The sequence below is a fragment of the Salmo salar genome, chromosome ssa09, assembly GCF_905237065.1.
Source record: "Salmo salar chromosome ssa09, Ssal_v3.1, whole genome shotgun sequence".
Taxonomy (NCBI): domain Eukaryota; kingdom Metazoa; phylum Chordata; class Actinopteri; order Salmoniformes; family Salmonidae; genus Salmo; species Salmo salar.
The window spans coordinates 26,995,275-27,283,632 of NC_059450.1; the positions used below are offsets into that span (position 1 = coordinate 26,995,275).

The 288,358-nt window shown below is 43.1% G+C and overlaps 1 protein-coding gene and 1 long non-coding RNA gene across 4 annotated transcripts; both read left to right on the plus strand.

Annotated features, from left to right (window-relative positions):
- Positions 1–10,894: 10,894 nt before the first annotated feature.
- On the plus strand, positions 10,895–154,454 carry LOC106611118 (syntaxin-binding protein 6). 3 transcript variants are annotated; one of them, XM_014210983.2, is made up of 7 exons: positions 10,895–11,176; positions 37,755–37,963; positions 126,155–126,285; positions 126,454–126,619; positions 132,413–132,523; positions 145,504–145,661; positions 152,961–154,454. In XM_014210983.2, the coding sequence occupies exons 2-7, from the start codon at positions 37,810–37,812 to the stop codon at positions 152,982–152,984; spliced, it is 744 nt and encodes a 247-aa protein (XP_014066458.1). In that variant the 5' UTR covers positions 10,895–11,176; positions 37,755–37,809; the 3' UTR covers positions 152,985–154,454. The 3 variants fall into 3 exon arrangements, with proteins under 3 accessions (XP_014066458.1, XP_014066460.1, XP_014066461.1); XM_014210985.2 differs by having other exon boundaries at positions 10,933–11,176; positions 37,810–37,963; XM_014210986.2 differs by lacking the exon at positions 132,413–132,523 and having other exon boundaries at positions 10,935–11,176.
- A 74,342-nt stretch (positions 154,455–228,796) lies between these two features.
- On the plus strand, positions 228,797–231,720 carry LOC123744615 (uncharacterized). Its single transcript, XR_006770984.1, has 2 exons — positions 228,797–229,138; positions 231,353–231,720. It is a non-coding gene; the product is annotated as an uncharacterized lncRNA (long non-coding RNA).
- Positions 231,721–288,358: the final 56,638 nt, after the last annotated feature.

Here is a 288,358-nt window from a genome sequence, read left to right on the forward strand (position 1 = left end):
TCTCCTTGTTTCCTTTCCTATAGGACCACTGATCTAATAGAGCTTGTTATGCAGAAGTAATATGGTGGACAGCTATCCAGTTTAACTATCAATAGTGGTCATTATGAAGGAAAGTAGGCTACGCAAGGAAAGAAATACAAATAGTAGTACACAGCTGCGATATTTTAAGCTCAAGGAAGTGTAGAAGTGTTTTGTTGACCTTACGTCAAAATAGGTCTACTGTAGTGAAGGTCAAAATGTGGGGAATCTGGTCTTTCTGGTTTTGCTCAATTAAAATGGAATCAAATTGCAGCACTGGTCAATACACTTCCTCCTCCCCTCAACCACACTCTTTCTTTAACTATTTTTTTTTCTAATCAAATGGGGACAGATGATTAACTTTAACAAACAAGTGTTTTAATTATGTTTCTCACTGGCAACATGTAAAGCTTTCTTCCAGTTTAACATCAGTTCTTCGCTGCAATGTGGTGCCCCACTATTCAGTAGGCCTATACTGTATGTAATTGCTCTGCAATACATGTAAATTCTCCCAGGTGTGTTTATTGTGATAATGTTCAAACTCATTTGTGAGTTTATATTGGAGTGCAGATTCTTCTCCTTTTCTGATAAACATGATTTATATAACATACTGGGATGTCCATCACCTGCACATAGCTAGTGCATGTATGTGCACATACTCTGTCCTATTTCTTCCTAATGTATGCATTTACAACTAATGTAGTTGTAAAGCATACTGGACTTTCACTCTGAACATTGTTTTCTTTAGGAATGCACAGTCGTATTGCCATACTGAATATGATCCAATTCTGCAAGCTACAACAGAGCTTAATTACTTCAGGGAGTGTGGTGTTATAAAATATTATGATTGGGTATTAAACTGAGACGTCCTCGAGCAGGGAACCATGGAGATGGGTAGACATCATGCAGAATACAGGAAAAGGTCTCTGAAAACACTGTTTTTGTCACCTTTTGGTTTTTCATCATGCAAGTCTGGTCACAACCCAGTTGGTGACAAAAATAAATGGTTTGGCTGTAGGGTAACATATCACAGACATTCAGCCTGGCTCTCTCCTTTTAAAAGTCAATAAAGGGTTGGGAGATTAATGGCTTCACACACACCAGCTTACTGTTCACTTCACATAGGTTGACTTGAATCGTAAGAAATTGATTTGCGTATGCACATTGCACACACACTGTCACACACCATCACACACACATCTCACAGTTCTGTTGAAAATGCAAAGTGACTTCTTGAACAAAGTCCAGCTCTAACAAGAGCCAGTAAAGCACTCTGATGAAATCAAATAAAACATGCTGTTTGATGTACTCCCACTGTTTGGTTCAAAGAGGTACACAACCAAACACAGTGGAAATAAAGCCGTCATCCGCTGTGAACTACACTGCTCAAAAAAATAAAGGGAACACTTCAACACAATGTAACTCCAAGTCAATCACACTTCTGTGAAATCAAACTGTCCACTTAGGAAGCAACACTGATTGACAATAAATTTCACATGCTGTTGTGCAAATGGAATAGACAACAGGTGGAAATTATAGGCAATTAGCAAGACACCCCCAATAAAGGAGTGGTTCTGCAGGTGGGGACCACAGACCACTTCTCAGTTCCTATGCTTCCTGGCTGATGTTTTGGTCACTTTTGAATGCTGGTGGTGCTTTCACTCTAGTGGTAGCATGAGACGGAGTCTACAACCCACAAAAGTGGCTCAGGTAGTGCAGCTCATGCAGGATGGCACATCAATGCGAGCTATGGCAAGAAGGTTTGCTGTGTCTGTCAGCGTAGTGTCCAGAGCATGGAGGCGCTACCAGGAGACAGGCCAGTACATCAGGAGACGTGGAGGAGGCCGTAGGAGGGCAACAACCCAGCAGCAGGACCGCTACCTCCGCCTTTGTGCAAGGAGGAGCAGGAGAAGCACTGCCAGAGCCCTGCAAAATGTTTTATTTATTTATTTATTTATTTATTTCCCCTTTGTTTAACCAGGTAGGCAAGTTGAGAACAAGTTCTCATTTACAATTGCGACCTGGCCAAGACAAAGCAAAGCAGTTCGACAACATACAAAAACACAGAGTTACACATGGAGTAAAACAACATACAATCAAAGATGCAGTAGAATAAAAAAAATAAAAATAAGACTATATACAATGTGAGCAAATGATGTGAGATAAGGGAGGTAAAGGCAAAAAAATGCCATGGTGGCAAAGTAAATAAAGTATAGCAAGAAAAACACTGGAATGGTAGATTTGTAGTTTGAAGAAAGTTCAAAGATAAAATATAAATAATATGGTGCAAAGGAGCAAAATAAATAAAATAAATAAATACAGTAGGGGAAGAGGTAGTAGTTTGGGCTAAATTATAGATGGGCTATGTACAGGTGCAGTGATCTGTGAGCTGCTCTGACAGCTGGTGCTTAAAGCTAGTGAGGGAGATAAGTGTTTCCAGTTTCAGAGATTTTTGTAGTGACCTCCAGCAGGCCACAAATGTGCATGTGTCTGCTCAAACGGTCAGAAACAGACTCCATGAGGGTGGTATGAGGGCCTGACGTCCACAGGTGGGGGTTGTGCTTACAGCCCAACACTGTGCAGGACGTTTTGCATTTGCCAGAGAACACCAAGATTGGCAAATTCGCCACTGGCGCCCTGTGCTCTTCACAGATGAAAGCAGGTTCACACTGAGCACGTGACAGACGTGACAGAGTCTGGAGACGCCGTGGAGAATGTTCTGCTGCCTGCAACATCCTCCAGCATGACCGGTTTGGCGGTGGGTCAGTCATGGTGTGGGGTGGCATTTCTTTGGGGGGCCGCACAGCCCTCCATGTGCTCGCCAGAGGTAGCCTGACTGCCATTAGGTACCGAGATGAGATCCTCAGACCCCTTGTGAGACCATATGCTGGTGCGGTTGGCCCTGGGTTCCTCCTAATGCTAGACCTCATGTGGCTGGAGTGTGTCAGCAGTTCCTGCAAGAGGAAGGCATTGATGCTATGGACTGGCCCGCCCGTTCCCCAGACCTGAATCCAATTGAGCACATCTGGGACATCATGTCTCGCTCCATCCACCAACGCCACGTTGCACCACAGACTGTCCAGGAGTTAGCGGATGCTTTAGTCCAGGTCTGGGAGGAGATCCCTCAGGAGACCACCCACCACCTCATCAGGAGCAAGCCCAGGCGTTGTAGGGAGTTCATACAGGCACGTGGAGGCCACACACACTACTGAGCCAGCACATTTCAGCACATTCAACTATGTAAAGAAAAAAAGTATTTAATAAGATTATTTCTTTCATTCAGATCTAGGATGTGTTGTTTAAGTGTTCCCTTTATTTTTTTGAGCAGTATATATATGTGAATCTTACATGCAGATCTGATGTCCTACTCTCCCACCCATCAGATCATAAAATACCTATGTTCTCATGCATCTGATGTAATCATATTTCACTGCAATGACCACGATTTCAACTCATCATACTGATTGAATAAACAACAAGCCACATGAATGCCCTGCTTGAATGGAGCGTTTGATCAGTCAGAGGACTGAGCGCTCGTGTGTGTGTGTGTGTGTGTGTGTGTGTGTATTGAGAGGATGTGCGGGCAGCCATCTGGCTGCATGGGGAGATGAGAGGCAGTCCGCGCTAGGAGCAGAGCAGAGGGTACGGCCGTTCTGCTACCCCACTCTCTGTTTACCCTGCTCTCCACAGGGACTGGGGTGCCTTGTTCTCCCTCCTCACCCTCCTCTCCTTGAGCCCAGCTCCAACACAGTGATGTCATGGGACAGGAAGGATGTTTGTTTTCCACTGTGAGGTGTGTGTGTGACGGGTTTGTGTGTGGGAGGGGCAAAAGCAGGCTCAGGGAGGGGCAAAAGCAGGCTCAGGGAGAGGGAGTGATAGGGTCTGAAATACTGCTCCTTAACCTCTCACAAAGTTATATAAGACAGATGGATACAGTGGATCAGGGTTCGAATTTCCCTGCGGCATCGGCAGCTGTGGCCGTCAATGACCCCTTGTGTGGCCCTCTAAAAAAAAGTGGCCCTTGTGCTGAATATAATAATTATAATTCCCTTCTCCCGGCTGACAATCGCCGTAGCCTCCTCCGAAGCACCTCCCACTCACATGGCTCTCACTCAGATATCTCAATTCTTATTAGCCAATACCCATGATGTGATCGGATCCTTCTCACAGGCATCACAGCTCCGGAGTAGGCTACAAGTGAAGATAGACACATCGGGGATGTAACGACACGCAACCTTCTTATTGAATTCCGAGAAAATGTGGATAGTCAGAACTATCCACATTTTACTTTTTGTCAGCCAACAAGATGAGTAAAGAACAGCAAAAGCACTAGCCTATGTAAATGTATATCCCCCATAGTACAAAAGTTGACCTATTCCAGGGATCATTAACTAGATTCAGCCGTGGGACGATATTTTTTCATGAGCAGATGTTCTGAGGGCCGGAACCTAACTACAAATAATTTGCAACCTGCAAATTGACCACAAGAAGCCAAAACAGATATAAGTAAAACATAATAATTTCAAACCTTGCTTACATTTATATACGATCACATACTGTATATCTCTCTATTATGCGTGTGAATACCTTGGAACAGATTTCCAAAATTAAAATCACTTGGAGCTGTTTTGCTGGTGTTTTTATAGTGTTTTATGTCCAACAATAAAATATTGTTATTGGCCGAGAGGAGCGGCGAGGGAGGAGGGGTGTTAGTGGCCGAGAGGAGCGGCAAGGGAGGAGGGGTGTTAGTGGCCGAGAAGGCAAGGATGAGCGGCGAGGGAGGAAGAAAAGAAGGTAGTGGCCGAGAAGGCAAGAGGAGCGGCGAGGGAGGAGGGGTGTTAGTGGCCGAGAAGGCAAGAGCAGCTGCCATAAAGGCGAGGGGAGCCGCCGGTAGCGGTGTTTTGCTATGTTTTCCGTTTCTCCTAAATGAAAGGGAGAGAAGAACAAGTCTGGGTAAGCCCAAATCCCAGTCTCTCCCCAGAGACACACAGCTGCCCAAAACCCAGTCTCTCCACCGAGACACACAGCTGCCCAAATCCCAGTCTCTCCACCGAGACACACAGCTGCCCAAATCCCAGTCTCTCCCCAGAGACACACAGCTGCCCAAATCCCAGTCTCTCCCCAGAGACACACAGCTGCCCAAATCCCAGTCTCTCCCCAGAGACACACAGCTGCCCAAAACCCAGTCTCTCCACCGAGACACACAGCTGCCCAAATCCCAGTCTCTCCCCAGAGACACACAGCTGCCCAAATCCCAGTCTCTCCCCAGAGACACACAGCTGCCCAAATCCCAGTCTCTCCCCAGAGACACACAGCTGCCCAAATCCCAGTCTCTCCCCAGAGACACACAGCTGCCCAAATCCCAGTCTCTCCCCAGAGACACACAGCTGCCAAATCTCAGTCTCTCCCCAGAGACACACAGCTGCCCAAATCTCAGTCTCTCCCCAGAGACACACAGCTGCCCAAATCCCAGTCTCTCCCCAGAGACACACAGCTGCACAAATCCCAGTCTCTCCCCAGAGACACACAGCTGCCCAAATCCCAGTCTCTCCCCAGACACACAGCTGCCTAAAGCCCAGTCTCTCCCCAGAGACACACAGCTGCCCAAATCCCAGTCTTTCCCAAGACACACAGCTGCCTAAAGCCCAGTCTCTCCCCAGAGACACACAGCTGCCCAAATCCCAGTCTCTCCGCAGAGACACACAGCTGCCCAAATCCCAGTCTCTCCCCAGAGACACACAGCTGCCCAAATCCCAGTCTCTCCCCAGAGACACACAGCTGCCTAAAGCCCAGTCTCTCCCCAGAGACACACAGCTGCCTAAAGCCCAGTCTCTCCCCAGAGACACACAGCTGCCCAAATCCCTAGACTCTAGACTCGCGGGCAGAAATACAGTGAGTCTCAGTGGACTCCCATGACTTACAGGGTCAAAATGTGAATTCATTCAACGAACGCAACACAAAACCATGTAAACTATTGGAAATTGGTCCAGAGGAAGCTTTGAAGGCCAGAGAAATATGGAGCATTGTTATTTTATTATTTTGCTGTGGTATGCCAAGCAAGATTTCATTTCAATGTCTGTTATTCCTTTTGGGTCAGTGTATTAGTACCGGTTTGCACTTTTCTTCTCTGTGGTTTCCAGTTGAACATAAACCTACTACAGATCCGAATAAGTAATCATATTGATCTTGACCTGCCTTAGTTCAGTTCTATGACTGCAAATGATAAAAAATCTATTACATATCTAGGGCTATAAGTGCTTGTGCTCAGCACTTTATATCTGAATCACCGTTATTCGCTGAGTACATTTCCACATACCCGGAATTTGACTTGCTGAAGTGGCGCAGCCAGCAAAATCTGCCTAACAAACAGTCCGTACTGCAAGTTCATGCTGAGCCATTGAAAAGCAGATGTGCCTATGATGACCCTGTTGAATTGTTCTCGATCTGGTTTCCATGTCCGTCACCTCACCACGCTCGATGGCTCCTGCTGTGACTGGCCCAGCATGCTGCTTCACTGCCGGGGTCCATTTCTGTGGTTCCGCCCTCAGCTTACCCAGACTTGTTCTTCTCTCCCTTTCATTTAGGAGAAACGGAAGACATAGCAAAACACCGCTACCGGCGGCTCCCCTCGCCTTTATGGCGGCTGCTCTTGCCTTCTCGGCCACTAACACCCCTCCTCCCTTGCCGCTCCTCTCGGCCACTAACACCCCTCCTCCCTCGCCGCTCCTCTCGGCCAATAACACCCCTCCTCCCTCGCCGCTCTTCTTGCCTTCTTGGCCACTAACTTCTTTTCTTCCTCCCTCGCCGCTCCTCTTGCCTTCTCGGCCACTAACGCCACTCCTCTCAGCCAATAACACCCCTCCTCCCTCACCGTGCCTCGCGTCGACTATCACCCCTCCGTTCGCCGCTCCTCTCGCCTTCTCGGACACTTTCCCCCTTCAATCCTCCCTCGCAGCTCCTCTCGCCTTCTTGACCACCATCACCCCTCTCGCCGCACCTCTCTCCTTTTCGGTCACTATCACCCCTCCCTCTTCCTCCCTCGCCGCTCCTATGGCCACCAATGAGGAAGTCGACTAAACCATTCCATTGTTTCTGCAACTACCTCCCTCTATCATGCAACGTTGAAATGTGTTCTACCCTCTTGTGGCTTTGTCTGTAATGACGCTTGTCACGGAGTGGAAATTAAAGTAATGTTTGAAATGTGTTCTCCACAGCGCACCGCCATGATATACTTCCCGCCACCACAGCACACCCTGCCTTCACGGTACACCTCGTCTTCCCTGCGGCCCCTTCTGATAGTTCTTGACTCCTCCAGATGAGCCATTCCGGCTGACATAGAGACCTGGCCGTGTGGTGCTGAAAAGATTTGGCGTGGGTCCTCAGATCCTCAAAAGGTTCTTCAGCTGCACCATCGAGAACATCCTGACTGGTTGCATCACTGTTACGGCAACTGCTCAGCTTCCGACCGCAAGGCACTACAGAGGGTAGTGCGTACGGCCCAGTACATCACTGGGGCCAAACTTCCTGCCATGCCACCCTAGTCATAGACTGATCTCTCTCCTACCGCATGGCAAGCGGTACCGCAGCGCCAAGTCTAGGTCCAAGAGGCTTCTAAACAGACTCCTGAACATCTAATCAAATGGCTACCCAGACTATTTGCATTGCCCCCCCCCTCCCTTTTACACTGCTGCTACTCTCTGTTATTATCTATGCATAGTCACTTTAATAACTCTACCTACATGTACATATTACCTCAATTACCTCGACTAACCGGTGCCCCCGCAAATTGACTCTACCGTTACCCCGTGTATATAGCCTCGCTATTGTTATTTTACTGTTGCTCTTTAATTATTTGTTTTTTCATTTCTTATTCTTTTAGGTATTTTTTTACAAATGTTTTAAACTGCATTGTTGGTTAGGGCTTGTAAGTAAGCATTTCACTGTAAGGTCTACACCTGTTGTATTCGGTGCATGTGACAAATACAATTTGATTTGATGTCTGCCTGGACTATTTTGGGGGCAACCAACTTTAACTTTTTAAACCTTTGTGTGAGTCTTAACACTCATTCGACCAACATGGTAATCCATCGAAAGATGCACCAAACTGTGGAAACAAACCGACAGTTACGAAGGCAACCTCAGAGCAAGATGATGATGACAGAGCTCCAAAGGATAATTTGGCTAAAGACTTTGCGGATAGTCACTGGCTCCTGGAAGAACTACGATAAGAGAAGAACTGCCATACCTCCCTCTCCACTTCCACCTTTCCCTGCACTGGCCAGTCTAGCACAACCTTGGTCCAGGACTGGGGGATGGACCTTCCTTACACTACCTTCTCACTCCTTCCACTCTCTTTGGCTCTTTTCACCTTCTCAGTGCTAAACACACCACCTGCCACTCGATGTGCTTCACTCGTGTGCATGGTCGCATGGATGACTCGGCTCATTCACTGAAGTTCAACAAAGTTCAACATGGCCAGTTCAACATGGCCAGTCCAACTTGGCACCCTACTGGAGCTCTGATACCTTGCCTGGACCAGTGGTGACTTGTCAGAAAGTCGCTGTTTCCTGCTTATTTCAACATGGTAGCTACAACAGCAAATGTTAGCTAGCTATTGCGGTACCGCTAGAGTTGAATTGTAGCTTAAATTATTAAACCACAGCTTTAGTGCTACCAAAGGACTCAGGATGCGACTTGGACATCGAGGGCTAGCGACATGACTACATCACTGCTCCCATGTCATCCCCACAACCAGTTGTGATTTTAGCATGTAAATCTTGGTGGGGCAAACCATTTTTTTTGGGGGGGGGGCATGCCAGCAATGCCACAACACAACACTAAACAATACATGAATTGCACTATAACGGTGACAATGGTGCCCACAAGCTGTTAGGGCCTACATAAAGCTGTACCAACAGCAGAGTCCCAACAGCTGTCCCAACAACTTACCACTGCTACACCTGGCAATCAGCGGAGCCTTGTCTGGCAGTGAAACTGCCCTGAATGACGGGTCGCCATTTCCCACAACAATTGCATGGCTTTCTCCATGCTGAGATTGGACAGAGCCTCCTCCAACAGCCTTCCTCATTTACTGCCTTTAAAAAAAACATAGCTGATATTGTCACAAGCGTCGTATAGAGGAGACCAAGGCGCAGCGTGTTGCGTGCTCATAATATATTTTAATGAAAAAACGAACACTTATACAAAAGAAACAAAACGACAGCAAACAGTTCTGTCAGGCAACATACAACTAAACGGAGAACAACTACCCACGAAATCTAAAGGAAAAAAGGCTGCTTAAGTATGGCTTCCAATCAGAGACAACGATAGACAGCTGCCTCCGATTGGAAACCATACCCGGCCAAAACATTGAAATACAAACATATCACACCCTGACCTAACTAAACAGAGAAAAAACAGCTCTCTAGGTCAGAGCGTGACAGATATGGCTGACTTGCTTAAACAAATGTGGTTTCTACTGACAATTGAGATGTACAAACTATGGCATAAGGGGACGACAAGCGGATAAGAGGCAATCCGTCATTTTGATTAAGACATTAATGAGCGAGCTAGGATGGACGTAGTCAATATAACTATTTGTTCAGCACTTCTGAAATGTATAGCGACAGAATTCAGAACATGGGGCGTTCTTGCAGTGTTCTCACTGTACACAAGTCAGAACAGAAAGATAAATAAAGGGGGCATATAAGCAGACAATGAAAGCTCTTACAATATTCCATGATTACATTTCTCTAAAACAGGTTATAGGCTACATGTGCACCACCAAGTCAGAACAGTAGGCAAAATTAACAGGGGGAAATAGACCAAATTATTAGGGGGCACATGGGCGGCTAACAGCTTACTACACAACATACATTTAGTATTACTTTCTTAGCTACAGTATACATATCTCCCTGGCATATTACATCATTTATGCAGCAGCATACAAGACATTTTTGGACTCACCTTGTTGTGCTGTGCTTACTTGAACAGGAAGGTGGCGCGGCGGTCCTTCATGGGCAAATTTTGTCATCAAAGTCTGTCATTCTCTGGATTTATGGTGGTTTCAAGGCAACATTTGAAAGAAAACTTCAGTACCAAAAAAGATACCGAAAGCACTATAATGGATATATAGGCCTAGCCATTGCCCCCCCTATCTGAGATATCTACTGCAGCCCTCATCCTCCACATAGAACACCTGTTCTGCCAGTCACATTCTGTTAACGGTCCCCAAAGCACACACATCCCTGGGTCGCTCCTCTTTTCAGTTCGTTGCAGCTAGCGACTGGAATGAGCTACAACAAACACTCAAACTGGACAGTTTTATCTCAATCTCTTCATTCAAAAACTCAATCATGGACAGTGTTACTGACAGTTGTGGCTGCTTTGCGTGATGTATTATTGTCTTTTCCTTTGTGCTGTTGTCTGTGCCCAATAATGTTTGTACCATGTTGTGCTGCTACCATGCTGTGTTGTCATGTGTTGCTGCCTTGCTATGTTGTTGTCTTAGGTCTCTCTTTATGTAGTGTTGTCTCTCTTGTCATGATGTGTGTTTTGTCCTATATTTATATTTTATTGTTTTATTTATTTTTAATCCCAGCCCCATTCCAGCAGGAGGCATTTTGGTAGACCATCATTGTAAACGTCATTGTAAATATGAATTTGTTCTTAACTGACTTGCCTAGTTAAATAAAGGTTAAATAAATAAAATTAAAATATCAGATTTGATATTAAGCAAAGCAAGGAAATATGGAAGGACATAGCAAGGAATCTAATTCAAAGTTCAACAACTTTAATTCCCTATCATGGCAATCATTTGTTTACATAAATTAGAGAGTGAAATAAAATGCACATTGCATTTACTTCGCGTCTACTCCACGTGACTAGCGGTTTGGAAGACTTGCTGAGAACCTGCTGCTGCTTTTCTATCGAGACTGCAGTTGTGGCGCGCGAGTAGCTCCGCGAGCGATAGAGACGCTCTGTCTGTCCTTGAAATACGACTGTTGAGCGAAATTAGGCTACTTCCATGTCAAAAACGAAATGGTACCTTTTAATTTGATTAGATAACAGGAACGAATTGTCAAGTAAAAGTACATTGACTCACGGTGATAACCTTTGCTGAGGCTTTGACACTTGGAACAGTGTCAAACGAGAAGTGGTGAGTTACTTGCGAATTCCTTTGATCTGTTCCATTTACTCTCGGGTTTTCATAGGATAGGAATTTGATATACACATTATAGCAAGTTCAAATGCTGTCATAATTTACCTACGTTTTAGATTTATATTAGTCCAACTATTGACATTCTAGCGCGGAGTCCTGTGTGTGTACGCGCGCCAACATTTTCAGTCAGACAGGCTGCGCGTGTTGCTCGGTCTCCACTGTGTCTGTTACAACAATCAGCAAAATATATCCCAGAACTTGCTACAGTTAAAGGCTAAACACTTTTTTACGAACTGTTGCGCACCTCAAATTATTAATTCAATGGATTATTCAGGATTTGAATACTTCATTTTATGTCAAATAAATAGCTGTGTTATAGTAAATAGTATTTAGGGTTTTATGAAGGCTGAGACTAATTGTATTTCATTAAACGTCTCACTGTCAGAGTGAAGTCTGTTCAAATTATACATCGCAGTAGAGTCTTGCAAAATACGGCTTCGAAATACCACATTTTGAAGTCTGAAGCCTTGCTAACAGTTTTGAAGATGAAGCTTGAGCTGGTGTTTTGAACACTAGCTAAAATACATAATTGCTCAACCTTCAAGTAGCCTGCGATCTTATTTCATTTTCTGAAACAGGGGGCTTTTGTCACAAGCTACACTACATGACCAAAAGTGTGTGGACACCTGCTCGTTGAACATCTCATTCCAAAATCATGGTCATTAATTATGGAGTTGGTCCTCCCTTTTTCTGCTATAACAGGCTCCACTCTTCTGGGAAGGCTTTCCACAAGATATTGGAACATTGCTGCCTGGGCTTCAATTCAGCCACAAGAGCATTAGTGAGGTCGGGCACTGATGTTGGCCGATTAGGCCAGGCTTTCAGTCAGCTTTCCAATTCATCCCAAAGTTGTTTGGGGCTGAGGTCAGGGCTCTATGCAGGCCAGTCGAGTTCTTCCACACCGATCTCGACAAACCATTTCTGTATGTACCACGCTTTGTTCATGGGGGCATTGACATGCTGAAACAGGAAATAGAAGCACGAATAGTGCTGACTTTGCATCCAGAGGCAGTTTGGAACTCAGTAGTGAGTGTTGCCACCAAGGACAGACGATTTTTACGTGCTACTGCTTCAGCACTCAGCGGTCCAGTTCTGTGAGCTTGTGTGGCTGAGCAGTTGGTGCTCTTAGTCTTCCACCTCACAATAACAGCACTTACAGTTCACCGGAGCAGCTTTAGCAGAGCAGAAATTTGACGAACTGACTTATTGGAGAGGTGGCATCCTATGACGGTGCCAGGTTGAAAGTCACTGAGCTCTACAGTACGGGCCATTCTACTGCCAATGTTTGTCTATGTAGATTGCATGGCTGTGTGCTTGATTTTATACACCTGTCAGCAACGGGTGTGGCTGAAATAGCCTAATCCACTAATTTGAAGGGGTGTCCACATACTTTTGTGTGTATATGGAATGGCATGGACAATATTTCAATTATGCTATATTGCATAATGCAAGTATTATGCAGCTGCATGCACCTGTATTGTACAAAGGGACAATATCTCATTAAAACATTTCTTATTTTTCTCTTACCTGCAAATAATTGTCATGCATGTGCATCATGCTAGTTTCATATACAGATGCTTTATTATAAGAACTATATTTTCATATAACCTGAAGCTCATTGTTATGTGCTCATCTGTATATTAAGACATTAACTGTCAAACTATCAAATATCAAAGTCAGGCTATTGATAAAGCAATTAATGTGTGGGATTTGATGTGTATGACAGTTGGTTCATACCACCCCCAAACAAAGGGAAAGCCATTTGAGTCGTCATTGTATGTTTTGTATTTGACTTTGAAAAATATAAAAACCCAGGATGTCCTGTTCATATGAAATTCTTGTGTTGAAAGCAGTAATGGGAGGCGGTTTGCTTTTCCACAAGGAAAAACATCATATTTACAGACCTGATGGCCAGATGCTATTGTGTAGGAGTAACAATGCAACTTCGACAGCTGATTTGAAAAGGGTGTGCTTCTGTACCTTGACTGCTTCATCTCGCTCTCTCTCTCTCTCTCTCTCACGCATGCACACAGAGATATTTTCCAAATTTTCACTTGAAATACAATAGGGAACCACAAAGGGTGACCCTATGGAATATTAGAATAAGGAGAATGTACAACATAGTAGGCTTGGACGGTATACCGTATATACCAGGGTATTTGGAAATAGCCACGGGATGTTTTTTTAATACCATCAATTCCATTGAAACTATTTATTTAATGTTTATCAATACATTTTCATATTTGTAGCTACTTTTTAAGTAAATATCTGTAGTCAACTTGTGCAATACGTTAGGCGATAAAGCAGATCACGTTCTTCATTTCACCTGCTTCAATAGAGTGATCAGGGACGTGCAACTATAGTTTTCCTTCACAGAAAATACATCAGTGCAACTCATTCGGCAGAAAATAGCTTCATTTTCAACAAATGACAACAAAAGTGCAACGGTATTTGGCTGGCAGCTACACAAGTACATGAGCTTACAATGAAAAAGCAATACTTTTTTCTTGCCACTGTAGTTTTGCAAAAAATGTATGTGAACCCTTTGGAATCACCTGGATTTCTGCATAAATTTGATCTGAAGTCCCAACAATTGACAAACATAGTGTGCTTAAACTAATAACACCCACATTATTGTATTTTTCTTGTCTATATTGAATACATAATTTAAACATTCACAGTGTAGGTTGGAAAAAGTATGTGAACCCCTAGGCTAATGACTTCTCCAAAAGCTAATTGGAGTCAGGAGTCAGTTAACCTGGAGTCCAATCAATGAGATGAGATTGGAGATGTTGTTTAGAGTTGCCTTGCCCTATAAAAAACACTCACAAAATTTGAGTTTGCTATTCACAAGAAGCATTGCCCGATGTGAACCATGCCTCGAACAAAAGATCTCAAAATACCTAAGATTAAGAATTGTTGACTTGCATAAAGCTGGAAAGGGTTACAAAAGTATCTCTTCCACGGTAAGACAAATTGTCTATATGGAGAAAGTTCAGCACTGTTGCTACTCTCCCTAGGAGTGGCCGTCCTGCAAAGATGACTGCAAGAGTACAGCGCAGAATGCTCAATGAGGTTATGAAGAATATTAGCGTCAGCTAAAGACTTACAGAAATCTCTTGAACATGCTAACATCTCTGTTGATGAGTCTATGATATGTAAAACACTATAAAATAATTTTGTTCATGGGAGGACACCACGGAAGAAGCCACTGCTGTCCAAAAAAAACATTGCTGCACGTCTGAAGTTTGCAAAAGTACACCTGGATGTTCCACAGGGCTACTGGCAAAACATTCTGTGGACAGATGGAACTACAGTTGAGTTGTTTGGATGGAACACACAACACTATGTGTGGAGAAAAAAAGGCACAGCACAGCACACCAACATCAAAACCTCATCCCAACTGTAAAGTATGGTGGAGGGAGCTGCTTTGCTGCCTCGGGGCCTGGACAGCTTGCTATCATCGATGGAAAAATGAATTCCCAAGTTTATCAAGACATTTTGCAGGAGAATGTTAGGCTATCTGTCCACCAATTGAAGCTTAACAGAAGTTGGGTGACGCAACAGGACAGCAACCCAAAACACAGAAGTAAGTCAACAGAATGGCTTCAACAGAAGAAAATACGCCTTCTGGAGTGGCCCCGTCAGAGTCCTGACCTCAACCCGATTTGAGATGCTGTGGCATGACCTTGAGAGCAGTTCACACCAGACATCCCAAGAATATTGCTGAACTGCAACATTCTTTTTTTAAAGAGGAATGGTCCACAATTCCTTCTGACTGTTGTGCAGGTCTGATCCGCAACTACTAAAAACGTTTGGTTGAGGTTATTGCTGCCAACGGAGGGTCAACCAGTTATTAAATCCAAGGAATCACATACTTTTCCCACCCTGCACTGTGAATGTTTACAGTGTGTTCAATAAAGACATGAAAACGTCATTGTTTATTAGTTTAAGCAGACTGTGTTTGTCTATTGTTGTGACCTAGATGATCAGATCTAATTTTATGACCAATATATGCAGAAATCCACGTATTTCCAAAGGGTTCACATACTTGTTCTTGCCATTGTATGCATGGTCATCATATTTCTGATGTTTATCATAGAAAGAATGTAGCCAGCTACATTTCCTAATGTTTTGCTTCAAGTTAATCTTGCATTTTACTAGAGAAAAGTAGGCTGGCTACACTGAGAAAAGTGCCAGAGAGAAGTAGCTACACATCAGTCAGAGTGCTGTCTGCTAATAGAATGCCTGTTTGTGAATTCTCCTCCGAGTGAAGAAGTGCAACTTAAGCACAAAAGTAGTCTGATGCCGAGCAGAAATTACAATGGGAAGCAATTTAGATCTGTGTTTACAAAACGCAGCAAGAGATTTCTTATGCGTTTTCTATATTTTCCCAGAAAGAAAAATGAAGAATTCTACTTTAACGCAACCCCTAAGTTTTGAACTTGCTAGTTATCTAAATAAGTTACTGAATAAGGTGATGGGGCACCATATTGTTTAAGCTTTCTGCCGTGTTTGAGAAGTCTAAGCCCTTTGGATGAGTTAAATGTACAGCTGCCAGTGCCATCTTTTGATTTCCTTGCATTTTTTTCTCCTCTCTGTTCTCGTTTTTCTGCTCCTCCCCCATCTTCTCTGAGCAGAGCAGGCAGGCCTGTTGCCCTAGTGACTCCAGACTTCACACAGACACAACGTGTACACATGCTGCTTCAGAGCCAGTGCTGTTCTTCCTTCAGACAAGCATGCGTCAAAACTTTATTCATTTGCACAATGTCTCTCGTTCACATTCGCTTGAAAATGTCCAAACTCAACAAAAATTACATTCAGTAGCTCCTACCTACAGTGCCTTGCGAAAGTATTCGGCCCCCTTGAACTTTTCGACCTTTTGCCACATTTCAGGCTTCAAACATAAAGATATAAAACTGTATTTTTTTGTGAAGAATCAACAACAAGTGGGACACAATCATGAAGTGGAACGAAATTTATTGGATATTTCAAACTTTTTTAACAAATACAAAACAGAAAAATTGGCCGTGCAAAATTATTCAGCCCCTTTACTTTCAGTGCAGCAAACTCTCTCCAGAAGTTCAGTGAGGATCTCTGAATGATCCAATGTTGACCTGAATGACTAATGATGATAAATAGAATCCACCTGTGTGTAATCAAGTCTCCGTATAAATGCACCTGCTCTGTGATAGTCTCAGAGGTCCGTTTAAAGCGCAGAGAGCATCATGAAGAACAAGGAACACACCAGGCAGGTCCGAGATACTGTTGTGGAGAAGTTTAAAACCGGATTTGGATACAAAAAAGATTTCCCAAGCTTTAAACATCCCAAGGAGCACTGTGCAAGCGATAATATTGAAATGGAAGGAGTATCAGACCGCTGCAAATCTACGAAGACCCGGCCGTCCCTCTAAACTTTCAGCTCATACAAGGAGAAGACTGATCAGAGATGCAGCCAAGAGGCCCATGATCACTCTGGATGAACTGCAGAGATCTACAGCTGAGGTGGGAGACTCTGTCCATAGGACAACAATCAGTCGTATACTGCACAAATCTGGCCTTTATGGAAGAGTGGCAAGAAGAAAGCCATTTCTTAAAGATATCCATAAAAAGTGTCGTTTAAAGTTTGCCACTAGCCACCTGGGAGACACACCAAACATGTGGAAGAAGGTGCTCTGGTCAGATGAAACAAAAATTGAACTTTTTGGCAACAATGCAAAACGTTATGTTTGGCGTAAAAGCAACACAGCTCATCACCCTGAACACGCCATCACCACTGTCAAACATGGTGGTGGCAGCATCATGGTTTGGGCCTGCTTTTCTTCAGCAGGGACAGGGAAGATGGTTAAAATTGATGGGAAGATGGATGGAGCCAAATACAGGACCATTCTGGAAGAAAACCTGATGGAGTCTGCAAAAGACCTGAGACTGGGACGGAGATTTGTCTTCCAACAAGACAATGATCCAAAACATAAAGCAAAATCTACAATGGAATGGTTCACAAATAAACATATCCAGGTGTTAGAATGGCCAAGTCAAAGTCCAGACCTGAATCCAATCGAGAATCTGTGGAAAGAACTGAAAACTGCTGTTCACAAACGCTCTTCATCCAACCTCACTGAGCTCGAGCTGTTTTGCAAGGAGGAATGGGCAAAAATGTCAGTCTCTCGATGTGCAAAACTGATAGAGACATACCCCAAGCGACTTACAGCTGTAATCGCAGCAAAAGGTGGCGCTACAAAGTATTAACTTAAGGGGGCTGAATAATTTTGCACGCCCAATTTTTCAGTTTTTTATTTGTTAAAAAAGTTTGAAACATCCAATAAATTTCGTTCCACTTCATGATTGTGTCCCACTTGTTGTTGATTCTTCACAAAAAATACAGTTTTATATCTTTATGTTTGAAGCCTGAAATGTGGCAAAAGGTCAAAAGTTCAAGGGGGCCGAATACTTTCGCAAGGCACTGTATATATGTATAACCTGAGCTGGATTGCCTGTATTTGCGAATCATTATTTTGCTAGCAGCCACCATAGAAATTCGCTATTACTTATGCAAATTTTGTTAGCATTCTAGTAAGATGCCCAATGGTAGTTTTTGCCTTTGTGTTTGCGCCCCCTTGTGTACTAAGTCACTAATACTATAAATCCTGGGATGAGAGAAGGACGGTGTGACCATATAAATCTGGATACCGCCCAACCCTAAAACAGCCTAAAACTTGGCTAACTGAATCTATGGAATACATGTTTTGAAGCACTTGTGGAAACCTTATTTCGCAGGGCTTGTTGGCCCCACTCCAAAACCAAAGAACCCAGTGTGTTGCAATTTACTGGTCATTAGTTCATGCAGATGTGCTTGTTACTGTATCCTTGCCAACCCACAATATTAGAATGTCACCACTTAAAGCCTAGCGTATTGGATTTGGTATAATATAAAAAAAACACAATTTTATGTCAAATTATTATGTAGCAAGTCTAAAAAGATGTTAGCGTTGTTACTAGGGTAGTTAGCCTACAGTGTTACTCAACTGGCATGAGATAAACCTAATGTAAAGCCCCCCCCCCCAAAAAAAATACAAAATAAATAAATTAGACGGTTACAAAATAATTTACCTCTGAAAATCCTTGTTTGCCTAGTTCCATAGTGACCAGCTAGAGCTGACACCCCCCACAGACTTTACGATTTTAGCTGTCTTATGCCACGATTTTGGTGTCTCAAAATGTCATAGTTGTGGGAAAATTGTTAGGTCTTGTCGGACATCTTGACTTGTTCATTATGACAGGGTCTAGGTCTGCCGTTTTTAAGTACCCCTACGTGCAGTCTTAGGGTCTGTCAAAGTTCTGGTAGTGTCAGAACTTGTCTTCATCGTGTAGTGTGGCTGGTGTTACGAGTCAATCCTGGTGACTGACCAATAGGAACTTGGCCTTCACTTGAGTATGCACACAATAATACGATTATTGTGAAATGTCAGATTAATATGTTTGATTTAAACATTTACATGCTTTGCAAGAACAATTTCTCTAATAATCTTGTTTACTTGACACATCTGAAATCAGGCTACCTGATAGGATTTTGATCAATGCAGAAAATCGGCAATCAAAGTAAATGTTCTACCACAGCGACCGTGTTATTTTGCGGAAGCCTATTTGATTCTGAATTCAGACATCAGACTTTATATGTGAAAACTATTTCTAAGACGCATACTTTTTAGTTTTTCCAAACTCACTTCAGCCGTGCATAAGCGTAGAGTGAGGCTTGTGTTGCTGGTGCTGGCACATGCACAGATCAAATACATTGCTGCAGTTGATGTAGTCTCCGTTTGCTGATGTAGCCTCACAAGCCAATCGCAGAATGCGACGACAGAATGCATGCAATGCATTTAGGATTTATCTGCAATGAGCAATTACCACCCATCTCTGTAGTGTGGAGTCTGTCTTACAGGGTGGGGCCTTGCAGGGCTGCTGCCTCAACCTCATTCACCTCAGATCTTGCTCTCCTTAATACTACTCCTTATAGCATCACTGTTCACCAACCCAATTAACTCCAAATCCACACCACACTCCCATGAAGTAGTTTATTGTATAATTTAGGCTACTGGAGTACACCACAAAATATAGGTTATTGGAGATGATTAGACTATCTATTAATTTACACATGGTGTATACATCATCATTGGTTCTGCATATTCATTCAGAACCAAAACAGCTAGGGCCATTTTAGGTGATCCATTGCTTGAATAACGGGTTTTCTTTTCGCTTATGTCAGCGAGTTTGGATCCTTGTTAGCTTCTATGGATCTTTCCCTTTAAAACTATGTAAACACTGCTTGTAATTTTCATATTTGTCTTACCTGTAGGCTAAAACTAATGGAAGCTCTTCTGCAGACCATTTAGAAAGTTCTGTTGACTGATGTTTTTCTGGTTATCCATTCCGCCCGGCCTTGTCTAGCCTACTACTCCCTCTCCAATGTTGTTTATTGTCACAGGGTGCCAGGCTATAAAGAATGAGATCATTTTGGGGGCTTTCTGCTGTGTGATTCATGGCTGGCCCATGTCTGGCTGGCATCATGCAGCCCTCATCTCAACTGCAGCTGATTCACCCAGTAAAATGGATTAATCCTCCTGTCCGTCCTCCCTGTGCAGAGAGAGGAGAGGTTTATGGGCTTCTGTTCAGTGTACTGTGGCAGAGATATGCCATTACAAAATGAGTTGCAGTGGCAGCTCTAAAGTATACAGGCGTCAGTAATTGAAGAAAACCTTTAAGGAAATGTAGCATTTTTTGCCAAGGGATTTGGCCCAACAGGTGGATTGTTGCCAAAGAAGACTCCTTCTGTATTGTTTCCAAAGAGACTGGGCTGCTGAGTCCATGATGTTGCTTGTTCATTTGCGAGCTCAGGAGGAAAAGGTGTGTGAAACAGAACGACTGTGCATCCATGACAGTATGTATGGATGCAAAAGGTCTTCAAGTCACAGATTTGTTCAGGTTCAGAGTTCAAAGCAACCGTGTTCTGTATTATTCACATTATCCTTCTGCTTTAAAATATATCCTCAAGTATGTCAGTGAGATCTTTTCACAGTATGTCTACTTCCCAAAATAAGACGGATAGCTTTTGTCAACATCTAAACAGTATACATTATCAACCAATATAGACACCCAAGCTAATAATAATTTACTGAGGATGAGTGTTTTTTTCTTTGTGGTTTTGGCATCTTTACCTTCACCCTGTTCCCCTGAGGTAAACGCTGATGCATCATTAGCTGGCACTGACAGCCCCAAGCCAGCAGGGTGGATGGTGCGGTCACTCTATAATTTTATGTGGGGTAACAAGCACCATCTGTGTTGATGTGGGATCTCTATTCAAAGTGTTACTGTTGTCTCACTCTTAACCCTTTACACTCGTGGGAATTGGCTATATGGATAGGGATACATTTGAATGTTTCTTACAGAAGAAATACGAAAACAAATGCATAAGCATGGTAGCAATTGAAAGGGAACAGTTTTGAGATTATGGCAAAATTATTAAACCAAAGTTTGGGACACAACCGTTCACCTGACACAAGACTGAATCAAAAATAGAAAATGTGAGGTAGGTGCAACATAAGACAAAACAATGACAAGTGTTTGAATGAGAGGACTAACTGGTCTCTCCCAAATGGCCACACACGCACAGTTCCTAAGTAATTTCAATGCACTTTTATGACTCAAAGAAGACTCTTCAACTATATGGTGCTTTTTGTTAGCTCTCCTAGCTGTGCAGTTGAGCAACTAGAGCAAGCACACTTGTAGTTGTTTTGTTTGGAACATAGCACTACATCCCCACCATCACACAATTACTGTTGTTTACGCAATCTAAAAATGGCCCATTTATAAATCGCAATCTGGGCAGGTGGACATCATTTGAAAGCTTGTTATTCTATTGCCAACATTACTAAGGTATAAAATACAATCTTAGTGTTAGGCTTTCACAGGGCAATTCCGATAAACAGATCACGATTATGTTATACAGCTGATGAAGCTAACACTGTCAGTGTGCAATTTTTTTTTCAGTGTTATTTCCTGATAGTTGCTTGTTGAAAATACAATCTATTATTAGAATGTACCAGAGGCCACCAAAATAGAGCTTGTTCGGAAAAAATGTCTTCACCCAGGGGAGCCTGACTGGTTACTTTTTCTATCTGGCTGGCTACTCTGAGTTTATGGAAAACACTACTTGTCATAGCCAAAATCAGCCATTTTCAACCAGCATACGGGTATGAGTGTAAAGGGTTAAAGCACCTACAAAGAGTCAAGTACACTCTGATTCAAGCTCACATGAAAGACATGCTTGAAAGCATCAGACAATGCACTGTTATTGTTGAAGAGAAACAATGTTCCATGGAAGGAAGAAAGAAACCATTCCATGTCTGTGGACTGTGGCAGAGATGACGAGAATTGAGGAAGGGACGGAAGAAGGGAGGGTGGTCAAGGTTAGTTAAATGTGGGCAGAGGAAAGATCTCGGAGGATGAATTGCTGCCAAGAGGATCATGGCGTATTTGTGAAACTACACTGTGCCAGTATTTCCTCACTGCTTATGGTAAGAGGAGTAAGCCTACTAAAATATGCCTTGACCTAGAGCTGGGCGATATGGACAAAAATCCATATCACAATAAAATGCCTGAATTGATGCGATAATGATAAATTGAACTATAAGTTTATATTATTGTGCACCGCAATTTTTTTTTACCCTGTAAACTACTACTAGTTTGATTGATGTAGCCAGCAATTGTCCCATTCACAATCACCCACATTAGCAAACTTATTTAATTTCAAATTTCTCTAGGATAGGCTACTCAGCAAAAAGCCTGCGATAAGTGGTCGGTATGTTTGGTGTCAGTTTATCGTCCCAGCTGTACCCTGACCCAAACTATTCAGTTATGCCTTCCCTGTGGCTCAGTTGGTAGAGCATGGTGTTTGCAACGCCAACATGGTGTGTGCAACACCAGGGTTGTGGGTTCGATTCACACGGGGGGCCAGTACAAAAAAAATGCATGAAATGTATGCATTCACTACTGTAAGTCGCTCTGGATAAGAGCATCTGCCAAATGACTAAAATGTAAATGTAATTTGTAGTGTTTCTCACTTTGTGTGTTCATAAATATGAGACTAGGTATGAAATAGTGATAGTTCTCATTATTCCAGATAACTCTATGCCACCTCTGTTTGCAGTGAACACTTTCATCGCTTATTTATTTCTCACCTTAGGCCTAGATCATTCAATAAATCTGTAGCATGGAGAACGTTTTCACCTCTTTTTTTCTTCTTTTTTTCCCTTTTTTTTAACATTGTGCAGGCACCATTGTGTAAACCCTCCTTTACTGTAAGAAATCACCTGGAACACATTTTACAAACTAGGGGTGTGATTGTTTAAACAAAATTGGGATCCTTAACATTAAGAAAAATCCCAAAAGGAAAACCAGTTTTTATTTATTTTTTCATAAAATGTTAATCACAGTGCAACTGGGCTCGCCTGCTCTTTCTCTTTGCTAATGCTGCAAGTGTGTGTTCAGTCTGTTGCGCGTAGAATATCCTAGCCTATTCATTGATGATAGGCCCTGCTTTACTGAAGTTGCGAGACATTGCAAGCCTAGAAATGGCAAGATACAGCTTTTGATTGCCAATAGATAGGCCTAATCAGGGGTGGACTGGGTGATTTGGAGGCCCCAGGCAGAGGCTAGTTTTACATGTTATTTAACTGTAAAAATGTATTAACTTTTTAATGTGCCATGAACACAACCAGTTTTCATCTGATTGTCAAACAAATCACTTCAAATAGGTTACCTTCGCACGTTCATCAAAAATAATTCCAGCATCCGAACAGTGCACTGCAAACTTTCCTTCAATTCACAAGTGGCTGAAACTACAGTATCTCACCGGAGAAGGCATCTGAGTGAGCGAAGCAGTGCACCTCTGCCTTACTATATGTAGCCTATGCATCTGTTGCTGTCTGGACAAAATTAGTATGATATGCCATACAGCCTTATTCAAAAATGTATAAAAAAAAAACATTTAACTCCTCATCAAACTACACACAATACTGACAAAGAAAAAAAGATTTAGACATTTTTGCAAATGTATTAAAAATAAAAAACGGATCACATTTACATAAATATTCAGACCCTTTACTCAGTACTTTGTTGAAGAACCTTTGTCAGTGATTACAGCCTCGAGTCTTCTTGGGTATGACGCTACAAGCTTGCACACCTGTATTTGGGGAGTTTCTCCTAAGTATTGAGCCCCTATCTGAGATGTTTCAACTTGGAGTCCACCTGTGGTAAATTCAATTGATTGGACATAATTTGGAAAGGCGCACACCTGTCTATATAAGGTCCAAGAGTTGACAATGCATGTCAGAGCAAAAACCAAGCCATGAGGTCGAAGGAATTGTCTGTAGAGCTCCGAGACAGGATTGTGTCGAGGCACAGATCTAGGGAAGGGTACCAACATATTTCTGCAGCATTGAAGGTCCCTAAGAATACAGTGGCCTCCATCATTCTTAAATGGAAGAAGTTTGGAATCACCAAGACTGTTCCTAGAGCTGGCTGCCCAGCCAAACTGAGATTTTCAGCGTCAGGGACTGGGAAACTAGTCAGGATCAAGGGAAGGATTAATGGAGCAAAGTACAGAGATCATTAATGAAAACCTGCTCCAGAGCTCTCAGGACCTCCAGACTGGGGTGAAGGTTCACCTTCCAACAGGACAACAACCCTAAGCACACAGCCAAGACAACGCAGGAGTGGCTTCGGGACAAGTCTCTGAATGTCCTTGAGTGGCCCAGCCAGATCCCGGACTTGAACCCCATCAAACATCTCTGGAGAGACCTGAAAAACACTTCCCATCCAACCTGACAGAGCTTGAGAGGATCTGCAGAGAAGAATGGGAGAAACTCCCCAAATACAGGTGTGCCAAGCTTGTAGCGTCATACCCAGGAAGACTCTAGGCTGTAATTGCTGCCAAAGGTGCTTTCGCAAAATACTGAGTAAAGGGTCTGAATACTTATGTAAATGTCATAACATTTTTTATAATAAATCAGCAAACATTTCTAAAAACCTGTTTTTGCTTTGTCATTATGGGGTATTTTGTGTAGATTGATGAGAAGAATAAAAACAATTGAATACATTTTAGAATAAGCCTGTAATGTGGAAAAGGTCAAGGGGTCTGTGTAACTTCATTGCCTGGTGCTAGCGGTCATAGCCTACATTACATATGTAATATGACCATTTATCTGCATGGTGAAATGACATGGATTTATTTATCATTTTAATGGAAAACTAGTTTTAAAAAAATGGCAGTTTAAACGTTAAGCAAAATGTTCCATTTGTTGCATCTCTATCACAAACCTGTTGTGGAACATTTCAACTTAGTGTAGGCCTATCTTCTACGTACTGCAACCGTTTTGAGCAGCAATGTGTTCCCTGCCATATGCTAGCCCACTGTAAAATCTGTATTCTTTTTGGAATAAATCCTATTTTCCATCATTTAAAATTCTCATTCCTCTGAAAGGCAACTGTTTTGAAGCTTGCTCACTCTCAACATCCTGTCTGCACTCTACTCTGTTAGAGGCACCCCCTCTACACACACACACGCTCACCCATACTCTAGTTGAGCTAAAGAGTAGCTGTTAATTCCTGCTGAGTGTTGCGCGTTCTCTAAGGAATATGAATGGAAGATAAGCCCCAGGAATGTGATTCCCCCTCTAATCGCAGTCTCGTTGGCTCAATCCACAAACTGCCATCTGAAAACACTGGACACGGCCCAGAGAGCGAGAAACCCAACATCTTGGCATCCTAGCAGGCAGTGTACGTTCCCGTTGTGGATTGATTAGCTCACACCTGCATCCAGCACTTCAGATCTTTCCCGTTTCTGAAGGTTTCTTCAATGGGCTGTTAAACCCTAACCTTTCTCCATTTACTATACATTTCTGAGCAAAGTAGCTGTAACAACAGCTTTCCTTTTCTCTATATATAAGATTCAACTTGGAATGAGTTGTTTCTTGAGTTTCTGGTAGTTTTTATCAGTGTTTGGCAATTATATAAGATGCTGAACTAATTGAACTGGCTTTGAGTGGCAGCAAGTACTCCACCTGTCCTGTCATTGTGAAGCTCTCTCCTTAGCCTGGCTGTTGTGCCTGGTTTATATTGGCCTGTGTGAAGAAGGAAATGGGGAAAGGGTTGGAGGGGAGTGCTTAAAGTGTTGGCTGTGGTGCTAAGTCAAATCCCCCTTTCTGAAGTGGCCTCTGGAGAGCTGTGAGCAGATTTCACATTAACACGCTGGGCGAGAGGAAAGGCCGCGCTCTGCACTGCTCCCTCCTTTCACTGCTTAGCAAGGTACAGTGAATGAAGTGTGGCTGGGAAAGGGGGGATTGGCACTGGAAAATGGGGTGACAGACAGGGCTACAGCGTGAGTGTCATTTTCACCATAGCCAAGCAGTGCCGGGACGTGAGGCTGATGTAATTCAAAACATCAGTCATTTCACCGCCATTCCTGAAAAGTGAAATCCACCCCTCCTATCCCTAAATCTCTCAAGTCTTCCCTTCCATCCCTCACGCTTCAGTCTCCCACCTGAAGCAGGATATGGACTCCCCACTGTCTGTCGACAGCTTGGAGAGACACAGGGGGGAACCTTCTATCTCAGCTGGAGGACTGTAGTGGATCGGTAGGGACTCCCAGGATTAGAGCTATTGGAGAGATTCACTGCTAGGAAGCTCTCTCTCTTTAACTCTTTCTCTCTCGCTTTCTCTGACGCTACCCCTGTCTTAGTGACTTTTTGCATTCAGGTTTCCTATTGTCTTCATATGATTGTTCGAGGCCCACTCAAAAAAAATCAAGGTTTTCATAGGTTTTATTCATTCGAGAAGAGGAGTAATGAAGAGCATTGTCCTCACTTCAATTCATTGAATTACTGATCCAGCACCTTGTATCAGAAGACTCCTTTGTAGAGAGATTGGTAGTGCACCAGTGGACTGTGATGGCGGTGGAACAAAGCTGTTTCTGTTTTTTATAGGAAGCTGAAGAAGGCAAACAACTTTCTGCACAGCCATTTCAGGGCATGTGTACACTTATAGTACCAGTCAAAAGTTTGGACACACCTACTCATTAAAGGGTTTTCCTTTATTTTTACTATTTTCTACATTGTAGAATAATAGTGAAGACATCAAAACTATGAAATAACACGCAAGGAATCATGTAGTAACCAGAAAAGTGTTAAACGAATCAAAATATATTTTAGATTCTTCAAAGTAGCCACCCTTTACCTTGAAGACAGCTTTGCACACTCTTTGCATTCTCTCAACCAGGTTCAGATGGAATGCTTTTTCAACAGTCTTGAAGGATTTCCCACATATGCTGAGCACTTGGCTGCTTTTCCTTCACTCTGCGGTCCAACTCATCCCAAACCATCTCAATTGGGTTGAGGTCGGGTGATTGTGGAGGCCAGGTCATCTGATGCAGCACTCCATCACTCTCCTTCTTGGTCAAATAGCTCTTACACAGCCTGGAGGTGTGTTTTGGGTCAGTGTCCTGTTGAAAAATGAATTATAGTCCCAATATGCGCAAACCAGTTGGGCTGGCGTATCGCTGCAGAATGCTGTGGTAGCCATGCTGGTTAAGTGTGCCTTGAATTCTAAATAAATCACTGACAGTGTCACCAGCAAAGCACCCCCCACACCATCACACCTCCTCCTCCATGCTTCACCGTGGGAACCACACATGCGGAGATCATCCGTTCACCTACTCTGTTTCTCAAAGACACGGCGGTTGGAACCAAAAATCGCAAATTTTGACTCATCAGACCAAAGGACAGATTTCCACCGGTCTACTGCTCGTGTTTCTTGGGCCAAGCAAGTCTCTTCTTCTTATTGGTGTCTTTTAGTAGTGGTTTCTTTGCAGCGATACGACCATGAAGGCCTGATTCACGCAGTCTCCTCTGAACAGTTGATGATGAGATGTGTCTGTTACTTGAACTCTGAAGCATTTATTTGGGCTGTAATTTCTGAGGCTGGTAACTCTAATGAACTTATCCTCTGCAGCAGAGGTAACTCTTGGTCTATCTTTCCTTCGCGGTCCTCATAAGTTTCATGAAAGTGCATGATGGTTTTTGCGACCACACTTGAGAAACTTTCAAAGTTATTGAAATTTTCCACATTGACTGACCTTCATGTCTTAAAGTGATGATGGACTGTCGTTTTCTTTTTGCTTATTTGAGCTGTTCTTGCCATAATATGGACTTGTTTTTTTTTTACCAAAAAGGGTTATCTTCTGTATACCCACCCCTACCTTGTCACAACACAACTGTTTGGTTCAAACCCATTTAAGAGGAAAGAATTTCCACAAATTAACTTTTAACAAGGCACACCTGTTAAATGAAATGCATTCCAGGTGAATACCTCATGAAGCTGGTTGAGAGAATGCCAAGAGTGTGCAAAGCAGTCATCATGTCTAAGGGTGGCTTCTTTTAAGAATCTCAAATCTAAAATATACTGCTCCAAAAAATAAAGGGAACACTTAAACAACACATCCTAGATCTGAATGAAAGAAATAATCTTATTAAATACTTTTTTCTTTACATAGTTGAATGTGCTGACAACAAAATCACACAAAAATAATCAATGGAAATCCAATTTATCAACCCATGGAGGTCTGGATTTGGAGTCACACTCAAAATTAAAGTGGAAAACCACACTACAGGCTGATCCAACTTTGATGTAATGTCCTTAAAACAAGTCAAAATGAGGCTCAGTAGTGTGTGTGTGTGTGTGTGGCCTCCACGTGCCTGTATGACCTCCCTACAATGCCTGGGTATGCTCCTGATGAGGTGGCGGATGGTCTCCTGAGGGATCTCCTCCCAGACCTGGACTAAAGCATCCGCCAACTCCTGGACAGTCTGTGGTGCAACGTGGCGTTGGTGGATGGAGCGAGACATGATGTCCCAGATGTGCTCAATTGGATTCAGGTCTGGGGAACGGGCAGGCCAGTCCATGGCATCAATGCCTTCCTCTTGCAGGAACTGCAGACACACTCCAGCCACATGAGGTCTAGCATTGTCTTGCATTAGGAGGAACCCAGGGCCAACCGCACCAGCATATGGTCTCACAAGGTGTCTGAGGATCTCATCTCGGTACCTAATGGCAGTCAGGCTACCTCTGGCGAGCACATGGAGGGCTGTGCGGCCCCCCAAAGAAATGCCACCCCACACCATGACTGACCCACAGCCAAACCGGTCATGCTGGAGGTTGTTGCAGGCAGCAGAACGTTCTCCATGGCGTCTCCAGACTCTGTCACGTCTGTCACGTGCTCAGTGTGAACCTGCTTTCATCTGTGAAGAGCACAGGGCGCCAGTGGCGAATTTGCCAATCTTGGTGTTCTCTGGCAAATGCCAAACGTCCTGCACGGTGTTGGGCTGTAAGCACAACCCCCACCTGTGGACGTCGGGCCCTCATACCACCCTCATGGAGTCTGTTTCTGACCGTTTGAGCAGACACATGCACATTTGTGGCCTGCTGGAGGTCATTTTGCAGGGCTCTGGCAGTGCTTCTCCTGCTCCTCCTTGCACAAAGGCGGAGGTAGCGGTCCTGCTGCTGGGTTGTTGCCCTCCTACGGCCTCCTCCACTGTCCTGATGCACTGACCTGTCTCCTGGTAGCGCCTCCATGCTCTGGACACTACGCTGACAGACACAGCAAACCTTCTTGCCATAGCTCGCATTGATGTGCCATCCTGGATGAGCTGCACTACCTGAGCCACTTGTGAGGGTTGTAGACTCCGTCTCATGCTACCACTAGAGTGAAAGCACCGCCAGCATTCAAAAGTGACCAAAACATCAGCCAGGAAGCATAGGAACTGAGAAGTGGTCTGTGGTCCCCACCTGCAGAACCACTCCTTTATTGGGGGTGTCTTGCTAATTGCCTATCATTTCCACCTGTTGTCTATTCCATTTGCACAACAGCATGTGAAATGTATTGTCAATCAGTGTTGCTTCCTAAGTGGACAGTTTGATTTCACAGAAGTGTGATTGACTTGGAGTTACATTGTGTTGTTTAAGTGTTCCCCTTTTTTTTTCGAGCAGTGTATATTTTGATTTGTTTAACACTTTTTTTTGGTTACTATGTGATTCCATAGATGTTATTTCATAGTTTTGATATCTTCACTATTATTCTACAATGTAGAACATAGTAAAAGTAAAAACCCTTGCATGAGTAGGTGTGTCCTAACTTTTGACTGGTACTGTATATCTAGAGTCAGTAGATTTAGGGGTTGGATGTTTTAAACATTCCAAGACGTTTTTGTTGGCTAATTGCTCTTCAAATAAATCTTTGCTTGTGTTTTGTTTACTCAGTCCCATTTTGTTAAGAGCTTTATCATCTGGTGATGTTGTGATATGTCATTGAATGAGGTGGTTTGTTTTGCTACTATTTGTTTTTTATGGCCAGTTGAGTCCCTGTGGTGTAAGTGAGTGTGTACTACCATAGTGTTCACTGTGACCTAACTTTACCCTGTGGATAGGAGTACCTAGAGTAGAAACGGACTCTGAGCCAATGCTTAGAACTAACTCTCACCAGATGCTGCACCATTCATGATTCAGCATTTAAAATGTCTGAAACAACTAGCTTTTGTGGATCAAATCATGATCTCTCTAGACATTTCAGAAATACCTGTCTATATGTATTGTTTTCAAGAACGCCCAGAATATTCTGCTGGCCACATACAGTAGCCTAATGTTTTTGAAAGCTGGACTGTTGAGGACAAAGCCATATAGCTGTTCAGTGTTTTACAGCGCTCGGCTAGGTTTGGGCTCCGCCAAGACTAATTAATAGTAGGGGAAACACTAACAGCTTTTCAAGTTTAAAGCAGACTTATGTAATAGCAAGGCTAATCGTCAAATACTGCGGGTTATGTTTCGCTGAAACTATAGTTTCTGTGCTTCTCCTCAACAGCCAATTACTTTTTTTGAAACTCACTGCACTGTGAAAAACAAGTATATTTGGCCTGCTTATTAGCAATCCAAATTGATACGGGCATTGTTTTTCAGTGTGCTGTTCCTCTGTAATTCATTTAGCATTTGTCGTGAGTGACAGATTGGTGTATCACCACCGCTCTGTGTCTGTGGTTGAGACAATGATTAAACTCCATCCATAGTTCTCCAGAGAGCATTTGGACCCAATAAAACACTATTGTTTATGACCGCATCCTGCATTTATTGTAGCCACAATTGCACTGCCTCAGCACTGCTTTCTCTGACACTATCAGCAAAGCACACAGTGTTTGGAACCTGGGTGTTCCAATTCCATTGTCATAGGAACTGTCAGTGCATAATGTGTTCAAAGTAACATTTGAAAAGATGTTTGCAATAATGGAAAATGTAGTGGCTGTTCACTGAGATTTTTTTTTAAAGTTTCCAACTGAAGTCATTTACATTTTGCAGCAGATCTGGGAAGGAACATTGCCTGCGTAGTAAGAGAGATGTCATTTTATTTATTTATTTAACTAGGCAAGTCAGTTAAGAACAAATTCTTATTTACAATGACAGCCTAGGAACAGTGGGTTAACTACCTTGTTCAGGGGCAGAACAACAGATTTTTACCTTGTCAGCTCGGGGATTCGATCTAGCAACCTTTCGGTTACTGGCCCAACGCTCTAACCACTAGGCTACCTGCCACCGATATTTGCCCCACACAGAGATGACAGCCCATTTTCGATATTGGAGGCAGTTGCTCACTGTGGCATTACATTATTTTATGGGGCCGTTTCTTTTAGAGTAGAATGTCTCTGAAATGAGATTACAGGGGAGGGAAAGCACAGAGCAGTCAGATGTCGGGGCTATTTTGCTTTTATTTCTTCAGGGACTGATGTCTCTCTGCTTTCTCAATGTGATTTCTCCTGACATGTAACAAAGACATTGAGTATGTTTACATGTACACTAATAATTAGATATTAAACTGATTATGGCAGTAGGCAGATTATGCAATAGTTATGTAAATACCTTACTCTGCTTTTCTTAATCGGCTCAAGGTCAAATTGAAGTAAGCATACGCCAATTAAAACGCCTGGTTTTCTCAGTATCTTTTGAATTAGGACATCTAAACACCCTTAATCGGGGATCCAGCTGTGTGTTTGATCTGCGCATGTGCTAGCACCAGCTGAGCGAGCCGCCCTCTTTAGCACGAGTGAAGTGTGTCTGGAACAACTGAATATATGCATCTTAGAAGTAGTTATTTTTCAAGTATTCGTTTCGGTATTTCACTATTGGGATACGTCCCCAGCGTATTCGTCAGAAGCCTTATTACACTACGCCAGCCATGATTGGCTGGACGTCGAGACGTGTGTCGGAGAAGGGTGTCCCTTCAACCCTATAAAAGGTCCAACGCAGCGTCTCTGAGTCATTCAAACACCTCTTCTCGCTTTTCATCAGAAAGCTTACCTCAACACGACTGCATTTTCCAGAAATAGCTAAACTGTCCAGAGACGTGATCTTACAACTCGCTCGCCGGGCCCTATTCTCTGGACTGTGCGGTGGTGACAATGTTCCTTTTACTTCACCATAGTTACAGGAAAATTATTTGAGGGAGGAACAGGTACAGCTGTGACACGGCTAACTTGTTCACAACCAAGTTAGCTGTATCCAAACAGTGACTAGTTGTTAGCAAGCTAGCTAGCTTTTGTGGTTTTACTTCAAAAAGAAAAGCTTTTACTAGCTACACCAAGCTATCATTTCTAATCTGTTGTTTCGGAAAACGGTATCCAGCCATCACACCGAGTGCCACTAATCGCTAGCTATCGGACCATTCTAGTTTTTTTCTGGCAGCTAAAAGCATAGCATCCATGCTATGGTGACAAAAGCATCTGTGAAGTATCTGCTCCTGTGGAAACACGATATCGGCCAAAGACACCCACTCGGTGTGCTCCGTTTGCCTTGGGCAGCAACATGCCCAGGAAGCCTCCGGTGGCTCCTGTCCACATTGTACCCTCTTCACTGTGAAGATAGGCTAGCACGCCAAGCTAGCCTGAGTCAACGGGACCCTGACATGGGGGCCAGCGCCCCCGATGTGTCACCAGAGGCAATGGATATCCCCACAGGGAATCGTGGAGCGACGGCTTGCGCTAGCTGGGGCGACCAGCTCGGCGCCATTGCCCCGCTGTTTGAGGACTTCAGCAACGACCTCGCGGCCTCTCTGTCGGGATTCCTGATTGGAGACGATAATGACTCCACAGGGTTTTCCGACAGTCTCCTTTTGGAATCATCGGATGGAAACGAAGACTCCTTCATCCCCTCAGGCCACGCCACCAAGCCTCCGGCCAGGGAATCTGAAACCGGACACGCAGGTGGGGTGCCATCCCCACCAGTTCTCGGTGTGGACCTGCAGGACCTGTGCAAACGCGCTGTGAATAAACTGGTGATTCCCTGGCCCAATGCAGTAGCAGAGACCATGAGATCACGTCCCGCTACGAGGGTAAAAGGATACCCAAAGCCAAACAGGCAGCCAGGCAATTACTGCCAGTCTTCCCAGAATGCCTGGAGGAGGTTACCCATACCCGGAGTACACCTTTCTCCTCCGAGAACCCTGTCCATGGTGGGTCAGTGTTGGACTGCGTTGACATGGCGGGGATTGGGCTTGCCCACATGCCCCCATCAAACCCCTGGTGGCTTCCCATCTAAACTCCAGCCAGAAGTCCTCCATGACCTCGACTCTCCCCACCTTACCAACCAAGTACGAGTGCTTCCAGTCCTCTGTGACAGAGAAGGACTACAGGTCGGTCGCCACAGCGGTGAGGGCTTTCAGCACCAGCTCCATGCTCTCGGCATACCAGGCTGAGCTACAGGAGGAGCTAGCAGTCACACTGGACCCGGGACTGTGGGATGAGATCTGTATTGCCACAGACCTCAACCTGCATCTGCTTAAAGCCGCTGTCCAGGCGTCAGGAAGAGCGATGGGGCTAATGATATCCCAGTGAGCCATTTTGCCCTCTCCTATCTACGGTGTCCGATAGTGAGAAGCTGAAGATCCTGGATGCTCCAGTAGACCATAAAGGCCTTTTCGGTCCCACTGTCGAGATGATGCAGAAACGGTGCGAGGAGAAAAGTAGTAGTGTGAAGCTCTGTCTGCCCAGGAAGACACAGCCCAGTGCCTCCCATGTACCTCGCCGCACCTTCGCCCAGGCTGCAGCAGGTCAACCCTCCTCGACCTTTAAGATCCCTAGACACCCAGCCCCCCAGGCTGTGAGCCCAGGGCTGCAAAGAATATTGGACCCTAAGGGCCCCTGGTCTAAGAAGCCTCCCTTCCCATTCATGGCACCTGCCCCTAACCCCACCCAAGGGGTAAGGAGAAAGAAGCGGATGGCTTAATGATGTCCCCATCGCCAGAGAGGTGAGAACAGCCTCCCCCAAACCCAGTTTTATCTCCTCCGCCAAGCCTGAGCCTGTTCCATGGTGCAAGTTTCCAGGCACCTCTGTTCCTCCGGCATACCTGGTCCAAGTTGGTGGGTCACAGGGTACAGCCCAAAGAGAAGAGACAATGTTCAGGTAGATGCTCCTACAAAGCTCTTGTCTCACAAACACTCCCCAATGTCAGTTCACACTGAGTAAGTACACTTTCAGAATGTTGAAACACACTGCTCTGCTACATTCTGTACACACAGGCGATTGGTTCGTATACATCGACATAAAGAATGCTTACTTTCACATCTCAAAATACCCTCCTCACAGGAAATTTATCAGATTCAATAATCAAGGCATAGTCTATGAATTTCTGGTACTCCCTTTCGGCCTCTCACTGTCACCTCGTGTTTTTATGAAGTGTACCAATGCAGCCATAGCCCCTCTCAGAGAGAGGGGCATTCGGCTGATGACGTACACAGATGATTGGCTGCTGTGCGCGCAATCAAGATGAGGTCCTAGAACACAGTCAGCTACTATTGGAACACCTGACATTTCTAGGTTTCAGAATAAACACAGTAAAGAGTGTCTGCGTGGGAATCAGAACAATCTCTTTCCTAGGTTTAGTACTAGATTCGGTATCATTCAAAGCTTGCCTTTCAGTGGAACGTATAAGAACATTCCAAGATGGCCTAGCACTGTTTCTCAGAGGGAACCTGGTCTCATTCAAAACATGCCTGAGGCTGCTAGGTTTGATGGCATCGGCTTTAGTAGTCATCCCATTAGGAAGTTTGAATATGAGAATCTTTCAATGCTGGGTCTCTTCTCTAGGTCTGAGCCCAGTACGTCACAAACATCACCGTGTACAGATCTCCATAGACTGCATGGTAGCACTGCACTCCTGGAGACACCAGACATTTCTGTCACAGGGTGCCCAGATGGGCACTGTTTTATCCAGAAAAGGATTCACAATGGACGCATCTCTCTTGGGTTGGGGTGCGACTCATGAGGGCAGAACAGTCAACGGGTGTGTGGGGACCCCATCTCCGTTTTACTCACATAAACTGCCTGGAGCTCCTTACAGTGTCCTTAGCATTAGAGTTGTTCCTCCCATTTCTGGAGGGTCGTCATGTTCTAGTCAGAACAGACAATAACACTGTTGTGGCTTACATAAACAGACAAGGGGGACTGCTATCCCCTCACGTACACACACTGGCACACATACTGATTATGTGGAGCAGTGTGCATCTCCAGTCACTGAGAGCTACTCATGTACCAGGAGTACTGAATCTGGGGGCAGGTATACTTGCCAGGGGAGGAACCCTTTATACGGAGAGTGGAAGCCCCACCCAGAGGTAGCCAATCAGGTTTGGATAAACTTCGGCATGCCAGCAGTGGATCTTTATGCATCAATGGAGAATACTCAGTGTCCACTGTTCTTTTCCCCGAGGGATCGGGATGCACCGATGGGAGTTGGCACATGAGTGGCCACCTGTCCTCCTGTATGCATTATCCTCACTGGCCCTGATTTCCCCCACCCGAGCCAGGGTGCAGGAGAAGGGTCTCTCTCTCATACTAATAGCACCACATTGGCCAGAGAAATATTGGCTACCGGAGATCACTCAACTACTATGCTGTCATCCGTGGCCCCTCCCCCCGCATCAGGACCTACATTGCCAGGCGCGAGGGGAGATTTTCCGTCCTCACCCGGAACGGTTGGCACTCTGGGCCTGGCCCGTAAATGGTTCAACTTGAACACTGCCGGGCTTCCTCCAAAATGTAATTTCAACTATTCATAGTGCTAGAGCCTCATCCACCAGGTCCCTTTATAATTGTAAATGGTGCCTATTTGAGGAATGGTGCACTAAATTCCAGTGCTCTGCCCCTGTAATCCTGTCGTTTCTACAGGAATTAGTAGAAAAAGGAAAGGCTTTTTCTATTATTAAAGTATATCTAGCAGCTATTTCGGTTTGTCATGTGGGTTTTTGGAGCACGACAGTGGGGCAACACCCCCTTGTCGCCCGTTTTATGAAGGGTGCACGTTGTTAGCTTCCGGTGTCCAAAAAGCTTGCCCCATCATGGGATTTATCAATTGTTTTGGATTCTCTATGCCAACAGCCTTTTGAGCCCCTGGATCAGGTGGAACTGAAGATTCTTTCATTTAAGACTGCGCTATTACTAGCATTGGCCTCCGCCATGCGAGTTAGTGTCATTCACACACTGTCAGTGCACTCGTCATGTGCATCATTTGCACCTGGTAACAATAGGGTATCATTGTGGCCTAACCCCACCTTTACCCCTAAGATTATTTAACCATCTTTGAAATGTGTGTTCCCTTGAGCTGGTAGCTTTTTATCCCCCACTGTTTTCCTCTCCGGTACATTAATGGTTGCATATGTTGTGCCCAGTATGCGCTCTGCGCATCTACATGGACAGGACTAAGGGCTTTAGAAAATGTGAAGTTGTTTGTTTCCTGGGCGAAAACTCACACAGGTAAAGCGCTCACTAAACAATGCCTCTCCCACTGGATAGTGGGGGCTATCGCTTTTGCCAACACAAGTAAGGGTCTTCAGTCTCCTACTGGTTACGGGCTCATTCCACTAGAGGAATGGCTATGTCCTAGGCTTTATTTAAGGGCATATCTATCCAGCGAGTTGGGCTTCGCCTCATACATTTGCAAAGTTTTATAGGCTTGATGGTGCATACTGTTTTACGTGTAGGATCTTCTAGGGGGCATAGCCCATTTGTGTGATATATCGCACATGGCAGTTGGTCGTCAGGATAAGCTTGTCTGGCAATGTGGGACTCAGTATATCCCATAAGTGAAATACTGAAACAAATACTTGAAAGAGAACTTTAGGTTACGACCGTAACCCCGATTCTCTGATAGTATGAGTGAGGTATTTCACCAGACCACCCCCTCCTTGCATGAGCGAGGAAGATGTGTTGCTTATTTTTGAATGCTGCGATGCTGCGTTGGACCTTTTTATAGGGTAGGAGGGACACCCTTCCCAGATGCACACGCCTCCATGTCCAGCCAATCATGGCTGGCGTAGTGTAACAAAGGCTTCTGACGAATACGCTGGGGGCGTATCCCATAAGTGAAATACCTCACTCATACTATCAGAGAACCAGGGTTACAGTCGTAACCTAAAGTTTTCACATACAAACTTTTATATGTCCAAACTCAGAATCAAATATGCATCCCAAAAACATGTTCTCTGTGGTAGAACGTTTATTTTGATTGGGTATTTTCTGTGTGTATTAGAGTGCCATCAGGTAGCCTGATATCAGATGTCCATGTAAACAGGATTATTAGGGAAATCGTTCTTCTTGCAAAGCATGTCAACATTTTAATCAAGCTATTATATTAATCTGACTATCCACAATAATCGCATTATAATGTGCACGTAACCATATTGTTTCTACCAGTGTCTTTCTCACCTTCACAATAACAAGAATTTAGTGATATTGGCCAGACTGCTGTTGATTTTAGGCTAGAAAGTTCCTGAGAAACTTTCCATTTATGTGAAAGTTTGAGCTCTGTGTGTGCGTAAGTCAAAATGAATGCCATATGCCTCAATTAATTGCACAACTCTTTTCTGAATGTCACGGATCCCTCCGGAACATTCATTACGCACACCTGGCCCCTATTCCCAGTGATTAGTAATTGTATAAGTGTGTCCTTGGTTTACCATTGTCCTGTAGACTATTGTTACAAAGTCCGTTGGTTCGTGTGAGTACCTGTGCTGTTTGTTTTGGCTTTCGTTCCATTGTGGATTTCACAGATGATTACAGGTCTCGTGCCGTGTGTTAATAATTGTGCGCTTGTGTTATTTATTCGAGGTACTCCTCACTTTTGTTTGGGTTTCAACCCTGTGTTTTGTTTAGTGTTTGTTTGGTTTTTGTCCCCATGCCTTTACACGGCACGCCGTAATTTGGGTGAAAATAAAAAATCCTATTACGCATTCCTGCGCCTGTCTCCCGACACCTCATAACAATGTGATACTGAAACTCAAAGCCCTTTACATTGTCTGTTGGGATAACTTACCCATTTCAGCAATGTCTAACCTCTAACACTCACTAATGAGCTCTTATCTCTTCCCATCCACAGAGAAGAGCTAACAACCTCCCCTACCCCCCTCTCTCTGACTTTTACCTCCCCTAAGATGAGTGCCAAGTCAGCCATCAACAAAGAGGTGTTCACACCCCACGATGAGAAGATGCTGGTGGCCGTGCAGGTGAAGAGGAGGACCAAGAAGAAGATCCCCTTCCTGGCTACTGGAGGACAGGGAGACTACATGACCTTCATCTGCCTCTCAGGTACTACAACCTCCTCTACCTTCCTCTTTCCCTTTCTTCTCCTGGCATTTCCCTCTCCTCCGTTCCTGTCCTATCCTTTCCTCCCCTCTGGTTTTCTTCTCTATTCAGTCTTCCCCTTCATGTGCCTGCTGAGTATTCTGATAACCACTGCTATCACTGGGCCTCTGGCTTCTGTACTGATGATGACCTGCTCTACTCTGACAGGTTTCATGGCTGTTGCATGTGGTCATAATGTCCCTTCAAGTGACAAGCTTCCTGAGGGCAGTGGTGTGTGTTTGTGTATATTTGTATGGATGTGTGTTGCTGGCCTGAGTAGGGTGTGCTGTGCGAGGCATGCCCAGAGCAGTTATCCTCAATGTCAGTCTTATTAGCCTGGAATTGATGTAACATGCTAACATGAATTGCTGTAACATGCCCAGTCACATTTCAACACACATCCTCTTAAATTCACCATCTACAGTGGCAAGAAAAAGTATGTGAACCCTTTGGAAATACCTGGATTTCTCCATAAATTGGTCATAAAATTTGATCTCAGCATCTAGGTCACAACAATAGACAAACACAGTCTGCTTAAACTAATAACACACAAACAATTATGTTTTCATGTCTTTATTGAACACACTTTGGCAGCAATAACCTCAACCAAACATTTTCTGTAATTGCGGATCAGACCTGCACAACAGTCAGGAGGAATTTTGGACCATTCCTCTTTAAAATAAAACTGTTTCAGTTCAGCAATATTATTGGGATGTCTGGTGTAAACTGCTCTCTTCAGGTCATGCCACAGCATCTCATTCGGGTTGAGGTCAGGACTCTGACGGGGCCACTCCAGAAGGCGTATTTTCTTCTGTTGAAGCCATTCTGTTGTAGATTTACTTCTGTGTTTTGGGTCGTTGTCCTGTTGCCTCACCCAACTTCTGAGCTTCAATTGGTGGACAGATAGACTATCATTCTCCTGCAAAATGTCTTGATAAACTTGGGAATTCATTTTTCCATCGATGATGTCCAGGCCCCGAGGCAGCAAAGTGGCTTCTTCCGTGGTGTCCTCCCATGAACACAATTATTTTTTAGTGTTTTATGTATTGTAGACTCGTCAGAGATGTTTGTATGTTCCAGAGATTTCTGTAAGTCTTTAGTTGACACTCTAGGATTCTTCTTAACCTCATTGAGCATTCTGCGCTGTGCTCTTGCAGTCATCTTTGCAGGACGGCCACTCCTAGGGAGAGTAGCGACAGTGCTGAACTTTCTCCATTTATAGACAATTTGTCTTACCGTAGACTGATGAACATCAAGGCTTTTAGAGATCTCTTTTTTTCGAGGCATGGTTCACATCAGGCAATGCTTCTTGTGAATAGCAAACTCAAATTTTGTAATTTTAATTTTTTTATAGGGCAAGGCAGCTCTAACCAACATCTCGTCTCATTGATTGGACACCAGGTTAGCTGACTCCTGACTCCAATTAGCTTTTGGAGAAGTCATTAGCCTAGGGGTTCACATACTTTTTCCAACCTACACTGTGAATGTTTAAATGATGTATTCAATATAGACAAGAAAAATACAATAATTTGTTTGTTATTAGTTTAAGATCACATCAAATTTGAAGACCAATATATGCAGAAATCTAGGTAATTCCAAAGGGTTCACATACTTTTTCTTGCCACTGTAATTCGCTCTCTGAAGAGCCTGTTTAGTGTTGCTGAGCCAATATAGTGGCACACTAAACCAATTTAGGGCTTGGTTTAGTGTCAAAGCCTTTTACATGGATTACATTTGCTTTGGAATTTAATCATTTTAACTGAAATTTGGTTTTAAATTATTAATGAAATATTTGTTTATCCTCTGAAATATTGCACTTTAACTCAATCAGTCATGTATTCTAATTTAGGAGACACATAATAATCGGTACAGACCACTTTCCCTTTGCTGCTGAGTGACACTTTAACCCATTCTGCAGTCCTATTTAACCATTATTTGGCAGCAAATCATGCCATCTCAAGGTCTCAACTCATTTAATATGTGCAGTGTAGGAATTAATGTATCAGTTACACACAACCTTGAAGACCAGAACTACCCTGCTGGTTTCACACAGTAAATACTCAAGGTAGTCTCTCAGTTAGTAATTTGAACATGGGCCAATATGACAGTTTACATAATATTTACCATGATGTCTATAGTACTGTACTTCGCTCCCCTCTTCACAACCTCCCTATCAGTCGGAAAAGTAAACATTTTTAAGAATGTTTTTGATTAAGTCGTGCCTGTGCCTCAGTAATGAATATCAATTTATTTTTGTAGCTATTGCTACACATTCCCAGTATCACATTCCCATTATCAGTGTTAGGCCTCTCTTAAGTCTCTTCAGTGTGGTGTACGTGCCAACAGTTCATTCTACCTGGCATAATTGAAATCCATAAATCATCTTATTCTTTTAGCTTCAAGTGAACGGCTTTCATCAAGCAGCGATATGCTGTGACAGACCATGTACTGGACTGAAGTGGTTTGCTTATATTGATGGGTTTATGATCCAATATTGTACATTGGTTTTATGTGAGGAAGGTTTGGAACAAGTGATTTTTATCAGTATTCACCACTAGACTAGATCTGCATCTCTTGCATATAGAAATTGGTCTGTAATAGAATCCCTAAAGGTATTGATTTTGTGCGTGCCTGCTAGGGCTAGCAATTGCCAGGAACCTCACAATACGTTATTATCACGATACTTAGGTGCCAATATGTATGGAGATTCGATACTGTGATTTTATTGCGATTTGACGTTCTAAACATATTGCTCACGATATGTTTGCTGAAGAGAGACGAGCGAACATGAGTAAATTCATTTTGTACATTGATGGAAATAAAAGTGCAGAAAATATGTTAGTTCACAATGGAGAAAGAAGATGGAGAACAAGCTATAGCAGAGGTAGGCAACTAGATTCAGCCGTGGGCTGACTTTTGAGCAGATGTTGGGGGGCAGTAACATAATCATTTGCACACTGAAAATTGACCACAACTAAGCCCAAAAAGAGATTATTTTCAAATAAAATAATTTCATACCTTGATTACATTAAGACACAATCACGTCTCTTTTTTTTATTCATGGGAATACTTTGGAACAGATTCCCCACCCCCCCTAGAAAAACTCCTGGCCCTAGGGAGGATGAACATATTAAAACCCTTTACACAGACGGACAACTGTAATTGGACAAAAACGAACAGGGCTGAGCTCGCTGTATGCTGAGTTGCATCATGTAGGTCTTTTGCATCTGTAATTTAAAAAGACACTCATACAGTATGTCATCACTATTGTGTTGATTGATTAATTGGCTTTCATAGATTTTGCCATTACGCTCCTGAACTTGCCACTAATGAGCTGTGGAGCTTCTCAAAGTATGTTTTTCTTCACCTCAAAACAGCAAGTAAACAAGTTCATACATCCATCGAGAATAATAATGGTTCCTCAATTTATTTGAAAAATCTTTCCAGCTCTCTCCCTTTTTGATAACCACAAGCCTTGATGTGAAAGGAACAAATGTCATGCTCTGATCCAGTGGAAACATCATAAAATACCTGATTACTTCTTATCCCTTGCACAAATACAGCTGTGTCTGTCCTGAGCTCACTTTCACAGGAAACTCTGAGGGCCCAGAATAGTTAATACAATGTTGCAAGTTTGCCATCTAGCTGTGGGCTGGTCCCAGTTGATACAATGATTCAAGTTCAAGGTCGACCAATCGAAGACCCGCGGTCGCACAAATTAATGGGCCTATTTTAGGTTATAAATGCATAGGTTACCGGGGTTTCCTAACCCTCTCCTCAGGCCCCCCTAGACGTTTCACTTTTTTTTTTTAACCCTAAACTGGCAGAGGTGATTATTTTAGTTCACTTATCATCAAGTCTTTGACTAATTGAATCAGGTGTGCCAGTTTTAGGGTTAAAACTAAAATGTGAAATGTCTGGGGGTGGGTCCAAGGAGAGGGTTGGGAAACCCTGGTTTAGGCTATAAAAACATGACATTACGTTTCCCCTGGCCAGGCCCAGATGGGATCAGAGCACATAAGCTTCTCTTGGCTACCTGCATCTGTGGTTGTTATCAGTAGGCTACAGTTGATCAGACTGAAGCACAGACTAATTGTGCACATTGACAAATCATGAGGCATTTTATTTAATAAAACATTTTGGGTGGTGGGTATGGTCTTCCATATAAAACAGATCGTCGCGATGAATTCACTTATACTTACGTTTTCAGTCGCAATATGCTTTTACCACGTAATGTTTTGTATGATATTGATACAACAAACCAGGCTTTATTTTTTTAAGGTAGGCCTACTGTACTTTCGTATGAGAGGGTCAATCGTTCATTTTTGATAGCTTGACACATTACTTGAAGACAAGCTGTTATAATGGGGGGGGCGAGGGCAAGGGGGTAGGCCGGGGCTGTCTGTCATTGTTGAATAGTTTGTGCTTACTGGCTAGTGGCTACTGTGATATTTAAGAATGTCACGTTGCCAGCCACAACAAAGGTAAGGCAAGGATGTAATGTGAATTGAAAAGTAGAATTGTCTTTCGCCACCCTGCTCCCTAGTCTCTCCTTCATATCTCGTAGTGGGAATAGGCCCCAAGTGAGCACTGAGAAGAAACTGAATATACTTTTTTCCCCGGTCTTCATTTACATTTTACATAACCATTCTGATGTACTGTAGCTTCTTCTGCTCTCCTCTAGAGACAGTCATTGTGGGCATGGATGCTTGCTATCTTCTGTGTCATTCATTTATTTAACTTTCACTGTAACAACCAACAGTGCCTTCAGAAGGTATTTACAGCCTGAATTTAAAATGGATTATATTGAGATTTTTTTTTTGTCCCAGGCCTACACACAATACCAATCCATAATGTCGGTGGACATTTTTACAATTAATTAATTATGAAATGTCTTGAGTATAAATGTTCAACCCATTTCTTATAGCAAGCCTAAATAAGTTCAGGAGTAATGCTTAAGAAGTCACATAATAAGTTGCATGGCCTCACTCTGTGTGCAATAATAGTGTTTAACATGATTTTTGAATGACTAACTCATCTCTGTACCCCTCACATACAATTATCTGTAAGGTCCCTCAGTCAAGCAGTGGATTTAAAACCCAGATTCAACTACAAAGACCAGGGAGGTTTTCCAATGCCTCAAAGAAGGGCACCTATTGGTAGATGTTTTATTTTATAAAACATTGACATTGAATATCCCTTTCAGCATGATGAAGTTATTAATTACACTTTGGATAGTGTATCAATACACCCAGTCACTACAAAGATACAGGCGTCCTTCCTAACTCAATTGCCGGAGTGGAAGAAAACCGCTTGGGGATTTCACCATGAGGCCAATGGTGAGTTTAATGGCAGTGATGGGAGAAAAATGAAGATGGATCAACAACATTGTAGTTACTCCACAATACTAACCTAATTGACAGAGTGAAAAGAAGGAAGCCTGTACAGAATACAAATATTCCAAAACATGCGTTCTGATTGCAACTAGGCACTAAAGTAATACTATAAAAAATTTGGCAAAGCAATGTTCTCTTTGTCAATGTGAGGTATTTTGTGTAGTTTGCTGAGGATTTTTTAAAATCCATTTTAGAATAAGGCTGTAACGTGACAATGTGGAAAAGGTCAAGGGGTGTGAATACTTTCCGAAGGCACTAAGTAGGTCTACTACTACGTCTTGTCAGGATTGTGCTTTGTGGAGCATCACAGATCCTGTCCCTCTATATGGCTCATTAGCCTGTAGGCGCTTCACTACCGACTGTGCTATAACTCTACACAGTGTTCTGCCTAGTAGCAGCGCCTTTGACTCGGATTTGCGTTGCTTGGGGGTTGTTGAGAAAAGGCAAAAGGCATGGAGCGACAGTAGTTGTTTGAGTATGTTGCGCCCATGAAGTCAGCCAGCAATATGCTGGGTAAGTTGTGTGTGGGGTGGGGGTTTGATATTGCCCAAGGATGCCCTTGAAGCCACCCAGCTTTGCCCTACTTCTCTTTTTGCCCTTTCTGTGTGTGTGTGTGTGTGTGTGTGTAGTTTGTACACTTCTGTGCCTGCTTGTGTGTGGGAAGTCCCCAAGGATGCTTTGACAATCCCATGACTGCTGCGCCAGTGGTACAGTAGGCAGTAAGGCCCAGGGGCCATGGCATTATGGAGGGTTTATTATAGACTCTAACACAATAAGCAATAGAGAACAACCTTTGGCCACCATACTGACCTAGGATCAGTGTTCCCAGAGGGCTCTCCTGTACTTCACTCTTTCTGACCACTGAACATAGTGTACTACTACTTCCAGTGACCCTAGGCAAGATGGATGCCGTTCAGTCCATTACTGCTCTAGTGCCCTCCACATGTCTTTACTCAAACAGAGAGTAGAACATCCTTTCATTCAAGCTATGCAAGAGGTCTCTCAAATAACCAGACCATTCATGACTGAATGTTATGTTTCCATACAGCGCTCTTTATCATCACAACTGTACATCACAATCATACTTGGGTACAAAATGTTACCAAATAGCCAGAAGCGGAGCTAGCGCGTGGGTCATGGGTGCTTACTTGTATGACGATTGACGACGTCCATTCAAACATGAATGCATTTATGACACCAGCTGCCTTTGAGGTTATTTGCCCTAATCTTAAAATAATATTTAGTCAGGGGGGCCCCTCTGTTTTAGAGCCCCCCCCCCTCTATTTATCTGATAATTGAATGGTCCTCAAAGCAGTGTGAAAAAAAGTTACTGCCAAGATTGTCATGACCAATGTCTTCTTTACAACATTCAGCCAATCTTCAGTCAATTCACACTCAATACCATGATTTTGTTCAATTGGCCATGTAGCAACTAGAAAGACCAGAGTTTAAAGGTGTGTGTGTGTTTGTTTACTGAGTGGGAGTTTAGAGTGTATGAATTGGCTGTTCTCAGGGAGCAGTACTGGTGGTGCATCACTAAACCCAATAGGCCTGGACAAGATGCTGTGATGGCACTTTTCCTTGCTTTCTTTCACTTCTGTCTAGGCAGGAACCACACGAATGCTCGCTCACTTGACTGTTTGGCCAAGAGGGCCAGAACTCAGAAATGACTCCCTGTACTGTGGGATCATCCATTGGAATAATGTTTCTTAATACCCTGTAGAGGAGTTCGTTTTCCATTGCGCAATGAGTCTGGGACATTGTTTGCCTCAAATCAATCAAGATTTACGAACCCTGCACAGTCGGTGTTAAAGGAGTGTGTTAAACAGGATGATGTACACTGTATAATGGCTGGATCTCTTTTACTGCTTTCTATAAAATTGGGTTGAATTGGTAGAAATGTAGTCAAAGAAGTTAGAACGCAGTAAGTAGATGTTGTTGCCATGACAGCTCAACAAGTCTAGGAGACTATATTGACAAAGTACAGTGTAAAGAAAGTGTGAACTACTACCATTTTGGAGCAGTGCAGTTTGAGATGTTTTACATGCATACATTTTTCTGTAAAGCAATTTTTTTTCTCCATAAATTTGTTCCATGCAGTTATCCATTGCACTTAGCAGCTGTAACACATTTGCCATGTCTGCATGGTAATCAGCGTGTGTGTGCGGCAGCAGTCCAAAACCCACAGGTTGGGGGCCAGTCGAGGGGAGTTTAGGGCAGGAAATGAGGCGCAGGCTGTCTGTCTGGCAGCGATATGGTGCCGTGCTGGGGAACACCAGCCTCTGACATTACAATATCTCTCATCTGTCTGATCAATACACAGCAACACTAGACCCTGCCATGCCTCACAAACAAATAGCATCTCTGTGTGTGCAGGTGCTGTGAGTGGGTGTGTGTGTGTTTGTATGCTATCTTCTTATGCAGGTATAATTTGTTTGTGTGGGATTCGTATGCTTTTGTATGCATGATGAGCGTGTGTGTTCATCCATGTGGGTGACTATGGTTGCATGTTTATAGTGTGTGTGTGTCTCTGTCCACATTCCAGCAGTCCAACCCTCTGTGTGTAAATGCAGGGCCTCAAATTAACATCCACCACCTGCCAAATGTGAGTAGATGATGTATTGGCAGCAATGGGGGGACAATTTGCAGCGCTTTACAGTGAGAGCATTGTATTCCCATTTGCGAATAAAAATTGTCAAAGTCAAGTATGAGCATATGTGCATGCTGCGATTTATAGCAGAACAATGCTGCAGTAACTGTTTTCTAAGTATTTCTGCCGTTCTGTTTCATAGCCACAAATCGCACAAATAAATATGAAGCCTATATCACACCTCGCATAGCGACACTGCCTGGCTGGGGAGCTCTGCGCACTGTGCTGGTAGATTCATTTTTGGATGTGCTGCGCACAGGCAGAAAAGTTGGTCTAATTTACTTAAGTCTACAAAGTGAGACTTTGTCCTCGTGTTTCTTGGCTATTAACATTGTTTTGTTCACAGAATGGTCTACTAGAATGGTCATTCTGACCATTGATATTTCAATTGTATAAATATTCCATAAGAAATAATAAAATGAATGTATTTATGTTAGAAGAGGTCATAAGAAATCTCAGGACACCAAATGCAAATTGTAATCAGTCAGAAAATGTATTGATTAATCCAGAAGCGGCATAGACCGTAAATATTAAAATAAGAGTGTATTTTCTGACTGTAAGACAACAGTTGCCCGCCCATCTGGCCTATCCAAACTACACCTAAACTATATTGAAATATATTTCACACATAATAATTATAAGAATAGACAATAGTCTGATCAATTGTAAATATTTTCTATTGTCGATTAGAGAATACTAATATAATCTCTCCTTCCAGTTCTCTGCTGCCAATGACTGGAACGAACTACAAAAATCTCTGAAACTGGAAACACTTATCTCCCTCACTAGCTTTAAGCACCAGCTGTCAGAGCAGCTCTCAGATCACTGCACCTGTACATAGCCCATCTATAATTTAGCCCAAACTACTACCTCTTCCCCTACTGTATTTATTTATTTTATTTATTTTGCTCCTTTGCACCATATTATTTATATTTTAACTTTGAACTTTCTTCAAACTACAAATCTACCATTCCAGTGTTTTTCTTGCTATACTTTATTTACTTTGCCACCATGGCATTTTTTTTTGGCCTTTACCTCCCTTATCTCACATCATTTGCTCAGATTGTATATAGTCTTATTTTTTTTTTCTACTGCATCATTGATTGTATGTTGTTTTACTCCATGTGTAACTCTGTGTTTTTGTATGTTGTCGAACTGCTTTGCTTTATCTTGGCCAGGTCGCAATTGTAAATGAGAACTTGTTCTCAACTTGCCTACCTGGTTAAATAAAGGTGAAATAAAATAAATAAATAAAAATACACAGACTGATGCGTGCATTGACAAAGATCCAAGGAGCTTACCAAATAGCACTTCTTCCATATCATCCTACATTGCTATACCCTATCAGAAAAAGCAGATTCCAAGGTTTCCAATTAAGCTATTCTTGCCAAACAACTGTACGAATTGCGTGGATGGTCTCGGTTTCAATATATAGAATAACTGTGGCTCCATGCATTCCTCATGTGAGGAGGCTACTGGTGACATTCCGCAGTAGCCATTTGGAGTATTCTATTATATTCTTACTGTAAAGTATGTGTGTTGACTGTGGTAGGGCAGGGCCTGTGTAGTGCAGGGCCTAAATGAACAAGTTGATTTCATTGACATTCCATAGCCTTGGCTACTAAGCACCGATACATACTCAAAATACATGCTATTCTGTTATTTTGAAATAAATTGACTATCAAGTTTTTTTATGACCTTCCTAAACAAAATATGTATGGCTTTATTTGTGATTGTGTAAATGAACACTAGAAAGGCAGAGCATCATAATGACCTAAAACGAATTTAAATCTTTAATTATTCGATCATTTTTAAAGTCATGTCCCCCTTGACATTTCCTAAATAAGTCTATATAACACACTGTTACGAATTTTAATATCACAAACAGAACTGGAGTTATAACCAGTTTTAGGAGGGCATGTCATTTTTTGAAGGGTTTTCCCTGGCCTGCTTCGCTCCTTCTCCGACAGTTGAAGGTGCCATGCCCAGTTGATAATCACCCCGATAATTGCCTCAACTGAACCTAAAATATACCAAAACTAATTTCACACATACAGTATAACAACAGATGAAATAAATTAAGTAAAGTATGAGGGGGAGAATGGGTGCGGAGAAGCAAACGATGCATAATAATGTAATCAATTGTGAATGAAGAACAGTGGGCCATTCTATTGTATTGATCTATTCTAATTATCATCTCAAAACAGTGTACCCTATATCAGTCCACTGAATCCAAGCTGTTTTATTAGTCTACTCTAGGCCTAGTTGGTGTAGGTTACACAGTGAGAGTGTGCGTAATTTACAATAGCAAGACCAAGACGAATGGATGCACATGCTGCATTACATTGCTACAAGATCTGAATGAAAACGACTCTGATGGCAGGGAAGAAATGGATCATGACATCTCTGATGATGGTTATTCTGATTCATGCTGAACGGCTTTCCATATCTGGGAAAGGATCCATATCGAGCAGCAGGTGAGCGAGTGTCAGAATGTGATAATAATTTTATATTTTTTCTTCATGTATTTTTTTTGTTTTTCTTAACCCCAACTTCAACATACTCTCCTGCAACCCGCCTCACCCAATGTGGTATGGATCTGCTATTTTCTTTACTTCAGAACCGGAACCCCCAACAGAAGCTAGCCAGCTAACTAGCTGCTAGTCAGCTAGCCGCTGCTAGTCAGGTAGCCACTGCTAGCGGTCATCAGCTAACCTGTAGCCCGGATAACTCCTGCCAGTCTGCACAACGCAATTCAACCCAGAGCGTATCGGACTTCTTACTCTCCATATCTACCGCAAGCTCTGAACCTCTTCACCTGGATCATCGTAGCTAGCTAGCTGCTATCCGATTGGGTTCTCCTGGCTAACGTCTCTGTCCCAAAGCAAGCACCAATTAGCCTGGAGCTAGCCCATGCTAGGCCCATCTCCCGGTTAGCTGAAGAGGTCCATCAGCAACTCCTTGGGCTACAACACCTATTTTGCCAATTGGCCTGGACCCCTTTTACTGCCGATACGGCGCCCCGCCGATTCATCACGACTGGACTACCGACGTAATCCGCCTCTGGGTTTTTCAACTGACTTCCCCCGTCGCGACATCCCCTGAATGCCTATCTGCTAGCTTGCTAGCTGCGGCCCGCTAGCTGTCTAGGGCACACTGGACTGTTTGCTGAAGTCCATCAACCAATTTTTTTTGGGGGGGGCTACTATACCTATTTTGCCAATTGGCCTGGACCCTTTTAATACACGGAGCCCTGCTGATCCATCACGACTGATCTGCCGACGTAACTGCACGAAGGGGCTACAACTGACTTCTTCCGTTGCGACGTCCCACTAAGGCCCTTCTGCTAGCCCCAGCCCGCTAGCTGTCTGAATTGCCATGTCTCCAGCTCGCCCAGCTACTCACTGAACCCAATGACCACTCGGCTACGCATGCCTCTCCTTAATGTCAATATGCCTTGTCCATTGCTGTTTTGGTTAGTTATTATTGCCTTATTTCACTGTAGAGCCTCTAGTCCTGCTCAATACACCTTAGCTAACCCTTTAGTTCCACTTCCCACACATGCGGTGACCTCACCTGGTTTAAATGATGTTTCTTGAGACAATATCTCTCTCATCGTCACTCAATGCATAGGTTTACCTCCACTGTATTCACATCCTACCATACCTTTGTCTGTACATTATGCCTTGAATCTATTCTACCGCGCCCTGAAACATGCTCCTTTTACTCTCTGTTCCAAACGTACTAGACGACCAGTTCTTATAGCCTTTAGCCGTACCCTTATCCTACTCCTCTGTTCCTCTGGTGATGTAGAGGTTAATCCAGGCCCTGCAGTGCCTAGCTCCACTCCCATTCCCCAGGTGCTCTCATTTGTTGACTTCTGTAACCGTAAAAGCCTTGGTTTCATGCATGTTAACATTAGAAGCCTTCTTCCTAAGTTAGTTTTATTCACTGCTTTAGCACACACTGCCAACCCGGATGTCCTAGCCGTGTCTGAATCCTGGCTTAGGAAGACCACCAAAAACCCAGAAATGTCCATCCCTAACGATAACATTTTCCAACAAGATAGAACTGCCAAAGGGGGCGGAGTTGCAATCTACTGCAGAGATGTTCTGTTATACTATCCACGTCTGTGCCCAAACAATTTGAGCTTCTACTTTTAAAAATACACCTTTCCAGAAACAAGTCTCTCACCGTTGCAGCTTGCTATAGACCACCTTCTGCCCCCAGCTGTGCCCTGGACACAATGTGAATTGATTGCCCCCCATCTATCTTCAGAGCTCGTGCTGTTAGGTGACCTAAACTGGGACATGCTTAACACCCCGGCCATCCTACAATCTAAGCTTGATGCCCTCAATCTCACACAAATGATCAATGAACCTACCAGGTACAACCCCAAATCCGCAAACACGGGCACCCTCATAGATATCATCCTAACCAACCTGCCCTCCAAATACACCTCTGCTGTCTTCAACCAGGATCTCAGCGATCACTGCCTCATTGCCTGCGTCCGTAATGGGTCTGCGGTCAAACGACAACCCCTCATCACTGTCAAACGCTCCCTAAAACACGTCAGCGAGCAGGCCTTTCTAATCGACCTGGCCTGGGTATCCTGGAAGGATATTGACCTCATTCCGACAGTAGAGGATGCCTGGTTATTCTTTAAAAGTGCTTTCCTCGTGTTGGGGCTAGTTCCTTGTCAATAATTTGCTCATTGGTGAAATTAGCGTTCTGACTATCTTTAAGTAAATCATTCATTCATTTATTAATGCAATTGCAGACAGAATTTGACAACAGGAACATAGCATGCATGTTTCCGAGTTAGTTCTGCAAAATAGAAAAGGTCCCAAGTTGCTTTTATCATGCTTAGTGAATCCCCTGTGATGTAACTGCCTACGTCATTACCTTCTACTCATGAGACCAAAACCATGCCTACACAGCTATTTAAACAAGACTTTTAGTGTTATCTAAAAGCTTAGGAGTAAATGTCCAAGTTGATTTATAGTGGAGTGTCTGACTAGTCTTCAGAGTCGCACATTTTCTCAAACAGTTTCTTTGTAAGAGGCAGAGATTATTAAAAAACTGTGAAACAATTTTAAACCTTTTATAATGAATATATATATATATATATTAGTTAGTCTGTAGTCTAGGACCCTATAAATGTCGGGAGGGGTCTTTTAACCCCTCCCCTTCTATTAATACAACATAAGCATAATCAATTATTATAATACATCAAACATTTGGTACAGCCCCTATCATGACCCAAGGTGAACCCCTGACACACACCATTTTAAATAAGCATGCCCCATTCAAATAATGTAGAACCAGGAACAGATATAGCCCTTGGTTCACTCTAGACCTGACTGCCCTTGACCAGCACAAAAACATCCTGTGGCATACTGCATTAGCATCGAATAGCCCCAGCGATATGCAACTTTTCAGGGAAGTTAGGAACCAATACACACAGGCAGTTAGGAAAGCAAAGGCTAGCTTTTCCAAACAGAAATTTGCATCCTGTAGTACAAACTCCAAAAAGTTCTGGGACACTGTAAAGTCCATGGAGAATAAGAGCACCTCCTCCCAGCTGCCCACTGCACTGAGGCTAGGAAACACTTTTACCACCGATAAATCCATGATAATTGAGAATTTCAATAAGCATTTTTCGACGGCTGACCATGCTTTCCACCTGGCTACCCCTACCCCGCTCAACAGCCCTGCACCCCCCACAGCAACTTGCCCAAGCCTCCCCCATTTCTCTTTCACCCAATGATGTTCTGAAAGAGCTGCAAAATCTGGACCCCTACAAATCAGCCAGGCTAGACAATCTGGACCCTCTCTTTCTAAAATTATCCGCTGAAATTGTTGCAACCCCTATTACTAGCCTGTTGAACCTCTTTTGTATCGTCTGAGATCCCCAAAGATTGGAAAGCTGCCGCGGTCATCCCCCTCTTCAAAGGGGGGACACTAAAGAACCAAACTGCTACAGACCTATGTCTACCCTACCCTGCCTTTCTAAGGTCTTCGAAAGCCAAGTTAAGAAACAGATCACCCCGACCATTTCGAATCCCACCGTACCTTCTCCGCTATGCAATCTGGTTTCCGAGCTGGTCATGGGTGCACGTCAGCCACTCTCAAGGTCCTAAACGATATCATAACCACCACCGATAAGCGACAATACTGTGCAGCTGTATTCATTGACCTGGCCAAGGCTTTTGACTCTGTCAATCACCACATTCTTATCGGCATACTCAACAGCCTTGGTTTCTCAAATGACTGCCTTCACCAACTACTTCTCAGAGTTCAGTGTGTCAAATCTGAGGACCTCTTGTCCGGACCTCTGGCAGTGTCTATAGGGGTGCCACAGGGTTCAATTCTCGGGCCGACTCTCTTCTCTGTATACATCAATGATGTTGCTCTTGCTGCTGGTGATTCTCGGATCCACCTCTACGCAGATGACACCATTTTGTATCCCACTTGCTTTTTTTTGGACACCGTGTTATCTAACCTCCAGACGAGCTTCAATACCATACAACTCTCCTTCCGTGACCTCCAACTGCTGTTAAATGCAAGTAAAACTAAATGCATGCTCTTCAACCGATCGCTGCCCACACCCGTCCGCCCGTCCAGCATCACTACTCAGGACGGTTCTGACTTAGAATATGTGGACAACTGCAAATACCTAGGTGTCTGGTTAGACTGTAAAATCTCCTTCCAGACTCACATTAAGCATCTCCAATCCAAAATGAAATCTAGAATCGGCTTCCTATTTCGCAACAAAGCATCCTTCACTCATGCTGCCAAACATACCCTAGTAAAACTGACCATCCTACCAATTCTTGACTTCGGCAATGTTATTTACAAAATGGCCTCCAACACTCTACTCAGCAAATTGGATGCGGTCTATCACTGTGCCATCTGTTTTGTCACCAAAGCCCCATATGCTACCCACCACTGCGACATGTATGCTCTCGTTGACTGGCACTCGCTTCATATTATATTCATATATTGTAATTATTTCGCCACTATGGCCTATTTATTGCCTTACCTCCCTTATCCTACCTCATATGCACAGACTGTATATATATACTTTTTTTATTGTATTATTGACTGCATGTTTGTTTATTCCATGTGTAACTCTGTTTGTGTTGCACTCCTTTGCTTTATCTTGGCCAGGTCGCAGGTGTAAATGAGAACTTATTCTCAACTAGCCTACCTGGTTAAATAAAGGTGAAATAAATCAAATTATGTTTCGGATCGCTGTACTAGGTGAAAGGAGGAACCAGGCGCTGGCTTGTTGCTGTGTTCTACAACATGCTTGACTTGACTGCTATCAATGCACACGTGTTGTTCAAGCAGTGCATGAACCTTACCCAATAGCAGGAGAGACTTCATCATGAGTCTGGCACACAGGCTACATGAGAGACATAAAGGCCAAGGCAGCAGCAAAGGTTGCCCGATGATCCATTGCGTGAGCAAAATTGCATACAGCTCCTGAGGAGGAGGAACTGCAAGGTGGTCAGATGCACGCCACTTGTTTTTGGGAAGTGTTGCAATCATGTGAAAGTAATGAAGATTTGTAGTGACTGTTAGATCTCATTTAGCTGTTATCCCTTGTCCTATCTGTTGCATGAAGACGCATACTATACTGTAAGCACGATTGAGGTTACAAATGATGTGTCCAATAACTGACTATAATTATTGGGGGGGGTCCAATGAGGCCGGGCTTTTCTAGTTAAAATGATTAATTAGACTGGTGGCTATTGTTACTCCCTGAGGCCCGGCTATTCTACTGTTAAATATGCATATGTGGCTATTGTTTCTCCTCGAGGCCTGGCTATTCTACTGTTAAATATGCATATGGTCATTTTGACAGTCATGGCGCTTTGAGGATTAAATGCTCCAAGTTTTATTTGATGACATTTGTCTGAAACTACAGCAAGAGTGTAAAATACAGATATTTAAAAAAGTCAAGGACAGGTGGGTTCAAGGTTTTTATTGAAATTACAAAATTGAAAACCGTCTTGGCGTTTCTAGTGTTAAATGACTCAAGTCACAAAAACTGAAATGAAATTGAGCAGTATACCACATTTACTTCTTACTAATACATTTGTTTTACAAAAAGTACAAAGCATGGTCATTTTTTGTTGTTGTGGTTTTTGATGTAATTATGGCAAAGAAATATTTGGTCTGGTAAAAAAATCTGAGTGGCTTGTAGATTTACCTGCCACAGTAGCTGGTGGACCAAAAAGTTATTTTTAGGTCCTGAGTAAGTGTGAACCTGATCTAAAGGGGACCGTCGCACTCTCGCGTGAATTCAGACAAATATGACTTAAAAAAAGGAAGTAAGCTTAATGCAACATTTTTTGAGTGCGGACCCATCACACCATTTATTTGTCTAAATGTGAACCTGACCCCGAGACGACATACTCCACCAAGCACAGAAGCCCAGAGGCACACAGACGCATTGATCTGAAAAACTTTAATTGGGACCAATCAGTCACTGACTTATGAGCAGTAACCGCCTCCCCTTTCCAGGTCCCTGCTAGGGTTGGGCACTATCCAGAATTCCATACCTTCATACCTGTGCCATCCCGGGATATGAAGTTTTACTGGCAGAGCACACAAGGGCTGCACATTTTTTTTTCTTCCCCATAGCAGATGCTAGGTAGGTAGCGGCAGGAGACCTAGCGGTTAAGAGCGTTGGGCCAATAACCGAAAGGTCGCTGGTTCGAATCCCCGAGCTGGCAAGGTGTAAAAATCTGCCATTCTGCCCGTGAGCAAGGCAGTTAACCCCCAATGCCAACTTCTCCCCGGGTGCCGTGACATGGATATCAATTAACTTCTCTAGGGTAGGGGGCAGTATTTTGGCGTCCGGATGAAAGGCTTGCCCGTAGTAAACTGCCTGCTACTCAGGCTCAGAAGGTAGGATATGCATATTATTAGTAGATTTGGATAGAAAACACTCTGAAGTTTCTAAAACTGTTTGAATGATGTCTGTGTATAACAGAACTCATATGGCAGGCAAAAACCTGAGAAGAATCCAATCAGGAAGTGTGGAAATCTGAGGTTTGTAGTTTTTCAAGTGATTGCCTATCCAGTATACAGTGACTTAGGGTTCATTTTGCACTTCCTAAGGCTTCCACTAGATGTCAATAGTCTTTAGAACGTTGTTTCATGCTTTTACTGTGACTGGGGAGAGAATAAGAGGTCCTGGAGTCAGATGACTGAGAGAATGACGTGGGGCGCGCTCACATGAGAGTTAGCTGTGTTCCTTTTCTTTTTTGATGACATTGGAATTGTCCGGTTGGAAAATTACTGAAGATTTATGATAAAAACATCCTAAAGACTGATGCTATACATCGTTTGACATGTTTCTATGAATGTAAATATAACTTTTTTTTACTTTTCGTCGTGACATTTTGCGCGCGCTTCCTGTATTTGGAGTAGTGGACTAAACGCGCGAACAAAAAGGAGGTATTTGGACATAAATGATGGACTTTATCGAACAAAACAAACATTTATTGTGGAACTGGGATTCCTGGGAGTGCATTCTGATGAAGATCATCAAAGGTAAGTGAATATTTATAATGCTTTTTCTGATATTAGTTGACTCCAAAATGGCGGGTATCTGTATTGCTTGTTGTTGTCTGAGCGCAGTACTCAGATTATTGCAAAATTTGCTTTCGCCGTAAAGCTTTTTTGAAATATGACACAGCAGTTGCATTAAGGAGAAGTGTATCTATAATTCTTTGAATAACTGTTGAATATTTTATCAACGTTTATGATGAGTATGTCTGTAAATTGATGTGCTCTGTGAGTATAACACAACTGAAATGGCAGGCGAAACCCCGAGGACAAACCATAAAAAAAAAAAATACAATTCAGCATACCACTGATTTCCATGGCTGGCACTTTTATAATAGGGCGATTAGGGTACCTAAGGTTTGATTATAAATGTTGATTTACTTGATTGGATAAGTTTATTGGTAACGTTTGGGATTCATTTTGTATGCATTTTGAAGGAGGGAAACCGAGTGGATTATTGACTGAAGCGCGCCACCTAAACTGAGTTTTTATGGATATAAAGAAGGACTTCATCGAACAAAAGGACCATTTGTAATGTAACTGGGACCTTTTGGAGTGCCAACAGAAGATCTTCAAAGGTAAGGCATATATTATATCGCTATTTCTGACTTTCGGGTCGCAACTCCCTGGTTGAAAATGATTTGTTATGCATTTGTGTGCTGGGTGCTGTCCTCAGATAATCGCATGGTTTGCTTTCGCCGTAAAGCCTTTTTGAAATCTGACACGGTGGCTGGATTAACAACAAGTTAAGCTTTATTTTGATGTATTATTGCACTTGTGATTTCATGAAAGTTAAATATTTATAGTAATTTAATTTGAATTTCGCGCTCTGCAATTTCACCGGATGTTGGCAAGATGGGACGCTAGCGTCCCAATGAGCCACAAGAAGTTAAAGTAGCTACAATTATTAAAATGTCCAAAAAATAATTCAAAGGAGTATTTTCAACAATATTGACAATATTGAAAAACCCTCCTGTGGCTTTTTCCAAATACTCTGGTATATATGGTATACCGCCCAAGCCTAATATTTCGTAGTTAGCTCATTGAAAATGTCAGTGTTCTCAATGTATTGACAGATGCATGTTTGTGGAGGTCAGGTGTGGGTGGTCTGGTGTTGGTTTTGAGGAATGTTTCTTATTCTTCTCTCAAGGCTGATGATGCAGCAGAGCAGAGACTGCGGATTCATGCTGTGCTTTCAGTATTTACAGAGGCGATAGAAATATAATGCAGCCCACTCTACTCACTCAGCCACATCAGCAGGAGGCAAAGCAATATATTACAAACTAAGCCCTCTGTGAGACTGTGTTTACTGTTGTGGGTGGGAGACTGTCTGTGAATGTGTCTCTGTGGGCATGGCTGTCTGTGTAGGACTATGTATGTGTCTGCCTGTGTGTTCATGCTTGTGTGTCAATGCCAGTAATTGGGTCATTAGTTAGATTTGTATGCACCAGACCCAGCTGTTATTAACCAGCCTGGCTGTAGATCATGCAGCTCCTCTCAGGCCCTATCCTTCTCATCCCTCTGTCATGCAGGGAGCTAGGAAAAGGAGCCTCTCTCCTCAGAAAGCCCAAACTAGCTGAGTGAACTGAGATGGGTTAGGCTGAGAGCTAAGTTAAGAGGCCTGGGTGGGAGGATGATACTGATAGACGGATAATCCTCAAGGAGGGAGGGAAGGAAGGTGGAAAGTGTCAGGATCCATTTCACCCATCTTCCTCCTCTTCTTTCTTAGCAGGTGTCACTATATAGTACACACATGCGCGCACGCACACAGACACGCGCGCACACACAAAGCGGGTGGAGCTGGAAAGATGAAAGGTTGAAAGGCTCAGGTGTGTGGTATTGGACTGAGGTATGTGTAGGGATCTATAAAATCCACAATTTGGAGTACGTGGATGGAATCACGGAATCCAAACATTAAAACGGACTTAAAAAATGTATTGAACGTAGTAGGGAATATTTGTTTATTTTATTAATTTGCCCAAGTTTATCATAAAACAGGAACAGAATGCATCAGTGATTCGTATTTCCTGCAACTTTCGGAAGAGGCAACAACATTTCCCCGTTTGTGAATGTGCGGTTCACGTGTCTACCACTTTGTGTAGCTGTTAGCGATGATGCTCATGAAAAGTCTTAAAGTCTTCTGGTAGATGGAAAGGATTTTCACAAAACCTTCTCAATTTAATGTTAACTACAAAGTAGCCTATGCTTACCTGGCAGAATAATATCAGGATTATTTGCATCAATCCAGTGGGTATTTGTTTAGGATGTGTGCTACAAAAAGAATGCTAAATAACAGCATCTTCCTAGGTGCACACTGGAGTTAAAGGATGACTACCTCAAAAGTGGTCTCCTCATGTGGTTTAAGCATTGTTGTGGACTTACAACATCCAGTTTAGGGAAAATCGGAAACCTGGAAAAATAAAACGGAGAAAACGGAATTTGTGTAAAAAAACTCAGTCAGGCAAAAAATACTACTGGTTTTATAGAGAGACATCTTGTTTCATCCAGTAGTGAAGGTGTGTGTGTGTGTGTGATAAGCCATCAGACTAACCTTAGTCTGACAGATCCCTTCACAAAGCCTCTTTTCACCTAAATCAAGCTGTCAATCAACTTCTGGTATTAGACCTTCCTCTTCTCCTTCACTGTCCAACTCTATTCCTATGGCTTTTATTGCCACCAAGTAATATACCACATCCTTCATTACAGACCACCCTCTTGCCACCAAGTAATATACCACATCCTCCATTACACACCACCCTCCTCTAGCCACCGAGTAATATACAAGATCCTCCATTACACACCACCCTCCTCTTGCCACCGAGTAATATACAAGATCCTCCATTACACACCACCCTCCTCTTGCCACTGAGTAGTATACAAGAGCCTCCATTACACACCACCCTCCTCTTGCCACCGAGTAATATACAAGATCCTCCATTACACACCACCCTCCTCTTGCCACCGAGTAATATACAAGATCCTCCATTACACACCACCCTCCTCTTGCCACTGAGTAGTATACAAGATCCTCCATTACACACCACCCTCCTCTTGCCACCGAGTAGTATACAAGATCCTCCATTACACACCACCCTCCTCTTGCCACAGAGTAGTATACAAGATCCTCCATTACAGACCACCCTCCTCTAGCCACAGAGTAGTATACAAGATCCTCCATTACAGAGCATGCTCATCCTCTTGCCACTTGGCAGCCCGATGACTTGACTGTGATGTCTTTCAAAAAAGCTGCGGTTGCAAGGATTATCTACACATACTGAGCAGCTCATGTTATAGACAGAATCGTGCTACATGGCAGACCAATCCGAACTCATCTCTTGGCATGTCCAGCCCATCCATTACCTTAGCCAATCATGGCAATCGGGAAGGTTCCTGGTGTTTTCCATGGCCAAACCAACTAGGCTTGTAATTTTAACCATTTTATTTGTATTAACAGATGGCGTACAAGTTTGTTATTAAGGCACATGAAAGTTCACATGTTCCAGAAGGAATTTCTGACCAAAAAAACAAAACACATTTTGATAAAAAATAAAAAAATTAATGTTCAAATGCCTCGCTTCCTGAAACGGGTCATATTTGGTTTTAAAGTATTGAAAGTAAACCATGTGATTTGAATGAAAAGTATTTTAATAAACAACATGAAAATGTGATTTAAGAAGAACTAATTTCAAATAGGCTACATGTCTTATTAAACAGCATCTAAAGACTAAGTAGGTCAGAAGCCAGGCAGGTAGCCTAAGAATGAATAAAAATGAATTATTTAGGCTATATTATTAGCCTAGCTCAGTGCTTTCTGTGGCAGCCAGCAGAAAATAAGGAGCGTTGCGCCGTGATTGGCTCAGTGTTCACTCAGGGGGACACTGTCACCGCGAAGTCAGATAAAATGACGTCAAATCACATTACATTTACAGTAGCTTTGATTACACTGATCATCATGTCAACATCATACTTTCAAAATCTTAGCTGGGGGGGGGGGGGACAAGCTACGACTGAGAAAATACGTTTTGAACTTTCATCCAACTCGGAATTGTAAATTGGGAACACGGGCCTCTTTCTAGAGCTACGACCTGAAGATCACCGACATCATCATGATTCAACTTTTAATTTTTTCTTCAGTTCCCAGTTGTCTTGAAAGCACCATAAATCCAGAGAATGCCAGACTTTGATGACAAAATTTACCCACGAAGGACCGCCGTACCTCCTTCCTGTTCAAGTAAGCACAACAAGGTGAGTCCAAAAATGTATTGTATGCTGCTGCATAAATTATGTAATATGCTAGGGAGATATGTATACTGTAGCTAAGAAAGTAATACTATGTGTATGTTGTGTAGTAAGCTGTTATCAGCCCCTTTGGCCCCTTAATAATTTGGTCTATTTCCCCCCTTTAATTTTGCCTACTGTTCTGACTTGGTGGTGCACATTTAGCCCATAACCTGTTTTTGAGAAGTGCAATCATGGAATATTGTAAGAGCTTTCATTGTCTGCTTATATGCCCCCTTTATTTATCTGACTGTTCTGACTTTGTACAGGGAGAACACTGTAAGAACGGCTCATGTTCTGAATTATGTCGCTGTACATTTCAAAAGTGCTGAAAAATAGTTATATTGACTACATCCATCCTAGCTCGCTCATTCATGTCTTAATCGAAATGACGGATTGCCTCTTATCCGCATGTCGTCCCCTTATGCAATAGTTGGTACATCAGGTCTTCCCTGTGGCTCATTTGGTAGAGCATGGTGTTTGCAACGCCAGCATGGTGTGTGCAACGCCAGGGTTGTGGGTTCGATTCCCACGGGGGGCCAGTACAAAAACAAAATGCATGAAATGAAATGTATGTATTCACTACTGTAAGTCGCTCTGGATAAGAGCGTCTGCTAAATGACTAAAATGTAAATGTAAATCTCAATTGTCAGTAGAAACCACATTTGTTTAAGCAAGTCAGCCATATCAGCTATTTTTTTTAAGGCAAAAAATGAGGTTGAATGAACTGTTTTGCTGCCAGACAAGGCTTCACTGATAGACAGGTGTAGCAGTGGTAAGGTGTTGGGACAGCTTTATGTAGGCCCTAACAGTTTGTGGGCACCGTTTGTCATTGTTATAGTGCAATTAATGAATTGGTTAGTGTTGTGTAGTTGCTTTGCTGGCATGCATCCCACATTTATATTTTTTTGCTCCACCAAGATTTACATCTGGATACCAGTATCACAATTCTCGTTAGTGTCGTGGCAAGGAAACAAAACACAAAGTGGATTCAACTATTTTAGGATAAAGCCCTAATGTTTATTTTCCAACCTGTAGCACACAATATTTTACATGCAGCAGGTTTTTAAAGGACCAAAGAGTCTGCTCTGTGTTTTAATTTTTACTATGGAAAAGATATTGCGATACTGGTTTCTTCACAGCCCTAGTAACAATGAGGTAATTAGATACAAAATTAACACTGCTCAAAGTGCATTGGTCTCCCACTGTCTAGGCATCTTCAGCCATGTTAACGTACTGTATCATGACCGCAGTTGCACCAAAGGTCAATTCCCTCTTTGCATTTGAAAATGACATACAGTAGCCGTCTAAGGGAAGTTTTCTCCTATTGTTTGGTAGAAACGGAGCAAGCATTATGCCTCACGCAACTCCGCAACTCATAGCCAATTAAGATGGCGCCGAAGAGGATGGCTGACGTTTTACATGCTTCTGACCAACTGTGCTATTTATTTATTTTTGCAACTTATTTTGTACATTATGTTGCTGCTACTGCCTCTTATGGCCAAAATAACTTCTGAACATCAGAACAGCGATTACTCACCACGAACTGGAAGAAGCTTTTTCCTTTAACGAGTCCGAAGAGAAGGATATACTGCTTTCCTGGGAACAGGACCAAATCCTCATCATTTGTGTGATGAAAAGACTAATGACAAGAGGGCGCAGGTCGAGCTGCCTTCTGGGAATCCGTAGAAGAGCGAGTAAACTCCCACTGCCATCCGTGCTACTGGCTAACATGCAATCATTGGAAAATAAAATGTATAACCTACGATTATCCTACCAACGGGACATTAACTGTAAAATCTTATGTTTTACCGAGTCGTGGCTGATCGATGACACATAATATAGAGCTGGCAGGATTTTCCATTCACCGGCAAAACAGTGATGAAGCTACTTCTGGTAAGACAAGTGGTGGGGGTGTGTCTTTTTATCAAAAACAGCTAGTGCGCGATGTCTAATATTAAAGAAGTCTCGAGGTATTGCTCGCCTGAGGTAGAGTGCCTTATGATAAGCTGTAGACCACACTACCTACCAAGAGAGTTTTCAACTATATTATTTGTAGCCATCTATTTACCACCACAGACCGATGCTGGCACTAAGACCACACTCAATCAACTCTATAAGGCCATAAGCAAACAAGAAAATGCTCATCCAGAAGCGGTGCTCCTAGTGGCAAAGGACTTTAATGCAGGAAAACTTAAAGCAGTTTTTCCAAATCTTTACAAGCATGTCACATGTGCAACCAGGGGGAAAAAAACTCTAGACCACCTGTACTCCTCACACAGAGATGCATACAAAGCTCTCCCCTGCCCTCCATTTGGCAAATCTGACCATAATTCTATCCTCCTGCTTACAAGCAAAAACTAAAGCAGGAAGTACCATTGACTCGCTCAATACGGAAGTGGTCAGATGACGCAGATGCTACCCTACAGGACAGTTTTGCTAGCACAGACTGGAATATGCTTCGGGATTCATCCAATGGCATTGAGGAGTATACCACCTCAGTCATCGGCTTCATCAATAAGTGCATTGACGACGTTATCCCCACAGTGACCGTACATACATATCCCAACCAGAAACCAAGGATAACGGGCAATATCCTCATCGAGCTAAAGGCTAGAGCTGTCACATTCAAGGAGCGGGACACCAATCCGGATGCTTATAAGAAATCCCGCTATGCCCTCAAATGAACCATCAAACAAGCAAAGCGGCAGTACAGGATTAAGATTGAATCCTACTACACTGGCTACACTGGAAACCCAGATACGAGCTGCCCAGTGACGCGAGCCTACCAGACGAGCTAAATGCCTTTTTATGTTCGCTTCGAGGCAAGCAACATTGAAGCATGCAAGAGGGCACCAGCTGTTCTGGATGACTGTGTGATAACGCTCTTGGTAGCCAATGTGAGCAAGACCTCGGTAGCCATGAAGTGCTTTGAAAGGCTGGTCATGACACACATCAACAGCATCCTCCCGGATACCCTAGACCCACTCCAATTTGCATACCACCCCAACAGATCCACAGATTATGCAATCTCTATTGCACTTCACACTGCCCTTTCCCACCTGGACAAAAGGAGCACCTATGTGAGAATGCTGTTCTTTGACTACAGCTCAGCTTTCAGCACCATAGTGCCCACGAAGCTCATCACTAAGCTAAGGACCCTGGGACTAAACACCTCTCTCTGCAACTGGATCCTGGACTTCCTGATGCGCCGCCCGCAGGTGGTAAGGGTAGGCAACAACACGTCTGCCATACTGATCCTCAACACTGGGGCCCTTCAGGGGTGTGTACTTACAACGCCCTCCTTAGTCATGTACTCCCTGTTCACCCATGACTGCGTGGCCAAACGCGACTCCAACACCATCAAGTTTGCTGACGACACGTAGGCCTGATCACTGACAACGATGAGACCGCCTATAGGGTTGAGGTCAGAGAACTGGCAGTGTGGTGTCAAGACACAACCTTTCCCTGAATGTGAGCAAAACAAAGGAGCTGATCGTGGAAGGAAAAGGCGGGCCGAACAGGCCCCCATTAACATCGACGAGGCTGTAGTGGAGCGGTTCGAGAGTTTCAATTTCCTTGGTGTCCACATCACCAACAAACTATCATGGTCCAAACATACCAAGACAGTCGTGAAGAGGGCACAACTCTCTGCTTGAAAGAGATCAATTATGCCAATCGTGCCGCTAGACAACATCCAGTGAAATTGCAGAGCACCAAATTCAAAATACAGAAATAGTCATAATAAACATTCATAAAAATACAAGTGTTATACATCGGCTTAAAGATTAACTTCTTGTTAATCCAGCCTCTTTGTCAGATTTCAAAAAGGCTTTACGGTGAAAGCATACCATGCGATTATCTGAGGACAGCGCCCCGCTTACAAAAGCATACAAACATTTCCCAACCAAGTAGAGGAGTCACGAAAGTCAGAAATAGCGATTAAAATGTTTCACTTACCTTTGAAGATCTTCATCTGGTTGCAGTCACAAGAGTCCCAGCTACACAATAAATGTTTTTTTTGTTCGCTAAAGTCCCTCTTTATATCCCCCCAAAAAGTTTTGTTTGTGTGTTTTGTTCAGTAATCCACTGGCTCAAAGGCGGTCAAAACATGCAGACGAATACATCCTAATTGTACCGGTAAAGTTCGTCGAAACATGTCAAACAATGTTTTTAATTAATCCTCAGGTTGTCAATTGTCTAAATAATCAATACCATTTCAACCAGACAATAGCGTATTCAATAGAAAGGAAAAGGAAGGGTGTGCACACAGTCACGCGCGCAAACCAGCACATCATGATTCTGTAGTCCCCTGACAGAAAGGTCTCATTCTTCTTCATTTTTCAGAAAACAAGCCTGAAACAATGTCTAAAGACTGTTGACATCTTGTGGAAGACATAGAAACTGCAATCTGGGTCCTAACCCATTAGATACTCAATAGGCATTCAATTGAAAACCACCCACATCAAAAGAAATCCCACTTCCTGGATGGATTTTACTCAGGTTTTTGCCTGCCATATCAGTTATGTTATGCTCACAGACATTATTTTAACAGTTTTGGAAACTTTGGAGTGGTTTCCATCCAAATCTATCAATTATATGCATATCCTAGCTTCTGGGCCTGAGTAACAGGCAGTTTACTTTGGGCACACTTGTCATCCAGACGTCAAAATACTGCCCCAAAGCCCAAATAAGTTAAACAAAGCAAATGCAGCTACTTTGCTGTTGTACTGTTTGACGTGAGTTGGCTAGCTAGCAAGCAAGGGATAAGAAATTTGCCATCTAGTATGGCAATGGAACAATTAGAACAAACAACTGGGTCGCGTCCATAGATACAGAACAAAAACACTGAATGACTTTGTTGCGTCTCTGTCAACAGAACCGATAGATCGAAAGACCAGCCGGCTTGGGTAGCAAGCCTAGATTTGTGTCGGGACTATATCTTGTGGAAGGATGAAATAATCATTATTTTAGTATTTTGGTAGCCCTATGGCCAAACACCCGTGCCAATAGGCGTCTCGGGCCTAACACCCGTGCCAATATATCCTCCAAACACCGGTTTCTCTGACATTATCACTTAAGTGTGTGTGTGTGTGTGTGTGTGTGTGGTCACAAGCGTTCTATTATAAGGCTGTCATGGCCAACTGCATTATTAGTCTATTGTTTATTCTGTGAACTTGAGTGTCATTTGCAGTAAAGTCTAGGCAACAAATAACATTGATTGCTTGCCTTAATGTTTAGCTATTAGTTTTTATTTTACACACAGAGACTGATCATGTAGAACATATTATTTGTTTAATTAGTACACAGTTAAAACCTGCATTTCAAGAAGGGACAGTCTTAAAGGCACAAGAAATTAGCAACAACAAAAAAGTCACCTATTTGGGGCCTCACCAGTTTAGACTCATCAGACCAAAGGACAATTTGCAGCAATTCGACCATGAAGGCCTGATTTCACACAGTGTCCTCTGATCAGTTTAGGTTGAGATATCTGTTACTTGAATTCTGTGAAGCATTTATTTGGGCTGCAATCTGAGGTGCAGTTAAATCTAATGAAATGATCCTCTGCAGCAGAGTCTGGGTCTTCCTTTCCTGTGGTGGTCCTCATGAGAGCCAGTTTCATCATAGCGCTTGATGGTTTTTGCGACTGCACTTGAAGAAACGTTCCAAGTTCTTGAAATGTTCCATATTGACTGACCTTCATGTCTTAAAATAATGATGGACAGTCGTTTCGCTTTGCTTATTTGAGCTGTTCTTGCCATAATATGGACTTGGTCTTTTACCAAATAGGGCTATCTTCTGTATAACACCCCTACCTTGTCACAACACAACTGATTGGCTCAAACACATTAAGAAGGAAAGAAATTCCACAAAAGGCACACCTGTTAATTGAAATGCATTCCAGGTGACTACCTCATGAAGCTGGTTGAGAGAATGCCAAGAGTGTGCAAAGTTGTCATCAAGGCAAAGGGTGGCTACTTTGAAGAATTTAAAATATATTTTGATTTGTTTAACACTTTTTGCTTACTACGTGATTCCATATGTGTTATCTAATAGTTTTGATGTCTTCAATATTATTCTACAATGTAAAAAATGAAGAAAAACCCTGGAATGAGTAGGTGTGTCCAAACTTTGACTGGTACTGTATGTTGGGAAACACCTAATTTAACGCCCTCCTTGGTCTGTGTGGATATTGATGGAAACCTGTAGGGTAAGTCCACGCTAGGGGCCAGATAGGAGGAAGACTGGGGAAAGAGAGAGGAGAGATGGAGGATGTTCTCTATGGACTCAGCATCTGATGGGCCTTGCTGGAAAAGAGGCTGCAGATGCGGAAAATATGAGTGGGGTATTTTTACCCAAATGCGTTTTAATAGGTCTGTGGTTTTCCAAAACCCTGAGGAGAGAAGATGCACTTAACAGAAATATAAACGCAACATGTAGTGTTGGTTTCATGAGCTGAAATAAAAGATCATAGAAATGTTCCATACCCACAAAACGCTTATTTCTCTCATTCTGTGCACAAATTTGTTACCACCCAGTTAGTGAGCATTTCTCCTTTGCCAAGATCATCCATCCACCTGACAGTTGTGGCATATCAAGAAGCTGATTAAACAGCATGGTCATTACAGAGGTGCGCCTTGTGCTGGGGATAATCAAAGGCCACACAACACAATGCCACACATGTCTCAAGTTTTGAGGGAGTGTGCATTTGGCATGCTGACTGCAGGAATGTCCACCAGAGCTGTTGCCAGAGAATTGAATCTTAATTTCTTTACCATAAGCCGCCTCCAACGTTGTTTAGAGAATTTGGCAGTATGTCCAACCGGCCTCACAAACTACGTATATGGCGTTGTGTGGGCGAGAGGTTTGCTGATGTCAACGTTGTGAACAGTGCCCCATAATGGCGGTGGGGTTATGGTATTGGCAAGCATAAGCTATGGACAACAAACACCATTGCATTTTATCGATCACAATTTGAATGCACATAGATACCATGACAAGGACCATTGTCGCGCCATTCATCCGCCACCATCACCTCATATTTCAGCATGACAGATACGGCCCCATGTTGCAAAGATCTGTACACAATTTCTGGAAGCTGAAAATGTCCCAGTTCATCTATGGCCTCCATACACACCAGACATGTCACCCATTGAGCATGTTTGGGATGCTCTGAATCGACTTGTACGACAGCATGTTCCAGTTCCTGCCAATATCCAGAAACTTCGCACAGCCATTGAAGAGGAGTGGGACAACATTCCACAGGCCTCAATGAAAAGCTTGATCAACTCCATGTGAAGGAGATGTGTCACGCTGCATGAGGCAAATGGTGCTCACACCAGATACTGACTGGTATTCTAATCTACGCCCCTACTTTCTTTTAAGGCACTGTATCTGTTACCAACAGATACATATCTGCATCCCAAGTCATGTGAAATCCATAGATTAGGGCCTAATAAATGTATTTAAATGGACTGATTTCCTTATGAACTGTAACTCAATAAAATCTTTGCAATTGCAGCATGTTGCGTTTATTTTTAAGTATATAATGTTACTCACCAAATACTGATCCAGATTTCTGTGTTCTGTAGTTTGCTACACAGTAAAGGACAATGCCATGTCTTCTACCTTTCCAAACAAAGCCAACTTGGCACTATGTTCCCAATTTCATTTGTATTTCTTAGTGTAAGCATTAGCACGTATTATTTATATATATATATATATATATATATGTGTATATGTATATGTGTGTATATATATATATATATATATATATATATATATATATATATATGTACATTTTTTTAATTGATTTTTATTTTAAAACAATAAATGAATAAATAAAAAGAGCCGAGCTGTGCAGGAATATGCCACGCGAGGAACAGTGCAGAACAGAGATGGTAGATTCAGCTAGCAGTAAATCACAAAGTTTGCCTTAAAGGACGTAAACTTTTTTGTAAAAAGGCATGTTATACGTGTGTCCAGATGTTATTTAAAAAAAAAAGGATTTCATTTTGTTTTGACAAACTTACCCCACCAGCAATAGACTTCCTCATGCTCGTTCTGCAGTTGCAGGGGCACAGATAAAACATGAACAATCACTCTCCACCTCTGTCTCAACACATGGAAATGGTGACAGAGGGAGTGGAGAGACCAAGAAAGAGCAAGGAGAAGGGAGGTGAAGAGGTTAGCACCGCCATCTTAAATTAGTCACAACCTCTAGATCGTTATGGCTCTGTCTTCCTCTCCGTCTCTCTGGGCTCCTTCCCTCCTCTCCTTTCTCTCTGCGCTCCTTCCCTCCTCTCTCCTCTGTCCTTCCACCACGGCATCCATGACAGAGAGGGACAAGCGTTCATCCATGTATATGGGTTAGAGAGTCTAGCTAGCAACATTTTCAAATATTGTACATTACTAATTTGGTCATTAAGGCATTTTCATTGCAAGTTAAAGCGTACTGTTTGCTACCTAGCTAACATTAGCTGGCTCGCTAGCTAACGTTACGCGTATGATCTGTGTAGTAATATTATTCGTATATCAGAGCCATTTGCATTGCTAGTTATAGCCTAATGTTGGCTAGCTAGCTAACATTGAACATAGTTGGTATTTAGCTTTAGCTACCTGTAGATTCATGCAGGGTAGTCACATTAAGAGTTGGGATTATGGTTAATTGTTTAGCTAGCTACATGTCTAAACAAAAGACTGCACTATTTCACTGTACCATTTGCACCTTCTGTACCATGTGCATGTGACAAATAAACGTAGATTTTATTTGATATCGTGACCTGCACCAAAGTCAAATTAGAATATAATGTTAGGCCAATGAGACAGTATCCAAGTTCTAAAACTCTCCAGTAGAATACCCTGCTTTTATTTCTTCACACTCACTTTTCTCTAATTAGCTTGGGTTTATTTTCCTGTAATAATGAATACAAATTAGTTAAAGTTAAGATGTCAGCTACAGTGCATTTGAAAAGTATTCAGACACCTGGACTTTTTCCACATTTTGGAGGGGGTCTGAATTCTTTCCGAATGCACTGTATATGATATGGTCCTTATTTGAACAAGATAACAAGCTAGAAACGAACCAAAACATTGTTTAGAAAGTTGCTTTTAGTTGCCTAGTTTGCTAGATTGACATATACCAAATTAATTTTTAAACGGATGTGTTTGTTGGTGTTAAAATACTGCAGTTATGCCATTTTACTCCACCAGGCTGCTGATGTCATGCTGCCTGTCATTTTTGTTTATAGATAATTTTTCATAACAACAAGTTTGATGTCGAACGACAATAGAATGTTCATGTTGTCACTGCTACAGCTGTATACAGACATGTCGATAGACGTCGTATAAACCAGCCTTTAGTCTTGACATTTTGGTTGTTTAGTACACTCACTACCATACTTACCATTTAGCACATGGCCTCACATGTGAATCCTTAAAGAGATGGGTGGAGCTAAGGCTTAAGGGGGTGTGAACGATGCTGAATGCGTGTAGACAAAGAAGAGCTCTCCAGTAGGTGTGCCAAAACATTCAAGGGCCATATATCAAAAGTGGGGTTACAAGTTTACAAACTTTCAAGCATAATTAGTTTCCCATCATTCCTCAACTGTAGTATATGATATACAATTGTCTAGCTCTGAGTCTCTACTTTTATCCAATGTAAAAAAACACAATTTCAAATTTTGCTATGTAAGATTGAGCCGGTCGGTCACATATATCGCCTGGCACCCCTATTTGGAATAATCACACCTTAGTTTCCAGTGTTTAATTACAAGACCTTAACGTCCTGATTCCAAAGTGGCAACATGAATTTTGAGCATGTGTACTATTATGGATCTCTACTGTCATTCAATCAAATACAAGAAACATTTGGATTATCCAAGGCCGATTTCTTTAAGTACTTACAACTCAGAAATCTTATTCAATCACTTCAATAGAATCTGGATGAGCCGAAGGCATCTAGCATAGAAAAAATACTGAAAGAGGCTGCTACGCCAAAAAGATTGATTGCCAAGTTATATCAAGGGTTGATTGAAACTATTTGATGGTTCAGAATCTTTCAGGAAAATATGGGAAACAGATCTAAAGAAAGAAATTGAGGAGATATGGTCACAGATATGTGAAAATCTTTATAGCTACTATTTAAGAGGACTTACAATTTATTATTTACCCTTTTATTTAACTAGGCAAGTCCGTTAAGTACAAATTCTTATTTACAATGACGGCCGACCCTCCCCTAACCCGGACGACACTGGGACAATTGTGCGCTGCCCTATGGGACTCCCGATCACGGCCGGTTGTGATACAGCCCGGGATCGATCCTGGGTCTGTAGTGACGCCTCTAGCACTGCTATGCAGTGTCACTACACTCCTGCAAGAATTTATGTAATAAACCCAGAAATGTCACATCTCTGTTGGAGATGCAAAAATCACGAAGGAACCCTATTATATATGCTGTGGTCCTGTGATAAACTGACACCATTTTGGGATAACGTATGTGCTATCATTTCATTTTGTTTAAGAATTTATATCCACTCGTCTCCACGATTACAGTATGTCTGTTGGGAAGTGTAAATATTGGTGATCAATGTAAATATTGGTGATCAATATGAGAGGTTTTGTAATCTAGGTGTAATTTCTGAAAAAAAATGTGTAGCCATCAATTGGAAAGCCTCATTCACTCGATAAACTGGAGGACTGAACTATCTAGCTACATACAGTTGAAGTCGGAAGTTTACATACACTTAGGTTGGAGTCATTAAAAATGTCTTGTTAACAAACTATAGTTTTGGCAAGTCGTTTAGGACATATACTTTGTGCATAACACAAGTAATTTTTCCAACAATTGTTTACAGACAGATTATTTCACTTATAATTCACTGTATCACAATTCCAATGGGTCAGAAGTTTACATACACTAAGTTGACTGTGCCTTTAAACAGCTTGGAAACTTCCAGAAAATGTCACGGCTTTAGAAGCTTCTGATAGGCTAATTGACATATGAGTCAATTGGAGGTGTACTTGTGGATGTATTTCAAGGCCTACCTTCAAACGCAGTGCCTCTGCTTGATATAATGGGAAAATCCAAAGAAATCAGCAAAGACCTCAGAAAATTTTTTGTTGACTTACACAAGTCTGATTCATCCTTGGGAGCAATTTCCAAATGCCTGAAGGTACCAAGTTCATCTGTTCAAACAATAGTACGCAAGTATAAACACCATGGGACCACGCAGCCGTCATACCGCTCAGGAAGGAGACGCGTTCTGTCTCCTAGAGATGGATGTACTTTGGTGCGAAAAGTGCAAATCAGTTTCAGAACAACATCAAAGGACCTTGTGAAGATGCTGGAGGAAACAGGTACAAAAGTATCTATATCCACAGTAAAACGAGTCCTATATCAACATAACCTGAAAGGCCGCTCAGCAAGGAAGAAGCCACTGCTCCAAAACCATCATAGAAAAGCCAGACTACGGTTTGCAACTGCACATGGGGACAAAGATCATACTTTTTGGAGAAATATCCTCTAGTCTGATGAAACAAAATAGAACTGTTTGGCCATAATGACCATTGTTTGGAGGAAAAGGGTGAGGCTTGCAAGCTGAAGAACATCATCCCAACCTTGAAGCACTGGGGTGGCAGCGTCATGTTGTGGGGGTGCTTTGCTGCAGGAGGGACTGGTGCACTTCACAAAATAGATGGCATCATGAGGTAGGAAAATGATGTGGATATATTGAAGCAACATGTCAGGACATCAGTCAGGAAGTTAAAGCTTGGTCGCAAATGGGTCTTCCAAATGGACAATGACCCCAAGCATCCTTCCAAAGTTGTGGCAAAATGGCTTAAGGACAACAAGTCAAGGTACTGGAATGGCCATCACAAAGCCCTGACCTCAATGCTATAAAACATTTGTGGGCTGTACTGAAAAAGTGTGTGCGAGCAAGGAGGCCTACAAACCTTACTCGGTTACACCAGCTTTGTCAGGAGGAATGGGCCAAAATTCACCCAATTTATCATGGGAAGCTTGTGGAAGGCTACCCAAAAAATGTGACCCAAGTTAAACAATTTAAAGGCAATGCTACCAAATACCAATTGAGTGCATGTAAACTTCTGACCCACTGGGAATGTGATGAAAGAAATAAAAGCTGAAATAAATTATTCTCTCTACTATTATTCTGACATTTCACATTCTTAAAATAAATTGGTGATCCTAACTGACCGAAGACAGGGAATTCTTACTAGGATTAAATGTCCGGAATTGTGAAAAACTGAGTTTAAATGTATTTGGCTAAGGTGTATGTGAACTTCCGACTTCAACTGTATGCACACGCACATGAAAAATCACTTACACTCACATTGCCATGACACACACACACAAACATGCATGGACACAGAGTCAACAATTAGTTTCAGTAAGGGTGGGGAGATACTGCTGGCTGACAATAGGCTTTTATGCAATATCCATCTTCACAAAGCTGATCACTGGAGGAGGAATACTAACATGTAATTTGAAAGGTCATCTTTGCAACAGCATCTACAGTAGCTGTGAATAAACATTGAAAAGTTAATCTCGCATTTCAGTCAATACTTAAAATTCCAATGTAAACAATGAGTCAGTAAGTCCTTTGTACTCAGTGGGAGACATGTAAATGTTCATGAATCATTCATTCTGTGGTGAAGCAAGTTTGACATAGTATAGCCTATTTGTTTCACAGTGAGTCTATTTTTCTTAGCATGTCATTTCATGATATTACCCAGGAACCTTACTTTGTGTGGAAACACTGTAGTTACATACACCACATCGGCTACATTAGTGCATACAAAATAGTCCATATGTCCAATGTTTTGAAACTACAAGCTTGGCATACGTGTATTTGGGGAGTATTTTATTTAACCTTTATTTAACTAGGAAAGTCAGTTAAGAACAAATTGTTATTTACAATGACGTTCTACCACGACGCTGGGCCAATTGTGCGCCACCCTATGGGACTCCCAATCACGGCCGGATGTGATGCAGCCTGGATTCAAACAAAGCCTCTTGCACTGAGATGCAGTGCCTTAGACCGCTGCGCCACTCAGGAGCCCAACTATCCAGACTTTCCAAATAAAGTGACCAAATGCAATTCCACCTCTGAATGCATTGAACTAAGATGTAATAATCCTCAACCCACTGTCTGAATAGAGCCATCCTCCAACTTCTAGTAACCTCCTCCCACTACAGTAACCCCTGATAGGAAAACGATCACACTGTGGAACACATTACAGCTAATGAGCACTTTATTCAGTCCCTTTGGTTAGAGATTAGTCTGGGGAAGAATCGATTCCTCTCCATGCTTAGAAAGAAAAGAAACAAAGAGGCCAGGCAAGGTGAACAAGACTGAGACCATCTCCCTGCTCTATTCTGGTTCAATTGACCACAGTCAGTGTCATCTGCATCTAAAACAGGTCCCTGGGTAGGGAGAACACAGAAACACTGGCCAGCCTAATTGGGCATTGAACGGTGTCTGATTTGTAATGACAGATCAGAGCAGAGAAGTATTGGCCGAGGGTTGTTTGGCCGGCAGATAGAAGGCATCCCACGCTGTGCATCGACCTGCCTGTCCCTGGAGCACAGATTACGGAGGTGGCTAATGAGGACTACTTTATCTCCACTGGGTGGTCATATGATAGGAGAGATCTTCGAAGTGGAGATCCCTTTATTAGGGCTGTGGCAGTCATTAAATGTTGTCAGCCGGTTATTGTCATGAAAAAGACTGCTGGTCTCACGGTAATTGGCCGTTAATTAACATAAATATGTTTAGCATCTCCAGGCCTCCACACATACAAGCTGCATCCAAGCCACTGATGCGCACTTTTGGAACATCTACATTTAAAAACGCCTAATAAATCAATGTAATATACATCACAATAAATCCATTATTTATTTTAGTCAGGTCTAAAGAAACACAATATAAAGTAAATGTATTTATGAAGAACAGAATATGCGTTGGCCTACTGTATGTTATCTGGCTATACTCCATGACATAGAATGTAGGCTTGTTCATGAGGTAGACAAGATATGCTTATAAGTCCTGTGCCATTATTTTATATTATGTAATTTTATAGAAAGAATAATATAATTTAACTTAGCTAAATAATATATAAAGGATAATTTTCCGAGTATGCATATGAAGTGGCTATGTTGAGCGTAAATATGATCAATTGAAACAGGTCCTACAGTAGAAGTCGGAAGTTTACATACGCTGGAGTCATTAAAACTAATTTTTCAACCACTCCACAAATGTTTTGTTAACAAACTATAGTTTTGGCAAGTTGGTTAGGACATGTCATGCACAAAGTACACAAGTAATTTTTCCAACAATTTTTTTACATACAGATTATTTCACTTATAATTCACTATCACAATTCCAGTGGGTCAGAAGTTTACATACAGTAAGTTGACTGTGCCTTTAAACAGCTTTGAAAATTTCCGAAAATTACGTCACGCTTTAGAAGCTTCTGATAGGCTAATTGAAATCATTTGAGTTATTTGGAGGTGTACCTGTGGATGTACACTGCTCAAAAATATAAAGGGAACACTTAAACAACACAATGTAACTCCAAGTCAATCACACTTCTGTGAAATCAAACTGTCCACTTAGGAAGCAACACTGATTGACAATACATTTCACATGCTGTTGTGCAAATGGAATAGACAACAGGTGGAAATTATAGGCAATTAGCAAGACACCCCCAATAAAGGAGTGGTTCTGCAGGTGGGGACCACTTCTCAGTTCCTATGCTTCCTGGCTGATGTTTTGGTCACTTTTGAATGCTGGCGGTGCTTTCACTCTAGTGGTAGCATGAGACGGAGTCTACAACCCACACAAGTGGCTCAGGTAGTGCAGCTCATCCAGGATGGCACAACAATGCGAGCTGTGGCAAGAAGGTTTGCTGTGTCTGTCAGCGTAGTGTCCAGAGCATGGAGGCGCTACCAGGAGACAGGCCAGTACATCAGGAGATGTGGAGGAGGCCGTAGGAGGGCAACAACCCAGCAGCAGGACCGCTACCTCCGCCTTTGTGCAAGGAGGAGCAGGAGAAGCACTGCCAGAGCCCTGCAAAATGACCTCCAGCAGGCCACAAATGTGCATGTGTCTGCTCAAACGGACTCCATGAGGGTGGTATGAGGGCCTGACTTCCACAGGTGGGGGTTGTGCTTACAGCCCAACACCGTGCAGGACGTTTGGCATTTGCCAGAGAACACCAAGATTGGCAAATTTGCCACTGGCGCCCTGTGCTCTTCACAGATAAAAGCAGGTTCACACTGAGCACGTGTAGGACGTGACAGAGTCTGGAGACGCCGTGGAGAACGTTCTGCTGCCTGCAACATCCTCCAGCATGACCGGTTTGGCGGTGGGTCAGTCATGGTGTGGGGTGGTATTTCTTTGGGGGGCCGCACATCCCTCCATGTGCTCGCCAGAGGTAGCCTGACTGCCATTTGGTACCGAGATTAGATCCTCAGACCCCTTGTGAGACCATATGCTGGTGCGGTTGGCCCTGGGTTCCTCCTAATGCAAGACAATGCTAGACCTCATGTGGCTGGAGTGTGTCAGCAGTTCCTGCTGGATCAGCCTGTAGTGTGGTTTTCCACTTTAATTTTGAGTGTGACTCCAAATCCAGACCTCCATGGGTTGATAAATTGGATTTCCATTGATTATTTTTGTGTGATTTTGTTGTCAGCACATTCAACTATGTAAAGAAGAAAGTATTTAATAAGATTATTTATTTCATTCAGATCTAGGATGTGTTGTTTAAGTGTTCCCTTTATTTTTTTGAGCAGTATATTTCAAGGCCAACCTTCAAACTCTGTGCCTCTTCGCTTGACATCATGGGAAAATCTAAAATAAAGCAGCCAAGACCTCAGAAAAACAATGGTAGACCTCTACAAGTCTGGTTCATCCTTGGGAGCAATTACCAAACGCCTGAAGGTTCCACGTTCATCTGTACAAACAATAGTACGTAAGTATAAACACCATGGGACCACTCAGCCATCATACCGCTCAGGAAGGAGACGCGTTCTATCTCCTAGAGATGAACGTACTTTGGTGTGAAAAGTGAAAATCAATCCCAGAAGAAGAGCAAACAACCTTGTGAAGATGCTGGAAACGGGTACAAAAGTATCTATATCCACAGTAAAACGTGTCCTATATCGACATAACCTGAAAGGCCGCTCAGCAAGGAAGAAGCCACTGCTCCAAAACCGCCATAAAAAAGCCAGACTACGGTTTGCAACTGCACATGGGGACAAAGATCGTACTTTTTGGAGAAATGTCCTCTGGTCTGATGAAACAAAAATAGAACTGTTTGGCCATAATGACCATTGTTATGTTTGGAGGGAAAAGGTTGAGGCTTGCAAGCCAAAGAACACCATCCTAACCTTGAAGCACGGGGTGGCAGCATCATGTTGTGGGGGTGCTTTGCTGCAGGAGGGACTGGGGCACTTCACAAAATAGATGGCATCATGAGGAAGGAAAATGATGTGGATATATTGAAGCAACATCTCAAGACATCAGTCAGGAAGTTAAAGCTTGGTCACAAATGGGTCTTCCAAAATGGACAATGACTCCAAGCATCCTTCCAAAGTTGTGGCAAAATGGCTTAAGGACAACAAAGTCAAGGTATTGGAGTGGCCATCACAAAGCCCTGACCTCAATGCTATTGAAAATTTGTGGGGAGAACTGAAAATGCGTGTGCGAGCAAGGAGGTCTACAAACCTGACTCAGTTACACCAGCTCTGTCGGGAGGAGTGGGCCAAAATTCACCCAACTTATTGCGGGAAGCTTGTGGAAGGCTAGCCGAAACATTTGACCCAAGTTAAACAATTTAAAGACAATGCTACCAAATACTAATTGAGTGCATGTAAACTTCTGACCCACTGGGAATGTGATGAAAGAAATAAAAGCTGAAATAAATTATTCTCTCCACTATTATTCTGACATTTCACATTCTTAAAATAAAGTGGTGATCCTAACTGACCTAAGACAGGGAATATTTACTAGGGTTAAATGTCAGGAATTGTGAAAAACTGAGTTGACATGCATTTGGCTTCCGACTTCAACTGTATATGCTAGATTTAGAATTAATTGGCAACTTTAGTTGTGAATCACTGTTTGACCTGATGGTCGTTAGCAAGTTGGGTACTGACAAAGCATGTTGAGTGCATAAGAGGAGATTACCATGACTCAACGGTCAAGAGGAATTTCTCTCTGGTGTTCTGTGTTTGCCTTGTATGGCGAGACAGCTGCTGGTATTTCACAGTATTGTACGCAAATGACAATGGATTTCTTTAGTGGAGTAAATTATTCAAATGGTCTGCCACAAGGTCAGACAATTGACCGTCTCCACATAGTGTACAGTGTTCATATTCTACAATGTCTTGACCTGCACCGAGCTTAATTGACATGCACTTGGACGCAGAGTGGTGCAGAAGTGTTTGCCATAGAGAGTAGCTTGACATCCTGACAATTAGAGGATGTAAAAGCCTTAAGTGGAAGGCTTAATTCTGCCATGCGTTCAGAGGGAGAGGGTAGCTAAGGAAAATGCACTGATGGCTCAGGTCGAACATTCAAAGAAAGTTCATTCCATAATCATTGGGAATGCAATTAGAAAATGACAAGTAATATGAAGAGAACTGAAGCGGTAACACTGTAGCATGGCAAGGTGAAAAAAAATGGATTGTGTCATTCCTAATCATTCTCCTATTTGTCAAAGAATGTGGCAAGTATATTTGGCAAATATTTGAGAAATGTGTATTCAGTCCTTTAGTGTAGAATTCCTTTCCCCAAAGTCATACGAGCTGTGAAGCGAAGCCAATCAGAGAGTGATCGGGAGCATTTCATAACTTGTTCTACTTAACCTATGTCTGCTTGATAACACCCCCCCCCCACTACTAGATTTACACAAATGCACACTTTCACTCCCCCACACTGACACACCAACAACGTCCCTATCTCCGGCCCTCGTCCAGAGCTGCACATCCTGTAATGGAAACAACATTCATCTTCCTCAGCTTTCATCTCATCCCGGCCCTGCCATTTATCACTCTGTAGCAGCCTGGCACTGAGGAGACGAGGAGAAAGAAGAGAAGAAAATGAGGGATTATTTTTTTTTATTATTATTCATCATGCCCCAAGGGTCACGTATTGGTTTTTGCCCTAGCACTGCATTGTTTATTCAAATAAACAACTCATCATCAAGCTTTGATTATTTGAATCAGCTGTGTAGTGCTAGGGCAGGAACCAAAACATGCACCCATGGTGGGCCCGTGTTTGGTATACTGTATATTCATTACTGAGGAGCCTCAGACATCTAGTGGTAAGGTGCAATACTTTGGAAAATTCTCCCAGGCCAGTTCATATCAGTGTGATGACAAAAGACATGATTAGAACATGTTCTTCACATCTCTCTCTTTTGATCAATCCAGTGTACAGGATATAAGTATCATATAACAGTGCGATGAGAGAATGTCCTGTACAAGAAAATAACACATCTACAGGCCCATATTTTGATACAGCCCTGCTGAGCCATATTGCCAATGTTAGCCAATTATTTTGAGAGGTAACATTGTTTTTTACTAAATCAAATGCCTCATGAGGACGCAACTCGAGGAAGATTGTTGTTTTGAGTCTCAATCCTATCTGAATATTACTAATTATTTTAGAAATAAACAGACTGCCCTAGGTACCAGTGGGAGTAGTGATGAACGGTTTGACTATATAGTCTGTAAATCATCTTTCACTGATCTGTAGTCAGCTAATAATCACATTCTCTACATAGTGGAGATGCTAGGGGCAAGAGAGGTCACCATCAGGTAAACATATTACACACATGGCCTATATCTGCACACACTTACGTTGATAGAGAGACTTGCACGCTCAAACATGCGTAGAACACATTCTATAAATAGTAGGGTAAATATGATTGATACAATGGAGGGAGGTCAGAAGTCAGTGTCTCTCTCTCACACACACACACCTCTTCACAAAGACATCCTTTAGTAGCCATTCAAAGTGGAATACAGCCATAACACTTAAGCAGTTCTCTGATTAGTGTTTAGAATTAGTACCTCGATCCATCTAACATTTGACGTTGATCATGAATAAGACAAACTTCTGTTTCTAATTAGGTTTTTCTACACTTGGGCTGTGCTCCTGACTTAGATGGAGAGCAGCTGTCAGAAAATGGCAACAGATAAGAGGTAAAAGAGAACAATTGAGAAAACAAGCAACATATACAGTGTTAACTCAGGCGAAACCAGAATAACTACAAAAGAGGCAAACGTGTTGTAAAAACATGAGTTGAGACAATAGGCTATAGACAAAAAAAATGTCATGTTCACATTTTTGTCCAGACAAAGTGTCCACCTGTGACATCACAGTGCTGTCTAGCGCGAGCTTATTCTCTTCATTTTATAGTGTGATTAAGCCCTTTAATCTGAATCTGACTTTTTACCTTGACACTGCTAACCATTTCCAAAAAATTATCTTCCATAAAATCTAACAAAAACAATGAAAACATTGACCCAAAAAGCCATTCATCAATACGAGCCTTTAAGTGGGCTTTTTATCTGATAACCATAACAATGAGTAATGTGATGCGATCCTCTTTTTCCTGGAATGGCCTGAGATTCCCCATAAGGTCCAATTACTCAAGCCCTGGACATCCTGAGCTGTCCTTTTCCATCAGTACTGATCCATCGCTCCGAGGCAGACCCAGACAAGCGCACATATACAAACATACTGTAGCACTTCACACACACTTCTTAGAGGAAGATGACGGTCAATGGAGTGAGCCCCTGATGGTGTGCAAACGCCACACAGGCGACCAGCAAGAATCTGGTCCCGTCACTCAGAGCGTCTCCCCCACAGCTGAGAGTGATTGTGATCCAGCTGCCAGACTCAACTCCAGAACTCAAGCCAGGTCCAATCCAGGACAGCTGTCCACACTTCTACTTCTTCCCCAGTTCTAACACAACACAAGGGCAGTTATCTACAGATGCTTAGGTCAGGTATGGAGGTTTAAAAAGTATAAGTCTAAGTCAGGGATCTATAGAGGTTTGTTTGGACTGCTGCTTAGCTCCAAATGTAAGTACTCTGCAGGTTTAGGAGGGGAAACATATATAGGGCTCCTGTAGGTTTATCTTCGAGTGCAGGTTTCAATGGGAACAATTCTATGCCTCCCAAGGTAAGTGCAATGTGCTGTAAAGTATTGGTTTAATAAAACATTTATCTTAGCTTTCCATAAGGAGAAATCTAGTAAAATCAGTAGGCCTACTTAGAAATACAAAGTAAATATGGCATGTAAATAGTACTGTTCTTTGTTACATTTTAGGTCCCTGCAGGCTGCAGTCTTTGTAAGCTTTGAAATATACAATTTACTGGACTGTAGCACTTCAAAACAGCCTGCAGTGAAGTGTTGCTCCAATCGAATGCCTACAAGCCTGGCTGAATACAAACATGCAAAAAACAAGCTGAACCCATCTTTATCCGAGGCTGTGAAAATCTTGATTAATTCACTCTCTTACAATTGATAGTTAACTCCAGAAGCACTGGACTCCGCTAAATCCGTGCACTTTCAAAATCAATACGGCTTTAAAATGATATAAGAATCATCTGCTAGTGCGCTGGCACATCAGGCTGGAATCAGGTACTGTTATGAATTCATTACATCTATAGATACTGTATCAAACGTTGTGCGGCTTGTAAGAACATTCCCTCTGAAGCCGTTTCTATCTGGCTCTCCTAGTCCTCCTAAATATACGTCATCTCAGAAACAGCTGCACTCTGGCAGCCGGTCCACAGGGAAGGAGAGGGAACGACATCTACTCGACAGCCAGGGAAGGAGGACGGTTCTGGGAAGCTGCATAGAGACGTAATAAGTGCACTGAAATGATTATACCTCTATTTCAACAAGGAAAACAGACTGAGACCAAGGTCTCTTTTACAGCTGGGCCCTGCGTATACATGTTTACACATACAGTTTAGGTACAATGATTAAGAAATGACAAGACAAACAAAACGATCACAGATAACACAGCAGCAGATTGATACATTTACACACAGGTTATTCCTCTAATAGCACAAGAACTTGCATTACCCGAAGCAGTTACAAGCAACACAAAAATTTAAATCCTCCAATAAATGTTTAAAATGTGCAAGGGGGACAAGAGTCTCAAGTTTAAGTTTAGTCTGCAGGCTATTCCAAAAGCAAGGAGCGTAACAGGAAAAGGCAGCCATACCCAACTCTGTGGAGATCGCAGGGGCCTCAAGTATAATCCATGCTTGAGACCTGGTTGTATGAATTATAATTCTAATGTTGATGAGTGATGATAAATAAGAAGGTAGTTCATTCAGAAGTGCTTTATAGACAAATTGCTAGTGATATATCAACACTAGAGGAGAAAGACTAATCTTAATGATGAAGAGATAAGGCTAAACACAGGTGCAGGAAACGCAAGTGCAGGAATCTAGAGTTGAGCCACCAGGACAGGCATGTTTCAGTGCATTCAGAAAGAGTCAGACTTTTCCCAGATTCTTTTACGTTGCAACCTTATTCTAAAATTGATTAAATAATGTCCCTCATCAATCTACACACAATATCCCGAAATGTCAAAGCGAAAACAGGTTTTGAGAAATGTTTGCAAATTTCTTAGAAATGAAAAAATGAAATACCATATTTACATAAGTATTAAGACCCTTTGCTATGAGACTCAAAATTGAGCTCAGGTGCATCCTGTTTCCATTGATCATCGTTGAGATGTTTCTACAACTTGAATATACAACAGGTAGACTCCAATTGATTTGACATGATTATGAAAGGCGCACACCTGTCTACATAAAGGTTCCACAGTTGACAGCGCATGTCAGAGCAAAAACCAAGCCATGAGGTTGAAGGAATTGTCCGAGACAGAAATGTGTCGAGGCACGGATCTGAGGAAGAACACCAAAAGATTTCTGCAGCATTGAAGGTCCCCAAGAACACAGTGGCCTCCATCATTCTTAAATGGAAGAAGTTTGGAACGACCAAGACTCTTCCTAGAGCTGGCTGCCCAGCCAAACTGAGCAATCGAGGGAGAAGGGCCTTAGTCAGGAAGGTGACCAAGAACCCAATGGTCACTCTGACAGAGTTTCTCTGTGGATATAGGTGAACCTTCCGGAAGGACAACGATCTCTGCAGCACTCCACCAACCAGGCCTTTATGGTAGAGCGGTCAGACGGAAGCCACTCCTCAGTAAAACTCACATGACAGCCAGCTTGGAGTTTCCCAAAAGGCACCTAAAGACTCTCAGACCATGAAAAACAAGATTCTCTGGTCTGATGAAATCAAGATTGAACTCTTCGGCCTGAATGCCAAGCGTCACATCTGGAGGAAAAATGTACCATCCCTACGGTGAAGCATGGTGGTGGCAGCATCATGCAGTTGGGATGTTTTTCAGCGGCAGGGACTGGGAGAATAGTCAGGATTGAGGAAAAGATGAACAGAGCAAAGTACAGAGAGATCTTTCATGAAAACCTAATCCAGAGCGCTCAGAACCTCAGACTGGAGCGAAGGTTCACCTTCCAACAGGACAATGACCCTAAGCACACAGCCACGACAACGCAGGAGTGGCTTCGGGACAAGTCTCTGAATGTCCTTGAGTGGCCCAGCCAGAGCTCGGACTTGAACGCTCCCCATCCAACCAGACAGAGCTTGAGAGGAACTGCAGAGAAGAATGGGAGAAACTGGGGCGGTGGTTAGGCCATTGGGCCAGTAACCGAAAGGTTGCTAGATCGAATCCCTGAGCTGACAAGGTAAAAATCTGTCGCTCTGTCCCTGAACAAGGCAGTTAACCCACTCTTCCTAGGCCGTCATTGTAAATAAGAATTTGTTCTTAACCGACGTGCCTAGTTAAATAAGGGTATAAAAATAAATCTGTAGATGCTCTAGATGGTCATACTATCAACAAACTATGGTTATGTTTAGAATAAGGGTAAGGGTTAGGATAAGGCTTAAGGTTAGAGTTGGAACTAGGTTTAGGATTAGTAGATAGTTAGTTGAAATGTTGCTGATAGTCTGTAGTAGTGTTGGCATGATACCAGATTTTTTACCGCTAACCGGTTTAGTATCACGATACTCGATACCAAAACGATACCACACCAAAAAAAAAGGGCATTTTAGCCAAAGTCACAGAATGGCACTTAATCCAGACAGATCTTTCAAATTCAGTAGCATTACATTTTACTATAAAAAAATAAATAGACATTAGCAAATCAATTATACAATCATACAATTAATTTGACATTGGTAAAACCCCTTCTAACTAAATAACAACATAATGGTAATAATTTATTTGAATGGTAAATCTCTAAATAAAATGGGTAAATCCATATTTGGCCTCGCTCTATTCACAATACAGGTGAATACATATTCAATAAGAGTCTGTGCATGCATTGAGCTATTGAGCTTGTTTTGGCTGTTTTCATGCGGCTACAGATGAAAAACAATCTGTTTCCCTTCCAGTTGGGACTTATTTTATTATACTGATCAACATAGAAGAAGCAATTACTTATATTATTAAAGTGTTCGCTGTTTCTCGAAGACACATGATGTCATTCACACACACAGTCAGTTCGATGCTAGAGCAAAGAATCTTGACTGGGAGAGACGTGAGGCAGGGAAGATGAAGATCAGCTTTGAAATCAGCAATATGTTGTGTTATGGTTTGCATATTATCACAAACAAGGTAGTAGGCAGATGTTAGCTTCAGCTGTAAGCTAGCAAGGAAAGTTAGCCTACAAAGCTTGAAGCTACCGGTATCTTCTTGCATTGTAAAGTGTTCTAGTCTGTAATGGACATTGTTTTGCAAACAGTAAATAAAAGCTTCAACATTTCTACATGCCGTGTTGCATTATTCCAGCTTTACTGCATAAGTGGTGGTGCAGCCCAGACTCCCAGTGAGTGCAGTGGTTCCTCAGGACAGACTAGAGCTAGCAATGAGTAAGTGGAGCAGGCACGGAGCACTCACTCTTAGTGTTACATGGGCTGTGCTGATAGACAGACTTGATCCTTTCCCAATCAGTAGACGACGTGAGACACATTTGACAGAAGTATTGAAAGTAACAAATTCTAGTATCAAACCGTTTTTCATATTCTAGTATTGAAAAAGTACAGAAGTTTCGCTATACTGTAGAACACTAGTCTGTAGTCAACCTGTAGATGTTCTATCTAAATAAAGTGTTACCGTACTTAATTCACAAATAGAAAATGTCCTTTATTTTCTATGCAGAATTCCAATTCAATCAACTAATCATCATGACTTTGATTATCTGAATCAGCGTTGTTAGTGCTGTGCTTAGATATGCATATTTTACACACATTACACATTTCTGGCATGTGAATTGATTCCTCGATAATCAATCCAACATTTATTTCATCTTACCAGTCAGCCAGGCCAACTGAATGACCATTCGTCCATCAGAGTGATGGGTATACTGACTAATGCTCTTCTAACCTGATGGTCGTCTCCCCTGCCTGCCTCTGTTACAAAGTTCACAAAACACCAAACTCTTCTCCATCGATTGTTTATACACACTTACATGAGCAGGGAAATTCCATAGGCCAGCAAATGAAGCCTATATCAAACATGTCACTCACGAGTGCTGAGTTTACTCTCTGATATGACACTGCTCTCCCAGTTTTGCCTGCTGTTTCATTCCCACTGCCCAGCTTTAGTCTTCCCCTATCTAGATGCAGTACAGTGTCATACCCAGCATAGTCAGTCTCTGAGTGACACACATGCTAATTGTGCTAATGAAGGTCACCCCGAGGAGCAGCTGGAGTCCCTCGCTCTGTCCCCACAACACACCCTGCAGGAGCACAGGGACCTGCTGTATGGGTCTCACCAGGCCCCACAAACCACCATATGCTCCCCACCCACCACCTAACACATCTCACAGCACTGCTTCTTTGAAAAACCGTCCAGGCTCTGAGGCTCTGGCAAAGTGAGAGGAGTGAACACACAACCCCGTGGTACACCCCGGGCTCGTAGAAAATACTTTGAATACTCATTACCATAGCTCGGCAAGTAGTTACGGTCCCCTGAAAACAGCATTATTCACCTAAATAGATACTCTTGTTATTTTTTCCCATTGACTGAATCATCAAGATTCAAACAAGGATTCTATTATGGTATGTTGTATGACAACAAAGACCTTTCACACAAAGCACCCATGCAGAGGTGTATGGATCTGTTATGAAACTGCAAGGCACACAGCCCTCCTTTTGGGTGAAGGAAAGGTGAAGTCAGTATTGGGATGGGATGGAATGATCCCACCCATCACCCTACCTACACTGCATGTCTGCATTACAGCAGCAGCCCCACAGTTTATTTTATTTATAAAAACAACTAAATTGGATGTTAAGTCCACAACAATGCTTAACATTTGTTTCATTAGTCCATTGTTGATATAGTCCCAAAATGTTTTGCATATCAGCAATCAAGTTTTCAATATATATAACTTTCAAAATATAGAAATACAGCCGGTTTGAACCATATCAGGAGACCACTTTTTGATTTTTTGTTGTTGTTGACATCTTTATTTTTGGGTGTAGTTACCCTTTAATTCCAGTACACACTTGCAAGGGGCTGTAGTTTAGCTGTGTTTTTGTAGCGCACGTGTGATAGTAGAGTTTGCAAAACAAATACCCACTGGATTGATGCAAATAATCATGTTATTATTCTGCCAGGTAAGCATAGGCTACTTTGTAGTTAACATTAAATTGAGAAGGTTTTTTGGAAGCTTTTCCATCTACCAGAATACTTTTCTGCTAACGGCTACACAAAGTGGTAGACGCACGCACCGCACGTACACAGACGGGGAATTCTCGTTACCTCTCAGAAAACTGCAGGAAATGTGAATCACTGATGCTTTCTGTTTATGTCTTATGCTAAACTTGGGATAATTAATGAATTTGTAATCGCAGATTTTATAGGGCCCTTAATATGTGGTGGATCATCATCAGCACTAGAGTTGTAACACAGCATGCATACCCCCCCTCCCAGTCTCCTCTACTAAGTGTTCAGGATAGACTGACACATACAGCCAGCTGATGAGTGAGACAGGGCCAGGGGCTGTGAAGGTTAGACAGGATGAGGACTGGCATCTTGGCATGTCTCTCTCCGGGCGGCTCCGCTCTGAATGGACTTGGTGACAGGGCTCCGCTGGGCCTTTGGTGGGAGCAGGTAGGGGGTTCCTCTTAGGGTCCCTGTGTGGGTTCCGCTATGGTATTTCTCTCTTAAGGGCATGGACGGGCACCCCTGTGGACTGCCTGACAGCACACACCCACTCACACACTGTCACACACAAAGCCCTTGCAATTTCGTTCTGATTCATATAGAACACATAAACTGGAAGAGATTATTGCCTTTTCAATCATTTTGAGATTAATTTGACTATTTTCAAGTTACTGTAGAAAATGTAATCTATTTCGTCTTACACTCAAAAGAAGAATTTACACAGTGTACAAAACATTAGAAACACTCGCTCTTTCCATGACATAGACTCACCAGGTGAATCCAGGTGAAAGCTATAGAGCACCACAGTATGAGTTGTCATACCCATAAAACCTAGGGGTCAAACAGGGAAATGGTTCCAAATGTTTTTTCGCCATTCATTTTTCCCATAGTTTTTTTAGAAACACTTAAAATAAGGGCTGTGTTTGGTGTAGGCTTACCCTGGCATAACGTTTTGATAACCGTTTAAATCTCTCTAGGACAAGATGACTTTTATCAATGTATTCGCCTGTATTTACCGCCCCCAAAATGAAATGCTAATGAGATTGCCCAATCGAGGCAAAGGTAAGAATCTCTGTATTAACTATCTGTCACGACTTCTGCCGAAGTCGATGCCCCTCCTTGCACGAGTGGTGCTCGGCGGTCGACGTCACCGGTCTTCTAGCCATCATTGATCAGTTTTTCATTATCCATTGGTTTTGTCTTGTCTTCATCACACCTGTTTCCAATTCCATTAATTACTTGTGTATTTAACCCTCTGTTTCCCCTCATGTCCTTGTCGGTGAATGTTATGTTACGTGGGTTTGTGTATAGGTGTGCGACGGGTATCCTTTACCCATTTTATTTTGTATTTTGGAGTTTGTTTTTTAATTAGATACTCCATAATTAACCAACTTGGTTTCTCCTGCGCCTGACTTCCCTGCCACCTACATACACGAATATGACAGAATCACCGACCAGAATATTGCAGTCAGCAGGAGAGGATACCCCGGACATGGAGGTGGAGGAGCGCGTCTTGGAGCAAGCGAAGAAGCTTCACCATCTGTGCGCCGCCATGGATTGCGTTGTCCAGAAGATGGACCGCTGGGAGAGACAGGGAGTTCTTCTAGCGCCTCCACCAGCCCAACCGGGGTCTATACAGCATACCCCTGCTCAATCTGAACCCGGTGGAATCCGAATATCCATGCCTCAGGGATACGACGGAAATACTGCCGACTGCCAGGGTTTCCTCCTCCAATTAGACCTTTGTCTGTCCACGGTCCACCCAGTTCCATCAGACCGTGAGAAGAGTTTCGCCCTCGTCTCGTGCCTCACTGGGAGAGCCCTGGAATGGGCCAGCGCTGTGTGTGACGGAGGAGATGCGGCGTTGGACCGTTATGAGTTCATCCACCGTTTCCGGGCAGTCTTCGACCACCCACCCGAGGGCAGAGCGGCGGGTGAGCGCCTCTACCATCTGAGGCAGGAGACGAGGAGCGTCCAGGATTTTGCATGGAGTTCAGGACCCTGGCAGCCGGTGCGGGATGGAATCACGGGGCCCTGATCGACCATTATCGCTGCAGTCTGCGTGAAGACGTCCGTCGGGAGCTGGCCTGCAGAGACACCACCCTCACCTTCGACCAGCTGGTGGATCTGTCCATCCAGCTGGACAACTTGCTGGCTGCTCGCAGACGTCCAGATCGGGGTCTGGTGATTCCATTCTCCCACACCCCCTCTCCTATACCCAGGGAGCCGGGAGAGAGGGTGCACAGGGAGACCGGAGGGGATCCCGCTCGTGCACCATCGGTGGCCGCAGAGGGCACACTGCTGGTCGGTGCCGGGTAGGTTCTTCTGGGAATCGAGGTAGCAGGCAGGGCGCTCTGGCACCACCCCAGGTGACTAGGCACCATTCTCATCCAGAGCCCTCTGTTGCACATATATTTGTGTCTGTTACTTTTCCAGATTTATTTTTTTCCCCACGTTCCCAGCATAAGGCGCTAGTAGATTCAGGCGCGGCTGGGAATTTCATTGATCAAGCTTTTGCTAATAGTTTAGGGATCCCAATTGTACCCGTGGATGTGCCTTTCCCCGTGCACACCTTAGATAGTCGACCATTAGGGTCAGGGTTGATCAAGGAGGCCACAGCTCCGTTGAGTATGGTGACGCAGGGGGGTCACAAGGAAAAAATGTGTATTTTCCTTATTGACACTCCTGCGTATCCCGTGGTGCTGGGCCTACCTTGGTTAACTAGTCATAATCCCACTTTTTCTTGGCCACAGAGGGCTCTCATGGGGTGGTCGCGACAGTGCTCAGGTAGGTGTGTAGGGGTTTCTGTTGGTGCTACTACGGTGGAAAGTCCAGACCAGGTTTACACTGTGCGCATTCCCCCCGAATATGCCTATTTGGCTCTCGCCTTCTGTAAAAGGAAGGCGACTCAATTACCACCCCATGGACAGGGGGATTGTGCGATAAATCTCATGGTAGACGCTGCACTTCCCAAGAGTCACGTGTATCCCCTGTCGCAAGCGGGGATGGCTATGGAGACATATGTCTCTGAATCCCTGCGTCAGGGGTACATTCGGCCCTCCATTTCACCCGTCTCCTCGAGTTTCTTTTTTTGTGAAGAAGAAGGATGGAGATCTGCGCCCGTGCATTGGTTATCGAGGTCTCAATAAAATCACGGTGGGGTACAGTTACCCGCTACCCCTGATCGCCCTGGCGATGGAGTTAATGCACGGGGCGCGCTTCTTCACTAAACTGGATCTCCGGAGTGCGTACAATCTGGTGCGTATCCGAGATGGAGACGAGTGGAAGACAGCATTTAGTACCACCTCAGGGCATTATGAGTACCTCGTCATGCCATACGGGTTAAAGAATGCGCCATCAGTCTTCCAATCGTTTGTAGACGAGATTTTCAGGGACCTGCACGGGCAGGGGGTAGTGGTGTATATCGATGACATTCTGATTTCCTCCGCTACACGCGCTGAGCATGTGTCCCTGGTGCGCAAAGTGCTTGGTCGCCTGTTGGAGCATGACCTGTATGTCAAGGCTGAGAAATGCCTGTTCTTTCAACAGTCCGTCTCCTTCTTAGGGTATCGCCTATCCACGTCAGGAGTGGAGATGGAGGTTGACCGTATTGCAGCCGTGCATAATTGGCCGACTCCCATCACGGTGGAGGTGCAGCTATTTTTAGGGTTTGCCAATTACTACCAGAGGTTTATCTGGGGTTTTGGTCAGGTGGCTGCTCCTATTACCTCACTGCTGAAGGGGGGTCCGGTGCGCTTGCAGTGGTCGGCTGGGGCGGACAGGGCTTTTAGGAAACTGAAGGCTCTGTTTACCTCGGTTCCTGTGTTGGCTCATCCGGATCCATCTTTGCAATTCATAGTGGAGGTGGACGCATCGGAGGCTGGGATAGGAGCTGTGCTCTCTCAGCGTTCGGGTACGCCAACTAAGCTCCGCCCCTGTGCCTTCTTCTCTAACAAGCTCAGCCCGGCGGAGCGAAACTATGATGTGGGGGATCGGGAGCTGTTAGCTGTCGTCAAGGCTTTAAAGGTGTGGAGACATTGGCTTGAGGGGGTTAAACACCCTTTCCTCATCTGGACTGACCACCGCAATCTGGCAATGTGGGCCATGTTTTTCCACCCGTTTTGTGTTTACCCTCTCTTACAGACCAGGTTCCCAGAACGTTAAGGCAGACGCCCTGTCCCGGCTGTATGACACAGAGGAGCGGTCCATGGATCCCACTCCCATAATCCCAGCCTCGGTTTCAGTGGCAACGGTAGTATGGGAGCTGGACGCAGACATTGAGTAGGCATCACGTGCAGAGCCCACTCCCCCTCAGTGTCCATCTGGGCGCCTGTACGTTCCGTCTGCTGTCCGCGACCGATTGATCTACTGGGCTCACACGTCACCCTCCTCTGGTCATCCTAGGATTGGGCGGACTATGCGCTGTCTTACTGGGAGGTACTGGTGGCCCACCTTAGCTAAGGACGTGAGGGTTTATGTTTCCTCCTGCTCAGTGTGCGCCCAGTGCAAGGCTCCTAGACACCTACCCAGAGGTAAGTTACAACCCTTACCCATTCAACAACGGCCGTGGTCACATTTATCGGTGGATTTTATATCTTCCACCTTCACAAGGTAAAACCACGATCCTGGTCGTTGTGGATCGTTTTTCTAAGTCCTGTCGTCTCCTCCCTTTGCCCGGTCTCCCTACAGCCCTACAGACTGTGGAGGCTCTGTTTACACATGTTTTTCGGCACTACGGGGTGCCTGAGGATATAGTGTCTGATCGGGGTCCCCAGTTCACGTCAAGGAAGGCGTTCATGAAACACCTGGGGGTCTCGGTCAGCCTTACCTCGGGTTTTCACCCTGAAAGTAACGGGCAGGTGGAGAGAGTTAACCAGGATGTGGGTAGGTTTCTGAGGTCTTATTGCCAGGACCGGCCGGGGGAGTGGGCGGCGTTCGTGCCCTGGGCAGAGATAGCTCAGAATTTGCTCCGCCACTCCTCCACTAATCTCTCTCCGTTTCAGTGCGTGTTGGGCTATCAGCTGGTTCTGGCCCCTTGGCATCAGAGTCAGACCGAGGCTCCTGCGGAGGACTATTGGTTCCGGTACGAGGAGGAGACCTGGGACGCCGCTCACGTCCACCTTCAGCGCACCGTTCGACGCCAGAAAATTGGCGCAGACCGTCACCGCAGTGTTTTGAAGTTTGTTTTTTAATTAGATACTCCATAATTAACCAACTTGGTTTCTCCTGCGCCTGACTTCCCTGCCACCTACATACACGAATATGACACTATCTAACGTTAGATAAATGTAGTATTTAATAAGTTAAGGTGTTCCTGATGTTTTGTACAGTCTTTGTATGTTCTCATCTGTGAGGTTCGGTTTCAATCCCGGAAAGGAAGAAAGTATTGCTTTATATCATTCACACAGCCCACTGTTGTTCCAGGACTCTGGAACATCAACATCACTCATTGGAAAGCCATATGGAAATGAATTTCTGTAGAAGGTGTGTGTGTGTTTGCTGGCAGGCCAGGGAAGGCCATCAGGGACATATTAGCTATGTCGTCCCAGTCAGTGCTCTGAGTCTACCCGCTGGCTCTCCCTCGCTAATCATTACACTGGAATGCAGTCTGATCTACAGGAGCTAGGCTGAGGCGGGCTGAGGCGAGCTGAGCCACGCCAGGGGATGTCTGAAGGGGAAAAAAAGAGATTGAGTTTGCTGAGTAGATGCTGGATTATATGTGTCTCTTTGTGTGATTGCTAGACTGAGTTGGTGTCCTGTCCATAGTCTGTATTTGTGGGATTCAGTTAGACATGCCAGACTGTTTGTTTTGTTTGAGTGACAGAATACAACTGTACTTTTTCTAACCTCGGTGATAAGTGACTTTTTTAATGCCTGTCGCACATGTGTGTCAGTGGAGTCTACTCAGAGGAGGAAGGGGAGGACCATCCTCCTCAGTGAATTTCATACAAATAAACATTTTTAAAAATTCTCCTTTTTAGATAAAACTATACTAAATACATTCACATCACCAAATAATTTATTAAAACACACTTTTTTTGCATTGAAGGTATACAGTAGCCTCAACAGTACCCTACAGAGCTCTTGCAGCATGAACTGACATGTTGTCCACCCAATCAAAGGATCAGATAATTCATCTAGTACTAAATGCATAAGCTAAAGCTATCTAGCACTGCAGTGCATAAAATGGGGTAAGTAGTTGACTCGGAGAGAGAAAGACAATAGTTGAACAGTTTTGAATACATTCATTTCTTCCAAAATGATGGAGAAGCAAGAGAGCTATAGAGCGAGAGAGATATTTCGTCAAAAAAATTCACTTTCAGTTTCACTTACAGTACTTCGCTAGCAAATGCAGCTAGCTAGTTTAGCCTACTCAAACACCCTGCTCAAACATAGCGATGCTGTGTTAGCTAGCTGGCTATGACTATCCAACACAACACTGGAACTCTTCCAAGTCAAGGTAAGCTTTTGGTTTTACTAATTTATTGCCACCGGGGCCCGCCGGTGTAAGTGCTAAACTGCTTACTGACTATGTAACGTTTTACTAACACGTTAGTTATAGTAGCTATGTTGACTATGACGTTACTTTAGCTTATATGGCGACAACGATGTAGGCTGTGTGTAACGGTTATGATATGGTTTGGCTTGGATTTATTTTTTATTTTTTTGCCTGGACACATACAGCTGATGTGTTGTCCATTGAAGTCCACAAGTGAAGGAAAAAGGTGAGAGGAGGAGAGTGCATAGGAGTACAACGTAGCTGCTATGAAGGTCAATCAGTCAATCAAATGTATTTATAAAGCCCTTCTTACATCAGCTGATGTCACAAAGTGTTGTACAGAATCCCAGCCTAAAACCCCAAACAGCTAGCAATGCAGGTGTAGAAACACGGTGGCTAGGAAAAGGATTCCTAGAAAGGAATTAGAGGGAGCATACTTAAATTCACACAGGACACCAGATATAACACTGACCCTAGCAGACCCGACACAAACTTTTGCAGTAGAAATACTGGAGGCTGAGACTCTGTTTACGCGTGATCAGGGGTGTATTCATTCTGCCGATTCTGTTAGAAAAACATTTCTTAAACTGAAGCAAACTGAATGAAACGGGGATAAACATACCTGAATTTGTCCAATAGAAACTTGTTTGCAACTGTTGGACTAATGACTGCACTGTCACTGTCTGTCGCCTCAAATTCTTGTCTCAACCTGTGTGCACCTACGTTGTGAACTTTCATTCATAGGCTTGGTTGTCGCAACCTCATGATGGGTATAGGGAAAATGTTATTATCATGTAGTAGCCTAAACCTATCGCTGTTACACTGAACTGGGTGAATGGAATATGAATGACAGTCATCCAATATGCTGTAATAGAAATAAGGCCATGGTTATCTTAAACGTCACCGACCGCCACTGGTGTGTGTATTTTGTTGAGAACGGCAGGCTCAAGCAGACATTGTAGTCCATGAATGGACTGTAAGGGAGGATAAATACCCAGTGAGTGAACCAGACTCCTTAATTGGAGACTTGAAAGGTGTATTGATTTGTTCTGGGTTTGTCAGCATATACATGAGGGAGTTTTGCTGATGTTTCAGCGCTCCAGGATGATTCCTGTCAGTGCCTCTTCCTCCTCTCTCCTCCTCCTATCCAAGTTACTTTTCTTGCATGTTCACTCTGTCTCTTCTTCCTATTAACTGTCGGTTAATTAAAAAACCCACCCCAATCAAATGAAGCTGAAATAGCATTTCAAAACGTCAAATAACATTAAAAAAACACAGATGAAATATAGACACCAGAAGCGGCACACCAACTAGCCGCTGGTGTGCCGCCCACTTTCGTTCATCAGACTGGCTCTGCTTTGACAGTGGTCATAAACTCCCCGACGCAGGCCTGGGATGGGGTAGAGAGCCACATGTCACAACCTCTACATATTTTTATATTTCACTTTGCAAACATTTTCAGTATATAGACCCCTGTTTGAGTGTACATCACCCTCTCTGTCTGAGTCATCCCTGACCCCCTCTTTAATGAGGAAAATGTATTGTTCATTCTCACATCCAAACAAGGAGCCCAGCCCCTCTATCAGATGGTCCTTACGAGGAGAGGAAAAAAGAATGGAAGGTTTGAGAGGCATTGTTCATGGAAGAAGATGGGCGACCTGTCGCCTTTTTATGAGGTTGTCAGTGTCACTGCTACAGACAGAAGAAGACGTTGTTCTTATTTTCCAGGGTCTACCATGTCTACAATTTCCCCTCGGGGACAAATAAAATATATTGAATTGAATCAAATGGAATTTGCAACTCTCCCTACAGTACACGTATGGCTACTTCCAATGTAGCATTTGGTGTTTGAAAAGCTGTCCGCTTACAAAATGGATTGCATCATCATTTCCCTTACATCATTTAAGGTATTAACTTGTAACCATTTTGTATAGGCTCTCCTCGTAAGCGCGGATCGAAACTGATGGAGATGATAGAGGGATTTCATGCAGGAGATTCTCTGAAATGACTGCCCTTATGGTCCCTGGTATAGTCCGCTTTATATCACGTGTAGGAGAACCAATCTGAGACGTTATTCAAAATGCTTTTAACAACTCCTGGAATCTGTTTCTGTTCCTTAAGTACATTTGAAGCCTTCTGTTCAGCAGAATAGAGTGGCATATTGAGGCAGTTTGTGGCTTTATCAGAGGAACTTAACTGGTAAGCATGACCTTGATCACTGGTTTAGACTGCAGAGGGAGGTTCTGGTTTTCACTGGGCTGCCTTCTTGACTAAATTTGACAGATGTGAGGAAGGAAGACAGATCGCTGCTATTTACCTTGCATCTCTGAACAGACACAGCATCCATCATTTACTCTTTAGGAAGGGAGGAATGGTCAAAGGTTGAAGCGTTTCAGGTGCCATGCATGTGATTAATTATTCATGGCCCGAAAGATGACATCTGTATACTAACATGCAAGTCAACCTGACTGGAATGAGTGATTATGTTTAATGATGCAAGACACAATGACACCTGAATGATGGAGTGATACATTTGTACCTAAATGTTTAAGATCTCATCCCGTAAGGCTCTGTTTACTATATCTGTTAGCCTAATCTTACTTGAACATTAGTGAATTGTGTACTGATTTGGAAAATTAGACTGTTGATTCAACCATATCAAGTTGCCCAAAATGCGCTCAAGACCCCATAGAGCCTAGTTGTTGTTTTTATTTTGTCTGAGAGTTATATTATCCTCACCTGAAATGTCTACCTTCCTACTGGTTGTGCTGAAGGTACAGTATTTCAGATGGAGCTCTTATCATTTCTAGACCTGGAAACAATGCCTACTTAGTGAGCGCGAGAGAGGATTACAGTCATCATGCCCCCGCAGTCTCAAAAGGAGATGTGAATACACTGCTGTCATGACGTTGCCCTCTTTGAGTACAGGGAGGACAGTTGACCCCCTCCCCCTTGCACCATCCCCCTACTTACCTCTCCCTACCCAGGCCCGGTGAAGGCGGTCGTAAAATTCTAGAGGAGAATCTCCTCCCACATGGCCCAGAGAGAGACACAGGAAATTCTTCCAACTCACAGAATTGGGGAACCGAACGACATTAATGTTCTGGAGAAGGTATAAAAGATTGGTGAATAATCCAGCTACGAACTGGTCCGCTTGGTACAATTTTGTGATACTCAGAAGAGACAATATAGCCATATTACCATAATACTGTTTATATAATAGCATCAGCTATGGGACTTGCATCTAAATGGTTGTATAAAATTGTATTAATAAGGATAAAGCTATTTGTAATACATTGAGATGCTATGTACTGATATTAATGTGATAGAATGTATTTCTGTTCAAAGATTAAATCAGTCATCGGCACGCCCCCAGGGACACAGACAGGACCAGGCGTCATATGACAAGCCTGTTCTATGTTCACGTATAAAACCCCACCCTGATTTACTTTCTTCAGACCAGCTTACCTCAGAAGAGAGAGCCAAGGTTTGACCACCCAATTCCTCTACTGAAAGTTACCTATACCACGTGGTTAAACTTTTAGACTATCGAGACCGACAGAATAAGAACAAGTCTTTGATATTAATTATTAGTCTGCAGCTAAGTAAATTATATCATTGAACGCGAAGACCAACGAAACATCCTTCTATAACGACATTAATGAATGTCGCTTTGAAAGAACCATTCTAACCGAGAGAGAGAGAACAGGACAAAAACTCTCTAACAGGACAAAAACTCTTCAACAAGGATCCCGACGACACACTGAGCATAAATATATATTGATTGCAATTGTTCCCGAATGAGTGAGCGTTCATGTGCAAAGGTTTAGCATATCAATTGTTAATATTAATGAACTCTGTGTGCCTCCTCAGCTGCCCTTTATGACCCTTTGTTTAACAAGGCACCAGCCATGCCTGTTTAGCTCACTAGGGCACATTACTCTACCAATTCTTTGTGACGATAACTACTGTTTGTATGCTTTCTGTGAATTACTTAGTTTAGTAAATAAATGATTTTAAGACAATTGATGTATGGATGACTTTAGTAAAGGCTGTATTCGTGCAGATACAACAATTTACGACGTTTGGAATGAGACTGGACGCGAGGTAAAATACACCATTTAAACCAGAAGATAATCGGCCTATACTATAATAGAATATAATATATAATGTTATAATATAGGAAAGTTATATTAGGAAAATTATAACTTTGTAATCTGAATATTTTCCGTGGTGCCCCGATCTCCTAGTCAATTACAATTAAACGATTAATCAGTTTATTCGCGTGATAATAATTACAGGGAGTTAATTGATAAACATGTCTTCAGTTTAATGGTGCCCCAAAGACACGACACTGCATAACAACGGACAACAAAATGCATCCTCTCAGACAAAAGTCAAGTAATCCTTGTCCGCACCAGAGACAAAACAACAATGGCACATGATTGCTAATGCCGGAGTAGGCCTAGTTAATAGATTTTATGAGGAAAGAGGAGACGATGTCTCCAGAGTTGGCAAGAGCGGAGTGACAGCATATTAACCTGTTAGGGCTAGGGGGCAGTATTGACACGGCTGGATAAAAAACATACCCGATTTAATCTGGTTACTACTCCTGCCCAGTAACTAGAATATGCATATAATTATTGGCTTTGGATAGAAAACACCCTAAAGTTTCTAAAACTGTTTGAATGGTGTCTGTGAGTATAACAGAACCCATATGGCAGGCCAAAACCTGAGAAGATTCCATGCAGGAAGTGGCCTGTCTGACAATTTCTTGCCCTTCTTGATTATCTCTATCCATTACAGAGGATCTCTGCTGTTACGTGACACTTCCTACGGCTCCCATGGGCTCTCAGAAGGCGGCAAAAAGCTGAATCGTGGCTTTGCAGGCTCTGGTTGAAAAAAACTAGCGCGTTTGGGTAGTGGCTGGTTACAGTACTGTGAGACTCAGGCGCGTGCCCGCGTCGACCGAATGCTTTGTTTTCTTTCCTCTGTTTACCTAAACGCAGATTCCCGGTCGGAATATTATCACTTTTTTACGCGAAAAATGGCATAAAAATGGATTTTAAACAGCGGTTGACATGCTTCGAAGTACGGTAATGGAATATTTAGATTTTTTTTGTCACGAATTGCGCCATGCTCGTGACCCTTATTTACACTTCTGATAGTGTCTTGAACGCACGAACAAAACGCCGGTATTTGGATATAACGATGGATTATTTTGGACCAAACCAACATTTGTTATTGAAGTAGCAGTCCTTGGAGTGCATTCTGACGAAGAACATCAAAGGTAATCAAACTTTTGTAATAGTAAATCTGAGTTTGGTCAGGGCTAAACTTGGTGGGTGTCTAAATAGCTAGCCGTGATGGCTGGGCTATGTACTCAGAATATTGCAAAATGTGCTTTCACCGAAAAGCTATTTTAAAATCGGACACCTCGATTGCACAAAGGAGTTCTGTATCTATAATTCTTAAAATAATTGTTATGTTTTTTGTGAACGTTTATCGTGAGTAATTTAGTAAATTCACCGGAGGTATGCTAGTTCTGAACGTCACATGCTAATGTAAAAAGCTGGTTTTTGATATCAATATGAACTTGATTGAACAAAACATGCATGTATTGTATAACATAATGTCCTAGGTGTATCATCTGATGAAGGTCATCAAAGGTTAGTGCTGCATTTAGCTTGGAAGTAACCTAGAGAGGAGCCAGTCTATGAGGGGTGGCCAGTCCTCTTCTGGCTGTGCTGGGTGGAGATTATAACAGAACATGGCCAAGATGTTCAAATGTTCATAGATGACCAGCAGGGTCAAATAATAATAATCAGTGGTTGTCGAGGGTGCAACAGGTCAGCACCTCAGGAGTAAATGTCAGTTGACTTTTCATAGCCGATCATTCAGAGTATCTCTACTGCTCCTGCTGTCTCTAGAGAGTTGAAAACAGCAGGTATGGACAGGTAGCACGTCCAGTGAACAGGTCAGGGTTCCATAGCCGCAGGCAGAACAGTTGAAACTGGAGCAGCAGCATGGCCAGGTGGACTGGGGACAGCAAGGAGTCATCATGCCAGGTAGTCCTGAGGCATGGTCCTAGGGCTCAGGTCCTCTGAGAGAGAGAGAAAGAGAGAGCATACTTAAAGTCACACAGGACACCAGATAAGACAGGAGAAATACTCCAGATATAACAGACTGACCCTAGCCCCCTGACACACAAACTACTGCAGCTTGGTCATGGTGATCAGTTTGGTTCTGTCATTTTCAAAGACCTTTTCTCCTTAAAATAATGAGATGCCTTCCTCTGAATATTGCCAAATATTGAATTGGGAGATGTATCTCATCACAATTGGATTTTCTTAGAAACGGGCAATATCTGAGTGTTACTGGCTACAATGTCTGGCCAGTAGTATGGACAGTTGTACAGTATGACTTTGTCAATCTCCTCTGATATAGGATACAGTCAGTGCTTCACTTAACCTCTTACATCTAGACGTTCCGCTAGCGGAACACCTGCTCCAATATCCAATGATAGGCGTGGCACGAATTACAAATTCCTCAAAAATACAAAAACTTCAATTTTTCAAACATATGACTATTTCACAGCATTTTAAAGACAAGACTCTCCTTTATCTAACCACACTGTCCGATTTCAGCGAAAGCAAAACATTAGATTATGTCATCAGAGTACCAAGCCAGAAATAATCAGACACCCATTTTTCAAGCTAGCATATAATGTCACAAAAACCCAGAAGACAGCTAAATGCAGCACTAACCTTTGATGATCTTCATCAGATGACACACCTAGGACATTATGTTATACAATACATGCATGTTTTCAATCAAGTTCATATTTATATAAAAAAAACAGCTTTTTACATTAGCATGTGACGTTCAGAACTAGCATACCCCCCCGCAAACTTCCGGGGATTTTGCTAACAATTTACTAAATTACTCACGATAAACGTTCACAAAAAGCATAACAATTATTTTAAGAATTATAGATACAGAACTCCTCTATGCACTCGATATGTCCGATTTTAAAATAGCTTTTTGGTGAAAGCACATTTTGCAATATTCTAAGTACATAGCCCAGCCATCACGGGCTAGCTATTTAGACACCCGGCAAGTTTAGCCTTCACCAAAACCAGATTTACTATTATAAAAGTTTGATTACCTTTTGTTGTCTTCGTCAGAATGCACTCCCAGGACTGCTACTTCAATAACAAATGTTGGTTTGGTCCAAAATAATCCATCGTTATATCCGAATAGCGGCGTTTTGTTCGTGCGTCCCAGACACTATCCGAAATGGTAAATCAGGGTCGCGCGCATGGCGCAATTCATGACAAAGAATTTCTAAATATTCCATTACCGTACTTCGAAGCATGTCAACTGCTGTTTAAAATCAATTTTTATGCAATTTATCTCGTAAAAAAGCAATAATATTCCGACCGGGAATCTCCTTTTCGGCAAACAGAGGAAAAATCACAAAGACGGGGGCAGCCAGGGCACGCGCCTAAGCCCACAGTCCCTTGATCGGCCACTTGAGAAAGGCGATAATGTGTTTCAGCCTGGGGCTGGGATGACGACATTCAGGTTTTTCCCGGGCTCTGAGCGCCCATGGAAGACGTAGGAAGTGTCACGTTAGAGCAGAGATCCTTTGTAAAAGATAGAGATGGCAAAGAAGTTGAAGAAATGGTCAGACAGGCCACTTCCTGTAAAGGAATCTCTCAGGTTTTGACCTGCCATTTGAGTTCTGTTATACTCACAGACACCATTCAAACAGTTTTAGAAACTTTGGAGTGTTTTCTATCCAAAGCCAATAATTATATGCATATTCTAGTTACTGGGCAGGAGTAGTAACCAGATTAAATCGGGTACGTTTTTTATCCAGCCGTGAAAATACTGCCCCCTAGCCATAACAGGTTAATACTTTAAACCTGTTTCAACGTGATAGGAAACATTCCAGATTGTTTAAGAATGATATCAGTTGAATTAAACAAAATAGGTTTGAAATCCAATACCACTGCTTTGACAGATGTTGATTTATCTTGAATCTGGATTTCTTGAGCACTGAATTTGATGGAATATTGCCCAATAGTATGTATTTTTTTCTTATAAGCTGTAATCTGACCTGACTTTGTGTGGAGAGGTCGTTTTGGGGAGAGAGTTATCTGTGCGTAATTCGACCCGCTCTACTACAGCACCATCGATACGTACTACACTGGCTCCGACGCTCATCGGATGTGGCAGGGCTTGCAAACTATTACAGACTACAAAGGGAAGCACAGCCACGAGCTGCCCAGTGACACGAGCCTACCAGACAAGCTAAATGACTTATATGCTCACTTCGAGGCAAGTAACACTGAAACATGCATGAGAGCATCAGCTGTTCTGGAAGACTGTGTGATCACGCACCGATGTGAGTAAGACCTTTAAACAGGTCAACATTCAGACGGATTACCAGGATGTGTACTCCGAGCATGTGCTGACCAACTGGCAATTGTCTTCACTGCCATTTTCAACCTGTCCCTGACTGAGTCTGTAACACCAACATGTTTCAAGCAGACCACCGTAGTCCCTGTGCCCAAGAACACTAAGGTAACCTGCCTAAATGACTACTGCCCTGTAGCACTCACATTTGTAGCCATGAAGTGCTTTGAAAGGCTGGTCATGGCTCACATCAACACAATTATCCCAGAAACCCTAGACCACCATAATTTGCCTACCGCCCAAACAGATCCACAGATGATGCAGTCTCTATTTGCACTCCACACTGCCCTTTCCCACCTGGACAAAAGGAACACCTATGTGAGGATGCTATTCATTGATTACAGCTCAGTGTTCAACACCATAGTGCCCTCAAAGCTCATCACTAAGCTAAGGACCCTGGGACTAAACACTGGTCGATGTTTTGTTGCCTACCCTTACCACCTGGGGGCGGCCTGTCAGGAAGTCCAGGGTCCTTAGCTTAGTGGTGAGCTTTGTGGGCACTATGGTGTTGAACGCTGAGCTGTAGTCAATGAACAGCATTCTCACATAGGTGTTATTTTTGTCCAGGTGGGAAAGGGCAGTGTGGAGTGCGATTGAGATTGCGTCATCTGTGGATCTGTTGGGGTGGTATGTGCGTTGGAGTGGATCTATGGTTTCCAGGATGATGGCATTGATTTGAGCCATGACCAGCCTTTCAGAGCACTTGATGTATACTGACGTGAGTGCTACAGGGCAGTAGTCATTTAGGCAGGTTACCTTTGCTTTCTTGGGAACAGGGACTATGGTGGTCTGCCAGAAAAATGTAGGTATTACAGACTTGGTCAGGGAGAGGTTGAAAATGTCAGTGAAGACACTTGCCAGTTGGTCAGCGCATGCTCTGAGTACACGTCCTGGTAATCTGTGAATGTTGCAATGCCTGCATCCGTACTGGGTCTGCGGTCAAACGACTACCCCTCATCACTGTCAAATTTCCCCTAAAACACTTTAGCGAACAGGCCTTTCTAATCGACCTGGCCGGGGTATCCTCGATTGACATTGACCTCATCCCGTCAGTAGTGGATGCCTGGTTATCCTTTAAATGTGAACCCCTGACACACACCATCTTAAATAAGCATGCTCCATTCAAAAAATGTAGAACCAGGAGTAGATATTGCCCTTGATTCACTCCAGACCTGTCTGCCCTTGACCAGCACAAAAACATCCTGTGGCGTACTGCATTAGCATCGAATAGCTCTTGTGATATGCAACTTTTCAGGGAAGTTAGAAACCGATACACACAGGCAGTTAAGAAAGCTAAGGCTAGCATTTTCAAACAGAAATGTGCATCCTGTAGTACAAACTCAAAAAAGTTGTGGGACACTGTAAAGTCCATGGAGAATAAGAGCACCTCCTCCCAGCTGCCCACTGCACTGAGGCTAGGAAACACTGTCACTACCGATAAATCCACTATAATTGAGAATTTAAATAAGCATTTCTCTACGGCTGACCATGCTTTCCACCTGGCTACCCCTACCCCGGCCAACTGCCTGGCACCCTCCACAGCAACCCGCCCAAGCCCCCACCATTTCTCCTTCGCCCAAATCCAGATAGCTGATGTTCTTAAAGAGCTGCAAAATCTGCACCCCTACAAATCAGCTGGGTTAGACAATCTGGACCCTTTCTTTCTAAAATTATCTACCGAAATTGTTGCAACCCCTATTACTAGCCTGTTCAACTTCTCTTTCGTATCGTCTGAGATTCCCAAAGATTGGAAAGCTGCCACGGTCATCCCCCTCTTCAAAGGGGGAGACACTCTAGGCCCAAACAGCTACAGACCTATATCTATCCGACCCTGCCTTTCTAAGGTCTTCGAAAGCGAAGTTAACAAACAGATTACCGACCATTTCGAATCCCACCGTACCTTCTCCGCTATGCAATCTGGTTTCAGAGCTGGTCATGGGTGCACCTCAGCCACGCTCAAGGTCCTAAACGATATCATAACTGCCATCAATAAGAGACATTACTGTGCAGCCATATTTATCGACCTGGCCAAGTCTTTCGACTCTGTCAATCACCACATTCTTATCGGCAGACTAAACAGCCTTGGTTTCTCAAATGACTGCCTCGCCTGGTTCACCAACTACTTCTCTGATAGAGTTCAGTGTGTCAAATCGGAGGGCCTGTTGTCCGGACCTCTGGCAGTCTCTATGGGGGCGCCACAGCGTTCAATTCTCGGGCCGACTCGCTTCTCTGTATACATCAATGATGTTGCTCTTGCTGCTGGTGATTCTCGGATCCACCTCAATGCAGACGACACCATTCTGTATACTTCTGGCCCTTCTTTGGACACTGTGTTAACTAACCTCCAGACGAGCTACAATGCCATACAACTCTCCTTCCGTGGCCTCCAACTGCTCTTAAATGCAAGTAAAACTAAATGCATGCTCTTCAACCGATCGCTGCCCACACCTGCCCGCCCGCCCGCCCATCATCACTACTCTGGACGGTTCTGACTTAGAATATGTGGACAACTACAAATACCTAGGTGTCTGGTTAGACTGTAAACTCTCCTTCCAGACTCACATTAAGCATCTCCAATCCAAAATGAAATCTAGAATTGGCTTCCTATTTCACAACAAAGCATCCTTCACTCATGCTGCCAAACATACCCTCGTAAAACTGACCATCCTACCGATCATCGGCAATGACTTCGGCAATGTCATTTACAAAATAACCCCCAACACTCTACTCAACAAATTGGATGCAGTCTATCACAATGCCATCCGTTTTGTCACCAAAGACCCATATACTACCCACCACTGCGACCTGTACGCTCTCGTTAGCTGGCCCTCACTTCATACTCGTCGCCAAACCCACTGGCTTCAGGTCATCTACATGTCTCTGATAGGTAAGGCCCCACCTTATCTCAGCTCACTGGTCACCATTGCAGCACCCACCCGTAGCACGCGCTCCAGCAGGTATATCTCTCTGGTCACCCCCAAAGCCAATTTCTCCTTTGGCTGCCTTTCCTTCCAGTTCTCTGCTGCCAATGACTGGAATGAATTGCAAAAATCACTGAAGCTGGAGACTAGCTTTAAGCACCAGCTGTCTGAGCAGCTCACAGATCACTGCACTTGTACATAGCCCATCTGTAAATAGCCCATCCAACTACCTCATCCCCATACTGTATTTATTTATTTATCTTGCTCCTTTGCACCCCTGTATCTCTACTTGCACATTCATCTTCTGCACATCAATCACTCTAGTGTCTAATTGGTATATTGTAATTACTTCGCCACCATGGCCTATTTATTGCCTTAACTCCCTTTTCTTACCTCATTTGCATCCACTGTATATAGATTTTCTTCAACTGTATTATTGACTGTATGTTTTGTTTATTCCATGTGTAACTCTGTGTTGTATGTGTCAAACTGCTTTGCTTTATTCTTGGTCAGGTTGCGGTTGTAAATGAGAACTTTACCTACCTGGCTAAATAAAGGTGAAATAAATCAAATAAAAAATGTTGACCTGTTTAAAGGTCTTGCTCACATCGGCTACCGAGAGCATGATCACACAGTCGTTCAGAACAGCTGGTGCTCTCATGCATTCTTCTTTGTTCTTCCCTCGAGTCGAGCATAAAAGGCATTTAGCCTGTCTGGTAGGCTCGCGTCACTGGGCAGTTCGCAGCTGGATTTCCCTTTGTAGTCTGGAATAGTTTGCAAGCCCTGCCACATTCGACATTTAGGTAGGTGACGATGTTGCCTGTAATCCATGGCTTCTGGTTGGGATATGTACGTACCGTCACTGTGGGGACGACATCGTCGATGCACTTATTGATGAAACCGGTGACTGAGGTGGTATACTCCTCAATGCCATTGGATGAATCGCGGAACATATTTTAGTCTGTCCTAGCAAAACAGTCCTGTAGCATCCGCGTCATCTGACCACTTCCGTATTGAGCGAGTCACTGGTACTTGCTGCTTTAGTTTTTGCTTGTAAGCAGGAATCAGGAGGATAGAATTATGGTCAGATTTTCCAAATGGAGGGCTAGGGAGAACTTTGTACGCATCTCTGTGTGTGCAGTAAAGGTGGTCTAGAGGTTGTTTTTTCTTCTTCTGGTTGCACATGTGACATGCTGGTAAAAATGAGGGAAAACGGATTTAAGTTTTCCTGAATTAAAGTCCTCGGCCACTAGGAGCCCCTCTTCTGGATGAGCATTTTCTTGTTTGCTTATGGCCTTATACAGCTCGTTGAGTGCGGTCTTAGTGCCAGTGCCGGTTTGTGGTGGTAAATAGACTGATATGAAAAATATCTTGTCTACAGATTATCATGAGGTACTCAACCTCAGGCTAGAAATACCTTGAGACCAGCTGTTATTGACAAATAGACACATACCACCACCCTTCGTCTTACCGGACGTAGCTGTTCTGTCCTGCACGGAAAACCCAGCCAACTGTAATTATCCGTGTCGTCATTCAGCCACAACTCGGTGAAACATAAGATATTACAGTTTTTAATGTCCATTGGTAGGACAGTCTCGAATGGAGCTCATCCAGTTTATTCTCCAGTGATTGCACGTTGGCCAATAGAACGAATGGTAGAGGCGGGTTCTCACAAAGCACCCCAATGTCCGCCCCCTGTATTGCTTTATTTTCTTCATGCGAATGACGGGGATTTGAGTCTTGTCTGGGAGCAACATGATATCCTTCGTGTCAGACTCATTCAAGATAAAACCTTTGTCCAGTTCGAAGTGAGTAATCTCTGTTCTGATATCCAGAGGCTCTTTTCAGTCATAAGAGACGGTAGCATCTATGTACAAAATAAGCTACAAACAATGCAACAAAATATCAAAATTGGTTAGGAGCCTGTGAAACTGCAGCCATCCCCTCCGGTGCCATTTTTAGCCCCTTAAACAAGGAGGACACTAGATAACAGAGTTGCCAGGCCCACCCCATTAGAGTCAACAGGACATACGGCTGGGCTGTGTTACTAACAGATCCACAGAGCCTGAAGTGTGAGTGTATTTGCGCATCTGTGTATGAACCTGTACATCGGTGCAATTTCAATGGTTTGTTCTCATTGTTTCATCTTTTATTTTCAGAAACATGACTCCCTCTCTACTAGGGATGGGCATGAGTACTCGAACAAACATCAAAGCTTGATCTTTTACCAGAGATCAGTTTTTGTTTCAAATACTGTAAAACTATTTGGTGGAATGCGCTTTGTGGCTGAAATTGTCTTGAAGACTAAGTTAATTTGCTTTGACTCTAGTGTTCCATTTGTACATGTATATTTATGGGGCACAACAAAAAAGAAGCCAAGCATCACACCGTTCTTTTTCCTAAATTCCCCTCCATGTCTCATTTACTCAATTGTGTTCAGACTGCTCCTTTCACACATGTGTGCTGGGTGTGCACACAAGCTTCCGTTAGTCCTACAGAAAAATATGCCTCTAAAAACGTATCTAACTGATGGGATACACAAGCTACATTCTTTGCCAAATGACGACAGTTTTATAAAAAATTCAAAATGGACTGGTTGATTGAAGTAGGAAAATATGTGTTCCAACAATGAGCTGCAGTTTTGGAATAATTGCATATTTGTGTATAAAATATGTTGGTGCCGTAATTCATCACCATGCAGTGTTCAATGTGGAACTGTTGAAAATTCCAAAGAACAGGCAGAATAAACTAAATTGAATGTCTGTATATCGAAAAGAAGAACGATTTTTGGTTTGTAACCCTGAACTCGCCAAATTGAGCCCTGTTTCAAATGATCACTCTGAGAATAACTGTTCCAGGCACTTATTTCATTTGGAATAATATTCTGTTATTTTATTCTGTTATATTACGTGTTTTGTTTTTTTACTATAAAATAGGTGTGTCTTGACTGTGATAAGGGCTTGGGAAATAAGAGTGTCTTGTCTGCTAAATTAACAAAACAATGCTGCATTTTTGAAGATTGCGTTCCACAATATAATGTAACCAGTTGATATTACAGTTTCAATAAATTCATCTTTAATGACATTTGCTTTTTTATTTACATGGGGAAATACAGCAATTAAGAATTGTTATCTGTAATGATTATTATAAATCAGGCATTTTTGCTGATCTGTTGGCGTATACAGTAGATAAATGCACACATTTTTCCCCCCACTCAAGTACTTGAGTAAAAACAAAGTTAAATGCCCATCCCTACTCTCTAGTAGAGAGATAATGTGGCTTCGCCCCACTCCCTCTGAATCTCCCTCTCTTCTATGTAACCGGTTACAACTCTGAAACCCTTCTCCTATTCTATGCAACAATACCATGCAGAATACTGTTCTCTATCATTGACCTGATCTGTTGGCCCTAAGAAAAAAACAGAACAGTCTCGCTGAGCAGCCCCCTCTTTTTTTTCACAGTCTCACTGATTCCCCTCTGCAGATGAGAACTATATTTGATAGGGGAGTAAGAATATGGTTATTTTGCTTTTGAAAAGCAGCCGTCCAATTGTTCTCTTGGTCTTCTCAAACTCATATTGCACATGAGAGGAGGCCATCTGAAGTGCAAAGCCAGACTTCCTCAGGGTCACAATAAGCTATAGTGGAATGAAACTGCCCACTTGAATCATTATTTTAATCACCCTGCCCCTCCAGCTAAGTACACTACAGCTAAGCGCTTACCTTACCAAGTCTTGGCCCACCTGACTTAAAGCACTTTTACGACTGAGAGGGAGATTTCCCCTGACCTTACAATGATTCCTGTCAGACAAGGCACATTAAGCCTCAATGCAATCTGGCTTGTCGTGGAAATTGCTTTTTCTTGTTTTGTTTCTTTCGGGGATATTATATACATGACAATTTAATAGAGTTAATCTGCTTCCTTTCTTCACTTTGCCTTTTATCTTTTCTCCTTGATTTGGGCTGCCTTTAATCTCTTCTCTCGCTCAACAACTTTGCTCGGCCAAACGTCCCTCATTGCATCGGTTCTACCTCTTCAGGCGTTTTTCAGGCTGTTCTCAGCTCGTCACTCACAACCCCCATCAGCCCTAGCTAACTCCTCAGATGTGTCACCACCTTCATCTCTCATTAACCAGTGATCAGCAATATCTCACTGCGACTATTACAACCTGTCAACGGGAATCAAGATAGATTAACTTCCACCTCGTTCAATAAGGTCCTGTACTCCTCATAATGCATACGGACCTTCTTGTTTTCTTAAGACATCCTACATTCTGGGGCGGAAGGTAGCCTAGTGGTTAGAGCGTTGGACTAGTAACCGAAATGTTGCAAGTTCGAATCCCTGAGCTGACAAGGTACAAATCTGTCGTTCTGCCCCTGAACAAGGCAGTTAACCCACTGTTCCTAGGCCCTCATTGAAAATAAGAATTTGTTCTTAACTGACTTGCCTAGTTAAATAAAGGTTAAAATAAATAAATTCAATTCTACCGCCTCTACTTAGCACCTCTCCCATTGGTTTTACATGGTAGACACACATGATTCTCCAAGCCCTTTAAATCGCTTTAATGTGCCGCCTGTGGCAGAGTGTTTTAATTGGAACGGATTACAGAAGTGACAGGAGGCAAGAGGAGCTGTATTTAAACAGCTCATTTAGGGTGTAAAACGTTCAGTATCACAGGGAGGAAGAGGCTAGAAATGACCTTCAGAACATGGAAGAGTAATAGGCTGGCCTAGCTTAACAAGTAGGATTAGCCTAGTTTAAAATTGATAGCAATAATTTGCCAATGTGATATGCTTAGAACACCCATTGATGATAATAGTGATGAGGGAAAAAAGTGATACAGTTACATGTCGGGATATAATTTTTTTACGATATATCGTGTCATTTTGGCAATTATTAGTTTTGTGCTATTTGTCTGAGCCTTAACCAAAACTCCAGTATTATTCCTTCAAAACCTATTTTTAAATAGGGAGCCAATTTGATTTCAGCACTTTTATTTACATGACTGATCAAAACTTGTTTTCTCATGGTGTAACGGTCGTCATATGAAGGGGCACTGGAGGAAGAGTGCGAGGAGCAGGCACAGGACGTACTGGACTATGGAGGCGCACTGGAGGGAGAGTGCAAGGAGCAGGCACAGGACGTACTGGGCTCTGGTGGCGAACTGGCGACACAGTGCGTAGAACTGGCGCAGGATATACTGGGCCGTGGAGGCGCACTGGAGACCAGGAATGCTGAGCAGGCACACTCCTTGCTGGCTGAGTGCCAACTTTAGCACGACAACGGTGAGGAGCTTGCACCGAGCGCACCGAGCGCACCGGGCTGTGAGTGCGCATGGGTGACACAGTGCGCATCACCGCATAACACGGTGCTTGTTCAGTCAATCGCTCCCCACGGTAAGCATGGGGAGTTGGCTCAGGTCTTAAACCCACCTTAGCCAATCTACCCGTGTGCCTCCCCCAAAAAGTTTTTGAAGCTGCCTCTCGGGGTCCTGTTGCTTTCGTGCTCGTTCCTCCCAGTATCACCATTCCACCCTCGCTGCCTCTATCTCCTGCGGGTGGCGATACTCCCCCGGCCTTGTCCAAGGTCCTGCCCCATCCAGGATCTCTTCCCAGGTCTAGTCCTCTAATCCACACTGCTTGGTCCAATCTTGGTGGGTAGTTCTGTAACGGTCGTCATATGAAGGGGACCAAGGCGCAGCGTGTTGCGTGCTCATCTTTAAGTTTAATGAAAAATCGAACACTTTACAAAATAAACAAAATGACAGCCGACAGTTCTGTCAGGTTACATTTAACAAAACAGAAAACAACTACCCACACAAACCAAGGGAAAAAGGCTGCCTAAGTATGGCTTCCAATCAGAGACAACGATAGACAGCTGCCTCTGATTGGAAACCATACCCAGCCAAAACATAGAAAACAGACACATAGAATGCCCACACCCTGACCTAACTAAACAGAGAAAAAACAGCTCTCTTAGGTCAGAGCGTGACACATGGCTCTCTCTTGTCCATCTGCAGCAGACATATGGTCAGCATATGTCGAACATGGAATCTCAATAAAATCACAGTATTGAATCGCAATACTGTCACGCCTGCTCCCGCTCTCCCTCTCTGGTGCTCGAGGGCGCCACCTTGGTGTCCTGCCCTCAAAATGCATCCACAGGCTGCAGCTCCTCACAGGAACCCAGAGATCTGCTGACATCACCCCCATTCTAGTCTCTCCACTGGCAACCTTCCAATTCAGAATCAACTTCAAAATCCTCCTGTTAGTCTTTAAAAACCGTCATTGCCTCTGGTCCCCAATACCTCAGTGAACTCCACAGCCCCAAACAGCCTTCGCGTTCACTCAGATCATATGATCAAAGACTTCTTGCAGTTCCAAAAACACTCTAAAAACAGTAAGTGACTGAGCATTCTGTCCGAGCATCCCCCCCCAACCTCCGCATGCCCCAGACCACTACTGCCTTTTAAATCTGAGCTCAAAATACTTCTTCAAACTGGCTTTCGCTTAATGTCTTCTATGTTGAGGTGTTTTTAGTTGGTATTATATGTTAGTTTCAAGTTCTATTGTCTTCTCCTTGTCACCTTTATTATTTTGTGTATCTTGGATAGTACTAGACTGCTAGCTATCTTTTAATTTGTCGGCTAAAGTTTTTAGCCCTTTTATTAAAGCATTTTTTTTATTTTAATGCTTGCTTTCATTTTAAAGAACCTTTTGATTTACATCTGTAAATGAAAAGCGCTCTACAAACGGAATTTATTATTACATTATTACATCTCACAGTTCTAGTAAACATGCCCTGACAATCCGTCTTGTGGTGGTGTTGTCATTGTAATGATCATTAGGGTTACCCCATGCGTACACTACACACTCTCAGAGCCATTAGCATCGAGGAATAATTGATGTTGTGCTTGAGGGTAATGGGACGTTACATTCAAAATACATTCAAATATAGCTAGACAAAATTTTTCTAAAAACACCTGAAACTGACTGGAAAGAAAATAGTATGTCCCTATTTTCCTAACCATCTATCAAACTTACTTGAATAACATGTTCTCCTTTTTCTCTCTTCTCTCCTGTTTTAAAAGGGTTTAATATCATCCTCATCCACTCACAGTTGGAGCTGTTCAAATATTGAAAAATATAATTATTTTATCTCTCTTTTACAAACTCACAGGCCTATCTTGTTCTGGGTTGTGTTGTGCCCTGATTTTAAATAACAAAGGGAACATCACTGTCAGAGATGAAAAGGGCATTTTGGTCAGCTTCTGTCAGTTCATCTCCATTTTTACGGATCAGACAGTTCTGTTCCTGTCCACAGCAAAGGCCCTTTCATATTGTGAAAATACTCTCTGGATATATCATTATAGGGGGATTAAAAATAGATAAAATCCATGAAAGACCCTGTCTGGGATTTATCCCGGTCACTGAAATATACCGTGCCTTCAGAAAGTATATCCCCTTGACTTATTCCATATTTTGTTGTGTTACTGCCTGAATTCAAAATGGATTAAATATTTTTTGTCTCTCTCACCCATCTACACACGATACCCCATAATGACAAATTGAAAATATGTTTTTAGATATTTTTGCTAATTTATTGAAAATGAAATACAGAAATATCAAATTTACATAGGTATTTACACTTCTGAGTCAATACTTTGTAGAAGCACCTTTAGCAGTGATTACAGCTGTGAGGCTTCTTGGGTATAAGTCTCTAAGTGCTTTCCACACCTGGATTGTGCAACATTTGCCTATTTATTATTTTTTAAATTCTTCAAGCTCTGTCAAATTGGTTGTTAATCATTGCTAGATAACCATTTTCAAGTCTTGCCGTAGATTTAAGTCAAAATTGTAACTCGGACACTTTCACAAACTTTTTATTTAGGTTATTGTCCTGCTGAAAAGGGAATTCTACCAGTGTCTGGTGGAAAACAGACTGAACCTGTACTTTTTTTATCCTGAAAAAGGCCTTACCAATTACAGCCTTACCCATAACATGATGCAGCCACCACTTTGCTTGTGTTTGGGGCAAATCCAATACTATGTATTCAGGACAAAAAGTGAATTGCAGTATTACTTTAGTGCCTTCTTGCAAACAAGATGTGTTGGAAATGATGTTGGCTGCTAATCTGGTTCAGTTCCATAGGTGGCACTTTGTGCTCTTTTCAAGGGATGGGTCCCAATCTAATAAAGGACCTAGGATCCATGTGTACAGGGGTGGTCTGCCAGTCACTGGGACGATAACCCAACTTGGGATGAGGGGAGGTTTTAGCAGGTGGAATATTGGAGGGCAAGTGGAGGTTTACTTAGTTTCATCTACAGTATGCTTAACAGTGAAAATATCATGGTACAACTACAGTACGTTCGGAAAGTATTTAGAACCTTTGACTTTTTCCACATTTTGTTACGTTACAGCCTTATTCTAAAATGGATAAAATATTTTTTTTCCCTCTTCAATCTACACACAATACCCCATAATGACAAAGCAAAAATAGGTTTTTAGAAATGCGTGAAAATGTATTAAATAAATAACTGATATCACATTTATGTAAGTATTCAGACCATTTACTCAGTATTTTGTTGAGTTTTTGCCCATTCTTCTCTGCAGATCCTCTCAAGCTCTGTCAGGTTGGATGGGGAGCGTCGTTAGATCTCTGCAGAGATGTTCGATCAGACACTGAGCACTTGTTGGCTGCTTTTCCTTCACTCTGCGGTCCAACTCATCCCAAACCATCTCAATTGGGTTGAGGTTGGGTGATTGTGGAGCCCAGGTCATCTGATGCAGCCCTCCATCACTCTCCTTCTTGGTCAAGTAGCCCTTGATGAAATCAAATGTTTTTTGTCACATACACGTGTTTATCAGATGTTATTGCGGGTGTAGCAAAATGCTTGTGCCTCTAGTTTCCGATAGTGCAGTGATATCTAACAAGGTATATCTAATAATTCCACAACAAATACCTAATACACACAGATCTAAGTGAAGGAATATAATTAAGAATATATAAATATATGGACGGGCAATGTTAGAGCGGCATAGACTGAGATATAGTATAGAATACAGTATATACATATGAGATGAGTAATACAAGAGATGTAAACATTATTAAAGTGACATTATTTAAAGTGATTAGTGTTCCATTTATTAAAGTGGCCAATGATTACATGTCTGTGTGTGTAGGCTGCAGCCTCTCTGTGCTAGTGATGGCTGTTTAACAGTCTGATGGCCTTGAGATAGAAGCTGTTTTTCAGTCTCTCGGTCCCAGCTTTGATGGATGATAGCGGGGTGAACGGCAGTGGCTTGGGTGGTTGTTATCCTTGATGATGTTTTTGGCCTTCCTGTGACATCAGGTGCTGTAGGTGTCATGAAGGGCAGGTAGTTTGCCCCCGGTGATGCGTTGTGCAGACCCCACCACCCTCTGAAGAGCCCTGTGGTTGTGGTCAGTGCAGTTGGGGGGGGGGTCTTTCCTGAAGTCCACAATTATCTCCTTTGTTTTGTTGATGTTGCGTGAGAGGTTATTTTCCTGACACTATACTCCGAGCCCTCACTTCCTCCCTGTAGGCTGTCTCATTGTTGTTGGTAATCAAGCCTACTACTGTTGTGTCATCTGTAAAGTTGATGATTGAGTTGGAGGCGTGCATGGCCAAGCAGTCATGGGGGAACAGGGAGTACAGGAGGGGGCTGAGCATGCACCCTTGTGGTGCCCCAGTGTTGAGGATCAGGGAAGTTGAGGTGTTGTTTCCTACTTTCACCACCTGGGGCTGGCCCGTCAGCAAGTCCAGGACCAAATTGCACAGGTCAGGGTTCAGACCCAGGGCCTCGAGCTTAATAATGAGCTTGGAGGGTACTATAGTGTTGAATGCTGAGCTATAGTCAATGAACAGCATTCTTACATAGGTATTCTTCTAGTCCAGATGAGAGGGCAGTGTGCAGTGTGACGGGGATTGCATTGTCTGTGGCAATTATTAGTTTTGTGCTATTTGTCTGAGCCTTAACCAAAACTCCAGTATTATTCCTTCAAAACCTATTTTTAAATAGGGAGCCAATTTGATTTCAGCACTTTTATTTACATGACTGATCAAAACTTGTTTTCTCATGGTGTAACGGTCGTCATATGAAGGGGCACTGGAGGAAGAGTGCGAGGAGCAGGCACAGGACGTACTGGACTATGGAGGCGCACTGGAGGGAGAGTGCAAGGAGCAGGCACAGGACGTACTGGGCTCTGGTGGCGAACTGGCGACACAGTGCGTAGAACTGGCGCAGGATATACTGGGCCGTGGAGGCGCACTGGAGACCAGGAATGCTGAGCAGGCACACTCCTTGCTGGCTGAGTGCCAACTTTAGCACGACAACGGTGAGGAGCTTGCACCGAGCGCACCGAGCGCACCGGGCTGTGAGTGCGCATGGGTGACACAGTGCGCATCACCGCATAACACGGTGCTTGTTCAGTCAATCGCTCCCCACGGTAAGCATGGGGAGTTGGCTCAGGTCTTAAACCCACCTTAGCCAATCTACCCGTGTGCCTCCCCCAAAAAGTTTTTGAAGCTGCCTCTCGGGGTCCTGTTGCTTTCGTGCTCGTTCCTCCCAGTATCACCATTCCACCCTCGCTGCCTCTATCTCCTGCGGGTGGCGATACTCCCCCGGCCTTGTCCAAGGTCCTGCCCCATCCAGGATCTCTTCCCAGGTCCAGTCCTCTAATCCACACTGCTTGGTCCAATCTTGGTGGGTAGTTCTGTAACGGTCGTCATATGAAGGGGACCAAGGCGCAGCGTGTTGCGTGCTCATCTTTAAGTTTAATGAAAAATCGAACACTTTACAAAATAAACAAAATGACAGCCGACAGTTCTGTCAGGTTACATTTAACAAAACAGAAAACAACTACCCACACAAACCAAGGGAAAAAGGCTGCCTAAGTATGGCTTCCAATCAGAGACAACGATAGACAGCTGCCTCTGATTGGAAACCATACCCAGCCAAAACATAGAAAACAGACACATAGAATGCCCACACCCTGACCTAACTAAAAAGAGAAAAAACAGCTCTCTTAGGTCAGAGCGTGACACATGGCTCTCTCTTGTCCATCTGCAGCAGACATATGGTCAGCATATGTCGAACATGGAATCTCAATAAAATCACAGTATTGAATCGCAATACTGTCACGCCTGCTCCCGCTCTCCCTCTCTGGTGCTCGAGGGCGCCACCTTGGTGTCCTGCCCTCAAAATGCATCCACAGGCTGCAGCTCCTCACAGGAACCCAGAGATCTGCTGACATCACCCCCATTCTAGTCTCTCCACTGGCAACCTTCCAATTCAGAATCAACTTCAAAATCCTCCTGTTAGTCTTTAAAAACCGTCATTGCCTCTGGTCCCCAATACCTCAGTGAACTCCACAGCCCCAAACAGCCTTCGCGTTCACTCAGATCATATGATCAAAGACTTCTTGCAGTTCCAAAAACACTCTAAAAACAGTAAGTGACTGAGCATTCTGTCCGAGCATCCCCCCCCAACCTCCGCATGCCCCAGACCACTACTGCCTTTTAAATCTGAGCTCAAAATACTTCTTCAAACTGGCTTTCGCTTAATGTCTTCTATGTTGAGGTGTTTTTAGTTGGTATTATATGTTAGTTTCAAGTTCTATTGTCTTCTCCTTGTCACCTTTATTATTTTGTGTATCTTGGATAGTACTAGACTGCTAGCTATCTTTTAATTTGTCGGCTAAAGTTTTTAGCCCTTTTATTAAAGCATTTTTTTTATTTTAATGCTTGCTTTCATTTTAAAGAACCTTTTGATTTACATCTGTAAATGAAAAGCGCTCTACAAACGGAATTTATTATTACATTATTACATCTCACAGTTCTAGTAAACATGCCCTGACAATCCGTCTTGTGGTGGTGTTGTCATTGTAATGATCATTAGGGTTACCCCATGCGTACACTACACACTCTCAGAGCCATTAGCATCGAGGAATAATTGATGTTGTGCTTGAGGGTAATGGGACGTTACATTCAAAATACATTCAAATATAGCTAGACAAAAATTGTCTAAAAACACCTGAAACTGACTGGAAAGAAAATAGTATGTCCCTATTTTCCTAACCATCTATCAAACTTACTTGAATAACATGTTCTCCTTTTTCTCTCTTCTCTCCTGTTTTAAAAGGGTTTAATATCATCCTCATCCACTCACAGTTGGAGCTGTTCAAATATTGAAAAATATAATTATTTTATCTCTCTTTTACAAACTCACAGGCCTATCTTGTTCTGGGTTGTGTTGTGCCCTGATTTTAAATAACAAAGGGAACATCACTGTCAGAGATGAAAAGGGCATTTTGGTCAGCTTCTGTCAGTTCATCTCCATTTTTACGGATCAGACAGTTCTGTTCCTGTCCACAGCAAAGGCCCTTTCATATTGTGAAAATACTCTCTGGATATATCATTATAGGGGGATTAAAAATAGATAAAATCCATGAAAGACCCTGTCTGGGATTTATCCCGGTCACTGAAATATACCGTGCCTTCAGAAAGTATATCCCCTTGACTTATTCCATATTTTGTTGTGTTACTGCCTGAATTCAAAATGGATTAAATATTTTTTGTCTCTCTCACCCATCTACACACGATACCCCATAATGACAAATTGAAAATATGTTTTTAGATATTTTTGCTAATTTATTGAAAATGAAATACAGAAATATCAAATTTACATAGGTATTTACACTTCTGAGTCAATACTTTGTAGAAGCACCTTTAGCAGTGATTACAGCTGTGAGGCTTCTTGGGTATAAGTCTCTAAGTGCTTTCCACACCTGGATTGTGCAACATTTGCCTATTTATTATTTTTTAAATTCTTCACGCTCTGTCAAATTGGTTGTTAATCATTGCTAGATAACCATTTTCAAGTCTTGCCGTAGATTTAAGTCAAAATTGTAACTCGGACACTTTCATAAACTTTTTATTTAGGTTATTGTCCTGCTGAAAAGGGAATTCTACCAGTGTCTGGTGGAAAACAGACTGAACCTGTACTTTTTTTATCCTGAAAAAGGCCTTACCAATTACAGCCTTACCCATAACATGATGCAGCCACCACTTTGCTTGTGTTTGGGGCAAATCCAATACTATGTATTCAGGACAAAAAGTGAATTGCAGTATTACTTTAGTGCCTTCTTGCAAACAAGATGTGTTGGAAATGATGTTGGCTGCTAATCTGGTTCAGTTCCATAGGTGGCACTTTGTGCTCTTTTCAAGGGATGGGTCCCAATCTAATAAAGGACCTAGGATCCATGTGTACAGGGGTGGTCTGCCAGTCACTGGGACGATAACCCAACTTGGGATGAGGGGAGGTTTTAGCAGGTGGAATATTGGAGGGCAAGTGGAGGTTTACTTAGTTTCATCTACAGTATGCTTAACAGTGAAAATATCATGGTACAACTACAGTACATTCGGAAAGTATTTAGAACCTTTGACTTTTTCCACATTTTGTTACGTTACAGCCTTATTCTAAAATGGATAAAATATTTTTTTTCCCTCTTCAATCTACACACAATACCCCATAATGACAAAGCAAAAATAGGTTTTTAGAAATGCGTGAAAATGTATTAAATAAATAACTGATATCACATTTATGTAAGTATTCAGACCATTTACTCAGTATTTTGTTGAGTTTTTGCCCATTCTTCTCTGCAGATCCTCTCAAGCTCTGTCAGGTTGGATGGGGAGCGTCGTTAGATCTCTGCAGAGATGTTCGATCAGACACTGAGCACTTGTTGGCTGCTTTTCCTTCACTCTGCGGTCCAACTCATCCCAAACCATCTCAATTGGGTTGAGGTTGGGTGATTGTGGAGCCCAGGTCATCTGATGCAGCCCTCCATCACTCTCCTTCTTGGTCAAGTAGCCCTTGATGAAATCAAATGTTTTTTGTCACATACACGTGTTTATCAGATGTTATTGCGGGTGTAGCAAAATGCTTGTGCCTCTAGTTTCCGATAGTGCAGTGATATCTAACAAGGTATATCTAATAATTCCACAACAAATACCTAATACACACAGATCTAAGTGAAGGAATATAATTAAGAATATATAAATATATGGACGGGCAATGTTAGAGCGGCATAGACTGAGATATAGTATAGAATACAGTATATACATATGAGATGAGTAATACAAGAGATGTAAACATTATTAAAGTGACATTATTTAAAGTGATTAGTGTTCCATTTATTAAAGTGGCCAATGATTACATGTCTGTGTGTGTAGGCTGCAGCCTCTCTGTGCTAGTGATGGCTGTTTAACAGTCTGATGGCCTTGAGATAGAAGCTGTTTTTCAGTCTCTCGGTCCCAGCTTTGATGGATGATAGCGGGGTGAACGGCAGTGGCTTGGGTGGTTGTTATCCTTGATGATGTTTTTGGCCTTCCTGTGACATCAGGTGCTGTAGGTGTCATGAAGGGCAGGTAGTTTGCCCCCGGTGATGCGTTGTGCAGACCCCACCACCCTCTGAAGAGCCCTGTGGTTGTGGTCAGTGCAGTTGGGGGGGGGTCTTTCCTGAAGTCCACAATTATCTCCTTTGTTTTGTTGATGTTGCGTGAGAGGTTATTTTCCTGACACTATACTCCGAGCCCTCACTTCCTCCCTGTAGGCTGTCTCATTGTTGTTGGTAATCAAGCCTACTACTGTTGTGTCATCTGTAAAGTTGATGATTGAGTTGGAGGCGTGCATGGCCAAGCAGTCATGGGGGAACAGGGAGTACAGGAGGGGGCTGAGCATGCACCTTTTTGGGCGGTAAGCTAATTGGAGTAGGTCTAGGGTAACAGTTTAGGTGGACCTGATATGATCCTTGTCTCGCAAAGCACTTCATGATGACAGAAGCGAGTGCTACGGGGCGATAGTAATTTTGTTCAGTTACCTTTGCCGCCTTTGGTACAGAAACACTGGTGGCCATCTTGAAGCATGTGGGGACAACAGACTGGGATAGGGAGAGATTGAATATGTCCGTAAACACACCAGCCAGCTGGTCTGCGCATGCTCTGAGGATGCGGCTAGGGATGCCATCTGGGCCGGCAGCCCTGCGAGGATTAATATTTCAAAATGGCTTACTCACATCGGCCACGGAGAATGAGAGCCCACAGTCCTTGGTAGGTGGCCGCGTCGGTGGCACTGTGTTATCCTCAAAGCGGGAAAAGAACGTGTTTAGCTTCTCTGGGAGCAAGGCGTCGGTGTCCGCGGCGTAGCTGGTTTTCCTTTTGTATTCCGTGATTGTCTGTAGACCCTGCCACATACATCTCGTGTCGAGCCGTTGAATTGTGACTCCACTTTGTCTCTATACTAATGTTTCGCCTGTTTAATTGCCTTATGGAGTAAATGACCACACTGTTTGTATTCTGCCATATTCCCAGTCACAGCCTGGAGGTGTGTTGAGTCATTGTCCTGTTTAAAAACAAATGATAGTTCCCACTAAGCGCAAACCAGCAGAATGCTGTGGTAGCCATGCTGGTTAAGTGTGCCTTGAATTCTAAATAAATCACCGACAGTGTCACCAGCAAAGCACCTCAACACCATCACACCACCTCTTCCATGCTTCACCGTTGGAACTACACATGCGGAATCATCTGTTGACCTACTCTGCATCTCACAAAGACAGCTGGAACCAAAAATCTAAAAATTGGACTCATCAAACCAAAGGAGAGATTTCCACCGGTCTAATGTCCATTGCTCGTGTTTCTTGGCCCAAGCAAGTCTCTTCGTCTTATTGGTGTCCTTTAATAGTGGTTTCTTTGCAGTTATTCAACCATGAAGGCCTGATTCACGCAGTCTCCTCTGAACAGTTGATGTTGAGATGTGTCTGTTACTTGAACTCTTTGAAGCATTTATTTGGGCTGCAATTTCTGAGGCTGGTAAGGCTCTAATGAACTTATCCTCTGCAGCAGAGGTAACTCTGGGTCTTCCTTTCCTGTGGCGGTCCTCATGAGAGCCAGTTTCATCATAGCGCTTGATGTCACTACACAACTGATTGGCTCAAATGCATTAAGAAGGAAAGAAATTCCACATATGAACTTTTAACAAGGCACACCTGTTAATTAAAATGCATTCCAGGTGACTACCTCATAAAGCTGGTTGAGAGAATGCCAAGTGTGTGCAAAGCTGTCTGCCTTATGTTATTTCGTAGTTTTGATGTCTTCACTATTACATTATTCTACAAGGTAGAAAATTGTAAAAAATTAAGAAAAACCCTTGAATGAGTGAATTTTTCCAAAATGTTGACTGGTACTGTATATTGATGCTTAAATATACTGACCAAGTGAGATATATGTGGTGGAGACTCAATCAAGCTAGTCATCTTGACTTCTTTCACTTAAAAAGTGTTGATAGGGGACAGAATGCCGTCGGACCATCAAATTATTGGCATACACATTAATCTTACAGAATTTCCATGTGGGCCAGTATATTGTAAATTGAATCAAAGCCTAATGGATGACAACTAGTTTTTAACCAAGAAATAATGATTTATTGTTCACTCTTCCTACATAACATAGGTACAGCAGATCCCCTTATTGTATGGGACACTTTCAAATTTTCCTTTAGAGGACATGCAATTCAATACTCATCTTTAAAAGAAAAACCATTTAGGTCCAAATAGTTCTTATTTACAAAGCAAATAGAGGAACTAACAGTACAGATAGATAGCAATATAAACTGTACCATAGAGGCACAGAATAAGTTAAAGGAAAAACCAAATGAACTGGAGGAATTTATTCAAGAAAGAGCAAGTGTAATATATTAGAGAGAGCGGTTTTAGATGGGCTGTTCCAGCATTATAATAACAAGTTAGAGCATGGTGAAGACAGCTCCACTTCCCTGACTCAGAACCCAGTCAGTTCGATTGTTCGTTTACCCCTGTTTGGACATGGATTCAAGGGCAGCAAGAGAGCTTTTTGAGTCTTCAAAACATTAGCCTACTTTTAAGCTGTGTTTGGACATACAGCTTTTTGAAAATCATTTGACCACAGTGTTTCTGAATGTTAACTTTTTAATTCTGTTAACAAGCCTTCAAGAACCTGGGTTGGTGCCAAGTAAGCAAACTCTATGCAGAATTTAGCTTAACATGCAATTCAAATCCAAAGATGGCCTCCTGGGTATTTTGTCATTCGTATATAGTGAACCCTGCTCTACATTAATGCCCTGGGGGTTAAGTTGCAAACCCCCCCTCCCCTCCTAACATTATTACATGTCATCAGAGACCTTGGCTCCATTGTCAAAGTAAACTAAACAAAACATTGTGATAAAACAAATGTCTCCTAAAGGTGGTTCATGTTATCATGATTATGTTCTCATTCACTTGAGACTCGAGTGTTCCACCAGATAATTCATATTTGAGATAAGGGTTTTTACAAACAATCATGAAACTCAGAGTGAATTGAACAGCACGCAACTCAGACTTCCATGTAAATCATGAATTGATGTCAATGGCAGACTTTCAGTCATTTTCAGTGAGAAACCTTCCAAATACCATTCAACCATCATGGAGACACAGCCAAAGGTATTCAATGTGTAAGGCCAAATGTCAAACCAAAGTCAATGTGAGAGAAAGCACCAAGTGGGAGTTCCTATTTTCTCACATGCTCTTGCTAATGACACGATCTAATTCCCTCCAGTGGGTCAGGGGCTTATTGTTCCTAGCTGTGTACAGTCCTGTGGCCAGAAGGAAACTCATCTACCATACGCAGACAGGGGACACGAGAGGGAAATTTCCCAGACTTAGCTTACGCTTAAGGGAAATATTGTTGTGGTTGCTGAGATGGCAACAGGAGTGACGTTACTAATGCTAGCGAAAACATACATTGCCAAGATGCACAAATAATCATGTGAGAAGTGTGCAGGTTTGAGATTTTGAATACCGCTTCACTACAATTCCCATTGTATGAGGATAGCTAAGAAAACATTTCATTGGAACAACATTTGAATTTAAATAAACAGAGCCTTAGAAAACGAATATGATCCAAGGTAATCTACAGTAGGCCATTCCAAATTGTTAGCTTATGGATGGATAATGAGAGTTCTGATCCAGCCTATGACAATGAAGGTTTGTTGAATGTGATGGACCACCCACAAGTGTGACCAAGACTGATAATATTACAACTCCGTTGCATAACACTACAGAGTCCTTATGTTAACAACCTACATCATGAAGGACTTCCTACAGTATCTCACCTCAGTAATTTGGTGTAAAGTAAAAGAAGAAATGGACTTAAAGGAGTCCACATCGAGATGCAAAAAAACATCTGAATGGTACAGGGCAGTTTTGATTACACATTACTGCCCACGGGACTGAGTTGGACCCAATATTTTCTCCTTACATGCACACGCCACTGTAGGAGGTTCTGAAACAGCATGATTACCCCTCATGCTTGGATCCGCTTCAGAACTCAAAATCACTCCACATTTTGTGCATGAACACACTTCTGTAGCTCTGAATTTGTTAACCCTCTTTCCATGAAGCACAAAGGTAGACGAGGAAAATAAAGTGCTTGTCAGGCTTGGAAGATGAAAGGGATTTTTGATTTGCACTGTTTGACTCTTTCTCTCGCACACTCTCTTTCTCCTACTCTATACGATGAATTTCAAAAGCATTCGCCGGACCAGGTGGGTGAGACCCTCTTGAGAAATCAGACCCTTCAGTCTCCCAGTCAGATCTGCTTTCCAGAGTGCCACTTTGGAGAGAGAGAGAGGGTTACCATGGTAATCCAATATGCATGGTACCAAAACATCACCTGATTTCACTGGAGAGTTGCTGTCTGTTGCTGCTTCATTTAGGGACAAGCAAGCTGAAGTCGTTTACAAATGAAAAGGCTTGCAGGTTGGATCAAACAACACTGCATCATCTGTCAACGTGCCCTTGAGCAGGGCGTTGACCCTGGTTGCTTCTGTGTGTCGCTCTGGGTGGGAGGCTGTTAGATGACTAATGTGATGTAGTTGTTGAGAGGCTTCACTGCAAGTATATTGTATGTTTTCAATATTTTTTTTAAAATACAAAAAAATAAACACTTTGTCCTCTACATCCCTCCAGATCGCATCGTAATGGTGAAACTTTATTAATGGTCAAAGTAGTGAGGAGAAAGCAGGAGAACTGTACATGGTCGTCACGCTTGGCTGAAGGACTGGGTTTGCAGTAGTGGAGGGATATATACTCAAATGTGTATGCACAGAGAAGAGCTGTGGCGGTCAGGGAATTTTGGATGATAGTAATTAGCCAGCCAAATGACCATGGTCAGCGTAATAACCGTTTGAATAGAACATTTTCTCTTCCGCACCTGCCTGCATGTGTTGCCATAGAAATATAATTAATTATTTCTGTGTGTGCTGCTGCTGCAGGTAGGCGGACATTGCTTAGACAACCTAAGACTCTTTGGAACAACACCTTGCTTGTTGCAGCAAGGAGAAACAACGTTTCATCACGTTGTTAAGAGTTCATGTTACAGTAGAAGTGGACTCAACTGCACAAATGCCCGACCGCCCCATCTTCAGTCAGCTGTTCTTTCCACAATATGCACTATATATACAAAAGTGGACACCCCATGAAATTAGTGGATTTCGCTATTTCAGCCACACCCGTTGCTGACAGGTGTATAAAATCGAGCACACAGCCATGCAATCTCCGTAGATAAACATTGGCAGTAGAATTGCCTTACTGAAGAGCTCAGTGACTTTCAATGTGGCACCGTCATAGGATGCCACCATTCTAACAAGTCAGTTCGTCAAATATCTGCACTGATAGTGCTGCCCCGGTCAGCTGTAAGTGCTGTTATTGTGAAGTGGAAACGTCTAGGAGCAACAACGGCTAAGCTTGAAGTGGTAGACCACACAAGCTCACAGAACGGGACCGCCAAGTGATGAAGCGCTTATTGTGTAAAAAATCGTCTGTCCTCGGTTGCAACACTCGCTACCGAGTTCCAAACCGCCTCTGGAAGCAATTTCAGCACAAGAACTGTTCGTCGGAAGCTTTATGAAATGGGTTTTCATGGCCGAGCAGACGCACACAAGCCAGAGATCACCATGCGCAAAGTCGGCTGGAGTGGAGTCACGCTTCACCATCTGGCAGTCCAACAGACGAATCTTGGTTTGGCAGATGCCAGGAGAACGCTACCTGCCTCAGTGAACAGTGGCAACTATAAAGTTTGGTGGAGGAGAAATAATGGTCTGGGGCTGCTTTTCATGGTTCGGGCTAGGCCCCTTAGTTCCAGTGAAGGGAAATATTAACGCTACAGCATACAACGACATCCCAGACGATTCTGTGCTTCCAACTTTGTGGCAACAGTTTGGAGAAGGCTCTTTCCCGTTTCAGCATGACAATTCCCCTGTGCACAAAGCGAGGTCCATACAGAAATGCTTTGTTAAGATCAGAAGAACTTAACTGGCCAGCACAGAGCCCTGACCTCAACTCCATCGAACACCTTTGGGATGAATTGGATTGACCTAATCGCCCAACATCATTGCCCGACTTCACTAATGCTTTTGTGACTGAATGGAATAAAGTCCCCTCAGCAATGTTCCAACATTTAGTGGAAAGCCTTCTCAGAAGAGTGGAGGCTGTTATTGCAGCAAAGGGGGGACCAACTCCATATTAATGCCCATTATTTTGGAATGAGATGTTTGACGAGCAGATGTCCACATACCTTTGGCCATGTAGTGTAAGTCTGCCATTTCAGCTTAACTCCAGTACCTTGTCTTTTAGAGCGCTTACTTTACTTTCAGCTCCATTTATTTATTCCTCTTCATTTCTGTGTACAGTTTGAGATTGTCCTCTGATCAGCAAGCAGCTCACACTTTTAATTTTGTTTTGGGGCATCAGTGCCAAAGAGTCAGGAGGGCTGGTGGCCTGGTGGTTGGGAGCTTGGGCCGGTGGCAGATAGGTCGCTGGTTTGGATCCCTGTTTTTGACCTTGTGTGAGATCTGTCAATTTGGTTGCTTCTGTGGGTCACTCTTGGTGAGAGTTTGTTAGATAACTGAATGGGATGTAGATGTTGAGCAGCTTCATTGCAAGTAGATTGTATGTTTTAATATTCAGTAATAATGAAGAAAAAAAAAAAAAAAAATAATATATATATATATATATATATATATATATATATAAAAAGAACTCCAAGCGGGCTGTCATGTGCCTTTACTGAGGAGGTCTGTCCACTCTACCATAAAGGCCTGATAGGTGGAGTGCTGCAGAGATGGTTGTCCTTCTGGAAGGTTCTCCCATCTCCACAGAGGAACTCTGGAGCTCTGTCAGAGTGACAATCGGGTTCTTGGTCACCTTCCTGACCAAGGCCCCTCTCCCCCATTGCTCAGTTTGGCAGGGCGGCCAGCTCTAGGAAGAGTCTTGGTGGTTCCAAACTATTTAAGAATGATGGAGCCCCTGTGTTCTTGGGGACTTTCAGTGATGCAGAAATGTTTTGGTACCCTTCCCCAGATCTGTGCCTCGACACAATCATGTCTCAGACCTCTACGGACAATTCCTTCAACCTCATGGCTTGGTTTTTGCTCTGGTTTTTGCTCTGGTTTTTGCCTGGTGCTTGGGCTTGCAAAAACAACAAAGAAGCACGTTGGCCCTTCCGTAAGATATCTGGCCGCTTGGATCCAGCTATGCACGCATGCAGTGGTCCGGACACATGACGGAACTCTGAGCAGGATGATCTGTAAACACAGAGCTTTGATCCCTGGAAAGAGTCACATCTGGAATGTAGGGGGGTGAGGGGAATAGCCCAGGACATTGTGGTGGTGTCCCAGGGCAGGATATGGATACGGGATAGTTGGCCCAGGCCCATACCATGAGTGAGTTCCTCTTTGGCTCAACCACATCTGAGTTGATTTATACTTTCCCTCTTTCTCTAGATAGTCCTTTAAGAGAAGATTATCTACCACAAGGTTTTAGGCATTTTTGATATCCACTTTAATTTAGTCGACATCGGACTGGAAGCAATATATCACTTTATCAAGAAAAATTATTTAGCTTTTTTTTGGTGCAAATTTCATCTGGCGAAGTGTAAAAGGTGTCATCAATCTATAACCGCAGACGCTGACAAGACCAATTAGGTCAGCTTTTTATTTTCTTGGAGTTACACTGCAGCTTATCATACTGTCAGACACTGTGTGGTTGGGTTAAAGAGGATAGCTCCCATTGGAAGTAAATTAAAGATAAGAGGACATATTTTGACTGGGTAACCTATGATAATGTCAAAGGCCCGGCCACAAGAATGCCCAGTCCACATTAGGCAGGGCTTTCTCTCAGGAAAAAAAGTGCTTGTTGTTATATTCTATTACTTTTCCTGATAAGCCTATGCTGTTTTTGGCACAAGCAGCCAATGGCTATTGTTAAGGAACTATAGTCTGTATTCCTGAACACAGCTGCTATGGACTAAACTTGTCACTCAATCTGTCCAAAACGGCACCTTTTTAGGAACATTTGGTATCTAACTTTATTCCATCAACAGCCTACTTTCTCCATTAAATATTACTTTTATCCTAAATATTACATTATTTTCTATCCACAGTGACGAATAAGAAGCCGTCCCATGTGTCCATCACCAAGGTGAAGCAGTTCCAGGGCTCCTTGTCCTTCAGTAAGAGGTCAATGTGGACCATCGACCAGCTGAGACAGGTCAACGGCTGTGACCCCAACAGAGTGAGTTTACAGTACACTGAACTTCTATCTCCAGGGATTCATTTTTCCTGACCACATGACCTGACTGTTTCAGCAGGACAAATTCCAAATCACCCCCTAGAGACTGGTTCATGCGTGCAGTCTTTTTCTATCTCTCTTTGTTTCTATCATTCTGTCTCTTTTTCCAAGGACTGTCCGGAGTTTGACTTGGCGTTCGACAATGCCTTTGACCAGTGGGTGGCTGGTTCGGCCGGCGAGAAGTGCACCTTTATCCAGATCCTCCACCACACCTGCCAGCGCTACAGCTCTCAGAGCAAGCCAGAGTTTGTCAACTGTCAGCCCAAACTGCTGGGAGGTAAGAGACATACAGTGACAAGACACACCATCTCTCTCTCGTGCTCTCTCTCGCTTTCGCTATCTGTATGAAAGTGTCAGAGCTAGTGTTCTCACTCAAAGGTTTGTGGACTGGTTTTTCGACTTCTAAAAAGGAAAACTTGCATTTTAAGGCATCCTACTGGAAAGTATTTCATTCTGTATGTAGAGAATGTTCAGTTCTGATTTATATAACGACACTGAGTAATTATTCCCATTGGCTTTGCAGAATATTCATTTTGAGGATCATATATCCTGAGACGATGGAAAAGCCAGTCCACTGAGAACTAACCTTTTGTCCCAAGGAATAAAAACACACTCCCACATCCTCTAATTACTAAACATAAACACAAGCTTGTTAAAAAACATACTTCACATTCCTAAGTTAACAATGCAACCAATTCCCTTATGATTTGGCAACCTACACAAGCCATATGTAGTCATTTCTGGGGTGTAGCATGTTAGAGTTAAAGGCAGAAGGTACTGGTAGAGATGGAACGTTTCCTCTGTGTTCCAAGGAGTTGTGTAAGACCCTGCTCTTCTTCTTAATCAGCTATTGATCTGTTTACCCTCTAGCCTCATCTTTCAACAACACTGAGGTTATTTTATTATTCATGGTGGTATTAATGGTAACACATCCTGATCCTCCGAACCCGTGGCCTCTAGCTCTGTGGCCTCTAGCTCTGTGGCCTCTAGCTCTGTGGCCTCCAGCTCTGTGGCCTCCAGCTCTGTGGCCTCCAGCTCTGTGGCCTCCAGCTCCGTGGCCTCCAGCACCGTGGCCTCTAGCTCCGTGGCCTCTGCCCAATGGTCTCTTGCTCCGTGGCCTCTACCTCCGTGGTCTCTTGCTCCGTGGCCTCTACCTCCGTGGGCTCTACCTCCGTGGTCTCTCTCCGGTGGTCTCTAGCTCCATGTCTCTCCCCAGTGGTCTCTAGCTCCATGTCTCTCCCCAGAGGTCTCTAGCTCCATGTCTCTCCGGTGGCCTCTAGCTCCATGTCTCTCCCCAGAGGTCTCTAGCTCCATGTCTCTCCCCAGAGGTCTCTAGCTCCATGGTCTCTCCCCAGAGGTCTCTAGCTCCATGGTCTCTCCCCAGAGGTCTCTAGCTCCATGGACTCTCCCCAGAGGTCTCTAGCTCCATGGTCTCTCCCCAGAGGTCTCTAGCTCCATGGTCTCTCTCCAGAGGTCTCTAGCTCCATGGTCTCTCCCCAGAGGTCTCTAGCTCCATGGTCTCTCCCCAGTGGTCTCTAGCTCCATGGTCTCTCCCCAGTGGTCTCTAGCTCCATGTCTCTCCCCAGAGGTCTCTAGCTCCATGGTCTCTCCCCAGAGGTCTCTAGCTACATGTCTCTCCCCAGTGGTCTCTAGCTCCATGGTCTCTTCCCAAACTGTGCTAATATATCCTCCAAACACCAGCTTCGAGGGCATTATCACTTTTATACTTCGGGTTACCAACATACTCAAATAATGATTGACATATTTTCATTAAAAACGTTAATTTGATGAATTTATTCATACTATTTCATCCTTCCACAAGATATTGTCCCGAAACAAATCTAGGGTTGCTACCCAAACTGGCTGGTCGTTCGTTCTACTGGTACCGTTGCCATATTGGCTGGCAACATTCTTATCCCTTTCTTGCTAGCTAGCAAACGATGGCTAACCTACAGTCACGTAAAACAGTGCAGAAAGAATAACAACAGTAACGGCATTTGTTTAAGCTGTTTTCTATTGACATTTATTTGTATACATCCATAACAATGAGCTAATGAGGCACAATTTTGCCTGGCATAGAAAATGTGCTCTCTCGTTAGGACACTGTTGTTCAGAGGAGCTAGCCAACAACACAGCTAACACAATCACATCAAACACTGAAGCTGTTAAGACTGCAAACTAGCTGCACTTCGTTTCGTTTTACATTTTTTCAATTGACATTTCTTCGTATATAGCCATAAAACTGATTAATGATTTCGACGGGCTGAGAGAAACTGCCTGCCTCTCTCTCTCTCTCTCTCGTCCCGACTCCCCACCCCTACAAGTTCATTACTAGGGGACAGTTGGAGATCGAATTTGAATATTGAAATAATGTTGCAAATGTCAGAGAGACAGACAGCAAGGTTTATACAAATCTCCGCTGTTGAAAACTAAATGTTAGTCTAAAAGAAATGTGAGATAATTTCTAGATGCTTTTTATAGTGGAGATCAAGTTTATAACTTCCCTGCCTGGGCTGATGAGACAGCGGATTGCGCAGTCAGATGGAACAGAGTAAATAGGCATTTTAACATCATAGATTTATCCGGTGGTAACTTGTGGACCAGACACCGGCTGGATTGCGCTTTTAACCAATCAGCATTCAGGATTAGACCCACCCGTTGTATAAAATGAATATATACACTGAGTATACAAAACATTATGTTATGCTCGTTCCATAACATAGACGTAGGAGGTGAACCCAGGTGAATGCTATGATCCCTTATTGTTATATACACTTGTGTATCAGTGTAGATAAAGGGGGAGGAGACGGGATAAAGGATTTTTAAGCCTTGAGACATGGATGGTGTAGGTGTGCCATTCCTAAGGGTGAATGGGCAAGACAAAAAATGTAAGTGCCTTTGTACAGGTGAAGATAGTAGGTGCCAGGCACACCGGTTTGTGTCAAGAACTGCAAGGCTGCTGGGTTTTTCACGCTCAACAGTTTCCCATGTGTATCAAGAATGGTCCACCACCCAAAAGACATCCAGCCAACTTGGCACTGTGGGAAGCATTGGAGTCAACATGGGCCATCAGCCCTGTGGAATGCTTTTGACACTTGTCAAGTCGATTCCCCGACGAATTAAGGTGGTTCTGAGGGCAAAAGGAAAGGGAGGGGGGTCGGCTTGCAACACAGTATTAGGAAGGTGTTCCTAATGTTTGGTATACTCAGTGAATGTTTCACCCTTATGCAACAACACATACAGTACCAGTCAAAAGTTTGGACACCACTACTCATTCCAGGGTTTTTCTTTATTTTTACTATTTTCTACATTGTAAAATAATAGTGAAGACATCAAAACTATGAAATAACACATATGGAATCATGTAGTAACCAAAAAAGTGTTAAACAAATCAAAATATATTTTATTTGATTCTTCAAAGTAGCCACCCTTTGCCTTGATGACAGCTTTGCACACGTTTGGCATTCTCTCAACAAGCTTAAATGATTCCGTATGTGTTTTTTCATAGTGTTCTAAAATGTAGAAAAGAGTCAAAATAAAGAAAAACCCTGGAATGAGTAGGTGTGTCCAAACTTCTGACTGGTACTCTAGGCCTATACATGTGTAGTAAACATCAAACCCTTTACACAAAGCACTCGCAATATTGGTTTCTTATGGAACAGTAGCTCCAGTATTTGGCATCGGTTATTCATTGTTTTAATGTCAACCTGCTCAACCGGTAATTGACTTAAGAGATTAGTTTCACTATCGTTATCCGATCCACGACTCTGTTATCAATTGAATACACGTTATATTAGATACAGGCTTTAGAAAGAAATTGACCTGACATTGCCCTTCCTGCTCAGTCTTCTTACATGAAACTCTCATCTCACATGCCATAATGAGTAGCGTGACTGACAGCCCAGCCAGAGACCTAGTGACAGGAGGAGAGGATGCCCAAGTGCTGCCACCACTGTCCCCTCCAGTTTAAGTCTCACACCAGTGCAAAACAAAAATCATGACGCTGCTCAGGTGTGGGACAATAACTGTGTGGGACGCCTCTCTTCTGACTCACCTACCTGGGGAAGACAGAAACCCAACTACAAAGTTTTCAGTTTAGTGGAACATGATGACAGTCAAGATTCATACACATATGCAGTAATATATTAGAACGTTTGCTATAGGTATAGCTCAACCCTTTAGTGCAACTACAGTATTGTATTGCACAGGACTGTACTGTAGTAAAATCAATTTAGCTACACTGGACTTGTACCTTCCCAGATAACAAGAACATTCCATCAGTCAATGTAACAATGAACAAGGTTCGTCCCATTGAACCTGACCTGATTGTCACAAAGAACACAAATCGAGTCAACGGCTCAGAGGCACCATGTTGTCGTTTACACACTACCTTGTTGGGGTTGACATGGTCACTATAATGGTGCTTGTTGTTGAAGGCTTGTAGAGATTACTTGTTGTGACTAAGATGCCTTCGATAACATCTTATTACTACTCAGCTAGAACACACAGGGGCTAATGACCCACTGGAGGATTCTGGGATATTTCCCTTTCTTGCTGATTAGATTTGCCTTTATTAACACTGAACTATGAACAGAACAGAGACACTTACTCTACACTGGATCATCCTGACAGGCAATTATCTATTCTACACAAGATCTCCGCTCAATACCTCGTCCTCTTTGTTAGCCGTGAAAACACAAAGAAATGGCTTGTCACTTTGCCACAGTTTGTATGCGGCAGAGTCGTATGTCTTAGTGAACATGATATTAATTGGCTGGTCTGATTTCCGGGACAGTTGTTGTTATGGGCTGAGAGGAGATTGTAAAGGTTTGATAGGACAGGACAAGGTCGACAGGCTTATTGTGGATTCTGTTAGTTTATGAGGAACCTTGTTCATCCTTTATCTAAGAGACATATTAGGCCTGCTGATTCACTCTGGCAGATGTACTTAATCTGAAGAAAGGTCTGGAATCATAATACAGAGGTGGGCTTTAAGAGGGGGGTGCTCTAAAGCGCACTCCGTTGCTGTACTTCCCCTTGTGGTAGCGGGATGAACTACATACACAATGGATGTTGAGACAAAAAAGAGCATGAAATACACCTAATACTGGTTTCTCTTATTCATTGACTGGAAATTGAAACTACAGAGTGCAATTTTATTGCTATTGATTGAATAAAGACAGGCATATTTTTCTCATCAGACTTCCATCACGGTCACATGTCATTGGTTGTCTCTGTCCTCATCAGTGTTGTGTAGGTGTTTCCCTCAACTTACGAGGCAGAGGCATTTTAGATCTGTGTTGAGGAGATGTGCAGCCAGGCACTTGTTTAGGGATACTTGATGGGCCGTGTAATAGGGCCTGAAATAAAGCAGCATTGCTGGACTAATTTGGTAATCGCCTCGTTATCAGGCTAGACTGCCAAGCTGCAGCGCGCACTCATCCCCATGATTCTCCCAGGCCTCTTTGCTTCAGTGGCAGATCTTGTTTTGGAATGGTGAGAGGGAGTTTAAAATGTTGCCTGCTTCTTTTATCACTTTTTAAATTCTAGGATGCTAAATGGTAATCTAGTCGTATTTTCTTGCCATTGAACCATTTTGGAAACTGTCATGCAAATGCCTACTGTCAGGATGGCACAGCAGACATCTTTGCTCCATTGTAAACTGTTGTGAGATATCTTATGGGATACAGAACTAATACATTATGCAGTCAAATTAACCTCAAGTGAAACTTGTTAGAATATTGGCTAGCTTTTCATCAAGTTAATGACAAACAAAGCTTAATTTCTATTTAAACTGTCCCCTAACTTCCCTAATCAATTCCAGTTACCCTAAATTTAAATATGTATTTTTTTTTTCGAAATACCTTTTGTTAGAATGAAACCCTTTCAATAACATAACAAGTACATTACATTCGTTAACCAAAGTGAACCAAAATGACCATATTACAACAAACTGTACTGTGGATTAACAAGTAATATCCAAAATTTGGTCATCTCTTGGGTCCAACATAAAATAACAAAAGCAAACAAACCAAAATTGAGACATTCCTTTTCCATTTTCTTGTCACAGACGATGAAACTGTAGATTCAGTCGTTTTCCGTTGCAAGGTCTTTTTGAACAGAATGAGGAAAGAAGTTGTTATAAACAGTCGACGGCAAGGTCGGCATCTACTTTTACAAGGTAAGCACAGAAAAAATGATATATTCAACTAAAATGATATATACTTTTACTAACAAGGCAGTTAAGTCCCTCAATCTGAAATCTGACAAGGATAGTAACATTCGGGTTGGGACAGTCATGGCATTGCATGCATCATCACATTTGCAGACTTATGTAAAATACTGCTATCCCGAATGTGATGAGAAATTGGATAATTTAGGCGAATACTATAATTTAATCACTGTTAGCAAAAGGACTTCAATGCAGCAAGTAATGGAGTAGGCTAGGCTATATCATATACATTTCTTTTCCTTTTTTGCAAGGGAAAAATGTGGCCTTTTATCAACACATTGCATTGAATTTTACTACACTTTATATGAATGGAGAGATTAGCAGAATCTTTTTTAATATGACTTTCAAGTGGCATTGACCCAATAATAAAGACATTGAATATGCACACTCAGTCAGGATATGGCCGATGCTCCACTGGTGCCAATAAGATAGGGTACCGTTTTTTGATTTTGACAACTAAAAGATAGTCTTTTCATTGTCTTCTCTTTACAGCAATAGCCATTTGCTTTCTAAACTATGTTTTCCTGTGATTGTATTTTGAAATGCCTCTTTCACAACAAAACAATCATCTATTTGCTGTGCTCACTGCCCAAATTGTGCACCTATCCGACAGGCCCAGTGCAGTCAAAAACTACGTTTCTATGTTTTATATATACATTTCCACGCAAGGTTGGAATAATACTGGAGGTTGGAATAATACTGTGAACTTGTGAAAATTATGACGAGGGCCTTTTAGTGTAAGAGCTGTTTGAAAAGACTGCCTGAAATTTCTGCCTGTTTTGGTGGGATGGAGTTTTGGCCTGCCTGGTGACATCATTAGGTGGTAAATGAGTTCCAAACCTTTGCCAATAACAGATATTTTTTTCATTTTCAGACAGTTCTAACGATGTTTTTGCTTGAGAAATTGCTCTTCGCTAAGAAGCTATTTTTGTTTCTTCATTTTAATTGAAAACAGCCACAGCAAGGTGCTTAGTGCCTCCAGAAAGTATTCATACACCTTGACTTTTTCCACATTTTGTTGTTACAGCCTGAATTTAAAATGTATTAAATTAAAATGTTGTGTCACTGGCCTACACACAATACCCCATAATGTCAAACTGTATTATTTTGTTTATTAAATGAAAGCTGAAATGTCTTGAGTCAATAAGTATTCAACCCCTTTGTTATGGCAAGACTAAATACATTGAGGAGTAAACATTTGATTAACAAGTAACATAAGTTGCATGAACTCACTCTGTGTGCAATAATGAGTCTAACATGATTTTTTTAATGACTGCCTCATCGCTGTACCACACATATACAATTATCTGTAAGGTCCCTCAGTCGAGCAGTACATTTCTCGAGCAGTGCATTTCAAACACAGATTCAACCACAAAGACCAAGGAGCTTTTCCAATGCCTCGCAAAGAGGGGCACCTATTGGTAGATGTGTAAAAAAGAATAATAAAAAAACGGACATTGAATATCCCTTTGAGAACGGTGAAGTTATTAATTACACTTTGGATGGTGTATCAATACACCCAGTTACTACAAAGATACAGGCGTCCTTCCTAACTACGTTTCCAGAGAGGAAGGAAAACTCTTTAGGATTTCACCATGAGGCCAATGGTGACTTTAAAACAGTTAGTTTAATGGCTGTGATATGAGGATGGATCAGCAACATTGTAGTTACTCCACAATACTAACCTAAATGACAGAGTGAAAAGAAGGAAGGCTGTACAGAATATATATATATTCAAAACATACACTAAAGTAAAACTGAAAAAAAATGTTGGGCTAAGAAATAAACTTTATGTTCTGAATACAGTGAGGGAGAAAAAAGTATTTGATCCCCTGCTGATTTTGTACGTTTGCCCACTGACAAAGAAATGATCAGGCTATAATTTTAATGGTAGGTTGTGAGAGACAGAATAACAACAAAAGAATCCAGAAAAGCGCATGTCAAAAATGTTATAAATTGATTTGTATTTTAATGGGGGAAATAAGTATTTGACCCCCTCTCAATCAGAAAGATTTCTGGCTCCCAGGTGTCTTTTATACAGGTAACGAGCTGAGATTAGGAGAACACTCTTAAAGGGAGTGCTCCTAATCTCAGTTTGTTACCTGTATAAACGACACCTGTCCACAGAAGCAATCAATCAATCAGATTCCAAACTCTCCACCATGGCCAAGACCAAAGAGCTCTCCAAGGATGTCAGGGACAAGATTGTAGACCTACACAAGGCTGGAATGGGCTACAAGACCATCGCCAAGCAGTTTGGTGAGAAGATGACAACAGTTGGTGCGATTATTCGCAAATGGAAGAAACACAAAAGAACTGTCAATCTCCCTCGGCCTGGGGCTCCATGCAAGATCTCACCTCGTGGAGATGCAATGATCATGAGAACGGTGAGGAATCAGCCCAGAACTACACGTGAGGATCTTGTCAATGATCTCAAGGCAGCTGGGACCATAGTCACCAAGAAAACAATTGGTAACACACTACGCTGTGAAGGACTGAAATCCTGCAGCACCCGCAAGGTCCCCCTGCTCAAGAAAGCACATATACATGCCTGTCTGAAGTTTGCCAATGAACATCTGAATGATTCAGAGGACAACTGGGTGAAAGTGTTGTGGTCAGATGAGACCAAAATGGAGCTCTTTGGCATCAACTCAACTCGCCGTGTTTGGAGGAGGAGGAATGCTGCCTATGACCCCAAGACTACCATCCCCACCGTCAAACATGGAGGTGGAAACATTATGCTTTTCTGCTAAGGGGACAGGACAACTTCACCGCATCAAAGGGACGATAGACGGGGCCATGTACCGTCAAATCTTGGGTGAGAACCTCCTTCCCTCTGCCAGGGCATTGAAAATGGGTCGTAGATGGGTATTCCAGCATGACAATGACCCGAAACACACGGCCAAGGCAACAAAGGAGTGTCTCAAGAAGAAGCACATTAAGGTCCTGGAGTGGCCTAGCCAGTCTCCAGACCTTAATCCCATAGAAAATCTGTGGAGGGAGCTGAAGGTTCGAGTTGCCAAACATCAGCCTCGAACCTTAATGACTTGGAGAAGATCTGCAAAGAGGAGTGGGACAAAATCCCTCCTGAGATGTGTGCAAACCTGGTGGCCAACTACAAGAAACGTCTGACCTCTGTGATTGCCAACAAGGGTTTTGCCACCAAGTACTAAGTCATGTTTTGCAGAGGGGTCAAATACTTATTTCCCTCATTAAAATGCAAATCATTTTATAACATTTTTGACATTAGTTTTTGTTCAAATAAACCTACCATTAAAATTATAGACTGATCATTTCTTTGTCAGTGGGCAAACGTACAAAATCAGCAGGGGATCAAATATTTTTTTCCCTCACTGTACAAATCTTTGTTTTGAGCAAACACATCACTGAGTACCACTCTTCATTTTTTCAAGCATGGTGTTGGCTGCATCATGTTATCGGTACAGCATGCTTGTCATCGGCAAGGACTAGGGAGGGTTTTTTGGGGGGATAAAAATAAACGGAAAATAGCTAAACACAGGCAAAGTCCTAGAGGAAAACCTGGTTCACTCCTCTTTGCAACAGACACAAATTCACCTTTCAGCAGGACAATAACCTAGAACACAAGGCCAAGTATACACTGGACCTGCTTGCCAAGACAACATTGAATGTCCTGGGTGGCCTAGTTACAGTTTTGACTTAAATAGGCTTGAAAATATATGGCAAGAATTGAAAATGGCTATCTAGTAACGATCAACAACCAACTTGACAGAGCTTGACAAATGTTTTAAAGAATAATGTGCAAATATAATCCTTGTGCACAAAGCTCTTAGAGACGTACCCAGAAAGACTCACAGCTGTAATCACTGCCAAAGATGATTCTAACATGTATTGACTCAGGGGTGTGAATATTTATCCAAATTAGGTTTCTGTATTTCATTTTTAATACATTTATAAAAATGTCTAAAAGCAAGTTTTCACTTTGTCATTATGGTGTATTGTATGTAGATGGGTGAGAGAAAAATATGTATATACTGTAACACAACAACATGTGGAATAAGTCAAGGGTATGAATACTTTCTGAAGGCACTGTCGTTGTTACCCCAAAATGATTTCATTTTGAGATAAAAACAGCTGCATTGGACCTTAAAAACAATCCACAGCTCATGTTTTTTTTAAATAAGCTAATGATCCTCTGATCCTCCAAATCTTGCTTTCTGGTGTAGTTGCCTATTTTGAATGATTTTATGTATTTCTGTATAGACAGGAGTAGGCTAATTAACTATATAATTTTTGCAACTGAGTTCAGTTTACTAGCCTAATGGATGTGCCGCATATGGACTCTTGCTGTTGAAAAATTCATGAATTGTCAGACACACACTATCTTTTTAAGAGCCATTTATTTATTTAACATAAAGCAATAAAAATGTGCATTGTATTAAAGAAAGTCCAGGCTACTAAAGTGCCATATGCTAGCACTTCTACAATAAATTACTACTAACAGCAGCAACATCAATAGGTAAGAGCACATAGTAACAGTAGATCTACTGGCGTATAATAAAACAAAAATCATTAAATATAGAATAAAAAAATCTTTATTTTATTGCAAACGGCGACGGCCGGATAAAATGCAATCTACGCATCATCTTCTACCTCCAGCTCCAGTTTTTGTGCCAGTAAGGTGAGCTTATTGACTTTGTCCAGCTTGAGGCATGAGTGGACAGGGATAACAATGTTCCCTGCAGTGCTGAACATTCGTTCTAAAGCGGGGCTCATGTATCTGTGTGCCAGCTTCCACATCAAACGATAGCAAGTCTGGTTGTCTTGCCACCAGGTCAGGGGATTATCCTTTGGGTCAGGCTGTTCCTGTAGGTAGCGAGTCAGTTTGGTGTCTACAAAGACTGTGAGGGCTACATAGGCAGTGGTTTGGGCCCTTCGGTTCTGGAGGAGATCTCTCTAAATTCCTTTTCTTGGCATCGTTCGAGTCATCATCTCCCCCAGTCCCAGTAGCACCACCACCCCTGCCTCCGCCCCCCCGCCACCATCTCTTTTAGGAGTCCTTCTTTCATCTCATTCAAATCATCCCCTTCACCTCTGTATCTTAGGTCGAAGAGAGAAGACATGGACAGAAGTTATTTTATTGTCAGTAGGCTGTACATGTCCTCGAGGACACTGGACATCATCTTTTGGAGGCTTTATGTTAGGTCGGTGTCTTTGGTGAGGTCGGGCTTCAGCAGATCTCCCGTCAGTAACTGGAGCACAGGCTTCACTGACGAGACGGTGACGTAACTCTCAACAGAGCGAACATCAGTGAAGTCAGCCACAGGTTTCAATGCTGCTTGGATGGATGACAAGACGTCTTGTCCTACCATGAGGTGATTATGTTTACGATCCAAGACCAGGATTCGTTCGATGGCTGTTTCTCGCTCCAAAATACTCTGTACCATTTTCTGTTTCGTTCCCCACCGTGTTAAGCAATCCTGTGTAATTAAACATAGTTTATATACCAATTCCTCATCCATATACAGTTGAAGTCAGAAGTTTACATACACTTAGGTTGGAGTCATTAAAACTCGTTTTTTCAACCACTCCACAAATTCCTTGTTAACAAACTATAGTTTTGGCAAGTCGGTTCGGATATCTACTTTATATATATATATACCCACATAATGTTCCTCCCTCATGATGCCATCTAGTCTGTGAAGTGCACCAGTACCTCCTGCAGCAAAGCACCCCCACACCATGATGCTGCCACCCCCGTGCTTCATGGTTGGGATGGTGTCTTCGGTTTGCAAGCCTCCCCATTTTCCCTCCAAACATAACGATGGTCATGAGGGCCAAACAGTTCTATTTTTGTTTCATCAGACCAGAGGACATTTCTCCAAAAAGTACTATCTTTGTCCCCATGTGCAGTTGCAAACCGTAGTCTGGCTTTTTTATGGCGGTTTTGGATCAGTGGCTTCTTCCTTGCTGAGCGGCCTTTCAGGTTATGTCGATATAGGACTCGTTTTACTGTGGATATAGATGCTTTTGTACCTGTTTCCTCAAGCATCTTCACATGGTCCTTTGCTGTTGTCCTGGGATTGATTTGCACTTTTTGCACCAAAGTACGTTCATCTCTAGGAGACAGAACGTGTCTCCTTCCTGAGCGGTATGATGGCTGCGTGGTCCCATGGTGTTTATACTTGCGTACATTGTTTGTACTGATGAACGTGGTACCTTCAGGAGTTTGGAAATTGCTCCCAAGGATGAACCAGACTTGTGGAGGTCCACAATGTTTTTTTCTGAGGTCTTGGCTGATTTCTTTTGATTTCCCCATGATGTCAAGCAAAGAGGCTCTGAGTTTGAAAGTAGGCCTTGAAATACATCCACAGGTACACCTCCAATTGACTCAAATTATGTCAATTAGCATATCAGAAGCTTCTAAAGCCGTGACATTTTCTGGAATTTTCTAAGCTGTTTAAAGGCACAGTGTATGTAAACTTCTGACCCACTGGAATTGTGATACAGTGAATTATAAGTAAAATAATCTGTCTGTAAACAATTGTTGGAAAAATTACTTGTATCATGCACAAAGTAGATGTCCTAACCGACTTGCCAAAACTATAGTTTGTTAACAAGACATTTGTGGAGTGGTTGAAAAACGAGCTTTAATGACTCCAGCATAAGTGTATGTAAACTTCCGAATTCAACTGTACCTTCTCCCCAGTAACTCTGTCAAATGTACATATTATTCTGCCTGTAAGTGCTCGCCATTTATCAGTGTCCCGATTTTGTATTTTGTGCTTCGAGCAAGACTTGTTCCACCCTGAGTTGCCGCTGACCAAATGTGGATGGCGTGGCAGTAGCAGCAGCTGTGGTGGCTAACCCAAGTTTGGCATAGGCTGCAGGGTGGTTAATCCTCATGCGGTTCCAAGGATTTGTGGTGCTGGAGTTATTAGTAGGAATGTTTTTTGCACATATTCTGCAAACAGGCTGGTCCAAGTCATCTGGTTCTCCATCGTTGTTAGCTTTGAAACCAAAATGTGCCCAAATGTTTTACACCTCACTCCTCCGATCTACTGTAACAATGATAAGGCCAGAGGTGAAGGTCAGAGGCTACCCACCCACCCCACCCTGTAGGCTATAGGATCGATAGGTACTATAGGTACCCCCGGTCCCAACTTCTTTCCTATCCGCACCCCCACCCTCGCACCCCACCCTCGCGTATAGGGGATTTGTTGATTATGTTGCATCAAAAGATAGTTGGAAAGACGAGGAGATGTATACAGTTAGCAAAACAATCACATATAATCAATAGTTAACACTATGGGTAAAGTATATCTACATTAAAATAAAGTTCATAATTTATTTTATTCAAAACAAATGTTTTTTATACAGTTTTGATGGTTATTTCATTTTCATGACGGTCTTCATCCAAGACCGCCAATGTCACGATTATCCAGTTACCGTTACAGCCCTAAGTACAGTCACAAAATTACCATGAATTTCTATATTCACCTCAATACCAATTAATGCTCAAATTCCTCTTGAACTAATATTAACAAGGCAATTATGAACAGGGTTATGGTTTTTCAGTATAATATGCAACCCTCAATCAATCAATCAGTGAAATGTATTTTATAAATCCCTTTTTACATCAGCAGTTGTTAAAAGTGCTTATACAGATGCTCAGCCTAAAACCCCAAAGAGCAAGCAATGCAGATGTGAAAGCACAGTGGCTAGGAAAAACTCCCAAGAAATGCATGAAGCTAGGAAGAAACCTAAAAAGGAACTTGGCTCTGAGGTGTGGCCAATCCTCTTCTGGCTGTGTCGGGTGGAGATTATTAGAATACATGGCCATTAAGGCCAGATTGTTCTACACTGACATTTATCGCCTCTTTAAACTTTCATGTGGGCAATTTGCTCAATTAGACAGACAGTGTCTCTATGGTACATTGAGGCAGAATGTTCCATGTTTGTTTCCATTAGCATCCCCAGTCCCTGACTGCTGCATCCCTATCAGCAGAGCAGTGACGAAACGAAAGGGCAACCGCCCTGCTAGCTACTGTAGCAAGGTTAAATTCCTTCCTCCATGCTGATAATGTCAGAAGAATCTTCCCTGTTTTTCCTAATTACTTTAACTTCAGGGTCGAACGAGGATTAACACAGTATTAAGAGCAGCGGGCAGCTCAGGTTAGAAGTTAATGTCAGGATTTGCATTTGAATTAAATGGCAGATACGTGAAGGAGGAGTTGGGAATATCCGATTTGATTTGTCTCCTAATCTGTATAGGAGGGCATAGTATGGCGGTTGGTTTCCCTGCTGCCAGCTGGGGGTTTTGGTGGGCACAGCGGTAGCGGTGTGTGCCAGCGTGATACCATCCTGTTGGGTGGTGACACTTAAGTTCATTCTGTGTTGGTTACCCCAGTCTCTGTTGATCTTTCTTCTCTCTCCTCTTTTTTCATTCTACTAAATGTATTGGGAATTCATGGTATTTAACAAACTCTAAAGTACTTTTTTAGGAGAGTGTGGTCTATGCGCAGGCTGCTCGAGATTATTGGATTGACAGTTCTGTCCGCCTAGTGATGGGCGTTTTTTCCGCTTCAGAAGCGGCATTCCTTTACAGACAAGAAAAATGCCTATTCAGTGGCGCTTTGAAACTATCACCAGAGAAGGTTCGTGTTGGCGTTTTAAAAGCCATAGTGTAACCTTACAGACAAACAAACATGCCATAGCCGAGGCACTTTCAAGGGTATATGACTGTGGTAGATATACTGTACAGTGCATTCGGAAAGTATTCAGACCCCTTTTTCCAAATGTTGTTATGTTAGACTTATTCTAAAATGGATTAAATTCATTTTTTTCCTGATCGATATACACACAATACCCCATAATGACAAAGTGAAAACAGGTTTTTAGAAAATGTTTGCAAATGTATTACAAATAAAAAACAGATTACTTATTTACACAAGTTTTCAGACACTTTGCTATGAGACTTGAAATGAGCTCAGGTGCATCCTGTTGCCATTGATCATCCTTGATGTTTCTACAACTTGATTGGAGTTCACCTGTGGTAAATTCAATTGATTGGACATGATTTGGAAAGGTGCACACCTGCCTATAGAAGGTCCCACAGTTGAGGAAAAATCAAACCAGGAGGTCGAAGGAATTGTCTGTAGAGCTCCGAGACAGGATTTTGTAGAGGCACAGATCTGGGGAAGGGTACCAAAACATTTCTGCAGCATTGAAGGTCTCCAAGAACAAATTGGCCTCCCTCATTCTTAAATGGAAGAAGTTTGGAACCACCAAGACTTTTCCTAGAGCTGGCCGCCCAGCCAAACTGAGCAATCGGGGGAGAAGGGCCTTGGTCAGGGAGGTGACCAAGAACCCGATGGTCACTCTGACAGAGCTCTAGAGTTCCTCTGTGGAGATGGGAGAACCTTCCAGAAGGACAACTCTGCAGCACAACATCTCTGCAGCACTCTACCAATCAGGCCGTTATGGTAGAGTGGCCAGACAGAAGCCACTCTGTAAAAGGCACATGACAGGCTGCATGGAGTTTGCCAAAAGACACCTAAAGACTCTCAGACCATGAGAAACAAGATTCTCTGATCTGATGAAACCAAGTCTAAACTCTTTGGCCTGAATGCCAATCGTCACAACTGGAGGAAACCAGGCACCACTCATCACCTGGCAAAATACCATCCCTACGGTGAAGCATGGTGGTGGCAGCATCATGCTGTGGGGATGTTTTTCAGCGGCAGGGACTGGCAGACTAGTCAGGATTGAGGGAAAGATGAACGGAACAAAGTACAGAGATCCTTGATGAAAACCTGCTCCAGAGTACTCAGGACCTCAGACTGGGGTGAAGGTTCACCTTCCAACAGGACAACAACCCTAAGCACACAGCCAAGACAACCCTACTGTACACAACTGTTACATTTTCAAGTAGCACTAGTTTAAGGTGAACAACAAAGGCCTTTAGTCATAACTATTATGGAAAGTGTTTGATAAAATGTATAATATACAGATAAGTAGATGGTGCTGCTACTCTACAGGAGAGTGTCTCTTAGCCCCTTTTCTCTTAAAACACCCACCGAGACTTCAGGGCAGCGTACTGGCACACAATTCATACTGGATGGTAATTGACTCTGCTTGAGCTTGCATTTTTAAGATATAGAAAATATGTAGGCTTATGCAAGAGTGTGTTTGAGCTTGCAAGCATGTGTGTCCCTGTAAGAATATATGCTTGAGTGTGTGTGTGTGCATTGGTGTGAGTGTCTGAACTGGGTGAGTTACATAACCAATCAAGCAGGCTTTGACAGTAAATGGCGGTTGACAGTCCTCATCATTAGGACGATTAAAATCGTTCTGTGTTCACAACATTACATTGTGTTGGCCTGACCTGTGATCACTTGATGGGGCATTTGACTTTTCTTTCACTTTTGTTGCGGAAAAAGGGTTTTGTCTTTTGTTCTGTCCCCTTTTGTTTTACAGGCGCGTCCTGATTATGTTGATATCATGGGAGTGTAGAAACACATTCTCCCTGCATTGTTGAAGTAGGAGTTCCTTGGGACATAGAACACTGACTCAGGGAGGTCAGGTACCTTCACAGGGATAGTCAGTTAATTCTTTACGAAAGCCCCATTTCAGAAAAACTCACTAGCCAAACAGAAGTACATTATCAAAACAAATGTCAAAGCAACACTTCGCCCAAATTTGTTTTGCCAGCTCTCTCACCCGACTTTAACACTGAAGTGGCATTTTGCAATGAGCGGAGATTGCCTTGGTTTCCCAAAAAAACAAAACAGAGGTGCTTGTTAAAGGCAAGGCATCACTCCCCCATGTTCTTGTGAAGAGAAATCTCAACAGAATCCGAGGACAGTGTTGAATCGCCATGCCTCACTCCTACAAATCCCCCTTACAGCATGACTGCACCTAAATCAACTCTACAGAGTAAAGAACCAGGGCCATACAGTCACCACACAACCTGCCTCCCTGCTATTCTCTTTAATGACATTCACCATAGGAGGGGACTCAACCAGCAGCCAGTCCGGAATCACCCTGCCCAGGGAAACAAGTGAGAAGCAAGAAAGAGACGGAAGAGTGTGTGTGGGATGTCTCTGGGCTCTCTCTCAGTAGATCTCTCATCCCTCCTTCTCTGTTTTCAGGGGAAGAGGAGTTTTTTTAAGGGATTGGAGGGAGACATAGAGGAAGACTTGACACCTGTGTCCCAACACAAGTACTTCGTTTTCACTACTGTGAGGAAGATGCTAAATAAACACTTCTCCTTCCCTGGACTGTAATGAAATCCAGAGCCTTGAGGGAAGGGCAAATCCGCTATCTATCTATTGGTGATTTAGCCTGTCTGGGAGAGAAACCGGGGAAAGCTTTTCTTCCTCCCAGTAGGTCTGTGTGAGTGGACGGCTTTGACTTTATCAAGTTAACTTCCTTTGAAGGAAAGCAGAGGAGAGAGGAGAGTAAGACCAGCTGGCATCCCATCTGCTTTGGGCTGTCATCTACCCCACTGCACCACAACTCTGCCAGTTATCTATCAGTCAGTCAGCCTACCTGTATACACTCTACAGTGTGGATTCCGTTTGGGAAGACATGTTAAAATGACTGTCCGAGATTCTTACTTTTAATTCAGGCTTCGTTTTACCCACATAAGGACAAGTTATAAGATAAATAACTGCCTTAGTGGAGCATGTGAATAAACCTTTGATTGGGATCTGTTTCCCTGTTTGGGAGTGTTCAAAGGATCTGCATTTGTTGTTCGAAGGATCTACATTTGTAAGTGTCATTGCATGGGATGTTTGTCCTGAACTGTAACCCCAAGAGGCCATCCTCTTCTAACAGTGAAAGCATCAGTTACATTGAGTTCCGTTGTATTTCTATTCCTTCCACAGCCAGCAAGTTGAGAGGAGCACATTGTTAGAGCTGGCCTCTTTTTAATAAAAAAAATATATTTTTGGGGTGTTTCTTTTTGTCCATTGTGCATACAGAACATTGCAGTACCAGTCCCCAGTTCTGCTGAAGAATGGCTCGTTCACAACTTTGGAACAACTGATGAAAAAACAATGCCATTGTCCTCCTTCCCAGACAACAAAATAACCCAATCAAGGTCAACAATAGAAGACACTTCAAAGCAAAAACAATGCTTAAAACTGTTTAAATTGGCGCCTCCCTTGGATATATCACCACATAAAGCGATAATTATAAAGCACTGCCAGGGTAATGGCTCTGAAGTGAAAGCTTTGAGGAGACGGCGGTCCCCGACCAAAAGCAACGATTGTTAGCATTGTGGGTCGACGGCAGGCCGCGCTGTCCAGAGTGTAGATTAATAGCTTGCCAGTTTGAAACATCCACAGGCTATCGGAGGAAGACTGTTCTGTTCTTTCCTCTCATCCACACAGTTGTGCCGCCAGGGATTGTCAGACACACTCCCTCCCCTATCCGCCATTATCTCACTTCAGTCTGAGAGGAAGAAAAGAGAAAGAGCACTAAAGTTTTACGAAAGAAAAGAGGAACACCTGGAGCTATTTGGTACACTTTCAAGTAGTGAGGTTGTTTCAGTTTAATTTGAGAGAAATGGCGTGATAGACCTCATTGGACTAAGCTTTGCAAATGAGGAGTGTGATGAGGTTTTTAATTTCATTGGCTCGTTTCTCACAGGAAACCAATCTCATTAGCTGGCTTCCTTGGCATTCCTGATTTGGAGTAACCTTATTTTTTACCTGTTCCTTGTCAATAATCAACGTCCGGCCAAGGTTGCTGAATGAAATATCAGCATTATCTTATAAAGCAGGGGATTTCTACCAAACTCATATCAGTAGTGCTGCATAGAGTTATTTTGTTGATAGTGATTAGATAGAAGGCAATGTATAATTGATTATATTTATCCCATCCCCTCCCGCCTTCTCTCATTTTTCTCTTTCTCTCTGTCTCTATATTGCCCTCCTCTCCAGGCAACAGTATACTCCACTCGGCAGCAGACAGTGTGACCAGCGCTGTACAGAAGGCCAGCCAGGCGCTGAACGAGCGAGGGGAGCGCTTAGGCAGGGCTGAGGAGAAAACAGGGGAGATGAAGAATAGTGCTGAGCAGTTCGCCGTCACTGCACACAAGGTGAAACACACACACACACACACACACACACACACACACACACACACACACACACACACACACACACACACACACACACACACACACACACACACACACACACACTACCGTTCAAAAGTTTGGGGTCACTTAGAAATGTCTTTGTTTTTGAAAGAAAAGCACAAACAGACCCCTCACAAGTCCTCAACTGGCAGCTTCATTAAATAGTACCCGCAAAACACCAGTCTCAACGTCAACAGTGAAGAAGCGACTCCGGGATGCTGGCCTTCTAGGCAGAGTTGCAAAGAAAAAGCCATATCTCAGACTTGCCAATAAAAATAAAAGATTAAGATGGGCAAAAGAACACAGACACTGGAGAGAGGAACTCTGCCTAGAACGCCAACATCCCAGAATTGCCTCTTCACTGTTGACTTTGAGACTGGTGTTTTGCGGGTACTATTTAATGAAGCTGCCAGTTGAGGACTTGTGAGACGTCTGTTTCTCAAACTAGACATACTAATGTACTTGTCCTCTTGCTCAGTTGTGCACCGAGGCCTCCCACTCCTCTTTCTACTCTGGTTAGAGACAGTTTGCGCTGTTCTGTGAAAGGAGTAGTACACAGCGTTGTACGATATCTTCAGTTTCTTGGCAATTTCTCGTGTGGAATAGCCTTCATTTCTCAGAACAAGAATAGACTGATGAGTTTCGGAAGAAAGTTATTTGTTTCTGGCCATTTTGAGCCTGTAATCGAACCCGCATATGCTAATGCTCCAGATACTCAACTAGTCTAAAGAAGTCCAGTTTTATTGTTTCTTTAATGAGCACAACAGTTTTCAGCTGTGCTAACATAATTGCAAAAGGGTTTTCCAATGATCAATTAGCCATTTAAAATGATAAACTTGGATTAGCTAACACAACGTGCCATTGAAACACAGGAGTAATGGTTGCTGATAATGGGCCTCAGGACGCCTATGTAGATATTCTATTAAAAATCAGCTGTTTCCAGCTACAATAGTCATTTACAACATTTTTTTCTCACCTTTATTTAACCAGGTAGGCAAGTTGAGAACAAGTTCTCATTTACAATTGCGAACTGGCCAAGATAAAGCAAAGCAGTTCGACAACGTACAACAACACAGAGTTACACATGGAGTAAAACAAACATACAGTCAATAATACAGTAGAAAAATAAGTCTATATACAATGTGAGCAAATGAGGTGAGATAAGGGAGGTAAAGGCAAAAAAAGGCCATGGTGGCAAAGTAAATACAATATAGCAAGTAAAACACTGGAATTGTAGATTTGTAGTAGAAGAAAGTGCAAAGTAGAAATAAATATTGGGGTGCGCATTAACAATGTCTTCACTGTATTTCTGATCAATTTGATATTTTAATGGTCAAAAAACGTGCTTTTCTTTCAAAAACAAGGACATTTCAAAGTGACCTCAAACTTTTGAATGGTAATGTGTGTGTATATATATGTGTATATATATACACTGCTCAAAAAAATAAAGGGAACACTAAAATAACACATCCTAGATCTGAATGAAATAATCTTATTAAATACTTTTTTCTTTACATAGTTGAATGTGCTGACAACAAAATCACACAAAAATAATCAATGGAAATCCAATTTATCAACCCATGGAGGTCTGGATTTGGAGTCACACTCAAAATTAAAGTGGAAAACCACACTACAGGCTGATCCAACTTTGATGTAATGTCCTTAAAACAAGTCAAAATGAGGCTCAGTAGTGTGTGTGGCCTCCACGTGCCTGTATGACCTCCCTACAACGCCTGGGCATGCTCCTGATGAGGTGACGGATGGTCTCCTGAGGGATCTCCTCTCAGACCTGGACTAAAACATCCGCCAAGTCCTGGACAGTCTGTGGTGCAACGTGGCGTTGGTGGATGCTCAATTGGATTCAGGTCTGGGGAATGGGCGGGCCAGTCCATAGCATCAATGCCTTCCTCTTGCAGGAACTGCTGACACACTCCAGCCACATGAGGTCTAGCATTGTCTTGCATTAGGAGGAACCCAGGGCCAACCGCACCAGCATATGGTCTCACAAGGGGTCTGAGGACCTCATCTCGGTACCTAATGGCAGTCAGGCTACCTCTGGCAAGCACATGGAGGGCTGTGCGGCCCCCCAAAGTAATGCCACCCCACACCATGACTGACCCACCGCCAAACCGGTCATGCTGGAGGATGTTGCAGGCAGCAGAACGTTCTCCACGGCGTCTCCAGACTCTGTCACGTCTGTCACATGTGCTGTGTGAACCTGCTTTCATCTGTGAAGAGCACAGGGCGCCAGTGGCGAATTTGCCAATCTTGGTGTTCTCTGGCAAATGCCAAACGTCCTGCACAGTGTTGGGCTGTAAGCACAACCCCCACCTGTGGACGTCGGGCCCTCATACCACCCTCATGGAGTCTGTTTCTGACCGTTTGAGCAGACACATGCACATTTGTGGCCTGCTGGAGGTCATTTTGCAGGGCTGTGGCAGTGCTCCTCCTGCTCCTCCTTGCACAAAGGCGGAGGTAGCGGTCCTGCTGCTGGGTTGTTGCCCTCCTACGGCCTCCTCCACATCTCCTGATGTACTGGCCTGTCTCCTGGTAGCGCCTCCATGCTCTGGACACTACGCTGACAGACACAGCAAACCTTCTTGCCACAGCTCGCATTGATGTGCCATCCTGGATGAGCTGCACTACCTGAGCCACTTGTGTGGGTTGTAGACTCCGTCTCATGCTACCACCTAGAGTGAAAGCACCGCCAGCATTCCAAAGTGACCAAAACATCAGCCAGGAAGCATAGGAACTGAGAAGTGGTCTGTGGTCACCACCTGCAGAACCACTCCTTTATTGGGGGTGTCTTGCTAATTGCCTATAATTTCCACCTGTTGTCTATTCCATTTGCACAACAGCATGTGAAATGTATTGTCAATCAGTGTTGCTTCCTAAGTGGACAGTTTGATTTCACAGAAGTGTGATTGACTTGGAGTTACATTGTGTTGTTTAAGTGTTCCCTTTATTTTTTTGAGGAGTGTATATAGTCACGCTTCACATACACTATATATACAAAAGTATGTGGACACCCCTTCAAATGAGTGGATTTGGCTGTTTCAGCCACACCCGTTGCTGACAGGTGTAAAAGTCGTGCACACAGCCATGCAATCTCCATAGACAAACATTGGCAGTAGAATGGCCTTACTGAAGAGCTCAGTGACTTTCAACGTAGCATGTCATAGGATGCCACCTTTCCAACAAGTCAGTTCCTCAATGCTAGAGCTGCCCCGGTCAACTGTAAGTGCTGTATTGTGAAGTGGAAACGCCTAGGCACAGCAGCGAAGTGGCTCACAGAATGGGACCGCCAAGTGCTAAAGCGCGTAAATATCGCCTAGTCTCGGTTGCAACACTCACGACAGAGTTTCAAACAGCCTCTGGAAGCAACGTCAGCACAATAACTTTTCATCGGGAGCTTCATGAAATGGGTTTCCATGACCGAGCAGTTGCACACAAGCCTAAGATCACCATGCGCAATGCCAAGCATCGGCTGGAGTGTCGTAAACCTCACTGCCATTGGACTCTGGAGTAGTGGAAACTCTTTGTCTGGAGTGATGAATCACGCTTCACTGTCTGACAGACTAATCTGGGTTTGGCGGATGCAAGGAGAGCACTACCTGCCCGAATGCATAGTGCCAAATGTAAAGTTTGGTGGAGGAGGAATGATGGTCTGGGATTGTTTTTCATAGTTTGATCTAGAGCCCTGACCTCAATCCCATCGAACACCTTTGGGATGAATTAGAACGCCGACTGCGAGCCAGGCCTTATCGCCCAACATCAATGCCTGACTTCACTAATGCTCTTGTGGCTGAATGGAAGCAAGTCCCGGCAACAATGTTCCAATATCTATTGGAAAGCCTTCCCAGAAGAGTGGAGACTGTTATAGCAGTAAAGGGGGGACCAACTCCATATTAATCCCCATGATTTTGTAATGTGATATTCAACAAGCACGTGTCCACATACTTTTGGCCATGTAGTGTATCATACCACATTACAAGGGCTAGAGGAGTTTTTCATAACCACATAAACTGAACAGAATAACCTTACTAGTAATACATGTTACCAGAGGTATAGGCTATACCACATAATGGTACTATGTAACCCACATTTCCCCATTGTCTTTGACTAACAATTCATCCCACACTGATTTTCTGTAAACTCAGTTTGAGCTCTAAACTCAGCAAAAAGATCAAATGCTGTTCTCCATGCTCAGGTGATTCAGTCTAAGTGGTTAGTTTGTTGCTTTTGGCTGCCCAGCAGGGTATTTCACTAGCTAGATGTTCTTATTAAGAATCCCATCTCTTCACTTATTGTTTACTTCCACCATCTATTCTCTCTATCCCAGCTATTCTCCATGGGCTTCTCTCATCCTCTTAATCCAACAGTATCCCTCACACAAGGAGAACTAATCAACCGCTGATTAACCATACCATTATCATAATATGGTTTTGCTGCAAAAACAGGAAATAAATTGTAAAGGAAATTATTTGTAAAAATACAAATCGTGCTCCGCTTCTAACTCACGACTGTGATCGATTCCAATAACTTTTAAAGTAACTATAATTATCTTTGACCCGGCTTCTTGAACCTCCTGTAAAAACGGGATCACCCAACTTTGGTGACCCACTGTTCCAGATAGAGAGCATGTGCTCTGGAAGTATTCAACCCCTTTGTAATGGCAAGCCTAAATAAGTTCAGGAGTAGAAATGTGCTTAACAGATCACATAAGTTGCATGGACTCATTCCGTGTTCAATAATAGTGGTTAACATGATTTCTGAATGACTACCGTATCTCTTTACCACATGCATACAATTATCTGTGAAGTCTCTTAATCCAGTATTGAATTTCAAGCGAAGATTAAACGAGAAAGACCAGGGAGGCACCGATTGGTAGATAAAATAAAAAAGGAAATGCTGAATATCCTTTTGAGCATGGGGAAGTTCATAATTTCACTTTGGATGGTGTATCAATACACCCAGTCACTACAATTATACAGGCGTCCTTCCTAATTCAGTTGCTGGAGAGAAAGGAAACTGCTCAGGGATTTCACCATGAGCCCAGTGGTGATTTTGAATCAGTTAGAGTTTAATGGTTGTGATATGAGTATATTGAGGATGGATCAGCAACATTGTAGTTACTCCACAATACTAACCTAATTGACAGAGTGGAAAGAAGGAAGCCTGTACAGAATAAAAATATTCCAAAACGTTCATCCTGTTTGCAACAAGGCACTTAAGTAATACTGCCAAATATGTGGCAAGGAAATTAACTTTTTGTCCTGAATACAAAGTGTTATGTTTGGGGCAAATCCAGCACATCACTGAGTACCACTCTGCATATTTTCAAGCATGGTGGTGGCTGCATCATGTTATGGGTATTGTCATCAGCAACAATTGGGGATTGTTTCAGGATAAAAAAAATGGAATAAAGCAAAGCACAGGCAAAATCCTAGAGGAAAACCAGGTTCAGTCTGTTTTCCACTAGACACTTGGAGATTAATTCACCTTTTAGCAGGACAATAAACTAAAACACAAGGCCAAATCTACGCTGAAGTTGCTTACCAAGACAATGTTCCTGAGTGTTCTAGTTACAGATTTGACCTAAATCGGCTTGAAAATCTATGGCAAGACTTGAAAATGGCAGTCTGGCAATGATCAACAATCAACTTGACAGAGGTTGAAGAATTTTGAATGGAATAATGGGCAAATATAGTACAATCCAGGTGTGCAAAGCTCTTAGAGACTTACCCAAAGACTCACAGCTGTAATCGCTGCCAAAGGTGCTTCTACAAAGTATTGACTCGGGTGTGAATACTTATGTAAATTAGATATTTATGTATTTCATTTTCAATAAATGTGCAAACATTTCTAAAACATTTTTTCACTTTGTCATTATGGAGTATTGTGTGTAGATGGGTGAGATTTTTTAATCAATTCTGAATTCAGGTTGTAACGCAACAAAATGTGTAATAAGTCAAGGGGTATGAATTCTTTCTGAAGGCACTAACTCCCCATACAGATAAGACACTCCATCCACTTCCACATTGAGCTCCAGCAATTAGATGCTGCATTTTGTGAACCATTTAACTAATTAGTTGTCTTGCAGTTTTAGTCTTGCACTCACTAAAGCATGTTTGTTAAAAGATGCAACCCTATAATGTACGTGGTTAACCACTGGTAGGAAGGTGATGTTAGCTAGCTACAGTAAATATATTCTGAAACATCTTATCTGACTGGTCATAACATTGAACAATATTTAGTTCATGTTTTGAAAGATGTATCTTTCCCCCTCTTCAGTTTTTGATGTTAAGTAAAAGTTGGGAACATCCTGTATCTGCTAACTGCGCTACTTTCCCCCCCTGTAATGCCATTGAACAAGACACCACGTCTCCCTCTTTCTACCTGTGATCCAGTATACTTTAGTTCAATTTGAGAACATATGGTATCTTGTAGTGGACTCAATAACTGTTAAGGTGACCTGTAGCGGGAAACAACACTGCAGATTCAGTCAGTCTGTCTCTGCAGTGTCTCCCACCTGCTGAGGCTCTGTGTGACATCAGTCCATTAGCACCACTGTTGAGCTCTCACCATCCCCACAGAAGGAGCTATGGCCGTCTGGTCTGTGCTGCAGCTCTGCTGCCCCCACTTGTTAGCTCTGGAGATTTCACCCACCTCTATTTTGAAAGATAGGTGTGTGTCTGTGTGTGTGAGAGAGAGATTTAGATTGGTGGACCTGGCCTTCTCCTTAATGAGCCTCCAGTCAAGCCCACTAGAACTCTCTTTAATGAGATGAAGTCTGAGTGACCAGTCACTTCCTGATGAAAACACTGGGTCGTGGGCCGCTTACCAACGCCTGGGGAATAACACCACCCTAATAGCTATTATTCCTTTCTGCCTAGAGAATAGACCCTGCTTGTCCTTGTTCTACTACTCACCATGCCAACCACTTTAGCCTCCACCAGGTGGGAAACAAAGTAGTATCAATGAGGTTCTTTTACTTGTATTTGTTGGTGGTCAGATTTTAATGTGCTAGCTAACTTCAGAATTTATTTTTGTTTTTGCAGTTTCCAGAAATTAATAGATTTTTTTTATCTTATTGTGTTTTGTATCAATTATTTTTGGGAACCCCATAGGGGGTTGAAGAAATGTTCACTTAAATTGCTTTCTCATTTCACTTAGTCACTGCATGATGTTTATATATCTCCACATGGCTGACGTGCTCTCGTTTTGTTCCTTCCCCTCTCTTTTTCCTCTCCACAGCTGGCCATGAAGCATAAGTGTTAAACTTTGGGGAGAGGGGTCCACCAAGCGTGCCAGACGCCATAGGACGGGTTTCAGATTGCATTATTTGTATTTATTGTAACGAAGGTAACATTTATTTGTTTCTAACGAAGAAGATCTGATGACGAGGAGGGGGGAGAGAAAGAGGGAGGGAACACAGATGAGACAGTTGAGAGCAAATGTTTCACGGCTAACTCTTCTTTTACTCCCTCCATTGCTCCCAAAGTACTCCTTGACCTTACTGTGACAAATCATGGAAATGACTGACTATGGTCACTGCCCTCCCCACCCCAACACACACACACACACACACACACACACACACACACACACACACACACACACACACACACACACACACACACACACACACACGCAAACACCACCACCGTCCAAATCCCCCTAAAAGGAACAGGTCTTCAACTCCCTCAAAGAAGTGACTTTACATATGGTGCTGGAAGAGGAGAATATAACTGCAGCAGAGTGTATGACATGACACATGCGTATCATATGATGGCTATTTTACTGTACTTAGAGTCAGCAATGTACACCCCAGTATGTGAACATCAACTTGTCAAAAGGAGATGAGCTCTTCACTCTCTTTTGTTGTTTGACTATTTGGCATCATATTGTTTTGATAAGCTCATTGGTGCATACATTCATTTCAGACATAGTATTAGCCAAATGTGTGGAGGACATTCATGTTGCTTCTAAAAACTACTGCTGCAAGCTTACATTTCAACCAATATGGTATGTTTTCCAAGTTTAATGTTCTGCAAAACAGTCTGTGAGCTATTCATTAAAGTGACCAAGGGTTCAGGTGCATGGTCTACCAAAATACACTTTCATTACAAAAGGTTGAATAAAACAAAAAACAAGCATTTAGGCTTCACTGTTGGTATTTCTTAAGTGTTATTGAAGCACTTGGTTGTATGGACGAGATCAGATGGTTTATTGTAAGGTAAGAGACTACAATATCGTTGTAAATTAGCTTCGACTAGTGTAACAAGCTTATAAGACTGTAATCAGATAATTCTACCACAATTTACAATGTAATTGGTGTCGAATCATCCCTGTAAATATAATTTTGATTGTAACCCTTTCAACTCCAACCTTGGTCACATTTTGTACTTATAGTTTAACTTGTGTTTATATAAAGTTTTTTGTTCTGATATGTAAAACAGCATATTGACACATCACTAGCAGCATTGTACAATATTGGTCTGCATTCACTGTGTGTAACCGTGGCTTCCTTACAAGCAATTTGAAGCAACTAAACCACCCGCAGTGTGGATATGTCTTGTTTATTACGCTTATCTTTTGGATTTGTCCAACCGTCACAATGCACTGACAACCTTACCTTGCAGAGAGCACTGTTAAGTTCTTACTGAAATTCTAGTTGCCTCAAATTCAAATCCGCTTCATCCTTACATTTTGGATGTTAATTGTTTTAATAAAAAATATTGAAAGTCATTTGTCTGATGGTTATGAAATGTTTTTGTTGCAATTGCAAGCTACTTAGTCATTTTGTCTACACTCCATAGGTCAGTGAAGAAGTCATCATCCTTTTACAGTTCATATGACTAGCTAAGGTCCCTAAACAGTCCAAGTGCAATGGTTCTATATCGGTGTTTTTAAACGTACTGTTTCATAAGTACTTCAACAGCATTTAGTTTGACTTGAGCAGTATGAATGTGTTATGATAACACTCATGGTAACCCAAGGTAACACTGCCTTGCTAGATCGATAACCAAAAGGAGAAGATCAATAATGTTTTGTACCAGGTTTGAAAGAGGGGGTTGTTCCTTAAGATGTATGGTGCTTGTTGGAAGTGGATTGTGTGAGGAATACAGAAGGCCACAGTACTGTATGTAGAATAGGCTAATGGAATGAAAAGGTAGTTATTATAGATGGTCTCAATACTAGGCACATCTAATACAGACTTATACCATTATTTTCAAGGAAACATCACAGACCAATACTTTTTAGAGTTTGAAGGTCACACATTGAATTATTCCAAAACCTCTGTGCACACCTTTGCACACCTATAAACCTCCTTGTTTATATAAGATTACATACCATCTAAATAAACACAGTCTCAAGTCTGTCTTTAAATTGTTGCCGATGTTTGCTTTTTTGGATGTGAAATTCTGTAGTAAAAACTAGAAAAAATAATGGGAGGGGCATGTATACTGTATAGGTCATTGAAGTTTGTGTATCACCCAGTTATCCACTACTGGGGTCTTTGTTGTAGAGCTAGCATTCTTACCACGGTGACACAGCATGTGTGCAGGCTTCTATGTCTAAGTGTCTGTACTGAACAAAAATATAAACGCAACATGTAAAGTGTTGGTCCCATGTTTCATGAGCTGAAATAAGATCCCAGAAATGTTCCATATGCCAAAAAAAAAGGCTTATTTCTCAGATTTTGTGCACACATTTGTTTACATCCCTGTTAGGGAGCATTTATCATTTGCCAAGATAATCCATCCACCTGACAGGTGTGGCGTGTCAAGAAGATGATTAAACAGCATGGTCATTACACAGGTGCACCTTGTTCTGTGGACAATAAAAGGTCACTCTAAAATGTGCAGTTCGTCACACAACACAGTGCTACAGATGTCTCAGGTTTTGAGGAAGCATGCAATTGGCTTGCTGACTGCAGGAATGTCCACCAGAGCTGTTGTGAGAGAATTGAATGTTAATTTCTCTACCATAAGCCGCCTCCAACTTTGTTTTAGAGAATTGGTCCGTAATTCCAACCGGCTTTACAACTGCAGACCACATGTAACCACGACCTCCACATCCGGCTTCTTCACCTGCGGGATCATCTAAGTCCAGCCACCTGGACAGCTGATGAAACAGGTGTATTTCTGTCTCTAATGAAGACCTTTTGCAGGGAAAAATGCATTGATTGGCTGGGTCTGGCTCCCAATTGGGTGCGCCCCTGCCCAGTCATGTGAAATCTATAGATTATGGCCGAATGAATTTATTTCAGTTGATTGATTTCCTTATATGAATTCTTAGAAATTATTGCATGTTGCATTTATATTTTTGTTCTGTCTAGAAAGCCCCCTCAGCAGTTAGCCCCAAATGTGACTTCTATTAATTTCCCCCTTTCAAGCTCTGCTGTACTTACTATGCCTTAGCTTGGTGGGACAACCACATATCAATCTTAAAAGTAATGCACTAACTGTAAGTCGCTCTCTGAGTATTACTGAAATGTAATACTCAGATTTGGGGCAAATATAAATTAACACGATTCAACTATTGAGGACGTTTCAAGTGATGCTATTCAAATGAATTATCCATGTTATTCCACAGACCAGATCTGGAGAAGTGTATGTAGTAATTAAATCTCTCAACAATAGAACAGCAATGCGGACGGAAAGCTAATCCAGACTCCCAGATGAAGTCTTAAATCTTGACAGCATCAAAATGATCCTCCCGTTCTCACCCACCCACTAATAGTGCTTTAAATCCAAAATGAATAATGCCGTCTTTTTGACAAGCAGGGGAGTGGGGTACGGTAATGATGTAGAAATACATGATATATTTTTACTGCCCGAGAGGGTAACTAAGTACCCCATAAAACATCTCCAGAGCGGGGCTCTCCTGTTGTAACTCTCTCCTCCAACAGCCACTGAATCCTCCTCCTCTCCCCTCCATTCCTCCCTTCATTTTTTTGTATTTCCCTATATAGAAGCCTTCCGAAAGCCTTAACAGTGGAGGCTAGTGGGAGGAGCTATATGAGGACGGGCTCATTGTGATGGCTAGAATGGAATAAATGGAACTGAGTCAAACGTGGTTTCCATATGTTTGATACCGTTCCATTTATACCATTCCAGCCATTACAATGAGCGGGTTCTCCTGAAGCTCCTCCACCAGCCTCTGACCCTGGAATCCCTCCATAGGGTCATTATGACAGTGGCATTGACTGTATTGTACTGTGTGTATTTTCTACAGCCACTGAATCATCCTCCCTCCTCCATTCCTTCCTTCCTTCCATTCCTTCCTTCCTAAAAACCAATAACCCACCTGCTCCCTGCCCTGTCATGAAGGAGCCTGGGCTTGTTTTTTAAAGGCTGATGGGTCTGCTGCAGCCTCTCCTCTCCCAATGCACACTAGCACATTTTACTTCAGGTAGTTCACGACGATGCTCGAGCTAAACCTGACCCTGTCCTCATCGCAGCTGCTCATTGATCGCCTGCTAGATTTTAGCTACTAACCAGGGTGTCAGGAGACTATTTGGAAATGGGCACCCATCTGTACCTGGTTTCCCCAGATCGAATTTGGTCTCTGAGGAAAAGGAACTTCAAACCCAGTGCAGAGAAACAGAGGTCCTTGTGGGCTGATTTATTATACTGTATGCCCAAGGGCTGGATGAGAGTTGTATTGTACTTCCATAGTTAACCACTAGAGGGAGTAAAGGCCTATCAGAAATGTTCCAGTCCCCAGGCATACAGTACGCTAATAGTTTTCACTTTATTGCCTATTGCTCAACAGACAAACACGTGTGTGTGATTTGTCTTTGGTGGATACAATGACCATTGACTGTAGTAGAGAGGTGTGAACCACTGGCTGATTGAGGGATGTTCGAAAACCTAATAATTGACCACATTACCTACCGAGAGAGTTTTCAATTGTATTCTTTGTAGCTGTTTACATACCACCACAGTCAGAGGCTGGCACTAAGACAGCATTGAATGAGCTGTATTCCACCATAAACAAACAAGAAAAAGGTCACCCAGAGGCGGTGCTCCTAATAGCCAGGGACTTTAATGCAGGGAAACTTAAATCCATTTTACCAAATTTCTATTAGCATGTTAAATGTGTAACCAGAGAAAAATAACTCTGGACCACCTATACTCCACACACAGACGCATACAAAGCTCTCCCTCACCCTCCATTTGGCAAATCTAACCATAATTCTATCCTCCTGATTCCTGCTTACAAGTAAAAATTAAAGCAGGAAGCACCAGCGACTAGATCAGTAAAAAAAGTGGTCAGAGAAAGCAGAAGCTAAGCTACAGGACTGTTTTGCTAGCACAGACTGGAATATGTTCCGGGATTCCTCCACTGGCATTGAGGAGTAGACCACATCAGTCATTGGCTTCATCAATAAGTGCATTGATGACGTCATCCCCACACTGACTGTACTTACATACCCCAACCAGAAGCCATGGAATACAGGCAGCATCCACACTGAGCTAAAGGCTAGAGCTTATAAGAAATTCCACTATACCCTCCAATGAACCATCAAACAAGCAAAGTGTCAATACAGGACTAAGATTGAATCGTACTACACCGGCTTCGATGCTTGTTGGATATGGCAGGGCTTGCAAACCATTACAGACTACAAAGAGAAGCACAGCCGAGAGCTGTCCAGTGACACGAGCCTACCAGACGAGCTAAACTACTTATCGGCTCACTTCGAGGCACATAACACTGAAACATGCATGAGAGCACCAGCTGTTCCGGAGGACTGTGTGATCACGCTCTCCGCAGCCGATGTGAGTAAGACCTTTAAGCAGGTCAACATTCACAAGGCCACATGGCCAGACGCATTACCAGGACGTGTACTGCGAGCATGCGCTGACCAACTGGCAAGTGTCTTCACTGACATTTTCAACCTCTCCCTGTCCGAGTCTGTAATACCAACATATTTTAAGCAAACCACCATAGTCCCTGTGCCCAAGAACACTAAGGTAACCTGCCTAAATGACTACCGACCCGTAGCACTCACGTTTGTAGCCATGAAGGGCTTTGAAAGGCTGGTCATGGCTCACATCAACACCATCATCCCAGAAACCCTAGACCCACTCCAATTTGCATACCGCCCCCAACAGATCCACAGATGATACAATCTCCATTGCACTCCACACTGCCCTTTCCCACCTGGACAAAAGGAACACCTATGTGAGAATGCTATTCATTGACTACAGCTCAGCGTTCAACACCATAGTGCCCTCAAAGCTCATCAATAAGCTTAGGTCCCTGGGACTAAACACCTCCCTCTGCAACTGGATCCTGGACTTCCTGACGGGCAGCCCCCAGGTGGCGAGGGTAAGTAACAACACATCTGCCACGCTGATCTTCAACACAGGGGCCCCTCAGGGGTACGTGCTCAGTCCCCTCCTGTACTCCCTGTTCACTCATGACTGCATGGCCAGGCACGACTTCAACACCATCATTAAATTTGCCGATGACACAACAGTGCTAGGCCTGATCACCGACAACGACGAGACAGCCTATAAGGGAGGAGGTCAGAGATATGGCCGTGTGGTGCCAGGACAACAACCTCTCCCTCAACGTGATCAAGACAAAGGAGATGATTGTGGACTACAGGAAAAAGTGGACTGAGCACGCCCCCATTCTCATCGACAGGGCTGCAGTGGAGCAGGTTGAGAGCTTCAAGTTCCTCGGTGTCCACATCACCAACAAACTAACATGGTCCAAGCACACCAAGACAGTCATGAAGAGGGCACAACAAAACCTATTCCCCCTCAGGAGACTGAAAAGTTTTGGCATGGGTCCTCAGATCCTCAAAAGGTTCTACAGCTGCACCATCGAGAGCATCCTGACTGGTTGCATCACTGCCTGGTATGGCAACTGCTCGGCCTCCAACCGCAAGCCACTACAGAGGGTAGTGCGAACGGCTCAGTACATCACTGGGGCCGAGCTTCCTGCCATCAAGGACCTCTATACCAGGCAGTGTCAGAGGAAGGCCATAAAAATTGTCAAAGACTCCAGCCACCCTAGTCATAGACTGTTCTCTCTGCTACCACACGGCAAGCAGTACCGGAGCGCCAAGTCTAGATCCAAGAGGCTTCTAAACAGCTTCTACCCCCAAGACATAAGACTCCTGAACATCTAGTCAAATGGCTACCCATACTATTTGCAGTCCCCCCCCACCCCCTCTTTACACCACTGCTACTCTCTGTTGTCATCTATGCATAGTCACTTTAATAACTCTACCTACATGTACATACTACCTCAACTAACCGGTGCCCCCGCACGTTGATCGGTACCCCCCCTGTATATAGTCTCGCTATTGTTATTTCACTGCTGCTCTTTAATTACTTGTTACTTTTATCTCTTATTCTTATCTGTCACAGGCGTCGAAAGGATTACACCAAGGCGCAGCGTGTATAGTGCTCATTCTTGATTTATTTTATGAGAACACTTTAAACAAAATAACCAACGACCAACAGTTCCGTCAGGTAAAACAACTAAACGGAAAATAACCACCCACCAAACCCAAAGGAAAACAGGCTGCCTAAGTATGGCTTCCAATCAGAGACAACGAAATTGGAAACACCACTTGGCCAAACATGGAAAACGAAACGTAGAAATAGACAACTAGAGCAAATTCCCCTAGAACCAAAACAACCCAAAACACACAAAACAACCCCCCTGCCACGCCCTGACCATTCTACTATGGCAAATGACCCTTTTCACTGGTCAGGACGTGACAGTATCTGTATTTTTTTGTACAGTTTTTCTCAATTGCTAAAACACTAAAACCCATTGGCTGAACAATGTTCTCAGTTGCCTGGACTCATTTAGCTAATTATGCAGTCTGTTGTCAATACCTTAAACAATTTCACATGGTAAAACACAATTTGCAGATCTCACTTAGACTTTTCAGCAAAACTCTAAACACATTCTCATTCTCAAAACACATTCTGCACTCTAATGCACATGTCATCCATACTGGTAAACACAAGTGGCAACAATCAAATACAAATAGAGAACACATGTCATTGACTGAACACAACCACTCAAAATTGATTTAACCTGTTTCAAATGATGCGACACAACCAATATAAGCCAGTTCAGAGAGCAAACAGGTTGTTGAAGGTGGGAAGGAGAAAGTCTGAGAATGGATAGAAGAAACAATGTGAGAGGACGAGTGCGTATGCGAGGTGGGTGAAGAGGAGGAGGAGGGCAAGAAAGAGGAAGAGGAGGACGAAGAGGAAGAGGAGGAACGAAGAGGAAGACAAAGAGTGGAAATATCTGATGAAAATCGAGCAACAGTTATAGACCATGTTCTTGACCATGGACTGACAATGAGGGAAGCAGGACTTAGAGTGCAACCCAATTTGAGCCGATTTTCTGTGTCCACCATAGTAAGGACATTCAGAGAAGAGAACAGGTACAGGATACTACTGTATTTTTGTAATTGCAAATTTACTGTACTACAGTATATGCAGCTGTTTCAATAGACATTTGTAAAGTTAATCACTGTATGTATTGTACTGCATGAATATGTTTTGTAACTGCACAACTACTTTTTGTAGAATTGCAAGGCTGCCACATGCAGGTGGAAGGACAGCTATATTCACTCGGGAGCAAGATGTCGTTATAGTTGGCATGGTCCTTCAAGATAATGCAATACGACTCAGAGAAATCCAGGAACGAGTGATACAAGACAACACACACTTCCAGGGAATCGACAGTGTGAGCATTTCCACAATTGACCATGTCCTCCATCGTAACAGGATGCGAATGAAACAAGTATACAGAGTACCTTTTGAGCGCAACTCACCAAGGGTGAAAGAACTGCGAGCTCAGTATGTGCAAGTAAGTGTACATTCAGAAACATTTACTGTAATCCAGATTGTCTACAGTACTAACACATACTATGTGAATGACATTACTCTTCAGTACATACAATGTATGTGAATCAGAAGTGCATACAGTAGGCCTAATTGTACTCTACAGTATAGCACTGTCTCTGTACGACTTACAAAATCCTACATACAGTATATTGTATTTCTACACAGACAGTATTTGACTTGGAATCCTTGGACAGACCCCATGAGTTCATCTTTGTCGATGAAGCAGGCTTCAATCTAACAAAGAGGAGAAGGAGAGGCCGAAACATGATTGGACAGCGGGCCATTGTTGAAGTCCCTGGTCAACGAGGTGGCAATTTTCACAATCTGTGCTGCTATCAGCAACCATGGTGTTCTACATCACCATGTTACACTCGGGCCATATAACACCCAGCACCTTCTAAGATGTATTGCCAATCTAAGATATATTTTATTTGAGCAGCAGGTTCAAGAGCAGCAGGGTCAAGAGCTAAATGAGAATCCCATTCCCACATATGTGATAGTGTGGGACAATGTCAGTTTCCACCGAGCTGCTCAGGTAAGGGAATGGTTTAACATCAATGGGCAGTTTATGAACTTGTACCTCCCTCCATACTCGCCTTTCCTGAATCCGATTGAGGAGTTTTTCTCCTTTTGGAGATGGAAAGTGTATGATAGACAACCCTACACCAGAGTAAATCTGCTGCAAGCCATGGATTTAGCCTGTGGTGATATAGGTGAGGAATCATGCCAGGGCTGGATATGGCACACGAGGCTTCTTCCCCCGTTGCCTCAGGAGGGACAATATTGCTTGTGATGTCGACGAAGTGCTCTGGCCTGACCCAGCCCAAAGACAAGAAGAAGCACATTGATCACATGTTTACTCCTTTGATTTTTGTCCCTTTTAGTATTGTATACTGTAGTACTGTATACTCCCCATTTTCCCTCCAAACATAACGATGGTCATTATGGCCAAACAGTTCTATTTTTGTTTCATCAGACCAGAGGACATTTCTCCAAAAAGTTTGATCTTTGTCCCCATGTGCAGTTGCAAAATATAGTCTGGCTTTTTAATGGCGGTTTTGGATCAGTGGCTTCTTCCTTGCTGAGCGGCCTTTCAGGTTATGTCGATATAGGACTCGTTTTACTGTGGATATAGATACTTTTGTACCTGTTTCCTCCAGCATCTTCACAAGGTCCTTTGCTGTTGTTCTAGGATTGATTTGCACTTTTCGCACCAAAGTACGTTCATCTCTAGGAGACAGAACGTGTCTCCTTCCTGAGCGGTATGACGGCTGTTGTCCCATGGTGTTTATACTTGCGTACTATTGTTTGTACAGATGAACGTGGTACCTTCAGGCATTTGGAAATTGCTCCCAAGGATGAACCACACTTGTGGAGGTCTACATTTTTTTCTGAGGTCTTGGCTGATTTCTTTTGATTTTCCCATGAGGCACTGAGTGTAAAGGTAGGCCTTGAAATACATCCACAGGTACATCTCCAGTTGTCTCAAATGTTGTCAATTAGCCTATCAGAAGTTTCTAAAGGCATGACATAATTCTCTGGAATTTTCCAAGCTGTTTAAAGGAATAGTCAACTTAGTGTATGTAGACTTCTGACCCACTGGAATTGTGATACAGTGAATTATAAGTGAAATAAACTTTCTGTAAACAATTGTTGGAAAAATGACTTGTGTCATGCACAAAGTAGATGTCCAAACCGACTTGCCAAAACTATAGTTTGTTAACAAGAAATGTGTGGTGGTTGAAAAACGAGTTTTAATGACTCCAACCTAAGTGTATGTAAACTTCCGACTTCAACAGTAGACTACCATTGTCCCATTTTGCCCGAGATAAAAAAAAAAACATTGTTCTTTTTGGACAAATATAGTGAAATATAGCAAAAATTAGATCTCAGCTGTTGTCATTTGATTCTATACGGATTATATGAAAGCAATGAAGTTTCACCCCTAAAGTAATGTGTGGGATTATGTGTGTGTGGTTACTCTCTTCATTGACACGTTTAAAAAGTAAATATACCATACGAGGTACAATATTTTAAGCACTTGAGGGAGACGCGAGTTGAGTCATCAGCAATGATGCATTTAGATTCCAGTCAGCCAGTTGAGGACGTCATTAGTTCAGAGCTAGGTGGTAGCCCTGCCTGCAGGCCACTTTTTAATCTGGCAACCTGCCCAATGTTCCACCAACGCGCTTAAACCCAACACCTACAGGTGAGGGGTTGTACCTCTTTTTCTCTCATTACGGCTATTCGCCTTTCTCAGTAATGGTATTTCTGTTTCCTGGGAGAGGAATTTGACCCAAATTATTGTTCATAAATGCAGGAGGATATTATCTGTTTGTGCCTCAGAGGTGTTTTTGTCAAGTGGTTTCCTAATACTTTTCATCTGGGTTTTTAGTTTCAGGGATTTTCGCTTTGATGGATAATGTTTTGGGGGAGCTTGTCATTATTTTGGTTGTCTGTGTACTCTAAGTGATAATGTTATACAGAGTGGTGAACAGCCTGTACATCTTATGCTATAACTATACCAACTCCACCATAATCATTTTACAATCAGGTTTCATGCTAATGTAGTATTCCTGGTTAGTAGTTTTGTTATGTCTAAGAACACAAGATAGGAAGAACTTTAGATGTTAGGCTTGAGCTCCATGACTTCTCTGATAAATGATTAGTGGGTGTCACTGGTGCGTTCGTGAATGCGTAAGTATATGTATGTGTGTGATTGGGGAAGGTGTACTGTAGTGTAGAAGTCACCTCGGCGCCCTGCCCACAGTGACTTGGCAGATGTGAGGCGAGGCGAGGTGCAGAACAGCTGCTCAACTCTAAATCACCCCTCCCATCCTCCTCTCATCCTCTTATCCCCCCCCTCTCTGCCTTTGGGTTCCTGTGGTGTGCAATGTCAGCCACGCTGGAGTAATCATTTATTATCCACAGCCTCATCCAGCATGCATCCCTCACTTTCTCTTTTTCTCCATCTCTCGCTCTCTTTCTGCAGTTCTCCATCCATCCATTTCTACTCTGTCCCCGCCTACAGAAGGTGAAAAATAATGCAATGGTCTGTTTGCAACTGTGCATGTGTATGTCTGTGAACCTGTGTGTGAGGGAATCTGGGTTAGTGTCTGTGTGTGGGAGTGGCAAACCTGTTTATATGTGTGTTTAACTGTACACACCTACACAGGATGGGTGTAGCCACCCACAACAGGCAGTTCTATGTCTAGGAATAAGTGGTGTGAGTTATTTGGGAGCCGGTGGGTAAACGTGTGGAGAGGTTAGTCACTCATTTGATTGAGTGTTAATGACAGCTTAAGACCCTGGTGGAGATGAGAATGTTTTAAAGGGAAAATCCACTCAAGGGGATGGAAATGGGGGAAAGAAGAAGGGAGACAGGGATAGAGGGGGAAAGAAGAAGGGAGACGGGGATAGAGGGGGAAAGAAGAAGGGAGACGGGGATAGAGGGGGAAAGAAGAAGTGAGACGGGGATAGAGGGGGAAAGAAGAAGGAGACGGGGATAGAGGGGGAAAGAAGAAGTGAGATGGGGGATAGAGGGGGGAAAGAAGAAGTGAGACGGGGATAGAGGGGGAAAGAAGAAGTGAGACGGGGATAGAGGGGGAAAGAAGAAGTGAGACGGGGATAGAGGGGGAAAGAAGAAGGGAGACGGGGATAGAGGGGGAAAGAAGAAGGGAGACGGGGATAGAGGGGGAAAGAAGAAGTGAGACGGGGATAGAGGGGGGAAAGAAGAAGAAGACGGGGATAGAGGGGGGAAAGAAGAAGTGAGACGGGGATAGAGGGGGAAAGAAGAAGGGAGACGGGGATAGAGGAGGAAAGAAGAAGGAGACGGGGATAGAGGGGGGAAAGAAGAAGGGAGACGGGGGATAGAGGGGGAAAGAAGAAGGGAGACGGGGATAGAGGGGGGAAAGAAGAAGGGAGACGGGGATAGAGGGGGAAAGAAGAAGGGAGACGGGGATAGAGGGGGGAAAGAAGAAGTGAGACGGGGATAGAGGGGGAAAGAAGAAGGGAGACGGGGATAGAGGGGGAAAGAAGAAGGGAGACGGGGATAGAGGGGGAAAGAAGAAGGGAGACGGGGATAGAGGGGGGAAAGAAGAAGGGAGACGGGGATAGAGGGGGAAAGAAGAAGGGAGACGGGGATAGAGGGGGAAAGAAGAAGAAGACGGGGATAGAGGGGGAAAGAAGAAGGAGACGGGGATAGAGGGGGAAAGAAGAAGAAGACGGGGATAGAGGGGGAAAGAAGAAGGGAGACGGGGATAGAGGGGGAAAGAAGAAGGAGACGGGGATAGAGGGGGAAAGAAGAAGGGAGACGGGGATAGAGGGGGAAAGAAGAAGGGAGACGGGGATAGAGGGGGGAAAGAAGAAGGGAGACGGGGATAGAGGGGGAAAGAAGAAGGGAGACGGGGATAGAGGGGGGAAAGAAGAAGGGAGACGGGGATAGAGGGGGAAAGAAGAAGTGAGACGGGGATAGAGGGGGAAAGAAGAAGTGAGACGGGGATAGAGGGGGGAAGAAGAAGTGAGACGGGGATAGAGGGGGGAAAGAAGAAGGGAGACGGGGATAGAGGGGGAAAGAAGAAGTGAGATGGGGGATAGAGGGGGGAAAGAAGAAGGGAGACGGGGATAGAGGGGGGAAAGAAGAAGGGAGACGGGGATAGAGGGGGGAAAGAAGAAGGGAGACGGGGATAGAGGGGGAAAGAAGAAGTGAGACAGGGATAGAGGGGGAAAGAAGAAGTGAGACGGGGATAGAGGGGGAAAGAAGAAGGGAGACAGGGATAGAGGGGGGAAAGAAGAAGTGAGATGGGGGATAGAGGGGGAAAGAAGAAGTGAGACGGGGATAGAGGGGGAAAGAAGAAGGGAGACGGGGATAGAGGGGGAAAGAAGAAGGGAGACGGGGATAGAGGGGGAAAGAAGAAGTGAGACGGGGATAGAGGGGGAAAGAAGAAGGGAGACGGGGATAGAGGGGGAAAGAAGAAGAAGACGGGGATAGAGGGGGAAAGAAGAAGGGAGACGGGGATAGAGGGGGAAAGAAGAAGGAGACGGGGATAGAGGGGGAAAGAAGAAGGGAGACGGGGATAGAGGGGGAAAGAAGAAGGGAGACGGGGATAGAGGGGGAAAGAAGAAGTGAGACGGGGATAGAGGGGGAAAGAAGAAGGGAGACGGGGATAGAGGGGGAAAGAAGAAGGGAGACGGGGATAGAGGGGGAAAGAAGAAGTGAGACGGGGATAGAGGGGGAAAGAAGAAGGGAGACGGGGATAGAGGGGGAAAGAAGAAGTGAGAGGGGGATAGAGGGGGAAAGAAGAAGTGAGATGGGCTTTGAGATAGATGTGATTTGAGAGGGAAAAAGAAGAGCCACTGTGACAAACTTCTACTCCTTATGGACCTCTCTCTCTCTGTGTGTGTGTGTGTGTGTGTGTGTGTGTGTGTGTGTGTGTGTGTGTGTGTGTGTGTGTGTGTGTGTGTGTGTGTGTGTGTGTGTGTGTGTGCATGCATGTGTACAGTGTGTGTATGAGGAAGAGTGTGTGTGCGAGTTGGAGCATTATGTCTTCCTGTGTATGTGGACTTGCATAGCTGAGTATGCAAGCATGTATCTGTATGCTACAAATTTCCCTCACTAAAATCACCATACACCATCCCAGCTCCCCCTCTCCAGAACGCTCTAGCTATGATTTGATATCATATTCCCAGGACATTGTTCCTGGGAATACAGCTAATGCCAGTGTTCTATATTGACTTGCAGGGAAGGATACAGATTTCCTCCAAACAAGCTACAACAGCCAATCTCTCCCTCATAGCAGAGAAGAGGAACCCCCAACAGAGATACCAGTCACAACTTCATTACATGAACCAGTGGGCTCTTCCATTGCCACATGTCAAATAGGGCGTTACTACAGATTATGTTAGTGCTGGTGAAAATTGCACTGTGACCTTGGGTCCCCTGATGCCTGTGAAGTGGTTTACACACTGTGACACACGGCCCTGACCTGGTCCAGAGTGGCCATAGTACTGTTGTAAATGACCCTTTCTTGGGCTCTGCTGCATTGGCTATAAGAAAGTACACTACATGATCAAAAAGTATGTGGACATCTGCTCGTCTAACATCTCATTCCAAAATCATGGGAATTAATATGGAGTTGGTCCCCCCTTTGCTGCTATAACAGCCCTCACTCTTCTGGGAAGGCTTTCCACTAGATGTTGGAACATTGCTGCGGGGACTTGCTTCCATTCAGCCACAAGAGCATTGGGTGATTAGGCCTGGCTCGCAGACAGCGTTCCAATTCATCCCAAAGGTGTTCAGTGGGGTTGAGGTCAAGGCACTGTGCAGGCCAGTCAAGTTCTTTCACATCGCTCTCGACAAAACATTTCTGTGTGGACCTCGCTTTGTGCAAGGGGGCATGGTCATGCTGAAACAGGAAAGGGCCTTCCCCAAACTGTTGCCACAAAGTTGGAAGCACAGAATTGTCTAGAATGTGTAGCGCTAAGGTTTCACTTCACTGGAACTAAGGGGCCTAGCCCGAACCATGAAAAACAGCCCCAGACCATTATTCCTCCTCCACCAAACTTTACAGTTGGGGCAATTCTTTCAGGGCAGGTAGCGTTCTCCTGGCATCTGCCAAACCCAGACTAGTCCGTCAGACTGCCAGATGGTGAAGCGTGATTCACCACTCAAAAGAGCGCGTTTCCACTGCTCCAGAGTCTAATGGCGGTGAGCTTTACACCACTCCAGCCAACACTTGGCATTGCGCATGGTGATCTTAGACTTGTGTGAGGCTGCTCGGCCGTGGAAACCCATTTCATCAAGCTTCCGACGAACAGTTCTTCTGCTGACAGCAGTGAGTTTTAGTTGTGAGTTTTGCAGCTGAGGACATAAGATTTTTACTCGCTACTTGCTTCAGCACTCAGCGGTCCCGTTCTGTGAGCTTGTGTGGCCTACCACTTATCGGCTGAGCCGTTGTTGCTCCTAGATGTTTCCACTTCACAATAACAGCACTTACAGTTGACTGGGGCGGCTCTAGCAGGGCAGAAGTCTGATAAACTGACATGTTGGAAAGGTGGCATCTTATAACGGTGCCACGTTGACAGTCACTGAGCTCTTCAGTAAGGCAATCTACTGCCAATGTTTGTTTATGGAGATTGCATGGCTGTGTGCTCGATTTTATACACCTGTCAGTAACAGCTGTGGCTGAAATATAGCCAAATCCACTAATTTGAAGGGGTGTATATTCACATGTAGTGTGTGTGTCTGTAATAAATGAATTGGCCATAAAAAAGCAGTGGAGATTTAGTCCAGCTGATCCTTTAACTATGGACCATTGTCTATGTAAGGATGACTAATGACCAGCCAAACCGTCACACACCACCACAAGCTATTGAGTGTGTGTGTCTGTGTGGACAAACATGGACCACTGTGGTACCTGCAGTATGGACAAACGGATACTGATTGGCTCCTTGTCTACACACACCTCTCAATAGCTTCTGGTGGTGTGTGACGGATGGCTGGTCATTAGTCGTCCTTACATAGATCGGTGTGCCTCATTCAGCCTCTGTTTACATTGATCCACTGCCAGAGGTGAGAGCACTGATTACATTTGGCCAGCCGTGTGGGTTGCATAAGTGCTTGCGTTTGTGTCTCATCAACTTTGTGGGTTTCACTGTGCTATGTGTGCGTTTCCATACTTGTGTGTGTTCCTGACCGTATACTCAGACAGTGCCTTTGAATACCTTATTTCTTTGTAAAGGATATTCAAACTAAAAGAAAAATGCCTCTAAATCGATCAACTCTAAGTATGAGCTGCCTGTATATTTGATATTCAGTCGACACCCCACAGTTTTGCAGTGCAGGCAACGTGAACAGACTAAATTGAGCTGGAATATGCAGAGGGAGAATTCATAACTTAAATCTGTCACTTGCCATTTGTCTTTGATGCATCAACCACAGCCTTGTTAATATTTCATAATATCACTGGAGGATTAAGCTATGGGAGGGATGGATGAACCAGGCCTTGAGGTAACAGGAGTTTGCAGTAGCAGAGTGTGTCTTGTCTCTACATCTGTCTCTGTATTGACAATGGAGATTTATCTGTGGGGCAGATAGGTGTCGGCCAAACCAGGTGTATCAGCAATTAATGATAGTTGTATCACTGCTGCTTCCAGGCAACAATTAGCACGAATGAATCACATTGATTAAGACCCATCTCTGTCTCCTAGCTCATGTTCTGCTCTTCTCTTCCTCTATCTCTCTCCATCTCTCTGCCTCTCTACCTGTGATGCATAGATTGGCCTTGGGCTAAACCTCATTAATAGGGTCTTAATTGCCTTCTCTCATCTCTGCCCTACAGGTTACAAGGTAAAGACCGGTGAAGATCCTTGCATTTGTTCATTAATGACCAGGTTGGCCTTCTGAGTATTCAGACTGCAGCTTTAGTTCCAGCTGCAACACTACTTGAGCCACCTGCAATAGGGAACTATAAAGCCTGCTTTCGTCATACTCTTCTTATACAAGCACTTTTTGCTGCAGTAGGACTCCAGCCCTCCTCCTCTCCTCCTTTACTGCTCTCCTCGTCTCTTGTCCTACACATAGGGACTACAAGTACGACAGTGGCCATGTGGAAGAGGTAGCACTTCCGCAAGCCACCACTGAGAGGCGCTGCCGCTCAACCTCAGCCCTGGCAGTGGAACCCACTTGAACTTCTGGATCGGACCGGAGACAGCGTCAGCTGCTCACTTCGGTGCCAGCATCTAAAAGTTACCCGGGGTGGCCAGATCTGCTGAGCTGTCTCTTCTTCAACCCACTGCAGTACGACTTCTCAACCCAAACTCCCCGTCTCAACTTTTTCTATCTCTCTCTATCTTTCTAGTCTCACTGTTGAATGTTAAACCAGCAGGTGTTCTATCGATCTGTGGTCCAATATAAAGTAATCCCTCTTATTTTGTAAATCCAATTTCCGGACGTGTTCACAATGGTCATTTATCATCATTGGCCAGTGAGAATGTATATGTCTCTTTTTAGCACCGCCTATGTATATGACATACCTTCTTGCACATGGAAGTGCAGCAGTATGGTCTTTCTCTATGGCAGCAGTATGATCTCTCTCTATGGCAGCAGTATGGTCTCTCTCTATGGCAGCAGTATTGTCTTTCTCTATGGCAGCAGTATGGTCTATCTCTATGGCAGCAGTATTGTCTTTTTCTATGGCAACAGTATTGTCTCTCTCTATGGCAGCAGTATTGTCTCTCTCTATGGCAGCAGTATTGTCTCTCTCTGTGGCAGCAGTTATTGTCTCTCTCTATTGCAGCAGTATGGTCTCTCTCTATGGCAGCAGTATGGTCTCTCTCTATGGCAGCAGTATTGTCTTTCTCTACGACAGCAGTATGCTCTCTCTATGGCAGTAGTATGGTCTCTATGGCAGCAGTATGGTCTCTATGGCAGTAGTATGGTCTCTCTCTATGGAAGCATTATGGTCTCTCTCTATGGCAGCAGTATTGTCTTTCTCTATGGCAGCAGTATGGTCTCTCTATGGCAGCAGTATGGTCTCTCTCTATGGCAGCAGTATGGTCTCGCTCTATGGAAGCAGTATGGTCTTGCTCTATGGAAGCAGGATGGTCTCTCTCTATGGCAGCAGTATTTTCTCTCTCTATGGCAGCAGTATTGTCTCTCTCTATGGCAGCAGGATTGTCTCTCTATGGCAGCAGTATGGTCTATATCTGTGGCAGCAGAGAAACACAACTATGCTCAACGGCCACAGTTTACAGTTGGCTGTTTTCCCCTTGTCTTTTAACCTGAGACTGGTTTCAACCAATGAAACCATCTGGGTGCGATCCCCAACAAAGTGCCATTGAGAAATTAAATCCTTGACTTATGCCTGTCTGCTCTCTCTAAGCTGGTGTCTGGTTGGTGGAGCTGTGGTTGGTTGGTTAGTAGGCTGTAGTACAGTAGGGTCCCTGGTGCTTTGCTCTCTCCTAACTCCCTGGGTAATACAGTTCACTCATGCACGTGGAAACAGTGGTGTCCCAGACAGGGAGTCAGAGCCCTGGGGTGCATCTCCATATTCTAATGTACATCCTCTCCTCATCATGTGGTCCTTTGTCGCTCAGTTGGTAGAGCATGGCGCTTGTAGTGCCAGGGTAGTGGGTTCAATTCCCAGGACCACCCATATGTAAAATGTATGCACACAAATTCCTTTGGGTTAAGGCATCTGCTAAATGGCATATATTATTATATATTATCATCTCCTTCATGTGTACTGATCTCAAAGTATGGGGTAGGTGAAAACAGAATGGTGGATCCCTACAGAAGCAGCTTTCATCAGTCTGGTTCTTTCACATCAGTGCAGGGAAAGAAGATAGAGACTATTGGACTTTAGACTATTCAGATGCTCCTGGCATATGGAGGGAGAGGTGGGACACTGCACCCAGAGAGAGAGAGAGGGAAGAGATGACATGGAGTACAAGGAATGGAATGTTAGTTAAACAGACTGGCAACCAGGCTATGATTCATGTATTCTCTCTGTGATATTTAGAGAGGAAAGGCGAGTCTGTCAATCTCCTTAATGGTGTAACAGCAACAGCATGTGAGTGGAGTTTATGAATTTATGCTATGCTAAACCTACAGTTAAAGTCGAAAGTTTACATACACCTTAGCCAAATACATTTTCACAATTCCTGACATTTAATCCTAGTAAAAATTCAGTGTCTTAGGTCAGTTAGGATCACCACTTTTATTGTAAGAATGTGAAATGTCAGAATAATAGTAGAGAGAATGATTTATTTCAGCTTTTATTTCTTTCATCACATTCCCAGTGGGTCAGAAGTTTACATATACTCAATTAGTATTTGGTAGCATTGCCTTTAAATTGTTTAACTTGGGTCAGATGTTTCGGGTAGCCTTCCACAAGTTTCCTACAATAAGTTGGGTGAATTTTGGCCCATTCCTCCAGACAGAGCTGGTGTAACTGAGTCAGGTTTGTAGGCCTCCTTGCTCACACACGCTTTTTCAGTTCTGCCCACAAATTCTCTATAGGATTGAGGTCGGGGCTTTGTGATGGCCACTCCAATACGTTGACTTTGTTGTCCTCAAGCCATTTTGCCACAACTTTGGAAGTATGCTTGGGGTCATTGTCCATTTGGAAGACCATTGTGACCAAGCTTTAACTTCCTGACTGATGTCTTGAGATGTTGCTTTAATATATCCTCATAATTTTCCTCCCTCATGATGCCATCTATTTTGTGACATTCACCAGTCCCTCCTGCAGCAAAGCACCCCCACATCATGATGCTGCCCACCCCCGTGCTTCACGGTTGGGATGGTGTTCTTCGGCTTGCAAGCCTCCCCCTTTTTCCTCCAAACATAACAATGGTCATTATGGCCAAACAGTTCTATTTTTGTTTCATCAGACCAGAGGACATTTCTCTAAAAAGTATGATCTTTGTCCCCATGTGCAGTTGCAAACTGTAGTCTGGCTTTTTAATGGCGGTTTTGGAGCAGTGGCTTCTTCCTTGCTGAGCGGCCTTTCAGCTTATGTCGATATAGGACTTGTTTTACTGTGGATATAGATACTTTTGTACCTGTTTCCTCCAGCATCTTCACAAGGTCCTTTGCTGTTGTTCTGGGATTGATTTGCACTTTTCGCACCAAAGTACGTTCATCTCAAGTAGACAGAACGTGTCTCCTTCCTGAGCGGTATGACGGCTGCTTGGGCGCATGGTGTTTATATTTGCGTACTATTGTTTGTACAGATGAACGTGGCACCTTCAGGCATTTGGAAATTGCTCCCAAGGATGAACCACACTTGTGGAGGTCTACATTTTTTTTCTGAGATCTTGGCTGATTTCTTTTGATTTTCCCATGATGTCAAGCAAAGAGGCACTGAGTTTGAAGGTAGGCCTTGAAATACATCCACAGGTACACCTCCAATTGACTCAAATGATGTCAATTAGCCTATCAGAAGCTTCTAAAGCCGTGACATCATTTTCTGGAATTTTCCAAGCTGTTTAAAGGCACAGTCAACTTAGTGTATGTAAACTTCTGACCCACTGGAATTGTGATACAGTGAATTATAAGTGAAATAATCTGGCTGTTAACAATTGTTGGAAAAATTACTTGTGTCATGCACAAAGTAGATGTCCAAACCGACTTGCCAAAACTATAGTTTGTTAATAAGAAATTTGTGGAGTGGTTGAAAAACGAGTTTTAATGACTCCAACCTAAGTGTATGTAAACTTCCAACTTCAACTGTAAATTTGAACCCCTGGAGAACCATTTGAAAACCCATACCTAACCGGTGACTAGCAGTGGGAGGACTAGTCTGAGCAAAGCTGGTAGAAAGGTTTCCAACAAGACTTTCTCTCATTCTGTGTTCTGCTGAAGCCATCCAATTACGTGTGTCAATGGGATTATTTAGCTCTATTAACTATTTCTATCCCTCTCTCCCTCTAATTCTCCCTCTCTTTTTGTCTAACTCGTTACTTAAAAGCTCTATATTGGGAAAAAAAACTAAAAAATAAAACTATGGAATGCACGCAATGCACGGAACACCATGCCGTGAGAGATCATCTCTGACTGTGGTTCCCCTTCAACTTGTCATGATATTGAAATAAAAAATCAAATTTGCATGGGGCAGGGGAGGAACAGGAATGATGTCAGTGTCAGGAAGTGGATTAGGCCCCCTCTCAGGTGATCCTGGGTAAAACTGGGCCAGGGGGCAAACGTGGTGTGAGACCTCGCCGTCTGGGAGAGTTTGTTTAACCTCGTTTCTTTATCCGTCTTTCACTTTTATCCTCTTGATCCCTTTCTTTTTCTAGCTTTATTTTCTTTTCTTCCCTAGCCCCCATTATTTTCACTTCCAACTCCCCTGCCCACGCGCAGCCCACTTGTTGATTTATAGGTCAACTCCCATACACCAACGGTTTCATCTGATTTAATTTGCCCCCCAATGTCCACCAGTAGAATTACTTCCTGAGGCATTCAGTTGCCTCCTTTAATCTTAATTTCCCCAGTGATATGGGTACTGCATGGGATGACTGCAATGCAGCTAAAACAACAAACGTCTGGACAAGAAATGTTTTCTCGAGATCGGTGTGGAAGAACTTGACTGACCTGCACAGAGCCCTGACCTCAACTCCATCGAACACCTTTGTGATGAATTGGAACGCAGACTGCGAGCCAGGCCTAATTGCCCAACATCAGTGCCCGACCTCACTAATATTCTTTTGGCAGAATGAAAGCAAGTCCCCGCAGCAATGTTCCAACATCTAGTGTAAAGCCTTCCCAGACGAGTGGAGGCTGTTATAGCAACAAAGGGGGTACCAACTCCATAATTATTGCCCATGATTTTGGAATGAGATGTTCGATGAGCAGGTGTCCACATACTTTTGGTAATGTAGTGTATCTTGATTAGATACGTTTTCAACCCCCCCATGTTAGAATCACCTTTGTCAGTGATTACAGCTGTGAGGCTTCCTGGGTAAGTCTCTAAGAGCTTTCCACACCTGGATTGTGCAACATTTGCCCATTATTCTTTTCAAAATTCTTCAAACTCTGTCAAATTATTTGTTGAACAATGCTAGACAACCATTTTCAGGTCTTGTCATAGATTTTCAAGCAGATTTAAGTCAAAACTGTAACTCAGCCACTCACTGTCTTCTTAGTAAGCAACTCCAGTGTAGATTTGGCCTTGAGTTTTATATTGTCCTGCTAAAAGCTGAATTCATCTCCCAGTGTCTGGTGGAAAGCAGACTGAACCACGTTTTCCTCTAGGATTTTGTCTGTGCTTACCTCCATTCAGTTAATTTTTTATCCTGAAAAACTCTCCAGTCCTTAACGATTACAAGCATACCCATAACATGATGCAGCCACCACTATTCTTGAAAATATGGAGAGTGGTACTCAGTAATGTGTGTGTTGTATTTGAACCAAACATAACACTTTGTATTCATGACGAAATGTGAATTGCTTTGCCACATGTTTTGCAGTATTACTTTACTGCCTTGTTGCAAACAGGATGCATGTTTTGGAATATTTGTAGTCTGAACAGGCTTCCTTCTTTTCGCTCTGTCAATTAGGTTAGTATTGTGGAGTAACTACAATGTTGTTGATCCATCCTCAGTTTTCTCCTATCACAGACATTAAACTCTGTAAATGTTTTAAAGCCACCATTGGCCTCATGGTGAAATCCCTGAGCAGTTTCCTTCCTCTCCAGCAACTGAGTTAGGAAGGACACCTGTATCTTTGTAGTGACTGTGTGTATTGATACACCATCCAAGTGTAATTCATAACTTCACCGTTCTCAAAGGGATATTCAATGTCAGCTTTTTTTTTACCCATCTACCAATGCCCTCCCAGGTCTTTGTGGTTGAATCTGTGTTTGAAATTCACTGCTTGACTGAGGGACCTTACAGAAAATTGTATGTTTGGGGTACAGAGATGAGGTAGTCATTAAAAAATCATGTTAAACACTATTATTGCACACAGAGTGAGTCCATGCCACTTATTATGTCACGTGTTAAGCACATTTTTACTCCTGAACTTATTTAGTCTTGCCATGACAAAGGGGTTGAATACTTAATGACTGAAGACATTTCAGCATTTAATTTTTAATTCATTGTAATTCATTTGATAAATTATGGGATATTGTGTATAGGCTAGTGACAAAAATTCAGTCTGTAAAATGTGGAAAAAGTCAATTGGTGTAAATAGTTTCGGAAGGCACTTTAGATGCAGTATAAACAAACACTCATATACTAGCCTGCATAAGTACACAAACATTCACCCGTATGGATTATACAGAATACCCACACATTTACAGAACACAACATGGCCTACAGGCATACCACTAAGTGGAGATTACATAATGCAGTGACATACTGCGGCATGCAAACACAAACCAATGAATTCATTTCCATCCTGCCGGTTCACTCTGTACCCAATGGTAGTGTCCTGTACATCCAGGCAGCTTTACCCCCCTTTATACAGATCTAACAGGTGCTTTCCATTGGGCATTAGCTCTAAAAGCTCTCCTCACTCTCACACATTACTTTAGCATGAGGCCCGGGGCAGCAGGTGAACAAATGTCATCCAAAGCCTTTTGCGCGTCAATGTGGTAAATATAACAGTGACTTTTGAAGCTTTTTAATCTAAGAGCAGTGTGGTAATATCCGCTATGTTGTGTCATTGGGTCAACAGAGAGAGGCCAGAGAGAGTCTTAGAAGCTAGATGTCCTAATGTACTGTCAGCCTGGATGGCAGCTTCCTGTCGTTGGAGTCGTAATCCCTCACCTCTCCCCATGTCACAGCCCATTCTAATAACACTGTGACCACTGGAGCACCACGGCAGTATGGCCAGGCTGGTAAGTCTTTGACAACATATTTCAACAGATATTTAGCTAGAGGCTATTGGGATGGATGGATAGATTGGTTGGATGGAACACAATATATATTTTGTATATGCCTATACTGTAACAGAACACATACTGTACAGTGTATGTCAAACAGTCTCTCACACACACATACAAATATCCTCATATCCACAATGTTGTGGCTTATTTTGCATGTAACTGAATGACTTTGTACCCCAGTCAGAGATTGTAAGTACTTAGTGGGGCTTTCTGAGCTGTCTGTTCAGTAAAGATGGTCTGCTGCAGCGCCGTGACACAGAGAATAGCAGTCTATGACAGGTTTTAGTTATTGAGTGCAATAGTCTTCAGCAATTAAGATAAATGAGATTTACAGTATGTGTTTGTGTGGGGAGATAACCTGTTATGGCTAGGGGGCAGTATTTTCACGGCTGGATAAAAAACGTACCCGATTTAATCTGGTTACTACTCCTGCCCAGTAACTAGAATATGCATATAATTATTGGCTTTGGATAGAAAACAACCTAAAGTTTCTAAAACTGTTTGAATGGTGTCTGTGAGTATAACAGAACTCATATGGCAGGCAAAAACCTGAGAAGATTTCATGCAGGAAGTGGCCTGTCTGACAAGGTGTCGTTCTTCTTGTCTCTGTTTATTGAAGAGTGAGGATCTTAGCTGTCCCGTGACACTTCCTACGGCTGCCATAGGCTCTCAGAAGGCGGCAAAACGCTGAATCGTGGCTTTGCAGGCTCTGGATGAAACAAAGTAGCGCGTTTGGGTAGTGGCTGGTTACAGTACTGTGAGACTCAGGCTCGTGCCGGTGTCGACCGAAAGCTTTGTTTTCTTTCCTCTGTTTAGCTAAATGGACATTCCCGGTCGGAATATTATCGTTTTTTTATGAGAAAAATGGCATAAAAATGGATTTTAAACAGCGGTTGACATGCTTCGAAGTACGGTAATGGAATATTTAGATTTTTTTGTCACGAATTGCGCCATGCGCGCGACCCTGATTTACCATTTCGGATAGTGTCTGGGACGCACGAACAAAACGCCGCTATTCGGATATAACGATGGATTATTTTGGACCAAACCAACATTTGTTATTGAAGTAGCAGTCCTGGGAGTGCATTCTGACGAAGACAACAAAAGGTAATCAAACTTTTATAATAGTAAATCTGATATTGGTGAGTGCTAAACTTGCCGGGTGTCTAAATAGCTAGCCCGTGATGGCTGGGCTATGTACTTAGAATATTGCAAAATGTGCTTTCACCAAAAAGCTATTTTAAAATCGGACATATCGAGTGCATAGAGGAGTTCTGTATCTATAATTCTTAAAATAATTGTTATGCTTTTTGTGAACGTTTATCGTGAGTAATTTAGTAAATTGTTAGCAAATTCCCGGAAGTGCGGGGGTATGCTAGTTCTGAACGTCACATGCTAATGTAAAAAGCTGTTTTTTGATATAAATATGAACTTGATTGAACAAAACATGCATGTATTGTATAACATAATGTCCTAGGTGTGTCATCTGATGAAGATCATCAAAGGTTAGTGCTGCATTTAGCTGTCTTCTGGGTTTTTGTGACATTATATGCTAGCTTGAAAAATGGGTGTCTGATTATTTCTGGCTTGGTACTCTGCTGACATAATCTAATGTTTTGCTTTCGCTGTAAAGCCTTTTTGAAATCGGACAGTGTGGTTAGATAAAGGAGAGTCTTGTCTTTAAAATGCTGTGAAATAGTAATATGTTTGAAAAATTGAAGTTTTAGTATTTTTGAGGAATTTGTAATTCGCGCCACGCCTATCATTGGATATTGGAGCAGGTGTTCCGCTAGCGGAACGTCTAGATGTAAGAGGATAATGTTTCTCTCTCCCGCTGAAAAGTGGATTTTTTTTTAGGGCCATGCTTCTTTCAGTCAGGGTGAAGAGTCTGAACCAAGAGTTGTTTTTATTTACCCTCTGAAACTAGGTTAGGAACTTATGTACCCCACAAGGCAGGCAACAAAGTAATGACCGGGTTGCAGAGGTGTGTGCTCCACCTCTGATGTTTCACTAGTGACTCAGCCATGGTTAAGGAGATGGATTGAGGGCGTGTGGTAATGTTAGGGGACGCATAGTGATTACCGGTGTGCAGGTGGAAAAGGGAGGTATTAAACAGCGGGTGGCACTGTAGCAAGTGTGTGTGTTTGCTTGTGTGTGTCTGCTTGTGCACCAGCGCTCCTGGTCGTGATTTCTGAAGAACAATGTTTTTTGTGGGTTTGCCTTCATGGCCAGACTTCAAAGCCAGCAGTGTATCTGGGGAGAAAAGTCTATGAAAGGGGCCAATTAGCATGTGTGTAAGACCTTAATGAGGACAAGGCTCCTGTGTGGAGTTCTCACCCAGCACAGAACACCAGGCTGTAGAGAAGACCTTCTAGAACACCAGGCTGTAGAGAAGAAGATCTTCTAGAACACCAGGCTGTAGAGAAGAAGATCTTCTAGAACACCAGGCTGTAGAGAAGAAGACTTTATAGAACACCAGGCTGTAGAGAAGAAGATCTTCTAGAACACTAGGCTGTAGAGAAGAAGATCTTCTAGAACACCAGGCTGTAGAGAAGAAGATCTTCTAGAACACCAGGCTGTAGAGAAGAAGACTTTATAGAACACCAGGCTGTAGAGAAGAAGATCTTCTAGAACACCAGGCTGTAGAGAAGAAGATCTTCTAGAACACCAGGCTGTAGAGAAGAAGACTTTATAGAACACCAGGCTGTAGAGAAGAATATCTTCTAGAACACCAGGCTGTAGAGAAGAAGATCTTCTAGAACACCAGGCTGTAGAGAAGAAGACCTAAAACACCAGGCTGTAGAGAAGACCTAGAACACCAGGCTGTAGAGAAGAAGACCTTCTAGAACACCAGGCTATAGAGAAGAAGACTTTCTAGAACACCAGGCTGTAGAGAAGAAAACCCTCTAGAACACCAGGCTGTAGAGAAGAATATCTTCTGGAACACCAGGCTATAGTGTCACAGGCGTCGAAATTAGTAGACCAAAGCGCAGCGTGTATAGTGCTCATATTTAAACTTTTAATGAGGACACTCGAACCAAAACAATAAAACGACTGACAACAGTTCTGTAAGGTACACTGACAAAACAGAAAACAACTACCCACAAACAACAAAGGAAAAACAGGCTGCCTAAGTATGGCTTCCGATCAGAGACAACGGTAGACACCTGCCTCTGATTGGAAACCATACCCGGCCAAAACATAGAACACACAACATAGAATGCCCACCCACCTATCACACCCCTGGCCTAGCTAAACAGAGAAAACACAGCTCTCCTAGGTCAGAGCGTGACATATAGAGAAGAAGACCTTCTAGAACACCAGGCTATAGAGAAGAAGATCTTCTAGAACACCAGGCTGTAGAGAAGAAGACCTTGTAGAACACCAGGCTGTAGAGAAGACCTTGTAGAACACCAGGCTGTAGAGAAGAAGATCTTCTAGAACACCAGGCTGTAGAGAAGAAGACTTTATAGAACACCAGGCTGTAGAGAAGAAGATCTTCTAGAACACCAGGCTGTAGAGAAGAAGATCTTCTAGAACACCAGGCTGTAGAGAAGAAGACTTTATAGAACACCAGGCTGTAGAGAAGAATATCTTCTAGAACACCAGGCTGTAGAGAAGAAGATCTTCTAGAACACCAGGCTGTAGAGAAGAAGACCTAAAACACCAGGCTGTAGAGAAGACCTAGAACACCAGGCTGTAGAGAAGAAGACCTTCTAGAACACCAGGCTATAGAGAAGAAGACTTTCTAGAACACCAGGCTGTAGAGAAGAAAACCCTCTAGAACACCAGGCTGTAGAGAAGAATATCTTCTGGAACACCAGGCTATAGTGTCACAGGCGTCGAAATTAGTAGACCAAAGCGCAGCGTGTATAGTGCTCATATTTAAACTTTTAATGAGGACACTCGAACCAAAACAATAAAACGACTGACAACAGTTCTGTAAGGTACACTGACAAAACAGAAAACAACTACCCACAAACAACAAAGGAAAAACAGGCTGCCTAAGTATGGCTTCCGATCAGAGACAACGGTAGACACCTGCCTCTGATTGGAAACCATACCCGGCCAAAACATAGAACACACAACATAGAATGCCCACCCACCTATCACACCCTGGCCTAGCTAAACAGAGAAAACACAGCTCTCCTAGGTCAGAGCGTGACATATAGAGAAGAAGACCTTCTAGAACACCAGGCTATAGAGAAGAAGATCTTCTAGAACACCAGGCTGTAGAGAAGAAGACCTTGTAGAACACCAGGCTGTAGAGAAGACCTTGTAGAACACCAGGCTGTAGAGAAGAAGACTTTATAGAACACCAGGCTGTAGAGAATAAGACCTTCTAGAACACCAGGCTGTAGAGAAGAAGACTTTATAGAACACCAGGCTGTAGAGAATAAGACCTTCTAGAACACCAGGCTGTAGAGAAGAAAACCTTCTAGAACACCAGGCTGTAGAGAAGAAGATCTTCTAGAACACCAGGCTGTAGAGAAGAAAACCTTCTAGAACACCAGGCTGTAGAGAAGAAAACCTTCTAGAACACCAGGCTGTAGAGAAGAAACTTCCCTTCCCTAGCATACTGTCATGTCACAGTAGGCTCCATCATACAGTATTGTACAACAAGCTTTTTTTCACATTTTGTATTGACGTAAGGTTATCTTTGTGAGGTCATGTTAAGGGGACACACCTGTCATAGGGAGTGGGGGTAGGCCGTCTTCTCTGATGTAATGGCTTCTGAGGTGTGTGTGAAGAGGGGGAGTCTTCTCTTGTCAACAGTTTTACACATGTTAATGCTCACACATGTATGTGGCTACATGGGGATCAATGGAATCGACGGCATAGTTTGGTGGTGGACTCTGAAAGAACCAGTGACTTGGGTTCTCTGCCTCCTGAGGTCACGGTTTGTTTTCCCAGTTTATAAAGCATGTTAAGACATGGGGAAATCATATAGGGCTGTTCAGTCACCTGCTGTACTAATTGCAATTACCTGTGTGTGTTATCTCTAAGCACACGTGTGTGTGTGCATTAACGTAGGCAATTATGTGTGCATAGACTATGTGTGCGTACGTGAGTATGTATAGGCCGATGTGTGATTGTGGCTATGTGTGGGTGTGTTAAGTAACACTGGGACGGGAGCTCATGGCTTGTCTAGCCCAGTCTCTATCAGCCAAGCTACTGTTACGGCATCATCCACACTTCTGACTTACACTAGCAGTGTCACTCCTTCACTCTTCACAACTAGAAGACATTCTATCAGCATAAAAACATACACTTAATCGTTACAATCTTTCCTGTTTTTGGGAGCCAGTTACACAGAAATGCTGTCCTATATTGAGCTGTTGTACATTTCAAAAGTATGATCAAATAAATGTACACGGTCTAATTATGATTTAAAACTGAAGAAGACTACCGTATATTTATTTTGGCCCATATGGACTGTATATGGTATATGTGTCTCAGTGTCTTTGTTCCCTGTATGGCTTCCAGCAGATTCCACAGTAAATCTACAGTAATATAGCGTATAGTTGTGATCCTGACCTTAACCAATCACCTGCCTCAATTTGTCTCTGTCCTTTTTACAATGTTTCCTGCATCTAGTCCAGCTGGTACCTTTATATGGCTGCCGTGAATCTCACATCTCTTACATCCCTCTCTCTCTTTTCATACACTACTCCGTTCCTTCTTCCTCCCCTCCTTTATTCCTTACCCCCTCTATCGCGCTTTCTCAACCATCCCGATCATTCACATTCCTCTCTTGTCACATTTCCTACTGTCCCGTCTTTTTTTCCCTCTGCCCATCCCCCTCCCCAACCCCCCTCCATCTCCCTACTCTCTCTAAATCAGTCTCTTTCTCTTCTCAGTTCTCCCCCTTCTCTTTCGCTTTCATCCCTCATTCCCCCTCTCTCTCCTACTCTTCTTCTCTCGGGGTCAAGTCAGTGAGTTGCTGAGAGAGGACCATTGATTTCCTATCTGCAGTGTTGTTCCCTCTCTTGTCTTCCATTAAAACCCTGAGTGTCCCCCTCCCTCTGCTCCACCTGCTCCTCCTTCTCCTCCTTCTCCTTCTTCTCCTTCTCCTCCTCCCTGCCTCACCTTCGCTGTCACATATTCCAATTCCCGACCTCCATCCCTCCCCCTCTCTCCCTCATTCCCCTGCCGAATTGTCAGTCTCTCCTGTGTCTCTATTAGCGTCTCCCTCCCTCCCTCCCTCTACCCCCTGGACTGGAGTGATACTGCTGATGCATCACAGCCTGGAATAATTTGTTTTAATGACAGATTAGGGAGGTAACTCTATTTGTGGCCGATACTGTATGTAATATATGTTACCAATCTAATAAGGAGGCTGCTGGGTTTGGCGAGGCACTCACTGATCGGCGCGGAGGGCTTCAGAAATGTGCCTCGCAGCTTAAGCCAATCAATCAAACAATTAAGCCTCTCCCTGTAGCACGGCCTCGCTCCATTTAAGTCTAACCTCCGCAGCCGACTGCTGCTGTAAGTCCCTAAATTAATAACTTCTTACCGCACTGCACCCCACCAGCCTGCCTGCTCCTCCTCCCAGTACTGAGGGAATAGAGTCCCCAATTTTCTCCTCAGCCCAGGTCCTCATAAAGAACCTAGAGTGCCTTCGGAAAGTATTCAGACCCCTTGACTTTTTCCACATTTTGTTACGTTACTACCTTATCCTAAAATTGAAAAACCTTCTCCGCAATCTACACACAATAGCCCATAACGACAAAGAGAAAACAGAAAAAATAAAAGAAACAGAAATAGCTTATTTTGCATAAGTGTTCAGACCCTTGAGACTCGAAATTGAGCTCAGGTGCATCCTGTTTCCATTGATCAACCTTGAGATGTTTCTACAACTTGATTGGAGTCCACCTGTGGTAAATTCAGTTGATTGGACATGATTTGAAAAGGGACACACCTGTCTTTATAAGGTCCCACAGTTGACAGTGCATGTCAGAGCAAAAAACAAGCCATGAGGTCAAAGGAATTGTCCGTAGATCTCCGAGACAGGATTGTGTCAAGGCACATATCTGGGGAAAGGGACCAAAACATGTCTGCAGCATTGAAGGTCCCCAAGAACACAGTGGCCTCATCATTGTTCAGAACCACCAAGACTCTTCCAAGAGCTGGCCACCCGGCCAAACTGAGCAATCGGGGGAGAGGGGCCTTGGCCAGGGAGGTGACCAAGAACCCAATGGTCACTCGGACAGAGCTCCAGAGTTCCTCTGTGGAGATGGCAAAACCTTCCAGAAGGACAACCATCTCTGCAGCACTCCACCAATCAGGCCTTTATGGTAGAGTGGCCAGATGGAAGACACTCCTCAGTAAAAGGCACAGCCCGCTTGGAGTTCGCCTAAAGGCACCTAAAGACTCTCAGACCATGAGAAACAAGATTCTCTGGTCTGATGAAACCAAGATTGAACTCTTTGGCCTGAATGCCAAGCGTCACGTCTGGAGGAAACCTGGCACCATCCCTACGGTGAAGCATGGTGGTGACAGCATCATGCTGTGGGGATGTTTTTTAGCAGGATCGAGGGAAAATGAACGGATGAAAGTACAGAGAGATCCTTGATGAAAACTTGCTCCAGAGTGCTCAGGGTGAAGGTTCACCTTCCAACAGGACAATGACACTTAGCACACAGCCAAGACAATGCAGGAGTGGCTTCGGGACAAGTCTCTGAATGTCCTTGAGTGGCCCAGCCAGAGCTCAGACTTGAACCCGATCGAACATCTCTGGAGAGACCTGAAAATAGCTATGCAGCTATGCTCCCCATCCAACCTGACACAGTTTGAGAGGATCTGCGGAGAAGAATGGGAGAAACTCCCCAAATACAGGTGCGCCAAGCTTGTAGCATCATACCAAAGAAGACTCAAGGCTGTAATCACTGCCAAAGTTGCTTCAACAAAGTACTGAGTAAAGAGTCTGAATACTTATTGAAATGTCATGTTTCAGGTAGAACATTTTCTAAAAACCTGTTTTGGCTTTGTCATTATGGGGTATCATTTAATACATTTTAGAATAAGGCTGTAACGTAACAAAATGTGGAAAAATGTAACGGGTCGGAAAATGTTCCGAATGCACTGTACCTGTAAACCTGTTTACACTTTGAATGCCTAACACTGCCAATGTCCCCACTTTGGACTGTGTGTTTTCGTAAAATCTCTGCTAAGGGAGTGAGGGATGTGCCAGATGAGGGGAGAAGAAGAGGGAGGAGAGGAATCATCAGTACTGCAGCCATGCCTGCAGTGCCGCCACCTTCTCTCTCTCTCTCTCTCTCTCTCTCTCTCTCTCACTCTCTCTCCCCTCCTCCTAGAAAACAATCTAGTATGGCAGTAAAACAATCTCCTACAAAGCCGGCAGGCAGATTATTCCTGGTTTATCACTCCGTGACTGGATTTCCTCCGCTGGTCCTGAGTAGCCATACAGCATTATCAATTTTGCTCACCATGGCAACCCCTGTCACCTTAAGACTGCGCCTCCCTGGAACGTGCCTGATTGGGCATCTGTCAGACAAGACCAGTGTGGTCTCTTTCTCTCTCTAACTATTTTTCTTTCTCTTTCTCTCCCTCGTTCACCTCTCCCTCCCTTTTTCACGCCCCTCGGCTCTGTAATTCTGGGGAGAAACGTGTAGAGTTGAAGACAGATGATGAGTCTGGCTGATGGCTGTTTGGTCTCTATCGATCAAAGGGACAGTATCCAGCCTCAAATTTCCTTATGCCCTTGTAACTTTAGCCGTGGCCAGGAGATGGCTATTAGAGATAAAAATGTATCTTTTCCCAACAAGTCCTTAATCTTTCAAAATGTCTCCCTCTGATTTGTGACCTTGATGATGTGTTGACGCAGGGGAGGGTGGCAGGACAGGACGAGTTGTCACATACACCAAATACCAAACCTGACCTGGCACCCTACGGAGATGGAAGGTGTCAGAAAAATGCTGTGTCATAGGTCAACATCACATTGGCACATGTGAGCTGTATACGCCCAGAGCAAATCACGCTCTTTTTGAGGGAAGAGGTGGATTGTGTGAAAATGTGTGTTTTCGAGGGAACCATGATGACCTGGTTATACTGCCAGGGTAGAGGGTGGGTGGTCAGTGTCACAGTTTGCTTGTGACTTCCCCTTGGTAATGGGTCTGTGAGGTGGTGTTTGTTTATCTGAGTGTGTATACTTGTACATACATGTGTGTGTGTGTGTGTGTGTGTGTCTGTATATGTACTGATGAGTGTATCCCCTTGGTAATGGGTCTGTGAGGTGGTGTTTGATTATCTGAGTGTGTATACTTGTACATACATGTGTGTGTGTGTGTGTGTGTGTGTCTGTATATGTACTGATGAGTGTATCCCCTTGGTCATGTTTCTAGGAGGTAATAGGTGTGTACATCTGACTCTACACATAGAGGGCATTCACACCAGTGTGTGTGTTTATCTACGTTAGTGTGTCTGCACTTACTGCCGCGGTCAGGTAGCGTGTTCTCCTTGGTGATGACTGTGCACGTGTGTGTGTGCACGTGTGTGTGTGCACGCGAATCAAATCGGTCACATACACATGGTTAGCAGATGTTGTTGCGAGTGTATATCATGACACAAGGCAGATGATTGGTGTCTTACAATATTTATTCATCCAATAGGGGAAGGCAAGAGAATGGTCGTGGACAGGCAAAAAGGTCAAAACCAGTCCAAAAGGTACCGAAGGGCAGGCAGAATCAAGGTCCGGGCAGGAAGGATGATCAGGCAGGCAGGAAAGTAGTCCAGAGTCAGGCAGGGGACAAAACCAGGAAGACTATCAAAATGCGAATAGCAAAAGGAGTATGGGAAAAACACGCTGGTTGACTTGACTAACATACAAGACGAACTGGCGAAGAGAGACAGGAAACACAGGGATAAATACACTGGGGAAAATAAGCGACACCTGGAGGGGTGGAGACAATCACAGGGACAGGTGAAACAGATCAGGGCGTGACAGTGTAGCGAAATGCTTGTGCTTCTAGTTCCGACAGTGCAGCAATATCTAACAAGTAATATCTAACAATTCCACAGCAAATACCTAATACACACAAATCTAAGTAAAGGAAAACAATAACAATATATATCTAATACACACATAAATATATGGATGAGCAATGTCAGAGCGGCATAGACTAAGATACAGTAGATAGTATAGAATACAGTATATACATATGAGATGAGTAATGCAAGATATGTAAACATTATTAAAGTGGCATTATTAAAGTGACTAGTGATCCATTTATTAAAGTGGTCAATGATATCAAGTCTGTATGTAGGCAGCAGCCTCTGTGTGTTAGTGATGACTGTTTAACAGTCTGATGGCCTTGAGATACAAGCTGTTTTTCAGTCTCTGTTCCAGATTTGATGCACCTGTACTAACCTCACCTTCTGGATGATAGCGTGGTGAACAGGTAGTGGATCAGGTGGTTGTTGTCCTTGATGATCTTTTGTCCTTCATGTGACATCGGGTGCTGTAGGTGTCCTGGAGGGCAGGTAGTTTGCCCCCAGTGATGCGTTGTGCAGACCTTACCACCCTCTGGAGTGCCCTGCATCTGTGTTTGCATGTGTGTGTTTGTGTGCATGATCATGTGTGTGTGTTTGCATGCTCCTGTGACCTTGGCAGAGCAGTGCTAGTGTACAGACTGCTGTGACAGCCCCAGTGAGTCAGGTTGGAGTTGGATAGGGTTTCAGACGCACTAGGCACTGATTTGAGATCAGTCATTGAGTTTCAGATCACCCACAGGGTGTTTGCAGCTCTGGGCTGCAGGGTGGAGGGTGCTGACTTTAGATCAGTCATTATGCAATTCTGTGCTCCAGGATTTAGGCAGGCCCTTGAGACATGACTGCTGCTGTCAGTGCTTAGACAGCACTGATCCCTGCCAAGTCTCTGTCAGTGGCTGTCTCAGAGATTTATTCATATGAGGATGAGGTCTGTTTGGGTTGAGTACCTAGTTGCCTTTTCAATAGTCAGAGTGGAGGATTAGTTGAATTTGTGCTTAAAAGGTGAAGGTCTGACATTCAAACACAGATACCTTTTTCCATGCTTTTACCTATGTACTTGTAAGTCATACATACGCAGGCAGATTGACACACCCCATTGATCTATAATTTAAATTAGTTGTTGTATAAAGGGTTAAGGCTTAGAGGATGAAAACCAGCTGCATTTTCAGGTGTAAGCAATACGGCAGATGCTTATCATTGGGCTGGTTTTAACCTAAAATCTGATCACTGCAGATGAACCAGAGGAGATGAGAACATTGAGACTATAGCTTTAACGTTGTTGAGACCTGTATATGTTTACTTCTATCAGCAAACAATATGAAATATTTTCAGTACAAGTTAAAGTCAAGATTGGAAGGATAACACATTGCCCTTTTCCTCTCCTCCTCTCAGTACCAGAGACAAGCTAAGTAAAGTGGAGTGCTAACCACTATCAGAATCCCCATCTCCAATTAGCAAGAAAGAAGAACTGTTTATGCAGTCTTTCCCTCCAGGCTCCATTGCATTCCGTTGAATTAGAAACAATTATTTTACAAGTATTGTGGTTGCCCTATATATATCAATATGGGCATGTCTGCATTTTCCTCCTCTGACTGAAATAGCCCACTATATCTAATTGAAATAGGCATGAGTATGGTATTATACCTACATTGTGTTTGTTTTTAATTTCCCACTGGCTGTCTCATTAAAAGTAAATGGTTAGAACGTCTCTGTGGTTGTAAATAAGGACGTTGGTGATGTGCTATCACCCTTGTATCTCTCTTCAGAGGAGATGGCTCATGGCTGTTCTCATTCACAGGCACAAACACCAATTAGTGGGAAATGACTGTTTAATTACTTTAATTACAGTGCTTTATCTAACGAGGAACTTGTGCAGAGGAACGCTTGGGCTGCCCCTCTGCCTTACTATCCCCCTGTATTAGATGACTTTCAGAAGAGGGTGTGCTTGTGTATAAAGGTAGGGGATCACAGTATGCAAGTATGTACATTTATCTGAAATAAAGGGAATTAGTGGATCATAAATAAGAGAGCAATAAATCTATTTTTATCACAAATGTTTCTCTTATAATTTCCACTCCCTCAGATAACAGTTACAAAATATATACAGTACCAGTCAAATGTTTGGACACCTACTCATTCAAGGGTTATTCTTTATTTTTTTTTTACAATTTTCTACATTGTAGAATAATAGAGAAAACATCACAACTATGAAAGAACACATATGGAATCATGTAGTAACCAAAAAGTGTTAAACAAATCAAAATATATTTTTGATTTTAGATTCTTCAAAGTAGCCACCCTTTGCCTTGATGACAGCTTTGCACACTTGGCATTCTCTCAACCAGCTTCACCTGGATGTTTTTTAAACAGTTTTGAAGGAGTTCCCACGTATGCTGAGCACTTGTTTGCTGCTTTTCCTTCACTCTTTGGTCCAACTCATCCCAAACCATCTCAATTGGGTTGAGGTTGGGTGATTGTGAAAGCCAGGTCATCTGATATAGCACTCCATCACTCTCCTTCTTAGTCAAATAGCCCCTACACAGCCTGGAGGTATGTTTTGGGTGGGCGTGCCACTGCAGAATGCTGTGGTAACCATGCTGGTTAATCTCTTACATCTAGACGTTCCGCTAGCGGAACACCTGCTCCAATATCCAATGATGGGCGTGGCGCGAAATACAAAGTCCTCGAAAACTTCCATTTTTCAAACATATGACTATTTTACACCATTTTAAAGACAAGACTCTCCTTTATCTAACCACACTGTCCGATTTCAAAAAGGCTTTACAGCGAAAGCAAAACATTAGATTATGTCAGCAGAGTACCCAGCCAGAAATAATCAGACACCCATTTTTCAAGCTAGCATATAATGTCACAAAAAACAAAACCACAGCTAAATGCAGCACTAACCTTTGATGATCTTCATCAGATGACACTCCTAGGACATTATGTTATACAATACATGCATGTTTTGTTCAATCAAGTTCATATTTATATCAAAAACCAGCTTTTAACATTAGCATGTGACGTTCAGAACTAGCATACCAACCGAAAACTTCTTGTGAATTTACTAAATTACTCACGATAAACGTTCACAAAAAACATAACATTTATTTTAAGAATTATAGATACAGAACTCCTTTATGCAATCGAGGTGTCCGATTTTAAAATAGCTTTTCGGCGAAAGCACATTTTGCAATATTCTGAGTACATAGCTTGGCCATCACAGGCTAGCTAGTTTGACACCCACCAAGTTTGGGGCTCACTAAACTCAGAATTACTATAAGAAAAATTGGATTACCTTTGCTGTTCTTCGTCAGAATGCAATCCCAGGACTTCTACTTCAACAACAAATGTTTTGGTTCCAAATAATCCATAGTTATATCCAAATACCTCCGTTTTGTTCGTGTGTTCAGGTCACTATCCGAAGGGTAATGCGCGAGCGCATTTCGTGACAAAAAAATTCAAAATATTCCATTACCGTACTTAGAAGCATGTCAAACGCTGTTTAAAATAAATGTTTATGCTATTTTTCTCGTAAAATAGCGATAATATTCCAACCGGGCAACGTTGTATTCATTCAAAGGCTGAAAGAAAAAAAATGGAGAAGTCTCGTGAATGCGCATCTCAGTCTCACTGTCCCCAGGCTGACCACTTACAAACTCTGCTGTTGTACTTTGCCCAGAGACAGCAGACACCCCATTCCACTTTCTGGCAGCTTTAGAGAGCCAATGGAAGCCTTAGAAAGTGTCACGTTCCAGCACAGATGCTGTAATGTCGATAGAGATGCAACAGAAGGACAACAAATTGTCAGACAGGGCACTTCCTGTATGGAATCTTCTCAGGTTTTGGCCTGCCATATGGGTTCTGTTATACTCACAGACACCATTCAAACAGTTTTAGAAACTTTAGAGTTTTCTATCCAAATCTACTAATTATATGCATATTCTAGTTTCTGGGCAGGAGTAGTAACCAGATTAAATCGGGTACGTTTTTTATCCGGCCGTGAAAATACTGCCCCCTATCCCAAATAAGTTAACTGACTTGCCTAGATAAATAAAGGTTCAATTAAAAATAATTATAATACAAAAATACAAAATGTTATAATAAGAGTAATATAAATTACAGAGTAGCAGCAGGAAATTATGAGAGTAAAAGTGTGTGAGTGTGCATACTGTATATGTGTGTAATGTGTTTGTGTTGTGTTTGTGTGTGTGAATGTAGTGTATGTGAATGTGTGTGGGTTTTGTGTGGGAGTGTCAATGTAGTGTGTCTGAGTGAGTGTGTATATGGTGTGTATATATAGTCCAGTGAGTGTGTGTATGGTCAGTGAAGATAGAGTCAGTGCAGATATTTTGGGTACCATTAGTTGAGTATTTAGCAGTCTGGATATTTTGTAGTCTTATGAATTGGGGGGTAGAAGCTGTCTCAGAGCCTGTTTCGTCGGAGAGCCGATGTTCCGTGCCGGACGGTAGCAGAGTGAACGAACGGAAGCAGAGTAAACAGTCTATGGCTTGGGTGGCTGGAGTCTTTGGCATTTTTTTGGGCCTTCCTCTGACACTGCCTATTATAGTGGTCCTGGATGGCAGGGAGCTCGGCCCCAGTGATGTACTGGGCTGTCCACACCACCTTCTGTAGCGCTTTGCGGTCTAGGCCAGTGCATTTGCGATACCATGCGGTGTTGCAGCCAGTCAGTGGTGCAGCTGTATAACTTTTTGAGTAGCCGAGGGCCCATGCTGAATATTCTCAGCCTCCTGAGGGGGAGTAGGTGCTGCCATGCCCTCTTCACGACTGTGCAGATGTGTGTGGACCATGTTCATTCCTTAGTGATGTTGACACCAAGGGACTTGAAGCTCTCCACAACAGCCCTGTCAATGTGGATGGGGTGTGCTCTACCCTCTTTCTGTTATTCATGTTTTGTGTTTCGTATACAGTTGAAGTCAGAAGTTTACATACACCTTAGCCAAATACATTTAAACTCAGTTTTTCACAATTCTTGACATTTAATCCCAGTAACAATTCCCTGTCTTAGGTCAGTTAGGATCACCACTTTATTTTAAGAATGTGAAATGTCAGAATAATAGTAGCGAACCAGGGTCTGGGTCTAAACATAACGATGGTAATTAAGGCCAAACAGTTCTATTTTTGTTTCATCAGACCAGAGGACATTTCTCTAAAAAGTATGATATTTTTCCCCATATGCAGTTGCAAACTGTAGTCTGGCTTTTTTATGGCGGTTTTGGAGCAGTGGCTTCTTCCTTGCTGAGCAGCCTTTCAGTTTATGTCGATATAGGACTTGTTTTACTGTGGATATAGATACTTTTGTACCTGTTTCCTCCAGCATCTTCACAAGGTCCTTTGCTGTTGTTCTGGGATTGATTTGCACTTTTTGCACCAAAGTACGTTCATCTCAAGTAGACAGAACTCATCTCCTTCCTGAGCGGTATGACGGCTGCTTGGTCCCATGGTGTTTATACTTGCGTACTATTGTTTGTACAGATGAATGTGGTACCTTCAGGCATTTGGAAATTGCTCCCAAGGATGACCCAGACTTGTGGAGGTCTAGAATCTTTTTCTGAGATCTTGGCTGATTTCTTTTGATTTTCCTATGATGTCAAGCAAAGAGGCACTGAGATTGAAGGTAGGCCTTGAAATACATCCACAGGTACACCTCCAATTGACTCAAATGATGTCAATTAGCCTATCAGAAGCTTCTAAAGCCGTGACATAATTTTCTGGAATTTTCAAAGCTGTTTAATGGCACAGTCAAATTAGTGTATGTAAACTTCTGACCCACTGGAATTGTGATACAGTGAATTATAAGTGAAATAATCTGGCTGTTAACAATTGTTGGAAAAATTACTTTTGTCATGCACAAAGTAGATGTCCTAACCCGATTTGCCAAAACTATTGTTTGTTAACAAGAAATTTGTGGAGTGGTTGAAAAATGAGTTTTAATGACTCCAACCTAAGTGTATGTAAACTTCCGACATCAACTATTGGATTAGTGACAGGAAGTCTGAGGAAAGCCAGCTACATTACCAGAGTTGGTCAACTTGATTTCTCTGAGGAAATATGATAAGGATTATGAAAACGAGTGAATTTATTGACTGTACTGCATCCTTTAAATCTTCCCTAAAGTTTTGATTACAGTAATGTAGATAACATTCACAGAGATTTTTCAGAGCTTTCCAGATATGAGAAGTGCTTCTCTGAGGGCAGTTAGAGAGGATTAATGTTAGCCTATTAGCGGTTTTAGGGTCATTAACACAGATTTGGTACTATTAATTTCAAGTCAAGACTCCCAGTAGCCATGGGTTAGAGAGAAGGAGTAGGAAATTAGCGCATTAGGGCTCTAGCTTTATGTCAACGGTTTAGTACGGTTTAGGGTTGTGTCATGGAGAAATTAGCATAGCCCTATTAGGAAAACAAGGTCTTAGATCTGACATATTGTACTAGTGTACAGAATTGTATCCAATTCCCTGTTGCTGGGATTAGAGGGTGTTTGTCAACGGTCTCATCAGTTTCTCAGTAACATAAAAAAAACATGAAAGTTTCCTTCCTCTCCAGCAACTGAGTTAGGAAGGACACCTGCATCTTTGTAGTGACTGTGTGTATTGATACACCATCCAAGTGTAATTCATAACTTCACCGTTCTCAAAGGGATATTCAATGTCAGCTTTTTTTTTACCCATCTACCAATGCCCTCCCAGGTCTTTGTGGTTGAATCTGTGTTTGAAATTCACTGCTTGACTGAGGGACCTTACAGAAAATTGTATGTTTGGGGTACAGAGATGAGGTAGTCATTAAAAAATCATGTTAAACACTATTATTGCACACAGAGTGAGTCCATGCCACTTATTATGTCACGTGTTAAGCACATTTTTACTCCTGAACTTATTTAGTCTTGCCATGACAAAGGGGTTGAATACTTAATGACTGAAGACATTTCAGCATTTAATTTTTAATTCATTGTAATTCATTTGATAAATTATGGGATATTGTGTATAGGCTAGTGACAAAAATTCAGTCTGTAAAATGTGGAAAAAGTCAATTGGTGTAAATAGTTTCGGAAGGCACTTTAGATGCAGTATAAACAAACACTCATATACTAGCCTGCATAAGTACACAAACATTCACCCGTATGGATTATACAGAATACCCACACATTTACAGAACACAACATGGCCTACAGGCATACCACTAAGTGGAGATTACATAATGCAGTGACATACTGCGGCATGCAAACACAAACCAATGAATTCATTTCCATCCTGCCGGTTCACTCTGTACCCAATGGTAGTGTCCTGTACATCCAGGCAGCTTTACCCCCTTTATACAGATCTAACAGGTGCTTTCCATTGGGCATTAGCTCTAAAAGCTCTCCTCACTCTCACACATTACTTTAGCATGAGGCCCGGGGCAGCAGGTGAACAAATGTCATCCAAAGCCTTTTGCGCGTCAATGTGGTAAATATAACAGTGACTTTTGAAGCTTTTTAATCTAAGAGCAGTGTGGTAATATCCGCTATGTTGTGTCATTGGGTCAACAGAGAGAGGCCAGAGAGAGTCTTAGAAGCTAGATGTCCTAATGTACTGTCAGCCTGGATGGCAGCTTCCTGTCGTTGGAGTCGTAATCCCTCACCTCTCCCCATGTCACAGCCCATTCTAATAACACTGTGACCACTGGAGCACCACGGCAGTATGGCCAGGCTGGTAAGTCTTTGACAACATATTTCAACAGATATTTAGCTAGAGGCTATTGGGATGGATGGATAGATTGGTTGGATGGAACACAATATATATTTTGTATATGCCTATACTGTAACAGAACACATACTGTACAGTGTATGTCAAACAGTCTCTCACACACACATACAAATATCCTCATATCCACAATGTTGTGGCTTATTTTGCATGTAACTGAATGACTTTGTACCCCAGTCAGAGATTGTAAGTACTTAGTGGGGCTTTCTGAGCTGTCTGTTCAGTAAAGATGGTCTGCTGCAGCGCCGTGACACAGAGAATAGCAGTCTATGACAGGTTTTAGTTATTGAGTGCAATAGTCTTCAGCAATTAAGATAAATGAGATTTACAGTATGTGTTTGTGTGGGGAGATAACCTGTTATGGCTAGGGGGCAGTATTTTCACGGCTGGATAAAAAACGTACCCGATTTAATCTGGTTACTACTCCTGCCCAGTAACTAGAATATGCATATAATTATTGGCTTTGGATAGAAAACAACCTAAAGTTTCTAAAACTGTTTGAATGGTGTCTGTGAGTATAACAGAACTCATATGGCAGGCAAAAACCTGAGAAGATTTCATGCAGGAAGTGGCCTGTCTGACAAGGTGTCGTTCTTCTTGTCTCTGTTTATTGAAGAGTGAGGATCTTAGCTGTCCCGTGACACTTCCTACGGCTGCCATAGGCTCTCAGAAGGCGGCAAAACGCTGAATCGTGGCTTTGCAGGCTCTGGATGAAACAAAGTAGCGCGTTTGGGTAGTGGCTGGTTACAGTACTGTGAGACTCAGGCTCGTGCCGGTGTCGACCGAAAGCTTTGTTTTCTTTCCTCTGTTTAGCTAAATGGACATTCCCGGTCGGAATATTATCGTTTTTTTATGAGAAAAATGGCATAAAAATGGATTTTAAACAGCGGTTGACATGCTTCGAAGTACGGTAATGGAATATTTAGATTTTTTTGTCACGAATTGCGCCATGCGTGCGACCCTGATTTACCATTTCGGATAGTGTCTGGGACGCACGAACAAAACGCCGCTATTCGGATATAACGATGGATTATTTTGGACCAAACCAACATTTGTTATTGAAGTAGCAGTCCTGGGAGTGCATTCTGACGAAGACAACAAAAGGTAATCAAACTTTTATAATAGTAAATCTGATATTGGTGAGTGCTAAACTTGCCGGGTGTCTAAATAGCTAGCCCGTGATGGCTGGGCTATGTACTTAGAATATTGCAAAATGTGCTTTCACCAAAAAGCTATTTTAAAATCGGACATATCGAGTGCATAGAGGAGTTCTGTATCTATAATTCTTAAAATAATTGTTATGCTTTTTGTGAACGTTTATCGTGAGTAATTTAGTAAATTGTTAGCAAATTCCCGGAAGTGTATGCTAGTTCTGAACGTCACATGCTAATGTAAAAAGCTGTTTTTTGATATAAATATGAACTTGATTGAACAAAACATGCATGTATTGTATAACATAATGTCCTAGGTGTGTCATCTGATGAAGATCATCAAAGGTTAGTGCTGCATTTAGCTGTCTTCTGGGTTTTTGTGACATTATATGCTAGCTTGAAAAATGGGTGTCTGATTATTTCTGGCTTGGTACTCTGCTGACATAATCTAATGTTTTGCTTTCGCTGTAAAGCCTTTTTGAAATCGGACAGTGTGGTTAGATAAAGGAGAGTCTTGTCTTTAAAATGCTGTGAAATAGTAATATGTTTGAAAAATTGAAGTTTTAGTATTTTTGAGGAATTTGTAATTCGCGCCACGCCTATCATTGGATATTGGAGCAGGTGTTCCGCTAGCGGAACGTCTAGATGTAAGAGGATAATGTTTCTCTCTCCCGCTGAAAAGTGGATTTTTTTAGGGCCATGCTTCTTTCAGTCAGGGTGAAGAGTCTGAACCAAGAGTTGTTTTTATTTACCCTCTGAAACTAGGTTAGGAACTTATGTACCCCACAAGGCAGGCAACAAAGTAATGACCGGGTTGCAGAGGTGTGTGCTCCACCTCTGATGTTTCACTAGTGACTCAGCCATGGTTAAGGAGATGGATTGAGGGCGTGTGGTAATGTTAGGGGACGCATAGTGATTACCGGTGTGCAGGTGGAAAAGGGAGGTATTAAACAGCGGGTGGCACTGTAGCAAGTGTGTGTGTTTGCTTGTGTGTGTCTGCTTGTGCACCAGCGCTCCTGGTCGTGATTTCTGAAGAACAATGTTTTTTGTGGGTTTGCCTTCATGGCCAGACTTCAAAGCCAGCAGTGTATCTGGGGAGAAAAGTCTATGAAAGGGGCCAATTAGCATGTGTGTAAGACCTTAATGAGGACAAGGCTCCTGTGTGGAGTTCTCACCCAGCACAGAACACCAGGCTGTAGAGAAGAAGATCTTCTAGAACACTAGGCTGTAGAGAAGAAGATCTTCTAGAACACCAGGCTGTAGAGAAGAAGATCTTCTAGAACACCAGGCTGTAGAGAAGAAGACTTTATAGAACACCAGGCTGTAGAGAAGAAGATCTTCTAGAACACCAGGCTGTAGAGAAGAAGATCTTCTAGAACACCAGGCTGTAGAGAAGAAGACTTTATAGAACACCAGGCTGTAGAGAAGAATATCTTCTAGAACACCAGGCTGTAGAGAAGAAGATCTTCTAGAACACCAGGCTGTAGAGAAGAAGACCTAAAACACCAGGCTGTAGAGAAGACCTAGAACACCAGGCTGTAGAGAAGAAGACCTTCTAGAACACCAGGCTATAGAGAAGAAGACTTTCTAGAACACCAGGCTGTAGAGAAGAAAACCCTCTAGAACACCAGGCTGTAGAGAAGAATATCTTCTGGAACACCAGGCTATAGTGTCACAGGCGTCGAAATTAGTAGACCAAAGCGCAGCGTGTATAGTGCTCATATTTAAACTTTTAATGAGGACACTCGAACCAAAACAATAAAACGACTGACAACAGTTCTGTAAGGTACACTGACAAAACAGAAAACAACTACCCACAAACAACAAAGGAAAAACAGGCTGCCTAAGTATGGCTTCCGATCAGAGACAACGGTAGACACCTGCCTCTGATTGGAAACCATACCCGGCCAAAACATAGAACACACAACATAGAATGCCCACCCACCTATCACACCCTGGCCTAGCTAAACAGAGAAAACACAGCTCTCCTAGGTCAGAGCGTGACATATAGAGAAGAAGACCTTCTAGAACACCAGGCTATAGAGAAGAAGATCTTCTAGAACACCAGGCTGTAGAGAAGAAGACCTTGTAGAACACCAGGCTGTAGAGAAGACCTTGTAGAACACCAGGCTGTAGAGAAGAAGATCTTCTAGAACACCAGGCTGTAGAGAAGAAGACTTTATAGAACACCAGGCTGTAGAGAAGAAGATCTTCTAGAACACCAGGCTGTAGAGAAGAAGATCTTCTAGAACACCAGGCTGTAGAGAAGAAGACTTTATAGAACACCAGGCTGTAGAGAAGAATATCTTCTAGAACACCAGGCTGTAGAGAAGAAGATCTTCTAGAACACCAGGCTGTAGAGAAGAAGACCTAAAACACCAGGCTGTAGAGAAGACCTAGAACACCAGGCTGTAGAGAAGAAGACCTTCTAGAACACCAGGCTATAGAGAAGAAGACTTTCTAGAACACCAGGCTGTAGAGAAGAAAACCCTCTAGAACACCAGGCTGTAGAGAAGAATATCTTCTGGAACACCAGGCTATAGTGTCACAGGCGTCGAAATTAGTAGACCAAAGCGCAGCGTGTATAGTGCTCATATTTAAACTTTTAATGAGGACACTCGAACCAAAACAATAAAACGACTGACAACAGTTCTGTAAGGTACACTGACAAAACAGAAAACAACTACCCACAAACAACAAAGGAAAAACAGGCTGCCTAAGTATGGCTTCCGATCAGAGACAACGGTAGACACCTGCCTCTGATTGGAAACCATACCCGGCCAAAACATAGAACACACAACATAGAATGCCCACCCACCTATCACACCCTGGCCTAGCTAAACAGAGAAAACACAGCTCTCCTAGGTCAGAGCGTGACATATAGAGAAGAAGACCTTCTAGAACACCAGGCTATAGAGAAGAAGATCTTCTAGAACACCAGGCTGTAGAGAAGAAGACCTTGTAGAACACCAGGCTGTAGAGAAGACCTTGTAGAACACCAGGCTGTAGAGAAGAAGACTTTATAGAACACCAGGCTGTAGAGAATAAGACCTTCTAGAACACCAGGCTGTAGAGAAGAAGACTTTATAGAACACCAGGCTGTAGAGAATAAGACCTTCTAGAACACCAGGCTGTAGAGAAGAAAACCTTCTAGAACACCAGGCTGTAGAGAAGAAGATCTTCTAGAACACCAGGCTGTAGAGAAGAAAACCTTCTAGAACACCAGGCTGTAGAGAAGAAAACCTTCTAGAACACCAGGCTGTAGAGAAGAAACTTCCCTTCCCTAGCATACTGTCATGTCACAGTAGGCTCCATCATACAGTATTGTACAACAAGCTTTTTTTTCACATTTTGTATTGACGTAAGGTTATCTTTGTGAGGTCATGTTAAGGGGACACACCTGTCATAGGGAGTGGGGGTAGGCCGTCTTCTCTGATGTAATGGCTTCTGAGGTGTGTGTGAAGAGGGGGAGTCTTCTCTTGTCAACAGTTTTACACATGTTAATGCTCACACATGTATGTGGCTACATGGGGATCAATGGAATCGACGGCATAGTTTGGTGGTGGACTCTGAAAGAACCAGTGACTTGGGTTCTCTGCCTCCTGAGGTCACGGTTTGTTTTCCCAGTTTATAAAGCATGTTAAGACATGGGGAAATCATATAGGGCTGTTCAGTCACCTGCTGTACTAATTGCAATTACCTGTGTGTGTTATCTCTAAGCACACGTGTGTGTGTGTGCATTAACGTAGGCAATTATGTGTGCATAGACTATGTGTGCGTACGTGAGTATGTATAGGCCGATGTGTGATTGTGGCTATGTGTGGGTGTGTTAAGTAACACTGGGACGGGAGCTCATGGCTTGTCTAGCCCAGTCTCTATCAGCCAAGCTACTGTTACGGCATCATCCACACTTCTGACTTACACTAGCAGTGTCACTCCTTCACTCTTCACAACTAGAAGACATTCTATCAGCATAAAAACATACACTTAATCGTTACAATCTTTCCTGTTTTTGGGAGCCAGTTACACAGAAATGCTGTCCTATATTGAGCTGTTGTACATTTCAAAAGTATGATCAAATAAATGTACACGGTCTAATTATGATTTAAAACTGAAGAAGACTACCGTATATTTATTTTGGCCCATATGGACTGTATATGGTATATGTGTCTCAGTGTCTTTGTTCCCTGTATGGCTTCCAGCAGATTCCACAGTAAATCTACAGTAATATAGCGTATAGTTGTGATCCTGACCTTAACCAATCACCTGCCTCAATTTGTCTCTGTCCTTTTTACAATGTTTCCTGCATCTAGTCCAGCTGGTACCTTTATATGGCTGCCGTGAATCTCACATCTCTTACATCCCTCTCTCTCTTTTCATACACTACTCCGTTCCTTCTTCCTCCCCTCCTTTATTCCTTACCCCCTCTATCGCGCTTTCTCAACCATCCCGATCATTCACATTCCTCTCTTGTCACATTTCCTACTGTCCCGTCTTTTTTCCCTCTGCCCATCCCCCTCCCCAACCCCCCTCCATCTCCCTACTCTCTCTAAATCAGTCTCTTTCTCTTCTCCGTTCTCCCCCTTCTCTTTCGCTTTCATCCCTCATTCCCCCTCTCTCTCCTACTCTTCTTCTCTCGGGGTCAAGTCAGTGAGTTGCTGAGAGAGGACCATTGATTTCCTATCTGCAGTGTTGTTCCCTCTCTTGTCTTCCATTAAAACCCTGAGTGTCCCCCTCCCTCTGCTCCACCTGCTCCTCCTTCTCCTCCTTCTCCTTCTTCTCCTTCTCCTCCTCCCTGCCTCACCTTCGCTGTCACATATTCCAATTCCCGACCTCCATCCCTCCCCCTCTCTCCCTCATTCCCCTGCCGAATTGTCAGTCTCTCCTGTGTCTCTATTAGCGTCTCCCTCCCTCCCTCTACCCCCTGGACTGGAGTGATACTGCTGATGCATCACAGCCTGGAATAATTTGTTTTAATGACAGATTAGGGAGGTAACTCTATTTGTGGCCGATACTGTATGTAATATATGTTACCAATCTAATAAGGAGGCTGCTGGGTTTGGCGAGGCACTCACTGATCGGCGCGGAGGGCTTCAGAAATGTGCCTCGCAGCTTAAGCCAATCAATCAAACAATTAAGCCTCTCCCTGTAGCACGGCCTCGCTCCATTTAAGTCTAACCTCCGCAGCCGACTGCTGCTGTAAGTCCTAAATTAATAACTTCTTACCGCACTGCACCCCACCAGCCTGCCTGCTCCTCCTCCCAGTACTGAGGGAATAGAGTCCCCAATTTTCTCCTCAGCCCAGGTCCTCATAAAGAACCTAGAGTGCCTTCGGAAAGTATTCAGACCCCTTGACTTTTTCCACATTTTGTTACGTTACTACCTTATCCTAAAATTGAAAAACCTTCTCCGCAATCTACACACAATAGCCCATAACGACAAAGAGAAAACAGAAAAAAATAAAAGAAACAGAAATAGCTTATTTTGCATAAGTGTTCAGACCCTTGAGACTCGAAATTGAGCTCAGGTGCATCCTGTTTCCATTGATCAACCTTGAGATGTTTCTACAACTTGATTGGAGTCCACCTGTGGTAAATTCAGTTGATTGGACATGATTTGAAAAGGGACACACCTGTCTTTATAAGGTCCCACAGTTGACAGTGCATGTCAGAGCAAAAAACAAGCCATGAGGTCAAAGGAATTGTCCGTAGATCTCCGAGACAGGATTGTGTCAAGGCACATATCTGGGGAAAGGGACCAAAACATGTCTGCAGCATTGAAGGTCCCCAAGAACACAGTGGCCTCATCATTGTTCAGAACCACCAAGACTCTTCCAAGAGCTGGCCACCCGGCCAAACTGAGCAATCGGGGAGAGGGGCCTTGGCCAGGGAGGTGACCAAGAACCCAATGGTCACTCGGACAGAGCTCCAGAGTTCCTCTGTGGAGATGGCAAAACCTTCCAGAAGGACAACCATCTCTGCAGCACTCCACCAATCAGGCCTTTATGGTAGAGTGGCCAGATGGAAGACACTCCTCAGTAAAAGGCACAGCCCGCTTGGAGTTCGCCTAAAGGCACCTAAAGACTCTCAGACCATGAGAAACAAGATTCTCTGGTCTGATGAAACCAAGATTGAACTCTTTGGCCTGAATGCCAAGCGTCACGTCTGGAGGAAACCTGGCACCATCCCTACGGTGAAGCATGGTGGTGACAGCATCATGCTGTGGGGATGTTTTTTAGCAGGATCGAGGGAAAATGAACGGATCAAAGTACAGAGAGATCCTTGATGAAAACTTGCTCCAGAGTGCTCAGGGTGAAGGTTCACCTTCCAACAGGACAATGACACTTAGCACACAGCCAAGACAATGCAGGAGTGGCTTCGGGACAAGTCTCTGAATGTCCTTGAGTGGCCCAGCCAGAGCTCAGACTTGAACCCGATCGAACATCTCTGGAGAGACCTGAAAATAGCTATGCAGCTATGCTCCCCATCCAACCTGACACAGTTTGAGAGGATCTGCGGAGAAGAATGGGAGAAACTCCCCAAATACAGGTGCGCCAAGCTTGTAGCATCATACCAAAGAAGACTCAAGGCTGTAATCACTGCCAAAGTTGCTTCAACAAAGTACTGAGTAAAGAGTCTGAATACTTATTGAAATGTCATGTTTCAGGTAGAACATTTTCTAAAAACCTGTTTTGGCTTTGTTATTATGGGGTATCATTTAATACATTTTAGAATAAGGCTGTAACGTAACAAAATGTGGAAAAATGTAACGGGTCGGAAAATGTTCCGAATGCACTGTACCTGTAAACCTGTTTACACTTTGAATGCCTAACACTGCCAATGTCCCCACTTTGGACTGTGTGTTTTCGTAAAATCTCTGCTAAGGGAGTGAGGGATGTGCCAGATGAGGGGAGAAGAAGAGGGAGGAGAGGAATCATCAGTACTGCAGCCATGCCTGCAGTGCCGCCACCTTCTCTCTCTCTCTCTCTCTCTCTCTCTCTCTCTCTCTCTCTCTCTCACTCTCTCTCCCCTCCTCCTAGAAAACAATCTAGTATGGCAGTAAAACAATCTCCTACAAAGCCGGCAGGCAGATTATTCCTGGTTTATCACTCCGTGACTGGATTTCCTCCGCTGGTCCTGAGTAGCCATACAGCATTATCAATTTTGCTCACCATGGCAACCCCTGTCACCTTAAGACTGCGCCTCCCTGGAACGTGCCTGATTGGGCATCTGTCAGACAAGACCAGTGTGGTCTCTTTCTCTCTCTAACTATTTTTCTTTCTCTTTCTCTCCCTCGTTCACCTCTCCCTCCCTTTTTCACGCCCCTCGGCTCTGTAATTCTGGGGAGAAACGTGTAGAGTTGAAGACAGATGATGAGTCTGGCTGATGGCTGTTTGGTCTCTATCGATCAAAGGGACAGTATCCAGCCTCAAATTTCCTTATGCCCTTGTAACTTTAGCCGTGGCCAGGAGATGGCTATTAGAGATAAAAATGTATCTTTTCCCAACAAGTCCTTAATCTTTCAAAATGTCTCCCTCTGATTTGTGACCTTGACGATGTGTTGACGCAGGGGAGGGTGGCAGGACAGGACGAGTTGTCACATACACCAAATACCAAACCTGACCTGGCACCCTACGGAGATGGAAGGTGTCAGAAAAATGCTGTGTCATAGGTCAACATCACATTGGCACATGTGAGCTGTATACGCCCAGAGCAAATCACGCTCTTTTTGAGGGAAGAGGTGGATTGTGTGAAAATGTGTGTTTTCGAGGGAACCATGATGACCTGGTTATACTGCTGACCAGGGTAGAGGGTGGGTGGTCAGTGTCACAGTTTGCTTGTGACTTCCCCTTGGTAATGGGTCTGTGAGGTGGTGTTTGTTTATCTGAGTGTGTATACTTGTACATACATGTGTGTGTGTGTGTGTGTGTGTGTCTGTATATGTACTGATGAGTGTATCCCCTTGGTCATGTTTCTAGGAGGTAATAGGTGTGTACATCTGACTCTACACATAGAGGGCATTCACACCAGTGTGTGTGTTTATCTACGTTAGTGTGTCTGCACTTACTGCCGCGGTCAGGTAGCGTGTTCTCCTTGGTGATGACTGTGCACGTGTGTGTGTGTGCACGTGTGTGTGTGTGCACGTGTGTGTGTGCACGTGTGTGTGTGCACGCGAATCAAATCGGTCACATACACATGGTTAGCAGATGTTGTTGCGAGTGTATATCATGACACAAGGCAGATGATTGGTGTCTTACAATATTTATTCATCCAATAGGGGAAGGCAAGAGAATGGTCGTGGACAGGCAAAAAGGTCAAAACCAGTCCAAAAGGTACCGAAGGGCAGGCAGAATCAAGGTCCGGGCAGGAAGGATGATCAGGCAGGCAGGAAAGTAGTCCAGAGTCAGGCAGGGGACAAAACCAGGAAGACTATCAAAATGCGAATAGCAAAAGGAGTATGGGGAAAAACACGCTGGTTGACTTGACTAACATACAAGACGAACTGGCGAAGAGAGACAGGAAACACAGGGATAAATACACTGGGGAAAATAAGCGACACCTGGAGGGGTGGAGACAATCACAGGGACAGGTGAAACAGATCAGGGCGTGACAGTGTAGCGAAATGCTTGTGCTTCTAGTTCCGACAGTGCAGCAATATCTAACAAGTAATATCTAACAATTCCACAGCAAATACCTAATACACACAAATCTAAGTAAAGGAAAACAATAACAATATATATCTAATACACACATAAATATATGGATGAGCAATGTCAGAGCGGCATAGACTAAGATACAGTAGATAGTATAGAATACAGTATATACATATGAGATGAGTAATGCAAGATATGTAAACATTATTAAAGTGGCATTATTAAAGTGACTAGTGATGCATTTATTAAAGTGGTCAATGATATCAAGTCTGTATGTAGGCAGCAGCCTCTGTGTGTTAGTGATGACTGTTTAACAGTCTGATGGCCTTGAGATACAAGCTGTTTTTCAGTCTCTGTTCCAGATTTGATGCACCTGTACTGACCTCACCTTCTGGATGATAGCGTGGTGAACAGGTAGTGGATCAGGTGGTTGTTGTCCTTGATGATCTTTTGTCCTTCATGTGACATCGGGTGCTGTAGGTGTCCTGGAGGGCAGGTAGTTTGCCCCCAGTGATGCGTTGTGCAGACCTTACCACCCTCTGGAGTGCCCTGCATCTGTGTTTGCATGTGTGTGTTTGTGTGCATGATCATGTGTGTGTGTTTGCATGCTCCTGTGACCTTGGCAGAGCAGTGCTAGTGTACAGACTGCTGTGACAGCCCCAGTGAGTCAGGTTGGAGTTGGATAGGGTTTCAGACGCACTAGGCACTGATTTGAGATCAGTCATTGAGTTTCAGATCACCCACAGGGTGTTTGCAGCTCTGGGCTGCAGGGTGGAGGGTGCTGACTTTAGATCAGTCATTATGCAATTCTGTGCTCCAGGATTTAGGCAGGCCCTTGAGACATGACTGCTGCTGTCAGTGCTTAGACAGCACTGATCCCTGCCAAGTCTCTGTCAGTGGCTGTCTCAGAGATTTATTCATATGAGGATGAGGTCTGTTTGGGTTGAGTACCTAGTTGCCTTTTCAATGGCAGAGTGGAGGATTAGTTGAATTTGTGCTTAAAAGGTGAAGGTCTGACATTCAAACACAGATACCTTTTTCCATGCTTTTACCTATGTACTTGTAAGTCATACATACGCAGGCAGACACACCCCATTGATCTATAATTTAAATTAGTTGTTGTATAAAGGGTTAAGGCTTAGAGGATGAAAACCAGCTGCATTTTCAGGTGTAAGCAATACGGCAGATGCTTATCATTGGGCTGGTTTTAACCTAAAATCTGATCACTGCAGATGAACCAGAGGAGATGAGAACATTGAGACTATAGCTTTAACATTGTTGAGACCTGTATATGTTTACTTCTATCAGCAAACAATATGAAATATTTTCAGTACAAGTTAAAGTCAAGATTGGAAGGATAACACATTGCCCTTTTCCTCTCCTCCTCTCAGTACCAGAGACAAGCTAAGTAAAGTGGAGTGCTAACCACTATCAGAATCCCCATCTCCAATTAGCAAGAAAGAAGAACTGTTTATGCAGTCTTTCCCTCCAGGCTCCATTGCATTCCGTTGAATTAGAAACAATTATTTTACAAGTATTGTGGTTGCCCTATATATATCAATATGGGCATGTCTGCATTTTCCTCCTCTGACTGAAATAGCCCACTATATCTAATTGAAATAGGCATGAGTATGGTATTATACCTACATTGTGTTTGTTTTTAATTTCCCACTGGCTGTCTCATTAAAAGTAAATGGTTAGAACGTCTCTGTGGTTGTAAATAAGGACGTTGGTGATGTGCTATCACCCTTGTATCTCTCTTCAGAGGAGATGGCTCATGGCTGTTCTCATTCACAGGCACAAACACCAATTAGTGGGAAATGACTGTTTAATTACTTTAATTACAGTGCTTTATCTAACGAGGAACTTGTGCAGAGGAACGCTTGGGCTGCCCCTCTGCCTTACTATCCCCCTGTATTAGATGACTTTCAGAAGAGGGTGTGCTTGTGTATAAAGGTAGGGGATCACAGTATGCAAGTATGTACATTTATCTGAAATAAAGGGAATTAGTGGATCATAAATAAGAGAGCAATAAATCTATTTTTATCACAAATGTTTCTCTTATAATTTCCACTCCCTCAGATAACAGTTACAAAATATATACAGTACCAGTCAAATGTTTGGACACCTACTCATTCAAGGGTTATTCTTAATTTTTTTTTACAATTTTCTACATTGTAGAATAATAGAGAAAACATCACAACTATGAAAGAACACATATGGAATCATGTAGTAACCAAAAAAGTGTTAAACAAATCAAAATATATTTTTGATTTTAGATTCTTCAAAGTAGCCACCCTTTGCCTTGATGACAGCTTTGCACACTTGGCATTCTCTCAACCAGCTTCACCTGGATGTTTTTTAAACAGTTTTGAAGGAGTTCCCACGTATGCTGAGCACTTGTTTGCTGCTTTTCCTTCACTCTTTGGTCCAACTCATCCCAAACCATCTCAATTGGGTTGAGGTTGGGTGATTGTGAAAGCCAGGTCATCTGATGTAGCACTCCATCACTCTCCTTCTTAGTCAAATAGCCCCTACACAGCCTGGAGGTATGTTTTGGGTGGGCGTGCCACTGCAGAATGCTGTGGTAACCATGCTGGTTAATCTCTTACATCTAGACGTTCCGCTAGCGGAACACCTGCTCCAATATCCAATGATGGGCGTGGCGCGAAATACAAAGTCCTCGAAAACTTCCATTTTTCAAACATATGACTATTTTACACCATTTTAAAGACAAGACTCTCCTTTATCTAACCACACTGTCCGATTTCAAAAAGGCTTTACAGCGAAAGCAAAACATTAGATTATGTCAGCAGAGTACCCAGCCAGAAATAATCAGACACCCATTTTTCAAGCTAGCATATAATGTCACAAAAAACAAAACCACAGCTAAATGCAGCACTAACCTTTGATGATCTTCATCAGATGACACTCCTAGGACATTATGTTATACAATACATGCATGTTTTGTTCAATCAAGTTCATATTTATATCAAAAACCAGCTTTTAACATTAGCATGTGACGTTCAGAACTAGCATACCAACCGAAAACTTCTTGTGAATTTACTAAATTACTCACGATAAACGTTCACAAAAAACATAACATTTATTTTAAGAATTATAGATACAGAACTCCTTTATGCAATCGAGGTGTCCGATTTTAAAATAGCTTTTCGGCGAAAGCACATTTCGCAATATTCTGAGTACATAGCTTGGCCATCACAGGCTAGCTAGTTTGACACCCACCAAGTTTGGGGCTCACTAAACTCAGAATTACTATAAGAAAAATTGGATTACCTTTGCTGTTCTTCGTCAGAATGCAATCCCAGGACTTCTACTTCAACAACAAATGTTTTGGTTCCAAATAATCCATAGTTATATCCAAATACCTCCGTTTTGTTCGTGTGTTCAGGTCACTATCCGAAGGGTAATGCGCGAGCGCATTTCGTGACAAAAAAATTCAAAATATTCCATTACCGTACTTAGAAGCATGTCAAACGCTGTTTAAAATAAATTTTTATGCTATTTTTCTCGTAAAATAGCGATAATATTCCAACCGGGCAACGTTGTATTCATTCAAAGGCTGAAAGAAAAAAAATGGAGAAGTCTCGTGAATGCGCATCTCAGTCTCACTGTCCCCAGGCTGACCACTTACAAACTCTGCTGTTGTACTTTGCCCAGAGACAGCAGACACCCCATTCCACTTTCTGGCAGCTTTAGAGAGCCAATGGAAGCCTTAGAAAGTGTCACGTTCCAGCACAGATGCTGTAATGTCGATAGAGATGCAACAGAAGGACAACAAATTGTCAGACAGGGCACTTCCTGTATGGAATCTTCTCAGGTTTTGGCCTGCCATATGGGTTCTGTTATACTCACAGACACCATTCAAACAGTTTTAGAAACTTTAGAGTTTTCTATCCAAATCTACTAATTATATGCATATTCTAGTTTCTGGGCAGGAGTAGTAACCAGATTAAATCGGGTACGTTTTTTATCCGGCCGTGAAAATACTGCCCCCTATCCCAAATAAGTTAACTGACTTGCCTAGATAAATAAAGGTTCAATTAAAAATAATTATAATACAAAAATACAAAATGTTATAATAAGAGTAATATAAATTACAGAGTAGCAGCAGGAAATTATGAGAGTAAAAGTGTGTGAGTGTGCATACTGTATATGTGTGTAATGTGTATGTGTTTGTGTTGTGTTTGTGTGTGTGAATGTAGTGTATGTGAATGTGTGTGGGTTTTGTGTGGGAGTGTCAATGTAGTGTGTCTGAGTGAGTGTGTATATGGTGTGTATATATAGTCCAGTGAGTGTGTGTATGGTCAGTGAAGATAGAGTCAGTGCAGATATTTTGGGTACCATTAGTTGAGTATTTAGCAGTCTGGATATTTTGTAGTCTTATGAATTGGGGGGTAGAAGCTGTCTCAGAGCCTGTTTCGTCGGAGAGCCGATGTTCCGTGCCGGACGGTAGCAGAGTGAACGAACGGAAGCAGAGTAAACAGTCTATGGCTTGGGTGGCTGGAGTCTTTGGCATTTTTTTGGGCCTTCCTCTGACACTGCCTATTATAGTGGTCCTGGATGGCAGGGAGCTCGGCCCCAGTGATGTACTGGGCTGTCCACACCACCTTCTGTAGCGCTTTGCGGTCTAGGCCAGTGCATTTGCGATACCATGCGGTGTTGCAGCCAGTCAGTGGTGCAGCTGTATAACTTTTTGAGTAGCCGAGGGCCCATGCTGAATATTCTCAGCCTCCTGAGGGGGAGTAGGTGCTGCCATGCCCTCTTCACGACTGTGCAGATGTGTGTGGACCATGTTCATTCCTTAGTGATGTTGACACCAAGGGACTTGAAGCTCTCCACAACAGCCCTGTCAATGTGGATGGGGTGTGCTCTACCCTCTTTCTGTTATTCATGTTTTGTGTTTCGTATACAGTTGAAGTCAGAAGTTTACATACACCTTAGCCAAATACATTTAAACTCAGTTTTTCACAATTCTTGACATTTAATCCCAGTAACAATTCCCTGTCTTAGGTCAGTTAGGATCACCACTTTATTTTAAGAATGTGAAATGTCAGAATAATAGTAGCGAACCAGGGTCTGGGTCTAAACATAACGATGGTAATTAAGGCCAAACAGTTCTATTTTTGTTTCATCAGACCAGAGGACATTTCTCTAAAAAGTATGATATTTTTCCCCATATGCAGTTGCAAACTGTAGTCTGGCTTTTTTATGGCGGTTTTGGAGCAGTGGCTTCTTCCTTGCTGAGCAGCCTTTCAGTTTATGTCGATATAGGACTTGTTTTACTGTGGATATAGATACTTTTGTACCTGTTTCCTCCAGCATCTTCACAAGGTCCTTTGCTGTTGTTCTGGGATTGATTTGCACTTTTTGCACCAAAGTACGTTCATCTCAAGTAGACAGAACTCATCTCCTTCCTGAGCGGTATGACGGCTGCTTGGTCCCATGGTGTTTATACTTGCGTACTATTGTTTGTACAGATGAATGTGGTACCTTCAGGCATTTGGAAATTGCTCCCAAGGATGACCCAGACTTGTGGAGGTCTACAATCTTTTTCTGAGATCTTGGCTGATTTCTTTTGATTTTCCTATGATGTCAAGCAAAGAGGCACTGAGATTGAAGGTAGGCCTTGAAATACATCCACAGGTACACCTCCAATTGACTCAAATGATGTCAATTAGCCTATCAGAAGCTTCTAAAGCCGTGACATAATTTTCTGGAATTTTCAAAGCTGTTTAATGGCACAGTCAAATTAGTGTATGTAAACTTCTGACCCACTGGAATTGTGATACAGTGAATTATAAGTGAAATAATCTGGCTGTTAACAATTGTTGGAAAAATTACTTTTGTCATGCACAAAGTAGATGTCCTAACCCGATTTGCCAAAACTATTGTTTGTTAACAAGAAATTTGTGGAGTGGTTGAAAAATGAGTTTTAATGACTCCAACCTAAGTGTATGTAAACTTCCGACATCAACTATTGGATTAGTGACAGGAAGTCTGAGGAAAGCCAGCTACATTACCAGAGTTGGTCAACTTGATTTCTCTGAGGAAATATGATAAGGATTATGAAAACGAGTGAATTTATTGACTGTACTGCATCCTTTAAATCTTCCCTAAAGTTTTGATTACAGTAATGTAGATAACATTCACAGAGATTTTTCAGAGCTTTCCAGATATGAGAAGTGCTTCTCTGAGGGCAGTTAGAGAGGATTAATGTTAGCCTATTAGCGGTTTTAGGGTCATTAACACAGATTTGGTACTATTAATTTCAAGTCAAGACTCCCAGTAGCCATGGGTTAGAGAGAAGGAGTAGGAAATTAGCGCATTAGGGCTCTAGCTTTATGTCAACGGTTTAGTACGGTTTAGGGTTGTGTCATGGAGAAATTAGCATAGCCCTATTAGGAAAACAAGGTCTTAGATCTGACATATTGTACTAGTGTACAGAATTGTATCCAATTCCCTGTTGCTGGGATTAGAGGGTGTTTGTCAACGGTCTCATCAGTTTCTCAGTAACATAAAAAAAACATGAAAGAAAAAAGAAGACAGTGGCTTTACATCATCACCATGCACCAACCTAAAGAGTACCACGTATTGTATTCGCAAAAGCTTCAATATCCAGTCCCTCCAGGATTCCGCGATTGCAATTTTGTTTCGCAAAATCAACAATTCCCTGCATATTATGCGAGGGCTTGCAAATTTGAACAATCACAGCACTATTTCCGCATAATATGGTTCAATCAAGCCACATGTCAACAAACGTTTTCCCTCGCCTGTGCATTTTAGCAAAAAATTTGACAAAATCATTGCATATTGCCACACAAATTGCCAGAATTGCTGCAGCAAAATATCACAAAAAAATATCACAAAAAACCTGTCTTCATACACTGTACCTCCTATCTTATAACAAAATGTTGTCTCTTTATTTGTACACACTGTGTATAAAATGATCTAAAGCAGCCATTCTAATCTCTGCAGCCACTGCATCATCATGTATCTATCTACCTGTCATAGAGGATCCCTGTAGAGCCTAACAGCTTTTTGATTGGCCTGCATCAACCTTTAAGCTGTTAATTATCATTCTCCCCTGCAACCTGGCCCTGTCAACATACATGAACACACTGTTGACAACGACATGCATGCTGTGCACTTGCAAGATGACACACACACACGTACACACTATCAGATTACTGCAGTAACCTCAGAGTAGTGAACAAGGTGATGAGAGAGGGAGAGGTCAGGAGGAGCTGCGAGAGAAGGGTAAGAGAGGGAGAGAGATGGAAAAAAAGAGAGAGATGGTGCGGAGAGGTAGGAAGGGGAGCGGAAGGAAGAGAGATGGAAGGAGAGCGACAGTAGTGTGAACACAGCAGGACAGGGTGTTGGCTCGTCAGATTGACTGCATACCAGCAGGCTGGTTATAGTAAGAGATCCTCATGAAGAACACCTCACACACACTTCATGTGCAGGGGCAGTAGGGGCCACCAATCTCCCCAGAGGTGATGTACATGTAACTGATGTGTTCCATGAGACTGCTAGCCATGCATCATCTCTGTTGGAATCCTTGAGCTGCTCACTGGTCGGCTGTCTGAGAGACACAGGCACACACTGTATGATGGATAGATCACACGCTGGTATCCTATGTCCATTTAATAATGGCAGCAGGTGAGGTGAAGTGAGAGACTTGACGCATTTAATGAGGATAGATTGATCTGATGAAGGACTGGGGGGGGGGACGTGTGATAGGCTAGTCATTATTGGGTAAAGCTCATTGTTCTTTATTTTCTCTCTCTCAGGTGGAGGTTGGCCCCTCACAAGACAACAACAAATGGCAAACTGGTTTCTTCCTTGGCAACCGTTGCCAGGTACACTCCTCTGAACTGTCCAGTCCTCCAGTGTGTGAGGTGCAGCTTGTGTGTGTGTGTGAGGTGCAGCTTGTGTGTGTGTGAGAGGTGCAGCTTGTGTGTGTGTGTGAGGTGCAGCTTGTGTGTGTGTGTGAGGTGCAGCTTGTGTGTGTGTGAGGTGCAGCTTGTGTGTGTGTGAGGTGCAGCTTGAGAGAGAGAGAGAGAGAGAGAGAGAGAGAGAGAGAGAGAGAGAGAGAGAGAGAGCTAGGTTGGCAAGATACACTACTGGTCAAAAGTTTGGACACCTACTCATTCAAGGGTTTTTCTTTATTTTTACTATTTTCTACATTGTAGAATAATAGTGAAGACATCAAAACTATGAAATAACACATATGGAATCATGTAGTAACCAAAAAAGTGTTAATCAATTCTGAATATATTTCATTTTTGAGAATCTTCAAATAGCCACCCTTTGCCTTTTAGACTTTTACTCAAGTAGTATTTTACTGGGTGACTTTCAATTTTACTTGAGTAACTTTCGATTAAGGTATCCATACTTTTACTCAAGTATGACAATTGGGTACTTTTTCCACCACTGCAGTTAGGAATAGGTTGGAGTTCTATTAAGATACAAGGTGAATGCTGGTGTGACAGGTTATATCAGGGGTTTGTGTTTTACTAATCAAATCTATTAACACTAGAAGATCAGAGGGAGTCATTTTTACTAAATATGAATAAAACATTTTCAAAATCATGCCCCCCTCCTTCTTTGACTAAATACAACTATTTAACACACGGGTGTACAAATTTGTGTTATAAGCAGTTTTAAAGAATATGCTCTGACATTTCCTGGTTGCAAAAATATAGCGTAGAGCAAGTATAGTGTAGAGATATAACTTTTCCAAAAATAAACACAATTCCATGAACTCAACACCTCAGCATGCAGCAACAGATAGCCTACAGTAACATAACCTGATGAAAATGCTATTGTGTTCTTTGAATATTTTTTTGGGGGGGGAAATATTGTGATGTTACCCAAGACCTTCATAAACACAACCAAATAATGAGCATATATGAAATATATTTTAGACTGTTAGAATGTTTGAGTCAACTATATCTACGGTATGTTCAGTCTATTCTTTGATACGATACAGTATAGTGTAGTACAGTAGGTGTCTACTTTAAATGTCTATCAGCCAAGCATGAGAGCCCAGACCCCAATCATCTTACTGTGGGAGGCATGATAAGAAAGCAAACTGATTCAGCTGTTACATAACCCAGCCATGCCGGTTGTCAGTCTTAGTGAAGGCTGAGACAGAGAGGTTCATTCCCCCTGTGCACAGGACATGGCATGCTGGCTCACCTCTGGCCCCCAGCACTGACCCCAAGCCCTCCACAGGGTCATGATCTCTGTCCATCTCTACTTCTGGCTCTTTTTCATCCCCCCCCCCCCCCTCTCCTTCTGGGACACTTGTTCTGTACCACCCCCCTCCTCTCTTCTTTATGTCTGACTGCCCCCATGGCTCATTGTGACTTACCTCCTGGATTTTGAGCTGGGCTTTGACATTGGTTTCCTATGACAGCTTCTACCAGGCTACCAGGCCTTAGTGGACTGACTAATAGGCAGCTGTGTGTGTCTCCCTCTCAAAGCTGGTATTAGCAGAGCAAACCTGTGCAGATGCATACACATGCACACGCACACACACTATATAATTACTGTAAGTTTGAGGAGGCTTTGATGTGCCATCCAGGTGGCAGTGCCCATTCCCATGCCCAAGGCCTTGTCACATTGCCCACCATTATACACCCACAGCCTATTGCCCAGTGCTTAAGATTGAAGATGCCAATTTACACAGATCTGGGATCAGTTTACCCCCCAATACTAAGCTTGACCGTGGGGGGACAACTTCTACGTTACTCCACCAGAGCAGCCATTTGATTGGCTCTATGATGAGGTCTGCAGATTATTCAGGTACTCGGCATAGCAGCTGGCAGCTGTAGATCTTTTGGTGCGTAAGGCCGGTTGGTTGACAATTGGTCAGTAGTAATAACATGTAATTTAACCCTAACCCTAGTCTGCCTCTGGTTGGATTGCTGTGGAAGTTACTATAAAGTCACACAGGGATAAATGATAATACCAGAGAGAGAATATCAAGGCACAGAGCGAGACCCAGATGCAGATGGTTGGAGTCTTACAATGTTTAATCATCCAAAGAGGTAGGCAAGAGAATGGTCTTGGACAGGCAAAAAGGTCAAAACCAGATCAGAGCCCAGGAGGTACAGAGTGGCAGACAGGCTTGTGGTCAAGGCAGGCAGAATGGTCAGGCAGGCGGGTAAAAAGTCCGGGCGTGACAGAGAGAGAATGCATTTTGATAGTTTTAATGTTTCTGTATCACAGTGAACCTAAGTCACTGTCAACCCTAATTCTCACAAAGAAATCAAATCCCTGCGGTTTAATCCATGGCTCTTAATTCTGAACAGAGTGGAGCACAGCCAGTGTGGAGTGGAGTGGAGTGGCTCAACTTTTAATGTCAGTCTACTACTATTGTGAATGGTTGGTTTAAGGGTTTCAACCCTATAGCTGGCATAGCAGGTTACTGCTACTCTGGACTCCAGTGGTAAGGGTGTGTTTGTGTGCTTGAGTGCATGCCTGCGTGTGTGTGTGTGTGTGTGTGTGTGTGTGTGTGTGTGTGTGTGTGTGTGTGTGTGTGTGTGTGTGTGTGTGTGTGTGTGTGTGTGTGTGTGTGTGTGTGTGTGTGTGTGTGTGTGGGGGGGGGATAGTTCTCTCAGACCCTCTCCTCCATGCGCTGAAACTGCCTGTTGTGCATTCATGTAAAAGCTATTGATTTCTTTTCTGGTAATTTCTCCAAAGATCAATACATGTCCAGGCCAATGTATGTGTTACATACAGCTGAAAGATATAGATTTTTTTCCTTCTAAAACACCACTAATTAGTTGTTTAAATTCGGAACATAAACTGGGGCCTGATTTTCCCACCACCCGGCAGAGCTATTGTTGTGCCAGCTTTACATACCTTTACATAAAGCAGAAAGACTTGATTGTTTCCATGACATGTTTATATTCAACTTCGTTTTCATAACGCACCTTTATTGAGCGCTTACACAGCGGATTAAAAATCCAATTACACACAGGTTTAACAACCGTCAGTGTGTTTATAGTCATTTTCCTCACATTACGAGTCCTGAACTGTGACTAAGTCCTTTAGCATTGTTATTGCTGTCAATAAAACTAGCTAGCTAAACTTTTAATTACTGAAATCGCTTCCTATCCCGCAACGTCTTTTTATTGCGGACTCACAGTGTACCCCTGTTGATATTCCATCATATATAATTTCATTACTTTGTCTTTCCATTAAATGTTCATAGAACCCTGGATGGGTGGGAGCAAGGTCCCAGTGATGTGTTTGGCCATCTTCAACACCCGCTGGAGGGCCTTGCATTCGCGGACAGATAAATTCCCGTACCAGGCCGTGATGCAACTGGTCAGGATGCTCTCAATGTTGCAGCGGTAGTATTTGGAGAGGACCTGGTGCGGCATATTGAATTTCTTCAGCTGCCTTAGGAAGTAGAGACACTGTTGCGCCCTCTTGTGAGGGTGCAACAGAGTGGTGGTGTTGTTGGTCCATGTCAAGTCCTCTTATGTGGACGCAGAGGAACTTATAACTGCTGACTCTCTCTACTGCTGTCTCGTTGTTGTGGATCATGGCATGTTCCCTCCACTGCTTCCTGAAGTCACCAATCAACTCTTTTATTTAGCTGACATTAAGGAAGAGGTTGTTGTCATGACACCACAATGCCAGTTCACTCACCTCCTCCCTATAGGCTGACTCTTCGTTGTTGGATATCAGGCCTACAACCATGGTGTCGTCAGCAAACCAGATGATGGAGTTGCTGTCGTGCAAAGTCACACATTTGTGGGTGAACAGAGAATACAGCAGAGGACTGAGGACAAATCCCTGGGGGGGCTGATGAGGTGTTGACGCAGAATTGTTGCCAATCCTCACAGCCTGTGGTCTGCCCATCAGGAAGTCCAGGATCCAGTTGCAGAGGGTGATGTCCAGACCCAGGGCTTTGAGCTTGGTGTCGAGCTTAGAGGGAACAATAGCGTTGAATGCTGAACTGTAGTCAATGAACAGCATTCTCAGATATTGTAGGTGTTCCTCCTGTTCAGATGTGTTACGGTTGTATGAATAGCAATGGAAATGGCATCTTCCATGGATTTGTTGGAGCGGTAGACAAATTGGAGAGGATCCAGTGTGCCTCGATGTGGGTCATGACCAGCCTCTCGAAGCACTTCATGATGACTGAGGTGAGCGCGACGGGGCGATAGTCATTTGGGCATGTCACCTTGTTTTCCTTGTGCACTGTCTTCTTAATTACATCTAGACGTTCCGCTAGCGGAACACCTGCTCCAATATCCAGTGATAGGTGTGGCGCGAATTACAAATTCCTCAAAAATACAAAAACTTCAATTTTGCAAACATATGACTATTTCACAGCATTTTAAAGACAAGACTCTCCTTTATCTAACCACACTGTCCGATTTCAAAAAGGCTTTACAGCGAAAGCAAAACATTAGATTATGTCAGCAGAGTACCAAGCCAGAAATAATCAGACACCCATTTTTCAAGCTAGCATATAATGTCACAAAAACCCAGAAGACAGCTAAATGCAGCACTAACCTTTGATGATCTTCATCAGATGACACACCTAGGACATTATGTTATACAATACATGCATGTTTTGTTCAATCAAGTTCATATTTATATCAAAAAACAGCTTTTTACATTAGCATGTGACGTTCAGAACTAGCATACCCCCCGCAAACTTCCGGGGAATTTGCTAACAATTTACTAAATTACTCACGATAAACGTTCACAAAAAGCATAACAATTATTTTAAGAATTATAGATACAGAACTCCTCTATGCACTCGATATGTCCGATTTTAAAATAGCTTTTTGGTGAAAGCACATTTTGCAATATTCTAAGTACATAGCCCAGCCATCTAGCTATTTAGACACCTGGCAAGTTTAGCCTTCACCAAAATCAGATTTACTATTATAAAAGTTTGATTACCTTTTGTTGTCTTCGTCAGAATGCACTCCCAGGACTGCTACTTCAATAACAAATGTTGGTTTGGTCCAAAATAATCCATCGTTATATCCGAATAGCGGCGTTTTGTTCGTGCGTCCCAGACACTATCCGAAATGGTAAATCAGGGTCGCGCGCATGGCGCAATTCGTGACAAAAAATTCTAAATATTCCATTACCGTACTTCGAAGCATGTCAACCGCTGTTTAAAATACATTTTTATGCAATTTATCTCGTAAAAAAGCGATAATATTCCGACCGGGAATCTCCTTTTCGGCAAACAGAGGAAAAATCACAAAGACGGGCACGCGCCTAAGCCCACAGTCCCTTGATCGGCCACTTGAGAAAGGCGATAATGTGTTTCAGCCTGGGGCTAGGATGACGACATTCTGTTTTTTCCCGGGCTCTGAGCGCCCATGGAAGACGTAGGAAGTGTCACGTTAGAGCAGAGATCCTTTGTAAAAGATAGAGATGGCAAAGAAGTTCAAGAAATTGTCAGACAGGCCACTTCCTGTAAAGGAATCTCTCAGGTTTTGACCTGCCATTTGAGTTCTGTTATACTCACAGACACCATTCAAACAGTTTTAGAAACTTTGGAGTGTTTTCTATCCAAAGCCAATAATTATATGCATATTCTAGTTACTGGACAGGAGTAGTAACCAGATTAAATCGGGTACGTTTTTTATCCAGCTGTGAAAATAAGGCCCCCTAGCCGTAACAGGTTAAAGCAGGTGGGGATTACAGCCTGGGACAGGGACAGGTTGAAGATGTCAGAGAAGACGCCCGCCAGCTGATCAGCACAAACTCTAAAGACACGGCCAGGGATGCCATATAGGGTTTGTGTGTATTCACTATTTTGAGAGTTTTCCTCATGTCAGCCTCGGAGAGCGAAAGCATCTGGTTGTGCAGAGCAGTGAGAGTCTTCTTGGATGGCTTGGTATTGTTTGCCTCGAAGTGAGCATATAATGTGTTAAGCTCATCTGGGAGGGAGGCTTCAGTGGGCAACACACAGCTGGATTTGCCTTTGTAGTCTGTGATAGTCTGTATTCCTTGCCACATGGTTTGCAAGTCTGAGTTCTCAAAGATCAATTCAAGATTAAGTCTGTATTGTCTTTTGCATTACTAATTGTTTTTCGGAGCTCGTACCTGCTTGCCATGGACGCGTCGCGGACCACCGAGTCATTGGAGTTCGTTCTGCTGACACTGAATGCTTCCGTACGGGCACTCAGAATTCTACAGATATCTCAGTTCATCCAGTGTTTTTGGTTGCGGTATGTCCGGATTGTTGAAAACCTCTTAAAACCTCTTAGGGATCCCTTAAGCTCGAATCCCGTTACCGGGATAGATTTAACAGCATCTGGTGAAATTGCAGAACTCCAAATTGAAACTACAGAAATATGAATGTTTAACCTCTATGGGCTAGGTGGGACGCAAGCGTCCCACCCGTGGTGCACTCCATCAACAGCAGGTGCATTTCAAGAGCGGCAAATTTGAATCCAAATAAATGTCAAAATTCAAATTTTTCAAACATACAACTATTTTACACCCTTTGAAAGATAAACATCTCCTTAATCTAACCACGTTTTACGATTTCAAAAAGGTTTTACGGCGAAAGTATAAATTTAGAGTATGTTAGGACAGTACATTTACAAGAGTTGTGTGTAATGTTTTGTCAATTCAAAGACAGGGTCACCAAAACCATAAAACCAGCTAAAATGATGCACTAACCTTTTACAATCTCCATCAGATGACACTCCTAGGACATTATGTTAGACAATGCATGCATTTTTAGTTCTATCAAGTTCATATTTATATCCAAAAACAGCGTTTTACTATGGCATTGATGTTGAGGAAATCGTTTCCCTCCAATAACCGGCAGTCAAGTCAGCACCACAAATTAAATAATTAAAATTAGAAAACATTGGTAAAATATTATATTGTCATTTAAAGAATTATAGATTTACATCTCTTGAACGCAATCAACTTGCCAGATTTAAAAATAACCTTACTGGGAAATCACACTTTGCAATAATTTGAGCACTGCGCCCAGAAAAATACGCATTGCGATACAGACTAGCCGTCATGTTGGGGAGATCTAAAATCGAAAATACTATGTAAATAATCCATTACCTTTGATTCTCTTCATCAGATGTCACTTCCAGGTATCACAGGTCCATAACGAATGTAGTTTTGTTCAAAAAAGCTCATCATTTATGTCCAAAAATCTCCGTCTTGTTAGCACATGATCTAAGCCCGCCGGACTTCACTTCATGAACGAGGGGAAAAAATATATTTATGTTCGTTCAAACATGTCAAACGTTGTATAGCATAAATCATTAGGGCCTTTTTTAACCAGAACATGAATAATATTCAAGGTGGACGAATGCATTCTCTTTTATAACGTATTGGAACGAGGGTACCCAACATGAACTCGCGCGCCAGGTGTCTAATGGGCCATCATCGTTCCATGGCTCTTGTTCGGTCAGATCTCCCTCCAGAAGACTCAAAACACTTTGTAAAGGCTGGTGACATCTAGTGGAAGCAATAGGAAGTGCCAAAATATTCCTCAGCCCCTGTGTTTTTCAATGGCATAGGTTTAAATGTAATACAACACATCAGGTATCCACTTCCTGTCAGAAAATGTCTCAGGGTTTTGCCTGCCAAATGAGTTCTGTTATACTCACAGACACCATTCAAACAGTTTTAGAAACTTTAGGGTATTTTCTATCCATATATAATAAGTATATGCATATTCTAGTTACTGGGTAGGATTAGTAACCAGATTAAATCGGGTACATTTTTTTATCCAGCCGTGCAAATACTGCCCCCTAGCCCTAACAGGTTAACATTCATATAAATACAAGTGTAATACATCAAAATAAAGCTTAACTTCTTGTTAATCCAGCCGCTGTGTCAGACTTCAAAACGGCTTACGGCGAAAGCACACCATGCGATTATCTGAGGACAGCGCCCCGCATACAAAAACATGAAAATCATTTTTCAACCATGCAGGTGCGACACGAAAGTCAGAAATAGTGATATAATAAATGCCTTACCTTTGAAGATCTTCATCTTTTTGCAATCCCAAATGTCTCAGTGACACAATGAATTTTAGTTTTGTTCGATAAATTCCTTCTTTATATCCCCAAGATGTCCATTTATTTGGCGCGTTTCATTCAGAAATACACCGGTTCCAACTCGCCCAACATGACTACAAAGTATCTAATAAGTTACCTGTAAACTTGGTTCAAACATTTCAAACAATGTTTCTTTTCCAACCTCAGGTACCCTAAAATGTAAATAATCGATCAAATTTAAGATGGGATAAACTGTTTCCAATACCGGAGAAAAATAACGAGGAGCGCTCTCCTGTTTACGCGCACCAAAAGACTTGAGTCCATCTGAGTGACACATGGAAAGAATAGGACAACTTCTTCATTTCTCAAAAGAAAAACATTGAACAATTTCTAAAGACTGTTGACATCTAGTGGAAGCCATAGGAACTGCAATCTGGGCCCTAATAAATCAGTTTCCCATAGAAAAGCATTGGAAAACACAATGACCTAAAAAAAAAATCCCTGGATGGATTGTGCTCGGGGTTTCGCCTGCCAAATCAGTTCTATTATACTCACAGACATTATTTGAACAGTTTTAGAAACTTTAGAGTGTTTTCTATCCAATACTATCATGCATATGCATATTGTAGCTTCTGGGCCTGAGTAACAGGCAGTTTACTTTGGGCACGCTTTTCATCCGGACATGAAAATACTGCCCCCTAGCCCAAAGAGGTTTTAAGGATCAGCCCCTTTTTAAAATTTTTGCCTAAAATGACCTACCCAAATCTAACTGCCTGTAGCTCAGGCATTGAAGCAAGGATATGAATACTCTTGATAACATTTGAAAGGTAACACTTTGTAGTTTGTTTAAATGTGAAATTAATGTAGGAGAATATAACACATTAACAGAAACCGTTTGTATTTTTTTCTACCATCATCTTTGAAATGCAAGAGAAAGGTCACACATTCAGCTAGGAAGCTTCAGGTAATTTAGATGGTGTCCACAAGAGGGAAAGAGTATATGTGCAAAGTTGGTAAATTGATACATTTTCAAGAACATAACTATAGAAAATATACAAAAATGCTATGCTAATAAAAAATACAAGTTTACGCACTCCGATCCCTAACAAGTTTGATGTGGGTACTATACATCATAAACACATTTCCTAATGAATCCTGTGACTGACAATATATATTCCTCAATGTTGATGAATGAGTCTTAGGTGGATGAATCTTTGAACATATTCCAATCAGTTTTCTGAAAACAATCCTGCAGCATTGAGTCTGCCTCCTCTGTCCAGCACCTTACTATTCTCTGGTAGCTCCCTCTTGAGTTGCTGCTTGTAGGAACAGAGACGTGATCGGATTGGCTGAAGTGGGGGTGGGGGATGGCTTTGTATACGTCATGGATGTTTGTGTATACATGGTCAAGCACACTGGATCCTCTTGTGGGGCAGGATACATGTTGGTGATATTATTGGGAAAATGTGTTTTAGACGGGCTTGATTAAAGTCACCCGCGACAATAAGACCGCTTCCGTGTGAGAGGATTCTTGCTGGCTATTGATCTTGTACAGAGCCCGCATGGTGATTGCTTGTGGCCAAACCCTCCCCTAACCCGGACGACGCTGGGCCAATTGTGCACCGCCCTATGGGACTCCCAATCACGGCCGGTTGTGATACAGCTCGGGATCGAACCAGGGTCTGTAGTGACGCCTTGCACTGAGTTCACAAAGTTTATTTTCCAGCGATTGGACATTTGCTATCAGGATACTAGGAGGGGAGACCGTGTAGCCCGTCTTTTCAGCTTGGAGTCCCCCTTTCCTTCCTCTTCTTCGTGGAGGTGAAGCCTTAGGTCCTCTCGGCCAGTAGCATCAGGTAAGCCCGCTGTGCAGGGAACAAAGTAGCCAATGTTGCATTCCAGATCTGGGAGGCTGAGAGATGTGTCTAGCTTCCGATTCATGATCCAGAAATGTTTGTCGGTCGTAGGAAATGTTTTTGTCGGTCGTAGGAAATGTTTTTGTCGGTCGTAGGAAATGTTTTTGTCGGTCGTAGGAAATGTTTGTCCATCGTAGGAAATGTTTGTCCGTCGTAGTAAATGTTTGCACGAACATTCCGAGCAAACAAAGTAATAATAAAGGCAAAAATATCCATAAAAAAGCAAGTTGAGCAGGAACTGACAAGACGCGCACCCTCCTCAGCAACCCCATCTCACATTATGTGTGTGTGTGTGGCACAGAGGTCATAGCTATGTCATCATGGAATGATATCATCACCTTTCCAGAGACATGAAGTAGCGATTGCCACAAATTCACAACAGCTGAGCTAGAATGGCTGAGTAGTCTTGACACTTACAGAGTGCTGATGGAAGCATGTTATCAAGTCCCAGTGGGATTGGTACAATCCATGAGCATTCTGTAAACAATAACGTATTGTTATTGGATGACTGTATAAGCGCATGCTATATTTGTGTTGAATCTACAATATACAGTAGATACACTAAGGAGCTTCAGGAGACTATAAGTTGTATCTTCATGTACTAAGTGGCTTTGATCCAAAAACAAGCTCTTGACTAGCACTTGAAAAGGTCTTCTTCCATTCCCGATCTGCATTACTGCAGTACACGTGCACGCACGCACGCACGCACACACACACACACAACATCAGCAGAGCAGGGGTCGAACTCTGTCTTCAGTAATTAAACCCTAGAGGGAGTTGCTGATATTGAGACCTTATTATAATTAAGTCATATTTACAGCCAGCAAGCGCTATCTCTCCTCCCAGCTGAGGAACAATTCATTTCTTTCTGAGCCATGCTTTTTAGATACGTTCATGAAAAAGAGATTTACTCTGTCATTTTCAATTATTTAGGGCTTGTTTAGATTGATGGAATGATGCTGTCACGCCCTGACCTGAGAGGGAGGGTTTGTTTCTCTATGTGGTTAGGTAAGGGTTTGGGGTGGGCATTCTATGTGTTGTATTTCTTTGTATTGGGCCGAGTATGGTTCCTAACCAGAGGCAGCTGTCTATCGTTGTCTCTGATTAGGAACCATACTTAGGCAGCCTTTTTTCCTTTGGGTTTTGTGGGTAGTTGTTTTCTGTTTTGTTCCTTGTAACCTGACGGAACTGTTGACGGTCATTGTTGTTGTTTTGATTTAGTGTTTTCATTAAAGTAAAATATGAGCACTTTACACGCCGCGCCTTGGTCCCCTTTGTACGACCCTCGTTACAGATGCACTCTCAATGCATACCTTAGAGACCTGTCTCCTAATAGATGCTCTTAATTGCTCTGTTAGTTGTAATTATTGACCAATGCATTGAGATCCCCTCAACACTCATTCAATGGCCACAGCTCAACAGCCCAGCCCAGATTTCTTTGGTGCAGCAAGCCAAGCATGAATCAATTAGAGAACGGAGAGCAGAGTGCTAATCAACTGCTTTGGGTTGTAATGAAGAAAGATAGAAACATGTTACAGCAGAATTCAGCCACAGTTGAAAGTGTGTGTTTGCGTGTGTGTGTTGGGGTCTGGTGCAAAGGAAGGATGCTGTTGGCGTAGACACACACATTCAGGCATACAGTATGCTTGTTATGTATACATGTATAAAGTACATATGTCCTCTCTTTCCAGTGGACTTTATCAAATCATGCCAATTTTATTTGTCACATGCGCCGAATACAACAGAGAAATGCTTACTTACAAGCCCTTAACCAAAAATGAAGTTTTAAGAAAATCCCCAAAAATAAAGTAAGAGATAACAAATAATTAACCTGTTAGGGCTAGGGGGCAGAATTGACACGGCCGGATAAAAAACGTACCCGATTTAATCTGGTTACTACTCCTGCCCAGTAACTAGAATATGCATATAATTATTGGCTTTGGATAGAAAACACCCTAAAGTTTCTAAAACTGTTTGAATGGTGTCTGTGAGTATAACAGAACTCATATGGCAGGCAAAAACCTGAGAAGATTCCAAACAGGAAGCGCCCTCTCTGACAAGTTGTTGTTCATCTTGGCTCTTTTTATTGAAGACTGAGGATCTTTGCCGTAACGTGACACTTCCTACGGCTCCCATAGGCTCTCAGAACCCGGGAAAAAGCTGAATGATATCGAGGCAGCCTCTGGCTGAAACACATTATCGCGTTTGGATAGTGGCTGGTCAGAGTACTCTGAGACTCACGCTCGTGCACGAGGGCACGAGATGTATTTATTTTCTCTCTCTTTGTACGTATACAGGCTTTCCCGGTCGGAATATTATCGCTTTTTTACGAGAAAAATGGCATAAAAATTGATTTTAAACAGCGGTTGACATGCTTCGAAGTACGGTAATGGAATATTTAGACATGCTCATCACCCTTATTTACCCTTTCGGATAGTGTCTTGAACGCACGAACAAAACGCCGCTATTTGGATATAACAATGGATTATTTGGGACCAAACCAACATTTGTTATTGAAGTAGAAGTCCTGGGAGTGCATTCTGACGAAGAACAGCAAAGGTAATAACATTTTTCTTATAGTAAATCTGACTTTGGTGAGTGCTAAACTTGCTGGGTGTCTAAATAGCTAGCCCTGTGATGCCGGGCTATTTACTCAGAATATTGCAAAATGTGCTTTCACCGAAAAGCTATTTTAAAATCGGACATATCGAGTGCATAGAGGAGTTCTGTATCTATAATTCTTAAAATAATTGTTATGTTTTTTGTGAACGTTTATCGTGAGGCAGGGTGTATCTCTGTGCCTCTGCAGCCTGCGGGGGAAGCCTCGTCCTGGACTTGATCTGCCATATATCTGCCATATGCCACATGCCCCCACCATGAGTTGTCACCCTTAGTGGACAGAAAGAAACGTCACGGAACCCCCCTCAACCTGGCACCTAGCAGGTCTATCCCCCCTCCCATCCCCCTTTCCCGTGTGCTCATGCATACAGTACTGTACATACAAACGACAGCAGCTCAGCCCCTCTTCGACCTTGAGGGATCGATGTGGTTGCGGTAGTGCTGGAAGAGTGTCCGATTGGATGCTCATAAATAACAATAAATAACAATAAAGTCCAAGCTGATATGTAGTCATAAAACAGTGTGCTGCGAGATTAAAGCAAACATTTCAGGATAACCTTGTAATAAAGTGGGATTTGATAAAACTCTTGACAGAGGATCCATCTTTGTGTTTCCAGCATGATTGTGTCCAGAGGAAAGGGGGATATTCCTTAAACGGTGGGGTGGTGGGCCCTGTAGCCATTTCCTTTGTCATGACCTCATGTGAGGTCATCAGGAGACGCCCGGTGATACAGGACCCGTGAAGGCCCCGCAGGTTCCACAGGGAAATGTCATCCCACACAGGGACCTTTCCTGTCAGAGAGATTACAGAGATTCCTGAGATACATCTTCTGAGATATATTCACCAGTCTGATATCATCAACTATATCTTCACTGTTTATCTTCACCTGCTGCTTAAAAACTGTCTGGATAAGAAAAGGTGCAGTTTGTTCAGTAGAGATGCAAATTCACAGCACTATTGCTCTGATTCGCCATTTAATTACATTGCTTAATTAAAAAAGACATGTTGGATACTATGTCATTGTCCGTAGCCATATGAATTACCTCGAAACTAATCATGAACGTTATTGTCATTGATTTGTAACAGCGGACTAATCCAATGACGGTACTGTATCTTTCTCAGTCTCTAGATATGTATCTTAATCTTTAATCACTTTAAACCTTCATCTTTACTTGTATTACCTCTTATCAACAGATTCTTATCTTTGCAGGTGTCCAACTCAGGATGCCAGGCAGCATATGAAAACAACACAATTAGACCCAGGCAGGCTCCCCTGGTAATAGCGTTACAGTCTAAATCTGGCGCCATGGGACCTGAATGAGAAGACAGCTGGAAACAGAGTTTAAACCAGGTGTATTCTTGGCTCGGGTATTATTTTTCATGTCCCAGATCTGAAATGAAAATACATTTTTCAGGCTATCAGACGGTGAATCATGGAGAGGAGTGACCATTGTCTATCCTCTAGTCAAAGCTGTGGCGGATGCCCCTCCAGGAAGATGGCCTCATGGATACTAAAATGATCTCTAAAGGGCCAAAGGACCCCCCCACTACCACAAGACATGTTTGTTGCTTATTAGCCATAGCACAATGAGTTTTGAGAGCAACTTCCAAATACTGTAGCTGCATGCTACCAACTTTCAACTTTACAACTTCCAGTCATAAACTCAGCAACAAAAGAAACGTCCCTTTTTCAGGACCCTGTCTTTCAAAGATAATTCATAAAATTCACAGATCTTCATTGAAAAGGGTTTAAACACTGTTTCCCATGCTTGTTCAATGAACCATAAACAATTAATGAACATGCACCTGTGGAACGGTCGTTAAGACACTAACAGTCTAGCTTACAGACGGTAGGCAATTAAGGTCACAGTTATGAAAACTTAGGACACTAAAGAGGCCTTTCTACTGACTCTGAAAACACCAAAAGAAAGATGCCCAGGGTCCCTGCTCATTTGCGTGAACGTGCCCTAGGCATGCTGCAAGGAGGTATGAGGACTGCAGATGTGGCCAGGGCAATAAATTGTAATGTCGGTACTGTGAGATGCCTAAGACAGTGCTACAGGGAGACAGGACGGACAGCTGATCATCCTCACAGTGGCAGACCACGTGTAACAACACCTGCACAGGATCGGTACATCCGAACATCACACCTGCAGGACAGGTACAGGATGGCAACAACAACTGACCAAGTTACACCAGGAATGCACAATCCCTCCATCAATGCTCAGACTGTCCACAATAGGCTGAGAGAGGCTGGACTGAGGGCTTGTAGGCCTGTGGTAAGGCAGGTCCTCACCAGACATCACCGGCAACAACGTCGCCTATGGGAACAAACCCACCGTCGCTGGACCAGACAGGACTGGCAAAAAGTGCTCTTCACTGACAAGTTGCGGTTTTGTCTCACCAGCGGTGATGGTCAGATTTGCGTTTATCGTCGAAGGAATGAGCGTTACACCAAGGCCTGTACTCTGGAGCGGGATCGATTTGGAGGTGGAGGGTCCGTCATGGTCTGGGGAGGTGTCACAGCATTATCGGACTGAGCTTCTTGTCATTGCAAGCAATCTCAATGCTGTACATTACAGGGAAGACATCCTCCTCCCTCATGTTGTACCCTTCCTGCAGGCTCATCCTGACATGATCCTCCAGGATGACAATGCCACCAGCCATACTGCTCGTTCTGTGCATGATTTCCTGCAAGACAGAAATGTCCATGTTCTGCCATGGCCAGCGAAGAGCCCGGATCTCAATCCCATTGAGCACGTCTGGGGTGAGGGCTAGGGCCTCGTGGGGTGAGGGCTAGGGCCATTCCCTCCAGAAATGTCTGGGAACTTGCAGGTGCCTTGGTGGAAGAGTGGTGTAACATCTCACAGCAAGAACTGGCATATCTGATGCAGTCCATGAGGAGGAGATGCACTGCACTACTTAATGCAGCTGGTGGCCACACCAGATACTGACTGTTACTTTGTTCAGGGACACATTATTAGATTTCTGTTAGTCACATGTCTGTGGAACTTGTTCAGTTTATGTCTCAGTTGTTGAATCTTGTTATGTTCATACAAATATTTACACATGTTAAGTTTGCTGAAAATAAATGCAGTTGACAGTGAGAGGACGTTTCTTTTTTTTGCTGAGTTTATAAGTACATTCAAAGACCTTGCACATCACATTATACTGTCTGAGTCATAGCCTTTTAGCGTTCTCTCTCGCGGTCTCTCCTCCTGTCCTCCGTAGCTGCACCTGCACTGTGCTCTGCTATAAGCCTTAGGGTAGGCAAAATCAGAGCGGGCAGCCTCAGAGTCTGTGTGCTGATCTTAGCTGACAGCGCCAGCAAGCTTATCTGTGAGTGCATGAGTGACACTGCTGTCAATGCTAGCTCTGAGAAGCCACTGTTGTGGAGAACATTTGATGCCTGATCCGCTAAGAAAAATTCACTCTCTCTTCAGCTTCACTTAGGATGTTCGATGTGTGCTTTTTTATAGCCTCCCCAATGTTTGGGAGTCGAGAGGCTTCTATGGCATATCTGTCAACATCACTCTTTCTGAGATGAGGGAGTGAGCGAGGGAGGGAGATACGGATAGATGGAGGGATAGATAGAGGGATAGATAGAGGGATAATGGTGGAGGGGGGGCATAGTGAGCTCTCATATATTTAGCTCTGAATCATATTCCTGCTGCATGACTCGCCCATCTCTCTCCACCAGAAATCCTTTTATTTTTTTCTAAAACAACACTGTTCTGAAAAGAGAAAGGGAAGTTTGCATCCCTCTCATTTCTCCGCACTGCAGCAGGGTGGGGAGGCTGAATGTGAGGCTCTCTGTTCGCATTGGGTATATTGATCTGGCTGAGGCAGCTCCTCTCTGAGCCGCACCTGAAATAGCACTGTCAGAGAGAAGAAGAGAGCTGCTGCCGGGGGGAAAGAGAGAGACACGAGGGGGGACATGTCCTTTCCAGGGGACTAATGGAAAACAATGGCATGGTAAGTTGGTCTTGAAACTGCACTCCTGTCCTGTCCTGTCTCTCTCTCTCACTCTCTCTCTCTCGCTCACTCTTTCCCTCTCTCTCTCCCCTGTATCTCTACTTACCGAGACCCACGTGAGGAGGAAAGGAAAGAAGAGGCATCTCCTGGGCCAGTACAGAGAGAAAGGAGAACGTGATGACCTTTCTGTACAAATAAACCTTCACCTTTCATCTCCTCTAGGGACCGAGCTTTACTTATTGCTGCTGCCTGGGCTTTGACGTAAAACTCTGGGTCTTCTCATTAAATACACAGAGAGTGTGCCCTTCACAGGTAGTGTGCCAATCTCTGTATTTAAGACAGTAGATAATCCTGGACAGCTCTTCGCAGTCACAGCTATAGAGCTACAGCAGTGGTGTGTGTGTAGTATAAGTGTGTGTACGTGCACTTGTTTTCCTTTGTTCAAATGCTATTTTTAAGCTTAAGGGTTAGTTTTAGTGTTAGGTTTAGGGTTACAATTAGGGTTTTTGGGGTTAAGGTTAGGTTAAGGGTTAGGTTTAGCGTTAGGGAAATAGTTTTTTTTATGGTGAAACATTTTTACACTCCAAGAATTCCAGAAATGTCATGCAAACACAGCTGTGTGTGTGTCAGTGGAGGCGGACCAAGGGGAGGACCATCCTCCTCAGTGAAGTTTCATAAAAATAGTGAAACATTAAAAAAGTTATCCTTTTTAGATCGAACTATATTAAATAAATACATATGTCACCAAGTAATTGATTAAATAACACTTTTTTGCAATGAAGTAACTTTAACAGCACTGTCTGGGGTAGCGCCATGGTGCAGCCGGAGGACAGCTAGCTTCCATCCTCCTCTGGCTACATTGACTTCAATACAAAACCTAGGAGGCTTGTAAAACTCACCCCCTTCCATAGACATACATGATAATTATGACCACTTCCGGAGGTCGTCCTCTAACCAATCAAAGCTTTTGCAGTATGAACTGACATGTTGTCCATCCAATTATAGAATTAGGATCAGAGAATGAACCTAGTGAGTTGTATTGGGATTGTGCCACAGAGCATTATGGGGGTTCTATGTGTTGATAAGCTTGGTGACATTGTTGGATAGAGATTAAGAGTGAAGTGATAGTTGAGCATTTTTTGCATATTATTCAATTCAAATTCGTTTTTTCAAATTACAGGAGACTGAGGAGGTATATTATAAATAGTTTTCCTGGTTTTAGAACTTTATTTTTGTGTCCAGTTAGCAAGGCAATTTTAAATAAATTTTACTAACTTTAGTAGCTAACTAGCTACCAGTGCGAGAGTGTGCAGTTTTCTTAGCCAGAATGGTAGAATGGCCAACGCTGCCGAAAATGTTGTGGACTTTTTGTTAAAGAACCACTTTCATTCTCTGGGGTACATGGAAAAGGTGCAAATTAAAAGCGAGGGTCGACCTCTGCCTGAGATCAGTTTCACGAAGAAGGATGCAAAGGTGAGGGCGTTCAATACCACCTGGTATCAAAAGTATAGCTGGTTAACAGGGTGGTTTTCATCAAGCCGCCTGTATTGCTGGCCTTGTCTGATTTTTGGGCATGAAAGAATTGGTTTTAGAGGACACGATGGGATGGAAAGTTCTGCCGAAAAGGGCAACTACAAGGAGCTTGCAGAGGTAATTGCACGTTACGATTCTTTACTGAAAATATCGAACTTTGACTGTCTTTTCTGGGATGTCGAAAACAATTCTGAATGATTTGATAAAGATTAAAGAGAGTTTGACGCAATGCATTTTTTCATGGGAGCTCAAGTAGGCTTTCCACTTTCCTCCGGTATTTTTTTTAGCAAAGACAATAACTCATCACTCCGGACAGACACAAGTAAAAACTCATGATATAAATGTTGCAGCAACCTAGGCTACACCTAAACATTAGAAATCTGACATGCGGTATGGGATGAAAACAACACTATTTTTCAGTCTGATCAACTGTAGGCTACTAATAAGAACAGCTGCATACAGCCTATGTGCCCTGTCCATCTGGTCAGGGTAACTAATTGGTAACGTTATGTATTTCTAGTCCATTTGTGTGTCAGGAGAAAATTCCTGTATGTAGAGTCAATCACATACACAATCACTTTATTACACATCAATGATTTTACTCCTTGCTTGGACTAACTCATTCTTAGCTTTTTGGTCTAACTGTGTAGTGTGTTGTGTTATTGTTTTTTGTCTTCCCAGTTAAATCCTGTCCTGCACTGGTCAAGCCTCTGAACACCTCAACTCTTGCCTCATTCAATCACTGCTGTGATCCCTTTCCAACACGGTGTAAGTAGCCCTCTCATTCCCATTCCCATTCCCCATAATCTTGTACTATAAATGTCTTCATTAAATGCTTTAGGTTCAAATAATTAGTTTGACAATTTTTGAAACACACTTTGTTGTCTCCGTGCATTACACGCCTACACCGTGGGTCTCCCATCCTCCTCAATTTTTCAAGTCACCAGCCTCCACTGTTGTGTGTGCGCGTCTGCAGAATGTTCACATGTTTTCATGTAAAAAAAAAAGACAAAAAACCCATCTTGAAATGATGCAAAGCACATAATACCGACATTTAAGATGAGGGCCAAGAAAACGGAAGAAAGAAAGCTCTGTGTAATGCAAACCCCAAAATACTCTAAGGGCTCAGTAAAAAAAATAAACAAAAAAACCAGCACAGAGGCAATTGAAGCTCGATTGTCAGTAAGACACATGATAGAGCTTCAACCGAGACTTGTGTCTGGACAGAGAGAGGAGAGGTCTGTCATGTGATACGATCTGAAGTGGCATCCACATGTAGGCTTCTGGCGGTCTGTGAAGTGAGGTACCTCAGCTCTCCACCCTGAGATCTGCCACTGCTGGGAGAGCTGCTGGGAGGGCTGAGCGGCCTTGTTGGAACCCTTTCACCTCAATTGCCATGTCAGTACAGTGTTCTCCCCCAAATGTGCTCTGAAGAGCCTCATCAAGTCTTCCTGGCAGACACAGGGATATGTTGGGAATGTGGAATGTAAAAGTGTGATGACCCTCCCACTCTGTCTGCCCAATTCTTTCTCTTTGCTCTTGTTTTCCTTAATAGGATGTCGGTGGGTGGAGCCGGCTGTGTCCCGGGGATAAATACACCTTTCCCCCATACATTGAGGAGACTCTCTCCACGCAGACACGCTGTTGTTTTTGGTTGTGGCATTTTGGGGCTTCTTTGTGTTAATTTGTTTTGGCACCTCTCAACACCCCTCATTATCACCATCTATCCACACATACACTCAGTTACACTACTACACACCATTGTTACTTGGATATAGTTTATTTAATAAATAGGCTTGTTATTTCTTTATCTCCGCGTTGTCTCCCTCTTTGTTACGGGCTACGAGCCGGTTGGTAACAAAAGTCATGAGCTGCTCTTGGAATTTTGGTTACATCAGCATTTTTCCGGCGACAACTCCTATTTCAACCAAGAGAGAGAAAGTGAGAGAGAGGTAGAGAGAAGGGGTATTGAGAAAGGGAGCGTGGCAGAGAGGGGATGGAAAGAAGACATAGATAAAGAATGTAGAGTGGCTGAGTGAAATTATGAAAAGGGAGATGTAGTGTATAAGGAGGAAAGGAAAGAGGCATACAGAGAGAGAGGGTGGAGTGATAGGGATAAAGAGAAAGTTGGGTAGCCCTAATGCCTATAGCCAGACCCGGTCCTGGCCGATATCACGCCCTAGACAGGACAAAACAAATGCTGCCCTCCTCCTATCCCCACTTTATTTGGATAGTCCCTCTGTAGATGCTCTACAGACTATCAGTAACATTTCAACTATCTACTAACCCTAACCTTAACCCTTGCCCTAAGCCTTATTCTAAACTTAACCCTAGGTGCTTATCAACAGATAGTTTGTTGATATTATGACAATCGGTAGAGCATCTACAGATGGAATATCCGGACTATCCAAATAAACCTTTGGCAAAGTGAGCACTGCTTATCATGGGGCGGCATCAGCGCTCACCTTAACAGCCCATATGCCGCTGGGTGAGATATGTTTAAATAGTTTTGGAGCAGAATTATGTGAGGTGTTATGTTTTGTTGGAGGTGCGTCTTGGTCAGTTTAGCTCGGAAAATGATGCTCTCTTCAATCTGCTGACCCTAGGTGGCCGCCTAATCCTGCCTAATGGGCTTGCCGGCCCTGCCTATAGGAGCCTAGGCAGTGTAATAAAAGACAGCTCAATACTGGCTGGTTCACTGTGGTGTTTGATACAGCGCCTGAGCTTGTCAACACCAGGCACACCACACAATCCGTAGAGGAGGGAAAATGCCATCTAAATATAAAACGTCTGTTGTATTAGCTTATCCCTGCAGCGCTCAACTGAGCATGCCATTTTAAACACTGTAAATATCCTTTGCTATGCTTATCTCATTGGCCCTCAAGTTTGAATTAATGAGTGTTTGTGATATTTATGTATGAAACCTTCTAACCATGTGACATTCACTGTAATCTTGTCTATGTGGACACACAGACAAGCACAGACCGCACCTGCATTCACCCAGAAGAATTAAGTACAGTAGACACACACTCTCACTCTCACACACATGCACGCAACGGAGCACAAACTGATCCTTGTTATATCTACTGCACTGGATTCCCTCTCTACATTTTCCTGTCTAACAGTGTTTTTTTTGTTGCATGTCAATAATTCAGGTGTTTAATGAGTACTAAGGATGGATAGATGCAGCATCGTGATAACCCACACTACCCCTCCCCCTTCGAACTCTGACCCAGGCTAGGTGAAGATAATGGCCCCTCTCTGAGTGCTGTATTCACCCTCTCCTTGGTGTCAGGTCAGGAAGAGGATCTTACAAGGCCTCGCTGAGACTCATATCGCAGACGATCCTATTTCATATGTTGTGTTGGATCTTCTCGCTGTGGTTTCACATTAGAATTTCATTTGTCTCACTATCCTAGTGGTCAGTGGCAACAATACAGGATCTGTAAAGCTAGTGGAATAAAAGCATGGCCTCTCACATTGACTCTGTCGGTAAGACCAGGGACGTCGTAATTATTGACGAGAATGGTTGTGTAGCCACGACAGTATATCTTCTTAATAATGAAATATATTTATGATATGTGTTATTGGTGATGGTGAAATACAGTATCTGTACCTCTGTTTTTACATTTGAATATGCAAAGTGCACATATATTTTGGGGGGTTTCATCAAGGATAATTTACGAGGTATGTTTAAATCACACTTATATTGAATGTACAGTGCATTCTGAAAGTATTCAGACCCCTTGACTTTTTCCACAGTTTGTTACGTTACAGCCTTAACATTTATTAGATTAAAAAAAATCCTCATCAATCTACACACAATACCTCATAATGACAAAGCGAAAACAGTTTAAGACATTTTTGCACATTTACTAAAAATAAAAAACAGAAATAACTTATTTACATAAGTATTCAGACCCTTTGCTATGAGACTCAGAATTGAGCTCAGGTGCATCCTATTTCCATTGATCCTCCTTGAGATGTTTTTCTACAATTTGATTGGAGTCCACCTGTGGTAAATTCAATTGATTGGTCATGATTTGGAAAGGCACACACCTATCTATACGATTAACAGTGCATGTCAGAGCAAAAACCAAGCCATGAAGTCGAAGGAATTGTTTGTAGAGTTCCAAGACAGGATTGTGTCGAGGCACAGATCTGGGGAAGGGTACAAAAACATTCCTGCAACATTGAAGGTCCCCAAGAAAACAGTGGCCTCCATCATTCTTAAATTGAAGAAGTTTGGAACCACCAAGACTATACCTAGAGCTGGCCGCCCGGCCAAACTGAGCAATCGGGGGAGAAGGGCCTTTGTCAGGTAGGTGACCAAGAACCCGATGGTCACTCTAACAGATAGCTCCAGAGTTCCTCTGTGGAGATGGGAGAACCTTCCAGAAGGACAACCATCTCTGCAGCACTTCACCAAATCAAATCAAATGTATTTCTCACATGCGCCGAATACAACAGGTGTAGTAGACCTTACCAATCAGGCCTTTATGGTAGAGTGGCCAGACGGAAGCCACTCCTCAGTTAAAGGCACATGATAGCCCACTTGGAGTTTGCCAAAAGGCACCTAAAGAACTCTAAGACCATGAGAAACAAGATTCTCTGGTCTGATGAAACCAAGATTGAACTCTGGTCTGAATGCCAAGCATCACATCTGGAGGAAACCTGGCACCTCCCTACGGTGAAGAATGGTGGTGGCAGCTTCATGCTGTGGGAATGTTTTTCAGTGGCAGGGACTGGGAGACTAGTCAGGGAAAGATGAACGGAGCAAAGTACAGAGAGATCCTTGATGAAAACCTGCTCCAGAATGCTCAGGACCTCAGACTGGGGCGAAGGTTCACCTTCCAACAGGACAACAACCCTAAGCACACAGCCAAGACAACACAGGAGTGGCTTCGGGACAAGTCTCTGAATGTCCTTGAGTGGCTCAGCCAGAGCCCGGACCTGAACCCGATCGAACATCTGGAGAGACCTGAAAATAGCTGTGCAACGACACTCCCCATCCAACCGGACAGAGCTTGAGAGGATCTGCAGAGAAGAATGTGAGAAACTCCACAAATACAAGTGTGCGAAGCTTGTAGCGTCATACCCAATACGACTCAAGGCTGTAATCACTGGCAAAAGTGCTTCAACAAAGTACTGAGTAAAGGGTCTGAATACTTATATAAATGTTATATTTCAGTTTTTATATTTAATAAATGTGCAAACATTTCTAAACCTGTTTTTGCTTTGTCATAATGGGGTATTGTGTGTAGATTGATGAGGGAAAAAAACTATATAATCCATTTTAGAATAAGGCTGTAACGTAACAAAATGTGGAATAAATCAAGGGGTCTGAATACTTTCCGAATGCACTGTAAATCAGTCTGTGTGTGTGTGTGTGTGTATATATATATATATATGTGTATTTTCACATGGAGATATACGCATACCCATTACCATCATACAGAAAAAGAGGTGTTTGTTAATCTGGTGTTATATAATTGCTACAGTAGCAATCATATTGTTTAACCTCTATGGGCTAGGTGGGACGCTTGCTAGCATGTGACTAGCATGTGACTAGCATTCCCACCGAACACTTCCGGTGAATTTACTAAATTACTCACGATAAACATTCACAAAAAACATAACAATTATTTTAAGAATTATAGATACAGAACTCCTTTATGCAATCGCGGTGTCCGATTTTAAAATAGCTTTTCGGTGAAAGCACATTTTGCAATATTCTGAGTAGATAGCCCAGCCATCACAGGCTAGCTATTTTGACACCCACCAAGTGTGGTACTCACCAAACTCAGATTTACTATAAGAAAAATTGGATTACCTTTGCTGTTCTTCGTCAGAATGCACTCCCAGGACTTCTACTTCAATAACAAATGTTGGTTTGGTTCCAAATAATCCATAGTTATATCCCAATAGCGGCGTTTTGTTCGTGCGTTCAAGACACTATCCGAAGGGTAAAGAAGGGTGACGCGCGTTTCGTGACAAAAAAATTCAAAATATTCCATTACCGTACTTCGAAGCATGTCAAACGCTGTTTAAAATCAATTTTTATGCGATTTTTCTCGTAAAAAAAGCGATAATATTCTGACCGGGAAACCCTGTTTTCGTTCAAAGGCGAAAAAATAAAAACATGGAGTCGTCTCGTGCACGCGCCCCCAGTCTCATTGTTCTCAGATCGACCACTATCCAAATGCGCTACTGTTTTTCAGCCATGGGCTGCAAAGTCATCATTCAACGTTCTGGCGCCTTCTGAGAGCCTATGGGAGCGTTAGAAAATGTCACGTTATGCCAGAGATCCCCTGTTTTGGATAGAGATGATCAAGAAGGCCAAGAAATAGTCAGAGAGAGCGCTTCCTGTTTGGAATCTTCTCAGGTTTTGGCCTGCCAAATGAGTTCTGTTATACTCACAGACACCATTCAAACTTAGAAACTTTAGGATGTTTTCTATCCAAATCAAACAATTATATGCATATTCTAGTTACTGGGCAGGAGTAGTAACCAGATTAAATCGGGTACGTTTTTTATCCGGCCGTGCAAATACTGCCCCCTATCCCCAACAGGTTAACTATATGGAAGCAAAGAAGTATGCTCCCCAAAAAAACATGATGAATACATAAACTTGCTTTAAACTGTTATTATTTTCGTTTAATTAATCGTTTTGTTATGTTTCATTTTTTTTGCTATTAGTGACCCCATGCACAGACAATCTGAAAAAAAGAGATACAAATATAAATGTTTCAGTCACTCAGGGATTAGAGACATAGATGGATGTCACGTCCTGACCAGTGAGAAGGGTCATTTTGCCATAGTAGAATGGTCAGGGCGTGGCAGGGGAGTTGTGTTGTGTGTTTTGGGGATGGTTTGTTTCTAGGGGAATTGGTTCTAGTTTTCTGTTTCTATGTTTCATTTTCCATGTGTGGCCGAGTATGGTTTCCAATCAGAGGCAGGTGTCTTTCGTTGTCTCTGATTGGAAGCCATACTTAGGCAGCCTGTTTTCCTTTGGGTTTTGTGGGAGTTTATTTTCCGTTTAGTTATTGTACCTGACGGAACTGTTGGCCGCGTTTGTTATTTTGTTGTTTGAAGTGCATCCATTAAAATTCTAAAGATGAGCACTATACACACTGCGGCGCCTTGGTCTAATCCTTTCGACGCCTGTGACAGATGGACATGTTTCAATCCTACAGAGTGCAATCACAGCAGCAAAATGTGTGGCTCATTACTATGAGAAAAGAGCAACAAGTGGAGCAAAAACAACATTGTAAATACCACCAATATTTATCTGCTTATTGTTTTTCCCTTTCATACTTCAACTATTGCACATTATTATAACACTGTACATAGCCAAAATACTGTACATGACACTTGAAATGTTTTTCTAAACTTTTGGGAGTGTAATGTTTACTGTTAATTTCTAATTGTTTATTTCCTTTGTTTATTTCCCTTTAGTTTATTGTCTATTCCACTTGCTTTGGTTATGTAAACATATGTTTCCCATGCCAATAAAGCCCATTGAATAGAGAGATGGAGAGAGAGAGGATATCAAAGCCCTGGATGTAGGGAGACTTCCAAATTAAGACGTCTGTCCTGATGGATGCTGGTTTATAGAGGTGGACGTTTCTCAGGTGTCAGCAGAATTTTTTATGAAATCACCCTCTGTGGGATGTCACAGCAGATATTTCAAGTCCTGTCGCGCCCTAACCTCTAAAAACTCCTACTTCAGCGGGATAACCTGTCATCCCACATGGCTAGTGCATTCAGAATTAGGACTGAGTCAACCCCATCCAGTTCCAAACGGCTGATAGATGGTCCCTGCAGAGATACAAACACATTATCAGCTTCACCAGCCACTTTGAACTGAGACGGATGGCTATATTATACCTATACCATATTATATCCCAATGAGGTGTCACAATACAAGTTACATTTCTATAATTCATATCCTTTCACCTCTGGCTATATTCTATTTGTCTCAAATATTGATATCTGTATTAGGTAGTGAAATAGGTCGGTATGAGAATAGTGACACTATAGGGGATGGTGTGTGATTCTAATAATCAAATCAAATTATTACTTTGTCACATGCTTTCATAAACAACAGGTGTAGACTAACAGTGAAATGCTTACTTACGGGCCCTTCCCAACAATGCAGAGAGAGAGAAAAAAAAGACAAAGATAATTACAAACGAGAACGATAACTTGGCGATATACACAGGGTACCAGTACCAAGTCGATGTGCAGCGGTATGAAGTAATTGGGGTAGAAACAGTTCTGGACCATTGTTACTCTAACTTCCGCGACGCATACAAAGCCCTCCCTCGCCCTCCTTTCGGCAAATCTGACCACGACTCCATTTTGTTGCTCCAGACAAACTAAACAACTTCTTTGCTCGCTTTGAGGACAATACAGTGCCACTGACACGGCTTGCTACCAAAACCTGCGGGCTCTCCTTCACCACAGCCTACGTGAGTAAAATATTTAAACGTGTTAACCCTCGCAAGGCTGCTGGCCCAGACGGCATCCCTAGCCGCGTCCTCAGAGCATGCGCAGACCAGCTGGCTGGTGTGTTTACGGACATATTCAATCAATCCTTATCCCAGTCTGCTGTTCCCACTTGCTTCAAGAGGGCCACCATTGTTCCTGTTCCCAAGAAAGCTGAGGTAACTGAGCTAAACAACTATCGCCCCGTAGCACTCACTTCCGTCATCATGATGTGCTTTGAGAGACTAGTCAAGGATCATATCACCTCCACCCTACCTGACACCCTAGACCCACTCCAATTTGCTTACTGCCCCAGTAGGTCCACAGACGACACAATCACACTGCACACTGCCCTAACCCATCTGGACAAGAGGAATACCTATGTAAGAATGCTGTTCATCGACTACAGCTCAGCATTTAACACCATAGTACCCTCCAAATTCGTCATTAAGCTCGAGACCCTGGGTCTCGACCCTGCCCTGTGCAACTGGGTCCTGAACTTTCTGACGGGCCGGCCCCAGGTGGTGAGGGTAGGAAACAACATCTCCACCCCTCTGATCCTCAACACTGGGGCCCCACAAGGGTGCGTTCTCAGCCCTCTCCTGTACTCCCTGTTCACCCATGACTGCGTGGCCATGCATGCCTCCAACTCAATCATCAATTTGCAGACGACACTACAGTGGTAGGCTTAATTATCAACAATGACGAGACGGCCTACAGGGACGAGGTGAGGGCCCTCAGAGTGTGGTGTCAGGAAAATAACCGTACACTCAACGTCAACAAAACAAAGGTGATGATCGTGGACTTCAGGAAACAGCAAATAAAAACACTCACAAACTTTTACAGATGAACAATCCAGAGCATCCTGTTGGGCTGTATCACCCCCTGGTATGGCAACTGCTCCACCCACAACCATAAGGCTCTCCAGAGGGTAGTGAGGTCTGCACAATGCATCACCGGGGGCAAACTACCTGCCCTCCAAGACACATTTTTTAAAATTTTTGTCATTTAGCAGATGCTAAATGAGCGACTTACAGTAGTGAATACATACATTTCTTTTTCATTTCATGCATTTTTTTTTGTACTGGCCCCCCCGTGGGAATCGAACCCACAACCCTGGCATTGCACACACCATGCTGGCATTGAAAACACCATGCTCTACCAACTGAGCCACAGGGAAGGTGTACACTACCCAATGTCACAGGAAGGCCAAAAAGATCATCAAGGACAACAACCACACGAGCCACTGCCTGTTCACCCCGCTATCATCCAGAAGGCGAGGTCAGTACAGGTGCATCAAAGCTGGGACCGAGAGACTGAAAAACAGCTTCTATCTCAAGGTCATCAGACTGTTAAACAGCCATCACTAACATTGAGTGGCTGCTGCCAACATACTGACTCAAATCCCTAGCCACTTAATAATAAAAAATTGGATGTAATAAATGTATCGCTAGTCACTTTAAACAATGCCACTTTATATAATGTTTACATACCCTACATTACTCATCTCATATGTATATACTGTACTCTACACCATCTACTGCATCTTGCCTATGCCGTTCAGTCATCGCTCACCCATATATTTCTATGTAAATATTCTTATTCATTCCTTTACACTTGTGTGTATAAGGTAGTTTTTGTGAAATTGTTAGATTACTTGTTAGATATTACTGCATGGTCGGAACTAGAAGCACAAGCATTTCGCTACACTCACATTAACATCTGCTAACCATGTGTATGTGACCAATACAATTTGATTTGATTTGAAGTAAGAAATGTACATACATACGCCAAATACATTTAAACTCAGTTTTTCCACAATTCCTGACGTTTAATCCTAGTAGAAATTCCCTGTCTTAGGTAATTTAGGATCATCACTTTATTTTAAGAATGTGAAATGTCAGAATAATAGTAGAGAGAATGATTTATTTCAGCTTTTATTTATTTCATCACATTCCCAGGGATTTACAGACACTCAATTAGTATTTGCTAGCATTGCCTTTAAATTGTTTAACTTGGGTCAAATGTTTTGGATAGCCTTCCACAAACTTACCACAATAAGTTGGGTGAATTTTGTCCCATTCCTCCTGACAGAGCTGGTGTAACTGAGTCAGGTTTGTAGGCCTGCTTGCTCGCACATGCTTTTTCAGTTCTGCCCACAAATTTTCTATAGGATTGAGGTCGGGGCTTTGTGATGGCAACTCCAAAAACTTGACTTTGGTTGTCCTTAAGCCATTTTGCCACAACTTTGGAAGTATGCTTGGGGTCATTGTCCATTTGGAAGACCCATTTGCAACCAAGCTTTAACTTCCTGACTGATGTCTTGAGATGTTGCTTCAATATATCCACATAATTTCCCTCCTCATGAAGCCATCTATTTTGTGAAGTGCACCAGTCCCTCCTGCAGCAAAGCACCTCCACACCATGATGCTGTCACCCCCGTGATTCACGTTTGGGATGGTGTTCTTCGGCTTGCAAGACTCCCCCTTTTTCCTCCAAAACAGAATGATGGTCATTATGGCCAAACAGTTATATTTTTGTTTCATCAAACCAGAGAACCTTTCTTCAAAAAGTACGATCTTTGTCCCCATGTGCAGATGCAAACCGTAGTCTAGCTTTATTTATGGCGGTTTTGGAGCAGTGGCTTCTTCCTTGTTGAGCCGCCTTTCAGGTTATGTTGATATTGGACTCGTTTTACTGTGGATATAGATACTTTTGTACCTGTTTCCTCCAGCATCTTCACAAGGTCCTTTGCTGTTGTTCTGGGATTGATTTGCACTTTTCGCACCAAAGTATGTTCATCTTTAGGAGACAGAACGTGTCTCCTTCCTGAGCGGCGGTGTGGCGGCTGCATGGTGCCATGGTGTTTATACTTGCGTACTATCGTTTGTACAGATGAACGTGGTACCTTGGAAATTGCTCCCAAAGATGAACCAGACTTGTGGAGGTCTACATTTTTTTCTGAGGTCTTGGCTGATTTCTTTTGATTTTCCCATGATGTCAAGCTAAGAGGCACTGAGTTAAAAACCTCTTACATCTAGACGTTCCGCTAGCGGAACACCTGCTCCAATATCCAATGATGGGCGTGGCGCGAAATACAAAGTCCTCGAAAATCCGAAAACTTCCATTTTTCAAACATATGACTATTTTACACCATTTTAAAGACAAGACTCTCCTTTATCTAACCACACTGTCCGATTTCAAAAAGGCTTTACAGCGAAAGCAAAACATTAGATTATGTCAGCAGAGTACCCAGCCAGAAATAATCACACACCCATTTTTCAAGCTAGCATATAATGTCACAAAAAAAACACAGCTAAATGCAGCACTAACCTTTGATGATCTGCATCAGATGACACTCCTAGGACATTATGTTATACAATACATGTATGTTTTGTTCAATCAAGTTCATATTTATATCAAAAAACAGCTTTTTACATTAGCATGTGACGTTCAGAACTAGCATTCCCACCGAACACTTCCGGTGAATTTACTAAATTACTCACGATAAACGTTCACAAAAAACATAACAATTATTTTAAGAATTATAGATACAGAACTCCTTTATGCAATCGCGGTGTCCGATTATAAAATAGCTTTTCGGTGAAAGCACATTTTGCAATATTCTGAGTAGATAGCTCGCCATCACGGGCTAGCTATTTTGACACCCACCAAGTTTGGTACTCACCAAACTCAGATTTACTATAAGAAAAATTGGATTACCTTTGCTGTTCTTCGTCAGAATGCACTCCCAGGACTTCTACTTCAATAACAAATGTTGGTTTGGTTCCAAATAATCCATAGTTATATCCAAATAGCGGCGTTTTGTTGTGCGTTCAAGACACTATCCGAAGGGTAAAGAAGGTTGACGCGCCCGGCGCGTTTCGTGACAAAAAAGTTCAAAATATTCCATTACCGTACTTCGAAGCATGTCAAACGCTGTTTAAAATCAATTTTTATGCGATTTTTCTCGTAAAAAAGCGATAATATTCCGACCGGGAAACCCTGTTTTCGTTCAAAGACGAAAAAATTAAAACATGGAGTCGTCTCGTGCACGCGACCCCAGTCTCATTGTTCTCAGATCGACCACTATCCAAATGCGTTACTGTTTTTCAGCCATGGGCTGCAAAGTCATCATTCAACATTCTGGCGCCTTCTGAGAGCCTATGGGAGCGTTAGAAAATGTCACGTTACAGCAGAGATCCCCTGTTTTGGATAGAGATGATCAAGAAGGCCAAGAAATAGTCAGAGAGGGCGCTTCCTGTTTGGAATCTTCTCAGGTTTTGGCCTGCCAAATGAGTTCTGTTGTACTCACAGACACCATTCAAACAGTTTAAGAAACTTTGGAGTGTTTTCTATCCAAAGCTAATAATTATATGCATATTCTAGTTTCTGGGCAGGAGTAATAATCAGATTAAATTGGGTACGTTTTTTATCCGGCCGTGAAAATACTGCCCCCTATCCATAACAAGTTAAAAGGTAGGCCTTGAAATACATCCAAAGGTAGACCTCCAATTGACTCAAATGATGTCAATTAGCCTAAAGCTGTGACATCATTTTCTTGAATTTTCCAAGCTGTTTAAAGGCACAGTCAACTTAGTGTATGTAAACTTCTGACCCACTGGAATTGTGATACAGTGAATTATAAGTGAAATAATCTGTCTGTAAACAATTGTCGGAAAAATTACTTGTGTCATGCACAAAGTAGATGTCCAAACCGACTTGCCAAATATATAGTTTGTTAACAAGAAATTTGTGGAGTGGTTGAAAAATGAGTTTTAATGACTCCAACCTAATTGTATGTACACTTCCGACTTCAACTGTATGCATATATCGGTAGGGATAAAGTGACTAGGCAACAGGATAGATAAACAGTAACAGCAGCATATGTGATGAGTCAAAAGAGTTAGTGCAAAAAGGGTCAATGCAGATAACCAAGAGTTAACCTGCCTAAATGTTTAACTAACTACACTCCTCAAAAAAATAAAGGGAACACTAAAATAACACATCCTAGATCTGAATGAAAGAAATAATCTTATTAAATACTTTTTTCTTTAAATAGTTCAATGTGCTGACAACAAAATCACACAAAAATAATCAATGGAAATCCAATTTATCAACCCATGGAGGTCTGGATTTGGAGTCACACTCAAAATTAAAGTGGAAAACCACTCTACAGGCTGATCCAACTTTGATGTAATGTCCTTAAAACAAGTCAAAATGAGGCTCAGTAGTGTGTGTGACCTCCACGTGCCTGTATGACCTCCCTACAACGCCTGGGCATGCTCCTGATGAGGTGGTGGATGGTCTCCTGAGGGATCTCCTCCCAGACCTGGACTAAAGCATCCGCCAACTCCTGGACAGTCTGTGGTGCAATGTGGCGTTGGTGGATGGAGCGAGACATGATGTCCCAGATGTGCTCAATTGGATTCAGGTCTGGGGAACGGGCGGGCCAGTCCATAGCATCAATGCCTTCCTCTTGCAGGAACTGCTGACACACTCCAGCCACATGAGGTCTAGCATTGTCTTGCATTAGGAGGAACCCAGGGCCAACCGCACCAGCATATGGTCTCATAAGGGGTCTGAGGATCTCATCTCGGTACCTAAAGGCCGTCAGGCTACCTCTGGCGAGCACATGGAGGGCTGTGCGGCACCCCAAAGAAATGCCACCCCACACCATGACTGACCCACCACCAAACCGGTCATGCTGGAGGATGTTGCAGGCAGCAGAACATTCTCCACGGCGTCTGCAGACTCTGTCACATCTGTCACATGTGCTGTGTGAACCTGCTTTCATCTGTGAAGAGCACAGGGCACCAGTGGCGAATTTGCCAATCTTGGTGTTCTCTGGCAAATGCCAAACGTCCTGCACGGTGTTGGGCTGTAAGCACAACCCCCACCTGTGGACGTCGGGCCCTCATACCACCGTCATGGAGTCTGTTTCTGACCGTTTGAGCAGACACATGCACATTTGTGGCCTGCTGGAGGTCATTTTGCAGGACTCTGGCAGTGCTCCTCCTGCTCCTCCTTGCACAAAGGCGGAGGTAGCGGTCCTGCTGCTTGGTTGTTGCCCTCCTACGGTCTCCTCCACATCTCCTGATGTACTGGCCTGTCTCCTGGTAGCGCCTCCATGCTCTGGACACTACGCTGACAGACACAGCAAACCTTCTTGCCACAGCTCGCATTGATATGCCATCCTGGATGAGCTGCACTACCTGAGCCACTTGTGTGGGTTGTAGACTCCGTCTCATGCTACCACTAGAGTGAAAGCACCGCCAGCATTCAAAAGTGACCAAAACATCAGCCAGGAAGCATAGGAACTGAGAAGTGGTCTGTGGTCCCCACCTGCAGAACCACTCCTTTATTGGGGGTGTATTGCTAATTGCCTATAATTTCCACCTGTTGTCTATGCCATTTGCACAGCAGCATGTGAAATGTATTGTCAATCAGTGTTGCTTCCTAAGTGGACAGTTTGATTTCGCAGAAGTGTGATTGACTTGGAGTTACATTGTGTTGTTTAAGTGTTCTCTTTATTTTTTTTGCAGTATATTTAGCAGTCTTATGGCTTGGGGGTAGAAGCTGTTCAGGGTCCTGTTGGTTCCAGACTTGGTGCATCAGTACAGCTCTCCGTGCGGTAGCAGAGAGAACAGTCTGCGACTTGGTTGGCTGGAGTGTAGCTGAATAACTTTTGAGGATATTAGGGCCCATGCTGAATCTTTTCAGCCTCTTTACGAGGAAGAGGCGTTGTCTTGCCCGGGACCATGATCATTTCTTAGTGATGTGGACACCGAGGAACTTGAAACGCTCAGCTTGCTCCATTACAGCTCCTTTGTCTTGCTGACTTTGTGGCAGAGGTTGTTGTACTAGCATCACACAGCCAGGTCTCTGACCTCCTCCCTCTAGACTGTTTCATCATTGTCAGTGATCAGGTCAGTGTCCAGGTGGGAAAGGGCAGTGTGGAGTGCAATAGAGATCAGGCCAGGTGTGTAAGGGAAGTTCTGCTACATTCTAAAAGCTTCTTCTATCCGAACTCCTTCCCCTTTGTCCTCTCTTTTCCTCTCCGGCACCCCTTGGTGAATCGTTGCTGTACATGTTGTGTGGGCTTTGATCTTTCACTGACTAGCTCCTTGTGTGAAGGATGGTAAAGCTCATTAGGGGTTCAATTAGCAAAGCTGTTGGCGCTGTTATTATTATTCCGGTACCCCCAACATTTTGTGAAAATATGCAAATTCCTGTATGACGGTAAGGCCTAGGAGGGTGCAACCTGACATGATGGTGAAGGGCCACACCCTCTCATGCAATGCCACGCCAATTGGCCAACCGGACTATTTCACTTTACAAATTACCCTTTTGACTAACCTGCACATTGACTTGGTACCGGTACCCCCTGTATATACCCTCGTTATTGTTATATAATTTTATTGTGTTACTTAATATTTTGATTTGATTTTTTTAACTTTAGTTTATTTAGGAAATATTTTCTTAACTCTATTTGTTGAACTGCATTGTTGGTTAAGGGCTTGTAAGTAAGCATTTCACTGTAACGTCCACACCTGTTGTTTTTTTATTTCACTTTTATTTAACCAGGTAGGCTAATTGAGAACAAGTTCTCATTTACAACTGTGACCTGGCCAAGATAAAGCAAAGCAGTTCGACACATACAACAACACAGAGTTACACATGGAATAATCAAACATATAGTCAATAATACAGTTGAAAAAAAGTATATACACTGCTCAAAAAAAATAAAGGGAACACTTAAACAACACAATGCAACTCCAAGTCAATCACACTTCTGTGAAATCAAACTGTCCACTTAGGAAGCAACACTGATTGACAATAAATTTCACATGCTGTTGTGCAAATGGAATAGACAACAGGTGGAAATTATAGGCAATTAGCAATACACCCCCAATAAAGGAGTGGTTCTGCAGGTGCGGACCACAGACCACTTCTCAGTTCCTATGCTTCCTGGCTGATGTTTTGGTCACTTTTTAATGCTGGCGGTGCTTTCACTCGAGTGGTAGCATGAGACGGAGTCTACAACCCACACAAGTTGCTCAGGTAGTGCAGCTCATCCAGGATGGCACATCAATGCGAGCTGTGGCAAGAAGGTTTGCTGTGTCTGTCAGCGTAGTGTCCAGAGCATGGAGGCGCTACCAGGAGACAGGCCAGTACATCAGGAGATGTGGAGGAGGCCGTAGGAGGGCAACAACCCAGTAGCAGGACCGCTACCTCCGCCTTTGTGCAAGGAGGAGCAGGAGAAGCACTGCCAGAGCCCTGCAAAATGACCTCCAGCAGGCCACAAATGTGCATGTGTCTGCTCAAACGGTCAGAAACAGACTCCATGAGGGTGGTATGAGGGCCCAACGTCCACAGGTGGGGGTTGTGCTTACAGCCCAACACCGTGCAGGACGATTGGCATTTGCCAGAGAACACCAAGATTGGCAAATTCGCCACTGGCGCCCTGTGCTCTTCACAGATGAAAGCAGGTTCACACTGAGCACATGTGACAGACGTGTCAGAGTCTGGAGACGCCGTGGAGAACGTTCTGCTGCCTGCAACATCCTCCAGCATGACCAGTTTGGCGGTGGGTCAGTCATGGTGTGGGGTGGCATTTCTTTGGGAGGCCACACAGCCCTCCATGTGCTCGCCAGAGGTAGCCTGACTGCCATTAGGTACCGAGATGAGATCCTCAGACCCCTTGTGAGACCATATGCTGGTGCGGTTGGCCCTGGGTTCCTCCTAATGTAAGACAATGCTAGACCTCATGTGGCTGGAGTGTGTCAGCAGTTCCTGCAAGAGGAAGGCATTGATGCTATGGACTGGCCTGCCCGTTCCCCAGACCTGAATCCAATTGAGCACATCTGGGACATCATGTCTCGCTCCATCCACCAACGCCACGTTGCACCACAGACTGTCCAGGAGTTGGCGGATGCTTTAGTCCAGGTCTGGGTGGAGATCCCTCAGGAGACCATCCGCCACCTCATCAGGAGCATGCCCAGGCGTTGTAGGGAGGTCATACAGGCACGTGGAGGCCACACACACTACTGAGCCTCATTTTGACTTGTTTTAATGACATTACATCAAAGTTGGATCAGCCTGTAGAGTGGTTTTCCACTTTAATTTTGAGTGTGACTCCAAATCCAGACCTCCATGGGTTGATAAATTGGATTTCCATTGATTATTTTTGTGTGATTTTGTTGTCAGCACATTGAACTATGTAAAGAAAAAAGTATTTAATAAGATTATTTCTTTCATTCAGATCTAGGATGTGTTGTTTAAGTGTTCCCTTTATTTTTTTGAGCAGTATATACAGTGTGTGCAAATGAGGTAAGATAAGGGAGGAAAGGCAATAAAATAGGCCATAGTGGTGAGGTAATTACAATATAGCAATTAAACACTGGAGTGATAGATGTGCAGAAGATGAATGTGCAAGTAGAGATACTGGGGTGCAAAGGAGCAAAATAAATAAATATAGTATGGGGATGAGGTAGTTGGATGGGCTATTTACAGATGGTCTGTGTACAGGTGCAATGACCTGTGAGCTGCTCTGACAGCTGGTGCTTAAAGTTAGTGAGGGAGATAAGAGACTCCAGCTTCAGCGATCTTTGCAGTTCGTTCCAGTCATTGGCAGCAGAGAACTGGAAGTAAAGGCAGCCAAAGGAGGAATTGGCTTTGGGGGTGACCAGTGAAATATACCTGCTGGAGCGCGTGCTGCGGGTGGGTGCTGATATGGTGACCAGTGAACTGAGATAAGGCGGGGCTTTACCTAGCAAAGACTTGTAGATGACCTGGAGCCAGTGTGTTTGGCGACGAGTACGAAGCGAGGGCCAACCAACGAGAGCATACAGGTCGCAGTGGTGGGTAGTATTATGGGGCTTTGCTGACAAAACGGATGGCACTGTGATAGACTGCATCCAATTTGTTGAGTAGAGTGTTGGGGGCTATTTTGTAAATGACATCGCCGAAGTCGAGGATCAGTAGGATAGTCAGTTTTACAAGGGTATGTTTGGCAGCATGAGTGAAGGATGCATTGTTGCGAAATAGGAAGCCGATTCTAGATTTAATTTTGGATTGGAGATGCTTAATGTGAGTCTGGAAGGAGAGTTTACAGTCTAACCAGACACCTAGGTATTTGTAGTTGCCCACATATTCTAGGTCAGAACCGTCCAGAGTAGTGATGCTGGATGGGCGGGCAGGTGCGGGCAGCGATCGGTTGAGCAGTTGGAAGGAAGGAGAGTTGTATGGCATTGAAGCTCAACTGGAGGTTAGCACAGTGTCCAAAGTAGGGCCAGAAGTATACAGAATGGTGTCGTTTGCGTAGAGGTGAATCAGAGAATCACCAGCATCAAGAGCGACATCATTGATGTATACAGAGAAGAGAGTCGGCCCGAGAATTTAACCCTGTGGCACCCCAATAGAGACTGCCAGAGGTCCGGACAACAGGCCCTCCGATTTGACACACTGAACTCTATCAGAGAAGAAGTTGGTGAACCAGGCGAGGCAGTCATTTGAGAAACCAAGGCTGTTGAGTCTGCCGATAAGAATGTGGTGATTGACAGAGTCAAAAGCCTTGGCCAGGTCGATGAATACGGCTGCACAATATCGTCTCTTATCGATGCCAGTTATGATTTCGTTTAGGACCTTGAGCGTGGCTGAGGTAAACCCATGACCAGATCGGAAACCAGATTGCATAGCGGAGAAGGTACGGTGGGATTTGAAATGGTGGGTGATCTGTTTGTTAACTTGGCTTTCGAAGACCTTAGAAAGACAGGGTAGGATAGATATAGGTCTGTAGCAGTTTGGGCCAAGAGTGTCCCCCCCTTTGAAGAGGGGGATGAGCGCGGCAGCTTTCCAATCTTTGGGGATCTCAGACGATACGAAAGAGAACTTGAATAGGCTAACAATAGGGGTTGCAACAATTTCAGCAGATAATTTTAGAAAGAGAGGGTCCAGATTGTCTAGCCTGGCTGATTTGTAGGGGTCCAGATTTGAAATTCTCAATTATCGTGTATTTATCGGTGGTGACAGTGTTTCCTAGCCTCAGTGCAGTGGGCAGCTGGGAGGAGGTGCTCTTATTCTCCATGGACTTTACAGTGTCCCAGAACTGTTTTGAGTTTGTGCTACAGGATGCAAATTTCTGTTTGAAAAAGCTAGCCTTGGCTTTCCTAACTGCTTGTGTCGTATTCGGCGCATGTGACAAATTACTTTTGATTAGATTTTATTTGATTTAAAGGGGTCCTAAAATTAAAAATCATAATACCTAAATGATCCATAGTATGATCATCTTAAAACAATTCCATATGTTAGCTCAGCACCCCTCTTTGTGTTTGTCTTGTCTTTGGATGACAGGAACATATCCCAAATTAACTTACAATCGTTACCATGGTCTGTTGTGGAAGTTAGTACCATGGTGTCCCAGCAGCTCTACATACAGACAACGGCATGGTGATCACTATTCACATATGTGGGTTTACGCAATTTTGCTGAATTAGGGACATTTTCAGATTGTTGTGTTTCTTGCACATGCAGTACTATAGTCCCTCTCTTTGGGCTGGTGTTTTGTTTCAGGGCTGCGTGGGACACTACCTGCAGAACTGTGATGTGTGGAAATGCGTAAGAGGCTCTAAGGATGCATGCAGGGGTGACATCTGCCATTTTTATCACCTGCTCGTCCATCCACCTCCATCGGTCCCAGGGGTGACATCCTACCATTTTTATCACCTGCTCGTCCATCCACCTCCATCAGTCCCAGGGGTGACATCCTGCCGTTTTTATCATGTTTGTCCATCCACCTCCATCGGTTCCAGTGGTGACATCCTACCATTTCTATCACGTTTGTCCATCCACCTCCATTGGTCCCAGTGGCGACATCCTGCCGTTTTTATCACCTGCTCGTCCATCCACCTCCGTCGGCCCCATGGAGCTAGGTGAGTCACTTACCTAGGTGGAGGGAACACAGCCATCTCCCCGCTACTCTCTTATCTCTCTTCCTCTTTCTCCTCCTCCTTGGAGAAGTGTCAGTGCCTGAAGGATGTGCTGGGTTTGGGAGGCACTCAGTGGAAGAGATGAGTGCACTTTCAGATGTGTCTCCAATCCTCCAGGGTGTAGGAATGGAGGCCTGGAGAGAGAGAGGGAGGGAGGACAGAAAACAGAAGGAGAGAGAAAGGAAGAGAGATACCCAGGGCCTACTAGGACTTTATCTCGTCATGTAAGCCATGCTGTTCACCCTCACTTTATCAGCCCCTCCGCTTCCCTCGGAAACAAAGACTCTCAGATAACCTTTATCTCGTCATGTAAGCCATGCTGTTCACCCTCACTTTATCAACCCCTCCGCTTCCCTCGGAAACAAAGACTCTCAGATAACCTTTATCTCGTCATGTAAGCCATGCTGTTCACCCTCACTTTATCAGCCACTCCGCTTCCCTCGGAAACAAAGACTCTCAGATAACATTTATCTCGTCATGTAAGCCATGCTGTTCACCCTCACTTTATCAGCCACTCCGCTTCCCTCGGAACAAAGACTCTCAGATAACAATTCACTTATTATTTTGAAGTAAAGAGCTTAGTTTTGGTCTTACAATATTTTTTATACCCCAAAACAAAAGATTTCTTAGTCTTCAAAAATATATGATAGTTAGTTACAATGCTTTTATTGAGGCCGGATCTGAAAGAAACCTTCCTGCGACTAACCTTTTAATCACACTCACATTAACTTTTCGGTATAGTTCTACAGGATCAGGGAAGGGGAAGTACCTGAAAGAGAGCTCTTGTTGCTTCTCGCAGAAGGGAGGAAGAGGAGTGCATGAGTGATGAATTTCTCCAACTATAATGTGAGGATCTCCAGAAGCAGCACATTAGTTAATATCATAACGAGAACTGATAGTGGACCTGAATTCCCCACACGCGTCACTCTCAGGGACACAATCCTGTCACAGTTTGTTTTACTTTTAATGAATCCCCCACCCCCACCCAACCAATAAAATAGTGAGGACTCTGGAGCATTCAGTCTTTCAGTTCATTCCAATTAGTATTCTGGTGTTATTTTTAGGGCTCTTTCATAGGAGCGCGTCTGAACACACACATACACAAACACACACACAGCCAGTTTGTGAATTAATCAGTGGATCTGCAGTGTTATTGTTCAAATGTTTTCCTCTGTTATGTTAAGATGGTTTTATATTGATGGGACTTAATAGGTGGTGTGGAAGCAAGCCGCTGCCTGATATTCCCCCGGCTTCAGTAACACAATGATGCATACAAATCCCTCCTTCTTATCGTGTGCCAATTTGCAATTTCACAAGTATGGATTGTGGGTTTTTGATGCTGCGACTGGGTAAACAAAAACAGAATCCCCCCTGCAGTGGGAAAAAGGGTTCAGACCAGGGCACAGATTTAAAAGATCAAACCAATATGTCACATCAAAACAGCTAAGATCTTATCTCTCGCTGAGTGTGCGTCAATCATGCACTGTAGCACAGCATACCAGCATTGCATTTAACTCCATTAGCAAACACTCTTCATACTGGTGCCCCGTGGGAATTGAACCCACAACCCTGGCATTGCAAGTGCCATACTCTACCTACCAACTGAGCCACACGGCACATTGGCGCTACTCCCTCCTTCCTTCCTTTCAGAGAGTGAGCAGATAGTGATTTCCTGTGATGGATCAGGCCAATGCCTGTATATGAATCTTTTACCCCACACTGATTTAGGAACCATGATTCCAACATCTGTCTGCTGGTAGAAATTGGTTGTTTTAATCAATGTTGTCCCTGTAGACAAGGGGTGGATTCGTATCTGTTTGATATTCATTGCTTCTATAGGCTACACAGGGCTGCTTTCCCTGCCTGTTTCGTTAGCCTGTGGGTATACTGTAGTCTGTGGTACTACCCTGATACTGTAGGCTTCATTACTTACAAACATGATTTAAGTAGGCTATTAAAATTAAAAGGACTTTACTGCCTCCACTCCTTTATATTTTATATACTGCCTATGTGGCAAACATTTACTGCACACAAATATCACAGAATATCACTAGTTGCTACATTGGTGCTGTTTTAAAGAATACCACAACAGCAAATTTATTTTACATGTTTTATCTGAAAGACGATGCCCAGAGCTAAGCCATGATGTTGCACAACGATTTAAGTCAATGAGTCAGCAGAGGCAGAACAAATAGTGCAGCAAATAATATGGCTGAACTCCAATGTACTGATAGAGGAAAGACCAATTTTCTTGGAAGGAATGTATCAGGAAGGTAAAATGCAAATAATGGTAAAATTACAATAGGTATACTAAAGTATGTGGACACCCCTTCAAATTAGTGGATTCGACTATGTCAGCCACACCCATTGCTGACAGGTCTATAAAATTGAGCACACAGCCATGCAGTCTCCACAGACAAACATTGGCAGTAGAATGGCCTTACTGAAGAGCTCAGTGACTTTCAAAGTGGCACCGTTATAGGATGCCACCTTTCTAACAAGTCAGTTTGTCAAATTCCTGCCCTGCTAGAGCAGCCCCAGTCAACTGTCAAGTGCTGTTATTGTGAGGTGGAAATGTCTAGGAGCAACAACGGCTCAGCAGCAAAGTGGTAGGCCACACAAGCTCACAGAACGGGACCACTGAGTGCTGAAGCGTGTAGAGCATAAAAATGATCTGTGCTCGGTTGCAAATGTCATTAGCGAGTTTCAAACTGCCTCTGTAAACAACGTCAACACAAAAGCTGTTTGTCGGGAGCTTCATGAAATGGGTTTCCATGCCCGAGCAGCCGCACACAAGCATAAGATTGCCATGTGCAATGCCAATCATCGGCTGGAGTGGTGTAAGGCTCACCGTCATTGGATTCCGGAGCAGTGGAAACGCGTTCTCTTGAATGATGAATCACGCTTCACCATCTGGCAGACCAAAGGACAAATCTGGGTTTGGCGGATGCCAGGAGAACGCTACCTGCCCCAATGCATAGTGCCAACTGTAAAGTTTAGTGGAGGAGGAATAATAGTCTGGGGCTGTATTTCATGGGTCTGGTTAGGCCCCTTAGTTCCAATGAAGAGAAATCTTAATGCTACACCATACAATGACATTCTAGACGATTCTGTGCTTGGGAAGGCCCGATTCTGTGCTGGGAAAGGCCCTTTCCTGTTTCAGCATGACAATGCCCCCGTGCACAATGCAAGGTCCATACAGAAATGGTTTGTTGAGATCGGTTTGGAAGAACTTAACTGGCATGCACAGAGCACTGACCTCAACCCCATCAAACACCTTTGGGATGAATTGGAACAACAACTGCGAGCCAGGCCTAATCGCCCAACATCAGTGCTCACTAATGCAAATCCCCTCAACAATGTTCCAACGTCTAGTGAAAAGCTTTCCCAGAAGAGTGAAGGCTGTTTTAGCAGCAAAGGGGGGACCAAATCCATATTAATTTCCCTTGGTTTGGGAATGAGATGTTCAATGAGCAGGTGTCCACATACTTTTGGTCATGTAGTGTATTTGGGCTTGAAATCCGTAGTGGGAAATTCATGGAAATCTGTGTCAGTGCCGTGTGTTTTTCCTATGAGATGAAGTGCAAATGCTTTTCAGACTACATTTCCTTTCAGGGATAGCATTGTTTATTAATCAGAACCAACTGCAAAGTTCTTCCTTTTACCGAGTCACGACTGAGCTTGAGACATGGTGTAAATTAAAATAGGGGGTGCAAAATTATGTTTTTGTGCCTCCACTTTTTTACCAGATAATTATCGGATAATTTGGTAATTTTCACTTATTGTTTAACTAGTCTGTATAAAAACTGTATATATGACCACTTTATAAATGACATAATTGCAGTGTTGCAGAAACTACTCTGCAAATATTGTTTACCAAGCTACCAACGGAAGAAGTTAAGATACACTTAAGCTACCCATAAGAAAAATATACTTTTTAAAATGTATTTTTCATCATCTTTGAAATGCATGAGAAAGGCTAATATATGACTTAGGAATCTAGAGGCAATTTAGATTTTGTCCACTAGATGGAAGCAGTGTATGTGCAAAGTTTTAGACTGATTCAATGAACCATTGCATTTCTGTTCAAAATGTTGTATCAAGACTGCCCAAATGTGCACAATTGGTTTATTAATATGTTTTCAAGTTCATAACTGTGCACTCTCCTCAAGCAATAACGTGGTATTATTTCACTATTAATAGCTAGTGTAAAGTGGACAGTGCAGTTAGATTAACAAGAATTGAAGCTTTCTGCCCATATCAGATATGTCTATATCCTGGGAAATTTCTTGTTACTTACAACCTCATGCTAGTCACATTAGCCTACGTTAGCTCAACTGTCCCACGGGGGGGGACAGTTGCAAGAACAGATCACTTTGGGGTCATATGTTAACAGAATGTGTAATTTAGCTTACACAAAAACAATGTTTCAAGTGAGAATTAGGTGTGTCTGATGCTGAAAAAGAAAGGACATTTCTGCATACCTCACCCAAATTGTAGAAAATGTTTGCAAAAGAAGTACTGAGTAGTTTCAGTAGTTATCTACAGTAATACTGCTACATGGCCAAAAAAAGTAATTAACTACTGAAAACACGACCTAGATTAGAATTTAGTTCAACTACCACCAAGCTACTGCAAAATGTAGTTGAATTACTAGTTGAACTATATGTAGTTTAGCACTTCCCAACACTGTATAATTGCATGAAATAATAGCATTTTTCAACCCTGCTCCCCCCCATCGCCCCAACAAAAGTTTTGCTTTGCTACATGAGCCACTGCTTTGATTGGTGCAGCTATCAAGCACCATTGCAAGTGTCTATCCTAAAATTAAATGGCAACCGTGAAAGAAAATTAAAGGAACTTGTTTATCTATTTTATTGTGCTGTTGTTACATTTGTATTGGTGTTTCGCATCTGATGCACTTAGTGTTTCGCTACATATCATTTGAGCGGTGTGCATCATGAGCAAAGTTATTTTAGCCTATCATTTCACCTCCCCTGTGTGAACCATGAGCATGGGCTGACTTGGCTTTTCTGTACAGCAGCCTACCACCCTGCACCTTCTTTCTAACAAAGATATCTACATACTGTATATTTCAGGATGTTGTGTATCCCTGGAAATAATCTGAATTCATGTAAACATTACAGTTTTGAAAAGTGGTCTCTTGGCACAACTCTACCATGCTCTACCAACTGAGCCACAGGGAAGGCAGTGATGCTAGTCGGGCGGGCAGGTGGGAGCAGTGATCGGTTGAAGAGCATGCATTTAGTTTTACTAGCATTTAAGAGCAGTTGGAGGCCACGGAAGGAGTGTTGTATGGTATTGAAGCTCGTTTGGAGGTTTGTTAACACAGTGTCCAAAGAAGGGCCAGATGTATACAGAATTGTGTCGTCTGCGTAGAGGTGGATCAAAGAATCACCCGCAGCAAGAGCGACATCATTGATATATACAGAGAAAAGAGTTGGTCTGAGAATTGAACCCTGTGGCACCCCCATAGAGACTGCCAGAGGTCCGGACAACAGGCCCTCCGATTTGACACACTGAACTCTATCAGAGAAGTAGTTAGTGAACCAGGCGAGGCAGTCATATTGGACAGTAGCCTCACTCATGCTTACAGAAAGCAATGCGCCTTTACATATCAGTTTGGACATATTCTGCATTGTCTGGAAAATGCTCAAAGATTAACAGAATAGAATAAAATAGAATAAAATTGAAAATGATTGCATTGTGTTCCAGGCGCCCAATTCTTATTTCGTATAGGCCTAAACAGTACCAAAGTTTAAAAGGCGACATGCTGGGAGAACGACCGTGGTTTGGTTTCCTCCAAATCATTGATTAGTGATAATTCACTCATAGGGGGTTGATAGACTGATGTACTAGCATTACAGAATTGAAACTGAACTACAAATGTATTGGGGATGCATGGGACGGACTATGATGGAGTCACAGCAGAAGAGAGCAGTGCATGACAAGTGTAGGGCAAGGTATAATGTGTCGGCCTCATTTTCCACCTGTTCCTTTAGATCTAGCCAGAGTGGACTTTTATAACATTTCCATTTAATCAGTGTTGTTTCTACATCATTTCAACCCCAAAAATCTAGGTGATGACATTGAACCAACGACAGCCGTGTTGGAATAGCAAAAAATCATCAACATAAGGGCATTTCGTCTTTTTTTCACCCAACTTTTAACCTAAATCCGATGACATGGCAATTTCTTTTGTTGATTTCACATTGAATTCACATTAGTTGACAATTCACATTAGTTGGATATAGCAACTGAATTACACTATTCACATTATAAAAAAAGTTGATAAAGCGCTAAGCAGCTTTCCCTCAATATTGCCACAGCACTGTCCAGAATGGACGGTGGGTGGGATGGTGGGATGGTTTGTTTTCAGGATCTCTTTACACTTGAAGGATATCCGTACAAAGACGCTTCTTCGACTACCTCCGGAAGTGGTCAGGAAGTTCTTATCACAATCAGATCGCAACGCGCCTTTTGATTGTCTACACCCGTCGGCAAATGTGGGCACAATCTGAATGTGGACACGATCAGGACAACAGACGCATGTTTGAACCACGTATAAACAGGTCTACTGACAGCTGTCAGTGTATTCCCTATTTTTTGTTGTTTATCTCCACTCCACATGGAGGTGGAACTAAATGAGAATTTCCACTCTAGGACGGGAATCTCAAAATAGGGATAGAATTGCACTCTGGGCAAATGGTGTTTACGTTTTGGGGGTGGGACTTTGAGGCATTGATGAGATGTCAGAATAATTGCCAAAATACATCATACTGGCTGTATTCTGAAAGTTAGATGTTTTTAAAAATTGATTGTTGACATCCAAAACATTTTGGGACTATTTCAACAATGGACTAATAAAACAAATAACAAAATATAGTTATGGGGTGAAATTTTCTTGAAGTTTAGTGCAGGATTAGTTGTTTTAGGGTGGTCAAGCTGCTATGCCACGGTCAGTTGGTCTGCAGCTCTGACAACAGGATGCCAGTTGGACACTAGGATTAATGTAACACACAGACGTAGATTTTCACACCGCACAATTTACCGGCCGCACCTCAATAAATTAAGACCCAGTCCCACTCTTTTAGTTGCTATTTGCTTATTGATCGCAGATTTTCATCAGGCCCAGTTATTGCAGAGTCCCAGGGAAGGAAGCATGAATCTTAGGCCAAATAGCATCAAGGCAAGGCCATAAGTCAGCCACTGTAGCGGCCCGTCTCTGGCCTGCACCCCAGCCTTAACATGCCAGGCTGGGGCTAGCATCGTAAATCCAGGCCCATGATGGATATGTGGGGGATTGGAATGATGACCTTAATACTGCCAGACTGACAAGGTAATCAGGCTGCGCTGTTTAAACAACCTGGGAGCTATCACGCCCACCCACCCATCAGGGGCACTGTGAGAGTTATTTTTTTTTGGGGGGGGCGGCACACGGGGAGATTGGAGAAGTTGGGGTTGAGACCTGAGCCAACCCCCAGTGCTTACCGTGGAGAGCGAGTGACCGAGCAAGCACCGTGTTATGCGGGGATGCGCACTGTGTCACCAGTGCGCAGCTACAGCCCGGTGCACTCGGTGCAAGCTTCCCACAGTTGACGTGCTAGAGATGGCAGTCAGCCAGGAACAAGTGTGCCGGCTCAGCGTTCCTGGTCTCCAGTGCGTCTCTTCGACCCAGGTCACCCTGTGCCAGCTCTACGCATGGTACCCCCCGTTCACCAGCACAAACCAGTTCGATCTGTGCCAGCGCGCCACCCTTGCTGGGCTAAAGTAAACATCCAGCCAGGACGGGGTGTGCCAGCCCTAAGCTCCAGACCTCCAGTGCGCCTCCAAGGCCCAGTATGGCCTGTGCCTGCTCTGCGCACCCAGTCTCCTGTGCGTCTCCCCAGTCCGGTGAGACCGGTTCCAGCTCCACGTAGGAAGCCTCCAGTGATGATCTATGGTCTGAAGCCTCCAGTGATGATCCATGGCACGAATCCTCCAGTGATGATCCATGGCCTGGAGCCTGTAGTGATGATCCATGGCACGAAGCCTCCAGTGATAATCCATGGTCTGGAGCCTCCAGTGATGATCCATGGCACGAAGCCTCCAGTGATGATCCATGGCCCGGAGCCTGTAGGGATGATCCATGGCACGAAGCCTCCAGTGATAATCCATGGCCCGGAGCCTGTAGGGATAACCCATGGCAAGAAGCCTGTAGGGATGATCCATGGCACGAAGCCTCCAGTGATGATCCATGGCCCGGAGCCTATAGAGATGATCCATGGCATGAAGCCTCCAGTGATAATCCATGGCCCGGAGCCTCCAGTGATGATCCATTGTGCGGAACCTGTAGTGATGATCCATGGCACGGAGCCTCCAGCGACGCTCTCCAGTCCGGAGCCTCCAGCGATGCTCTCCAGTCCGGAGCCTCCAGTGACGCTCCCCAATCCGGAGCCTCCAGTGACGCTCCCCAGTCCGGAGCCTCCAGCGAAGCTCTCCAGTCCGGAGCCTCCAGCGACGCCCTCCAGTCCAGAGCCTTCAGCGACGCCCTCCAGTCCAGAGCCTTCAGCGACGTTCCCCAGTCCGTAGCCTTCAGCGACGCTCCCCAGTCCGGAGCCTTCAGCGACGCTCCCCAGTCCGGAGCCTCCAGCGACGCTCCCCAGTCCGGAGCCTCCAGCGACGCTCCCCTGTCCGGAGTCTTCAGCGGCGGCCCGCAGCCCGGAGTCTTCAGCGGCAGCCCGCAACCCGGAGTCTTCAGCGGCGGCCCGCAGCCCGGAGTCTTCAGCGGCGGCCCGCAGCCCGGAGTCTTCAGCGGCGGCCCGCAGCCCGGAGTCTTCAGCGGCGGCCCGCAGCCCGGAGTCTTCAGCAGCGGCCTGCAGTCCAGAGTCTTCAGCGGTGGTCGGCAGTTCAGAGCCTCCGGCGATGATCCTCGGATTGGTTCCTCAGGAGACACAGAAGTGGGCAGATCAGCGGGCGGAGTGGGGGCTATGCCCCGAACCAGAACTGCCGCCAAGAATAGATGCCCACCCGGACCCTCCTCTATAGGTTCAGGTTTGCGGCCGGGAGTCCGCACCTTTGGGGGGGGGGTACTGTCATGCCCTGACCTGAGAGAGATAGTTTATTTCTCTATTTTGTTAGGTCAGGGTGTGGGGTGGGCATTCTATGTATTTATATTTCTATGTTTTGGCCAGGTATGGTTTCTAATCAGAGGCAGCTGTCTATCGTTGTCTCTGATTGGAAACCATACTTAGGCAGCCTTTTCCCACCTTTGTTTTGTGGGTAGTTGTTTTCTGTTTTGTATTCGTTACCTGACGGAACTGTTGGCTTTTCGTTTTGTTTCTTTTGTTCTAGTGTTTCATTGTTTAATAAACAATCATGAACACGTACCACGCTGCGCTTTGGTCCCCTCTCTACGACAGCCGTAACAACTGCTAGACATTATTTGGGGTGGTTTTCCAGTTTCCCGACATAATTATGAGTGATGAAGAGGTGTTATGCACTATGTGGTATGTTTTTATTTTCACACCAGGAGAGTTCAACCAATGTTAGATTACTTGCTAGATATTACTGCATGGTCGGAACTCGAAGCACAAGCATTTCGCTACACTCGCATTAACATCTGCTAACCATGTGTATGTGACAAATAAAATTTGATTTGATGACATCATTGGTTGATTGAGCCTGCTGTCTGATCTAAATATGAATGAAGTTTTTTAGCAATTATTGTGGCCTTTGTGTTTTGCTGATTGCACGATGACGCTAGCAGCGTGTAGATATGGTTGTTCTTGTTCAATAGAGCCTTTGGACAGCTAACAATGATCCTATCTACCACAACATTACAGGATATCTAGGTTGACTAATTTTCCCTGGCTTTGTAAACACTACAGCCTGACGGCAGCCCTACTTCCTTGTCCAATTTTGTTCCCACCCTTGAAGGCAGGGTTTTCAAAATGGGGACGGTACTGCTTTCCACCTGTTCACGGCAGCTATTTTACTGTGCACTGTCGATCAGAGATTGCTAAATAATTGCAATGGCTGCTTCTGATGATTCCTCTTTCTAAGAAGAGCTGGACGACGACAACCCTAGTAATTTGAGCCGGAATACACTGAAGAAGAGTTGCGACAGCGAGAACAGGAATTGCGAGAAAAGCAAGCAGCGATGGGGAGCCACTGTCAGACTCCAACTGGTGGCGCCAATGCTGGTGCAGTCCAGCCATGCCGACAGAAAAGGAATGTCTGTGCTGCAAGGAATTCAGTCGCAGACAATTCTTACTGGAGAGGACCACTGCAGACCCCATGGATTGTGTGTGTGTGTGACAGGCCATCGAAGTTTCAACACACATATGGATAGAGTGGTGGTGAAGATGTTCTTTAGAACCTCCAAGATCAACTGGCGGTGGCAGCCTAGACCAGCTGGACCAGGGTGGCAAATGACAAACGAGTAAGTTGTTTTGCTGTCGGTAGCTAGCTAGCAATATAAGTTATATTTTTACACTAGGCAGTGTTGTTCAGTACAGTATAATTTTGTGATCCGTTTGGCCATAACAGGGCTTGATAGTGCTACTACAAGTCAAGTTAGCCAAGTTGAGCTAGCTTTGTTTGCTATTCCCAAAATGTACTGTAGCCTAACGTTATAGCTAGCTTGCTAATGTTAACTAGCTAGCCTAGCTAGCCTCAGTGCATCTCATTAGGAGCAAAACTAGAGAAATGTTTTGATGATGATGACAAAGAGTAAAGGAATAACTGCCTTTATGACTCATATTAGTCTTTGAGTAACTATACCTGTGTGTTGTAGCCAGTGTTGTAAAGTACTTAAGTAAAAATACTTTAAAGTACTACTTAAGTTGTTTTTTGGGGTATCTGTACTTTACTATTTATATTTTTTGACAACTTTTACTTTTACTTCAAAACATTCCTAAAGAAAATAATGTACTTTTTACTCCATACATTTTCCCTGACACCCAAAAGTTGCATTTTGAATGCTTAGAAGGACAGGAAAATGGTCCAATTCACACACTAAAGCAAATCCTTCATTTGTAAATTATGTCTTCTCCTGTCTTTCCATAAATAAAATACAAAACAAATTAGTGTCGTCTGGTTTGCTTATTATAAGGAAATTGAAATGATGAGATTTCTACTTTCTACTTTTGGTACTTAAGTATATTTTAGCAATTACTTTACTTTTGGCACATAACTATATTTAAGCCTCAAAAGTAATTACTCAAGTAGTATTTTACTGGGTGACTTTCACTTTTACTTGAGTCATTTTCTATTAAGGTATTTTTACTTTTACTCAAGTATGAAATGTGGTATTTTTTTCACCACTGGTTGTAGCTAGAACGCTAGTTAATGAGTGTCTGTGAGATGTGTAATATTCTGCATTGTGCTGCTACAGTAGGAATAAAGATAGTACACATTAATTGCCCATGAAAATCTAAAAGCATTTTTGTCCTTATCTTACAGACAATACCGCTTGGTGTCCTACAGATTATTTTTGGAGTTTGTTATACGTAGGGAGAAGTTAGAGTACACCGAATCCCCTTGTCTGTGTGTGTTGTTTGGGCCATTCGAGCACTTTATCCCTCACTCAATGGACAGTATGTTCGATTCAAAGAAGTTGAGTCGAGGAGATGTGAAAGGTCCCATAACAACAATCTCCCCTTATATCAAAGTGAATAACGAACACGTCACTGCACCCTCCAAATACCCCATATGCAAGTATTCCTTTTGTAGAACTTTAATATTTATTATAGGCGTTATAAGTATATTTATCTTCTACTGTATATATGTCATACATTTTCATTACTGTTAATGCATACTGCTGTGTAAACTCACCTCAGTCTCAAGAGCAAATAAACCTTGTCTTGACTACAAGCCATGTCTACTTCTTTGCTACATTGACAGACTAATCTACTATTTTATTTAAACATGTTTACTTGCCAACAAATTAGTTAATAATAAACCAACTCCCTGCATACTTGTTTTAGCAGTAAGATTGTAGCTACAGTATTTACTTCCAAACACATTTCATGAATATCACAATGAATTGATCCAGGAGTTGAAGTTAACACTTTTATTGGTTTCTGATTCAGCTGGAGTCATTTAGTCACTTGTCAGTACACTTGTACAAAAGATTATAAACATTTTATCAAACTCCATTAAATACACATGTACAAGAGCTAGACATATCAATACCACAATGCAGTTGTGAGCATTCTAGGGATTCAGTATTATACTACAACATCAGTCTAACTGAATATGGATGTTGTGTTGGCTGAATGTCCCAAGCAGGGTCCTCAATGTTCTTCAGCTGGTGAACCTCGTCTTGTGTTGGGCAATGGCAGCTTGTCTGGCACTACTTCATGAGCTCCATGACCTTGGACTCAGACTATACACTTTGGCTCTTGCCAGCACTGTGCAGTCTTTTCCTCTTCTGAGTCAGATGATGTTGATCTTGTTCCCAGCTGAAAGCTTTCATCCAAAGGGTCTACAGGATCTCTACTACTGAAGCTGGTGTTAAAGTCATCAGCAGCAGCAGCAGGATTAGTCTGTAGGACTTAGTGCTGTGAAAAAGTATTTGCCCCCTTCCTGATTTCTTATTTTTTTGCACATTTGTCACACTTAAATGTTTCAGATCATCGAACAAATTTTAATATTACACAAAGATAACCCAAGTAAACACAAAATGCAGTTTTTAAGTGATAATTTTATTTATTAAGGGAAAAAAGCTATCCGAACCTTCATGGCCCTATGTGACAAAGTAATTGCCCCACCTTGTTAAATCATGAATTTACTGTGGCTAATCACATTTTTTGGAAAGCTGAGTTCAATATCACTAGCCACACCCATGCCTGATTACTACCAGACCTGTTGAATCAAGAAATCCCTTAAATAGAACCTGTCTGACAAAGTGAGGTAGGCCAAAAGATCTCAAAAAGCAAGACATCATGCCGCGATCCAAAGAAATTCAGGAACAGATGAGAAACAAAGTAATCTATCAGTCTGGAAAGGGTTACAAAGCCATTTCTAAAGCTTTGGGACTCCAGCGAACCACGGTGAGAGCCATTATCTACAAATGGAGAAAATTTGGAACAGTGGTGAACCTTCCCAGGAGTGGCCGGCCTACCAAAATTACCTCAAGAGCGCAGCGACGACTCATCCAAGAGGTCACAAAAGTACCCACAACAACATCTAAAGAACTGCAGGCCTCACTTGCCTCAGTTAAGGTCAGTGTTCATGACTCAACCATAAGAAAGAGACTGGGAAAAAATGGCATCCATGGCAGAGTTCCAAGGCGAAAACCACTGCTGACCAAAAAGAACATAAAGGCTCATCTCACTTTTGGCAAAAAACATCTTGATGATCGCCAAGACTTTTGGGAAAATATTCTGTGGGCTGACGAGACAAAAGTTGAACTTTTTGGAAGGTGTGCGTCCCGTTACATCTGGCGTAAAAGTAACACAGCATTTCAGACAAAGAACATCATACCAACAGTCAAATATGGTGGTGGTAGTATGATGGTCTGGGGCTGCTTTGCTGCTTCAGGACCTGGATGACTTGCTGTGATTGATGGAACCATGAATTCTGCTCTCTACCAAACAATCCTGAAGGAGAATGTCCGGCCATCAGTTCGTGACCTCAAGCTGAAGTCCACTTGGGTTCTGCAGCAGGACAATGATCCAAAACACACCAGCAAGTCCACCTCTGAATGGCTTAAAAAAACAAAAGGAAGGTTTTGGAGTGGCCTAGTCAAAGTCCGGACTTGAATCCGATTGAGATGCTGCAGCGTGACCTTAAAACGGCGGTTCATGCTCGAAAACCCTCCAATGTGGCTGAATTAAAAACAATTCTGCAGAGAAGAGTGGGCCAAAATTCCTCCACAGCGATGTGAAAGACTCATTGCTAGTTATCGCAAACACTTGATTGCAGTTGTTGCTGCTGAGGGTGGCACAACCAGTTATTAGGTTTAGAGGGCAATTACTTTTCACATAGGGCCATGAAGGTTCAGATAGCCTTTTTCCCTTAATAAATAAAATGATCACTTAAAAACTGCATTTTGTGTTTACTTGGGTTATCTTTGTGTAATATTAAAATTTGTTAGATGATCTGAAACATTTAAGTGTGACAAATGTGCAAAAAAATAAGAAATCAGGAAGGGGCAAATACTTTTTCACAGCACTGTACACTAGTCAGTGATTAGCCAACATTTTACTACTTTGTCCCCATCAATACACACTCCAAAAAGGTACTATATCCACTCATCCCCCTCGTGTCAATAGATCATGCATATTAACCTTCACACACTATACCCGCCCCCAACCGACACCAGTCAGTCACCCATACCATACCAGCCTTACTAATAACTCAGATTTTCTCCAATTTAGACTTCAAGCTTTGCATAAACAACCAACTCAGCCTCCATAACACAGAGAAAACTACAGTAGAAATTGTAGCCTACTTATAAACACACCAACTATGACAAGACATTCATGCCTAGCTCCAGTATATTCATTTGCGCCTCATGGAGTCATGGATAAATTTAGCAAAGGTGACTTACACTAGTTCCTGGTGCTGAGCTTGATGTTGATACCACTGCAAATGTTGATGGGATTGGACTCTGTAATAGAACACATCCATAACAATGAGCTAATGAGGCGCGATTTCACCTGGCATAGCAAATGTGCACACCCATCAGGACACTGTGTGGTTCAGAGGAGCTAGCCAATAACACAGATAACACAATCACTTCAAACTGAAGCTGGAAAGACTGCAAACTAGCTGCACTTCATTTCATTTGACCTTTTTTCAATTGACATTTTGTGGTATATATCCATAGAAATTATGCCAGCTGATTTATGATTTCGACAGGCTGAGAAACGCTGCCTGCCTACAGTATCTGTCTCCTCCCGACTCCGGACATGTTCATTACTATGGGACAGCTGGAGATTGAATTTGAATATTGAAACAATGTTGCAAATGTCGGAGAGACAGACATCAAGGTTTATACAAATCTTTGCTTTTGAAAACGAAATGTTAGTCTAAAAGAAATGTAAGATAATGTCTAGATGTTTTTTAAAGTGGAGATCAAGTTTACAAATTGCTTGGCTGGGCTGATGAGACAGTGGATTGAGCAGTCAGATGGGACAGAGTAATTAGGCATTTTAACTTCATATATTTAGCCGGTGGTAACTTGTGGATTATAAACTGGATGGTTCGAGCCCTGAATGCTAATTTGCTGACAGGGATGGTATATCAGACCGTATACCACGGATATGACGAAACATTTATTTTTACTGCTCTAATTACGTAGGTAACCAGTTTAGCATTGCGTCGTGCCTAAGAACAGACCTTAGCCGTGGTATATTGGCCATATACCACAACCCTCGTACATTATTGCTTAAATAAACACAGGCTGGAATGTGGTTTTAACCAATCAGCATTCGCAATTAGAACCACCGTTGTTTAATTAAGCAATAATGCCCGAGGGGGTGTGGTATATGGCCAATATACCTACGTCTAAGGGCTGTTCTTATGCACAATGCAACACAGAGTGCCTGGATACAGACCTTAGCTGTGGTATATTGGTCACATACCACAAACCCCTGAGGTGCCGTATTGCTATTATAAAATGATTACCAATGTAATCAGGGCAGTAAAAATAAATGTTTTGTCATACCCATGGTATACGTCCTAATATACCACGGCTGTCAGCCAATCAGCATTCAGGGCTCGAACCATCCAGTTTATAATGACATATTAATGGACATATACAGTGAAAGAGCAGTCGATGAGATTTCCTTTTAAGATACTCTTCAAAGAGGTAGGGTTACAGATGTTTTCAAAAGATGGGCAGGGTCTCCGCTGTGCTATACTATACCTAACTACCGTGGTAGTACATAGATATAGGGGTGCTTATTGTAATGTGGCATACTTCACTGCTGTTAGGCCCTGATTTAGATAGGATTTAGTCTCCGATGTCGTTCTCTACTCAGGACGCGCGGCTGTCACTGATGCTCAGAGACGCAATCTGAGGGCTACCGATCCCGTGTTTGAGCAGTCTCAGAAGACCAGATATTTTCAGACGTTTGATTTTATCAGTACAAAGCTGCAATGCTCTTGTAGTGTGAGATGTCCAAAAAAACATTTTTGAAAATGGTGATCAGCAATAGCCAGTTAGATCTCGCCAGAGAAGAATCCAGTGAGACGACGAGGTTGTTTCGTGTCACCCAGAATGTGTAGACTCTCGAGAAGGAATGCTGACTACTACTAGTATCGTTACAGCTCTAAAGTTCAAAAGTAATGTTATTTTTTTCTAAATGTTGGCTAGGTATTTCAACTCTGTATGGCAACTGTGAATGTCTGACTGAAAATGTTTATGAGGCGGCTTTGAGCCCCATCTCATTCAAGCTACGTTAATAATCTATTCACACCCTGACATCATTGTTTTTGCGAGACAGCTTGGTGGTATGGAGAATCCTCTTGACCAAGTGAAGAATCTTGTAGTGTGTGACACACCCACTGTGCCAGATTGTTTAGTGTGCGCACCACTACGTTAGCAAGACAAAAAAACTACAGGAAAGATGGTTGTTTAATGTGAGAGGCTCAGTGATGTTAGGATTTTGAAAGTTGTGTAATGTACATCCAAAATTACTTGTCTAGATAACCTGTTGGGGCTACAGGTTAGCAATGAACCCCGAGTCGGGATTGCTAACAAGGCTGGAAATTCAAAACATCAAAAATCTAATAATTTCAATTTCTCAAACCATCAACTATTTTACACAATTTAAAAGATAAACATCTCCTTAATCTAACCACATTGTTCGATTTTCAAAGAGGCTTTACGGCAAAAGCATAAAGTTAGATTATGTTAGGACAGTACATAGCCACAAAAGTACAAACATCCATTTTCAATTCAAGGTCAGGCGTCACCAAAAGCAGAAACCAGCTAGAATTATGCACTAACCTTTGTCAATCTCCATCAGATGACACTCCTAGGACATTATGTTATACAATACATGCATTTTTTGTTCCATCAAGTTCATATTTATATCCAAAAACAGCATTTTACAGTAGCGTGAAATTCAGATTTTTTCTTCTCTGAAATGCTTCCGGTGAACATAACAAAATTACTATTCGACAACATTGGTAAATTATAATATTGTCATTCAAAGAATAATATATTATCATCTCGTAATTGCTACCGAATGGCCAGATCTCAAAATAACTTTACTGGGAAATCACATTTTGCAATAAACGGGGTGCTATGCTAAGAACAACAGGCTATGCTATACAGTTAGCATCATCTAAAATCGATAATAACATTGTAAATACCCCCTTACCTTTGATTATCTCCATCAGAAGGCAGGATCCCAGGTCCGGAAGGCATTCCAGGTCCGGAACAAATGTGGTTTCTTTTGACAAAGTTCATAATTTATGTCCAAATAACACCAAGTACTTAGCGTTCATTATGCTCCCACAAAACGTGGTTGTGGGGCTGGTAAAATCACGCCGAAAAGCTAAAAAAACCTAGTAAATAATCTATTTATGTTCGTTCAAACATGTCAAATGTTGTTTAGCATTAATCTTTTGGTCCATTTTTAACGTTAAACATCAGTAATATTTTCACACAACCTATCCTATGTCTAGATAAAAAATGATGACAAACTCACGTTTCTCAGATTTATGCGCAGGCGCAAAAAAATGAAGTGATGACATGTCAACTTCCTTGGATTCTAATTTGCTCTCTGTTTATCATAGACGCTTCAAACAACTTTATAAAGATCGTTGACATCTAGTGGAAGCCGTAGGTGTTGCGAAATGAATCCTTTCTCACTATGGTATCTATAAAACAATGACACTAAATAGTACAGTCACAAAATGCACATTTTTTTTAATCTATTTTTCACAGGTTTTTGCCTGCAATATGAGTTTTGTTATACTTACAGACACCATTCAAACTGTTTTAGAAAATTCAGAGTGTTTTCTATCCGAATGTGTTAATAATATGCATATCCTAGCTTCTGAGTTGGTGTAGGAGGCAGTTAAAAATGGGCACATATTTTTTTCAAAATGTCTCAATACTGCCCCCGAGCCCCAACAGGATAAGATACTGTATGTTCTATTTTTTTCGAATGAAGGACTGTCATATCTATTTGGTACAATTTATATCATACGAAGTGGAATCATTTATTTTGCTTGTGGTATGCACATTGCCTCCCAATCCCCCCTTCCCCAAAACATGTGTAAATATTGGACTATAAATTGTGCCTTCCTGTATTATACTTATAATAAAATGAGTCATTTACTTCATTTTTATATTCTTATCTTTTATTATTTCTTATTGTTGTTGCATTGTCAAGAAGGAACCTGTAAGTAAGCATTCAATTGGACAGTGTATACCTTGTATCCAGTACATACGACTAATAAAATGTGACACTTAAATCATTGCATGTGTGTTTTAATGGCCAACCATCCTTGAGACTTTGAATTACTGTTTTCCGTGGAAGATGTAATTTCTCAGATGAAAATGTTCAGCCTTTTCTCAAATCAGTGCAAGCTTGTGTTGTGAGTCTTTTTAGACATGACACTGAGTATAATCTCTTAAATGACATTAGCTGCACATGCAATCAGTGCTTCCAAGTGAGTGGGCTGCCTTAAGTAGCTGCCTCAGCTCATGCCCCATTATCTAACCTGAATATGCTGAATCAGCATACATTATACATGAGAAAATGTATGTTCTTGTAATGTGTCCCAGCACAGGGCTCAGTGACACTCTTTAATACTCCCTTCTGCCTCTCCACATAGTCAAAACAGACACTTAAATGAACTAAAAGGAACATTACACCATGGAGCACCCTGATGCAATGGCACAAGACTGCAGAGAGGAGGAAAAAAGAAAAGAGACGTATTTTCGCAGTGAGGCCCAGAAGCAGTAGCTAGCTCATTATCTTCATCAGTGTGGATGTATTTTGCCTCTCAGCCTTTTGCCCCCTCAGCAGTGTCTCCCAGTCCCTGTGAAAACCAGTGAGAGAGAGAGGGTCCACCATGGACATTGGCTCTAGCACTAATTACTGCGTCTATCCTGCCACAGTGGAAGGGAAAGCCAAAGATATCATACTCTCTGATTCACCACCTCTAAACCCAGGGAACAGGGGACACTTCAGTGGATATTGGCCTCTGGTGACCGACTCAGAGCAGAAAGTGCAGAAAGTAGGCCAAAGATTCTATTGGATGATGTAAAAGCTAAAACAATGGAGAAGATACATGGATAAAAGGATACAAGGATATCATGAATTGCAAACTAAGTGCTTGAAGTCTGTACATGGTACTGTAACGTGATAGTATGGATGTGTAGACATTAATAACAGGAAAAGGTATAAGGCCAAGCTTCCGAGAGTTTGGATAACTGCTCACATCCCATGCCTGCTAACCTCTACTGTACTGTAGTGTACTGTGTGTTGCATATCCCTGGCAACGGTACAAAAGAAGTGGTTAAAGGTGAGATGTGAATAGCCACATGCCAGGTGTAAACCCGTTAGTGCTGAGCCCATTTAGTCGACTGGTCAATTGTTTGGTCAATTGGCTGTTAGTGGACTGAGATTTTGTTTGTCAAGCTGTCGCATTTAAAAAGTGTTCATGGCACATGAAACACCGTGGACTAATCCATTGCGGAGGCCGCAGGGATGTTATCAGGCAAGGTAAAGCACGTGTGCAGCGAGGGTATTTAATTGAATGAAAATAAGTGAAATTAAATTTGTTTCGAAATTGCATTGGTTTCAATAAATGGCTACTGCTTTGGACCTGAAACAGTTTGTGAGAGTATTCCTTATGCCCACAGTATGTAGGAAGATAATGTTGTGTGTGGCTTAAATGCACAAGGTGTGACTCTCCAGAATGTATTCTCTGCTGCCAATGTATTCACATTCATTGTTTCTCTTCATTGTGTGAATTAATTGCCCTTTTATTGTTAGTGTCTACCAATTCACCATGATATATAGTACCAGTCAAAAGTTTGGACACACCTACTCACTCAAGGGGTTTTTCTTTATTTGTACTATTTTCTACTTTGTAGAATAATAGTGAAGATGAAATAAAATAACACATATGGAATCATGTAGTAACAAAAAAGTGTTAAACAAATGTTTTTTAAATCTGCAAAGTAGCCACCCTTTGCCTTGATGACAGCTTTGCACACTCTTGGCATTCTCTCAACCAGCTTCATGAGGAATGCTTTTCCTATGGTCTTGAAGGAGTTCCCACATATGCTGAGCACTTGTTAGCTGCTTTTCCTTCACTTTGCGGTTCCAAGTCATCCCAAACCATCTCAATTTGGTTGAGGTCGGGTGATTGTGGAGGCCAGGTCATCTGATGCAGCACTCCATCACTCTCCTTCATCACTCTCCTTACACAGCCTGGAGGTGTGTTTTGGGTCATTGTCTTGTTGAAAAATATATGATTGTCCCACTAAGAGCAAACCAGACGGGGTGGCGTATCATTGCAGAATTCTGTGGTAGCCATGCTGGTTAAGTGTGCCTTGAATTCTAAATAAATCACTGACAGTGTCACCAGCAAAGCACTCCCACACCATCACACCTCCTCATCCATGCTTCACGGTGGGAACCACACATGCGGAGATCATCCGTTCACCTAGTCTGCGTCTCACAAAGACATGGCGGTTGGAACCAAAAATCTCAAATTTGAATTGGAGATTTACACCGGTCTAATGTCAATTTCTTGTGTTTCTTGGCCCAAGCAAGTCTCTTCTTATTATTGGTGTCCTTTAGTAGTGGTTTCTTTGCAGCAATTCGACCATTAAGGCCTGATTCTGGGTCTTCCTTTCTTGTGGCGGTCCTTATGAGAACCAGTTTCATCATAGTTCTTTATGGTTTTTGCGACTGCACTTAATGTATTTTAGTTATTCTGGGAGATTCGGGATCTTTCCCTTTGCAGCATCTTTACCCCACGAGTTTACATGGCCTTTCTATTGTTTTGGTCGAGTTCCATTGACCTCTTTACCTCATTTATAAGCACATTGACTACCAGTGTATTATTGCTCACAATTATTCAGGTAATACAAGGCGGTGGCTGAAATGGCTGACAGTCAAGCCGATGCAGAGCGTCAAGCCGATGCAGAGCGTCAAGCCGATGCCGAGGGTCAAGCCGATGCAGAGCGTCAAGCCGATGCAGAGCGTCAAGCCTCTGATGTACAAAGTCTACAGGTTCATTACCACGCATATCATCAGGAGCCATACTGAGGACCCTGAAGCTCTCTCTCTCCTCTCTTTCACCAGCTTCCCTCGCTCCCTCTCTCTCTCGCTCTCTCTCACCAGCTTCCCTCCTCCCTATCTCTCTCCCTCTTTCACTTTCTCTTCCTCACTCTTTCTCTACCCTCTCTCTCTCTCTCTCACTTTCCCTCTCTCTCTCTGTGTATCAATTTGCAGTCAGGCTACAAGCTGATGAAAGACTGGAGAGCATACGGCCATCATTAGATACTCCAATCCCCTTCATGTGTTGAGTTTAGTGTAAGCAGGCAGGTAGACGGACAGACAGGCACTGACTGCTAAAGCTACACTAAAGCTTTAGCAGTCAGTACAGCCACTAAAGACTTAGTGGCTGTATGTGGAGAATTACGAGACCTGAGGGCTTTCTGTGGCCCACACGTTAAGCCACATATACAAGCCTACACACATACAAGCCTACACATGTTTAGACACACATATACAAGCCTACACACGTTTAGACACACACCTACAAGCCTACACACGATTAGACACACATCTACAAGCCTACACAAGTTTAGACACACATATACAAGCCTACACACATTTAGACACACATATACAAGTCTACACATGTTCCAACACATATATACAAGCCTACACACATTTAGACAAACATATACAAGCCTACACACATTTAGAAACACATACAAAAGCCTACACGTGTTTCGACAAACACATACACAAGCCTACACGTTTAGACACACATATACAAGCCTACACATGTTTAGAAACACATATAAAAGCCTACATGTGTTTCGACACATATATACAAACATAGACACGTTTAGAGAAATATACTAGCACGTGTGCACCACACATGCACACATAGGGTGGCTATCTGCTACCCATGGTCCAGACTAAACATCTTGCACCAAATCATAATGAGCTCATCAGTGCTAAGCAGTGCCGACTGGGAGATGTTCAGGTCTCCTCCTGCTCTCCAGTTCACCCACAGAGTAAAACTAATCACATAACAGTCAGTTACTGAGGCCTAGGCACTCCTTATCTCTATCTGTCTAGTTATCCATCAGTCCCCAGATCCCCCTCCTCCCTTGACTTCATCCCTTCTTCCCCTTCCCCTTCCCCCTCCACGTCCAAACACCTCCACGACATCATGACTCAACACCCCTGGCCCAAGTGTCTCCACAAGGATGCCTCTCCGCCCAGCAGGCAACAGGACGGCTCGCCCCTTGCCTAAGCCAGTTTTTTAGGGCTGTTGCCATGACGCCCATGATTTCCTCAAAACAAATCACATTTTATTGGTGACATACACATATTTAGCAGATGTTTAGCAGATTGCGAGTGTAGCGAAGTGCTTGTGTTCCTAGCTCCAACAATGCAGTAATATTTAACAATTCCCAATACACACAAATCCAAAAGTAAAATAATGGAATTAAGAAATATATACATATTAGGACAAGCAATGTCGGGGGCAATGACTAAAATACAGTAGAATAGAATACAGCATATACCGTAATTTCCGGACTATTAAGCGCACCTGAATATAAGCCGCACCCACTGAATTAAAACTTTTTTTTTTATTTTGAACATAAATAAGCCGCACATGTCTATAAGCCGCAGGTGCCTACCGGTACATTGAAACAAATGAACTTTACACAGGCTTTAACGAAACACGGCTTGTAACAAAAATAAATAGGCTTTAACGAAACACGGTTTGTAACAAAAAATAAAAAATTAGCAGCAAGCTTTAGTTGTCTTTTTGCACTGAGTCAATTCCTCACGCTGCTGTTTCCAACGTCTTATCATCGACTCATTAAGACCAAGCTCCCGTGCAGCAGCTCTATTTCCTTTTCCAACAGCCAGATCAATCGCCTTCAACTTGAAAGCTGCATCATATGCATTTCTCCGTGTCTTTGCCATGATGAGGGTGACAAAATGACTACCGTAATCAATGATGGGGAGTTTGAATGATGGGGAGTTTGAGAGCGCTCGATTTAATCTAAACAGTAAACAAAAAAGTTGTTTGACCTTAACCCGTTTGGCAATTTCATTGGTCTAATGAAAGCTTCATGCCGCCAAAAAACTGAGCACGTCACAAAATGTGTTTAAAAAAAATAATAAAAATTGAAAGCGGGAAAAATCCATATATTAGCCGAGTCATTGTTTAAGCCGCAAGGGTTCAAAGCGTGGGAAAAAAGTTGCGGCTTATAGTCCGGAATTTAAATGAGTAAAGCAGTATGTAAACGTTATTAAGGTGACTAGTGTTCCATTATTAAAGTGACCAGTGATCCCATGTCTATGGATAAAGGGCAGCAGCCTGTAAGGTGCAGGGTTGAGTAACCACGTGGTAGCCGGCTAGTGATGGCTGTTTAACATTCTGATGGAGATACAAGCTGTTTTTCAGTCTCTCGGTCCCAGCTTTGATGCCCATGTACTGACCTTGCCTTCTGGATGACAGCGGGGTGAACAGGCTGTGGCTCGGTTGACGTCCTTGATGTCCTTGATAATTTTTTTGGCCTTCCTGTGACATCGGGTGCTATAGGTGTCCTGGTGGCAGGCAGTGTGCCACCGGTGAGGCATTGGGCAGACCGCACCACCAATGGAGCCACTGTAGTTGCGGGCGTTGCAGTTGTCGTGCCAGGAGGTGATACAGCCCGACAGGATGTTCTCAAATGTGCATCTGGGAAAGTTAGTGAGGGTCTTAGGTGCCTAGCCAAATTTCTTCAGCCTCCTGAGGTTGAAGAGGTGCTGTTGTGCCTTCTTCACCACATTGTCTGTGTGGGCGGACCATTTCAAATCATCAGTGATGTGTTGTGTACGCCGAGGAACTTGAAGCTTTCCACCTTCTTCACTGCGGTCCAGTCAATGTGGATAGGGGTGTGCCCCCACTGCTTTTTCCTGAAGTCCACGATCATCTCCTTTATTTTGTTGAACGTTGAGGGAGAGGTTATTTTCCTGGCACCACTCCGCCAGGGCCCTCACCTCCTCCCTGTAGGCTGTCTCGTCATTGTTGGTAATCAGGCCTACTATGGTTGTGTCATCTGCAAACTTGATGATTGAGTTGGAGGCATGTGGCCACGCAGTTATGGGTGAACAGGGAGTACAGGAGGGGGCTGAGTATGCACTCTTGTGGGGCCCCTGTGTTGAGGAACAATGAAGTGGAGGTGTTGTTTCCTACCTTCACCACCTGGGGGCGGCCTGTCAGGATGTCCAGGACCCAGTTGCACAGGGCCGGGTTCAGACCCAGGGCCCCGAGCTTGATGATGAGCTTAGAGGGTACTATGGTTTTGAAGGCTGAGCTATAGTCAATGAAGCGCTTTCTTACATAGGTATTCCTCTTGTCCGGGTGGGATAGGGCAGTGCACAGTGCAATGGCGATTAGATATTTTGGGGTGGTAAGCAAATTGTAGTGGGTCTAGGGTGTCAGGTAAGGTAGAGGTGATATGATCCTTAACTGGCCTCTAAAAGCACTTCATGATGACATAAGTGAGTGCTACGGAGCGATAGTCATTTAGTTCAGTTACCTTTGCTTTCTTTGGTACAGGAAAAATGGTGGGATAGGGAGAGATTGAATATGTCCGCAACACTCCAGCTAACTGTTCTACGCACGCTCTAAGGACGAAAGCTAGGAGCGCCGTCTGGGCAAGCAGCCTTGCAAGGGTTAACACACTTAAATGTCTTACTCACGTCGGCCACGGAGAAGGAGAGCCCACAGTCCTTGGGAGCGGGTTGCGTCGATGGCACTGTGTTACCCTCAAAGCGGGCGAAGAAGGTGTTTAGCTTGTTTGGGAGCAAGACGTCGGTGTCTGTGACGTGGCTGGTTTTCCCTGTAATCCATGATTGTCTGTAGACCCGCCACATACGTCTCGTGTTTGAGCCATTGAATTGCGACTCCACTTTGTCTCTGCACTGATGTTTTGCCTGTTTGATTGCGTTACGGAGGGAATAACTTAACTGTTTGTATTCGACCATATTCCATTCATCTTGCCATGGTTAAATGTGGTGGTTTTCGCTTTCAGTTTAGCGCGAAGGCTGCCATCTATCCACGGATTCTGGTTTTGGTAGGTTAATCTTGAAGCATGGATTCTGATTGGTCTGACCAGCGTTGAATAGACCTTAGCATAGGTACTTCCTGTTTGAGTTTCTGCCTATAGGAAGGGAGGAGCAAAATGGAGTCGTGATCTGATTTCCTGAAGGGAGAGCGGGGGAGGGCCTTGTAGGCATCCCGGAAGAGAGGATAGCAGTGGTCGAGTGTTTTCCCAGTGCGAGTATTACAGTCAACGTGTTGATAGAACTTCGGTAGAGTTTTCCTCAAATTTGCTTTGTTAAAATCCCCAGCTACAAGAAATGCAGCCTCAGGATATGTGGTTTCCTGTTTGCATAAAGTCCAGTGTTGATCCTTGAGGGCCGTTGTGGTATCGGCTTGAGGGGGAATATACACGGCTGTGATTATAACCAAAGATAATTATCTTGGGAGGTAATACGGTCTGCAATTGATAGAGAGGTATTCTAGGTCGGGTGAACAAAAGGACTTGAGTTTCTGTACGTTATCACAATCACACCATGCGTGGTTAATCATCAAACATACACCACCGTCCTTCTTTTTCCCGGAGAGTTCTTTATCATCCAGAGACTGAACATTAGCGAGTAATTAAACTCTAGAAGTCCACTCCGAATACCTCTCTCCGCCAGCGGCATCTTGGAGCAGCCTCTGGGATAAGTTAAATTGCCCTGGGGGGTGCGAACAAAGGATCCAATTCGGGAAAGTAGTAATCCTGGTCGAAGTGCTGTGAGTTACCACCGCTCTGATATCCAAAAAAACGTTCTGGGCTAATAGTATAAGAAATAACACAAACAAAAATGTTTTTTTACTGCAAAGTTGCTTAGGAACTAGAAGCAGAGTTGCCATGTCTGCTGGCACCATCTTGCAGGATTACAGTGTGTGAGGGTGTCAGCGCATAATCACACCGCCAGAATCAAAGGGCAGGTCAGCCCTGTGTTGACATGGCATTGTCAGCAATGGATCATTCTCACACCTCGTGGTTAATTGTAGTTCCCTCAGGGAGGCGAGGCAGGGGTAAGTAAATCACCGTAGCACACTGCAACGCGCCTGTGTGGCTACAAATGGCTAAACCCGCCTATTTCTCAAACCCTAACCTTATGCCTAACCCTAACCTTAAATTAAAAGCAAAAAGCTAATTTTTGTTTTCATAAATGTGTACTATATAGCCAATTTTAATTTTGTGGTTGTGGTAACTAATGACAACCCTGTGGCGGACGTAAAAAGAGGCGTCTGCAGGAAGTAAAGTGGGATTGATTGGTGCAGATTAGATCAGGCCCAGATTGATGCTGTTCTGATAGCAGATCAAGGGAATGAGAAGGACATTGCTCTCATAGGGGGTAGATCAATAGGTAGTTAAGTAGCTCCACAGCTGGGACACTCTGAACTAGTACATACTACATACTGTGATCATTTACACAAACACTGAAACACACAGGGGGAGTCCTTGAATTATGGGAACTGACAAACTGGAGGAGGATTTTCGGTAAAAAATAATAGCTTGTTACATGATTTTGTTTGATTTGTTTGATGAATAGTGGTGGGTGGATATCCATCCAGCCAACCAATTGATAGACACACAGGTTGATTTCTATCAATTCAGAGTAGGTACTGTACCGTAAGACATTATAGTTATTATAGCCTGATAGCATAATTTGTTATGAATCCGATAACTAGCCTACGGCTATTGTTGCACTCATTTTTTCTAGGGGTCCTAGGCCTAGTTACATTGTCTGTAACCTGAATGAATTTGAATATCTAAAAAGATTTTAACAATAGTTTTCAAGACTAACAAAAGCTTAAGTTTACCAGCATGGCTCTCAATAGAAAGTTCAGCAAGGTTAAATTAATTAATTCCCCTCTAAATGAAGCAATCTCTTTGTCATTTACTCAAGGTTCGTCTCCACCCCAGAGGTGACTGTGTTTATTTATTCATTGTCCACAACTTGGCCAATGCACAGCCTGCTTAATAATAGATAATAGGGTAACAGCCATGACTCAATGCAGTATACATGCTATCACAGCCGCTGCTCCAAACCACAGAGATCCTGAAGAAGAGAGAGGGAAAACAATTAAGCCATTTATATTCTAACAGTGGCTTACAAGTAGAGGTTAGGACAAGAGATCAACTTCCTCCACTGTCCTTATTTCAGCCTGACCCCGGCACTTTGAGGTGAGTTAATCTAGCAATCTTCCACTGTACAGGTGAGTTGCTGGTTACACCTCCTTTCCTTACTCATCCACCTATCCCCATGGATTCTACCTCTTCCATTCAATTGCAATTCTCATGCAAAAAATCCCTTTCATTTTGTTTCAAAGAAGGCGTTTGGAAACATTTTGCATAGACTGTATGTGTGTGAGATATAGATGGCCTAGCAGTCAGGCATCTTTGTTTTTGTCTTGTCGTGTCCCGTGTATATATCTTTTTCTATATTTTTTCTTCGCCTATATTTTTTTTATATTTCTCTCAACTTCAACATACTCTCCTGCAACCCACCTCACCCAATGTGGTATGGATCTGCTATTTTCTTTAATTTAGAACTGGAACCACCAACAGAAGCTAGCCAGCTAACTAGCTACTAGCTAGTAGTCAGCTAGCGGCTGCTAGCGGTCATCAGCTAACCTTTAGCCCGGACAACTCCTGCCAGTCTGCACAAGGCGATTCAATCCAGAGCATATCGGACTTCTCCTTCTCGATATCTCCGGATTCCTACCGCAAGTTCTGAACCTTTTCACCTGGATCATCGCAGCTAGCTAGCTGCAATCCGACTGGCTACACCGAGCTAATGTCTCTGTCCCGAAGCAAGCACCTATTAGCCTGGAGCTAGCCTATGCTAGGCCCATCTCCCGGCTAGCTGAAGAGGTCCATCAGCCACTCCTTGGGCTACAATACCTATTTTGCCAATTGGCCTGGACCCATTTTACTGCCGATATGGAGCCCTGCCGATTCATCACGACTGGAGTACCGACGTAATCCGCCCGAGAGTTTTTTTCAACAGACTCCGCCGTCGCGACATCCCCTGAATGCCCATCTGCTAGCCTGCTAGCCGCGGTCCGCTAGCTGTCTAGAGCATATCGGACTGTTAGCTGAAGAGGTCCATCAGCCAATTTTTTGGGCGACTATATCTATTTTGCAAATTAGCCTGGACCCTTTTACTACATGGAGCACTGCTGATCCATCACGACTGGTCTGCCGACGTAACTGCACGAGGGGGCTACAACAGACATCTTCCATCGTGACGTCCCTCTAAGGCCCTTCTGCTAGCCTGCTAGCCCCGGCCCCCTAGCTGTCTGAATTGCCGTGTCTCCAGCCCGCCTAGCTACTCACTGGACCTCTATGATCATTCGGCTATGCATGCCTCTCCCTAATGTCAATATGCCTTGTCCATTGCTGTTTTGGTTAGTGATTATTGTCTTATTTCGCTGTAGAGACTCCAGCCCTTCTCAATATGCCTTAGCTAACCCTTTTGTTCCACCTCCCACACATGCCGTGACCTCACCTGGTTTAAATGGTGTCTCTAGAGACAATACCTTTCTCATCGTCACTCAATGCTTAGGTTTACCTCCACTGTATTCACATCCTACCACACCTTTGTCTGTGCATTATGACTTGAATCTATTCTACCGCGCCCAGAAACCTGCTCCTTTTACTCTCTGTTCCGAATGTACTAGACGACCAGTTCTTATAACCTTTAGCCGTACCCTTATCCTACCCCTCCTCTGTTCCTCTGGTGATGTATTGGTTAATCTAGGCCCTGCAGTGCCTAGCTCCACTCCCATTTCCCAGGCGCTCTCATTTGTTGACTTCTGTAAACGTAAAAGCCTTGGTTTCATGCATGTTAACATTAGAAGCCTCCTCCCTCAGTTTGTTTTATTCACTGCTTTAGCACACTCTGCCAACCCGGATGTCCTAGCCGTGTCGGAATCCTGGTTTAGGAAGGCCAACAAAAACCCTGAAATTTCCATCCCTATCTATAACATTTTCCGACAAGATAGAACTGCAAAATGGGGCGAAGTTGCAATCTACTGCAGAGAGAGCCTGAGTTCTGTCTTACTATCCAGGTCTGTGCCCAAACAATTTGAGCTTCTCTCGCCGTTGCCTCTTGCTATAGAACACCTTCTGCCCCCAGCTGTGCCCTGGACACCATATGTGAATTGATTGCCCCCCATCTATCTTCAGAGCTCGTGCTGTTAGGTGACTAAACTGGGACATGCTTAACACCCCGGCCATCCTACAATCTAAGCTTGATGCGCTCAATTTCACACAAATTATCAATGAACCTATCAGGTACAACCCCAAATCCGTAAATACGGGCACCCTCATAGATGTCATCCTAACCAACCTGACCTCCAAATACACCTCTGCTGTCTTCAGCCAGGATCTCAGAGATCACTGCCTCACTGCCTTAGCGATCACTGCCTCAAACTCCAAAACGTTCCGGGACACTGTAAAGTCCATGGAGAATAAGAGCACCTCCTCACAGCTGCCCACTGCACTGAGGCTAGGAAACACTGTCACCACCAATAAATCCACAATAATTGAGAATTTCAATAAGCATTTTTCTATGGCTGGCCATGCTTTCCACCTGGCTAACCCAGCCCCGGTCAACAGCCCTGTGCTCCCCACAGCAACTTGCCCAAGCCTCTCCATTTCTCCTTCACCCAAATCCAGATAGCTGACGATCTGAAAGAGCTGCAAAATCTGGACCCCTACATGATCTCTTCTGGCACATTAATCTTCTGCACATCTATCACTCCAGTGTCTAATTGCTAAATGTTTATTATTTCTCAGCTATGGCCTATATATTGCCTTACCTCCCTTATCTTACCTAATTTGCACAAATTATATATAGACTTTTTCTATTGTGTTATTGACTGTATGTTTGTTTATTCCATGTGTAACTCTGTGTTGTTGTTTGTGTCGCACTGCTTTGCTTTATCTTGGTCAGGTCGCAGCTGTAAATGAGAACTTGTTCTCAACTAGCCTACCTGGTTAAATAAAGGTGAAATAAAAATAAAATAAAAACAGTGTATCCCAGTCTGTCTTTGAGGACCTTTGTTAGAGAAATTTGCCAGTTTGTGATTGATCACTGACTGGATGTGCTTCTGAAGGCCCGGTGGTGCCAACCTGACAGACTGAGAGCTTGAAAGCTCTTTGATCTCAAACACCCCGAGAGCCACATTCTGTACTCACAGTAGCGCAACAAACCCAGAGAAATCCTCCCTTGGATAATTCACTCCAGCACTCATTAAATCTAATCTAGTTCAACCAAATTATAAATGTACCTCATCTTATGGATAACTAGACAGTCTTCGGACTTGGGTTAATGTACTTCATTGGAGTTAGAAATGTATCAGTAGCTACCTAGCTACACCTACTACTTCCATTGTTCTCCACTCAACATTGCTAATGCTAATCTTTACAGTATGTTAACTAACAAAAATGTGCATCCTAAAACAATCCTCAATGTCTATTCCATCTCTCTCTCCAGGAAGTGTTTGTCCTGATGTTGTGCTGGTGAGACCACAGAGTGGATTTAGTTTGACGCTGTCTCTTTTAGGTCCTCATATGTGTATATATATATATATATGTATGTATGTATATATATATATATATATATATACTGCTCAAAAAAATAAAGGGAACACTTAAACAACACATCCTAGATCTGAATGAAAGAAATAATCTTATTAAATACTTTTTTCTTTACATAGTTGAATGTGCTGACAACAAAATCACACAAAAATAATCAATGGAAATCCAATTTATCAACCCATGGAGGTCTGGATTTGGAGTCACACTCAAAATTAAAGTGGAAAACCACACTACAGGCTGATCCAACTTTGATGTAATGTCCTTAAAACAAGTCAAAATGAGGCTCAGTAGTGTGTGTGGCCTCCACGTGCCTGTATGACCTCCCTACAACGCCTGGGCATGCTCCTGATGAGGTGGCGGATGGTCTCCTGAAGGATCTCCTCCCAGACCTGGATTAAAGCATCCGCCAACTCCAGGACAGTGTGTGGTGCAACGTGGCGTTGGTGGATGGAGCGAGACATGATGTCCCAGATGTGCTCAATTGGATTCAGGTCTCGGGAACGGGCGGGCCAGTCCATAGCATCAATGCCTTCCTCTTGCAGGAACTGCTGACACACTCCAGCCACATGAGGTCTAGCATTGTCTTGCAGTAGGAGGAACCCAGGGCCAACCGCACCAGCATATGTTCTCACAAGGGGTCTGAGGATCTCATCTCGGTACCTAATGGCAGTCAGGCTACCTCTGGCGAGCACATGGAGGGCTGTGCGCCCCCCCAAAGAAATGCCACCCCACACCATGGCTGACCCACCGCCAAACCGGTCATGCTGGAGGATGTTGCAGGCAGCAGAACGTTCTCCACGGCGTCTCCAGACTCTGTCACGTCTGTCACGTGCTCAGTGTGAACCTGCTTTCATCTGTGAAGAGCACAGGGCGCCAGTGGCGAATTTGCCAATCTTGGTGTTCTCTGGCAAATGCCAAACGTCCTGCACGGTGTTGGGCTGTAAGCACAACCCCCACCTGTGGACGTCGGGCCCTCATACCACCCTCATGGAGTCTGTTTCTGACCGTTTGAGCAGACACATGCACATCTGTGGTCTGCTGGAGGTCATTTTGCAGGGCTCTGGCAGTGCTTCTCCTGCTCCTCCTTGCACAAAGGCGGAGGTAGCGGTCCTGCTGCTGGGTTGTTGCCCTCCTACGGCCTCCTCCACATCTCCTGATGTACTGGCCTGTCTCCTGGTAGCGCCTCCATGCTCTGGACACTACGCTGACAGACACAGCAAACCTTCTTGCCACAGCTCGCATTGATATGCCATCCTGGATGAGCTGCACTACCTGAGCCACTTGTGTGGGTTGTAGACTCCGTCTCATGCTACCACTAGAATGAAAGCACCGCCAGCATTCAAAAATGACCAAAACATCAGCCAGGAAGCATAGGAACTGAGAAGTGGTCTGTGATCCCCACCTGCAGAACCACTCCTTTATTGGGGGTGTCTTGCTAATTGCCTATAATTTCCACCTGTTGTCTATCCCATTTGCACAACAGCATGTGGAATTTATTGTCAATCAGTGTTGCTTCCTAAGTGGACAGTTTGATTTCACAGAAGTGTGATTGACTTGGAGTTACATTGTGTTGTTTAAGTGTTCCCTTTATTTTTTTGAGCAGTGTATATATATATATATATATATATATATATATATATATATATATAGAAGAGAGAGAGAGAGAGAGAGAGAGAGATCCACTGGCGGCCTGTCATCTGAGAAGCTGGCTGGGGAGAGAGGATTTATTGCGGGAGGAGGGAGGGAAGGATGGAGGGGGGAGGGAGAGAGAGAGGGATAAAGGATGACAAGATAACGTACATGCACCAGGGTTTTAGAATGGTTCCTTATTATTCCCATTACACTGTGATGTCAGAGATGGATGGTAAACGCATGCAAGAGGGTGACGAACAACAAGTAACACGTGAGGAGGATGGATCAATTATCTCTACCGCCAAGAGGCTCTTCTCAGCGAATGTTAGAGTTAATGTCAGGAACTCTAGCTAACTACAGATTTTGAGACAATAATTTCTTTGCATGACTTTTGTGATGTTTGCAGAAAAAAGAATGTTCCCAATTAAGCCCCAACAATGTCATTAATTACAGACAATGAGCCCATACACTGAGTGTACAAAACATTAGGAACACCTTCCTGATATTGAGTCTCACTCCCTTTTTACCTCACAACAGCCTCAATTCATCGGGGCATGCTTCCCACAGTTTTGTTAAGTTGGCTGGATGTCCTTTGGGCGGTGGACCATTCTTGATACACACGGGAAACTGTTGAGCGTGAAAAAAAATCCAGCAGCGTTACAGTTCCTGACACACTCAAACCGGTGCACCTGGCATGTCATGGAAAGAGACATAGTGTTCTTAATGTTTTGTACACTTAGTGTATATGGCACATTTAATAGGAGATCTACAGAGATTTTAAAGAGATTTACAAAGGTGATAGTGATAGCGAGAGAAAAACAGTTACCCTTTTGGGGGCTAAAATATGATTTTTTTAAGCCTGACCCTAACCTTTACCCTAACCTTAACTATAACCTTATAACCACACTGCTAACCATATGCCTAACCCTAACCTTATATTAAGACCAAAACGCAACATATCTATTCATACATTTTTACGATTTAGCCAATTTTGGCTTTGTGGCTGTGCTATCTAGTGGAAACCATTCCCCCTGGCCTCAAGAGAGAAAAACAACAGGCCCTACCTTCCAGCTAGCTAATTAGCAAAGAAGAAGAAGAAAGACTACGCCTTTAAAATCTGTGGTCGATGTTCTTGTGGGGAAACCAATCCCAATAACAGTTACAAACACAATCACTTTATTGCCAAGACGTCGGACCGATACGACAGAGGCTCATCAGACATATGGGGAAGGTGTTGTGGGAGATCTGGACATCAGAAGGTGAATGCACCAATTTGTAAGTCAGTCTGGATAAGAGCGTCTGCTAAATGACGTAAATGTAAATGTAATGATTTGTTGGTAGATTAAGCCAATGAGTAATGCTTCTCCCGGCACTCTGTATTGGCTAACGAAGGCCAAGGATTGATGGATTGGTCTACCAGACCTTCCACGCATTTGGGCGGAAGTGTCTAGGAACGAGATTAGGTGAATATGACTAACATGACTTCACGTTAGAACGAGTGCCATCCTTCAGCACAACATGTCACCCTTTATAAAGCACGTGTTATTTTAGATTTGACATTGGTGATTATGTCACACAGTTATGCCACATTTATGAACCCTTTATAAAGCATGACCCATGGTTATAGATGCTTTGTGCCACATTTTTATAGTGTAGAAGCCTTTAGAAGCTGAACATCATTTATCCTCTCTAGGGTATGTGGGACGCTTGCGTCCCACCTACTCAACAGCCAGTGTAATCCTGTGGCGCGATATTCAAATACCTTAGAAATGCTATTACTTCAATTTCTCAAACATATGACTATTTTACACCATTTTAAAGACAAGACTCTCGTTAACCTCTTACATCTAGACATTCCGCTAGCGGAACACCTGCTCCAACATCCAATGATGGGCGTGGCGCGAAATACAAACTCCTCAAAAATACAAAAACTTCAATTTTTCAAACATATGACTATTTCACAGCATTTTAAAGATAAGACTCTCCTTTATCTAACCACACTGTCCGATTTCAAAAAGGCTTTACAACGAAAGCAAAACATTAGATTATGTCAGCAGAGTACCAAGCCAGAAATAATCAGACACCCATTTTTCAAGCTAGCATATAATGTCACAAAAACCCAGAAGACAGCTAAATGCAGCACAAACCTTTTATGATCTTCATCAGATGACAACCCTAGGACATTATGTTATACAATACATGCATGTTTTGTTCAATCAAGTTCATATTTATATCAAAAACCAGCTTTTTACATTAGCATGTGACGTTCAGAACTAGCATACCCCCGCAAACTTCCGGCGAATTCACTAAGAATTTACTAAATTACTCACGATAAACGTTCACAAAAAGCATAACAATTATTTAAAGAATTATAGATACAGAACTCCTCTATGCACTCGATATGTCCGATTTTAAAATAGCTTTTTGGTGAAAGCACATTTTGCAATATTCTAAGTACATAGCCCAGGCATCACGGGCTAGCTATTTAGACACCCGGCAAGTTTAGCACTCACCAATATCAGGTTTACTATTATAAAAGTTTGATTACCTTTTGTTGTCTTCGTCAGAATGCACTCCCAGGACTGCTACTTCAATAACAAATGTTGGTTTGGTCCAAAATAATCCATCGTTATATCCGAATAGCGGCGTTTTGTTCGTGCGTCCCAGACACTATCTGAAATGGTAAATCAGGGTCGCGCGCGTGGCGCAATTCGTGACAAAAAAAATCGAAATATTCCATTACCGTACTTCGAAGCATGTCAACCGCTGTTTAAAATCCATTTTTATGCCATTTGTCTCGTAAAAAAGCGATAATATTGCGACCGGGAATCTCCTTTTAGCTAAACAGAGGAAAGAAAACAAAGCATTCGGTCGACGCGGGCACGCGCCTGAGTCTCACAGTACTGTAACCAGCCACTACCCAAACACGCTACTTTGTTTCAGCCAGGGCCTGCAAAGCCACGATTCAGCTTTTTACCGCCTCCTGAGAACCTATGGCAGCCGTAGGAAGTGTCACGGGACAGCTAAGATCCTCACTCTTCAATAAACAGAGACAAGAAGAACGACACCTTGTCAGACAGGCCACTTCCTGCCTGAAACCTTGTCAGGTTTTTGCCTGCCAAATGAGTTCTGTTATACTCACAGACACCATTCAAACAGTTTTAGAAACTTTAGGGTGTTTTCTATCCATATGTAATAAGTATATGCATATTCTAGTTACTGGGTAGGAGTGGTAAGCAGATTAAATCGGGCACGTTTTTTATCCAGCCGTGAAAATACTGCCCCCTAGCCATAACAGGTTAATCTAACCACACTGTCCGATTTCAAAAAGGCTTTACAACGAAAGCAAAACATTAGATTGTCAGCAGAGTACCCAGACAGAAATAATCAGACACCCATTTTTCAAGCTAGCATATAAAGCTAACAAACTCCGATTTACTATAAGAAAAATTGGATTACCTTTGCTCTTCTTCGTCAGAATGCACTCCCAGGACTTCTACTTCAATAACAAATGTTGGTTTGGTTCAAAAGAATCCATAGTTATGTTCAAATATCCTCTGTTTTGTTCGTGCGTTCAAGACACTATCCGAAGGGTGACGAAGGGTTACGCGCCCGACGCGTTTCGTGACAAAAAAATTCTAAATATTCCATTACCGTACTTCGAAGCATGTCAACCGCTGTTTAAAATCAAAATCAAAGACGAAAAAATAAAAACATGGTGTCGGCTCGTGCACGCTCCCCCAGTCTCATTGTTCTCTGATCGACCACTATCCAAATGCGCTACTGTTTTTCAGCCAGGGGCTCCAAAGGCATCATTCCCCGTTCTGCCGCCTTCTGAGAGCCTATGGGAGCCGTAGGAAGTGTCACGTTACAGCAGAGATCCTCAGTTTTCAATAAAGAGAGTGTAGAAGGCCAAGAAATGGTCAGAGAGGGCACTTCCTGTAAGGAATCTTCTCAGGTTTTTGCCTGCCATATGAGTTCTGTTATACTCACAGACACCATTCAAACAGTTTTAGAAACTTTAGGGTGTTTTCTATCCAAATCAAACAATTATATGCATATTCTAGTTTCTGGGCAGTATTAATAACCAGATTAAATTGGGTACGTTTTTTATCCGGCCGTGCAAATACTGCCACCTACCCTAGAGAGGTTAAAGTGGTACCAGATTGAAAATCTCTGGTTCAATTAGGGATCTGTAGAGGCCAACAAAAACCAGAGTAGCACAGTGGCACTTTAAACTGCCTTCACTTCATCATTGTGTGCTCATTAAATGTACATGCAGTACCTTCAGAAAGTATTCATACCCCTTGACTTATTTCACATTTTGTTGTGTTACAGCCTGAATTCAAAATTGATTAAATATTTTTTTCTCACAAATCTACACACACCACCCCATAATGACAAAGTGAAACATGTTTTTAGACATTTTCGCTAATTTATTGAAAATGAAATATAGAAATATCTAATTTACATAAGTATTCACATCCCTGAGTAAACACATGTTAGATTAACCTTTGGCAGTGATTACAGCAGTGAGTCTTTCTCTAAGAGCTTTGCACACCTGGATTGTACAATATTTGTACATTATTATTTTAAAACTCTTCAAGCTTTGTCAAGTTGGTTGTTGATCATTGCTAGACAGCCATTTTTAAATCTTGACACATATTTTCAAGC

Bases quoted from the DNA above. Each gene is read 5' to 3' on its own strand.
- LOC106611118 (XM_014210983.2), top strand. From the start codon at position 37,810: ATGAGTGCCAAGTCAGCCATCAACAAAGAGGTGTTCACACCCCACGAT. The intron at 126,286-126,453 runs GTGAGTTTACAG...TCTTTTTCCAAG, and splicing joins ACGGCTGTGACCCCAACAGA to GACTGTCCGGAGTTTGACTT. The intron at 145,662-152,960 runs GTGAAACACACA...TCCTCTCCACAG, and splicing joins TCGCCGTCACTGCACACAAG to CTGGCCATGAAGCATAAGTG.